The 286,003-nt window shown below is 45.2% G+C and overlaps 6 protein-coding genes across 12 annotated transcripts; 2 read left to right on the top strand and 4 right to left on the bottom strand.

The window, feature by feature from the left end:
• Nucleotides 1-5,949: 5,949 nt before the first annotated feature.
• Nucleotides 5,950-50,685, bottom strand: COL20A1 (collagen type XX alpha 1 chain). Its single transcript, XM_068416280.1, has 39 exons — nucleotides 50,613-50,685; nucleotides 47,981-48,091; nucleotides 46,110-46,253; nucleotides 45,709-45,867; nucleotides 44,549-44,749; nucleotides 43,141-43,296; nucleotides 42,299-42,418; nucleotides 41,958-42,122; nucleotides 40,431-40,595; nucleotides 39,468-39,640; nucleotides 38,674-38,803; nucleotides 38,010-38,155; nucleotides 36,841-36,964; nucleotides 36,227-36,366; nucleotides 35,887-36,016; nucleotides 35,270-35,412; nucleotides 34,003-34,135; nucleotides 29,507-29,649; nucleotides 28,734-28,863; nucleotides 28,378-28,434; nucleotides 25,574-25,618; nucleotides 23,709-23,847; nucleotides 21,846-21,988; nucleotides 21,348-21,457; nucleotides 20,415-20,573; nucleotides 18,356-18,433; nucleotides 17,634-17,720; nucleotides 15,409-15,462; nucleotides 14,338-14,433; nucleotides 13,787-13,840; nucleotides 13,389-13,442; nucleotides 13,002-13,055; nucleotides 11,801-11,872; nucleotides 11,085-11,120; nucleotides 9,695-9,761; nucleotides 8,930-9,118; nucleotides 7,576-7,653; nucleotides 6,729-6,884; nucleotides 5,950-6,224 (listed from the first exon to the last, which is right to left on the bottom strand). Exons 1-39 carry the CDS (start codon nucleotides 50,683-50,685, stop codon nucleotides 6,211-6,213), a joined length of 4,428 nt encoding a protein of 1,475 aa, XP_068272381.1. The 3' UTR covers nucleotides 5,950-6,210.
• A 6,129-nt stretch (nucleotides 50,686-56,814) lies between these two features.
• Nucleotides 56,815-72,053, bottom strand: LOC137672232 (DEP domain-containing mTOR-interacting protein-like). The gene is made up of 9 exons (XM_068416330.1): nucleotides 71,968-72,053; nucleotides 65,422-65,600; nucleotides 63,144-63,267; nucleotides 61,512-61,690; nucleotides 60,696-60,881; nucleotides 60,194-60,334; nucleotides 59,793-59,863; nucleotides 58,222-58,326; nucleotides 56,815-57,042 (listed from the first exon to the last, which is right to left on the bottom strand). Exons 1-9 carry the CDS (start codon nucleotides 72,051-72,053, stop codon nucleotides 56,917-56,919), a joined length of 1,197 nt encoding a protein of 398 aa, XP_068272431.1. The 3' UTR covers nucleotides 56,815-56,916.
• Nucleotides 72,054-82,306: 10,253 nt separating this feature from the next.
• Nucleotides 82,307-107,241, bottom strand: ARFGAP1 (ADP ribosylation factor GTPase activating protein 1). 4 transcript variants are annotated; one of them, XM_068416347.1, is made up of 14 exons: nucleotides 107,165-107,241; nucleotides 106,809-106,884; nucleotides 103,118-103,181; nucleotides 102,081-102,190; nucleotides 100,431-100,602; nucleotides 99,199-99,299; nucleotides 98,344-98,433; nucleotides 97,561-97,657; nucleotides 94,905-94,961; nucleotides 93,859-93,891; nucleotides 90,562-90,618; nucleotides 88,579-88,638; nucleotides 87,290-87,366; nucleotides 82,307-86,834 (listed from the first exon to the last, which is right to left on the bottom strand). In XM_068416347.1, the coding sequence occupies exons 3-14, from the start codon at nucleotides 103,175-103,177 to the stop codon at nucleotides 86,480-86,482; spliced, it is 1,269 nt and encodes a 422-aa protein (XP_068272448.1). In that variant the 5' UTR covers nucleotides 103,178-103,181; nucleotides 106,809-106,884; nucleotides 107,165-107,241; the 3' UTR covers nucleotides 82,307-86,479. The 4 variants fall into 4 exon arrangements, with proteins under 4 accessions (XP_068272448.1, XP_068272447.1, XP_068272449.1 ...); XM_068416346.1 differs by having other exon boundaries at nucleotides 106,800-106,884; XM_068416348.1 differs by having other exon boundaries at nucleotides 98,344-98,430; nucleotides 106,753-106,884.
• A 10,021-nt stretch (nucleotides 107,242-117,262) lies between these two features.
• On the top strand, nucleotides 117,263-168,087 carry NKAIN4 (sodium/potassium transporting ATPase interacting 4). 3 transcript variants are annotated; one of them, XM_068416196.1, is made up of 8 exons: nucleotides 117,263-117,384; nucleotides 142,842-142,979; nucleotides 143,469-143,549; nucleotides 151,528-151,725; nucleotides 159,417-159,477; nucleotides 162,652-162,736; nucleotides 166,469-166,548; nucleotides 167,022-168,087. In XM_068416196.1, exons 1-8 carry the CDS (start codon nucleotides 117,331-117,333, stop codon nucleotides 167,033-167,035), a joined length of 711 nt encoding a protein of 236 aa, XP_068272297.1. In that variant the 5' UTR covers nucleotides 117,263-117,330; the 3' UTR covers nucleotides 167,036-168,087. The 3 variants fall into 3 exon arrangements, with proteins under 3 accessions (XP_068272297.1, XP_068272298.1, XP_068272299.1); XM_068416197.1 differs by lacking the exon at nucleotides 166,469-166,548; XM_068416198.1 differs by lacking the exon at nucleotides 167,022-168,087 and having other exon boundaries at nucleotides 166,465-166,549.
• A 1,961-nt stretch (nucleotides 168,088-170,048) lies between these two features.
• BIRC7 (baculoviral IAP repeat containing 7) lies at nucleotides 170,049-184,508 on the bottom strand. The gene is made up of 7 exons (XM_068416255.1): nucleotides 184,433-184,508; nucleotides 177,158-177,686; nucleotides 174,999-175,098; nucleotides 173,989-174,070; nucleotides 173,844-173,889; nucleotides 171,649-171,720; nucleotides 170,049-171,152 (listed from the first exon to the last, which is right to left on the bottom strand). Exons 1-7 carry the CDS (start codon nucleotides 184,502-184,504, stop codon nucleotides 170,950-170,952), a joined length of 1,104 nt encoding a protein of 367 aa, XP_068272356.1. The 5' UTR covers nucleotides 184,505-184,508; the 3' UTR covers nucleotides 170,049-170,949.
• Nucleotides 184,509-185,942: 1,434 nt separating this feature from the next.
• Nucleotides 185,943-202,024, top strand: YTHDF1 (YTH N6-methyladenosine RNA binding protein F1). Of its 2 annotated transcripts, XM_068416171.1 has the most exons (5): nucleotides 185,943-186,315; nucleotides 186,739-186,763; nucleotides 188,291-188,370; nucleotides 192,882-194,402; nucleotides 200,536-202,024. In XM_068416171.1, exons 1-5 carry the CDS (start codon nucleotides 186,289-186,291, stop codon nucleotides 200,560-200,562), a joined length of 1,680 nt encoding a protein of 559 aa, XP_068272272.1. In that variant the 5' UTR covers nucleotides 185,943-186,288; the 3' UTR covers nucleotides 200,563-202,024. The 2 variants fall into 2 exon arrangements, with proteins under 2 accessions (XP_068272272.1, XP_068272271.1); XM_068416170.1 differs by lacking the exon at nucleotides 200,536-202,024 and having other exon boundaries at nucleotides 192,882-196,468.
• The last annotated feature ends 83,979 nt before the right edge of the window (nucleotides 202,025-286,003 follow it).

Raw genomic sequence — 286,003 nt, forward strand, 5'->3', positions numbered from 1 at the left:
GCAGCTGCCTGGAGGCCAGCACAGAGGGTCCCTGGGGTAGGTGACCCCCAGGTGATGTGTGGCACCCCTACGCAGTAGCCTGGCACAGGAGGCTGGCTCATGCCACACAGCAGAGAGCTGCACAGGCTTGTGACAGCAACGCTGGAACCGAACCGATACAGTTTTAAGAGACTTCTTTGAAATACAAGTTACTGCATCCAGTCCGAGCAATACAGGCTAAAAATCAATGCAGTGATCAGCCTGTTTGGCCTCATCTAAGAAGCTGCAACTGACGTCTGTGTTCATAGACTCGGCCAAGTGCTTAAAATGTGTAAGGCTCACAAAAACATAGAGTAGCTGTGGCTTGGGCCAGTTCCACGAAGGGCTCTGCTGGCAGGCGCGGGGAGGGAGGGTGAGGGAGTTGGAGCTGCTGCTGCCTCTTTGTTTGTTTTCAGAATAAAGAGAGACCCAGTCTTTGGAGATGCTAATTTATCCCTTTTCACAGTCAGTGAGTTTGCTTATGGCAATGAAAGGAAAACAAACAGTCAAACATCTTCAAGGTCTAGTGCATAAATGTACCAGCGCAGCTGCATCACAGCAGCCACACGCCACGGAGGGGAACGGGCTATGGTGGGTGCTGCGGACAGGCTGGGCTCACGGAAGGGGTCTGAACCCTCTCCAGCACCTTTTTGCATTTCAAGTGCATGAAGGTGGGATGATTTCTGACCCTGGGAGTTGCTGGCTCAGGGGTATCATTATTGTCAGACTGCAGTCATGCTCATGAGCTCCCACTGCAACCTCCTCCTCCTCCTCCCTCTCCCGAGTCCATGAGCACCAACAGCAACAGAGCAGGTGGGAGGCCTGGCTGTGCATGCACATTTTTAGCAATAAAACCACATACACTTACCAGCTGAGGCTGGAGAGTCAGCGGCAGCTCGAGCCTCTGCTCACGTCTCCCAGTGAACGTGGGCTCAGGCAGCAGCGGAGCGATGGCCAGAGCAGACCAGGGGTGAGGACCACTAAGGTGAGGGTGGGTGTACGGCAAGAGCTGCTGTTGGGCTGCTGCCTAATGGAAGGGAATGATTTGGGGGTAGCAGGGGAATTGATAAAGGTTTAAGAACAGATTTAAGAGCCAAATGTTTAAAGTGGTATGTTGGGAAGTTCAGTAGGGGCAGGCATAGGCTGTACTTCATTCCCAGCAAAGGGCCCATCTCCCATCTTCACCTTTTCTGCAAAAAGTTATTGCCAGTGCACACAGTGTGAACTGCAGCGTCTCGAGGGGAGCGTGGCACTGTGACAGCAATGGAGCAGGACCGCCTGGCAAGGACTGGAAACTGCACTGCAGCCCCATGCAGGAGGAGGAAAGAGCCACACACGTCTGCTCCATTAGCACATCAAAAATATCAGGTGTGATGAGGAGTGCTAAGGATGTGGTTGTGTCCCTGAAGAGTCAGCACCACTGCGGGATCACGGGGTTTGGCAGGACAAGATGAAAAGTGACAGCTGAAACCAGTTACAAAGATGTTGCTGGCATTTGAGCAGCTCGGTTAATGCAGGTCACTCCGTCCTCTGTTTTGCTAACATCAGAACATTTTTCATACAGTGGCAACTCCATTTCTTCTCATGGGGCATTAATAGTTCCCCAGTTTAAAGTTCAAATAAAGTCTTGCCTTCTGCTTCTGATGTGCCTCCTTGTGAAATCTACAGGATGAAAAAAGGAATCGACACCTCCTGCTCTTTCTTAGCCAGGTTATTCCATCTTGGAGGTTGTTGAAGAGGATGCTGTCCCTCCATAGGATTCCATGGTCAGAAACTGGAATAAAACTGGGACATGAACCACACTATAACTGTAGGATAATGAATAATTCTGCTATTCCAAGCCAATGAAACACAAAGAGAGAGTTTTTTAGCATATGAAAGACTCCCGGAAAATATATGCAGCCAGGCTGTTAACATTTGTGATGTTCCCAGCTCAGAACTATTCCCAGGATGTGACTGAACAAGCTGACATCAGAAGAAGAGCGAGGAAGCAAGACTAGAATACAGCAGGAGCTCTAAAACTGCCTTGGAAGAGACCAAGAGCAAAGTAACTGTTTTTTTCAGGATCTGGGAGTGCAAAACTAAGCTCAGAGACCCCAAAGGCAGCACAGAAAGCAGACACAGATGCTGATCTTTTCTGGTTTACTTGTGGAGGAGAGATCATATCCTCACCATAGTGTTTCATGCTTTCCACCAGTACAGCTCCATTAGCCATGAATGGAAGAAGACCAAAGCCATAGAAACCTGGCTGTAACAACCTCAGTTTTTCTGTTTTTTCCTACATTCTGGTTCCCTAATGCTCACTGTCTGGGTCATCTTCCCAGCCATAGGCACGCAGAGGATTTTACCTGAGGATGATCTGTGTAATCCCCAGCTCCCCAGCTGTTTTCAGGACTGTTTTCTAACATATCATCCATTCTCCAGTGAGCTAATCCACATGGCGTGTATCACCTCCCTTTGGGATAAACTTCTCTTCAGACATTTATCAAGAAACGGGACTCGAGGAAATCCACTTACGTAGAGACAGACAGGCAGAAAGATGCACGTGTGAGATGTAAAATTCACATATAGTGCTAAGGAAAATCCCCTATAACAGCCTTACCTGCCTTGACAGCCCCTATGGGCTCTCCCCCACTGCAGAACTTTCATCCCCACCCAGGATGCCTTTTTTGTTTCCAGCCCTTTAAATACGGTCAAGCCAAGCTGCTGAGCCTGGAGAAAGCCTTTTCAGAGCTGCTTGTTAGCAGTGCTGCTCGTTAGTCCTCTGTGCTTATTGTATCTTACCCCTGAAACTGCTTTAATACCTTAAAATGATGCTTGTAGCAAAAAAAAAAAAAATCTGTCTCTGAAAGGTCCTCAGCCTCTGCCAGAATCCAGCTGCATGAGCTGGGTCAAACTCTGCAACAGGGCTGAAAATGCAAATTTATTGCAATTTAAGGACTGGAGGATAGAAGCTTTAAAGAAACTGAAGATATGATGTCACATTACACACTGTGTGGAAAAGAAAGTCTCTATGACACAGCTCACTTAAGGGCAGTAATAATGAGCAAATCAGGACAAAGGATTTTTATAAGGACTGAACAGAAGGGGAGGTAAACAGGCATTGGTCTGCAAAGGTGAAGAAATGGTAGGAACTTGTGGGATTTCACGAGGACATGTTAAATTTATGCACTGATATTAATTCTGGTTTATCCAGAAAACAGGCTTAAATCCAGAAAAACTAATATCCGGATTTTTATTTGTAGCAATTAAAGCTTTGAGAACAAAGCCCTTACTAAGGAAAGATCTGCAAGACCATTTTTTAAACTGCATTGCTGACGAACGACACTGTTCTTAACTACAGTTTGCATTAAAAGTGATAAATGGGGCCAGAAAAGTACAAAGCGTGCTAAAGAACAGCCCAAGAGGGAAAACAACAGGTTGTGCTCAGCGGAGAGCGTGGGATATTAATACTCACAAATTGCTGTGCTGGCTGACAGAAGAGGGAACCGCAATTCGGGCTGGGCAGGGTCTCCCGAGCCTCCTGCACCTCCACCTTTAGGGCTGCTGGGTTTCTCCAACCGCTGAAATCTTTTCTTTTTGCTGGTTAATAACATGCAATGTTCATTGCTGGCTTAGGACACCCTCAGTGCCTAAAATCCCTCGGCAGAACTGCTCCCTGGCTTCAAGGAATTGGGTTGCAAAGCACTTGCACGTATGCTCTGTGATACTGGGTGGACTAAATATCCATGATTTCAAGTAAATAAAACCACTCATGGGACAAAGTTTAGGAACATAAATGGACAAGTTGTTTGTGCAGGTTGTCTGTCTCCTAATCAATAGCCCTTCTGGGACCCAATTTTGTTAAAGTCTGACCCTTTCTGTTGTATCTGAAACAATCAGATAAAAGCAAATGTCACTTGAAATTCTACCAAATAGATTAAATCCCAAGGCAGGCAGGCAGATGGAGTTAGTAACTTTCAAAAGCAGTCGATAAAGAAAAATAAAGGAGCTCTGTGTCAAATCACCTGCAGTTACTAGATTTGAACAGACAGAACAGCAAGTTCAGAACAAAATTTGGCTGCACTAATTTAAATCTGAAAGGAAGCGGAATTACCTGCGCAGTGGAGATGTTCCACACTGGCCTGCTTACCTTCCCCAGTCTGTGAGCGTGTCATGGGAACGATTTTAGGTTCTGCTGTGCACCCCTTTTACCTCCTTGCCTTTCCTGCCCACTGCTTTGCATCTGCCAGCTGCCACTAGTGTTGGGGTTTATATCCAGTGCTAAACGCAGAACCATTCTGGATGCAGCTTAGTGCAGGTGGGGTGGGTTTATTTTCAGAACGCCTTTGTTTTTCAGAGGATAGGGAAAACACAGATCAAAAGCTCTTTGACCTGTATCAACCCAATGGAAACACCTACACCTCCCCAACAGGTTTGCAGGGTGTCTGTCCCAGCGAATGCATCTCTTCCGAACACCGTGTCCCCAAGGTACTGCACACTTCAGCTCCTCTGACCTCCACTTTTTCTTCTGGTTGGAGCTTTGTCTGCAGCAACACTTCATCTAAGCTAGAAAGATTTCTGTTTCATATGTCAAGGCAACTCTGGAAAGCTCTAAAGTGAACAGAAATGTTATTTCTATTGGTGTGGTATTTCTATGCATTTTCCTACATTTTCCAAAGGGAATGTATGTCATACTGAAAACATTAATTCTTGGGAGTTTCTAGAGAATGAACATACATTAAGCCAAGGACTATCTTAAATACTTACAGGATGCAGTAATCATATTTTTATGTGTCTTTTGTTGTAGGACGACTCCCATACAAGTCTGATATGTTCAAATGTTCCATTAGCAAAAAATTTTTAATTCTATTGGATTTTTCCATAATGACAAGAAGAAATAACAATATTTGGATTCTGTGTCTAAGCAACCTCATTACCTTAAGGTAGACCTCTTTCTCTTTGATATTTATGTGACAATCTGATTTCTAAATATGGATGTATTTGCTGTTAAGTTGTCAAAGGTTGGCTATAGTTGTATGAACACCCAGCTACCAGTCTGCATGTAGCTGCAGAAACTCCACATCCAAACTAAGAGCACAGGAATACGCACGATGCTCCATTTTTTGCCTCTTAACATCTTTGAAAAAAAATCTGTGCTGATACTTTTTGCTTCATTCCACTTTTGCAAAAAATGAAATATTTTGTTGCTCCGGGTTTAAATCACAGTTCAGACACAATTGTTTCTGAAGCAGGGGCAGTTGACAAGGAGTGTGACCAAGCACAGCCTTAAGTACCGATTGCAAAGGAGGAGGAACATTTTTATCAGTATCTCTATGGCTTGTTGTGGGTATGTATCAGACTACGGCTCACATAAGGAGAGGGGGTGTGACTTGACAATTACCTCCATGTCATATAGATAAAAGCCAGACTCGGAGCTATTCAATATTCTTCCTGATAAAATGTAAAGTAGCTCCTCAGACTGCAGGAGGCAGAGATGGAAAAGGCCAGTGGTTAATCTCCAGCTCCTCTCGGCACACAGCTCTGCTCTGTCTCATCTAGGGCTTTGCTCGACGGTTACCAAGCCCCAGAGAACAAGGCTAAACGGTGGGGTCTGTCGCATCACGGGAAGGTTATCATGCTGTCTGCGGTGCTTGTGCACATAACATCCCTGCAAGGAAACCATCAGTGTTTTGTCAAAAGCAGAAATAGTCAAAATGGTGCTAAACTTTGTTACCTTGTCAACCAACAGAAAACACGGTTTTGCTCCAGTGGATTTGCATCTTTGGGCGTGAAGTGCTGTTGTTCTCTGTGCTGGGGACTCAGAATAACAAGACAAAAATAAACCACAAGCAGACAAATGGGCAAAAGTTATCTGTTATTTCTGAGTGTTTCAATACATTATTTCTTTCTCTTACAAGTCTGTCAGCCTGCACCTCTGACTGTGTCTTTGCCTTGCTGTGGGACATGCAGTGTGGGTTTGAACATTGCAGTTGTGCAGTGCTGAAAAGCAGATGGATGTCTCATCTGAATGCAGGTTGGTTTGGTGGCTGTAGTGTTTGATTGACTTGTCCGTACAGAAATGATGGGACATTAAAAAAACACAAACACCACATTTGGTGTTCAGGTTGCTGCTTCTCTTGGAGTGCGTGGAGCTCTCACACAGAGGTTTCCAGGGCAAAGCAATGTCTTCAGCTGCCTCCGCACCATCCGTCAGGGGATAAAATCTGTGTGTGGAAAGGAGATGAGGCCACTGAGCAAATGAATAAATCAGTGTCAAGTACTGAGAAGGAATGGTGTAGAATTAATTCTTTTCCCTTGTAAATCTTTTGTTTGGTGCCAGTGATTTTCTTCATTTCCCAGGACTTTGTACAAATTGAGCCTCCATGAAATGTATGTGTAGGAACTGAGATTAGTTCCTCTTTATCCACCATGGAAACATTGTTGGGGACATTAAGAACTGAAGATATCCCCATGATCACTCCACCTGCCTGGCTGCTGCTGCAGTTATGTGTTAGTCTGTGAAGGATGGCTGCGGAGCAGTCAATTGAACTGGCTTTTATCCATTATGAATTGCATGTGAATCATCCTGATTGCTTTGCAAAGGAGGCTCTAGCAGGACTGAGTGCCTGAAGGATGAACAGAGGTCTCTGCCTAGCTTAAGAGAACTAACCAGTGAGACCAGTTGTTCTAAAAATCATAACTTTTGCACTGAGATAGTTAGAACTTACCTCTTCTACCTGCTCCATAACATCCAGAGATATCACAGTCCCCTGGATGTCCAGACTGCCCAGGCTTCCCTCTGACACCAGGAAAGCCTGGAGGACCAGCATTTCCAGGGTAACCTTTCGGACCTGGTTTCCCCAGCACAACTTCTCCTGGTGGGCCTGAAGAAGGGGGAAGCACTGTAAGCTGTAGCACATCTACTTTAGCTGTGTAATACCTCTTCTATATTTTCTCCATCCTATATGGTAGTTAATTTTCTGAGTATTGTTGGAAAACCTCTTCTGAATTCCAATAACTAGGGAGCTTATTCTTGACCTTAAAGGTGCCCATCTTGGCTAAAAATGGAACCTGAGATTCATCCCAGAGTCATTGTTTTTTGTGTCTTTACATCTCAACTATAAAAATTTAAATACAGCAGAATATGTTTGACCACACTCTCTTGGTAGTGCCTGGTTTGTTACGTCGGTGGCAAACAGGGATCAGGATGGAGGAGTACACCAAATCCTAACAGATTACTCAAAACTCCGTGTGTTTCACGAGCTGAATTTTCAGTTTCTATTCCCTGAGCATCTGGTCTTGCATGCAAAAAGGCAGCAAAACTAAAACTCCCTCAATGTGTCTCAGGTCCTTAAAATACAACATTACTGGGGAATGGGTACCAGAGGGAAGAGGCTGCCTGGAGCAATCTCTTATATCTTAGCAGAGAAGAACCATTCAGGATGCTGCTGACAGTGCTGCGCTGGGAAGGTCAGTCTGCCCCACCACAGTGGTCCTAAGGCTGAAGGAGGCTTTGAATCGGGCAGCTGGTGAGCTCTGGATGGCCCTACTACAAAGAGGTTGTATTCACTCTACCTGTTCTGCCTCTGGGTCCTTGGATCCCTTCCTTACTGGCTCCAGGCATCCCTTTTTCTCCTTTGGGCCCCGGGGCACCTAATCACAGATAAGAGATAAGTGTCACTTCACTTCATTTTGCATTTCACCCTGAATTAATGCTCCTGCAGTCTCCCCACCAGGCTCTTAGATGTTGAAGTGAAGGAGAATCACATCCTTTGGCAACACAGAGAAATACCAGTTTCCTTTAATTCCATCTGGGCACCTGCTCTCTTTTCCAGAGTAGCCGGTTGCCCATGACCAACACAGCTTCAACCAGCATTGATTTTCAGCTTGATATGGGTGAAAGTGGAGATTTTTCACAGAGAAATTCATGCACTGGTCTGAGTGTGAGGCCCACTCCCATGCTCTTCACATGCATCATACAAATCACAAAGATGAACCATCTCTTCGACCAGGTGCTGGTAAGTCAGACTTGCTGTTTTCACATGAAATTGCCCTTGAATCCTGTGAAACGGGTGCATTTTGACAAAATACCATTTTTCATATTTTTAAGATGAAAATATTTTGATCAGCTTTTCAGCGAGATCTGTCTTCTCCCATCTCCTTCCAGTTCAACAGACTGGAAACATCTGCAGGTTGTTAATTCCATTTTTTCTTACATGACATTTTGATGAGCTCTGCAGATAGCAGCTAAGACTGAACAGTGCCAGAGCAAGGAGTTAAACAGAAGTTTAGAGGTGTTAAGACACTGCTGAAACCAACATTTTTCATTTTATTTTCACAGACAATTACTTGAGCCACTGACAAAAGCTGTCTGCAAATCCAAGTAAAACGCATTCCCACCATTCATGCATTCATGTGCAATAACTGATGCCACTTTCTGATATTACATTAATCTATTTCTTTAGTCATGTGTGAGGCTTTTGTTGTTGGAGCTACTGCTCCAGAAACCTACTTCCACATTCAATATTATTTCAGTTGTCCCTTCAGTGTTTTCCAAGACTTGTCATTTCTGCCCAGAGGTGATCCATTCCACCACCATGTGTTCATCCAAATGGCTGTTTCTTTTGTCTTTCTGTAAGAAAAGCCTCCTGCCCTCTAAAATCAATCTCTCCATCCTTCAATATCCACAAACTGGCCTTCCACTCAAAGCAGAGCTTGCAAAAAGAGTAGGCTACACCTGTCTGCTCCCTGCTCTTTGAGGTATCTATCTTGGGTTACTCTTCCTAAAAGAGAGAAATCCAAAAGGAAAATAGTAATCAGATGAGATAATATCCAGGGTTCTCTTTACAGTACTACCTGAGGCACTAAAATGTTGAGTTAAAGTATCAAAGATATAGTAACAAATGCTTATGAACACTTCTGTCTATACCTCTTTCTCCAGGATACCCATCTTTGCCCGGCTGTCCAGGGATGCCATTTTCTCCTCTTTCTCCGTTGCTCCCAGGGGGACCTGGAGGACCTGGTGGTCCTGGTTCTCCTGGTTTTAACCTTTCTTCCCAAACAGGAACTGGTTTCCTTGCATGTTCATGAATGAATGAGTCAAATTTCAACACGTGAGCTGAGAAGGCAAGGCAGAAAATTAATGTTTCCTTGGCTGGTAGATTCAGAAGAGAGAAAAAAAATCAGAAGATGTTGTCTAACAAGGTATTTAAAACTACCAGCTAGTGCTAAAAGGCTGCCAGTCCAAACTTAGAAAGCCAGAAGCTGAAGAGGAAGATGGGCAGCTGAGTCATGACTTTGCTGCCTGACCTTGGGCAAACCTCTGCTTCTCTTCACGCATCACAACACAGAAGCTTTGCCAAAAATGCCTTGTCTCAAGAGGAATCAGCACAACTCACCAAGAGAATAATTTATTTCAAATTTGTTTCAAGCTTTTCCATTTGAGAAATAAAGGAGTCTTCACAAAGGATTTTTCAAATAAATATTTCACAGGTCTCTGTGCTAATGCCACCCAATAAAAGCGATGTAGCACTGAGAGCCTGTGATGGGACACTTGCTATGTGTGGTGCTGTGTACGGCAGAGGATGGAGGAGCTCCCTGGGTTGCTACAGCTTCATGCCCTCTCCCCTCTGCTTTTGTTCACCACTGCCGGAGAGGCGTGAGCACACTCGGAAGCTGGGCTGGTTATACTCACTTTGAATCATCCGCTCACAAGCCTGGCTAACGAGCTGGTAAATTGTGGCCAAGGACTGTGGTTCCCCCTAAAGTGAAATATTTTTTATTATTAAAAAGAAAAGGAAGTATTAATATCTTTTAAAAGCATCAATATCATAATGCATGATAGCTTTCTGCTCATTCTTTTTGTCAGCCTAAGTTTCAGAGATATTAATTACTGTGAAGTGCAGCTTTATTTATTTATCTATCACAAAGCTCTGAAGCCATAAAATTGGAATTGGAAAACATCCATAATTTCTGTCCTCCTGCACATCAAAAAGCCCAGACTGAATCCCAGTAACTACTGAAGCTGCCAAAAAAAGGGAGAGTAAATTTCACTCTCAAATTTTATCAGAAAAGATGCTAAGTCTATAAGTCTATGTTTTATGATATGTAAAACATTTAATATAATCAGATATTACAACATCCTATCTTTGTCTAAATCTTTTATGAATATTGATTCTTACCGTTACTGTATTCTGAATAAATCATATCTGAGAGGTTCTTTAGAAAGGTTTAGTAAAGTAGGGAAAAGTGATAAAAATGCAAAAAGCTGCTTAAAAGTAAACACTGACTCTGTGAAAATTCATAACTAACACACTGCATACTTCAAAAAACATTTATAAAATACACGTCTCTGGCTGGATCACTGTGCAGATTACCCAGGCTGAAACAAAAGCTTGGCACAACACCCAAGGGAGGGAAAAAGGAAAGTTCCCCTGCAAAAAAACATGTAGAAAAGGAAAAGATGGTGGGAATGGAAAGAGAATGGTGTTAAAATTTTCAATACTGAAGCATTAACTTGAGCCCAAAGCAGTCCGTCAAATGCAGCTCACTCCTGTCTGAAGCCTAATTCACATTAAGTCAGTCTTGGCAATGAGACTCAGACTGCTAGAAAGACACGGGGTTTCTTTTTAACCAAAAGCCAGGATGAGAAAAACTTCCTCTCACAATAAAATAACCTTCAAAGGTAGCGCAGATCTCCTGACATCAAATGCTCCGTGCTGGGGCAATGCCAGAGGATTATCACAAATGAGCCCCCTCTTACGCAATACATTAAAAAAGAGCAGCTCAGTCAAGCCAAGGGTTTTTGCTTTACTTCTCAGCAAAGAATGGGTTTTCAGCTGGCATTTCTTCTTCATTGCTACAACGGACACTAGGCAGCTCCTGAGTGATGCAGGATTATTTATATCCCACCAGCATAGCCTGTGCAGGTGAATGGAAAGGCAACAAGCTATAGGTACACGAAGTCATCCAGCACTAGGCAGGTTTATATGTGTAAGCGTAGTTTGCGGAGCGTGTCACCACAGCCACTCTTTTGAGTGTAGGATACAGTGACAGCGTTGCTGCCTAGCACCACACAAACTCACTTTCTCTCCTCTTTCTCCTTTTGGACCCGGCAGCCCCTACAAGGAAAGAAAAGAACAAATAAAAGTCTAGGGAAAGGAAGAGCAGAAGAAAAAAAAAAAAATCAATGGGAATGTGGGTTACGTTAGTGGGACACGGAGCACAAAGTTTGTTTCCAACACTCTCGTCGTTTCCTTGACCTCATGACAGTGACTAGAAGAGCTTCGAGCTCATAGGACTATTTTGGTTTCTTTTTTAAGAATAATAAAGCAGCAGCTGGAGCAGTGGCATAAAGCACCAGCAACAGGGATGCAGAAATTCCTCAGATACAATCTTAGAACAGATTTCCCAACACAGCAGGTGGTTTTTAGCGCCTGAGAAGAAGAAATAACTGTGGCATCTAGAGCTGTGGTTGCCCCTACAAGCCCAACGCTGGCTACTCCAGCTCAGGACTGACTCTCCTGCTTTATTGTAGAATCTTACACCAGAAAACTGTTTAGATGTTGGCTTTTGTGTATCTTGTGAATCTACAGAGAGCAAAGGGAGGTGGGATTTGTTAAATGCTTTGTCAACAGTTAAGTAGCCTGGGCTTTGCATATCCAGACATCTCCTTAAGAAGGATGAGTGTAAATTAAAACTATTCTTCAGACTCCGAGGGAGACCTGCTGTGGGAACAGCTTGTTTCCACTCAGTTATTTCATGTCTTGGTCTTCTTTGAGACACAAAAGCAGAAACTTACTGTTGGCCCAACATCACCCGGAGGTCCCTTCTCTCCACTGCTGCCTCGGGAGCCTGTCACTCCTTGGAAACCCTGCAGATATTAATCACAAGACACAAACAAAAGTCCAGTTACTTCCTAACTTTCCTCTTTCTCTGAGGCTGACATCTTCCTACAGCTCCAGGGGCACCAGCAATTTGAGCTTAGAGGACTCTAGCAAGGGCATTGTAGCCTTAAGGTTTATGTCAGTACCTCATCCAGCCATGAGTCCAATGTTAAGAGTGTATCGTGTATGAGTCATGTCCATATAATTTCCTATTACTGTCTCAACTACAGTCAAGCCAGCAAAGCGGAGTTTTGCCAAACTGCAATGTGTTTTTTACCCTACAGGCTTTATATCCTTCATTATATATTCAGATTTAGACATAGCCTAGAGCATAACCCTTTTCTTCAGGCTCCTAATACCATGCTGTTATTTTCTTTTTAAGACCTGTGTTTGCCTCTAATACTTTACAACAGTAATAGCAGCTTAGAGTGGGAAGTGCCTTCTTTGGTCATCATTTCTTTGTGAAGTTTCTGTGCCCTTTGGAGCCATAAAGGGAGGGGGAAAAAAGCCAAAAACAACCAGAAGTTCTTTCTTTTCTAATTCTCCAGCTATTATGTTTAAGCCCAATAGAGATTAGCAGCTCTTCTGATCAGTGAAAATTATCTTCCCAGGATGAGCAAGTCAAAGTTATGAGCTAAATTCAACCTTAGCTCCCAGAAATACCTGACTTCACCATGACTACTGTGGGGTCCAATGCAAAGACAGCAGTGAGCAATCTCCATCTTACACTATTCAGGACTGCCAAATTCCCTCTAATTCAGCAATGAGAATCAGTAACTATCAGGTCCACCAGCCATCATCTAAAACTAAATTTGGTTCAGTTTCCCATGTAAAGTGAAATGCACCTGTTTCACAGAAATTGGAAGGGCAAATAGCAAAACAAGCATCTCCTCTCTGGGTCAAAGCTTCCCCAGAGCTTACAAGAAGCCAAGGTTTTTCTTCTTACACTGACAGTGGCAGGAAAAGTGGACATCTGCACAGTGTGCCAGGTATTCCCCGTAACACCCTGAGAAGGGGTTGTGCCCTGACACCTCTGGGTAACAGCTAGTCAGCAGAAACCACAAGCCCCTGCTGAGCAAGAGACTTCAATATACATCACTCATGGTGAGTACTCACCCTTGGTCCAGGAGGTCCTGGAGGCCCAGCTGTGCCTTCTAGTCCTCTCACCCCCTGCAAAGCCAAATTCAGTCATTTATTAATGAGAGGATTCAAAGAGTAAGGAGTGGGGTGGTTTCTCCACGTGCTGCTTTTAACAGGAGCTTGTTAGGAGTGGGTAAAAAAAGCATCTGCCCAGCAGGCAAGAAGGGTGGCACCTGGTCAAATTTGGCCAAATCTGAGATGAGCCCATTTTTTTTTGTTCCCAATCCCTCTGGCTTTGTGAAAAGACCATTCACTTATGCACTGAGTGCATTAGGAGAGCTGGATGTTTTAGGTCTCTACTGGTAGGCTCACAGCAGAATTTTAGACACCCATGCATGAAAACTCAGAGGTGAGGTATTTTACCTTTGCACCTTGAAGACCATCCCTGCCTGGAGCTCCCTGCACACCAGGAATGCCCTGTAAATCAGAATTGCTGGGTAAAGTTGGCATCTGATTCTCATTGCCCTAATTCATCTTGTAATAGGGGGCATAAGAAAAAGATGGAAGAAACAGAGTTATTCATTAAACAGAGCAATCACTGTTATCCCACCTTTAATTACATTGTATCTAGCTTCCAGATAGGTCTGTCTATCTTGCACCAACTGACTCAGTTTCCCTTGGGAAAGTGATAACACTCCAAAATGAAAGGCAGTTTCCAAGCAGACAACAGTAACAACTCCATGAGTTTTCAATCTTGCTTAGTCGCTGGGAAAAATGGGTAAATCTTTGAGACAATTAGCAGGAATGGTGTCTACCATTACCTGCATGCCAGGGCTTCCAGTGTCTCCTTTTTCTCCTTTAATTCCTGGTGGTCCCTTGGATTAAAACAGAAGCACGTAGTTAGGCACACCACAGCATCCTTTAAGGCAAACAGCACCCTGCTGCTCTGCATCTATGCCCCAGGTTGCTCCTGCTCTCTGCGGTGCCACAGGGCACTTTACAGCATGTGCATGGGGATTCTACCATCCCAGACATGCACGCGACAGCCTCCACCTCCACTCCTCACCAAGCAGTGATGATCATTGCAAAGAAAAATGCCTGAATACTCTGCGGGGCTGTTTTCATTAAAGGCACGTTAGGGAGAGTCTGGACAAAAGCAGCCTTTTGCCAGCATGACTAAGTGCAGGGCCTCATCAGCATGAAAAAACGATCATCATCGTCTCTCTCTCTAGTGCAGCTGTCCAGCTGCTAGTAAGGATGATGTAAATACCTAGATCACATTTGGGGGGCTTTATTGAGACACCCATTTCTGGACATGTTCTAACTACAAAGAGCAAGTGACAAAAAAAAGGCAGTGGAAGAGATCACATACCACGGGACCCTGAACCGTGATTCCCTGGGAACCTGGAGAGCCTTGTTGGCCGCTGGGACCCTCTGGCCCTACTTGTCCAGGTGGGCCTGGTTCACCCTAAAGCCAAAGACGTGAAATGAAACATAAGGAAAGAAAGCAATTAGTGCCTGCTCTCCCCATGGGCTGCACGGCATGACCTGGGTCAGCATGAACCATCTACAGGATTCAAGATGAAGTCGGGACAGTGAGAGGATCTCTAGTAACCTCAGCTGCCTTTGCCTTTTAGGTCCAACGTTTTGGTGCATCTTTCATGGGAGAAGACAGCAAAGCTGCAGATGGTGCTTTGCAAAGCACGATTCACCTTCCCAAGCAGCGGGTCATTCCTGTTATTCAAGGTGGCCAGAGAGCAAAGAGAAATGTTCCTTCAGCCATGGCTGAGATTTGCATCCATTCTCATTCTTTCCCCAAAATCTTTCCCCTGTAACCATGCTGCTTTCCCAGATGTTACCCCAAAGAAGGGGACTAATGAGCTGGTCTGTCTCAGCCCTGTGTTGATCAATGGAGCAATAAACACTGGCATCAGGGCTCGCTCCAGTCCCCAAGATTAGGGGATTCAGACCCAGCAATTCCTCATGCTCATCTCAGGTGCTTCTGAAGGCTTTGTGTGGTTCTTGCTCTGCTTTGCTACTCACACTGCTCTGCCCCAGAGCAGTACCAATCTGTCAGGTTTGGAGGCTTGGCAGCCAGAACAAGCAGAGCACAAAGACTGACCATTTTCCAGTGAGGCTGCTTTCAGAGAACGTTGCTGACCACGTACATTGCATTAACTCAGTGCAATCAGGCTCCTCATCTCAATTTCCAAAACCCAACTGAGCATTTAATTAACAATGAGCGATCCCATCCTCCTCAATGCATCGGCCCTCAAGGCTCTGCTTGGTGCAGTGAGACAGTCCCCAGCCTTAGGAGTCCAGCTCAGCCCAGGAATGAACACATCCAGCTGCACTAACAGAGGAGTCTGCATTCCTCTGTCACGCCTCTGACCACAGCCTGCAGCAAACAAAGCCAGAGGTAGTGCTGAGGATCAGGACTCACCTTGGGTCCTGGCTCCCCCTGCTCCCCTTGAGGTCCTCTCCTCCCAGGGCTGCCCTGCCAGGAGGACACAAAGCTGCTGTTATGAATATCATAATCTTCATTGCAGTGTAACCAGGAGCCTAGGGGACAGAAGTTGCTGTGCACAGGGAAAGAGGTTTCCTGCCCCAGAGAGCTCAGAGCAAATGGAGACAAGAAGAAAATGAATCAAGTCATCCAGCAAAAGTGGAAAAGGGGAGAAGAGAGGAACAGCAGAGCCCCTCCGTGACAGGCAGTGGGTACACTGCACTCACCCCCAGCAGGCAGAGATGAGGTTTCAACCTGTTCAACCTCCTCCCTCCAACTCCCTCAGCAAATCCACGCTGAGACAACGTCACATATGAACATGGGAACATGCTTGAGAAGAAAAAAGTGCTCACATCTACAACTCTTTGAACTATGTTGGTTTTTATAATATCACCCCGAGAGAACAGACACATGCTGAGATCAGGGACAGCAAACAGCTCTGGGGAGACCTGGCTTAGCTCTGCATCTGCATACTGCTGGATGGAGAGAAGCAACCAATCTGCTGGCATGAACCAATGTCGTGTGAACTTTTGACACCATAATCTGGAAGTTTCTATTCTTGGATCTAAAAAAAACACAATGGGTTTGACTTAAGAAGCACAGGCAGGGAGCTTTGGGAAAGGTGCTTTCAGAAGCGCCCAGAAGCTCATTTCAAAAGTCAGCTGGACCTGGTCAAAAACATTCATTAAGGACAGCGATAAATACAAGGTGGGACATAGTCTTGCTAACTGGAGTTTTAAAAATAGCAGCAAGTGCTCTTGTAACTGCAGCAAATTACCGAGGGTTTAGTGGTGTGAGGATAAGGTTATGTGTCAAAACTGTATTTTCTCTAATGCTTAAAAGAGTCCTGCTCTTTAAAGAGTTGTACCGCAGAGATGTTTAAACCACAGGGCAATGCAAGCTGGTAATTATGCACTTAGGATATTGAAGCAAACTGTGATACAGGAGTGTGCTGTGTAATTAAACTTCCGGTGGAATGAGCACGTAATTACTCTGTAAGGAGGCACTGTTCCTTGCAAAGCGTGGAACTGAATTCACAGCTAAACCACAGTAATGTAAGAGGTAATTGAAACCTTTTCACTTGAGAAAGGAGGCCAATGTTTTTTTAATGGTTATTTTCCAGAAGCACCTGGAGTGGTTGAAATAAGGTGCTCTGGACACATTGTCAGGTTTTGGCTGCCTTGTGCAAATAAAATGTTTCTGCCCAAACTTCCAAAAAAGCAAACTTTTTGGATAACTACTTCCTAGTGTCTAACTGGAATATATTCTCCTTCAGTTTAAGCCCATGGTGACTCTTCTGTATCCATAATGGATAGGGCAAAATATTGCATCTGCCCTTTATCCCTGAGCATGTTACATACTTAATGACTGTTATCACTTCCCCCCGCATTTTCTTCAGGGTTTTCTTGCAGGTAACATTCACTGTAAAGAGAGAGCGCTTTGGGGACAGAGAGGATTGCAAAGTCTCCCCTTTCTCTTCACACTGTCCACCCACACATACACTTATATGGCTCCCATTTAACACAGAAAACAGATAGGAAGGTTTTGTGGTGGGTTATTTTTTCATTTACAAAGAGTTTCAGAGCCACCAATCCATGAAATCTCTGCAGGCACTGAGGGTGACCCGTCCTCCTCTCCTAAGAGGATTAACGTGGCACCAGGAACTGCTCAGCCTGTTCCCAGCTGCAGCTGTTGCGTTGCCAACTCACCATCTCCCTATGTCATCAGCATCCGAAATCTGAAGGGCACCTCTCAGCCTTGCCCTGGCATGAGGTGGACATCAAAGCTCCCTGAGATAGGATAAGAGGAAACGGCCTCAAGTTGAACTAGGGGAGGTTTAGATTGGATATTAGGAAAAATTTCTTCATGGAAAGGGTTGTCAAGCACTGGAACAGGCTGCCCAGGGAAGTGGTTGAGTCACCATCCCTGGAGATATTTAAGATATGTAGACATGGCACTTAGGGACATGGTTTAGTGGTGGACTTGGTAGTGTTAGGTCAACGGTTGGACTCAAAGATCTTAATGGTCTTTTCCAACCTAAATGATTCTATGATTGTAAAACCACATGGAGCCCCAGGAGCGTTATCCTCATGCCTGGCGTGCCCAAACAACATGAAGCAACACTAGTGCGTGCAATATACTGAGTGGAAGGGTGAACTTACAGGGGGCCCTGGAGGTCCTGGCAAGCCCGGGCGGCCAGAAGTACAAGAGCAGGCAGGAGCTAAGGTAGGGCAGGTCTCCTCATCCCTCTGAAACGAAAGCAAGCCAAAGTGGCATGAGTAGCTGAGTAGCGAGAGCAGGATGGATAACAGGTAACATTTTCAGTGTTTCAAAATTCAGTCTTTCAGTTGGAGAAAAGCAGAAATTTTCTCTACTCCACTGAGAGATTTTTGTGAGCGATTGAGTGCTTTATTTTTCTGTCAAATAACAAGTTTAGAGAAAAAAATATGAACCAGTCCTGCCTGAAATTTGCATAATACGTAGCAGAAGATAATTTTCTCCTTCCTATGTATTTACATACCCCACAAAGCAACTTTCAGTCTTGAGAAGAAAACTTGAAAGGAAGAGCAGGGGGATGTTGTGACTCAGGGCTGAGGTGGCAGCAAAACCATAGGACTGTCAGGGCTGCTGTCACAGATGAGGTCATGATGGGATGGATATACACTGCACCACAATTTAGAGTTTTCTTTCCTTTTGAAGCAAACAAGGTTTTGTTCACTTCACCAAGAAACACATAGATGTTATTCCCAAGAGAAGAGGGGAAAAAAAAATTGTTTCCCTCTTGAGTCTATCAAAATCATTTGCAGTGTCACTTCAGTAGCATGGACTTTTTCCATCATCCCCAGCTTCATGTCAATTAGCAGGGTGGTCCCTCTTGCCTTACCAGTGCAGGGAGATCACAGCATCTGTCTTCCTCTGCCCCTACGCTGCTGCACACGATCTGCAAAGACTGCAGCTGGAACTGTGGAAAAAAGAGTTTGACAAGAAAGTAGCATCGGCACACATGGTCCCTGACCAAATCTCATGATGTTCAAGTGCTAAACATAACCTTCAGTCATGATTTGACAGGACTCTTCCATGTGGTCCCAACTATAATTGTGCCACAACATGAGAAGTACCCCTGGCCACTGAGTGTTTTACGAGCCCTCAGGTCTCTGTCTTGCTAAGCAAGTCAACAAGCAGCTTCACACCAGTAAAAGCCGAGCCTTCAATTTACTCACAATCCTGCAACAACAGGCAGGTTCTCAAGTAATTGGGGTTCAGTGTCATCAAAATGTGAAAGCAAACTTTGCTTTGCTCACCTTAGGGGCATAGAGGTAAGAGTAAATGTGGCAGCAGCATTTCCCAGGACAGATGTGATCCCCTCCCAAGAAACCCCAACTTGTCTCTCTCACCACATCCCTCACAGCTCCCACATCTTCTCATTCTGATTAACAAAGGATCACACACTGCACAAAGCCAAACCAAAACAACGAGGCAGAGATTTTTTTTTCTTTCCTTGACACCATTTCTCATCATTTTTTTCTTCCACTCCATGCACTTAACAATGAGCAAGCTGTATGGCCCAGGGACTGTGACATGCAGCATACAGATATAGATGAGCCCCATAGATCAAGAGGCGTTTAGAGATATCTTAAATAAGGTTCCACGACAACCAGTAATGAGACACTCTGTCTTCTCAAGGGCAGCAGAGCCATGGAAGATGTGAAGCTTTGCTGGGCTTGAAAGGCGATGGGAGTAGGGACGGCACGGAGCTGCTCATTGCTTAGCTAGATCTGCCTAGCAAAGCTGCTAGCAGGGAGAGTTTGGGAGGGACAAGGAGAGCAGATTCCCACCTCATCAGGCACAGGCTTGTGATCAAATTGCCACAGAATTTATTTAGGAAATAAGTAAATACTGTTTGAATACCACTGTCCCCTGGTTCGTTATACAGCTGACCCCATATCTTACAGGCAATTCCATTGTCTGCTTTTTTTCCTGGCACATCCCAGACCTCCGCTTCTCTCTTTGCAGCTGGGGAGGCATATGGGACAAACTGTTTTTTACGGCACTGCTTTGAGGCAAGGGAAGTTGTAAATCAACTGATGTGCTCTTTTCCCCTGGAATTCTAGATCCAAAAGCAGAGCCAAGGAGTAAAATCTTCACATAAGTTGTGAATTATTTTCTACAGTCCCACTAGCACATTGTGCGTGAGGAACCTGCCCCTTATTCTGCACATATTTGACACTCCTGTTTTGTGGAGTAAGTATGGCAACAGACTGCCAGGTGATGGCATACACGTGTGGTTTTGGCCTTAGAACCGGCCACTGGACTGTCACAGGGCATGTCACCAAGTCCACCCTTTCTCCTGGTAGGGAGCGGGCTCTCTGCAGCGCTGTGCGATGCAGCAAGGACATACCCACAGGCTGGCACTGGGTGTTTGGGTTGTTTTTTTTCAAGTAGCAGCTGACAAAGAGCCTCTATACCTAAGATTACTTTCCTATCATTTGCATGCAGATAGGCAAGCCTGAACGTGTTGGAGTCTGAGGCACATCCAGCCCTGTTGCCTTCAGTCACCGGCATTTCCCGGTATCACTCAGTGGGGGCTGATGTGCACGACCTTCCCTTGCAGAAGCAATTCCCAAACCCTCCTGTCTGCTTCAGCATCTCAGTGCAAGATCTGTGCTTCCCTGGCCCCCAGATGATGCAGCCAGCTGAAGGCACCTCCGGGACACGCTCACGCTGCTGCCTCTGATCACAGCCCTCAAACAGATGTAGGAGGTGAGGGGGAGAAACACCGCACTAGGAAAGCTCATTAAAATCACAGGGATCAGAGGGATCAGGGCACAATCGTGCGTCACAGCAGCGTTTGGAAGTATTCAGAGCGAGAATGATGCGAGATGAGACTCCTCTCCATCTGCCCGCACCCCGCTCTCCAACAGCACGCACCGCGGGGGACTCACCGATGCAGACCCACTCCTGGGTCCTCTGGTCCTCGTCACTTTTCCCAGCATGATGAAGCCAGCAGTGGAGATGCTGCCGACGGTGTTGATAGGTTTCTCTGCTATTTTCTTACAGTCCAGATAGAGTTTGATCTTGAAGTGGCTCACGGCCACGTGCACCTGGGTGGCAGGTGGAAAGAGGCGGGTTGGAGCTCCTCGATGAGATGGGGGAGTCTTAAAAGACAGTAATGCCTTCTGCCCGATTCCCAGACTGCTGCTCTTACTAGTGGTGTGGTTTTAATGACCAAATGGATCAAGGGGGCTCAGGAATAATTTTCAATGCATGCTGTGTCTGCTGTGCAACGCTGCACTTTTCCCTGCTATTCCCCTCAACTCTCCTTGGGAGAAGCCTTTCTGGAGTTGTAGTATTAAATAAATCAGTTTTCAGAACTATCTGAATAATGAAACCACGTACAGATACTGATAGAAAGTGCTCATTGCTCATTTGGGTGGAATACCTTTGCTCTGAGTACGTAGATGGCCAAAAAAACCACCCCTGTTATGAGTGATAAGGTGACTTTCTCACAGGGCTAGATTTATTTTCCTTCCTCCCTTCCTTCCTTCCTTCCTTGAATAAATGATCACCAAAATCCCAAATTTAAAAAAATGTTTGTTTTTTCAATTTTTCCTGATGATTAAGACCTAAAAACCCCTTAAGCTTTGGAGTTTCTGGGGGAAAAGGAAAGAAATCGCTATGTGGAAATTGTATTTTGAACCTTAATTCTTTACAATCATAAACTTCAGCACATCAAGCAGGTTTGCCAGTTCCCTGCCAATCTGGATGCAAAGCATTTGTATAATCACTCCTCACTTGGGACAATACACATTGATGGCATAATACTCTCAGATTGGAGTGAGATTGTGAGCCACATTTCTCCCTCTCTTGATAAGGACCTTATGAAAGCTTCCATAGAATATCTTCTTCACTTCCTGCTGGTCAAAGGAGACTTCCTGTAAATCAGCCTTGTAGTCATGATTGAAATAGGTCAAGGATTTCTTACTGGCTACAGGGAAAATAGGACAAATAAGAGCTTAGAATTAAAAGAGAAATTGGTTTTACCCACATAGTGAACAATAGTAAATAAACAGGCTTAAATATGGTGAAAGATTTCATATGTTATAATGAAAACTTCTAAAGAGTGGAAAAGAAAAAGAATACGTAAAAATAAAGAATATGTTGCAAGTATACAAATGAAAATATGTCTTTTAATCACACTAGGAAGCATTTAAAATGCAAGGTTGGCAGCAACAACAAAGCTTCCCAAAAACTGCTGCTGTATAACAAGAACATTAATTCATTAAAACTTCCCAAGTGAATACCAACATGAGTTCTGCTGCTCACACAAATGCACGCAAATACCTGAATTTAATGTATTCAACGAGAAACCTTACGGTCAAGGTTAACACCAAGAAGGGGCTGGAAGTCCTCGTCTGTTATTTGCCACACAGCGAAGGGCTCCTTGGGGGTCTCGGGCAGGAGGCGCAGGAGGATGCTGATGGTGTGCTCGGGTGGGATTGCGAAGAGGTGGACATCGCTGGAACGAGACAAGCCAAGCGTCAGCGGCTTCAAGCAGCGAGAGCCAGCAGGCAACATCCCACAGACAGGGCTTGTCCATCGTGTTTCTTGGGCAGGGTGGGCTGGAAAAGCTTCACCCAGGGGACCTGGACACGATACGCCAGGAGAGAGCCTGGCCCCTGTTTTGTGCACCCCTCTCAGGCTGTTGAAGCACGTGCTGAGCGATGAGCCCCTGAGGGACATTCCCTCATGCCGCTGGGGAGACGCAGGGGAGCAGTCGGTGTCAGTCCATCACTGCCAGGGTTGCCTTGGGGAATGCCAGGACACGAGTGCAGACTTAATGCTTTTCAAAACAGAGCCCAACCAGCAGCAGCTTACAAAACATCCCTGCCAGGCTCCAAAACATCCCCCAAGTCTCCTCTTCAAGAAGGAGGGGTTGTTGTCATGTATCATGGGGTAAATCTTTAAGCTTTGGCAGAAATCAGCATAAGTGCCCTTCAGGGAGAAGCACAGAGCCCACAGAAATGCCCCTCCAGGTCCCCACATCCCAGCTGCAAAATCTGGGCTCAGAGCTGGAACATGTGACCACGCAGCGATGCCCGTCATCAGCTGCTGGCACGACCCAGCTCCCGCTGCCAAAACCATCAGAGCACGCTGGGCAGGAGCAGCAGTGAGACAGTACCAGGCACTGAGGAAGGTCAAATTGGTTATGCCTGAAACACATCTGTAATCTGAAACAGGACACGTTTGCATGGGCACATGCACAACCATTCAAGCATCTTTTCAGGACCGATTCATAAGTAATGTCAGGTTCTTATTTCTCTGTTTCTGAAGGAGCAACGTCCTTGAAAGGGCTCTGTACCAGCTGAACTAAAGGATTTGCCCATAACTTTCTGAGTATTTAAACCAAAGAGTTCTCTGAATCTCCCCCAGTCTGTTTACTCTAAGAAGCTTTGCTTCTCTAACTAAGATTAAACTGAGCCAGTGGCTCAATAATTAGGCTTTCAACAAAGTAGCACTGAATGTCAGGAGTCAGATAACTCCTATTTATAGTCGTAAAAAGTGAGTGAGGTCATGGGAGCTGCCTGGCCCACTTGGGACCCTGCAGAGAAGCCTCATATGCAACTAAAAAGGGTCAAGTCACTAACCAGAGTCACTGGTTATTCCCTCTCATCAATAAGGACCACGCTGCAGAGAGCAGCTATGAGACAAATATTTTCTAAAGCAAAGATCTGTCTCCAAAGCTGGGAGAAGGGATTGAATATGAAAATGTGACCTCAAACTGCCATCACTGAAGCATACGTGGTTGTGGACAGAATGCCTAAAGAATTGTGCAGTGTCCATACGTGACGTGATCCTTGTGTCCATCACAGCAACTAACACTGCTGGAAAAAGTGACTTTGTAACAAGGAAAAAACTCACCGTGAAAATGTTTGACTGCACAAAAACTATAATGTATATTCTTATTGTGTCCCCTTAACTTCTGCATGACATATTCCATACTCATCTTGAAGAAAGTCAGAGATTAATTTCTTAATATATTAAGGAAAAATACCCCAGCATTCTTTTAATTCTACCTATGGTTTGATTTAGCTCATCTTTTTCATTTAATTTTGAAGTTGCCAGTGGGGCTGCATCATTCATCCACAAATCCATGATCTTCCCTTGCTGTGAGCATAGCTAATGTGTGTGCATGAGACCAACGATGAGGATGACACCAGTCACGGCTCCGCTCCCACCTGGTCCTCTGGGTGAGCTGAGTGTCTCTGAACAGGGTGAAGGTGCGGGAACCGCTGAACACGTATGGCTCCATAGCTACGCCTTTAATCGAGGCGTATTCCTTCTCTACTAAGCCAAAAGCTTCCATCATATCAAATCCTGGAACAGACAAAGAAAACCAGAAAAATAAGTGGTTAGAAAAGAGCACAAGAGAAGTGTGATTGCAGAGCAGGTAGGATTAGCCTCTAGCTAGCAACAGAGAAAACGCCATAGCAACACGGACATCAGCAAGGAACTCACTAGGAACCTCGAGTGTGCTCCACAAGTGGCAGCCAAGGAAAAGAGTTTGTGACTACCCTCTGCAGACATGTGCTGTAATCTCCTCTTGGAGAAGAGCAGACTAAAGATGGAGACTTTTTGCAAGTGTGTTTTCAAATCTCCAGAATGAAAAACAAATGAGAAAGAAGTTACTCCAGCAATTTCTCCTTTTCAACTAGATGCAAAAATATTATCTTCAAAAGACATGGAATCAGCCCAGTAATTGCTAGCAGGGAGAGAATTATTTCTGCTCTGAAATGCCTTCTATGTAAGAGTCAGAAAAATTAGGAAAGAACTTTAAAATATGAGCATTTCCATTTCTCTCTGTTTTCATGAGACACCCAGGGGTGACCTGCCTCATGTGGTCTATAGAGATTCTCCCCTGACATCGCCTCCCTGGCTTGTGCAGCTTCATCTCACTCTCCAGCTCATCATTAAAGCTCTGAGTCGTTTCCTCATTTCAGTTTTCTGCTCAGTAAGACAAGATCTTGCAACTGGGGTTCTTTTTTTAGTTTATCTGAGTTTGCAGCAGGCTGGGATGAAGGAGATAGCTCATTCTTTAGCAAATGGAAAGGCTACAACTTCATCACAACGTGCTCCTTTCAGTCTGGGTTCCCTCACCCCTTCACCATTTACAATGTTCTGCAGTTTCTTGGCTTGAGTTGTTATTTCGCCTGGGGGTTGGTCCAGGGTGCTTTATTTTTTTCGTTTTCCCCCTATCAGGGAGTTTGCCAAAGGAAATGACCTACTTGAGAGCCATTTACATCTGAGATGGATCTTCTGGCACTGGAACGTCCTTAAAACACGCAGGAAATATATTGCAGTGTAAAGACTGAAAATAAAGCCTGAGCCACAATTATAAACACGTTGTAATATGCTCATATGATTATCATATCATGAATCTGCCGTGTAATGGTTTCAGCGAGCTGCTGAGGAAACGGGCTCCTCCTGCCACCTTTGCCAAGGTGAGGCCAACATTTGTTGTGGTTTTATGATTTATCACAAAGCTCTCTGGGAAGGAGGTGATACCACTTTACAGGCAGGACTGATTGCTTTCTCAGTAGCGAATACACACAGCAGCCCCAACAGCATGAAGAGGGGTTATGGCATAGACAGGAGAAATGGGAACTTGCTACCTAGCAAAGTCTGTACAGCTCGACTGCAGAGGGTTCATCCCTGCCTCCTCTAGAGGATGCAAAGGGGATCTTCGTGACAGACTGAGAGCTTTTCTTAAGGAGTCTCGATGAGTTAGGAGTTGAAATCCTCTTGAATTTCAGCAGCCGTTTGAAGCCTTAAGGCCAGTGAAAATCCCCAGCATTAAGCACTAACAGCTGAGAGCACAAGCTGGTGGCACAGCAGGGACATACCAATTCAGTTAGCACAGAATATTCTTCTACCTGATAAAGGATATTTTCCTATTTCGGTTCTCAGACTTCTCCCCTTTCCCTCAGGACAAGGAAACCATTTCCCCTGTGCTTCAGCTCTTGCATAGTTCTCAAAAGCCAAGACCAAGTACTGTTTTCACACTCATAGCCCTGCACCACTGGGGCTTGATGTGCTACTGTACCTCGAACAGAGCCAGAGCCTTCAGTAGAGCTGATGGTGGGGCAGGCTGTGAGAAAAAAAATAAAAGGGAAAAACTATTAGGGAAAAAAAGACAATAGGGGATTATGGAAGCAAAATGAACACAATTCCTCAGTGGAAAAACACAGCAAAACTTAGCGTATTCTGCAGCTTAATTCAGAGCCTGCCCTTTAATCTTGTTTTTATATATATATGTATATATGCAGAGAGAGAGAATTTATGTTTATTCAAACATAAAGCTTGTTCCTTGACTTGCTCATCATAAAAATAAAAATACTGTCTTTCATCATCAAACATCTTCCTGATTGCTTTCTTTTGACTAGCTCACCTGGCACCTTACAATATGAAATACAAGGGAGCATCATGTTCTGCAAGCTTCTCTTTAAAAAGACATCAAAACACTATTTTTTTTTAAACAGTGCTTTTACTGCAACATGCACCTTAATGATAGATATCTGCAGTTCCAAATTTTGTACCTGAAACTTGAAATACGCACAGCAAAAATATATATCTCAACTTGACATTTTGGCTTTTGAACTCTTTAGGGAAACACAAAGATTTGTGACAAAGTTTTGCAGTTTGACTTTCAGAAATTCCCTTGATGAATCCTCTAATATGCCACAGGACAGAAAGCAAAACCAGAGGAGAAAAGGCTGGAACACAAGGCACCATGGTTATGAGCACTCTCCATTTAAAAGGCTCAGGTAACGGGGTGTTTTAGAAAACAGTGCACGAATGCTACTTTCAATTATCTGCTGCCATGTAAATCCCAGGCTGCGGATGCCAGATGGAGCTGGGACAAAGGGAATGCTTGACGCAAAATGAGAAATGTCCCTGAAAATCAAGGACACTTGACAAGATGGGCTATTTCATAAATGGTTTTCTAGGTCATCAGTATAATAGAATGTAGCAGATCATTACACTGAGGCGTCGCTACAGCCTTGCTATTGCTATTCTTGCATCAATGCCATTTCATACCTCATCAGAAAAGCAGGGCTTCCAATTGTCCATACCTAACATCTGTAAAATGTGTAAAAAAATTTAAAGGGGGTGACTTATCCTGCCCAAGGCACCCAAGATTCCTAAGTCTATAGGAATTTCAATGCCATTCTTCATGATCAAGACATACATGAAAGAAAGGGCACGCAAACCTATGACCTTGATGGCCATAGAACTGCTGAAGCCAGGAGGTAAAACACAAAGGCTTACAAGTTGCCATGAGCTCTGTTATCCAACCTAATGCTTAGTTTTACACATACATACTATAATTCCTGTAGAATTGGGTATAAAACTGATGAAGGGATCTATGGAAATCAGTTAAGAAATCAGTTACTGAAACTTGAGCCTCAGAACCATCTCTCTGAGCCTGACCAGCCCCTGGTTGTGGAGCAACGTCCTGCATCCTGGATGACCTGACTTACGTCTACAAGCTGTACACTGCTCTTTCCCTTCCCCTTCCAGTAACCAAACAGCTTTCCAAATGCGAAGCATTGCTCAGAATTGAAGCATGATGAAGCAAAAAAAAAGAAATCCCTCCGAAGTCACATAAACAGGCTGTAAACTTGCCCATTTACCAGGTATCTGACTTTCCTGCTTGGCGGTCAGGGAGCTCTTTCCGACCCTTGCCCAGACCCCAGGGTCCCTCTTGCTGACACCCCTGGCAATCCTCCCCTCCTGCCCAGGCTGAAGGCACTTGCATTGCTCACAGCTCTTTGATCTGGCAATGTTCAGCTTAGACAAAGCACATCAGAGTCAGGGTAAGGATCCCTGACGCTGACAGTATGCGCTTCTGCTTTGAAGATTTTTCCTAGACTTTCCAGCCTAGGATTCCTGCCGTCTTGTTGTTCTCTTTGTTCTTTGTTTTTCTCCCCCAAGTCCCAGTCAAATGCAGCTACTCACTGTACAATAAACATTCACTCTGCAACACGTCAGACCATTCTCTCAGTAATTTGGCTACATATCAATAGTTGAGTCTTTTACTGCATATCCAACCATTTTCCCAACATTATTACATATCATCTCTGCTTCTTAAAAAGTTACTTTATAAAACATACAGAATTTAATATTCCTCCCATTGTCTTTTCAGCTGTCGTAGCCAAACAGCTATATCGAATTCCTCAGGGTGACTCATCAACCTTACAGGACAATTGTTTTCTGCTTGAAAGTTCACAGGATTTTTCCACTGTGGTCTGGATACCTGTAGATTTCCTCAATGAGCCACTTGAAAACTTAGTCTGATATGTTATCTGTTGGATACAAACTAAAATCTTCTCATCTAATCTGCTTTATTCTTCCTTTGTGGCTTCCCTCAATATATTTTAAAACTGAATTTTTGTTTAGAATCATTTCAAATAGACAGGAAAAGGCATTACTGCCTCAATATCTGTATTCTAATATTTGCTTCTTAACAACTTTTTATAACGCCATTAGCTCAACATTTCTTGCTAATCCATTTCATAGTTTGCTTTATATCAGCTATGAGAACATACGCTATTAAATTTAATAAGGGACTTTACAGGGAACTTTAATTTAAAAACATGTAATCATTCCCTTCGCTCCATTTTGGTCAAGTTGTGCAGAAATCCTCTAAAAATACTATCGGTCTCTTTACTAAGCGAGTCTGATTTTAAGAAGTTATGTGGTTTCTGGCTGTCCTTGGACAATCCCCAGAGGCACCTCCAGAAATGATGTACCCACTCCTGCCTGCTCTGCAGAGCCCACGCTGTGCAATTTGTTACTGAAAAAAAAAAACCAAAACAAAGCAAGACTTTATAGGAGGTGGTTTACCCTCTGTTTTAGATGGAACGAATCCTCGTATTGAAGGGAATTTAGACAACACAGGAGCTGAAAGAGAAAGCAATGCATGCATGAGCTCTGTTATTCAGGATGGTGATGCCTGGCTCAAGACCCGGATGGTCACCAGCCCTTTCCAGTCATCCTGGAATTGCCAATAATGCACAGGAGTGCAGAAACTGGGGCAGGATTTTCCCTTTTCAAGGCTAGTAGTCTACCCTCCTGAGCAAAACCCTGGCCTTGGCCACAGCCCAGTGCAAGCGAGGACATTGCTGCCCCAATAGAGATTGCCTCAAGACTGGTAGATGGGAGGTTATGAAGGACATGCACATTCTGACTGATACACTTACCTGTCCGTCCCGTTGTGGACGTGATCTCACTCTCTCCCGTGTAGTGGATGGCAGAAACAATTACCTTGTAGGCTCGATCAGGCAGCAGCGGCTGCAGGGTCACGCTGCTGCTTTTGCCAGAAGCCATGATCTACAGTGGGGTGGACAAAGAGCCCAGCATTTGGGTAGGCTTCCCATTATAACTTTTACTCACACCCAAGTTACGTAGAGGGGTTCTAGTGGCGAGCCCTGGGACAGTGGGGCTCAGGGCAGCATCCCTGCTTAGGTCAGGCAACTAGAGCAAGCCGAGGAAGCCTGGCTATGCCATTGGACTAGTTGTGTCTGGGGGAAGAGCATTTCCTTGTGTAAAGACCTCAATATTCCCCATGCAAATGCAGCAGAAGTGCCTTATAACATGGTAAACAGTCTGGGTTTGAGTAGAAAGTCTGGGTTTTAAAAGGTTAATGTTTAACCTCCCTAAGTCAGAGGGGCAGTAGGTTTATCCTCTACCCCTCTGCCTCTGAGAATTCCTCATCCCAGTTCAGGGAGGGGAGAAAGCTGTGTTATTAGCAGCTTTGATGGACACAAATGTCTTAATCACAAAGAAGCCTGGACATCATCTTCACAAAGCAACATCCAGCAAGTCACGGGAAGAGATTTGTTTTTGTAGTCCTGCAAACCAGCCATCCTTATGGCAAACCCCACTGGAGTGAGCAGAGTTCCCCTGGGCACGAAATTGTCCCCACGTCCCTCTGGTCCAGTGCCTGTCACCTACAAAGGAGCTGGAGACTCACTGTTTGCTGAGCACCGGCATCAGAAACAGGGCTGTAGGTGATTTTGTAGTGCTGTATGCGGCCGTCGGGAGGGGTCCAGTGGACCTGGAGGCTGGTGGGCGTCTCAGAGTCAATGAAGAGGTTGGTGGGTGGGCTCCTGGAATCTGTGACAGGGATTAGAAGTGAACAGCATAAAAGGCAGGTGGCAATGTCTACAAACAGGGCCAGCAGCACTTGCTTCCAAGCCTGTTTCTGAATGCTTCAGTGCTCTGCTCTGCTGTTAACCAACGCTCAGAGAAGAAGCAGTCACCTTGGGGACCAGGCAAGAGAGAAAACAGATCCTGGAGGGATGAGGATTGCCTAAGTACAACACAGTACAACTCAAGCCCTCAACAATTCAAATCCTAGGACCTGGAAAAAAAATCTTGGAAGGAGGGAAGAATCCTGAAAGCACAAGGAAAAGAGATCCTTTGTGTACATCATGGACAAACACCGAAGGATACCCTTCATAAAGACCCAAACTGCAACTGAATTTCATCAAAGATCTGGAGACACACTGGACAAACATCTTGATTGCTGGTTAAACCTGGATCACACTTCAAAGTTAATCCATCATAATTTTTCCAGCTTTTCTTTCTGTTTTAAAATTATTCTAAAAAACCCCAGAGCAGCCCAGCACACAACGGTTTTGTCTGGCTCTTCTCACACCAACACCCACAGCCTCTAGGAGGGGGTCACGTGTAGTGCCTGAGCTGCTCTCCCTTTTCTGGCCCTGCACTGCGATGTATGGATGCACCCCAAATAGGTGATGGGCTGAGCCATGGTCAGCCAGGAAAGGGTTTGCCAGAGACCAAAGCTGAGCAATTTTTAATTATGTAAATGCATTTCTTTCCCTGGGGTCCTGCTGTGTAGCATACTGGACCTGGTGACAGAGGCTGTTCTGCTGGAGTGATTTCTCTGAGCAGGGGCTGAGTTAATAAGGCAAAGGCAGAGTGGGATAAATTTACCCACTGTTCAAACAAGGGGCTCGAGAGTGTGGGGTCACCTACTCCTGGAGCTTGTTTCCAAGCAGTGTCTTGCTCTGCATGAATGCATGTGTCTGGCCTTGACCCCATGCTGGTGTGAAGATACAGAAGTCTTGGACGAGAAAAGGAAGCATTTTATTCAGAAGAGACTAAAAATTAGGGGTAAGCCCTCAAGACAGTCAAGGACACACACCCAGGCTATGAGATTTCTATTTTGCAGTTTTACCTGTAAGGCTCTTCTGCCTACCCAGCAAAGTCTAGGGTGACCCTAGAGCACAGGTTGAATGAAGATCATTTGCATCTTCATTGATCCTCCTTCTCTTTTCTGGATAAAACAAGCTTACTTTTACTGAAGCTGACCCAAGTTTGCTGGCAGCTGACTCAGGCTGGAGGCTGTTGCTGTGCATCACCGCAAGGTAAAGCGGGGAAGAAAACAAGTGTGGGAGGTGAAGTCACTTCAACAGCATTATTATTAGTGCTGTGCTGTACGTCTGCATCTTTGCTGACTTCACCGGCTATTTCCTTCAGCTGAGGTAAGTGAGGACTCTAAGTGAACAAAGGGAAAGTTAGGGAAAGACTTCTGAGTTGGGTTTATTCTGGAAAGCCCCCAGGCCCAACAGAATTTGATGGCATGGATCTGACAGCCAGGGGAAAGGTCACCTCCTGAAGGTGCCCAGGAGGAAGGAAGCATCTCTGACACAGAGGACACCATCTGTGCCTTCGATTACCTCTGGAACCACTGCTCCCCACAGCAGGAATCCCAGGCTGCTCGCTCGTGGGTCTAACCAGCATCACAGGCACATTTTTCAAATAAGAGTAAAACCCCGGAGTCTGCTCCATCAAAATATTCATCTGCAATGATTATATAGGTCATGTTTTTTCCCTCGCTGCCATGGGTTGAAGCTTCTTCCCCACCTTTCAATCCCTTCTGTTTGCAATGTATGCTCTGGTAGGAAGAGCTCATTGAAGAGCTGGATAAAGAACTTGAAGACATTTATCAGCACCAGGCTGGAGGTGCTTCTGGCACAGCTTAGCTAGAGGCATGGGGCACAAAGCACTTTGTAATCCACTTCAGTGCAAAGCCAGCCAAGGTGGCTCAGCCCATCTTCGGCAGCAGTTCCCATCCAAACTGCTCTCTCGTTGTTTGCACGGAAGAGGACGAGACACACTCAAGTGCTCTGCCCTGGTGGCAGAAACTTCCAAGAGACACTTTCTGAGCAGATGGGGAGGATGGGGAGGGGTAACATTGCCAAATTTGTGAAGAAGATCTTCCCAAGTCCATATTTACTAATTTTTGTCTCGTCTTGCCTAAGCTGAAGGACTTCTTTCATGGCCCCACCTCTGAGGTTCTTAGTCTGTTGGACCAATGTGCTATGTGGGCTGCCCTACTGCAGCCTGGTCCATTTGTCCCTCTGCCTGGAAAAGCCCATGTTAGCAAACAACTAAGTTTCAGAAGGACGGGGAGAGAAGCTTGTGTTACCAGTACTGAGTTGCGCTTCAGCCACAGCCACTGCCACTGCCCTTAAACTTCAGTGTTTCTTGCAAATTCTACAGAGACATTTTTAACAGAAACTCCATGACTAGACCTATTCCTATATAAGGGGATGCTGTCAAGAGAGGAAAAGAGAAAAGCGATGTTGAAAGTAAGAGTGGTTTCTAAACCTCCTCTAACATGTACTTTTGTTTTTGTTCAGCACAGCCTGACCACTGCTATTCATCAGGTTGCAACACAAAGTCTGCCACCCTGAGGAGATCTAAGTAGTTTTCATTGTGTTTCAGCCCCCAGAATTTCATTTTATGATGAAAATTAGGGTGGAGAGGGCTCATAAAAATCAAACCAATGGTTTTGGGTTCCAGATAACATGCTCTAGCTGAATGAGTTACCATTCACCAGCTCTGACATGTAGACTGATGCCGTTGGACATCCTAACCCCTTGCAACTGCAAGATGGAAGCTTTTGCTTGAAACAGTAAAGGTTTGAAGTATAACCATATCCCAGAACTTCCTGGAGTCCTGCCTAATGCCACATCTTCCCATACATCTATCGCACAAGCCTTATTCAGTTTGCTGGCATACACAAGTATCCTCTGAACTGCCCAAGGTCAGCACTGCCTCCTGGAAATCATCATCCATCCTTTCTCCTGTGCCACTTCTCCCTTGTGGACACTTCTTACTTTAAACATTGAAAAGAAAGAACCACCAGCAAAGGCATTGATTGCACATGCGAATATTGGCCCTGGAAAGTGTGTGGCACTGTCCTCACTGCTCACGCAAACTGGCCAGCAGCACCCAGGCACTGAGACTCTGGTTTGGCTGCCCAGCTGCACACATGATTTCTCTGAGTGCTTTGCTTTCTTCATGCAGCAAGACAAAGTCTGACATCCCTGAGGCATCCTTGCTCCTGAACAAGGACAGCAGCTGACAAGCAGAAGTCAAATTGCCTTCCATGTCTCACGGAGGTGCCAACGCCAGCAGGGACTGACTTGCTCAAATATGCCTGGAAGAGCACCGTCACATGCCATTTGCAGTGGGCTGAGGGAGCTCCTGTGCCACTTTGTAATTCATGACTTAAAACATAGCCATTCATTTTCCGAGGCCTCTAAACAGCTCTAATTGTCCCTTTATCATGATATACCTGTCGGACACTTTCTTTTTTTTTTTTTTTTTGTCAGTATGCAGCTCCTAGGTACTTGCTTGAGGTAGCTTTCTATAAATGAATGTTATTATTATTCATTATTAATAAAACCTGAGCTTCTTAGTCCAAGATTGCCATTTAATCTGAGCTTCACCAGCTCAACACCAGCCTAAATGAGTCTATTCTGCGAAGGAGATTGAGAGCTGAGAGATGGAGGAAGAGCGGATTACTACGGTTGAATGAATTGTATTCCATTCACTGCCAACAAAGCCATTATACAGGCAATATTAATTAAGAGGACCTCTGGGAGTGCCACTTTTTAACCTCATATCCTGCCTCTGCAAAGCGAGATTCAGATAATGCTTCCAGCAGAGCCTGCCTGCAGGATTCTCTCTCATTTTCCTAAGTGCCCTCAGATGAAGCACAGCTCAGCAATGACGTAGCTGAAGAAATCCTCACCCTCCCTAACACAATATTTTACTAACAGGAAACATCCATTAGGCAGCACAGTGTCACATTCAGCTGAACACCTACAGAAAGCCAATTCATTTGCATCAATACACTCTACAGAAGCGAGGGGAAAAGCAATGTATTCTACATGAAACACATTGCAAGGGTGTCAGATGCCTATAAGATGCACCAGCCTGCTTGTGTTTGCCCAGCCTGTTTGTCCCAGGACAAATTCAGAAGACTTTAAGATGAAGGCTAAACATCTCTAGCCACTTTCAGACATCCAGGTTTGGATTTTCAGAGCTGGAGATGACCAGACCTGAGCTGCCAGTCTGTGATGGGTTCTGAGGCATCCCATGCCCTGTTCATTATCTCTAGGCTGTGGATACCGAGCACTGCTCACTTACTGGTCCTGTGCTGAACAGAAACCGTGTCACTTCGAGCACCATCTTTGTAATAGGCCCAGATGGATATTTTATAGTCAGTGTTCTTCTGCAAGCCTGGCAGGACAGCAGTTGCCACATTTCCAGCGATGGAGAGCTGCAGCAGGGGAAGAAATGAGTCAGTTGAGTTCCCAGGCATCCCCAAGCTACTTCATGCCATCCAAGTGTCTGTCTCACAGATTGCCCGTAGGCACAAATGAGTTAGCACTGGGCTTTGGGGACAAAGTCTACCATTGTGGGTTGTGCACATCTAAGCAAAGGCAAAATTCCAGCCCCCATTAATGCAGAGTAGATGCCAGTGTACTGCTGCCCAGTTATATTTAGCAGCTACTTCAGTATCACAATGCAGAGCTCTGAAACAAGGCAGTCAACCTACCCCGAACATGAAATCCCTTTGCTCAGTTTCCAGCTTTTAGATGTTTTGGGGACAGAAGCCCCAGTACACCCCTATTCCAGCCCAAATGTGAAGCGTTGTATGAGAGACTTGTGTGTTTAACCCACTTCAACTGCTGTTTGCACTCATGCTGAAAACAGGGGCTTGAAATGGAAGAGGTGACCAGGTCCATCCCTGCCCCTCCTGCCCCAGCTCTGCCTCTGGTCATTCTCCTCCATGTGCTCCTCAGTTGGACCTCACCCTTCTTGAAGAGCAGTATCCCAAAAAGTAGTCGGTGTTTACTACCACTGAGGAAAGCAAAAGCTGCTTCACCTGTCTTAGAGGCGATACCTCCAGCTATAAATATTTAAGTATTATCTTTGCCTTTTCGACAACAACTTGACATTGTGGGCTGGTGATTCTCTGCAACCCCAGATCTTTTTCTACTGAATTGCTTCTTAGCTATGTGTTCTACATCCTGTATACCTGTAGTTAATTATTCCTGCCTAAGCTTAATACTTTCTGCTTGTCCCTATTGAATTTCATCCTTGAGATTTTCCAGAATGCTTCTGCAATCTTCCCAGAGCCTATAGGACTCTGGCTCTGACCCTGCCATCCCGCTGTCCCTCCCTCTTCCAGCCCTCAAGGTGACAGCTCCATTGAACAGAGCCAGTCCCAGGACAGACCCTGTCTTATTCCACAGGCTCCTTCGGCTGGGTGCTGAACTGTTTAATGTCTTGAGTGCATTAACCTGCATAGTCTCGCACCTCCCTATGCCACTCTTGCAGGTTGAGTTCAGAGCCATCAAGCAGGCACAAAGCCAACCCAGCCTCCCCAGAGCTGTGCACGGGTCTGTACCTCCTGAGGCTTCTCTCCACTGACTGTGCTCCATTTGATCTGATAGACAACCACGTCGGAGGCAGCGACAGCTTCCCACTGCAGTCGGAGGCTGTTCTCGGAGAGCTCGGTAACCTTCAGCGCACGCGGCAGGGGCACCTTTACTGAGGGATGCAGAAGGAAAACCAGCTGAAGTGCAGGCACTGACAGCGCCTTGACAGAGCCAAGGTGGGGAGCAGATGGTCAGGGAGCAAAACATCAACCAGGCAGATGTCTGAGACCAGCCTGTCTTTCACTTCAGACCCATATGACAACAGCCATCAGGACAGAAAGGGGTAAATTATTTTTAAAGCCCTAATTAAGGAGCATTATCTCATTTGTGGAGAAAACACGTACCACAGTGATATTATAAAGGGGAGAAGGCTAGGAGGGCTCTCAAGGACACAGAGGTTAGTGACACATCATGCTTTTTCTTCATTTGCCTCCTTTCTTCATTCCTTCCACCTCATTTTAAACATAACACAGTTGGACGTATTCACACAGAAAAGAACAAGTCATCTGGGTTTTGTGCAAGGGCATTGGCCATAAGTTGCTGGGACCTGTTACTGGGGCCAAAAGCATTTCCATTCCCTACTTACAGGTGGTAACGTTGCCAGTAATTGGAAAGGAGTCCCCTTCATCATACATAGATCGGACACTGATGAAGTATTGGGTGAGGGAGGACAAAGGTCTCAGGACAGTGGATGTTACAGTGCCAGGAACCTCTACCTGCAGTGGAGGAGTGGTATGAGTATTAGGAGAGGAGCATGGGGACACCACAGAGGGGTCAGCACGTGTGTGGCAACTGCATCCGAGGTGCCCATTTCAGAGTTAAAACACTGCCAGCAGATAAGCCCTGAACCATGCAGCTGAAGGAGAACAGGGCAGTATCTGACCTCCCAAGTTTCTTTTCCTTCCACCAGCCCTTTGAGGACTCACCTCCCCAGCGTTGCTCTCTCTGCTAGAAACATAGGTGACGCGGTGAGCTTTCACGGCTGGAGACGCAGCCTCCCAGCTGACTCGAACGGACGCGTGGCTGAGCTCGGAGAAGCTCAGGTATCTGGGAGGACTCAAGGCCACTGCAACAACAGTTAGTGATGGCACTCCGAGGTTTCACAGGCTGCACAATGGCAATGCCACCGGTTGCCTCCTGCTGCTCTTAGATAACCCCACCCTTAACTAAGAGACTCATTCACAATGAAGGAAAATATTCCCTTTATGTCACTACCACACACGTGTCTGGGATGTCATGAGAGGCTACCTGGGCTTTAGGTGAAGAAACAGCCAAATAATTTCCTTTTTCTCCCCAAACAACAGGGACCTCAGGGAGCAGTTTTTTCAGGAGTTCTCTTACCAAGGGACAAAATCGCTCCTTTTCCACAGCTCACCCTGTAATTAGAGATCCCCTCAGGGACCGTTATTTGCTTACGATCAAGCAGGGAGGAGGCAGTGTGTTTACAAGCCACACGCACAATATGGGAAGCACCTCATTTAACACATCTCACCTGCCTTAAGTGTTTAATAACAACTCAGTAAGCAGCAGCAGCACTTACGGGTGGTTTCCTGGATGCTGGCTGGATCACTCGCATCTTCCCCATACATCGCATACACCGCGACGGAGTACTCCGTGCTGGGTGACAGCCCATCCAACAGGACCTCAGGCTGGGCCACCTTCACCTGTCAACAGAGACATGTTTTGGGGTACCTTCAGTTCTGGGGTACCCACCAATGCCCTCAACAGAGTAAGACCTTACAGAGACACAGTCCAAGGTCCCTTTGGTTACATTAAGGGGATTTCTCCACTTTGGCCCCAGCTCTCCTCCAGCCTCCTCGCTGCAGAAATGCATCCTGGAGACTTGTAGGAGTCTGCACGCAACGGAGCACAGTTTTATAAAAGGCTGGGAACATTTTAATGCTGGTTTTGCAGACATCCCATAGCTTTAGAGCGTTGCGCTCTTACAGCACATAGGTCAGGTAACTGCAGAAATGTTCTAATATGCTAAAATACAATTTTAAATGTTGGTCTCTCTTCAAACGTTCTGAGTCTTAAAAAAACACTACTATGCACTGAAAGCAGAGTATAAGCATTAATTGCTCTGTTTTGAAAACCATCTTTCAATTGCTCCTATTGCTGTGCATTCAGGGGGGGAATCTGAGTTGAAGAGGCAAGACATGTTCCCCTCAATCTTTTTCTTTTTTTTTTAATTCATATCCTCAGCCTACGGGTACTCCAAACAACTCATCAAAATGCACACACGGTGAAGGGATCTTAGAAAGATTTTAAGGATTTGCCATTCATCAAGCATTGTTTTATTCTTACGCAGTGTTGTAGGTCTGTTTTTAGAGATCAGTGAAAACTACCCTAAACAAATTTTCAGTTAACATTTTAAGATAAACAAAGCAAAGACATTTATGTACAGCCTCAAGCATACAGCAGTTACACTTGGGGCTGCAGAGATGTGAGTTCAGTGCCTGGGTTTCCAGGGCCCCATGAGGCAGTCAGTTCTCTCTCTATGCCTTAATTTCCCACATGAAACCCTCACAGTTATAAATCATTTTGAGATACACCATAAAAAAGAATCTCCCATGAAAGATGTTGCTGGCAAAACCGCTGACACTTTTTTTTTCTTTTTAAACTCATGATACCAATTCACTAAGGTTGGAGCTGGAACTAAACTCAGCCCAGACAGAGAAGAAACGATCTTATTCTCATGAACTCTACCTCCGTTGTATAGTCCTCTGCTCCATCGGGGGCTGCAGAGCAGAGCACCAGGTACTGCGTGGCTCCCTGGGCTGCCTTCCAGCTCAGCCTGATACTGTTGTGGCTCAGCTCAGAGACGCGCAGGGAGCGAGGGGCAGACAAAGGCACTGAAGGGAAAGACAAGGCAGAAAGATATCTTCAGTGTATGAGCTCGAACCCCAGAGGAGACCTGGCTTTGCAACAGCTGCTGGAAGCTGGCGGACACCTACTCCACATCTAACACAGTGGAGCTGCCACTTTACAGAGAAGAGATTTAATTCATTTGGACCCCAGGGATAAAAAAGTGGCAAGGGGTTGCAAGGTATTTGTAGCATGGTGTGTTACTGTCGTGTCAGGGGGAGCTCAACACAGTGGTCTCCTTTGCAGAATGACGTAGGTGGAAATGGACCCTTGGAGGTCTCTGGTACAGCCTGCTGCTCAAAGCAGGGCCAAATTACAGCAGGTTGCTCAGGGTCTTGCCTGGTCAAGTTCTGAACATCTCCATAGATGGAAATAGGTGTAGACAGACTGAACTTGAGGAAGTGGGAAAAATACAACGCCAGGCTCCAGTCTGAGATAGTCACAAAGAGCTTTGTTCACCTATCATAACCGTGCACCAGCATAATTCTCTCTACTCACGACCTACATGTGGAGGTGACGCCTCTCAGCCCATCCCCAACACCAGTGTCGTAAATAGGAAACACCGACACCAGATACTCCGTGTGTGAGGTCAAATTGGAAAGGCGCAGAGAGGTGACTGCTCCATCTAAGACCACCTGAAAACACAAAGGAGGGCTGTCAAGATGGGTAGGTGCTGGCTGCTCTTTAGCAAAGGAATGGCTGAAGTGGCCTTCCCTAGCAAGCATGGCTTCTTTGTGGCAGATCTGTGACCAGAAACATGAAGTCCAGTTGCCCTCTGAATTTTGTGCCAGCTAGCATCTCCCCAAAGTAGAGAGGTAAGGGGCAAAAAGCATCCCCGTCCTCTAAGGCTGGGATCTGTGCAAACACCAAACACAAGGCTCCAATTGTGCTCTCACTGAAGTCAATGGAAATCCATCGACAATTTGGATTTGCTTTTCTAAGTCATATGCATCCCAGGTGAGCATCCTTGGACAGCTCTGTGCACCTGTGTGTCCTCTTTGAGTCAAAACAGATGCTTTAGGGAGGGGATAACACTGCGTAAGAGAAAAATCAGTGTTGGTGTGGCTTGCGGTATTTCTAGTAAGATGATATTTACCTGATGTCCTCTTCTATCCTGTCATCCCGTCAGCTGACCACATTTACTCTCAGTGTGCATTTAATTTCATCCCTGGCTTTGGCTGATGTCCCACAAGAACTGCACCCCTACCATCATCTCTTTGTCTGCTCAAGTGTACTTAAATTCCCAGCCACTATCTGGAAGATACTGCAGTTTCAGATGTCCAGAGAAAGGTCTCTCACCTCTTTGGGGTTACCACCCTTAGATGGATAATACACAATCCGATATTTCTTTGGTGGTCTCAGAGGAGGACTCCAAGTCAAGTGCATGCTCTTAGAGGTTACAGCTGATATTTTAAGGTCAGTTGGGCTCAGCTGGGGACCCGTGTTCACAGGGATATCTTTCACAGTGCTGCCTAGGAATTAAAATCACAGTTACTCTCTTATATTCAGACTTCTCATGCCAAATGTACTTTCTAGCTCATAAATATAAGTGGCATTTTTCAAATCAAGTTACAGTCTCCTTCCCTACAGAAACTGTTCCAAGCTGCTCTGAAATAAATATTTAAAAGCTGGGCATACAGGGAACGTAAATACTCCATAAAGAACAGGCTGTGTATTTTGCTGGGTGCTGGGAATATTTATTCAACACAAGTCTGAATTTTTGGCTGTAACCAAAAGGTGACCCAGCTTTCCTCAGTCATGAAAATTTGCCAAACTGAACAAGCAGAAGTTACTTTGGTTTCTTTTTTGAGCAGCCTATTTTTCTTTAGCCTAATCTGCACCTCTGAAAAACATCTAATTATATCAAACAAGTACAAATTAATAAGGATGAATCAATTTATTTATACGAATTTCCAGAGCACTACAATAAAAGTATGTTTGAAAGTTAGACTTTTGCAGTCTCCTTAGACCAATCTTAGAGCAGAGAGAGATGGAAATATGTACACGGTATTTCTCCTGAGGATCTAAGCTAATGTCTGGAGTGGTTCTTCACTCTCTTGTTCATCACACAAGCTGCTCTCCAGCAAAGGAAAGAAACAGGCTGTTTAGTTTTAACTTGAAAATGCCTTGGAGAGACATAATTTAAAGTAAAGCATGAGGGGAAAAAAAAAAGGTGTTTAGATGTTTTATCATCTCCTCTTCCTACCTCCACTTTTCCTCCATACGTTCTCTCTAGCCCTCACTGAGGAGGTTTCACTTCACCTGCATTTTCCTTGTTGCTCTTCTCTTTGATCCTGGTGCACAGGACCTGGGTGAGCGTGCCAACCAGAGAGCTCAGCAGTGGGAAATCCAGCACATTGTACACCGTGAGCTCCAGCGGCTCCGAGGCCACCTGCTTCAGCTCTGCCTCGTCCGCATTCTTCACGCCTGCAACCAGAGCAGAGACAGTCCAGTGAATCCTTCTTCTGTTTTCCTGCCTCCTCATCACTTGCAGGCTTTGCTACCAGGAAGGCAGATATTTTTCACCCTAAGAAGCAGTTTGCATAAATGGGGGAAGGAGTGAATGAATAAACAACAATTTTATGTTCATGAGGTTCCAGCACTCCCCACAGAGAGTCTGTTTTGCATCAGAACATCACATTGCATTTCAAAAGAGTCAGGGATGAGCAAAAAGCAGACCACTTATTTAGCAGAACTTTACCAACACAGAGCATCCTCCATCCCCATCCTGCTCCCCATCCTCATTAACTGTCTGCAGACCAAGCTCCACAGCATACAACTTATTTTGCTTCCCAGTGCTAGGCTCAAGGTTGCCCTAACATTCCCCAAGCAGTACCATTGCCAGACAGGGATCCTGCCTGGATGTAGGAAATGGAGAGGTCTCCTATCCTCCTGGTAGTGGAGACCATTACTGTAACAGCCTTGCTAGCCTCCTTCCCCCTTGCTCTTGCAGTGAGAACCAAGGCACTATTGAGATTTATACTTAGATCCTGATGTCTAAGGACCAAACAACATGAACTTCCTCTAACCAGAGAGGAAAGACAAAGACCCCAGCTAGGAACAGATCTCCAAGTGATTTCAGGTACACAGTCTGTTGTGCTGCACCACACACAGCTGAGGCTCAGCACCTCCGCTCGATCCTTGAAAAGAATCACGGTGCCAGCCACTTAGTTACATAACCCTGTGCAATAAACCCTTGCTTTTGTGTTCCCAACTTAAATTAGCACATAAAATTTTGGAGATTGCAATTTTAGGAGAGTTTTCTGTGTAACTTTATTGCTCATGTATTAGCCTCTAGCAGACTCATGCAGTCATCAAGGACAGAGCTGCTCAAGGCCGTTTTGTGTCTCATTATTGCTGCCAGATAGTGAAGAGCAGATAATGTTATTATTCAGAGAAATGGAAAGTTGTGAGAGGCAGTAATTATAAAGGAGGTCTCCTCCCCTCCCCAATACAATGTTCTCTTGCCTAATTCCACAGCTGAGAATATTGTTCTGATGGCACAGGTCTCTGAGGCTCACAAAGGTCTTTAGATGGGAGGTGTGAAATCTCTCCTGTGAATGAATGTTTTTTTTTAAACAAACAAAATACCCTTTGAAGGCATGTGCCTGTGCTGAATAAATGAGTTAATTTTCATCTTAGACACAATGTAATGAGGTCTTACCCACTACCTTAGTTTTACTGCCTCAGGATACTTCTGTCAAATTTGAGGGACCATAACCTTCAATTTGAAGAAGATCAAAAGTAGGTTGACATTGTCCTACAGCTTATTGATCATTGTGATCTTACCAATGGCAAATATCTCTATGCCCAGGTTTTTCAAGGTCTGAGCAGCCAGGTTGGCATCATCCTGGGATTTTCCATCAGTCAGGAGTATTACCAGCTTCTCAGCCTCCAGCCGGGCACCAGCGTCTGGTTTCAGATTCTGCTCCAGGACGTGGGCCAGTGCCAGACCTGGGGAGGAGCAGAGACGGATGGTGTGCTACAGCCTCGCAGGCAACCCCCCTGCCTTTGCTCTTTTCTCTGCCCCCAGTGATCTTGTTCCCCATTGAGGATGTCACCCCATGGGAACATCTCCCCCCACTGCAGCAGTACAGATCATTTAGCAGAGACCTGAGAGCTGGAGTTACCTGTAAAGGTGTTGCCGCCCTTGTACCGCAAATTCCTCACGGCCTCCAGCACCTGGTCCTTGGTAGAGTAAGCGCCCAGATCCCACTCTGTGCGGGGATCGCTGCTGTACTGGGACAGCCCTGGGGAAGGGAAGAGCTATCGGCATCATGCAAGCCAAGGTAAGCTGCAAGAGGAGATCTGTTTTGAGGAGGCAGCATCAGGCTTGCCATGGGAGGACCACACAAAATAATGAATGGCACTAGGGGTGAGCAGATTTGGTTTCTAGCTCCACTTCTCTGCGTGGTCCTTGTCATGCAGGCAGCAAGGTGATGCCTCAGACCCCACTGGGTACAGTGGTGCTTACCCCTGTGGTGACGATCTGAAGCATTTGGTAAGGTCTCAATGCTAATAGGGGTCAAACTAGTCGGCTGCAAGGGGTGGGAAGGTTTTACACCGTCCTATTTCACATACAGCCTGGCCAGCGTCAGCATCACTCAGAACGGGAAGCAGCACCGTTCCCAGCTGAACTCAAAGCAGCTCCAGTGCGGCATTGTCACTGCACCTGTCTGTGCAGTGCTGTGGGGGCTGAGCACCTCGGCAGAGACAGGCAGCAAATCCCACAAGTGTCTCAGCATCAGCGCCCGACCTGGTGCTGCCCAGAAGACACGGCTTCTGTTGGCTGTGCAGCTCGTGCTTACAGCCACTAGAGGCCAGAGCTTGCTACCAGGTGGGAAAAGCTGTGAGCAGCGAGCAGGACCCAACACTAAAGGAGTAAAAGCTCCTCAGAGTAGCACATAACCACAGGAACAGAGACCAAGACCCCTTCGAACACAGACTTCTCAAAGTCAAGAAAGTGTCCTACCTACTCTTATCTTGTCTTGGGCAATGCTGAAGGGGGAAATCAAATTGCTCAGAAACTCCTTAATAAGCTTGAAATTGCTGCGTCCGATGCTCCAGGATCCATCCACAAGCAGGATGATATCAGTCGGTGAGGATGTGTCACACTGAAAGTGGGAACCTGAGGGGGCATAAGGTTTGATATTGAGAGAAGCGATTGTAAAGGAGCAAAAACTGCTTCAGTTTTAAGATAAAATGCAAATCTGCAGTGTAAGGCCTTGTCTGGATGGTGGATTGGACCATCTGCCAGCCTGACGCATCCCAGCATCTTGGGAAAACCACGTGGCTAAGGGTAACCCATCTTCAGTACCAAGAAAGTGAGTGGTGCCTAGCTGTGTTTCTGCAAAGAATGGGTTAAAGCTGTCAGGAAGTGTGTGTCTAACCCAAGCACTGCTCTGTGCAAGCTGTCAGCTCCGTTAAGTCTCAACCCCAGCCCAGTGCTTCCCTTTTATCTAGCCTAAGTCTCCAAGAATTGCAGGTGATTGCTTAATTCCATTCCATCACAAGATCCCCTGTGGGCTATAATTATTTCGTGGCTTTATATTAAATCCAATCTCTCCGTAAAAACCTGCTGGCATCACAGATCCTCAAGCCCTGCCTTTCTCCCCACCCCAGGCCTGCAACTTGACAGAGGATAAGATAGAGAGTGTTGCTGATCAAATGCTCTTCCCCAAATATTTTTCAGATGGGGTATTTTCCATCATTGGTGGAGGGAAATAGATGATCCCACCAAAATTCAGCGGGCTGCAAAGAAGTTACTCTCCCATCTCTTTTCACATGGATTTGTACCGGTCTCAAGGGACCAAATGAGGATGCTCTGGCCAATCCCATTCCCACCACTTCAACAGTGCTGTGAGCCACCTGCCCTGCCATAGTCTCAACTGATGAATCTGAAGGATCATCATGGATCAGTTACTTGTGAAACATGAAGAACAAGTCTAGGAGGTTGAGCAGGCTGGGTAACGAATATCACTGATGCGCTCCTCCCCTTCTGAAGATTTGGAAAGGTCCATGGCTGGGGAGGGGGGCTGTTCAAGAATACAAACTCTTACATGGATCTATCAGAGGCAGCGTGAGGTAGCAACATGAAGAGAGAGAACAGTGGCAAATCAATAAATTAAACCATCTGGAAGGAATTTTTGGCTTAGCTACAGTTTGCCTTAAAAATCTGTGATGTTCTGCAGAACTCCAAACTTCTCCAGTGGTCCCTGACAGTACCCCAAAGCATGACCTAGCATCTGAAAGCACCATCAGCAGCACTTATATTCTTGAAAATCTTAGTGACAGATAGTGGGATGGAAGGCTTGTATTCAACAAGTTTTAGGGAACACAGTGGAGAAGAAGGAGCAGGACATGTTCGAAACCCCTCTCACCTCGCCTCAATGAGTCCTTGGTGGGTTTTTCTTTTCCTAGAGACTCCCGCTGCGAGCTTGCAGGAGTGCGCTGGGATGATTTTGTGGTTGTTGGTGTTGCTTCTGTCACGCTGGCCTCCACACTGGGCTGGTTTCTTGTGGTGTCTCCTGAGCCCTTCTGCTGAGTCCCCTTCTGCCTTTTCTTTTCAGCTCTGTCCTTTGCTGTGCTCCAAAGAGAAAAATCCCATTGTCCCCAGCTGTGTTATCCCCATGCAACCTGTGCACTCGTCGGCTGATTTCAGCCACATTTCACAGAGGTGTAGGGGGCTCAGAGAGGATAAAAGTCCTACAGGCTTTAAGCAAACAGATAGATAGATAAAGGAGATGACCTTCACTCATGCCTTTCTGAGAGAAGGTCTGCACGTGGGCTTATGAGTTAATCATGTCAATAATGGATCACATCAAAAGTTTGTCCTTCCCATTATCTTTGACAATGGAAAACAATGAATGTTTATAAAATAGAAACCAAGGAAAACATACCATGGCACCTGACACCTGATACTCACCAGAACTCAGCAATCTGTGACTCGGAATCATCCTGAGCTAGTACAGGTCTTTTTGTATAATGGCCCTGATGGAGCTTTCTTCCATCAACACATATAATTGCTTTTTTGAACTTGTGCCAACCTTGTTGTCAGGCACATGAGAATCTATGCAGTTATATACAGTCCTCAGTCATAGGGGAGGGCTCACACCTTCTTGCAGACCATCTGCAGCCAGCCTTGGGACATCAGTCATCATTAGCCCCAGTGCCTAGGGAGCAGCTTGCTCTCATAGGATCTGCTCCCAGTTGAAGGATTTGACTGTATCTGCTGAATTTGAATACCTGTCAGCTCCAGGAATGCATGGACCTGCTTTTCCAGGACGGACAGTTCAGCTGGCATGACAGGCAATATTTTTAGGTTGCTTACTGTGTTTTTGTAGTTAAGAGATGCACGCAAGAGATGAGACTGGGCTAGCATGTGTCACTGAATGAATGTCCTTGGTGAAGTAGGGGTTGCAGGGGGAGGGTGGGAGTGGTTTCAGGGACAGCTGTGCTTAGTGCTCTAACCATGGTAGCATGGCAGAGACCATGGCTCAAAATCAATCCAACATGATGCCAGGACGGTCAGTGCACCCACCTGGCTGCATCAAGACAGTGTTCAGGGGTGGTGGGGTGGCCTCTGCCACCTCACTGTGCTCAGCTGTTAAGCTCCCTGAAGAAGTGAGATTCTTTCCTGATACAGCTCCCGAGTTTCTTCTGTTATTTCTAGTCTGGGATGCATTTTTGAGCTCCTCTACTGTAAGAAGACCAGAAACAGGAAAAGAGAGTCAATCTAGATGGGTCTGTGAGTCACCGTCCATCCCTCATCCCCTGGGTTCAACATCCCCCCCCTTTCTAACCTTCCAACCTAAATAGTAACAGGCTCTGTGATTGCCACGTACTCTACAGGGCATATGCCAGAGGATGAGCTCTGAGGAGCCACATCTCCAAGAACCTCAGCAGCTCTCTGAATGGTAAAATGTAGCACTCTCTACTTACTCACAAATTTCCTCTTGGCAAACAGGGCTTCCTGGGAGCCGTTCAGCACGTAGACCTGCAGCGTGTATTCCTTGGTAGGGCTCAGCCCCCCCACTGTGGCTTTGGGAGTCTTGGTTTTCAGCATGACTTCTTGCTCCGAGTCCCCTGAGGTGGGATGAAGCCACAGTTCAGAGACTGTTAGAGCTTAAATTTAAGCTGACAGTAACAAAAGCACAGCTGAAATGCAGAGAATGTCTGCCTAGGGACCTCAGTCAACTATTTCTTTTTTTTAATTTTGTGGATCTCTGATTTTTACTCTTTTTCCCAATCCAGAGTTGAGAACGTTTGGGTTTGTTTTCTTTTTAAATCCCCAATATGTGCCCAAAATGGAAAACCAGTTCCCATCCAGCATTAGAGCAACACTCACCAACTTCTCAAGGAGTTGCTGAGTGAAAAGATGGTCTTCAGAGGGTAAAGACTGGGCAATTACTAGTAAATACTGCTTATGAAAACATCCAACCAATTGATGTGCTTGAGGTCATACGTGACAAAGTGAGGAAGTGGCTTGGTGTTTTTGGAGGTTGTCACTGGCACTTGGGACTCCTCTTACATATCCCAGCCCCTCTCGCTGTGCTGTCTCTGCAAGCCCCACCTCTCTCCAAGGGCAGCTGCTCTCTGCTGAGAGACAGCTCGTTTCTGGGGCCAGCACTGCCTCCAGACCCCTCCAGCCATGCTCCAAGGTTTTGGGACCTGTCTGGAGTCTGTGATGCCTCGACCAGCCAGGAACTGGGGCATTTCTGTGCTGGCGCAGCATTGAGCAGATGGAGCAAGGCAGCTCTGTAAAGCAGCAGCCAATGCTGCTACACAAAACAACGGGAGAGAGGCAAACTAGCTCCCTAAAATCCTCTGATTAAGAAAGGTCTACAAGCTTTAAATTATGGAGATGGATGCATTTCTGACCCTGCCACCCCTGTGCTCATACCTAGGGCTGAAGACGGAGCTCTCCCCAGCCTACGCAGAGGGAAAGCCTCAGGCATGTGCTGGGAGCTCAACGGGGATTCCCTGCATTCTCAGGATGCTCATCGCTCTCAGATCTGAGGCCCGAGGAGGAGCAGGGCAGGGAAGGAATGAGAAACCTCCTGCTCCAGCTTGGGAAACAGGTGGAGGCTGATCTAAAAGCGGATGGATGATCACAAGAGCTCTGCCCGCATGCACTCCTGCCTGGCAGCTCCCCTGGAGAGCAGCAGCGACTGAAAATCAAATGCCAGCCAAGACTAAGGTTGCCTCCAACCATTGCTCCTCGCCAAGGGACGTTGTGCCCTTCCAACACCATCAGGTTCAGTGTCCGAAGTCAGGCAGAGCTGGAGCTCAGCCAGAGCAGGGACCCATGGGGCTCAGCTCCACACACACTAGGGTCAAGGACTTCCCATCCCATGTGCTTGCAGGTGAGGGGAGAGCTGGGAGCTCCCACAGAAGAACCAGACAATGAACCTTTCCTCATCTTTTTTTCTCACACAGTTCCAAAGAGCAACACTTTCTGGCTAAGGCTTTCTCCTAGGATGAAGAGGGATTCATTTCATCTCCCTCTTGTGAACGAGGGATAGAGGGACTGTGCCTGCACTGACGCGGCACTACGGACTGCTCTCATGGTAGCCAGAAAGGCTTCTTATCCATAACGCGTGTACAGCCCAGTGGAAAATTTTGATCTAGGTAATCAATGCATGAAACCAGAACAACCGGAGGATAATTCCCTCTACCTTATCTCTATCACCTTAAGGTCTAAATAATGCTCTCACTGAAGTCCTGTTGTCCACCAGCCAAAAGATGGAGCTCGGTCCCTCACTCATGCACAAACCTCTGCTGGGTCTGATGTCCAACGCGTTAGCACATACCTGCCATGGGCTTTACCCGAACTTTGTAGCCATTGATGCTCCCTTCAGTCTCTTTCCATTTCATTTGCAGCCTGTCTTCTGAAAGGACGGTGAGTTTCAGCCGGCCCGACCCTGGGGAGGAGGAGACATGTCTGTGCTGTTACAGATGCAATTCCTCCCTCTGCACATGCACACACTAAACCCCACATACGCCATCTCCTCTGTGGACACGGGAACAGTTGCAGTGCAGAGGAAACCTTCACCATCCCATGCAAGTCCTCAGCACCCCCTGATGCTGCACAGCAACTCCTACAGTCCCCCTGCACCGCACCTCTGCCAGGAGACCTACCATGAGGCACTGCAAATCCATAGCCTCCACCCTCTGCCAAGAGGAGTTTCTCAGGTGCTCGAATGAGACCTCAATACGTGTTGCTGCAAACAGGGAAAACAGCCTGCCATAGAAGTGAGGGCTTTCTCTGCACCCCTCACATCTTGGAGGACGCTCCCAGGAGCTTTCATGAAGGACGTTTTGTTTCAGCAAACGTGTTAGTGCAAACATCTGAACTGGGAGGGCAGGAAATAGCTAAAAGGGCTCAGTGAGGCTCTTCAATAGGCTCAGGCTGCTGAGAAATACAGAAATTCCCCAGATGATGGATCCCATACTTCTGCAGAAAGACCATTTCAGAGGCAGTTCCAAGGACCAGCTGAGTTTAGAAAGAAGGAAAAAAAAAAAAAAAAAAAAGAAGGGAAAAAAAGAAAGAAAACCTGATAAAGTGTAAATAACAGTTGCTGGCAGGATCATAACTCATGGGCACCAGCTTGTGTCAGTTTGCTGCAGGGACCAGCAAACTAACTGACAAATCCTGAGGAAAAAAATAATATCAGACAAGGAGGTAAAAAGAAGAAAGAGCACATTCCCCTATCATCTCCAGAATTCACAGATATCTTTTAAACCCCAGCTAGATGTCTGAACTCATGTGTCACCCTTTGAATCAACGATTCCTTGCTAAAACATAGATGTACCGTCGTACAAATGTCGCCACATGGAACTTTTTCACTTGACTGGATACAGGATGGCAACTCAGCAGATTTGTCTCCCCTCCTTCCTGACACACCACCTACAGCTCTCTTTCCAGCCGGCTGCCCTAATTTGCAATGAGAGAGCGTGTCCTTTGCCTGCACAATATAAGCATCTGCACTCAAGTGCCCACCCTCGTTTGCAGTTGTTACCAATCTCTTTCCCTTTGCCATTACTCATGAAGAAAGCCAAGTGTGACCTGGAATGTCCTGCTCAGTGCTGGCAAACTGCGTGTGTTGGACTCCTCAAGTCCCTAATCTGTATTGTATGACGTCCAGACATCTCCTGGCATCTTTGCCATGAAGTCACGGCCCAGGAAAGCAGTGAGAGCTGGCAGTGAGGACTTGCTTGTCTCAGCCCAACATCTGTGCCTTAACCTTTCCATGCAGAGACTTCCTGCAGGCTGCCCAACAAGCAGATAACTATTTTGGGGAAACAAAGCTCAGATTCACATCTCACCCCAGGCAAATCTGAAGGGGAAGAAAGAAAACATGGGGAAGAAGGGTGAGGGGCAAAATCAAATCCCAGAATCATGCCTAAGAGAAATGGTAAAAGATCATGGAACAATGAGGGGAATTCATAGTTAGATTAAACATGGAGCTGTCTTCTTTTGGCCAAGTGTGGTCCAGCTCCTCGGCCATCACTCTAGGAGCCTAGAAGCTAAAAAGGCAAGAATGTCCCCAGACAGAGCAGAAAGGACAGCACCCTCTAAAGCACCATTATGTGCTGGATGCAAATGAACCCCAGTGCCATGAAAGCTCCACTGTTTCCCTGCCCTGTGTTGGATCCGCACTCTTTGATGCTGCAACCTTGCTCTCTGGCTGATAGGGAGTTAAACCCAGACTTAACTGCAGAGGCTGGTCTGGAAGATACGCAGTATGGAGACATGGCTGTCCAAACTCTGAAATGCCATTGCCTCTCTAGAAACCTTTGTGCTGACCACTTCCACAAAAGGTTATATAAATACAACATAAAGGCGGATCTTCAACATCAGAAAGGATACGGTGAGGTGTTAAAGGTATTTTCTGATCACTTATGGTACTACAGGAGCACTACGTGTTATCAGAGGGATGCATCTCATGTGCTTTCTTATCCAGATGTTGCACCACATCACCATACACGTCCAAAGCAATAGCTTCAGAGTGCAGGACAGATGCAGTGACTCACAGAAGCAACACCACTTTTTCTCCTATTTCTCAGGCTCCATTTGCAGATCACATAAGCACCCTTCATTGCTTATACAGGCTGAAATGCATCCCTAGTGCAAGGGAGTGGCATGCTGAACTGCTGCCAGCGATGAGGACAGGCTTTGCAGGGTGGGGAGGGATCAGGATACTCTCCCCAAATGAGCCCCTTGATCTCCCATTGCTTTTCGTGTGTGGGACTGGGCTGTTTGGAGCTCCATCAACAGACACCAGAGCACAGCATCCCCCCTTAAATCCTGCCTGTGATTGGGAATGTCCCTCACATGTGGTGCCACTGCAAACAGGAAGGGCTCAGGCAAGGGGTGGTCTAACCCAGGTGACATCCAGACCATAGGGAATTGTCCCGAGCAAGGGCAGGTGGGCTCCTTACCTTGGCCCACTCGTCCCCAGACATGGCTCGCCACAGGCAGGCAGGCAAAAAAGAAACAAGTGTGAATCAGCATGGTGACCAGGACCTACGAGAAGGCAAACATCAGGAAGGAGAATTAAAAGTTACATTTCACCATGACAATACTCAGGTTTTTGGTAGTCCTCAGTTAAGGGACCACAAGCTGAGATCTACAGCTCTATGCATCACTGACAGCACTGATCGGGTGGATGGAGAAGCACATATGAATTTTCCTGCAATTCCTATATATTATTTTATATTCTTGGTCTTTTCAATACAGCTGTTCAATGCCTTGGACCAGTTACTAAACTGTGTTTATAAACCTGATGGGGAGTAGACTTTGACCTAATCCTTCTCTCAGCCTGCTTGGTCCTGGAGATGGGCACTGCCCTCTTGGTAGGACGATCTCAACAGCGGTACAATATGTGCTGGGTTCTGCTCTGATCATGGAAATAAGCAACACTGGACAGACATAGATTCCAGAACAACTTCGGGTTTAAATCATAGAGAAGTAATTAATTCCAATTATCATGACCACAATCTGTATAGGTACACAAACACACATGTCCCTACGACGCACACACTGATCATAAGAGGAAAAGCCTTTAGAGGAGCACTCTTTGGCAGACAAGCTCCTCACACCACAGATTTAATGACCCTGCAGTCGCTGTGATAAAGCAATTCTGCAGCAGGAGGGATACCACAGACCTCGCTGAGTTTATCTGCCAACAGTTTAGAAACAAGGGGTTTATTTCTTATTTTGCAGTGGAGCTCCCGAGAAGTTACATTCAGGACTTGTTGGGACAGTCTTGTTTTAACTTGTTCACCTGAACAAGGCTGCAAACATGCAGTTACAGACTTAACCATGGCAGAGGATCAGTTTGACTTAGAAGTAACCTCTACAGCATTGACAGAGCCAGCTGACCAAGGTCAGCCAGCCTCCAGCCCACGGACCTCGAGCACCTTGCGTTATCTTTGCTGGCCTGGAATTCAGTTTTATTCAGTTTGGGTCAGAAATGTTAGATCAGCATAAAACCACCATGACGGAAAGAGTGCCTCCCCCTTGTCTCAGCCTCAATATACCAGGTCTAAAACATAAGCTGTTGGCCTTTTGCAACGCATCATCGGCATCTGTCATTCTTGTGCTACACATTTCAGCCTTATCGCTTTTGGCAGAACCAGACCATACACAAGTCTCCTCCGCTGCCGTCTGCAGTGACATTTCACTTCTGTTCGTTTTGATGGACAGGTATTTAGAGGCTCCTGGCAAATGCCTGTTTCCCTTCAAATACGTCAGCTTTTTAGCGATTTCAGGGAAAAATAAATAAGCACGTGAGTGACCTAGCCCTGATCTCCTGGGGTTTAAATCCATTCTAAATTGTTGTAAGAATGAATGGAAAAATCTGCAAGTTGTAACAGGGAGATGTTAACCACCCTACTCAGTCTGTGAGGTTGGTTTTTTTTGATTGAAGATCAGGTTATACGGAACAACTGCAGTGTAACTGAAGCCCTGAGCCATGGGAAACACTTGGGTTTGTTTTTTTTTTTTTCCCAGCTAATAAAATGAAGTCATTGCTTATAAAAAACAGCAAACATTTTACAGGTGGGTTTCAGGAACCTGACTGTCACCTCAAGAAAAGCAAAGCCTGCTCTGGCTGCAGAGGTACAAGCGCCAAACACCAGCAAGCAGCCTGCATTTTGGAAAAGTTCCCTGAATCACAAGTACATTTGTGCCATTTTTGCAATGCCACCAAACTGCTCTTGATTTCCTTGCAACTTCCCTGTGGCTCTGCTGGCAAACGGGATGCCAAACTCTGGCAAAAGCACTGGATTGTGTATGATCTTTTCATATCATACATCCCATATGTTCAATGAGATCAATATTAACGCAGGTTGGATCCAGTAAGTCCCCAGGGTGTGGATCTTTACTGTGACAAAAGCAAGGAGCAGGGACTTCATCACTTCTTCCTAGCTGAGGCAAACTTACTGCTATTTTCCCTCTTCTCCAAGTTTCATTTTCCTCCCTCTAAAGCAGGAATAACAAATGCACCTGTTTGAAACGGCCGGAGGAGCTGCCTCGTCGCCACCCTGCAGAGCTCCCTCTCCGCAGGTTGCCTGCTGCACCCCAAGACCTCACTGGGTCTCCGTGGTCCCTTCCCACCCATTTCTGCCCTCGCTGGTGCCACCACCCAGCAAGGCTGAGCTGCGGACCCTGGGACGGAGGGGATCACAGTGACATTAGGCTGCTGGCGGGCAGGCAGCCTCCGGCATGACGATGCCTCTGTCCCTTTACTCGCCCAGAGAAGGAATTTGGAGACAGCAACACATGGAGCATGTGGCATTTCCAGGGCCTGGAAAAGGGGTGTGAGGGGACACAGCACTGCACGCTTGCCCCAGCTGTGTGCTCAGACTTGGAGGTTAAGGTGGTCAGAAATCCCCTTATTTGTACAGGACATTTTAAAAGTAGTCGCTTTAATTAAAGAAAAAAAAATTCCTGTGCTAAAAATCCCTGCCACATGTTTAAATCAGCACAACTAGAAGTGGGGATTTGGTACAGTGTGAATTATTTCCAGCCTCCACAGCCACAGTTTGGGGACATTTCCTCATCCCAGGGGGTATCACCGCCTCTGCACAGAAGTGCTGGCAGAAGCAGTGTCACCTCATGGCCCGCTCACTGCCGGGGACAGCCCTGCAGAAGAGACCAGCGACCTGCCCGAGGCAGCCAGCTGCAGGGGGTAAATCTGTCCCACACTCCCCGAGAGCTTTGCTGGTTAAAGGTCCTAAAACAGACTAAAAAAAAAATCACATTCATCAAAGTCTTTCTGTTCTCTCCTGGAAATATCCTGTATTTCAGTTCCACTATTGAACAAAAAGTCTCGATTATCCCAGCACCAGCCTCAAAAAAGTGAGGCATGAGTTTCACTTCTAAGCTGAGCCTTTGCAGCTCCCCACAGCTCAGGCAAGTTTAGTAACATCAGCTTGATGCAGACCCACATCTCCAGGTGGGAAAAACCCACCCAGACAACTGCTATCGCTAGCAAACCCTTCCAAGTACTGCCCTCACTGGCAGCAATTTCCCGCAGGTTTTATACTATTAACCACAAAATAGAAGGAAAAAACTCAAATAAAGTGCATTTCTCACAGCCATCACTCCAAAAGAATTGCTAAAGCAGTCCTGGCAATATTTAGACCTGACCTGCTGTGAATGTGAGTCTTGAAGCTACTTCACCACAAGAGGAGGAGACCGGTCACCCCTGTGCAGCACCGGCAGCGCTGCTCCAGATCCAAGTGTCCCTGAGAGCAAAGCCCTGCAGAAGTTCCCTGCTCTGTCAGTACCCACGCATACCCCAAAACAACACAGCCCCTCCTCGCCGTCCCTGCGAACCGAGCCCCAAAGGGGAACGAGCCACAGACCTCCATGGAGCGACGCGGCTTTCCCTGGAGTCAGCCGGGACGTGCGACGAATCCAGCTACATTCTTAGATGGTGGGAGAAGCAGCCCCGGCGCCTCGTCTGCTCCTCGGCGTGGTTAGAGATTTCAATCCCCAGACGTCAGGAGGGAGAAGGAAGGGGAGGGAGAGGGACAGCGATTCCCCCCCCTCCCTCTCACCATGCAGCTTGGCCCCTCCGTGCAGCTAGATAAAGCGTGCACGAAAAGCAAGAGCCTGCTTCTAGGAAAAACAGTGAACAGCTTTTAGTGGTTTTTTTGCTAACTAAATGCTAAATATGTGCCTAGGAAGCTGCACGGTGATTTCCTAGAGCGCAGCAACAAGTCGTGGCTCCCGCCCACTGTCAGGCTCCCAGGGATGAAGTCAGTCCAGCCCCATTCACATCCCATTAAATATATTTGAGAGCCCAGAATTTGCACCGGAGGCAAATTGCATTGCGTTTGTTTAAGGAAATTGAGCACATCTGTAAGTTTAGTAGGGCCAGAGACTGAATCATGAACTGGAGCTCAACGGTGCTGCAGCCTTCCCAGCTGTGGGATACAGCCCTGACATCCCCCGGCATGTGGTCCCCAGCCCCGGGAGCGCCTGGGAGAGCCGCCCAGCTCCACGCCAAAACTTTTTCAGAAAGATTTTGTCCTCGTTGCCAGGAACAGAACGACTGCCAGTGGCATTTCTCATTACAAATGGAGGCCAGGTTTTCAGCTGCATCTCTGGGTGCTGTCAGCATCAGTCTCCCATCGCAACTGAGCGAGCTGCGGGTGACTCGCAGTTCCTCTTCTGTAGGAACTCAGGCACCTTCGAAAGTGTCAACTCAGAAAAAAAAAATCATCATTTTAAAATATTTGTGCACACTAAAGAAACCTTTGGTAGTTTGTTGCCACTTTGCTTTATAATCTAGTAAGTATTTAAAAGCATCATAATATACAAGCCAAAGGATAACACCAAAAGAAATCAGTTAAATCTTGTTAAGACAAAACATGGAGCATTTGGTAGCTTGTGGAGAGAGAGTTGTCATTGCCCTACATGTAAATGCCACAAGTTACCTCTCCTGTAATTCCTACTGGATTTTAGCAGTTGCTCAGATTTGCTACAGTTTACCTTAAAACTAGTAGGAGGTGAGAAAGGAAAGAGCACAGATCTCCTGCACTCCACTTTCAGGGAATTCAGATCCAGAGCTAAAATTTTTCCTCTGTTTACATCAGAAAAATCTGAAGCTGCTTCCAGTGCTTACGTTCAGGTTGTTGCTTTCTGGTCTCCCTTTCCCAAGGTGCCCACAAAATTCTGTATTCTCCTCGCTTTGACTTTAGTTCAAGCCCAACACTCTGGATTAAAACTTGGGGCCACCAGAGATGCCCAAGCTCTCCCTGAACAGCAGCACAAACCAGAATTTAAAAAAGCAAAGAGGCAGATGGATGCTGCTTTGCATGTGCAGTGAATGGCCAGAAATAACAACTGTGAGTGTATTGACAAATGGCTTAAAAGATTGTCTGGTTTCACTTAGGGGCTGGAAAGACCCCAGTGGATTATCAGTGCAAACATCTTGCTTGGACCACGTTCCAGGAACGCTGCGCTCTGAACAGTCCTATTAGCTCTGCACCAGCGCCGGGGGAACACAGATCCCTTTATACCAAGGGAAAAAAAGGCAGCCAGCAGTAATGCAATACCTAATGTATAGCTGACACCAGATTTTCCAAGAAAGTCAGCTCCCACTTTAACACAAATCAAAATGACTATTTTTTTGGGTTGAGTTCTTTTTATAAGACTTGGTTGGTGGCCAAAAAGGCTGCACTGCGGGACCTGCCCTAAGCAGGAGTGCTGGGACTCATCCTGCTGTATGCACAGCTTTGCAGGCTGATCACAAGCAGGATGCTCTGTGAACTGGAAAGCAAGAAACCTCCCCAGTTTCTTGTCATTACCTGTTATTCGATATTTAGTTCATTTTCAGGGTAGTCTGTACGTGAATATTCCGCATTGCCTGCAAATGCACTCATCCTGGGAGCAGCAGGGCTCAGGGGCCCAGGTTTTGGCGGTTTCACTCATTTCTGTTCCCTCCCAGAGCTGAACTCAGACTACGGCACTTCCCTTACAGCAGACACTGTTTAGGGTCTCTCCTTTTCCCACTGCCTCCCATCACTGGGTTGGCAGCAGCCTGTGTTGTTTGGGACCTCTGCCTGGCTCCACACCGAGGTGAAGATGGTTAACGAATTTTTAAGCATTATTAGGGGGTGGGGGCACAAAAAGCACAATCATGGATGTCTCACTTTCAAGCAACTCAACTGGGAAGAGCAACCAGTCCTGGCTGTGGGCATGGCTAAGCCAAGAGAGTAGCAGGAGCCTCAGACTTTCTTTACAAGGAAGCGTATATCACTGTATTAATTTCCTTATTTTCTTGACAGAGTCGATGGCACGGCTCATCGGGCCATCTGGAGAGCACATTGTGTTCTCGGTAGACTGCACAGACAACTCAAGGCAGCTCAGACACACTCACTTGCTTGGTATCAAACTTCTTGCTGCTTACCAGCCTCTACCACTTGCCTTGCAGCTTGGCTGGGTGAGTGGCTTGTTCCAAGGCGTGGTTTCAGGATGTGCTGAACTCTCCCATTGGCATTAAAAAGGAGCTGCCAGAGCTTAGACCCTCTCAAGATCAGGTAGAGCCAAATATTTCAACACCATCAAAATCTGAGACTTGTCCATTACAATGTATTTATTTGAAAATATATTAAAATGCCTGGCTAACATTTCAGAGTGCAAGGTCAAGCTTGGTCCCTCCCCACAGTCCATCCTTGCTTAGTGGAGTGTCCTGCCTTTCCCAGCAGCGGTGGGATGAGGCTCCTTTGCTCATTCAATGGCTTCCATGACTTCCATCACGAGAGTTCGTGGCCCTGTCATGATGAGGCTGCTGATGGTCTGATAGTCCAGGTGCAAAACGTACATACCATTCACTGAGAAAACAAACTGGCACACCTGCAAGGAGAGGAAGGGCGGGTTACCTTCAGCCGATGTCTTCAGGGCAACTTCTGCCCATGACTGACTAAAGCCAGAGGCTGCAGTGCAAATAACTTCCTACAAAATCCTGCAAACTCTGAAGCGTTACCACTCCATAATCTCCACTAATAGTCATTGTGCTATGATCACTATATCATCAAAAAGGGACCAAAGGGATTTAGACTGTGAGCTAACATAGAAAAAAAAAAAAAAGACTCATTTATGCGCAGTGGTTCATTTCACAGATGGAAATGAGGCACAATATTAACATCTAGCAATTTGGTGGCAAATGAGATTAGGTAAGGAGAAATTAACTGGGCTCTTGAACAAATGAAACAAATTCATCCATCCCCTTCCAATCCTGCCTGAAGCAAACAAGGAGTCACACTCTGCCTCTGAAGACTCCCGTTATTTCAAATATCCACGTGACTTCAGACTTACATCAGCTTGTAGAAATTACTCCCTTGCTGCTGGGAAGGGAACTGTGAAACTCAACATTTCTTTCATTCAAGCCTAAAACTCTACACACAAAGCCCATACAGGCCTGGGTCTAAAAATGAGTTTCAAGATCTCAGTTCATTTCACCTGAGCTGGAAATGCTGGAAGTTACTTGATGAATCAAATCAAGGCATCAGTCTAAGGTTATTAAGCTTTCACATACATGGAAAATAGTTCCACACAGAACTACGTTGTTAATAGCAGGGAAACACAACACGTGTTACAACTCAGGAACTGCAAGAGCGGGTGATTCAGGATGAAGCTCTGCTCCTTCCCTGCTTCACTGGAGTTATGTACAGTTACTGGAGCTGAACTGGGAATTCTCTGCTTGCTTTTCAGCAGCTCAAACAGTTTTGACAGCTCCAAAGCCTACCACAGAGACACCTTAGTTTTGACAGTTGATTTTCCAGTGTTAGCTGCCTGCAGCCCCTCTGCTGCCCTGGCAAAGGGCAAATCCGCCGCCGTGGGCACAGTGCACTTTGCCTGCGGAGAGCATCCTTCCCTCCGCCCCTCCAGCACTGCCAGAGCTCCATGGGCCAACTCAATCGGACTGATCTCCACTGCAGGAGATGGGATTATCACAGAGGAAGTGCTCACCCTGAAAAGCTCAAACAGGACATACGCCCTGCCTCCTGTTAGATCACCACGAGTAAGGAATACCTTCATCCCTGCAGCAGCAGCAGGTCCTCCTGGGTCCACTGCCTGGATGTGGCAAGGTCTTCCTCCTCGGACCACAAACCCCCAGCCCACCGCATCCCCCACAATCTACAATCAGAACAAAAGGGTTTTAAAACAAAGGAATGGGCTGGATAGAGGAGATGCAACTGTTCCTAGTGAGATGGAGAGCTCTGCTCATGATCCTAATCTGTCATGGGTGGGAGAGAAAGAGCTGTGCACCAAGTGAGACGCAGAACCAGAGATGAATTGCTCTCTGCAAAGCTGCTTTGTGATTAATATTCCCTGCCAGCAAGTGCAGGAGAGTCAAGCACAGGCAGCATGAAGTTGAAGTGCAAGGCATGCACCAAGAGCGTGTTGGGAACGTTTCCAGAGCACGCACACGGTGCCTTTCCTTGGCACAGGAGAGCATTGCCAGGGTGGAAGTAGCCACTCTCTTAACTTTTCCCACTGATCTCAGTCTGTCAGAGCAGTTTGCAGTAACACTGTGGCCATCTGACGCGACTAAAAGAGAAAAGGAATTCCCAAAGGACTTTGCACATTACCCATATAAATAAATAACAGCAACTGCACAGCTAAGCAGGAGGAAATGAGCCATGAAAGGCCCGGGCTGGCAGAGTTGAAGGGCAGGGCAAGAGCATCCAGGAAGAGAATGAACAGCACATCTCATACACGCCACGCTAAGCACCAGCTTTATTTTTCTTGTTCCTTCCCACTAATTTCTACAGCACAGTTAACCTGGGAACCTGATCCACAGCTCTTCTGTAACCCCACTCGTGTCAAACCAGTACGGCAAGACAGAATCTCACGTTTCCTAAACTGGTCACTGTGAGATTCCCCCTTTCAAAGGCGGGCAGGAAAGGCCTGAGAAGTTTTACACAAAACTAAACAAACACAATAGGATCCTCAGGGCAGGAACTGTCTTGCAACGTTCACACCCAGGACCCACCAGCCCTGCCTTGACCGGTCCTACAGCTTTAGAAATACCTAGAAAAGCAAAAGCCCAGAACTCAGGTTGTCTGTGGCATCCTGGAGATTTTGCAGTGTGGTTATTTTGTCCATGAAAAAAGCCCAGCACAAGAAAGGGAAGGGCAGCCCTCAGATGCTCCCTGTTCAGTGCTGCTCCACCAGATCTTAATGGATCATATCAACGTATCTGATCCGCAGCAGGAACCTGAGAGGTGCATAAAGCTGTGCACAAAGCTCTGTGACACAGAGGATGAGCGTCGAAGTTTCAGCTGTCACAAGACTTACCGATTCTACAGTTTGCATAGAACTGGATAAAACATAAATGGGAGTCCTGTCCAGGAAACATCCTCTTTCCCGATCTACCCCTTTGATATACATTAAACTCAAGCAGAGGCTGTGCACATTTTCACCCACAAGAATATCTGAAGACATCACTGACGCTCACCAAGAAAGAGAGCCATGATGATGTGACATGCAATCAAAGTTCCAACACGGAGAGGTCAGAGCAGCAGCCAGAAAGCTATCAAAGAGCAGTCAGAGCACTCAGCACTGTTGGATTAGCAATACCATTCGCTATGGTCACTTACAGTTAAGGTTTTCTTGATGTAGGGGGCCCCAGGGGACAGGAGCTCTTCATTGGTGACGGGTCTCTTCAACACTAGAGAAGAAGGTGACAGATCCTATCAGAATCAAGGGTTTCATACAGTAAAGTGCATAACAAGGCAACCTGAGGATTACCATGGGCTGGAGAACAGATGTTAGAGCCAGTCACAGCTACTGCACACAGAAATCTCTGCATTCATCTCAGTGTTTTTCAAAAACACTTGCACAACTTTTCAAATCAAGACAAGGAGGTGAGGCTGACCCTCTCCTCTTGCAAGTCACCAAGCTGACAGTGGATGGGTTTGGACCTGAGGCTTGAGCTAGCCCGTGCCCTGAAGGACTAGATGTATCCTGTGCAATGCCAGGGCGATGCAGAAGCCCAGACCTGATTTGGGGTTGCACTCAGCCACGGGAGGGAATACCAACGTAGGAGTAGTGCTGAAGTAGGGGTTGGAGTTTCCAGCGAGGGAAGTGATGCTGCTCCTTCGAACTGCTGAGACAATTTTGATCTCCTTGTTGGTCTGGACTGGAAGAAGCAGAAATAACTATTACCCAAGCAAGGAACAGACTAGTTTAAAATAACAAACTTTCCCCACCAGCCTGATACACATGCACTGAAGATAGCATTTGAGCTTCAAAAGAATAAAACTAGCTTCAAAGAAAGATCAAGAGCTGAGTTGATGGCAAATTGAGTTATTTTCCTGGGGTGGGGAGCTGGGATAGAGACTGCCCCTGCGTCACCCCACAAACCAGTGGGATGGGTGGTCTCTTCATGGGATGCCTGGAGGAACACCCTGCACTTTGCTGAAGCAACAGCCTCAGCTCTGGGGTACTCTGGTAATGTAATCCTTGCTTTCGCACCCCTCCACAAACACATCTACAGTTACCAGAGAGAAAGCTGGTGTTGCCTGGGTCTGGGTTGAGCTTGCGAAGACAGAAGGGGCTGTCCGGGCTCTCGGAGAGGGTGCGAGAGGAGTTCTCATTGAGTAACTCTGTGAGACGACGCCTCCGTCGAAAGTTGATCCAGAATTGGTAGAGGTTGTCACTGTCAAAGAAGTGATGCCTGTTGGAGACTAGGAGAGAACAGGGGGGGAGGGAGAGGCTGAGGGGGGTGTGAAAAATATATAGCAAATATATTGAGGGACCCAAATGAATTGTTTTTAATGCCTCTGTGTCCTATTGCAGTTTTTCTGACTGTTTCAGAACGCTGCCTGCAGGGAAAGAGGAACAGCAGGGCCACCTCCCCAAGAGATGTCATCTCCCAGAGGTGCACCACCGAGTCATAGCCCTCTGTCACCTGCCCCTGTCCCAAGACACTCAGAGGACTCCCTACCTTCTGAATTGAAAGTTTAATTCCTGCAGATGGTTATGATCTCCAGCCAAGTGGAGCTGAACATCACATCCTCACAACCTAGCCCTCCAAACCCAGGGGTAGATCCCAGTCCTGCGGATGGAAGCTTTGAAGAACTGAAGAGCAATAGCTCAGATTTCAGCTCAAAGCCTTTGTGGGTGGTGGAAGATTACTCCGGTTTCAAAGGTCACCGGTTCCAAACATAGAACTAAAAGGCCCCATTGCCATCTCCAAGTGGGCACTTGACCAGCACTTGTTGAGTGACATGAATGGGGATTTGTTCTTAGCACAGCCTTGACAGCTACTCTCATCTCTTGCTTTCCATCCCGGCTCCAGCCGCCGCCTTGCTCACCGTGCTGAATGATCCCATGCTCCAGCAGCGCCCGGCCCAGCTCCACCGCTTCCTTTCGGTTCTCCGCTTCTCCCTCCTGAACGAGCCAGTCAATCATCTCGCAGCCCAGGAAAGTCCTCTGGTACTTCACCGAGTTCTCCTCTCTCACCTTCAGAATTGACCCTTCCACGCTCACCAGCCTGGCACAGAGGTGGGACAAGGCTCCCGTGACGCTGTACAGCCTTGCTGTCCCAAGCAGGAGCTGCAGCCAGCCGAAGCAAGGGCAAGAGAAGTGGGCAAAGCGTTACAGCCAAAGGATTGCTGCCTGGGAGCAGTGGGCAGGGAGGGAGAAACGCAGAGCTGCAGTCAGGCACCTTTGTAAATCTTCATCACAGTGGAGGAAGCAGCTTCATCAGCTGCGACCTCAGCTAAACACCGCAGGGAAAAGCCAAGCAAGCAACCAAACGCACGCAACAAACGGCAGATAGTCCAAATCGATGGAGAAGATGCGTTTCAGTAAAGACATATTCAGTTTGCAGCGTAGGTGAGAGCTAAATCCAGTGTCTCCACGAGAGGGTGCAGCAGCCTCGGCTGTGAGATGCGCTGGATGCTCTGCCCGGTCCCACGGCCACCACCGCGAGCAAAAGCGGAGTACAAGGGATGCATGTCTGCCCATCTGGTTGAAGGACCTCTCCCTCAGTGGCAGTTCGAGTCTGATTGCCAGGGTTTGAGGATGGAGAAGATGAGAAGAGGCTGTTAAAGGAAACGGGTCCAGAGGGTGGTCTGTGGTTGAACCCAGCTTAACAAAAGGACTCGTGAGATGTCTGGGATGATGGCTTGGGTTTAGAACTAGAAACCATCAACACAGAAAACCTAAACCCTTGGAGGTAGAAGTTTTCTTTACTATCTGAGAATTAGTTTTTCTACTACAAGTTTTGCAAGTAGGCTAAGGGAGGTGCAGGGATCCAGGCCCATGAGAGCCCTGAAGATCCTATACCCTGCTGATTTCAGTGGGACGTTAAGTCCTAATAGTGCTGGTGGAAGCAGCTCACTGGCGGAGGGCTGGGAACAGCCACCGGACATGGCCATCCTGGGAACACTCAAACTGCAGACTGGACCCTTGTGCTTCCCTGTACCAGATCCCAGAACCTGCACTTGGGTTGGAGCCCTTGAAAGCATCCCTGAATTCAGAGTACAGCTCCTGTCCCAGCCCCAGAGAGGCCAGTTGTCCTGCGGCTGTGACAGGGCTCAGGAAACAGCATTTCACATAATCACAGAATCACAGAATCAATCAGGTTGGAAGGGACCTCTGGGATCATCGAGTCCAACCATTGCCCTGACACCACCATGGCAACTAGACCAGGGCACTAAGTGCCATGTCCAGTCTTTTCTTAAACCCCTCCAGAGATGGTGACTCCACCACCTCCCTGGGCAGCCCCTTCCAATGGCTAATGACCCTTGCTGAGAAGAAAAACAAAAGAAGAAGATTTCCCAACGCTACAGCATAGGGCATGGAGAAGGAAGAGAAGCGCCAGCTGTAGCTGTAGAGCTACATGCTCTACAGAGCTGTAGAGCAGCAGCAAGTGCAGCCAGCAGACCACACCCCCACCGCCCCTTGCAGAGAGTTGTTTTGCAGGGGAAGGACTCACATACTTCTCATAAAGGCTCTGCCCTCTCATGAACACCTTCACGTCCTTAGTGAGAGGGAAGGTCCCGTCATCCTTGCGGAAGCGGTACAGCAGCTTGGCATCCTTGTAGTCCGGGTGCTCGTCGCAGACTGGAAGGAGTTCAGAGCAGGGATGTCAGTGCCGCGGGCGGCTGCCAGCCCGTAAGGGACAGACAGAGCTGCACACACTCAGCAGGGTGTTATCACCGGGTCAACAGCTATGGGGGCTGCGTGAAATGTCCTTCTCAACGCCCCTCACACCAGGGAGCAACCAGCATCCGAGCCTTCAGTCCCCGGATTAGGTGCTCACGGATGCCTGCAGCCCGTGCTGGTGGGAGAGGTGAGTCCACTGAGCAGACCTTGGGAAAGCTTTGAGTTTGAGTCTGCATTTTGATCCAGACATTAAAATGTTCATTAGAACAAAGTGGGATATTTTTTTTTAATTTAAATGTTGGTTTAAACTGGTTTAATTTAAATTTATGTTTAAACTAAAAGAAAACAAACAGAATTGTCTTAATCAGCTTTTTTTAGAGAGCTACTGCCACATGTAAGCAGACTTTGAGGAGAGGAGGAAAACCCCAACACTGCATCCAAAACCCCATTAAATCACCTGTCAAAAAGACCTATAATCTAAAACATATAATGACATCAAGTTTTCCACATCCTTTTGTGCCAACTCTGCCCTATTCATTCACATGGCAAACTGACCTCAAGAGAGGTTTTTTTCAAAGCTAGGTGCATACATCTGGAATAATCTAATGGATATGAAAAGCCTGAGCTTCATATTTACCTTGGGAATGAGCACACAGTCTGTAAATGCACAGTTGTTAAGTGCATGCAACATTTAGCAGGTAAATATTTGGGATACAGCTTTGAGATAAACTTGCCTGCAACAGATTCCTAGACTACAACTCAAAAAAAATCCCCCAAAATCACAGTCCAGCTCTCAAATCAGTCAGCTTGCCATTCTTCAGGTCCACCCATCTGAAGCAAGAAGGGGAAACTTCAGAGATAAAAAAAAAGAGTAAGAATATGCCCAGAAAACAAAGAAGATTAGCCAAAGGGGGGAAAATTCACAAGATACTTCTTGTGAAAATTTTAACACTCGTTCATTCTTCCAAGCAGACTGGCAAACCTTCATTCCCCTTTTGCTGAGGAGCAAAATGCTAAAAGCTGTCAGATTATCTCGAGTTCATCGCTCCTCCTGAGCGGTTCTCTTGGTGCAAAGTCAGGACGCTGAAGCCCAGGACTCACCAACCAAGCAGGCAGGTTGAGAAGGTGGTTGTTAAGAGGCAAAATTTCACCCTTTACAACTCCAAGGAGCAACGATTCAGATGTCATTGCAATGGGGAACTGAACATAAAACCTTACAGGACTGCGCCCATAGAAAACCAAAGCATTTTTTGCTATTTGAAGACCAATTTCAATGTGTTTCCAGCACATAATAGAATAATAACTCAAACCACATCAGACCATTAAGAGGCAGCACAGACAATGATCTTCATGAAATAATTATCATCTTCTGGATCCCAACAGAGAAGAGGGTAAACAGTTTAGACAGCCAATTGCAAAGCACTTAGCACAGTGCTGCGGTTAACAGGCAGCCCCATTTCCATAGGACTAACAAAAATTAATGGTCATAAGGGAAATTGGAAAGTCAACTTCTGTGTCCTGCCAGGAATTATCACAGAAGCGGGAGGGACGCATCCACGATAAGCAATCAAAACAGCACTGGTACCCAGTGCTGCACAGGTTTAATTAACTAATGGATTTATTTGAAACTGTTGGCTGGAGAGATGGAAAAATAATCAGGTTTAAGTGTTAATGGTTAACTGAGAACTCACTGCTTCAGCTTTATGCTTTTGTGATAAAGCACAGCAGCAGTTTACGTTTATTCAAGGCAGCTTAATGTAAAGGACATTAACCCCAGCAAGTAGCAGATGGCAACAGAGAGCGTTTGCATTGCAGTGGTCACAGGCAGCTATTTCAGATGCTGTTTTACCCATGCACAGCCCAAGTCCCTTTTCTGTGGGGCAGGGAACTGGCACATCCCCCAAAGCAATGCAGCTTCACACAGATCCAACCCCACACAGCCTCATGCCTGCCCATCATCTCCCAGCTTCTCCAGGAGCCCTCACCCATAGGAGGGTTGTGAACCAGGACCTGACCATGCTTCCATATCCTGGGCTGATGGTCACACGTGGTGACTGGATACACAGCCACCTCCCCAGAGAGACCTGGCAGGCAGCGGAGAAACCCACACACCATGATGGATGATGTAATGGTCCATCAGCTTCTGCATGAGGCGGATGCCCGTCTCTCGGTCCGGTGCTTCTTTGTGGTCAATCAGCCAGTCTGTGAGCTCCTTCGCCACGAAGCAGTTTGGGTACGTTCGGAGGTGGTAACGTCTGTCCTTAACGAGCTTCCCATCGTGGAGGCGAAGCCTAGAGAGAAAGGCAGCCATTGAGCACAGCTGGTGTTACAGGGGAATTTGGGTCTCATAGCCCAGCATCTGCCCAACCTGGAGAAACCACTGATGATTGGGGACTTCTGGCAAGCACCCAGTGACTTATAAATTCAACCAATCCTCTTGGCTTTGCAAGGCTGCGGCAGTCAATCCTAAGGAGCCTCCCTTCATCATCCCCTTTCTCCTCCTGTCACTACGCAGGTTACACAATTGCCTGCACCAGACTTAGTCTGAACCATACCATGTTTTTTCATTCTAAGCAAGCCTCTCAAAAATACACAGCAGCTAACTGGAGCTTGTGAAGAAGGTCCAAAACACAGGAAAAAAAATAACAGTGCATATAATTGTCATCTTGGCACAATTCTGTGTCTAGTTCTCCTTCCCCAGAACCATGAAAGCAGGAAGGTAGCTGCCCCCAGGACAAAGTCTTAGTCACAGCTCAGGGTGGGAGCAGCAATGGCAGCACCCGTTTCTTCTGCATGTAACTAAGAGGTGAGTGCCAGCTGGATGCCATGCACTGCCCACTAATCCATGTACCCACTACCCCACTGCAAGGGTGGAAAACAGTCTTGACATTTTCTGGTTCAGACTGGGATAGACCGAGACAGAGTTTACCAGAACAACAACCGTCCTATCCTGGAAACCCTGATGTTATGGCTAGTCTGTGACTTTGATGGAAAGATATATATGAGTGAAGGTTACTCAGGTGAGTAGGGCTTTGAGTTTTAAAAGGACCTTAACAACCGAGCAAGCCACAAGGCACAGACATCTTACATGTTCAAGCCAAAGCCAACCCAGCTTGGCAGGAGATCTGTCCAGGAGACAAACTCTTGCCCTGTAGTCATGACTGTTCCCAAAATACTAACCCTGGAAAATGCCCAGTGCATGCAGCAGACTCAGAGGGGAGATGTTTAATTAATATCTCCTCTCTAACTCCAGGATGTTCCTGGTTTCAAATTATTCAATTCACAGTTTTGCCCCAGGCCAGTATATTCTACAAAGGCATTAATCACTGCAGCCTTTCTTTATTTAATGCCTGACGTTCTTTTGCTCTTTTTGAAGAAGTTATGTGTACACCACATCATGTTGGACAACATTTTCAGGCACCATACGAGAAGTTTTAAATATCCTAAAAAACTATTAGATACTCATGGATTATCCTATATTGTAGGATTTACAAATATGAGGGTGTCAAAGGTCTTAAGATAAAAACTGTTGTTGAATTAAGATTTAGTAAGTGATTGATGGAAATAATGCTCAGGCTAACATGAGTCAAAATAACTCTATATATTTTCAGACCTCCAGGTAACTAAAAAACTAAACCAAAGATTCATGCAGAACCAGCTCCTGGTCTTGCCTTTGACTGACCTCCCTCAAATACTGAAGTCTATGTTCAGTGTTTTACTCTCTCTACCTGAAAGATTCATTCCCACAAGTGACCAGCAGTCATTCCTCATATGGATTTTACCTGAACAGAACAGTCCACCCTACAACAGACAGTTGCCTGCTATTTTTAGAGTTTTGGGCTTTTTCCTTTATTTCACAGTCTGCTCTAAACGCAATCAGACCCAGGCAGCAGCAACTGCAAAGAGAAAGGCTCCCTGCCCCGACATCCTCCGCCATGGGAGAAGACAAGCAGTCATTTTTTATACGCTTTCTTTCCTTAGTAATCAGCAAACGGGATGCCACTTTAGAGGCATGTTTGGTAGAGATAAGAGATGTTTAACCAAGAGTACCCTATTGCTATCAAGAGTCCGCAGGAGTCTATAAAGCCTATATATAAATATACACACACATACATACACTCACACACACGTATCTTTACCCACAATAACACCATATTATGATTATGATAGACCATAATCACACAAGGCCTGAATAGAAACTGGTGGGGAGAATATTGTTACCCCCTAGGTCTTTTTTTTATCACGTTTCAGAATACTGCAGAAAATACACAGATCTTGTGGGGTGGAAAAAAGAAAAGAAAAAAGATTTTCAGCAAACAATACTACTAAAACCTAGGATTTAAAAAAAAATAAAAATACACTTATGCTGAAACTATTCTAATGGGAACAATTGCTAGAATAAGAATTAAGTGGTATTTAAGTGCCATTAGAGCAGCAGCATCTTGGACCTTTTTTTTTTAAGCTTGTGACAAGTTTGCCCTTTTGCCCGCAGACTCACAGCAGCAGCTGATGCACAGCTTGAGTGTCCTTGTGGTCTTTTCACTTTCCCCTTGTTTACTGTTTCCCATCAACTACGAGGACACAAGTTCTGTCCTTCAGACACAGAAGGACGTAACACCAACTGCATCTTCTAACAGCTCAGCTGGGAGCCTCTATAAACCAGTCCCTGTGTGATGTTGCCAAAACAAAGCCAGTGAAACTATGAGTGGTTTATAATTGTGCTTCCAGATAAAAAAAATTTTTAGGAAGGATGTGTAATGCAATATTGTGAGTTTTCTAGATGCCAAAAGCTACACCATGTACATATTACTTTTGAAAAAGGAAGAAAAAAAAAAGCAAGCAGAATAATGCAAGGGTAAAGTGCTTGCTGGAACATGAGAATCGACTCTTATGAAACACTCCTCGCCTGGCAGTCGGTGTGCTGCTTCCACATGCATTTGCTGTGGGTAGGCTGCGTTGGGTAACCAAATTGTTTCTTTGTCAAGGTCACTACAAAAACATCATTATTCATCCTGTGTAACCTTGTCGAAATGCAGATCTGCAGCAGTGTAAATAGAATAGGAAAAAACACAAAACAAAACACAAACCTCTAGGGAATCAAGAATTTAAGTCACTTTAGCTGTTACGAACTGACTTCCCTGCTCCTCTGGTGGGCCAGCGCTTTCCCAGCGGCAATACGTAGGAGAGGTTCAGGTTAGACATTGGGAAGCATTTCTTCTCAGCAAGGGTCATTAGCCATTGGAAGGGGCTGCCCAGGGAGGTGGTGGAGTCACCATCTCTGGAGGGGTTTAAGAAAAGACTGGACATGGCACTTAGTGCCCTGGTCTAGTTGCCATGGTGGTGTCAGGGCAATGGTTGGACTCGATGATCCCAGAGATCTCTGCCAACCTGATTGATTCTGTGAATATGGGTGTCCTCTGCTGGAGAGCAACCCAAGGAGCTCCGCTCTGAATTACTTCTGTGTGTTCACATTTCACGCGATTTCAGAACCGAGAGTCTAAATCAGGGGCTCCCGCTGAAGCAAAGGACTTTCTTGTATTGGAAAAGCTGCTGCTTTTACTGTGTCGTAGCTGCACAGCCAGAGCAACCCCTAAAGCGATAGCTGTTCTGCACCAAGAACTCACACATGCCTGCGTCTCCCTGGGGTGCTCTCCATCACCTCCTACCCATGTACACAGATGTTGAGCATCTCAAATGCCAAGGTGGAGCTTTCAAGGATATTAACTCCAGTTCCCATTCCCACAGCAGTGAAGTACAAGTGAATGGCCCTGGAGAGATACGTCATCCAAATGATCTTTTCTGTTCCTATCTTTACAGAAAAAAAAATTAAAAAGCCAACAACAAAACAAACAAACAAAAAAAAAAACACCAAAAAAAACCCACCACGCAACCAACCAAAAAACTAAGAGCTCAGTAAAAGGCAGCAACAGCCTTAACAGCATATCTGCAAAATAGCTGCTGGAGAGGCACATTCAGGCAAAACAACCACTGCGAATGGGCTCAGCAAAACCCAGTTTGCTGCAATCCCAGTCTGCAAAAGCACCAGTACATTCTGGGGGAGAGGGGAGAGCTTTGCACACCTACAGCAGCCCGAAGTGGTACAGAGATGTTTTATTTCCCTGCTTGTATTTAAATGTATGTATAGAAAAATGGGACTTAGATCTCAAAAAGAAATCCTGGCAAGCACAAGCCGACTTCCCAGTCCTCACTTTCACCAGTGCTGAAAAATTAATAATGGGCTTTTTAAGGTCATTCTGGTCATGTAGTCTCCTCTTCTGAATAACACTTACATGGTGCCCACCACGTCGAGCAGTGTCCCATGATTCCTCCAGGAAGACATCCCCACCTCAAGAGATCCAAGTTCAACAGAGAACCACCAAACCTCCTGTGGACCCAAGATTTTTGGCCAGGAATACAAGTTTTGGCATGTTCAGCTACACACCTTTAAGTGAGCCCGATTTCCAGAGCATCCAAGTATGAGCACTTGATTTAACAGTGTCTCAACTTGAGTATCCAAATAAAACACTCAGCACCTTTGATCATTTTGGACAGTGGCTGAAATCACAATTTTGTTCTTTATAGGAGAAAACCTTGTTTCTCCTCTCACTTTTTCTGCCCAAGACATAAATTTACCAAGTACGTTTTACATTTAAGAGCGATTAATGCAGCTTAACTGAGTTATTAGGGAACGGCTGGCTCACCTGACCGTGAGGAATACCCAGAAGAGAGTGCACAAGGACTTGTCTATACTTGAGAAATTCAGATTAGAGCAGGGTGTGGATTCAAATCGCAGCAGCTCTTCCAGGATATCTCTGTGCAGATAAGCCATTTGTTGCAATTAGAAATGACTAATTGGGCCTCTCTGACAGAATGCCACCCAGGAACACACAACATCCAGTAAACACTAGTGTGCTTTTTATGCAAGTTTATGTGTCTGAAACAGAGACTGACAGCAGGAGATGTGAGGAAGGAGTCTGAGATAGCAGCCGTGTCAAGCCCAAGACTAAGATATCAGTGGAAATTATCTTTATTTTTTTTGATGGAGAGAGACTCAAGACCCAAAACTCCTCTTCCATGGCCTAGAAAGCAGCATCCCTGCTGTGAAGCGAAGGGGCCCTGGCGGACAGACGGCCCGAAGCACAGTGGTCGGGCTCCCTCGGTTCCGTTAGCATCTGTTTTGGTCCCGGCCGTCCCCACGAAGCATTCCCTCACCCCTCGCTTGTGCAGCTATTTCTGGCTGGGAAACACATCCTGACACTGAACAGACTCATCCCTCCGGCCAAACCAAACTCAGAGGGATTTGCAAACTTTCTGGGAAGCCAAAGAACTGTAAAGATGGAGCAAAGGTTTGTTTGGTTAAATATGACAGCAAGGAGGCAGGGCAGGAAGCGGGGAACAGGGAAAAACAAATGTTTGAGGTTTGATGTAGATACAACAGCGTTATTCGCTGACTGAGGCTTACAGAGCCAGGGCACGCCAGGAGGCTCCTTTACATGCTGCTTTACTCCTTACCTGGGAGAGAGCAGGGGAGGACAACGCAGACATTTAGTCCTGCCCCATCTGCTGTTGCCCGAGGCATCATCCAGCCTCTCTGCCTCAGTTTCCCCACTGCTACCTATCTGACACGCAGTCCTTGGGAGGACTGACGTCACTAACTCCTTACCCACCAGGCTGTCAGATCTCCCAAGCACAAGAGACACTCGAGCACTCGCCGTGCCCTGCTCTGCATCACTCCATTCTCCTTTCAGCCAGACGAGGAGATAATAAAGCTAAGGGTAACACGACTCACTGAGAATGGACAACAGAGCGACACAGAGCTCATTTTAGGAATCTGATGCTAGCAAACTTGAGCTGTGGGCTCTACATTATTCAATGATATATTTCCTTTTTTCCACCCACATATCAAAACAAAACAGAAAGGGTCCAGATACAAACAAGTAAACTCTGCTAAAGAGCTAGAAAAGCCTACAGCCGCATGCTGAGATGAAAGGAGGGGTGGGTGCTGACCCCAGATACACAAGAACACGTTTTCTCAGCCACACAAGTTTTCTTGCATAGGAGAAAACTATTCTATGCATATTTCTGTCTTCATAAGAAAAAAAAAAAAAACACCCCAGAAGTTGCTCAAGCACTGGGACTACAAACCAGTTGAAGTTCCCAAAAGTGACTTTCAAAAGAGGGAAGATCCTACACGCTGCTGTGAAAAACAATTCGGGTGCGTGGCACCCATGGGACAACCTCCCAAATCACCCCCCAAAGTCCGAACGCTGCCCCCAGCCAGCCATGGACCAGGGACCTTGGGGAGGCTGCTCAGCGTCACCACGGCAGGCTCTGGGTTTAGGGAGGATACAAAGGGATTAAAAAAAAACCTGTTGCCATCTAAACCCACCTGCCAGTCCCCTGGCACCTGGAGGTGGAGGGCAGGAGATGCCCAGGGAGGAGCAGCAGGACAAGGTAATACAGGAAAGGACCTGGTTCACCACTGGTTTGGTGGGTGCAGGAAGGGTCAGCAGATACTGGGGAGGGGGAGACACAAGCACCTGGGGGGAAAAGCATTTGCTCAAGGATAAAGCTTTGAGCCTCCTGCTAACGGGTACAGCACAGAGCCCCCGGACACAGCCCTGCCCCAACCTGGAGAAGGGCCCCAGCACCTCGTACCTCAGTTGCTCTCCAGCAATCATCACCTCAGCCCTGTAGTGCTGCTCCATGGCTTTCTTCTTGAGGCTGGTGCTCAGGATCTCCATGCCGGGCGCAGCGGCCCCGCACACCCCATGGGGGGAGAAGATGCTCGCCCCAGCGCTGTCCCTGCCCGGCTGGCGAGGTGCAGGTGGGCAGCCTGGAGGTGCTGGCTCCAGCTCCCCGCCTCTCCTTCCCTCTCCGTAGGCTCCGGAGGAGGAGCCTGGTGCAATGTGATCCTGGCTTTGCTGCTGGCTCACCCGCTCAGCCCCAGCCAGGCTCCAGCTGGGAGCCGGGGAGGTGGCAGCTCCGCTTCCCAGGAGCTGGGGACAGTGTCCTCTCTGCTCGCTGTGTGTAGGTGACTCCAGCAGGCTCCAGGCACGCACAGGCTGGAGGATGAGTGGTTTGATTAGCAATAAGGTGGACAAAGCACCTCCTTCCTTATGCCGTAACTTCCCTATGAAGGGTTCAAGATGTGCCATTCCCCAGTGCACAGCCTCAGGGTGGGTGGCTTGTCCCCAGCCTCTCCCCTAAGGGCTTTCTGCCTCTGCCCAGAGCGGGTTGAGCCAACACTTGCTAAAAAGTGGGCTCAGAGCAGCTTGAGCCCTTCCTCATTGCAGCAGCCATCACAGAGGGTGGATGGGGAAGCACGGGCTGTAATTAGCAAGAGCTGGCACTGATGAGTCTGGGACTGCGCTGGTGCAGAGCTGTTCGCCTCTATGGTGCTACTGGCTACAGCCTTTAAAATCACCTCCAGACACTGATACCTGCCGCAGCTACTACCAGTCATTTCCATTATTTGAGCTAGTTTCTGCAGGCCAGAGCTGACCTGAGAGTGTTCAGCAAAGAAATAGGCAGAGGAACTGGGATGCGGAGGTGGTTAATTACATCCATCATTACCATCGGATACACGTGCAATTATATTTCCATTAGTTAAAGTAGGAGTGAAAAATACTGTCTGGCACAGAGGAACAAACCTCAGAAACAAAGGAGGGGGGAAACCTACCAAAAGAGAATGTGGAGAAGATGGGGGTGAGGGAAGGGAAGGAAATTGTATCAGCTAAGGAGATCCTGCTTCAATCTGAAGCCTAATAAAGCAGCAGTAAGCTCAATGCTGTCTTTGACTAGATCATCTTTAGCAGCAATTCATCAGCCAGCAGCTAGTTAGCCAATAACCCCATCAGACCCTTCCAGGCTGACATTCCCCCTGCGCCACAATATCGCTAAATCAAACAAGCTCAGGTCAGCATTTCAAGCAGTGTAGGATGCAGCGGCCAGGCCCAAGGTCCAAAATCAAAGGCAGACCTGTGTGCCTCCTGCCCCGGAGCAGCAGCGGGCTGGCACGTGGGACCACGCAGCCTTGGCTCTCCCGAACGAGCTCAGTGTCCTAAAACACCCCTCGCTGCCTGTGGTGTTGGGACGGCAGGCGAACAGGGGAGGACCAGCTTTTACAGACCGTCTGCCATCCTGGCTAAGCTGGCCCTGGGCTGTCTGTGCCTCAGCGGCTTCCTTACCTTCTGTGACCTCTCTCCCAAAAGCAAATCATTGAAACACTTTTGTCACCAAGTCCTAAGAAGTGAGATTTTAGATGGTGATAGCTGGACTCCTTGATTCCTAAGAGGTGGATGCTGGAACATTTCAGAAGGGAAAACAGATGTCTTAGAAGCTCTTCAGAGTCCAAGCTGGGGTGCAGAGCCCAGCAACACCCAGCTGGCGATACAGTCACTGACAAATACTGCTAAGTACTGCCAAGTCAGGAGGAGGTTTTCATACCATCCCTCGAGAGACCCAGCTCTTGTGTCTGCTGTTCTGTAGGCACCAAGGCACATCTCTACAAGGGCTAAGTACATGCCACACAGCTCCATCCTCAGGGTGCAGTTTGCAGAATCCTTTTGCTGAAGCTGCAGGTGCTGTTGATCTCCCGTCTGGCAGCCACTTTCTCCCTGCTTGGATGGCCGTGAACTTGGTTGGCTTCATCTGACAACCTCTAGGCTTTCTGCCCCATAAAGGAGCCCTACATCAGGCTTTCACCAATTTGCACAGGTTGCTCCACCATGTCTTTATCCTTTCTGTTGATCAGGAGGCAAGTGCATCCCCACAGAGGGTACCATTGTCCACCTGGATAGAACAGGCACCTGACACCACGAGAGACATCAGTACCCCTGTGCAAGTGTTCAGGGAGTGCATTGCCCATCTCCATATAGCCAAGTACAAAGCACAGTCTGAGCAGAGGGAGATAAGGTGGGAGATGTTTCTGCACAGGCAGAGGTGGGGCCCAAGCAAGAAGGAAGAAGCGACACAGGATAAAGGCACCCCTGGAGCTGGAGACACGCTGGTCTTCCTCTGGCCAGCATCACCACCGGCTCTCTGCTGATGGAGGTGTAGCTCGGGGGGCTGAACAAATCTCAGTCTCATGCTCCCATCCAAGTCAAACAGCTGCTGCAGCCCAGCTGTGTGGAGAGCAGCAGCAATGAACTGCACCAACAAGGCTCCTTCTATTCAGGCTCTCCAGGAGCACACTCTCTCCTGTGTCCCGCTGATCACGCCATGCCGTAAATGCAGGGAAACAGGCTCCCCTTGTGCGCACGGGCAGGCTCAGCTAAAGCAGAGGGATGTAAGGTTACTGCCACCTCATTACCAGCATGAACGGGCTGGGAGGATTCGCCTGCTGCTCTGGCCGGTCCCAGGACCGTGTCCTCTCACTGCAGCGGTGCACAAGAGACCAGGGGTTCCCTCTGCTTTCTTTCTGAGTCTAGTACTCTTCAACTAGGGAGAAACTGCTGCTGTTTTATTCATTGGATATTAAACCTATTCCTAACAAACAAAAAAAAGAATGAGAGAGACTATTTCAAGTGAAGCTCCAACCCTGAGAGTGAATATTTTGCTTTTATAGGAACAGGGCAAAGGATTTAAGCTCTTGTCAGCTTCTTTCATGAGAAACACAGGAGGAAAAAAGCTTATTGCTTCCATATACAGCCTTGTAAAATGTACCCTTTAAATTAGACATTATGTTTCTACTTAAGCCACAAAAACAAGGAAAAGAATCTTCTAAAAATACATTATCTCCCCTTCTCAAGCCCTGAGAGTACTCAGTCAAGAGAGCAGAGGGAGGGCACGGCAGCCAGAGATACCCAGGTCTGCTGGGGATGGTGGAGCCGCACTCAGGAAGCTGCCTGCGGGGATGACAGGAGATAGATGGACTAAAACTTCTCATGAGAGAACAGAGGACTGCTGTAAAATTACTACTGTTATAGAGAAGGTGGCTATGTAGTTGTTCTCCCAACAGGGACCAGGACCAAACTCATTAAATAAGTCAGCAGGCTTGAGACAAACTATAGGATTTTTTCCCCTTCAGCAGCATAAAATGAAATTGTGCAATTTATCACCAGTGGATATTAAGCCTCAAAATCTAAATGGATTAAAAAAAGGGATTAGATAAATTAATGCGGGGCAGGTCTTGGTATTGAACATGGTGATCCAGATGCTTACTCCTGTCTTCATTGCTGGAAGATGCAAGAATGTGTTAGGGGAGAGGTTACTCACCATTTCTTGTCCTCTTTCCCTGGTATCTGCTACTGGTCCACACCAGAGCAAGGATCCAGACCTGGAGGAACTTTTGCTCTCCATCGGCACAGCGGTATGAATGTCACAGCCTTGGCATTTAGGGGGAAGAGCACCTCAGCAATCCAGGAGAAAAGGGATGTCAAACCAAAGCCAGGCGTGCCCCACGCTCACCACACCGAGCTCTTCTTTGACCTCAGGAGTGTCCTTCACAGGTTTGACACCTTTCCCCTACAGCATTTCATGTCACTGAAGGGAACACACACCGAGCAAGCTGCTGTTAACTCCATCCAGGAGTTAACATGACAGCATTTCAGGGCTGGGAAAAACAATCCCTAGATATGTCTCCCCCACTCCCCCTACATGCAGGGATTAATTAGATTTAATTAGTTATCAGCTAGATCTACAGATGAAAGGTGCTATTCATAGTGTGGCATTGGAGTCCAAGGCTACAACAAACACACACACAGCACTGAAGGGTCACTTCGTCTAGGTCTCCTCTCCAGAGGAACTGTAACATCTGAATTTTTCTGTTTCAATAGATTAGTGAGTAGTTTGACTCTAAGTGTTTAGAAAAGATAGAGGCACCTCTGGGTACAGCCAGGTATCTTGGTTTTCAGCTCCCAACATTGTTAAATATAAAGTAGAAGTTTTAGCACCCGCTATTTTTTTATTTTATTTTATTTTTTCCCAAGCAGGGCTGAGGAAAAGACAGAAGGGAATTAGATGAGTTTATTTTTAAATTATAAATGCACAAGTTGTCAAAAGATAAAAAACTCTTTGTAAACCATTCCTTTTCTGCAGCAGTAAGCCAGAAGCGAGCACAGAGGACACCAGGAGCTGTCACAGTCCTCCTTGCCAACGACTGCAACGCCTGCCTCAGCCCTTTGCCTAAATTTTGTCCTCCCCACGGCAGCCCAGGCTCTGCATTTCAAGGAGGCACGCAGAGAGCTGCAGAAGTCCCCTGTGCAGGGCAGGAGAGCCTGGCAGCACACTGAGATTCAGATTTTTTCCTGCTCTCAGCAGGCGCATACGATGCCAGCACTCTGCAGCTGGCAATCAGCCATCACTTCTTGCTGCACACACCGACTTTGAGTCGGCTTAGGGAGTTCACAGCCAACATCAACACAATAAAATCCCTGATTTTGCAGGGCCAGAGTTTCCTCTGAGCAAGACAGACCGCCCCACGCCAGCTGACAGCGAGCTGTTCTTGCCAGAGACCGTTTTCCCCGGGGACAATTCCTTGTCCCCAGCAAGGTGTGTTCACCTGGGCTGGAGCCCGGCCAGCTGGGCTGGGCAGCAGAGAGCACAGCATTGTTTGGGAGCCAGGCTCGCCCTGCTGCCTTCAGAAAAGAAGTTTATATTTGGCTGCAAAGCTCACAATCCACCCCTGGGGCTATTTGCAGCTTAACTCGTTGATGTCGGTGCCACAACAAATTCTGGAGGCCACCTCACAGCCAACACCTCAATAGAAAACCAGTTAAAATAGCAGGTCAGGAATACTGGGGGCATCTCGCATGATGATCTCTCTGGTTGCTCTGCTCCAGGGAAATATGTAGCACCACAGAGACCCCTTCATTTCTGTGTTGGAAGCTGACAATGAGAGTGGACAGCAGAGTCCTTAGAGCCCGAGAAGTTTGGGAAGATTTATTACCTTCTACCGGCAGAAAATGAGCACATTATTCAGCAATTTCTCATTAGTTATAAATCTAAGCTGGAGCTCTCATGTCATTCAGTGACCTTCATTTTGTTCCAGAAAATAAATTTGGATGTTAGAGCAATATATATTGCTTCTTTCCACAGGAAAAAAAGGACTGCTAACCCCGAGCAATCAAATGTATATCAAAATAATCTGGCTGGCTTCAAAATAGCAAATATGGGGATCTCTGTTTCCCTTAAAATTTTAAATAATTACAGCTCAGTCATGGTTCTCCAAAACTACAGAGAATAGAACTTTAGCTTGCAACAAACAAACAAAAAACCCAAAACCCTGAAAAATTAAATTCTCCCACAACTGCACTGCTTCAGGACCTGTAGCTTTAATGAAAACATCACCAAATATTTACCTTCATAATGAAGTAATAAAAGTTTTCATTGGAAAGAAAACCAAAGAACAACAACAAAAAAACCCCACTTATGCAACATGACATGGAACCTGCAGCACCTTCACTTCCCCATTCCTCAACAGCTATTAGAAGAAACATGAAAAACTCTCCGTAGTCCTTAACTTTCAGCCTCCCGTAGCAGCGCTCGGGTGTGAGGGTCTGAAGCAGGCCAGATGAGTTTAATTCCCTGCGTTCACCCCTAAGGGTGAGGCTCTTCAACGTGTTTTTTAAGATCAAAGCCAGGAGTTGCAGACCACTCTGATGGGGACATGTGGACTGGGGTCTGTCACCTGCATCTCTGCTGCCAAAGCCAGGAGTTGCAGACCACTCTGATGGGGACATGGGGACTGGGGTCTGTCACCTGCATCTCTGCTGCTCCAGCTCCACAGCAGCCTCCCAGGGAGGAGCAGAGGGCAGAGCTGCACTCCCAGCTCTTCAGTGTGCTCTGGAAGCCCTAACCTGGGTCAGGGCCAGCTCAGATGCTGCACAGTACATGTGGTGGCCAATCCTGGACCCATGTTTCTCCCAGAGAAGAAACCCTCAACCTTCAGAGGTGGCAAAGTCTCCAGTCTCATGCTGTAATGGGAATGTGCTAATTATGTTACAATTAGCCTGCACTGAACACAGCCAAAGGAACGGCTCTGGCAGGGTGGGTGTAATCCTATCATGATCCATTAAAGAGGATCATGTTGGTTATTGCTGTGCCACACCTGTGGCAGGAGTGATGGAGAGGACAGCCCTGTCCCAGCTCTGTACCATGAGGCTGCTGCTTCCTCGTCGTAAAGAAAGTGCCATTACACTGGTTACACTGGTTTAACAGTGCCATTACACTGGTTTAACAGCAAAGGGCCGGGATAACAGGGGTTAACGAAACAGCCTAGAACTCAGTATTAGTTACAGCCTGAGCTTTAAACTGCCTCCATCCAGCCTGGTGCACTCAGAGCTAAAATCCTTAGGTAGTGAGTAAAATCAGGAGAATGTGTGTGTGGTTGGGGGAGAGGAATTCGCATCGTGGAGGCTTAACGCAGCATGAAAGCCAAAGGCAGAGGACAGGATGGGGCTGTGGACAAGCAGATGCATGAGCAGGAACACATTTCCAGCCCTGTAGCCAGTATTCAAACCTCCTTCAACAGCCGTGCACAGTAACACAATCCCCTCTAGAGGAAGGAAGGAGAAGTGAGGCTCCTCACCAGCACCAGCTCCAAAAGGAGCATCTTCCGTGTGAGCTGGTACATCACCCCAGTCCTTCACCCCAACCAGCACAAGAGAGGGCCTGCACTGGGACTGATCCGGAGGAGTTTCAGCCCAAGGAACGCACCCTGCAGAGCCTACCTCGTGTTAAGGCTACACGAGCAAATGGACAACAGCCCAAGGAAGATTTCCTGGTCCTGAGCTGGTGCCGTGCAGCAGCTACTCACAGCACAGCACTGCTGGCACCAATATTCAGACATCATTCATCTGAACCCGACAGCTTCAGTTTTCTTGTCACAACTCCTGTTCTCCTGGCAGCAGTGACCAAGCACGGCTGAGCTGCTTCACCTCCGACACCCTGTGGGTTCTGGAAGGAGATGGGTCATGAAGGGAGGAAGGCAGGTGAGCCTCCAGACTCCACCACTGGCAGAGCCCAGGGTGTGCATGGCCTTCTACAGATGAAGAAAAGCCCTTCATCATCACCATCACACAGGACAGGCATTTAACAGACATGGAGACAGGTAAGTCTGTTCTGCAGAGGTTTAATTTAACTAGCAGCCTAGGCTACACAAGGAGTATTTGTTGCACTTCTCTGATACACTTTGTGCTCCATACCAAGTTCTATGACCAGCTTAGAGACACACCTTGGTGTTGGCAAGAAGTTTGAGAGACTCACGAGTGGTTTTAGATTCAGACACACTCTATTCTTGCCTGTACTGCAGTAACACCAGGGAGCCTAAGCTGGATGGTTAAGCCCCACCTAGGCAGACTAAATTTGCAATTGAAGTCCAGTGTATTGCTCCGAGGCACACCCCAAAAGCGAGAGCTGATGGCTGGAGTCGGTAGGAAATTGTGAACACGGAGTTAAAACAGCAATTCACTCTTGAACTGTAACAAGTTTCTATGCAATAACAACACAGAAAAGTTTCTGTAAAGAAGAAAATTCCTGGTTTGACCTTGATCACAACAGCCTTTATATAGTCTGGCACACCAATTTACTTATATTAACCATGCATGTCAGCAGAGTAGGAAAAAAAAATATATATATACAAGGGGGTTTTGCCCTAGGTAGTCAAACTGTTGTATTTGAGGCAACTTCAGCAATCCAGTGAAGATCTGCTGATACTAAGCAGCAGCACTTCAACCAGAAGTGGTGACATTTTTTCATAAAGACCCACTCTAGCCTTTCTGTTTCCTGGCAGAAGACGATTTATCTATTGTAAAAATTCAACAGCCTCAGCAAAGCTGAAGAGCCCCTCAGAGGGAGCACGCTTTGGCAGAGCTCAAAGGGAAAGACAAAAACCGGTTTACAAACTATGAAGAGCTGATAGCACTGGATTTTCCTGCTTGAGCAGCGCTCATGATCCTGGTGAGGTACAACCCGACTGTGTTCTTGGCAGTCCTTGTAACCAGCCCCGCCAGAGAGACTCTGTCTCTCCCACTTGTTCTCAGCGATTGCAAGCACAAGTAGGCTTCTCCTAAGAGGTCTTTTCAGTATTTATTTCATCTCTTTCATTTTTAGCCAGTTTAAACTATGCCATTGTGGCAGCGTTGGTGAAATTCAGAACTTGGCAGAGCATCGTTTGAGGATAGAACAACATTAAGTTTCATCTCGCCTAAAACGAACATCAACGACTTGCTCAGGAGGTGGCTAACCTTCCTTTTCCTACTGATGAGATGCAGGTTCTTGCTGACAGAGCACAAGCAGCTGGAGCCAAGACAGCCAGCCAACGTGTCTTGGCCTCCTTGCAAGTTAGTGACTTAACCGATGATGAATGATCGAGCTGCACGTGTGTCAGCTTCGGGTTTTACGGCTTCCCAACAGCACAACCCAGCTCCACTTCGCTTTCCTTACAGGACTTCCAGTTTTCACCCAATGGCCACATCCTGCAAACCTTTGTCAAAGCAGTGGGGAGCTGAACAGCCTGCACCCTGCCCGGACGCCTGGTTTGTACTGGGGTACCTGTGTACTGGTCTAAGCCTGTGGAGTTCGGGGAAGGTACTGGTGGTCAGCCAGCTCCCGAGGGAGCCAAAAGCGGGTTGCAAAGGGCAGAGCGCCTGTTGATGAACCTACTGGAAAAGGTAGAGTGCACGAGAAGGGAAAGCAGGACACAGCCCCCTGCCTGCTCTCAGACAACTCAGAGGGCACAAATGTCTGGTTCCTTAAAATCAGTGAGCTGTGAACCCCAGGAAACCCAGGAAGTCATCTTCTGAGCCTGCATCTGCTGTGAGGGCATACATAGAGCTATATAATGGTAAAACAGCTTAAACTGAAGTTGCTCATGTTACCGGGATCAGCACACAAAGACAACAGCTGTGAAGGGACAAAGAAACATTCACCCAACAGAAGTGAGCAGGGCAACGTGACTGTAGCAGTGATCTGTTCTCCCTCAAGTCAACAACTGTGACATTTTCTGGTCCACTTTTTCTATCAGCTTTTGCTGATTGTGCTCAGCTTAAAATTCAGAATACACAGGACTGCTTTCCACGGTATTTTGTACATCTCTGGGTCACTGGCCTCCATATGCTGTCAGAACAGAGGGCCAAAAACCTCCCTCCAGAACCAGCATATCCTGTTTACTTGAAGTAATCCCAGCTGAAAACTTTGCATACAATAGACAGAGCAGCCCTTAATGCAGGATGTTATGGCAAGAATGGACACAGAATATCAGTGGAATAACACTAGTGCCGTTACCCAACTCAAACGTCCACCTTTTTTTGTGTAAAAATCAATACATTTACTTCTACGAGGCAAGTAGGATTTGGTCCTGCTGATCAGAACATAATAAAAGATATTTTAAATTTACATAAAGCTCAGTGCAGTCATGAATCAACTGGAATACTCACGTGGCTGTTTGGCTAATGAGGGAAACTGGACTCTGAATGTGAAGCATCACCATCAGCTGAAGGATTCATCAAAGGAATCTCACTTCTCGGAAAGAACAGCTGCTTTAAAAGTTACCTTTTCTCCTCTGGTAAGTGCCTTTGTAGACAAGCTAATAAAAAGCTCTGAGTACCTAAATCTATTTGCAACCACTTTAATTTCTATTTTATAGTTCTCTAAATAAAGGAGGGAATCAATGTTGTCGTAAAACTGTTTCTAATTCAAATAGATCTTAAATTAGCATTTAAAGTTAAATTAAATTAAAGACTACGAAACTCCAATGAAACACAGAGATGAAACACCTGGTTTTGGCTCTGTTGTCATTGGTAGCTTCCTTTCTCCCTCATTACTGGCAGTGAAGAATACGCACGACACCAGCACATCAGGACATACATTCGTGCTATTAATGGCAGTTAACTCTCCTCCAACAAGACAATTTTATACTCCTATTTCAACAGTACCTTCCTACTTTCTTAATTATGAAGCATTTTGAGCCTACCCTGTGAGAAGAACTAACTTCCTTCATCCAAAAGGCCACACAAGCTGTACTAATGCACGTGGGTTTAAAATCAGCTGAAGTCTCCTGAAAAAGGGCTGAACACCATTCTGCTCCATATCTCTTTGCTTTATTATAATGCTCTTTAAAAGATGACACTGCAGTCCAAGTCCGGTACCACTCTACAGAACAATGAATAGTGTTCACTGAAATTGCCATTCCCGTGAACTTCACAAAAAACACATCAGGAAAATTAAAGATACAGTACTCCATCCTGACCAACTTTCTGCTGGCATGAAAATGAAAGAGGGCTCTACAATTAGAGGTCACTAAGCCATTACAACCAAACTCTAATAATGGACACGGAAATGTTTCTTGATTTCTGTTTAAATCACTGATTGCTCAAGCCTTTCTTAATAGGGTTACTGAAATTTAATATTGCCAAAATAAGGTGAACACTGAAATACCTTGGTAGACTGCCGTTCTCCAAGAGGACCACTGTATCTTTAAATATATCCTGGATTAAACAACAAAGGTTTTACCTACACTTGTTAAATTATTGCACAGATCATTACACTGATAAATACACTATGAACCCATGGAATGTTACACAGTCCGGCCTGGAAAATAAAAGCAGCAGCATTATCCTTGAGGTCTCAACTACGAGGGAGAGCTGGCCAAGCACTACTTGAAATGTTATAATTATTAACAGGTTTCAAGACACAAATGAAAGGTTTTTAAATAATCCCTAACTCCTAGGATTAGGTTCCTGGTTCGGGAACGTTCTCTAGGACTTTCGCTCTTTTACAAGTGGCACTTAGTTTGAATATCTTGAAGTTTTTCTTACTTCAGACTACCTGTAGGAATCCAGCTGCTCTGTATTTTCCAAAGTTGAAGCCATACAAAGGAATAAACCAGTTTGAAACACCAGGAAACCAAACGTTACAATGTCCAGTTGTTGCAGTAGTCATTTCACCTTCTGCGCTCTCCCGGCAATTGGCTTGTACGACTTAAAATTGTTAATACACGGTGTGGGATGGAAAGGCAAGTGGAGCCCTCTCCACCCACCAAACAGGTGAGGCACACAGTGACACGAAAGCCTTGCCATCCACGTGCTCACTCAGATTCACGGCAATACCTTCCCTCAAGTATCTGGCCTCAGCTCCAGCAGGCTGCACTCAATGCATGTTTACAGTGCTCACCATAGGGCCAAAAAAAAAAAAAAGAGGAATTGGGGAGAGCAGGTGGGATAAAAAAAAAAAGTCTAATTCAGAAACACTCGCTCCACGCATGCAACTAGATTGCATGCGTTCCACCAAACTGCAGAAACTTCCCAGCCATCTACTCCAAAAAAAGTCCAATAAACCAGAGGCTTTGCAAAGAAAATGCCCTCATTTCCTCCTCTCCTCCGTAAGACACGGTAAAACGTTCATATTCAGACAAGTCATAAAAAAACCCCAATTTTTGTCAAACTGAGACCAGCTGGTATACCAGTTTTGTGGCTGCAGTTACATTTTCTGCCATTATATTGGTTTTCAGTATCTTCCAGTAACACCTTTCTGGGAGTTGTAGCATTTTGTTGCCTCTCTGCAGCACTGCAAAAAGAGAGAGGGCAACTGTTCTGTCACTGTCTCCTCAACCAGAAGAAAAATCATTACCCAAAGCTTCTGCCCGAGTAGGGCTCTGGCTGCTTAGTTTAATTTAGAACATATAAGTGTCAAGAGATACAAAAATAAACCCAGAAGAACAAGCAAATGGCTCATGGCAATTGTAGCTGCAAGTGATCTATAAATCAACCAGTTTTCTCCTAGGCAAACCACACAGCTGAGAACATACACATACGCACCACAATACTGTTGGTTGAATGGACTGAAATAAAGCTTATCCTGCTAGGAGCTATTTCAGGAGGTTTATGAAAGAGAAACTGTAATAAATTTGTACACGGGAAGCTGGATCAGCTTCACATCACTGCAGACAGACACCAGCAGTCAGACAGTGCGACCCATCGGATGCGTTTTTACCGCTACTGCAACACTTCACAAGGACTAACCGTTAGTGGAGGGCTGGGCAGTGCCACTCCACAGAATCACACAGCACCGCCTCCAGGGTACATGCACCACAGCTTCGCACTGGGCAGCGGACAAATGACAAGTAGGCAACAGAGGTGTATGCATAAAAATACAAAGTTAGGTTTGACATGCAATTAAGCTATGACAAAGGGATGTTTGGAACTGGAGAAAAAGCAGAACAAAATCCTTGTTGTACAGTCACGCTGTAAACGTCTGCCAATGGTACCACGAGCAGCATTGTAAACAGAGATCTCTCGTGTCTTCAGCGCTTCCAGAGGGTCAGCGTGTCAGCAAGAACACCTTGGGTGCCTCGCATGGCTCAGCCTGGAGTAGTGCTTGGGTTGTGAGAAGCACTGGGTCCTGCTGCAGCAGCTTCAGAGACCACGCTGTCAGGAGAAGCAGGGGGAAAAAAGAAATGCCGAGTCTTGCAGGACAGGGCTAGAGAAGACTAGAAAAATATTTTGTTCACCTTCTGAAAGATCCTACTAATAGAAATACAGAATCAGGCTATAAATAGAGCTACTTCTACTTAGACTCAAGCCTTTAAAATCTGCTACTTTTGAGTTGATTCATGATTTTCCTTCCTTTTTAACCGCTTGATATTACTACAAGCTCAAAAACCTCTGCGAAGAGAAAAGGAAATGAAGCATTATTTAAGGTAACTTTGACAACTTGGGTTGGTTGTTCGCTTGAACTAATTAGCTAATTTTAAAAAGAAAAGGCTTTTTAGGTACGTATTAACATTTATGGGGTTCACCATAAGGAACGCCATGCTGGTAGTAGAGCAGACTACATAAGACATCATGATTTGAAGTTTTCAAGTGAGCTGATTGTTTTCGGGCTGAGTGTACATTTACAACCCACTCCCAAAAATAAAATGGGATACATGGGACACCTTTGTCATTAATGTCACAGTTCTTCTATAGAAGTTATGGTTTGTGTCACGTAAAGCAATTTGCTGGGTCAAAACTGAGACATAACTGAATCTTCTATTCCGTTCCTTAATGCTGACAAGGAATTTCTAAAGTTTCTGAAATAGTGTTTCTTTGACAAGATCCAGGGAGAAAGTGTGGAGAAATACATGATAGAAACAGAGATACAGTCTGACATACTGAAGATTAATTTGGAAAACATCTGCTTAATTTGAATTTTACTATTAAATCCAGACATCTACTCATCTAGAAAGGGGCTTGTTGCCAGCCTCTCTCCTCAATGTTCTCATATTTTCCACCCATTTTTTCTTACTGGAATCTCTTTTAGAAATTTGTTTCACTGCCAAGTTGCCAAACAGATGTCCAAAAGGCCGTAAGAAGCAAAAAGATTTCATTTTTTATCAGAACAGATAAAATAGATGGGTAGATGGAAGAAAGAGAAAAACCAGACGATATAAAATATTCAAACTGGGGGAAGGGCAGAGGTAAGGAAGGAGAACGCCACAGCTTTGCATTTCGACTGTGTAGGAGAGCTGCACTGTGAAAACTCTTAACCCATTGAGCAAGAAGGGCAAGTAGAGCCACTCTAGGTATCCCTTCATAGGTCAGGTTAAAACTATGAGTTTACACAAATAATTATCTAGCTTTAGATTCCTTATTAATTCTAAGGGGAGAAAATAAGTTTTAAAGGACTAAAATAAAGTTTAAAAACAAAGTTCCAATAAAAAGTATCTTAAAGACCATCTTGAATTGCCAGACTTAACATGGTCAGAGCAATCCATAAGGCATTTGAACTAGATCTATTCGGTGGCAGTTTGCTTATTTAATGGCTATCTTTCCAAGACACACCCTGTCCTTTGTTTGCATTAAACACCTCAGGTCCTCTCAAATTAAACAAGGACTGGATGAATACCTATTAACCTCCACATGCAAGGTTGTGCCATGAAAGTGTGCTTGCACTGATTTTTTTCCTTTGAACATTCGTGTTAAGAAAGCATCCAGCTTCAATAATGCAAGGAGAACATAGTTATCACTATCCTTAAAAAAGGGAGAGCCACCTTTATGTAATAAAAGATTCAGATGCTACTTTTTTTTTTCCTAATCCAGGAGAGAAGAAAGGAGAATGAATGGGAAGCACAGAAGTAACAGATCATTAAGGTCAGCCAAGATACTCCAGTTGCGTGTAAAACTTTCTCCCCTCAATCAGCCAGCGTAGCCTCCCTTTCCTAGCTGTGCAGAACGGGGTTAACAGAGTTCTACCAGTTCTGGTTATCCCACCCATCATCAGCTGAAGGCGGCTTTTTTGTTGCCTTAGGAGGTTTTTTGGTCTTGCTCTCCCCTCCTGTGTTTTCCCAGTTGGTCTCCCAATTTTCCCAGCTGTCGCTGTTACTGTTCTTGTTGTTGGAGACTGTTCCTGAGCCCCACACGTCCCAGCTATCAGAGCTCTTCTTCTCTGTGGAATTGTCCACATAGGTCCAGCTCTCACTGCTTGGAGATTTATGAGCTTTTGGTGGATCCGAGTTGCCAAAGGTCTCCCAGAAGCTTTGATCTACAGCATTGTTCTGGTAGCCATGCCCTCCACTGTTCTGGTAGCTGTCTCCCTCAGCTGGTCTTTTACACAGGGAAAAAAAAATAAAGGAAAGTAGAAATAAATTAGTTATGACAAATATAATAAAAATAAATGACCACAAACAAGCAAAACTATAATTCTACTGCCCTTTGCTTAAACAAAAACTGAGGATGAAGGCAGAACAACTAAATATGTTGCTCCGAATGGCATAAGCTTATATTCCAATTCACAGATTTTTGTTAACTGCCTAAAGTACTAATAGGCCTGCATTTGGAAAACATTTAAAACCAAGGTGCCAGGCAGTATTTCGTTCTGTTTAACAACTGTCATAAACAGACTGAATTCCTCCCATATTACACACAGGAAGACTATTAGCAAAGACAGAATAATTTCTTTGTGTTTAAAAATTAATTGCTACTACTACACTGCAGAGGACATAGAAGAGATAAAATTATGTGTTTAGAGAGACACAGAAAATAATAACAAAAAAAAATACCTTTCAGAATTATCATCTGGTTTGCCAGAAAAAAAAGTGGTGACGTCTCGCCATCCCTTACTTCCAGCTCCCTGAACCTAGAGGAAAAGAAAGACGCTTCATTCATCTGGACTGAACGAACACCTCTTCCAAGTCCAACAGCAAAAGCCATGACACGTTCCTCTGCGTGTTCAGATAAAGAGAACACATTTCATCAGAAAACTTCACTCGCAACTTATTAGTATTTTTGATGGGCAGTTACATGGTTGTTGTAAAGAACGCACATTTGATAGCATCGTGCTGCTGGAAGCTGTGAAAAGTAGGTTGAGTTCAGCTTTTTTACCCATCACTGTCAACAACAGCTTTTGAATTTTCTCCTGGAATTCCTTGACAAAGATGATGGGATTACTCCTTACATAAAATTAAACTTAATGATAGCACTGATGTTTTGATGCTACGATTCATGTAACTAGTACTTATATTTCTGCTGTTCTACAAAACTACTTTCACCCTGTTTCAGCAGTATAATTTCACTGCCCATGTAAAACAGGCCAAAAGTTGAGTTCTAGAATAAACACGACTGCTAGGAGAATCCTTTGGGTTATTATAATGGACTGGCACTGGATAAGAAACACAAATTTTGAAGTGACACCCACGGAAGTCACTATTCTAAGTCACAGATACAGAGGATGAATCCCAGAATTCAGACTTAAAGTTGCCAGGCTCTAAACACAACAGGTAACATCACTTATTTTATTCAAATACTCCCAACATCTAAGGCACCAAGCTGGTACATGACAGAGCTCCCGCTGCTGACTTTCACAGTGCTAGAAAGACAGATCCTCTTAGGTAACACCATACAAGTTATCAAAATAGGTATTTGATTGTGCAAGACTTCTGTACTTAGCAGTTGTAGAGAGCACTTACCACATTAGCAAGCAATGACAGCAAAAGAAGAGAAAGAAAAAATGTACAGAATATTAGTAAGTTTAACCGTACAAACATAATGCAAGCTGTCTCCATATTCTCTAGCAGACATTTGTTTTTTGCATTTGGGACACTGGCTGTCTTATAAGTCCTCATCATGCCCTTGGTGAAACTATTACGAGGAGTACATCGTACCTATATATGTTTTTAACACCCCAACACAAGTACTGCTTACTGAAAAATCACACTTTCAAAATTTCTGTACTCAACACAAGCAGAGGCTAAAGCTGCACTCAGGTTTTGTTTCACTGCAAACTTGCCATAAGAATATGGAGACTGGCTTGCTGTTCGGCCTCCTCAAAGGCAGGCAGGCCACTTCATACCTTGCTGGCCAGCTGTGATACCCCCACGGTGACCTCCTCAAATATTTTCCCCTCTTTCACCTACGTGAATCAAAGTATTGGTAATTAGTCATAACACAAAGTATTACTGAAACCTTAAGACAAACTTACTTGTGCTTAACAGCTACAAACAAAACGTGTAAAAAAAAAACCCAAACTGAATCAAAATATACTTAAGTAAAAGCTAACAAAGTTAAGAAAATGACATATAAAGTCCATTGATCTCTTAACTTCAGTCCTTTGAAGTTTGTGGGAATTTTCTACTGATACACACACAGTTTGGGGAAGGTATCATTACACTAATGCTGAGCATAAAAACACTGATACAACAAAATCAGCAAACATGACACTTTATAAATACATTTTACTATATAAAAAGATTTTGTTTGAGAGATTAAAAACCTATCAGATCCATTTTATTATCTATCTTTTATACATGCTTATTTAAATATTAAAAGGGCTTTGAACTTTGGTCAACCAGAATACAATTGGTCTTTCACCAGTTAATAAACGGCAGCTGCTCCAAAGCAAGTGACTTTATTCAGTGCTCACTGCCTGGCACATATATTTCCTTCAGAAAGTAACACTTATTTAGAACTAACAGCACAACATCCTAAGGGAAATGGGTCTTTTTTTTTTCTAATATAGAATGTAATATTCCTCATTAAATTGTCCTACAAAGTAAAAATCAGCTCAAGGCAATGCACCCTAAAAATAGCCCTAAAAATATGCATCTAAGCACTCTGAAGTTGTGGATAATTCTAGGGAATAGGAAACCGATTAGAGTCTTCTCCTGTGGTTTGAACTGCTATGTAAAGAGTGTTGAATTAATAAAGGTAATGCAAGAAAATTATTTTGTAATGTGATTAAACCCTTCTTTTCAAATCGAAAATTAATCTATATCCCAAAGTGGTGGCACTGCTTCTCTTACAAGAGCAAAATTAGTCTGCTTTATCAAAACCAATATATTTTGGGAAAAGGTACGTAGGTAAGTAGAGCACCACATTCTCAGAAAAGACTTCATCAAAATTTTGGAGCTGATCCAAAATTCCAGAAGCACAGAACAAACGCATGCCAAATGGGGAAGATGTCAAAGTACACTGTTTTTAAACATATGAAACAGGAAGGCAACATTTGACACTAGGGAGAATCTAAAATTTGTAGTTTCAGTGATCACTAGTCACTTATGAGGACTGCCTTGCCCTTTTTACATGCCCACTAGTGACTATTCACTCAGGTCAGCCCATGTGCTATCTCCCAACTGCTGTTGGAAGTGCCATTAGCCACATACTTTTGGTCACTAACAATTGTAAAGGGAAGATGAAAATCTGCTTCAAACTAGTTTTCTAGAAACAATACAGCAACTAGAACAACTAATCACAATGTAACTTTACACCACACTGTGTATGAAGTTGGTTTTAACTGACTACCAGAATATTCTGAACGAATACCAAATAAAGGCTGCAAGAACACATTACTTCTGTTGATAACCTGTCCCCATTCACCTTAACCATATACTTTGTCCCAAATTCTACTGCCCCCAATGAGGCAGATGAACTACAGATGCTTAGCTGAATTAAAACAACGCTGGCACTCAAAGGTACTACTAATAGTTGGGGTTTTTTTTTTTCAAAAACTGATTTTTATACCCATTTATGGTCCATTTTCATCTTGTCCCACCTTCCATTGTCGAAAGCATGAAATCTATAAATTGGTATCTAACAGGGAAGAATGTAACAGACTCTTGTGGACATGGGAGAGATTGGTGGAGGGAAATTGCCCTCATTAACCTTTCCTTAGTAACATACTAGCTTTGAGTTATTTGATTTTTTCCCTTTACTGTTGTGCTAGTATATGAAAAAAAAGGATGTACTGACAAACTAGGCATTTGTGGCAGGAGGAAACAATCACTCCCTAAATCAGCATAACCATATTCTGCAAGTAATGTACTAGTTCCAAAGTTACCTTTTCCTGGGCAGGTTTGAGAACATTTTCATTTAATGTCTGACCTAACTCTGACGCCTATTTAAAAGCAAAACAAAAACAAAGTCAGTTATATAAAACTAAAAAAACACAGCCAAAATTTTCTGCAGGCTAATTTCTCAGCAGTATCTCCAAAAACACGTGAAGCCTTAAGCTTTGATTCATACAAGCAGAAAGAGCTGAAAAGCACACACAGCACAGTGCTGCAGAAAACATTAAAAGAAAATAAATTAAGAATGGATCCACACGGCAATAGGTTGTTGGAGATGCCCAGAGCCCAAGCAAAGTCCAGCCTTGCACTGGAAGCAGAAGCAATGGTTCAACCAGCAGTAGCCTAGAAGATGGGCCCCCTGCTAATGCCTTCAGCTGAATATTTGGAAGAACTGACCTCATCCACCCTTATTTTTCCTTACTAATGGCATTACCTGTAGAATTAGATCTTTTTGGCCAATTTTGCACCAATTCTTCTATCTTGCAGTGCTGCAACTGTCATCTATTAATAACAGCCCCATTATTTCTAAGCAATACACAAGAGGCAAAGCTGTGACAGAAGATTTTTGTAATCTTTTTTACAGCTCCAGGTTTGCAGGGAGAGAAAACAATGAACTTCAGAAATCTACTGCAATCGAGAACAAGTACAAGGATATTATACTTCAGAGACATCTTAGAGAAATGTAAGCCCACGGTATAAGTCACAAAATTACTTTCATAAGTCAATATTGACAGGGACAGCAGGGTTTGCAAATGTTTCATTTGAAATCATTCCTTTCCCTACTATCGTAGTAAGACTTTGATCGATTTAAACTCTCCTTCAGAATCTGCATTATACTGATTACTTTCTGAATTAGCCCAATTAATCCAAAAGGGCCAATTTGCTTGCAAGACAAACGTTATTCCGAAACACTAGCAGAGTCTAATGAAGTTTCATTTCCTAAGAGTTTATATCTTATCACTAACATTGGTTAGGGTGGGAGCCTTCATTCATATTCTTCCGGAGGATGGAGCACCTTGAGCATCTTTCCTCCACAGACTCCCAGGTGTCTCAAAAGCTTTTCCCTTAGCCACAGCACTACTAGGATCTCCCCTCTACCCAACCACCAGTATCTCCAATACTTCTACTCCCTACTAGTTCAGAAGTTAGAGAAGATAAAGGCAAAAGGTAACCCCATTTCCACCTACTAAGAAACATCAATGCAAATCACATAAGGCTTGTTTCCATTGGAAGGGAGGCTAGAAAGTGTTTTTCTTAAACAAGAAAGGGGATTTTTTCATCTTTGAAAAATCCTTCAGAGTCTATTAAACCTGGTAAACCGTTTATGTTATATAATAAAGAGTGCAATACACTAACAGTTCAGGTATGCTAAGTGAAGTCATTGCTAGAATCAGGAAGAATTCTTATATTATCCCATTTACTCAACCACATAATTTTGTAAATAAAGATTTGGGTACAACTGTGTTTCCAACTGAATTGCTTCTTCACCTTTACTATTGCTGAATTTAGGATAGCATCCTAACCACCCCTGCACACACTACATAATGGGGCATTTATTAAAGCGTCTGCCTTCAAACAACCCCCCAGGGCAGTTCTTGCTATAGTGCATTCCTGGATCAGACATGCAAACGGAAATCCTGAAGTCATCTGTGTTTATGAAGAGCATGGACAAAAGCACAGCACATTTTCTGAGTGTGCAGAGCTTGGATATCTCTATCCAATTTAACCTATTTTAAATAGGTTTGAGGAAACATTACTGTATGAAACACACAACATTATTCTACACAGATTTGACTTAAGGCAAAAAAAGAAAAGACAGCTCAAGAGCAAATGCACATATTCAGCACGAACAGCAACAAGGAGTCCATGCACAAGAATATATGTGAGGGCGTTACCGGCTCTGGCTGCTGCTTGTAGCCCCAAAACTTTACCCAGACAGCAGAAGAGAAAGAGCAAGGAAGGTAGAAGCAGCTTTTAGCAAAAAATTGGCAGCATTTTTTCAGGCAAGTTAAGTAGCATGAACCTTTTCCAACTTTAACATCTACTGACAAGACAAACAGTGAATATGTTTGGTCACTGGACACCAAATATACTTTTAAACTACGTATTACATCAAAAAGATGCTAAATCTGTTCTACAGAGAACAAGATCAGATGTTTCAGGAACAAAATTTAAGCTTCAGTAACACAGCTTAGACTCTAGAGCACCAGGTTGCTGTGGTCCTTGTCAGTAGATGTGAGGAGCTTTTACACTTAGTATTATATTTACATTTGCTGATAATATTAAAGAAGAACAGTTTTCTAAAAAGGAAACTGCCAGAAGGAGTGAAAGAGGAAGACTTGTAAAACACTTAGTTTTTCTTACATAAGCTAAGCAGCAAATACTTTAAAGCTTCTAAGTATCAAGTTTGGGTGCTTTAACAAGACATTTTTGTTGCAAAATATTCACAAGTTTGGTTTGCTGTTTGGAGCATTAATATCCTACTGCACACATCTGTCTGGACACCAACACCTGCAGTTTCACATTTGTTTTGAGCAACAGCATCCTATGAGTACCAGAAAGCCCACCAGGCTAATGCTATACATACAAAAAGAGTTATAGTTCAGAGTAAAACTCCCTATATCATACATTAATATAGGTAAGCCTTCTCTCACTCAGAACTTTGGCACACTAAGAATCCTATTCTTTTACACATTTTTACATTTGAATTTAAAACTTTTGCTTGCAAACAGATCTTGCTTATGGCAGAGCTCTGTGCAATTTGTGTCTGACTTGTCTCTGTTTTAACCCTAGTTTGAAAGGGGAAATGCTTTTGTAATTGCCGCTTTTTAAAACACACACAAGCAAGTTAATTTAATAACAATATTAAGCAGCTCACATTTGTAATATCTTATTGGGCTTTAGCAATGGAAAGATGGCTTGCATTATATCACCAAGAAAACAACCTCATGACAGACCACCTTTAAGGTTCATAAAAATAAAATAAAGGTATTTTAAGTCCGCAAGCATGAATAAAGCATTTCATCCTACTGCCTCTGCAATACAGCCCACAGTTATACACAGCAGAGTATCACTGTTTATTTCTTGCTTAATTTGATCATTGCAGTTGATTGCAATTCCCACAGAAATAAAAGCTAGAACCTAAAAATTACTACGCACTTTATTTTTATTATGAAGGATAAACACACTGGTCTGTTGATGATCAAGTCTAAATCAATTGGTGCAGGCAAATACATAACATTTAAAGCCAATTATAGTCAATAAGACAGAATTAAATCTATAATCACCTTTTGACTTGCTTGAGTTCCAAATCTGGTAGCCTGTGAAAAGCAAATATATTCAAGTTTAAAAATCAAAGGCTTTATTCCTAGTAAACACACACATTTAGAAGCATTGCATGATCCTCTCCAAGATGAATGGACCTTGACCAGAATTTCACAGTGAACAGAGAATATCCATATCACCACCTCTGGTATCCCACATTGCTCTGCGAAAGCATTGGTCTTTCTCAGCTTACAACAGGGGGAAGAGTGAGTCTTCAACATAGACTAGACCTTGGTGGGCCACTGCAGATGAGTACCAATATTTTTGACTCTTAGAATGTCACCCAAAGTATTTTTCTTGAGACATAATTGTTATGCTCATAAAAGTTTGGAAGAACGCTAAGCAAAATTGAAAAAAGTTATAATGCATTATTTTCACAAAAAAACCCACATTTAACCTCTTTCCACCATCATCTACTTAAAATGTAATAAATTTTGAATTCCTCTGGTTTCAGTCTACAGTTAGCCGAACGACTGTCACCTAAGCATGCACATTTGCAGAACGTGCAGAGTGTGAAGACCATGCCTCAGTTTTTCCCCAAATGTCCCTCTGGGCACAACCTCTGCCCAACAAGCTTTCTATTTAAACTGACAAAAATGCTGTAGTTAGAAAGCTGGCAAAAGAAGGAAAAAAAATATAAAACCATCAGCAATTTGTGAACTGGTATTAAATTCCTGCTGAAGAATGCAATTTGGCCTTACTTGGCATAGACTGAAATTTCTGCTTTATAAAAAAAAAAGTTTGTTTCTCAAGGGAGCATAAAAATGGCAATTGAGTTCTTTCTTGATGCTTACATCCAGTGGCCAAATTTAGAAGAATGTCCATCTAGAAACATGAGACCTAGGGATCTGTATTCAATATTCATCTATTTTATATGCCATAGGCAAAGATACACAAAGAGGAAATGCAGTTTGTCTTGGTAATACTTTTAAAGATATGTCACTACTAGAACACTAACAGAATCTCAGAGTTAACAAGAATTACAGTGAAATACATTTTGTTTACTTACACCCTCTTTAGCAGCTGAGGCAATTTTACTTGCTCCAGTGGTAAAACTGCTCCATCCCTTTAAAGAAAGTGAGAATGTCATAAGTTATGTGTGAATAATAGTGAATAACCAAGTATTCACTATTACATGTTAAATTAAGTAAAAATGTTCTCTGATAGCTTGTCCTGTAGTAATAAGATTTACTCACTAGTAACTGCAAAAATTATAGTTTCTCACTTAACAGTAATATAGCAATGAACTTCCATTATCTGTGTCAAAACAGCTGCAATTTGAACAAACCTGAGCACTTCAGCTGTTATTCTACTAAAAATGGCTCCATGAAAAAAAATTCCTCCCCCAAAGAAAAGCAAGAGAACAAAAAAAGACAATAAACTTCAGTGACTAGAGATTGGCTTTTCAACAAGTAAGCACTGGATGGTAAAAAAAAAAAAAAATAATCAAGGAGCAGCTAAAATGTATGCCTGGATAAATCTGAAGAGAAAACAAGATTTGGTGCTCAAAAACATGAGGCAGCAATTCATAAAATGCCCATTCAGCAATTTTCCATTTCATAATAGAGCTTCAACTGCTTATTTCCTGCAAATTTTACCTTTAAAAACAAAAGAAACAAAACTTTATTTTGCCCTATTGGTTCTTGGAAGATCTGAAAACCATTGGCTATTTATTAAAAGACTTCTCTGTAATGAACAGGCAAAGATTTCTTCTAACTACTGATTTGTCAGGTACTGATAAGAAATCAGCTGAAAGAAAGCAGAGCAGGAGTGGTTCTACTGATTTATTTTTTAACAAAATCATTAAAAACCACTTCAACTGCTTAGATTTCAGTTAGTAATGCATTCATCCAGAATCTGTCCAGTAAAACAAGTGGAAAAAAAATCCCACTATACTTTAATGGATAAAACCCAGAAATAAACTTTAACATATCTGTGGTTCTCCTTGTATATAATAATGAACGAAGAAAACAGAAGTTTTTTTTCTTTGCAGATCATTGCCACCTGATTTTAAACTGTGCTGCAGAATCTTTTAAACTACAAATGCAAAGTTAATATCCATGTCTACCACACTGCCTTTTATCAATTCGATTTCACCAAAGTGTGGATGTTTTGGTAACATATTAGCTTTTGGGTAGAATTCCATACGAAGGCTGCAAATAGAATCTTTTTCTCATTACCCCTTCTATTTAATTTGACTACACCACATATTTATGCTGAGGGAATGCCTTTTAAAAAAAGCAATAAATCTTTTTGGCCTAGCCTTTTGAAGCCTCTTCATTAATTGTCTTTCTTGTCCTACGCTGACACACTAAAAGATAATTATGTCACTATGTGCACAAAAGGCAAAGTGATGTGTCTCATAGTTTGTGTGTTAAGCAGAGTCTCAAGGGACTCAAGACAAACCTAAACTGAAATTACACCTGTTTTTACAGAACTCAAGAGAGCGTAGTTGGTGTGAATTCTACAGAAAATTCTCCTTCTGATATCTAACAGCAGAAAATAATGTATATACATAAATGTAGCATGTGTGGGGAAAGACAATCATATGCAGTGGAAGGAAAATTGGTTTCCTCACCAGGATGAATATGCATGCAAATATTCAGTCTCACTATAATAGACTACTTAAAATTGCAGTGTAGTGTGTATCTGTGGTCACAAGAGGGCATTTTAATTGTAAGTTTCAGTGAGATCACTATTCAAATACAGGGTAACAGTAACTTGGATGACACAGTGTCATCCCTCCTTTGCTGTCTTAGCACATCAGCAATACAGATGTGGTTTCTAATCTGAACTCTCTGCCCTACAATCTGTGACATACCTAGAAAATATTCAGCAGACCTATACTAAGCACCCTGTGGGATCACCTGGATACTGTTCAAAGGCTCAGGCATTACCTTTTTCTATTATATTCTAGTGAAATTATTGTATTTTTTTAAAAAAAAAAAAAACAAACAATGGAACCTGGTATGGATACTTAGACCAATGAGGCTCTACAGAAGGCTGCTGGCCACTAATTCTGGTAGAAAACCCTACTATATTTCAGATTCCAAATCCCAAATATTGTTCAGCACTGTTACTCTGCAGCCTATCAAAGCACCAATATGTCCCTGACTGCCTCTGACTTTATTCCCATTTTCCTTCAACAAAGTATCTTTCACTATCTCTACTTTAATCACGACAACTGTTCAACCATATGCTGTTATCTCTTCACATCCCATCACAAGTATTTCAAATGTTTTCATCACTGCTCAGGGCTTCTGGCATCCCCATACACGCACATATCAGTTGTTTTCCACTGAACATACCTAATATGGTTAATCTATTTAGAGCATTACCAGCCTAACTGCTATTCCCAACAGGTAATTACTTTTTTTTTTCCTCCAGGCCCTGTTGAGTATTAGTTCTTAATCCATTGCTATGCCCTCATTTCCTTATTTCTATGAGCTGATACCTAAATTTTGCCCAAGTTTCTCCCTTCGTTTTGCCTTTTAAAGTCCATCAGTATCTTCTTCATTCTTTGAGAATACAGCCAATACTCTACTTCTCTCTGTATCTACCTGCAGTCTTTAGTTTCTCTTCTCCGTTTATATTCTCCCATAACGGGGGTTAAAATAGAAGAAAATAGTAATTCACGTCACAGAAAGCTTCAAGCAATTCCTTACTGAGTACAATGAAGACATAGCATTATTCAGGAAGTCATCCTCTTTTTTCGGAGGGTTTACTGTGTTTCCAAACCCCACGTAGCGATTCTCTTGGCCACTACCATAAGAAAATGAATAAATAGTATCTGCATTAGCAGGCATTCATTAAAACCATTAAACAAACACTGAAGAGCATGAAAGAACGACAATTGTTTAACAGACTTTAAAATACACCTGGAAAAAAAAAAGTCCTGAAGCACCTAGCACCCAAAATACAAAACCACTCACTTCACAAAGACATAACACCAACAAGGATCCACTGGGGAATCCTAGGAAAGTAATGTGTCCCCTATGCAAGCTAATGTGGTCTTAATGATTCTCCAGGTTTAACAGATCACTGATAGCAGAAGCCTGAGTAAATCCTAATAAAGTGACACAGGAAAACAGGAAGGGAAAGAAAGAAGAAAACAGTGTTAGCTTTATAAACACCCCTGTTTAACTCAAATCACTACAAGATACTACATAGACTAAAAATTCCCTAGTTTGGAGCCCACCACAGTAACATTTTGATTTACAAGCTCTTTCTTCAATGCTATTCAAACATTTTTGTTATACAAATGCATTAAGAGGCACTTTCCTTCATCTTATCCTTTATCATATATCATCATAATATTTTTAATAGTAAACAAGATGTAACTGTTAACTACTGAATCCAGATCACGGTTGTGTAGCTGTAGTATAACATTAGAGTCTTTGTTATGCTAGAGGGCCAGTCACTCAAAAAGTTAATAAATATTGCATTACCCTTGGTAGGAGTCGACATCATCATTTAACCAGTCTTCAAAAGCCTTGTCAGACGAGGCAGTTGAAGTCTGAGATTGTCCAGCAGAACTACTGAAATGAAAGATTTAAGACTCAAACCGTGTAAAGCAAAAACCACTAGCTCAGCAGTGCAGCTTGACATATATCTTCATAATACAGGTGCAAAATCGATTATTTCTTTCGTCTATCAAGTAGGGAACTCTAATGCAACCACTAAAAGCCACTGGAGGATTGAATGAATAAAGCAACAGCAGACCCAGACACAGACAATGCTACTCAGACTACAGCTTGCCCCTGAACTTGCTGGATGGCGGCCAGGCATGAAGCACTCCTTCACTTGATTTATAATCACTTTTTCAGTTAACCAGATTCCTTAGTGCAAAGAATAACAAACACCACATGCAAAAGCAGACAAACAAAACTGCTGCGGTCCAGCTTTGATGCTCCCTTTAGTAATCAGCACCATAAGGAAAAAGTCTGTTTCTTCTTCCCCAGCATTCAATCATGAACTGGAACAGCATTGAAGTTAAGGCAAGGCTGTGACACACTACACATAACTGACACAATGACTAGTCTCAGGTGCATTACAAGTCAAGATAAAAACACATGGCTCATCCTCTGCTCTTGCTTACTTGTCTCTGCCATGGTTTAAGGTTCAGGTGGCAGAGGTGGGAATTATTACAGAAATTAAAGCCCTGCTACCTCATATTCCTTAACTTCAGCAAAAGAAATGCTTGTTCAGACAACACCATCAACAGAGTAAAACCAGCAGACACGCAAACACCAGGTTTTGATCCTGCTGTAGCTATATCAACATTACATAACAAGAATACATACCGATGACTGGAAGAGAGAGACATTTTAGGCTGAGGTGGGGTCCAGTTCCTGGCAGGAGAAGTTTCAATGGACCACTCCTTGCCTTCAGCTACTGTAGCTACCTAGAAGAGGTAGGAAAATAATCAGAATGCTAGGTCTAAGTTTTCAAACAAGTTACACACTGCTCCTGTAAAGTGAGGATAAGACATTTTTCCAATTTGCTGCCAGCTGCATAGATCAATTAATTTGTGTTTTCACAAGGAATTGCTTTTTTTCTGAGTATCAGTCTAGTAATGTGGAATTGAACACAGGTTTTATTTCAAGCAAAGAGGAAAGACTAGGTTAATAAAGAGATGTAAGCACTAATTACAGAATAATGGAGGAACAGAAAGAGGTGGATTTATACTCTAGCATAGGGCGGCTAAAACATACACAGAATTTAAATGTTCTCTCTACCTCCTTCAAACAAAGGACCTGGACTTCATCTCTTCACCCCACACCGCTCCTCCAAGCCAAGTCATAACTTCAGCAAGTTAATATAAAATTTTCAAAGGCCTTGCCACAGAAGCTCTATAGTTCCCCATTTCACATACTAAAAGGCCTACAGCACAGAACTTATAAATTCTTTCATCAAGATACTCCACTTCAGCCAATCGTCTCCTACTCCTAGCAACTTCTAAAGATGCAAAGAGACAACACACACAACAAACTTCAAAGCTGCATGGATATCCCAGTGAGCACAGAAGGTACCTTCTTACTTACCACTTCTTTGGCAGGGTCAGCATAAAAATACAGTATTCATGTAAATCTCTAAGCTCACGAGTTCAAGTTGTTTGTAGTTTCATTTCTGGAAATTCCAACTACTAATGTATTTGTTTATAGGCAAATTACTTTACCATTTTGTTACTACATACACAAAAGACTTACCAACAATCACTTCAGATAAAACTGTACTGCTGAAGTAGTAAACTATCTACTGTGGACTGGGACAGCTCCAGTGACTAACTAGTTGCAACAAATTGCAGCAGTGAAAGTCTGAGCCACCTCAGCTAAATGCAGAAAAGAAAGTTTCTAAAGAAAATTCTCACAAAACTTGGGAAGAAGCACTCTAAGACTTATCCCTTTCAAGAACCATTGCAGAGGTTCAAAAGGCTGATACTTTCCCTTCCCTCCCCTTCAGAAACAAGTTCTTCCAAAGTACTTTGATGTTTTCAGAGAGCAGGGGATGAGGACACGCACACAAGTGAACTTACCTGATCTCTAAAAAGAGCTGCAGCTTTGCTGTTGTACTTCTCTTGCATTGACCAGCAGGGATCATAGTCGTCTTGAGACTCCAAGAACTCTCGAAATTTTCTATTACCTCCAGCTTTCATTTTCTCCAGCTCAATATCCTTCCATTTGTCCATGGTTACAGAACGTACAAAACTGAAAAGCAGTTTAAAAAAAAAAAGTATCACAGCTTGTTGTAATTTCCTGCTACATCAGCAGGGACAAAAAGCTTATTGCAGCCTATCTCAAAAGCTGGGAGCATAAACATGTTAGAGAACACCCTCCAAGCATAGAAAGGTAGGTCATCATAAGAAAGTGTTCAAATCCTCACTGAAATAAGCTAAAGTCAAGCCAGGTATTGGCACTTAAAGGAGACAGTTAACAGAAGGCAAGTGACAGAAAAAGCAGCTTTCTTCAAGTCCAGAAATTAACCTAACCCACTACACAAAATAAATTTTTCCCATACTTTTTTACTCTTTTCCTCTTGTTTTCACCGTTACACATAAGTGACCTGCAAGGACACCTCCTGTCCACGCTATGCTTCTGCTCATAATGACCACAGGCACTGACAGCTCAACTGTTTAAAATAGCCTACCCTATAACCTGACCTCATCCCAGGGCATTTATGACTGCAGTTAGTATCTCAGCTCTGCTTTGAGCCATAAATTCTTGCCACCGCTCATTAAACTATATTTAAAAAAAAAAAAAAAAACAAACTAAACAGTGCCCTATTGTTAAATACAAGGTCACAGGGAGGAAAAAAGTGAGCCATCATCTTCAAGAAGGCTCTTTAAAACTTGTATCTTCATGGATTTCTTCCTTTTTGTCCCTAAAGAAATACCCTTCATCATATCTTCATCTCAGTAATTTTGCTTTTTCTTTCATGTAACATATGGAATAGTTCCAAACTCTCATTTCCTATGCAATTTCTACTCACTAATGAGCTTCAAATCAGCCCTTGAAAAGCAAAGCACGTAATTCTGAATGGCCTCCTTGCTTTGGTGATTTCCCTCCTGGACTTTCTCTCCCTTTCTCATTTGAGTAACTACCCATGCTCTGCCCCTATTATACATACACACACTGTGAGTCTCCAGAACACATAACAGTTCTTATTCCATAGACTCCCATCTCAGTTGAGCACATTTCTTGGAAAAAAAACAAAAACTATCATTTATATTACCAAAAAAAAAATCTAAACACAATAAAACTGTTCTATACACTTGTGTACACTACAGAAACACTCTGTAAGCATACTGTGATTTTTTTGCTTAACTCTCAAGCTGCTCTAGCACTACTTCAGTTTTAATTGATAAAGATGACACAAGATTAAAAGAATAAAGTAGAATGTCTAGTGCAGCATTACCAAACACCACCGCACAACCTCAAGATGTAGCTAGAGACATTGCTTTCTAGAACTGGGCATAACATAGCTGCACTGCTGCAGCACATGCCCCAACTAGTTACAGACAAGGCACAGAGTAAAGCTCACTTTGGAGAGGAGCACGAAGCAAAGCTGCCAGTGAAATACTGGAATTGAGGCATTCTACACCCTTCCGAAACAATACATTCTGTTCACAGCCATAAGGCACCCTGAGGTAACCCAACTCAGTCCGTTATCTGCTTGAAAGGCTGACCTGAGGTGAACTCCCAAGCCTCGGTGTTTTCCTGAGCATTCAAGACAGATCCAGATTCCATAGGTGACACTCACCCACTGGGGGTTAAATGCACCACATTCAAAACAGACCTGCAAGAGAAAAACAGTTACCTCTAACCCTCAGTCATCACTTGTCCATGTGAAGTTTTCACAGTGCAGTTCAAAAAGTCAAATCATGAAAACATTACACGCAGAAAATAATTTCAGAAGGGAGAGTACCTGGCGTTTGGAAACACCTTCCCTGACAGCATAAGCTTCCTTCAGATATTTATTTATGCCGCATGGAAGGAAACACTCATAAATTTGCCTGACTTGGATTATAAAAATTACTGAACCGACTACCAAAACCAGTGAGGTAACACAGATGAGAGAGTTAAAATGAACAGGCAAAGAATTCAACTTGATTTCATTTCCAGGAGGAAATTTTGAAGAAGGAGACAGTAACCAAACTGAATTCTTGAAGTTTCCTTGGCAAAATAAAGATGCAACATTTAAAGTCTGGAACATTTATTCAGTCATACTACAGTTTGGCAGTAAATGATAGCAGATCTAAACGGAGGTTTTTCTTAAAAATAGCTTTATTGCTCATACAGTGCAACAACTTAACTTCTTGTGATTGGAATCACCATTCAAGGTTTAATGCATTGATATAAATAAAACTGAATCTGCCCATGGGCTATCACATTTAAGGTAACGTATAATCAAGCTACTTGAAATAGACCATTTTAATTAAGCTGTGCCCAAGATATCACTTGCTCAACTCCAGGGTTTACAGCATTACTAGAACTTCTCAAAGACTTGTGCCAAATATGCAGCAATGTATTATAATACATCTATGAATAAAAGTTACTGGAACTAACACAAATATGAGATATCCAAATTTATATGTTATCATTAGTCAGCCATACTAGTGCCATAAAGCCGATAGCTGTAGTAGACCGCAACACACATCTGGAGTACAGAAAAAGAGAATTCAATTCTACAAAACTAATCTAAAGAAGGTTGTAATTTTCTCACATTGTTCTCATCTTGTGCTCTGACTTCCTTGAGAACTTTCCTTGTTCTTGGACTTGCCATGATTCTACAAAGGGAGAAAAAGAAAAACAAAAAACCAAGTCATATTCAAGGATTTTATATTGGTAAGATGTTCAGTACCTGACAAGCACATCTCTATGAAAAAGAGCCTCAAATCTAAACCACTGACTCACCAATTGCAGGGGGGGGTGGGAAAAACACAAACAAAACACCAAAAAACCCACAACCTTACTTTTCCATTTACTTTGTACATTTTGGGGGATTTAGTCATCTTAACTCATTCATTGGAAAAGTATAATTCAGCCATAGCTGAGGAGGGAGCAGGGTGTGATAAACACGGAAACCCTTCTGTGGCATATGTTGTACCAGAACTGACTCTTTCTTGATGCTGCTCCCAGACCCATTCTCTACCCTTTCTGAAAGCACTTTACAATCATGATTACACGGGATCACATGCATAAAACTAAACAGACCTAAGCAAAAAAAAAAGGCAGAAACTCTTACACTTAAGAGCGCTGAACACATTGCTAAGAGCGCTTTACTGGAATATTTTCCAGAAGCATTGAGTTTGCTTATCATTTAATTCTAAGAAAATAAGGCACTTATTGGGACCTTTTACACAAAATAGAATTCTAATTCCAACAGTCCTGTCTTGCTGGTGGACCACATCATCTTACTCTAATTTTTGAAACACAGCAGCAGAGAGCAGTATCAAGCTACAGATAAAATTCAGATTAAGTAAAAAACGTGACTCACACACAGTACATAGCCTGGAAAAACAAACTACACAAAACACTCAGGATTAAAAGAAAAACAGTGTAGAGTGCAGTATTAGACTGCAATTTAGATTAAAAAAAGGAACCCACATTTCCAACTAATTTGGTAGTACGATATTTAAATTAACTTTAAATAAATAACATCTCTTCCTCCTTTTTACTTCCAGTCCATCCTTTCATTTCTACTCCAGAAAATTAACTTCTAAGATGTAATAGAAGACAGAGAAGTCACCAAGCTGGCTAGAAACAGCACCAGCTACTTAATGTCAAGCTCATTGGGCAGTTGAGATACGAAGCAAAAAATAGCAGCTCGATGTTTTCATCAAACACTGCTCTGAGAGGCAGAAACACCTTTATGCAAGTCTTTGACACTTGCTCACTGTGCTATTTGACTAAACAGTTGTAAATCCTTAAATTATTGATAGGATTAACAATCTTGCAATAATTCTAGAAGGTAAATAATTAAGCGTTATATACAATTGCAGCAACCCAGTAGGGGATGGATGGAGAATATATCTTTAACTAGAAAAGAAAGGCTATTTAAAAAAAAATGCTACAGGTAAGAAAACATTAAATTTGTATGAATGTGACAATGTCAATTTCTTAGACATCTCTAAAGCAGAAGAGCCCTCCTGCAAACTGCAACTGCAGTGGTACAATAAACACAATTATGCGAACCACCAGCTAAGACAACATGATTCAGAAAGAAACAAGCTCAACATTGTACCTATGTATCATCCTTGTTTAAAGCAGCAGTTATTTGTGGCAGAAGTCAGTGCCTTTTATCTAAAGCACTTATTCCTTCGTAAACATCTTGTTGATGAATGCTTAATTCCGTTAATTTAAGGGACAGTGTTTTCACTGATGCTTAGAATATGCTACCTTTCAATCTTAATTAATCTGTACTAGATAAAAACAGATAAGTTGTGAAAAAACAGTGTTTTAGACTGAAAAGGTTACTGTAATTAATGGTGAGTAAAATCTTCTAGTCATCCTGCATCAAATTAAAACTAAACGGAATTATTTTTATCAATAAGCAAATGGAAATTGTGTAACTGTCAGAAAAGGGAAACAAAAGCGTGGCAAGCAACCCCTTGTATAATGAAACACACTTTCTCCAACAGCATTTCAATAACAACATTTAGTTTTACATAACTCATGTGCATGTAAGGAGGGAGGTAGCACTACACATAAAACATGTTTGCTCACATCCCGAACAGAGACCGTAAACACATTTACATGAATCAAAGTCCACGTCTTCAATTCCACTACTTGTCCCTGGCAATATAAGGGAAAATTCTCCCTCTGCAGTACTGAAATTAAGTAAATAACTTAGCAGTAGTAGCCATACAGACAATTGTGCATACTTTGGGCCCTCCTCTTTGCTGGTTTTGTTATATTCTCTTTGCATGCCAACTCCCCTTCCTCAGGGCTGTATTTCCCCAGTGTCTTCTTGTACATTACCAACAAGTTACAAGGTCCCTCTCTTTGGCTGCCTGCTCATTCCCCTTACCACTATCCTTCCTTTAACGTTTTTTCCTCCTTTTTCCCAGGTTTTCATTCAGGGTAACAAACAGAGGCAGACTACATGCAAAGGCCTTCCAGACTCAACTGCAAACGGTCGTTGCTGGAGCTGAATAGGAAAGCCTCTTCCCACTCCAATTCTGCAGGAGCCAGGAATCTTCTACAGAGCAGGAGGAGATATTCATCCCCCAGCAGCCAATATCCACACCATTTCAGTGCTTACAAACAGTTCAAGTTTCTGATCTCCGACTCCAAGCTGACAAAGGAAGCAATTGCCTTTGGGCCTGCCATAACTGCTTTTTTTGATAAAAACTTTTTAATCGGAAGACCTTCAGCTAACTGCAATCTGAACACGTACCCATTCCAGAAGCAACAACTTCCCTGACCAAGCCACCACGTCTGCCTCTTGGGAAGGCAGAGCTTCATCCACACCACGTCATCCAAGAAAGGAGGTGGTAACTAAGGCCACCAGCTTCTCCCCTTTCTCTCCTCCATCAAATCATTTCAAAATGAAGGAAAGGGAAACAAGGAAAAAGTCACGCTCTAAGCTTTCTAACAGGTAATGTCTTTAGACATGACTAGTCTATTTATAACCATATTTGGCCACAAAATCCTACATTATCACATTATCACTGTTTACCACCCAAAAGCTGAGCCCTAGTATGTATCCGCTATGCTGCTTAAGTTTCAGGCAGTAAATACTGAAGTAACAACTCTGCAGACACCTTAAATAAATATGTATTATTTTGATCTGTAAACAGACAGGAGCAGTAAAAAAAAAAAGTTTAGCTCAGGAATAAGTTTTCATTGAAGAATATAAATATTTTGGACTAAAGAGTTCCAAGGTGGAAATAGACAGCTTCAGACAGACCAATCTCACACTCTTATTTCCCAAACAATGTTTCCAGAGCAAGAACTAGACATGCACCGTCTAAGTTTCCATGTTAGGAATCTTTAGCTTGCTAAAAGGCAGAAGTGGCATTAGACACTTCAGTGGAAATGAGCCATAGGAGGACTTTGCTCCTCTGATGCAGCAGCAAATTCACACAGCCAGCCTGTAAACAGCTTTCCAATTCAGAATATGAAAATCAGGCAGGTGACGTGGCCTGCATGATATCATGGTCTGAAGGATCCCTACGGGTCTCACCAGGGCAAAAAGGCCACAGAAGCCTTGTCAGCCAAAGAAACACTTTGAACCAAATGCCAGCACTCATCTCCATGGAGCAGCCAAGGTTCACTTTCAAATATATATTAGACACTGTTGCATGATTTTAAAAGTCATGTGGTTTTGCGTACTGAGAAGCGCAGCCACCTTACCAAGAGCTTCACAGGGGATGCGAGGAGGGCAATTTCTTCACACACACCTGCGATACCTGGATCCAAGCTGAGTCCTGGCGGCCTCCCTCAGAACATGGCCCGAGTCCCGGCGAGCACACCGGCCTCTCCTTTCTAGGAGAAAAAAAAAAATAAAGAGATAGATAAAGTGGCAGGGGGTGGAAAGGCCGTCGTGAGGAGAAGTTCAGGCCTCCCCGCCACGCCAGCAGAGCACCGGCCTCCCTCAGGGACGCTCCTGGGCGAGAGGCCGGGCCCAAGGCGGGCCGGCACTGAGGCGCCGCCAGCTCAGCCTAACCCTCCCCGCCGAGCAGGGGCTGACAGAGGGGAACGAACCGCCCCGAGAGAGCGGCCCGCAGCCCGGGGAGGGGGTACATGAAGGGGCCGGGTAACGCACCGGGGGTCTTGACGCGGCACCGCCGGCCCCGGTCCCGCCCGGCGCCTCACGGCGCAGCCGCTGCCCCGCCCCGCCGCGGCTGGCGACGTTGCAGGGCCGCAAGGCATTGTGGGTACGCGCCTTAACCCGCTGAGGCCCGGCCCGGTGCACAGCGGGGGGGCGTCGGGGCTTCGACCGGGGCCGCGGGGCTGGGGTCCTGACCGAAACCCCGGCCCCCATGAGACAGGCTTGAAAGTATTTAAGGAAGAAACAACACAGAAACAAACCCGCAATAAAGCTTTGCAGTGAACTTCTGCTTGCGCGCTCCACTCACTTCAGCTCCCGCCTGGGAAAAAATAAAAAAACCAAACCCCACAACACTTCATGGTTTAGTTCTGAGGGGAGGCTGTCCGTAAAGTTGAATTATATCAAATTATGAGGTGTTTTTCAGTCAGTTGTTTCCGAGGGGGGGTTTGCAGCTGAGGTTGCACGTTACTCTTAGGCCAGGGGAGCAGAGTGAGGGGATGGTCTGACACCACAGACCTCCCTCCGCACAGTGTCTGAGGGGAACTTCCATCCATCGCTCTCCAGAGACGCTCCCAAAGCTGAGGTGTACGGGATGTGCCAGGAGAGCGCGTTTATGCTATCGCTAATTTCGTTTTAATCATCAACTGTAGGCACAGAGCAATGCTTTAGCATTTACATACGAATCCCACAGAGACAATATCCTGCTCGTTTGCAGTGCAAGGCCTAGCCTGGCCTTCGTAGTTAATAAGGAGGCTATTATCTTACTATCAGTGCAGAGAGATTAACAGGAGCCATTTTCATTACCATTAATGGCAGCTACATACATAACCCTCTTGCATCAATGAGAGGATAATGGGCCCTTAAATGTGCGTGCGTACGAAGGACAGAGCGTACGAAAATATAAAGCAAACTCAGCTTAAATAATTTGCGCTTCCAGTTAAGGAGAAAGTGGTCTCTTCTGATAAGCACCATTATTTTCTGGTAAACATGCACTAATGGGCAATGAGGTTGCCATTATACAGACGCTGTATTGTAGGATCTAATGAGAATATTAATCTTATTTTTTCCATATAATTGGTAGATAGCCCAGTGATTGGTGTCGGTGGTGGAAGGGCACGCATTGGCCATTCCCTACTTGTGCTCGCAGCCTCAGGGGAGCAGTGTTGGGCAACATTTTTCACCTGTTGTAGTGCAGGGCTGGGAGAGTGATGCCTCCCATGGTCTTAATTTACCAAACATGCATGTTTGCACTCTGGGCAGCAAACTCTGGCCGTGGCAGCTTTGTCTTTCTGGGATCAGAATCGCTATCACCAAAGCAGCACAAAATAGTGCTTCTGTTGTCACTATAGGACTAATATCACCATATGCCCTGAACCAGGAGTCATCTTCAACCCGTGATGTACAGTGAGCAGCAAAGACTTACCTACATGAGTGAAGGCTGCAGGATGGGACTGTCTGGTTTGCAGCAGGAATGAAGGGAAGCCACAAACATTTGCCTTTCTTAGCAAGCAAATAAGTGCATGCCATTCCCTGGCAAGTCCAGTTTGCTCCGCTCCCGGAATTTGGGATGGGTACATAGCTCTCTTCCCATCTCTGCAATGTGTGACAAATATCTATTCGAAGATAATAGATAATGCCAACAAGAAATATTTACAAAGGCATCCTGCATTGTATTCCCTACTTCTTCCCTTTCTCTAGTTATGAATTGATTCTAGCTGGAAACTAAATTACAAATGTTTTCAGCACAATTGCCATGATTGTAATTCTTATGCCCGCTGTCAAGCACATATGAAATGTGGCGATAAGGAACAAGTTACAGGATAAAATAATAAAATATAAGGCAGGCAAAGTCTCTTTGAGCTGTTTTCCATGTTGAAATTTTTCAGATAGAAATAATTTTACTTGGCTACAAAAGGATAATACTCAAACATGTAAAGGGTAGTCCGATTTGTGAGCACAGAAAACAACTAGAGCCCAATTCCACCAAGATTTCATAAATATGTGCGCATAATTGCAGTGGGGAAGACTAATAGCAAGTGAAAGCTTATTAAGATAAACTACCTAGTATGCAATTTTGCTTGTAAGTTAATGATTTTGAATGATAGCTTTGAAACTTCTTAGGTAAAAAAAAAAAGTATTTGAAACAGGATTTAGACCAAAGAACATTCATTTTCACTTTTTCTTCTTTCACAGATTTCCTGAGCCCTTTCTAATCTATTAATAAGACTTGATTTCGGCTATTAAATATTGCAGTTCCTGACATAAATGAAGTAGCATTACCACTCAGTTTAAATTCCACAAAAATACCTGAAAAATTCTCTTCTAGAATAGCTGACAGCATGAGCATGGGGTTGGGAGGGATTCCTCGTAACTTTTCAAATATTAAAGGAAAAAGAGAAACGACAAACCCCTATTTTGACTTGTTTATTAACACCTATGTGGGCCGAATACAATACTTGGTACTAGCAGCACTTGTCGTGGACTGAGAAGCTGTGGATTTTTATTGCCTTTTTTCTCTCCCAACACACCTGAGATTAGCCACTATATCAGAGTAATGTGCAGGATGTCACAGCGCTTAAATTGAGGGGGAACAAAAAGAAACGTAGATACCCTTGTTAGATAAATCTATTTAATAAATCTGAAGAGTGAGGAGCAAGGAATAGACCTGTTTGCATGATAAATGTCACCATTCAAGTTCTGCGGTGTCATTACTTATGACTTACGTTATAACTGTGTGAATAATAAAAAAACCCTGAACTCGTCCCTTTTAGCTCCATGAGTAGTCTCGTTAACTGATGGGAATGTGATAACACCCTTTTCTTGGACTTTTTTTTGGTACTTCTGTATGTTGCATGCTCTGACAGCACCCTGTGAACGGTAAGCGGGTTGTCACCTGAGCCACCGAAGACTCGATCTCATTTCTGACTTTTTTGGCTTGAGAACTGGTTTTTGAACGGGCTCGGCTCACCCCGCATGAAGAGCAGGACGGGCAACGCTTGATTTCAGGCAGCGGCATAAATCAGCCCGTGGCTGGTCTCGGCCTCTGCCCTGGGGAAGCGGAGGCAGCTGCAGGGGATGTTTCTTCAAGCCCGAGTTTGCAACTCAGGGCCTGAGTACAAATCCACGGCCACGTTCAGGTTCCAAAAAAAGAGACTGGGGACACACGAGGGACACGCAGGGCCCTCCGGCATCGGAGGAGAGGAGCCAGCTGGACGCTGTGATGTGTCAGCTCAGCGCTGCCAGCTTTGCTGGAGCTGGTTTGCCAAAGCAGGGGGCATAAAGCGGCTCGGGGACACTCGGGAGGATGCGCAGCTCCCTCTGAGGAGGGACCCGAGCGAGATGGGGTGTGCACGGAGGGTCGGGAGGTGGTGGGGCTCGAGGGAAGGAGACACGCGAGACAAAAAGCACTCGGAAAAGTCCTCAGCAGCCAAAGTCCCCAGCCCAGCCATGCTGCAAAGCACCTCCCTGGGTGCCACGGCTGGAAGAGCCTGTGAGGAAAAGCCGGGGACATGTTGGTGTCGGGGCAATGGTTGGACTCGGTGATCCCAGAGGTCTCTTCCAACCTGATTGATTCTGTGATTTCCAAGGCAATTAATTCTTTCTAAAGTAAGTGTGTGTAAAAAATGCTCCTTCAGCCTGGTGGCACCTGACACAGCTTGCTTCTTAATACATATTAGCTCTCACTGGCTGGGACTGGAAAGAATATCACTGAAAACATGGCAGAAAGGTAGCTCTGTTTTGTGTATGCATGAGTTTGAATAGCTTCTGACTGCATGTTTCATGCCTTCCTCGGGGCAGTAATCATATACGCCGGCTCCTGACACCGTACACTCAGGCACACGCTGCTGCAGATATCCTTCAAAAGACACTCTAAAAGAAACTTGTTATTGATTTCTTCTCCATCATATCACATGAGACTTGTTAAATTGGTGTGGGCAAGTTCGTAATCATTTGAGGGGGAAAAATGGTTCCTAAACAAATGGGGAGGCAGCTTGTCTAAATGAGAGCTCCCTAAGCTGCTGCCCAAAATTGGAGACTGCTCTCACCCTTTAGGCTCTTTTTTTTGTCATATCATTTGAGAAATGCAACTGTTCCATGGAAACCTTGGATAATCACTTGGTATCAATACCCAGGGACCTTGGCAGCTGCATTGAATTACTTCTTGGTCACAGTGCCTAGTGAAATTGCAGCTGGAAATGTGGCTGCAATCGTGCCAGCTACTCAGATTGCATGGGCTGAGATGCTGGGATGGCAGCTGTGGCAGCGTGCTTTTCCTGCACGAATTAACCCTTCGGGCACTCCCTCTTCTCCACCCAGGGCTGTGCCTGTGAACCCACCTGGACCGTTTACCCAGGAAAGCTGACAGCAATCCCCAGAGCTGCTACGACCCTAATTTGAGCAGCTCTTCCCAAAGTAATTTAGTAGTTGTTTCATGTTCTTGGCCTCCGGGTTGTAAATAAAAGAGACTGGGAATTGCAGTGAACATGGGAGGCTCTTCAGTGCTGCTGCTCAGGTGAGGTGATGGTCTGTGGCACAAGGCACCCACCTCAGAAATGCTGGCAGGTTCCAGGGTGTTTCTGTCTCTATGATTTTCCTTTATAGTCATGGAGAAGTAAAAAAAGACTTATTTGAAAGGCTGCTTGTGGGATGTTACGGCAGCATTGTCAAGGCATCTTATTAAAGCTGTAGAAGTGTGAATTTGAACTTTTACTCCACTGTAGTGACAAATGGGTGCCTGTGAGTTTGATCCAGGGGAGGAACGATACCAGTCATGTTTCCTTCGTACGAGCCCTTGATCATACAAATGAGGTAGCTGTATCAGCTAGATGTGGACAAATTGTTCACCTTGCTATTATTCTGACATACTGGAGAGCTTAGTGAATCTGCCTTCCACCTCTGCCGTCCTCCAGCTGCTCATCAAAGAGTGACAAGAATTTGTTGTGTGGCTCAGCAAGTTAATATTAGGGAATTACAAATGTGGAATGTAGATGATAGTGGTGTAGAAATGCCGAAAAGCCTGATTAGGAGCTGCCTCCCCCCAACATCCAAGACTTCACAGGGATCAGAGAGAAAACGACAGATTTCACATACCAGTTCTGATAAATTTTACAGATTGCCCTGGGCTGCCGGGGAACCATTTCAAAGCATAAAAGTCTTTGAGATTGTTTTCTTTCTTGTATAGCGATGAGCACAATTTTTAAAACATTGTGCTTTGCTCTCACAGGGCTGTTTTCCTCTGCGATATATTTGAAGGGAAAGAGTGTGGTTCCTTTGGACATCGGCTGCTGAGGGTGTGCCACTACGGTGCTGCTCAGTTTGTGCTTCTGTGCCTCTCTGGTCCCTCTGGAGAGAAGGACACGTCTGTCCTATTGCCTCCTCTCTTAGGTCTTCTACTTTGATAGTCTTGGCTTCAGCTGGCTTCGGTCCCAGAGCAGCTGAGCTCTGTAACATCTCTCTAGTTATTACCCCAGGGTAATGGGAGGTTTAAAAAATTACAAGTTTAAAATTAGAAGGTCAAAACTCCTTGCCCTTTTTTCATGATCTCCCTTTCTTTCTAGCTGGTTCAGTAATTCTTTTCTATGTAAAAAGTCTTCAGTAAGACACATGGGAATATCACAAAGTCCAGTTCTTGTAGCCAGCCCTGGCTGCCCAAGGTGAGCGGTGGCAACCTCTGGTCACCTGCAGTTAGGTCCTGTCACTGCATTACTGAATTACTCCTTTGAGGAGACAGGGCAGAGTCTAGTGCCCTTTCCTCGTCCCACCCAGGAAGATGATTTATCCTAATCCATTTGTATCCATATACGTTTTGAGCATCCACAGTGTCCTGCAGCAGGAAGCTTCACAGCTCACCCAGCTCTTAGGTAAAGACTTTCCAATTGATCATTTTGAATGTGTCCCCTGCGAAATATTGCTGTGCACAGTGGAAAACTACCATCAGTCAGACGACTGGCAGCAGGTTTTACTTCTAATTTGTGATAGAGAAATATGATGTGACATGCCACCTTGGGAAGGCTGCTGTCTGCCCTGAAGGAGGGCAGCGGGCTGGCTGATTAGCTCGTGAGGCCATAAAGCACTGGGACAAGCACGTTTTGTCTCTTGGATGTGGCACTGATAGGGTTGGAGTGCTCTGACACCGCTGCATTTGATCAGACGTCTGTAAAGGCACTGTGACCCAGATGAGGTTATTAAAATGGAGAGGAGGTGAATGTAAATGAACTGAGCGGAATAATGCACCCCACGTGTATCGTGGGATGTAAGACCAGCTACAGCTTTCAGCAGCTGTGACAATAACAGGGTTTGGGCTGTGAAGAGACACGTCCCCAGATAATACTTTCAGCCGCTATTGCTCATCTTGATCTGTCAGAGCAAGGAGGCTGTGGGTATGAGATATAACAAGCTGTGGTAAGATACTGCTGCTTTGTTTCAAGCTTGCTAACTTTGCTTCTTGAGTTCTTCTGAAGCAAACCTGTGACTTCTTGAAGTAATTTGGATGTAATCAGCCAGGAACAAGTGATAACAGGTCCCATTGTCTCAGGTTAATCTCCCCTAGAGCAGTGCAGCTAGATCCATGCCACCCCCTCAGCACAACAAAATTGGATGGGAAGAGGTTCCTGATTCAAGCACTGGCTGAGAAGAGGGACATATGGTCTCTGGAGCATCATTTGAACCTGAGGATGATTCCCACCTGGATTTCATGCCCTCCATGAAGTCAGGATGTGACCAGCATGTGCATCAGGATCTTAAAGTGAAGGGGCATCCTCAGGAATTACAGGAGGAAAAAAGAAACAACTAGGGTCTCTTAAACATACCTATGGCACAGCATTTGGAGAGGACTGCAGTAATGACTGCTTGACCAATTCCCTTGTCTTGGTCTTCTCCTGATGGCTGTCTGATGGAGAGGGATGGAGCTGCCTACGATTGCCTTGCTCTGTGTACACACTTCAGGGAGCAATATTGCTGCTGAGAACCCCTCTGACCCCATCCAAACCCCTTAAACAGGAGAAATCTTTCTTGACCCCCAGACTGGACTCTCGAAGCAACATTTTGACCATCAACAGCTGAGGATGAGGTTATACTCCAGGAAGTATAAAAATCAGGATACTGAGCAATTTTGTTTTTCTTTCTTATTTGCTAATTTAAACTTGCAGTTGGTTTTATGAGTTAAACCCTCAGGGTCGATGTGTGGCCCTGCAGCACTCGTGGGAATTCAGATGAGTCAGGACTTTGCACAGTTTTTAGGAGATGCCGGCGGCTGCTGTGGCCATGCCAAGCCAAGTGCCACTGTGTAGTGGCACATGGGGGTCACTGGTGGTACACTGCACATCAGGGATGGCACGGTGTTTTGGCAGCCTCTGGGCTGCCTCATCCAATGGTGCCTTGTTAATCCACCTGCTAATTAAATAAAGCTAATTAGGATCTAAGTTCTATGTGTTTCATTGCCTTAGGTCCAAATTCAGCTAAGTTAATATGTCATCTCATGGAAATAAAGGAGTTTCTGGAGATCTGTAGGAGACTTTTTAATTGGCCTGCCAAGAGTAACCAAAAAACCAAACCTGTTGTCAGGAGAATCAAACTCAATGCCCCTCCACTGGTGTCCACAATCAGAAGAAGCTGAAGACTACAGTACTGAAGCAAGTGTGCAACTTCCAACATGAGAGTAGCCCCACTAAAACCAGTGAGGCTACTTGGATGCTCAAAGGCAGATCCCCTCCATGTCCAGGCCTCCTGCTAAACCAACACAGATAAGAAACCGTACAAACAAAGGTTACAGGATCAGGCTCTGGGAGTTTTAAGTCTGTCTCTTTGAAATCCAGGTTACATTATCCCTGTGGTTTCACCCTTCTTAACAGGCTCAGGAGAGTCGGTGTGTTTTCTTTTAGATGCATGTGGAGTCCTGGCCAACACATGGTTGCCTTTCACTTAGCTTATCGAGATAAAAGTGCCGGTGGAAAAAAATCCTGTTTATGTCAAACTTATTATTTCAGCAGCAATACATTTTTCTGTTTCACGTGATGTCTCCTTTGTAGTACAAATGAGTTGGAAAATAGCTGTGCTTACGGGAGGTTTTTAGAAGCAGGAAGCAGTACAAGAGATGCAGGAGACCTTAAGAAATGGCACAAAGGCCAGGTACTAACCTGCACGGCCGCAACCCAGCCTTCCCCATGCTGTTCCCAGCAGTTTCCAGAGCACGTAACACACACCAGCCTAACCCCAGCCTGCTCTCGGCAGGCTTGAGCTCCTGTTTTAGTTCTGATGTCAGGTTGCCTGACCCTACAGTGCAGAGTGGGACCTCCCTATGCAGTTTGTGAAGAATGTTTCATCTACATTCATTAAAAAATAAACTGGTCTTTGTTCCTATTGCCTCCACCATCCAAAAACCATCTTCCTGGGAATACAAATACTGCCAAAGCTTCTTCAGTCCACAGCTTTCTGGGTGAAATAAATTGGTTTCTTCTCTGGGTGTATTCCTTTCACCTATAATAAAATGTGTTTTATTGTATCTGACTGCATTAATTGATGCCCTGGTTATGTGCAGTGCACAGGTCAGATAATCAATATACTTTACTATTTAAAACCAGTAGGATTTGTTATCAATTCAGAGTCTGTCTCCTAATTTTAGGTATTCGGAGTTTACATGTTTGTTTGTTTGTTCTGTTTCTCCCTGTGGGTGATTTGAATAACAATGATGTTATTAATACAATGGTTTTAACATTCATAGCACTTTAGGACTAATCCTGCTTCCGTGGGGTATAGTCAGGCAATGTTTTCCTCGAGTAAAATGATAGAGCCTCTCTCATTTCAGCTGCCGTCTCCTTCTCACCCTGCTGTAATAAGCAGTGTGGCATGCTTATTTAAAAGGAAAGCAGATCTGGTCACTCACGATATGAATTTGCACCCTGCTTTGGAGGCAGAAGCAAAACCCTGACTTGCTTCAGAGGAGGAAGGAACAGCCTGAGAGTAACAGAGCAAACTGTCGTGCAGCCCTGAGAGTCGCTGGAGATTGCAAAGAAACAATACCCTCATTAGATGAGTCTCTCCCAAAGCTTCTTATCCCGCTGTGTTGAGCTTAGCAACAAGTCTGTCCCAACCACAGTGCGTGGTGTGTGACCTGCTCGTCGGCCCGACAGCGACGTGTCCAGCAGGAGGGCTGGCATGATCCCACGTCTTCTGGACCCTGCTCCTCCTTCCGAGAGGAGGTGATGTGAGGGACTTGGCGTGTAAAGGAGGTGGTTGTGTGCTCCTGGATTTGCTCTGCTATTCACAAATGAAGTAGACTGACTTGCTTTTCTACAGATGCAGGGTATACGAGTGTTTCATAGATGGTGCTCAGGTAGAAGCTCTTCTTGTAAGAGAGATGCTCCCCTGCATCCCTCGGCTCCTAGTCAGCTGTGATTCATACACGAGCCTGGGCATATGCTTTAACATACAAATGTGCATTTTAAACAACTCCTTGTCTTTTCCCCCTTTCTGAGTTTGCCTTCCACGTGCGCTTTCTCTGACACATGTTATGGAAGAACCATTGTATTTGAAGTTAATTGTAGGCTTCATGATTTTTAGGGTGAGCGTGCCAGCACTTGAGAGAGGTGATGGACACATGTGGAAAGGGGAGAGGAGCTCCTGATTCCCATCGCCTAGGATGCCCTATAGGCTCTGTGTCCTGTATACACAGCTTGACTGTCCAGTGCACCCCTGTGCTCCGGCCCATACCGGGCACCCCCGGCCAGCGGCAGAGCCGGCACCGCCGGGGGAAAAGCGTCCCGTCAAGGGAAAAAATCAGGGGCTGCCCCACCGGCCCTCGCGAGGGGAAAGGGAGCTGGGGGAAAGGGAGCTGGGGCTGCGCTGCCTGGCTCGGCCTCCCGGGGGAGGGCTGGGGCCGGGGGCCGGGAGCTCCCCCCGCTCCTGCGGGGGCTCGGGGGGCGCGTCCCGGCGGCAGCCCCCGCCCCGCCAGCCCCGCCGGCATCCGGGACGGCAGCCGCCGCCGGGGCATTGCCCTTTTAAGCCGTGGCCCCACTCTCCTCCTCCCCGGTTCCCGGAGGGGCTTCACCAGCCGCCGCGACCGACCGAGCTCCCTTCGCGCTGCCGGCGGCAGCTGCGGGCCGGGGCCGGGGCGCGGCGGGGCCGCAGGAGCCGGGCTGCCCCCGCGCCCGCTGCTCGGGACCATGGGATGCTGCACCGGGCGCTGCACCCTGATTTTCCTCTGCACTTTGCAGCTGGTAAGTGGAAGCGCTCCGGGGTGAGATGGGGACGGCGGAGAACGGCGCGTTCGGCTCCCCGGGACGGGATCAAAAGCCCCCCCAGCGCCTCGGTGCCCCCGCCGGTAAAGGCTCTGGTCCCTCCTCAACTTCGTCTCGGCGGGGAAGGGGGAGGGATGTCAGGCTGCGCTCTGCAGCGCGGGGGAATTTACTGATGCCTAAAACTCGGAGAAACGTGGGTTTTTAAAAAAAAAAAAACCCAAAGTTCTCAATTCATAAGTTTGTACTTACAAAATACAACTTAAAAAACAAAAATCAGTCCGTGACAGGAGTGCCGGCGGGCTCGGTGGCGATGTTGCGAACCAAACCGAACCAAACCAAACCAAACCAAACTTCATCCGTGCCGAAACCCACCGGTACCTTCAGCCTCTTGTGTGTCCAGCTGCAGGAGGGGGCTCGGCTCTATCCCACCCTGCCCGGGAGGGGTTTGTGCCGCCTTGGAAGGAATTGTTGCCAACCTCCTCGGGATGAAGTGCTTAGACACAATGTGCTTGGAAACGTACATGTATTTATTGAGGAATCAACTCCCCGGGGCGCGGAAGGTGGGATCCAGGGGGGGGTTCCTCGGCCTCATGACATCGGTGGGTGTCGGTGCGGGCAGTGACAGACAAAGGTCTGGTTGTTCCCCGAGTGTCGGTGCACCCAGCCGGGATCCGGAGGGTCCCCTCCTTGTCAATAGCTAATGGGCTCCAGGGCTCCTCGAGCCTTAAAAAGGAAACGACAGCGGCGAGGTATTTAATTTAATTTACTTCTTCCAAATCCGCTTTATTCGGGAGCGTTCGCAGCGCGCAGGAACTCGCAGGCTTCCTGCTCAGTGCTGTCGGGGTGAGTGGAGTTAAAACTCTTTGGTTTGGAGTTGCTGACTGTGACAGAAGAGTATTTTCTGCCAAAGGGACGGTGAGCGGGCACTTTGCTGAAGGTGGGAGCGAAAAACTGGGAACCTGCTAGTGTTTAAACATAAACCATCAGCCTAAAATTGAAGGGGAAGAGGGTGGGAACGCAACCCTGTTAGCTCTGGCTGCCACAGTGGGAAGATGCGGATGGAAGATCTGACTCGTAGTTAAACAAAATACAGAACAGAAGTGGGGGGGTTTTCTTGCACTAAGTGTGCATAAATGTGCTGGGCATATTTATGAGTGAGTTGAATGGCTGGGGAGTGTATTTAGTCTCCTGGTTTATTTATTTTGATTTTTCACCCGTGATCACAGAAGAAAGAAGCTGTACCCTGTGTGATGTTAGAAATTGGCACCTCAACACTCGCTGTCTCTTAAACCCATCACGATGTCATCCTGCTTTAAAGCACACACTCACACACACTGGGGGAAAAAAAAAAAGAATAAGAAAGAGAGAAAGCCATGAGCTGCTGGTGCTGTTCTGCTTTCTGACAAGCGTGGGAGTTTTCTCGTATCCAAGATACAGGGACAAAGAACCCCCAGCATTTTATTTTCCTTAAGACCCTCCTCCTTGAAGAAAAGAATCAGTTTGGCTCATTCTTAAGCGAGTTTGGATGCCTCGGCTGTAGTGATTTCCCATGGCACTTGCTGGGTGAATTGGTAGAGCTGGAAAAATGTGAACTATGGTGAGGGAATTCCTGGAGCCGCGCTCCGATGGGGGTGAGGTCAGGAGATCCTGGCCGGTTCCCAGCGAGGGCTTGGGTGAGGGTGAGATCCAGCCTGGTGCTTTTTTTTTTATTTTTTTTTTTTTATATTTTTAGCAAACTTTCTCTGTAAATCGTCAAATCACTTCCACACCAGTATGGCCAAGTGACCTGCAGGACTCGCTGCTGCTCAGGGTGGGTTCTGTTAAGACAAAACACTGAAGTGATCAGGCCAAGATCATCAATAAATTATAATGATGTGAACTTCCTTTGTTCCTCTCATGTCTCTGCTCTGCTTCATCTGATACTTTGAACCCTTCACAGCCTCCCCTGTGTGTTGCCAAGCTCTGTGTCTCCCACTGCTGAAGTCCCAGCTTCTCTCTGGTCTGTGGAGGTTTTGCCTCTGACTTAAATGGGGAGAGGATTTCAGTGCTGGGGTTTCCCACGTCAGTTTTGCAGCACACCCCTGTGTTACTTTACATGTTCTCATGTCTGTTCCTCAAGGTTTCACTAGGGCTTTTTATAAATGAAGAATGAAAACACGAAACAACCCCCTCCAAAAAAAATCAAATTAGGAATTTGCGTTGCAATGCTTCGTAGAGATCATTTTACGATTAGGTGCAAGTAGTTGAGTGTGTGAGGAAGTGTTTGCATGCTGCAGCCTAAATGTGGCCCTGGAAAAAAAAGGCAGAAAACAAACATATTTGTCACTGCAGTGTATGCTCCCAAAGAAAAAGTTTGTGATCCAGTCGGAGAACAGAACAACGTGTGAATTCAAGGAGCTGCTACACAATGCGAATACCAACTAGATCTTCAGCCCCCCACAGGCTGAGCACTCAGAGAGGAGGAGAGCTGTGTGCGTCTGTCTGAAGGAAATCAGGGCTGAGTCCCCAGCGGTTTGCTAATCAAGGGGGGAGGGAAGGCTGTAGTTTGAATAAATAATTTGCCATGTTCCAATTTTAGGTTATTGTTTTCTTGAAACGCCCAGGTTAGGCTCTTGCTTTGCCAATCAGTGCTGCAGGGAGGCTGCGAGAAGGTTCTGGCTCTCCTTCCCCCTGATCCCGGTGTGTGTCGCTGCCCCAAATCCTTCCCTTCTTCCTGATCCACCTCTGTCTTCAGCAGAAGCTTGGATGAATGTTGGCCCAGGTCAGGGCCACGCTGCAGATGAGTTTATCCTCAGCCACGGCATAGGGAAGCACCAACAGCAAGGTGATGGGGTGCTCGTAGCCCAGAGTTTGTGCATCCCAAGGGTGTTGTCACCTCCCAGTCCTCGCTCTGCCCAAACACCACTGCCATTCAGGTGCTGAGTTACCTACAGCCCTTGCTCATCCCTCCCAGCCTTTGGGCAGTTGCATATTAAAAAACAGGAGGAAAACTTAAATGAGCCATAGGTCTCCCCAGGAAAAAATCAGGACTCTGTAAGAGAACCTCTGCAGAGGCTTCAGAAATGCCCCTTATGTTAATTAGAGTTGAAAAAGGCTCGTCGAGGGCAGGATTTCCAAACCCGAGGGGTATGACACAGTCTGTTGCACCCAGCAGGACCATGGCCTGGGTGGGTCATGGTGAGAAACCACAAGCGAGGGCTGGGTCTCAGGCAGGGAAATACTAAAAAGTCGTTGATTTGCTTGTTTCCTCTCTGCCAGCGTGAGGTTGCACCCAAACAGTGTATTTTCTGGAGCAGTAAGTGATTGTGCACTGAAGGCACTGAATTTATTTCCACCAAGCATGGAAAAATTCCCTCCCTCCCCGTGCCCTGTCCCAATAAATCAAACAACTGTAGTTTCTTTACATTCTGTCCATGGATTGAGAGCTCAGATGCCAAGCAAAGCCTGGAGACAATTTTACAGATACATTATAAATCCCCCTAGAATAAGAGCTTCTAATGGAAAAAGTGACTAATACCTCAAATGAGCACAGAACAAGGCACCCTGGGACGGGGCTGCATATGGAGACTAACCCCAAGTAACTATATACCTTTATTTATTTATTTTCTCATGCTCTCTTTCTCCTTCGCTCCCTTCTCAGCGATGCCTTTTTAATCTCTTACAGAAGAGGGTGACTAGTTCTGGAAACTATTTGAAACCAGCACAGATCCTTCTCTAACTGCTCTCTAGTAACTAAAGGGGTCGTGTCAGTGTGATCGAGGTACGGAGCGATGAAGAGTACGCAGGGGTGAGGGCAGAGGGGAGCGTGGCAGAGGGGCAGGTGGGATTGCACGGCAAGGCAGGAAAAAAAAAAGCCTGAGTTAAAATAGGTGGACTCGATCAGATCGGCACACGCGGGCTGTGAGAGGGAGGGTGGTAGAGCATCTTCCTACTCAAGGTAAGGAGCAAGCAGGATTGCAGCATCTGCGCTGTGGGGGTTGGGGAGGTGCCTCTCGGCTTTCTCCTCTCCATCCCCGGGACATTTTGAACTGGAGGCAGGGTCGGGAGTGCAGGACTCATCTCTCCCCTCCTCTGCCGCTGCCTGCGGCGCTGGGGCAGTTTGGTGCATCTCCTGAGGCAGGTCTGAGCTCCCACAGCTGTGGTCCGGCTGAGCACAAAGCGTTGGAGGCAAGAGCAGGTGCAGGGGGGAGCGCGGTGTCCCTTCGCTCATCACGCTGCTCGAGACCCCTCCGAAATTACCTCGTGCTCTCCCCAGCTGTTTATCGTCTCCTCCGTGGTTTGTGCTTCATTTATAATCCCTCTAGGGAAGGGGCTATCGTGTGTACGCACAGCACCTAGCACCGTGATGGCCTGAACCTTTCCTGAAGTCCTTGAACAATACTCCAGGCTAAATAATAACGTAAGTCTAAAGACTACGTTTGACAGATGCTGTCTTCTCCGTGTCTGTTCCAGACAAAGGAAAATTAAAGCTGAGCCAATAATAGAGCTCGTCAGCATTTTCCACCGAAGCTGACTTTCAGTAGAAACCTGGGGATTTGACTAAATGAATATTTTCATGAGAAGTATCTGCTTTCCATAGACAATTCTGAGTTCTTCTCCCAAGTTTTGGCTGGAATATTTTGGCGAAAAATCAAAAATGTGCTGGCAAATGTTTGCTGTGCTGGCAAACATTTTTAATTTTGGAGTTGCGGAGCTTTTCTTACAAAAAGTTGATTTTTGCATGGGGAGATTTTTTTTTTTGGTATGTTTTTTTTCCCCCTTTTCTCCTGAGCAGCTGCAGTCAGTACTGCTGTGGCACAGTGGTCTAAGCCCAAGAGGAGCCTGGGGTACGTGTTTCAGACGTGCCCCGTTGCAGCTCACGCCTTGCCCGGCTGCCCGCATCCGCGTTTCCCATCGCGGTGGTGGAGATTGCAAATGACTCACAGGAACCACGTTTCTTTGTGTCCTCTAACCAACCCCATTCAGACTAGGAATGAAATCTGGCAAAAGCCAAGCCAAAAAGCAGCTGAGGGCAGGGTGGTATTGAAGTCAACCCTTCTTGGAGAACCGGGGCTTTATTTCAGCCGATGCAGCATGTTTGCCTGACCACTCTCTGATTTCTCCCACCACTCTCTGCTCCTTTGCCTTCCCCTTTTTCCTCCCTCCGAGCACCAGGACCATACAAGAAGAGAAGGAGATGGTTTTCCCCCAATGGGGAACCTCTCCCCTGGCCGGTGTGGGGTTAAGGGAGCTGACGTTGCTCCATTGTGTGCTAATAATATACGGAAACTCGGATCATTTTGGCTGGGGTGCAAAATGGAGCTCTGCCAAGAATCTGCTCCGGGGGCCCTCAAGTAGGAACTCTTGGAGAACAAACTGGGTAACAAAGGCCAGATTGTGATCGCTTTTCCTCCAGGAAAACCTTGAATAGCCCATCGCTTTTCGAGCACTTAAGAAAATGCATATGATCTAGCGAGCAGTAAGTGCCCCAGCTGTAGCGTTCCCTTTTCCCATTAACAAAACATGGGGTTTGAGGTCAGTAGAACTGAACCTTTTCTTTCTTATTTAAAAAAAGAGTTCATTTGTGATTTAATGTCCTTATGCTTGTGGGGTTCCCTTTGTCCCCACACCTCCTGGGCTGCCGTAGGTGTGATGAGCCCACCTAACTGCATAGGTTGTGTCTCTGTGTTTCAATTTGGTACAAAGAGAGTTTTCAACAAAGTGGAAACTTTTGACTCAAAGGTAGTGCGTTCTTCTCCGATTCCCCATCTCCAGAACACAAGGAGGGGGAAAAAAGGACATTTCTGGACAAAAAAAAAAGGAGGAAAATACTCTGGCATTTAGCAATGAAAATGATGGGGGGGTTTATTGTGCCAAACCCCAAATATTTTGAAGTTGTCAGAAGTGTTTTCAAGCTTCTGTAAAAAAAGTTGAAAACTTTCACTGAAAAGAAGTTGGTTTGGTGTTGGTTTTCTTTTTTCTTTGGAGTTGTGCACCCTGGAAGTTCTCATCTTCCAAATATCTCTGAGGTCATCGTGTCTCCCCCAACCTCAGCTTGTGCTGGGGCTTAAGGGGAGAAGTTCCTCCAAGAGAAAGCACAGGCTTGGGTGTTGCTGCAGGGGAGTGCCTTGCTGAGTTGACTCATCTGCTCGTGGTCAGTGCAGATGAGGCCAGTGGTTTTTGGTATTTTTGTTGTAGAAGGAAACTCAATGAATAAACGCCCAGCAGAATTGCTAATCTGAGATATTTCATAATCATTCCAGAGTCATAATATTACCTTAAAGTTCATGAGATTTCAGAATAAGAATAAATGACTTCTGCTTCGCTTGTTTACTGAGCTTTGATAAGGGTCAGCATCTTATTTCATCTTCTTGCCAGGGATAATAGTAGGGATTACAAAAGTGAGGATTAATAGTAGTAAAAAGTAGGGAATTGGTAGTAGTAAAGTAATAATAGGAAAGTAGGTAGTAATAGTAGGGATGAGAAAAACTGAAATGATTGAAATATCTGGCAGAAATCTCTGAGATGGGGTTTCAGCAGAGCTTCTGCTTCTCACCAGCATGTCGGATTTGTGTTTCACATTGAACACAGAAAAGTCAATGGTGATGCTGCTCTGGCTTCTCCCTGGGTTAGCTGAGCCCCGCGCCCACATCTGAAAGTCCTTGTGAAGTAAAGGAGTTTTATTTTGCTGGATGTTCTGAGGTTTCACAGACTAGAGAGGAGCGAGCAGCAGTTCTCTGCTGGGGCAGGATCAATAGCTCCTCCCTTGACTTTGCTTTAGCTTATTCACATCAACCATCTTTTCAAAGTGATGCTTTTTGGTCTCATTTCCACAAGGTCTTAATGGCCATTTTCCTGGTGTCTGTGGCTTGTTCTCAGCACAGCTGCTTCTGTGTCAGGATGTTAGACACAAATATGTTGTTTATCAGGGAAGCGCATGTCCCAGATTTTCTCTCAAAGGTGAGGATTCATGGAAATGAGGAGAGCAGCTTTTCTGGACCCCTTCCCCCTTCGTCCTGGATGTCGCTTGGGTGAATCTAGGTTTAGTAATTGAGATGTCAGATTCCTGACACCTTTCAGCGGAAAGGATGATGGTGTGGAAGCGATGACCTCTGCTGCCATCTGCCACTGCTTAATGAAAATATACTGTGGGAATCAAGGCAACAGCTTGTCTTGTCACCTGCTTGGAGAAGGCAGACGTCAGGAGTTGCTGTGCCAGCTTCCTTTGCCACCTTTCAGCGACTGGCCAGCCCTGCAGGCAGCTTCCTGCCTGCTCTCCAGGCTCTCTCAGGCCAGCAAAATATCTGCTTTTTCCCTCTTTAATTTTTTTCCACCATTTTTTTTTTCATCCAATGCTCAAAACTCTAGAAAACCATGACCATCATCATATTTTTTCGGCACCAATGGAGCAAGCACACAGATGTCCACCCAGGCCCTGGTTTTCAGAGGTGAAGGAGCACAAGTCGCCACCCCGTTACGGCAGCAGGCAGTCTCGCTGCACGGCGATGGGGCGGGAGGGCTGGGTGCATGTGTGGGCTCCAGCCTTTGTGCCCCTCCTGCACTTTGGGGCAGCCTCTCACCACGCAGGCTTGCTCCCCATGGCACTGCCCTCGGAGGAGACAAGAACACAGCTGAGGATGCCCCTGATGAGATCGCTGGAGATGGGATGCCTGGAGCAGGGTGAGCCAGGGCTCCTCATCCCAGCTCGCTCCATCCCACACCCCGCAGAGCTGCCCAAGAGCTCGGTCTCTTAAGTCTAGGAGGGCATTGCTCTGCAACAGGATCTCTTAGTGCAGTTCTCCAAGTCTCTTTCACAGAATCACAGAATTAATCAGGTTGGAAGAGACCTCTGGGATCATCGAGTCCAACCATATGCCCATTTCCCTGTCATTGTGTCATCCCTGAGTGACCTGGGACATCACTGACCGAAGGTCAGAATGATATAGGACAGACCTCTCCTTCGTTACTGAGCACTTGGGCAACGAGTCACCTGGTCAAAGATATGAAAGAACAAGAATTGAGTATTACTGAGGATAGTTGGGTTATACTTCTCCGCAAGAGCTAAGTACACTTAATAAAAAATGAATCCTGGTGCTCAGATGAATACACAGTTACAGCAAATATACAAAGCCTGGGAAGACGTGACCCTTCTCTGGGGAACAGGGACCTCTCCTGTGTCTGTGGTGACTCTGACAACAGCCTTGGACCCATTAAAGTGTCTGGTGCTGAATTATATTTCCAAAGTGCTGTTCTCTGAAGATAGTTCATCTGTAAGCACCGTTTCATCTGAACAGCGAAGGTGAGATAGAGGACACTAAAGAAGGGGATGGAACATTTTATTAACCACAGAGAACTTATAAAATATTGAGTGTAACCTTGCATGGAGTGCTCTGTGTGGTGTGTTCATCCATCACAGATAAACAGCCTCACCACAATTAACAGTTTGTCACTGTCTATATCTTCAGCTCCACCTGAAAATTACCTCTGTAGTAACCAGAGCGCAATCTCAGTACCGGGATGGTTAACCTACCTGGAGATGAGGAGGAATCTAAATCCTGGCCTTACTTGGATTTGTTCATCTTTAGGCGGTTTGAACATTATTCTGCAGCACTACAATAAGAGCATTGCCCTGTGCATTAGAAATGGCTTCTTTGTGTTGGGAGTATATTGGGTTGTACTCTAAGGTCTACAAGCAAACTTTTCCCTTGCATGAAGCTCAGCTGATAGATGGTCTTTTTGTGGAGGGTCTGTGGCAGGGTCTTTACTTAATATCACTGCTATGGTCCAGATGCTCAGGAGTGCCTAACTCCATGCTGGGGGGCTTGGGAGCATCCTTTCCTCCTTTCAGAGATGCTGGGTCCTTGATACTCCATTGAGAGGGAAATAGTCCCACTTTGGCGGAAGAACCACATCCAAACGCTCCAAGGACCACGTTGTAGTCATGGGCACTTAAAATAACTTTTCTGCTTCCCTGAGAAGGAATTATTGAGTGAAGCTGATTGGAAGAAAAACACCTCCTGAATCAAAGACCCTCCCTCAGCAGGACAAGACAGAGCTGGCCTGGCCTGACTGGCTTTGACCTTCATTTAGAGGCCTTGAAAGCAGTAGAGACCACAAATATGTGTTTACCAGCTAACAGGTTTGCAGAGATAAGGTCTAGGTCCATAGGCTGATTAGCTTTGTGGAGGATGACCAAGACCTCAGTCCTCAGACCTGGGTGGACTATTGCACCTCCCCAGAACCCAAAACACCTTTGAGGTTCTGGGCCAAACACCTCCTGTTCAACTGCAGCCAGATCTCTGGCCAGATTTGAAGACTCTGGGCATTTAGATAGCTTGCATAAATATCTGAACCACTGGCTACTTAGCCAAATCAAACCCAGTTCCCAATTTCCCATGGCTACTGGTAATCCGTTAGCAGCAGATCTCCACGTGTGAGATGCGGATGGGCTCTGACAGGCGGCTGGCATCCCTGCTCCGGCAGACACCGCACTTTGTGTGATATCATTGTGGGAAAGGCAACACACCTGCTTGTATTGTCTATGTACAGAATTAGGGGAGAAATCTGATTATCCTAATTACTCAGAAATGCTAAATATGTGCGGAATAGAGTTTGGCTAATTAGCCGGGGAGATTGCTGGCTGTTCGGCAGGGAGGAGAGCGGGTGTTGGGAGAAGCGTAGCGGGAGCTCACAGTCTGTTCTGTGCCCTTTGCTTTCCGAGCATGTGGAGAAAAGCGAGCACAGGGGTTTGGAGATGTGATTGCCAGCCTTAAAACAAATTACAAAGCTGGGAAAGGGCAATTCGTTTTCAAATGTCTGCCACTTTTTAGGATTCTCCGTCTTCAAGTTTCCCATCTCATTATTCTGAGAGGAGACATTCAAGGGGAGGATGGGTCTGCCTCGCTGCGCAGACAGCTGGTGAGAGCCCCGCTCGGCACCTTCTCAGAGGTATCTGTTCCTCTTGCCCTAATCCTGCCTTTGTGCTGACACAGGCAGATTCTCACATGCTCTCAGAAGCCTGAGGAGACCGTGATGATGGTAGTTGGTTCTGTGAATGGTGCTGCTTTGTTTGCATTTAATGGCCTCATTTGCAACATAGACGTTATGGATGTTAGAAGAGGTCTTCTGGCCCCAAATCTCACCTGCTTTTCCCAGAGATGCAGAGCAAGCCAGGCAGCTGCTCAGCAGGGTGGAGGGTGGTTCATGCTGAGTACATCTCAAGGTACTAATCCCCAGGTGTCTAGATCCAGAGAGGCAGGCTGGTTCCTCCAGCTCCATGCTGGATATACACCCACCAAGAGAACCATGACACTGTCCGGGAGGGCTGCAGGACCCACAGCAGTGTGAGGTTGGGACATCTGGCATGCACACCTCAGTGTGTTCTTGGGTCCTGTGGTCTACACAAAGCTCTGCCATCAGCCCAGAGCCCAAACCCAGACCTTCTGGATATAACCAGTGCCCGCAGTGCGTGCTCATCCATTGCTCCTTGCAGCCATGCTTTCTCAAGTCTTCAAATAACCCTGCATGGCTTTTATTCCTGACCTCGCCAGGGACTAATGTCTACCTCAAGCTTCTCCAGAAAGGTTAACTTTCCTGCTCTTAAGTCACTGGCCATGCTCAGTGTGCACAGGATCAGTCCTGCTGTCAGTTTAAAACAGCATTAGCTGGGAAGTTGGCCATGAGAAGCTACAGAAGTGTTCAGGCTTCCAGGGCTGCCACTGAAACAGCTTAAAACTGAGTTGTGTGACAGCCTGAAAGAATAGATAGGGTGATATAAAAACTCTGCCATGGCTTCAGACAATAAAGACTGTGTCTCCCTTCTGATGAATAATGGCTCTTTGTTTTATTCCTTAGATGACAGGGCTGTTACAACTGCTGAGAACTATTCCAGTGCTAAATATATGGCTGTGTAATAAAGGCTCTGCAATCCATGAACTGGAACTGAATGGATACTTGAGTGAATCATTTAAAGTACGATGAATTTCTGAAGCAGCTCATAGTGACAGGAGGTGGAGGGGCAGTAAACGCCTTTGCAGGTTGCTAAGCCAAAGGATGCTTTCCTTGCGTGAGACGTAACCCAGGTTTCGCGGCTGCCAAGTTTTTCCCTCGTGGTGACTCCCATGGCCATGTAAAGTTCCTCACTCCCAGTTTTGGACACTAACCTGCAAACAAAGGGTGTTTCAGATGGAGCTCCAGTGTTTGGTGGTGAGACATTGTACAGATTTTCTAGCAGAAATCCTGGAAGCCCCGTCCTGGCAGACTAACTGGGAATGCAGCAGTAAGCCCCTTGCTCAGCTGTAACCCAGGGCTGAGCGCTCAAGGGGATTTTGCTGGACCCCATCAGAAATAGTGATAGTCTGGAGCCTGCTATGATAAGGGGGAAAATGCTGCTGCTTACTGCTGCAGTGGTGTCACGCTAGCGGGAGAGGCGATGCACAGATTGTTATCGCTGTTCTGGAGTTCACCTCAGAGTCTTGCCAGCTTAAACTTCCTTGAAATTACTTAATGTGGCGGCAAGGATTTGAATTTCCATCATGTGGATTAGCACTTTTCTATTTTAGCTAATCCTTGCAGACAGACCTGCAAGCACGAAGATCAAAAGACTTGAAACAACTGGTTGGGAAGTTTGGAGTGGGGACAAGCCAAAGATGCCATCGTTCCAGGGATGAGGGATGGTCTCACACCTCCAAGGGGAGCGATAGCAGCAGGGAGGCAGGGCCGTGTGGGGATGAAGCTTTGGTGACACAAGCTAATAGAGGGCAAGGCTTTGTCCCCTTTCGTGGCTGGAGGAGATACAAGAGTTCATGAGTGCCCCACGGTTCGGGGTTCAGTCCCTGCAAGACCTCCAAACTCTTGCACTGTGGAGACATGACCGCTAAAGATTTGCTGCAAGTGAACTTTGTTCCCCAGAGCTGCCAAAGTAGCCTCTATTGAGCAGCCTGTTTTCAAAGAGGGGGAAGGGGAAAAAGAGAAGGAAAAGAGAAATTCAGCTTTGCTGTTGAATAAACCATGAGCCATTGAGGAGCTGCAAGTCAGCAGGGGAGGGGCGGGGGCAGCGCAGAAATGAAGGGGACACAAACGTCACGCGAAAAATGAAGCTCAGGAGGAGCCTGGCCATTGTGCGACACTCTTGGAAACTTAATTGGAGAGTGGGTTGGTGGGAGGCCAGAAGATGTACACAATGAAACAGAGACACTCGACTGGACTGAAAATGCAAACAAATTGGGTAGCACAACAGAGGAGATAAATTATGCTCATAAAATAAACAATGGCTGAGTGACACTGGGTAAACAGTTACATATAATAACGCCACTGTTTGTCTCAGCCATCCTAATTGGGAGGCTGGGCAGCATCCGAGGAAAACTCTGCGTTGCACATTTTCCCTTTATAATGAGGAAGACCTTCCCTCCCCCCCGAAAGCCTCCCCCCAGTCCCATTTAGCAGCAAACTCAAAGGCCTGGTTTCATTCCACTTTCCCACAGCAAACTCATCCTGGCAGGAACTGCATTAAGGAGGACAAGTAGAAAATGATAATAAATTGAGGACTTGCTCTTATTTCACCTTGTGACAAATCTATCCAGGGGGTGACTCAGAGAGGGCGATAAGAGCAGGGACTGGGCTGCCACTTCCCTTTTGACGCTTGGTCATGTGGAAAATAACCCCATTCTAGCCCTCACTCAAAAGGGCTTTCCTTTAAAAATAGTGCTCTTTAAAAGGCACTGAATCCTTATTTACACTGCTGGAAAGCCAGCAGCTCGCCTCCGTCAAAGTGAACGTCACGGGTCTCATTTCATCATCTACTTGGACTGCAGAGCAAAACCAAAGGGGATGCCGCACAAAAAGTGATACGGTCAATGCCATTAATAAAAGTGGGAGAACTTGTTAAACCTTCGCTTTTATTTTTTTTTAAGCGTGATACTCTACTGCTAATAAATCCCTGATGAGAATCTCTTGGTTCATTGAACTCCTCTCAAGTAGACCAGGAAAACACAGCAGTGCAGGGGATGGTGAGCATGAGAACGGGCGTAGTGACGTCCACCACGGCTCACTCTCACGCTTTGAACCCAAGACTCTCTGCCCTGAAGCACTTATTTCCAGCACTCCAATCTAGTTCGTAGCAGAGATGTGCTCGTACCCTTTTATGACCACCCAGAGCAGATTGCACTTCCCAAGCTGCTTCATCAACCCGTGACAGAGAGAGGCTGAGCTTCAGCCTCAAATGTGTGTCTAAACTTTTTGCCATCTCCATCCTTAGGTATTTCCTTGTTTAATCTGTTTGAGCTATTCACGTCTCCCATTTTCTTGTTTTTATTGACCTAAGAAAAAGAGAGCTGGATCTCTGCTTCCCAGTCTGTAGCACCCACGGGGAGGTTACAGCCGAGGAGGGAACCCAAGAGGTGGTCACCCTTCCTCGCCTCCGAGAGCGGTGGGGACCGCGCTGCTGGGGCCGTGCCGAGGGTACCGGTGACTCCGGAGATGTGGGTGGCAGCTCAGAAGTCATCTTGGGTCGCACAAAATTGGCTTTGCCTCCTAAAGTGGCTGGAAAGTGGAAATATCCCTAGTTTACGTGTCTTGAGGGAGGCAAGGGAAGCTAGATTTGTTACCTGCAATTACTCAGGTAATTAATCAATTACTTAAGTATGACTGATTTTCTTCCAGTGAAGCAATCAGAAGATGAAAGTCAATAGGGTTTGATTCATTTTCTAGACACTTTGTAGAAGGGAAGTTTTTTGTTGGGATTGTGGTTATTGGAAAATTCCTGCAATACCCCGAAAGCCTCTGACAGTCCCTATTTGTAACAAAATAGTCGTTTTCCTGTTTGTTCCAATTTAAAACCCTTCCTGTCAAAAGCATTTTACTGGAACCAGAAGCTGGACCGCTAAAATGTTTTTCATGTCCGAAATACTCTTTTCTCCCCAGTTCTTTTTCCTTTCATGCTTTGATGACAGGCCTGGAGGTTTGCTGGTACATTCATTAGGGGAGAGTTGGTCAGTATTTCTTCACAGATATTTATTTTTCAGCTGAAAAAATGGCTACATGTTTTTTCAACCGTAGTTTTTCGAGGGAAATTTTTCTTTTGTCCTTTTTTTTTTAACTGAAATAAGCACATTCTTATGTTAGGTTGTGTTTTTTGGCAAAGCATAAAAACCAGTGTTACTAGTGATGATGAATACTCAGCTGTCGCAGTGTGGGTCATTTCATACTGACGATCGCGTGCGTGAAATGCAAGCAAATCACTTGGCCCATTTGCAGCCAAACTCCTAAAATACCTCCAGCTTCTAATTTGCCTGAAAACCTTCTGCATATTGCCATGAAGTGCGGAGGGGAAAGTCTCCTGGGTCGGTTTTGATGTATAAACCCAATCACTTCTGTAGTATTAGCTCATCTGCTCCGTCCTGACTTCCCAGCTGTTTATTAGACTAAAGTTACGTCCTCTGGCCACGGCGGGCGAGGTAAGATTAATAGCTGAGCTGAGCTGAGCTGAGCAGCAGTGGGGGTCTGGCTGGGCATCCTTTGCTGGGCATTGCTGGGATTTAGTCAGAGCACCGACAGGGCTGAATGTGGGGGGATGCAGGCACGGGAGCGGGGTGAGTTTACCTCTCTGTTTGGAGAATGTGACAGTGATGGGAAAGGTGAGGGGACTGGGCTGGTGCTGCAATCATCATGGGGAAGTTCCCAACCTAATATGCCACCTCTTTTTACCACGACGGGCAGGTGGGCATCCCATAAAAACACTATTGCAATGATGATGTGGTTTCTGCCAATGCAGGGTGATGAAATATTAAAGAAGCTTTTTACAAATACAACCCAAGTCTCCAGCTACTCTCTGTGTAGCATGAGGGTGTTAGTTCTAATTCTGCTATACAGACGGGAAGAGGGACAGTTAACAACTGCACTGGAGGGCTTTGGTGGAAGCAGCAGGAGCAGAATCAAACTGTATTTGGGGTAACACGGGTTTGTGCTGCCCTGTGCAGGGGCCGGGCTGGGTGTCGGTGCGTCGCTGCCCAGATGCCTCCATGTTGTTCCCATGGGATCTCCTCTCCTGCTCCGTCAGGCCCCGGTTTTACAGAGCCCTTAAGCACATGAGCGCAGCTGGATGTGCGCGGTGCCTCAAGTGAGCAGATGCTCCAGCGTGGGACTGAATGGGGGCTTCTCTCTGCCTCAAGGACCTGCTGCTCGTGGCATTACAGTGGGGCAAGGAGCATCGTATGTAGCTGCTGGCAGGTGGGAAGGGAAAGCTGTAAAATCATGGGAAATGCATCCCTTCGGCTTCACACGTCGTCTCTCCCTGAACCCCCTCAACTTCACAGCTCGGTATTAGGAAGCAGAAGTGCTAAGAGCACTTCCCTGTGTCCTGGTGGGGGAGATAAAGTCTTCACTGCCACTCTGCTTTCCAGGAGAAACAGCTGCTTTATGAAAAAGGGTCCGTTTGTGCAGTAATTACCAGTGGAACTTTCTGGGTGGCTGTGCTCCCTCCCCTCCTGCCACAGGGGGATTACAAACGGGCTTTCCTTCTAGGAGCAAAGTTGCAGCAAGACCATGGCAGATCCCAATTTCCTAGATTATTAATAATAACCATATCATCTTCTTTCTCCCCTATTTCTCACCCACCCTGCGCTTCCCTTTTAATGAATTCTCTTCCCTTGCTGTAGACTCCGCGGTGCCACCAGCCTGATTTGTAATGTAAATAGGCAGCCCAGTGTAAAGGCGACCTGCAAGAGCACCGCAGGGCTCTAATTATAATTTTCATTAAACTCCTTCTGTTTATGAATATCCAAGCAATCTGGCATTGCAGCAGGAGCAAGAGGAAATTAAAGCAACACTACCACTTAGCTACAGTGTCAGGGAGCGGGGACCCAGCTGTTGGGCTGCAACTGAAACAGGGTTCCTACGGACGAAGTTTTGAAGTTAGTTCAGCTTTGGCATCCCTCCTCTTGCCAGCTTCTACCCCCTTTGCATGTTTTTCCTTCAGAGGATCTGGTTGATGCAAGTGTTTCACGCGTGATCGATTCGTGACCTAATTAAAGGGATCAGCTGAGCTCCCAGTACAGCAAGGAGCTGGGGAGAGCGGCCACTGAGCCGGCCAGAGCGGGATGGGGAGGGTGGAAGGTGCAGAGCAGAGGGAGAGGGATCGTCCAGCAAAGGGGAGAGAGGGGAGCTTTATCTTGCAAAGCCCTGGGGGGTTTTCCACAAAAGATCAGTGACGCAGAGAGCATTTGTCCACACATGCTGAGGAGCAACCTGCTGAGTGCAGGCGTGCTCTGACACACAGACCTTTGCAGAAGGTGGGGCTGCGCTGGCCACGCTACGTGGACACCAAGAAACTCTCATCCCTGTCTTCCCCTGGATGAGAAAAACACCTTGAGGTGGCTTTCTGCAAGTGTTTGGCCTTCAGAGGGGCATTTCTGTAACTCAGGCTACAGCTGGCCCTGGGTGAGGAGAAAGTGCTGCACGTCCCAGCCATGAATTACACTTGCAGGAGACACCAAATGTGAGCACTTTTGTTCATAAAGCTAAAGGCGGGGGATGTTCTCGGTGTCAGTTGGACATAGCGAGTCTTTCTGGGCTGTGTGTGGACAGGACAGAGGAAAAACTGAGCTTGGCTTTTCAAGCCTGAAGCAAGAGTTCCTTCCTCCTTTGGGAAACTGCTAGTAGTATATTTAAGGTCATAATTCAACTTTGGGGTAACCAGAGGCAAAATAAAATTGCAGTTTGCAGTAGGTGCCTATAAAATAGCAAAGATATAGCCATAACTTTGTCTAAACTGGGTGAGTCCAGCTGGTATCTCATGGGCTTTATACACCCTGTGAGTCTTGCTCCAACCCCTGAATGATTTTTAGGTCCTTCTAGTGCACTTGAGAGCTCCCGGGATCTCTGAGCTGTTCCCAAACTGCTGCTCCCACATCTGGGAGACTCCAGAGAGCTGCATCATTAGAAGACAGGCTGGGCAGTCCTGGCCCCAACAGTGCGTCAGTTCAGCCTTGGACCTTCTGTGCGAGTCCTGTCGATGTGTTTGCTCTCCCCCTCCAGCAGCAGTGCTGGCTCTTTTAGCTACGCAGACAACGCTTAGGATAGCAGGTCCAGAGGGTATCATCAGGTATATTCCCTACACCAAACAACCCCTTGGCTAATTTTTAAGCATTTTAACTTTTTCTCTGCATCCCTGTCATGTGAACAAGCCCAAGCTTGGGATAGCCTTCCTGGCTGAGCAGAGGCAGGGATCACAGAATATGATGCCCTGTTGGTAGGAAATAAATCTCTCTATTAGAAAATTAAATTCCTGCTGATCTCCAGCACTGTTCTGCCTCGCAGCATTTACAGTGTTCAGATGGCTTCATAAATGGTAGCAGATCTCCCGAGGGAAATGGCTGGTGAGTTAATGGCACGTCTTTAATATACTTCACTCACAGGGAAAGTTGTGCTACTGGTGGGAGAAGCCCCCTCCCGGACAGTGCTAAAGCTGTCTGCCACGCCAGGATGCTGTTTGGGGGGAGCAGCGAGGATGTTTGCCCACGATCATCAGTACGAGGTGGGCTAAGACAGACCACAAGTCCTCCAACAGGTGAGGGAAAGCCAGAGCTGCCGCAAGTGTGGAGCCTGAGCCTGGGATAAGGCTGTGCCTTACGGAGCATCTGGCTGACAAAAACGTCAGGCACTTGTTGAAGAAACTCATTATTTTTGATGTCCGTTGCAAATACAGTCACGTCCCCTTCGTTCCAGTGCCCCCTCCCTCTGCTGCAAAGCCGGAGAGCCAAAGCTGAGCTATGAAACTGAGGGAGGATAAAAAAGCTGGGGCAGGGGAAGCATTGTGGGCACAACAGATTAATTTAATGATGTTTGGGAAACTTAGGTTTGAGTGTTGATGTAGGTTACAAATAAAACAAGTTTGTCATTCGTGTCAGAGCGCTTTTTTGCCTGGATCACAAAGGCACCTGCTTATTAATTTAGCCTGATTGCTAATCTCGGCAATCAGCAATCACAGCAGCGTGCAGTACTTCGATGCTATCAGGAGGCTCGAGCAGGAGCCGGGGGAGCAGAGCAGCGCGGGTCCGTGACGCTGCTGCACGGACACCTGCCTGCAGCCCCGAGGGCTGAGCGAGCCCCGAGGCGAGACGTGCCCCAGGAAACCCAAACTGGGGTGGGGTGTGAGAGCACAAACCTCCCTGGGCATGTACCTGACCCCGATTTGGGAGAAGTTTATGCAATACAGGGCAATAATTTTACTGCAGCATCCCTCCTGGGAAGCAGTCTTTTTCCTGGGAGCTGTATGCTGAGCACCATTCAGAAAGTCAGTGCTGGGCAACCTCTTCTCTCCTCTGCAGCATCATGTGCAGGAGCCAGCTAATTAACTGTACCTCTTGTCATGCCGTTTAGAGGGTTGTGGAGCAGGGGAGGGGCTGCCCCTGGGGATGTGCCATTTGGTGGGGACCACGGACTAGAGTCTTGCTAGAAGAAGTACTGCCAGCTCCTGCCTTATGCCCCAGAGCCTTCTCTCTCCCTTCACATGTCCTTGCTGTTTCGCCCACTTCATGGCCCAACCCAACACCTGGAGAAAAAAGGTTTAAGAGGTTTGTGTGCATGAATGGTTGTGCATAGCCTGTGTCTCCAGCCAAGCAAGGCTGGTGGCCGTACGTGATGCACTAGGAAACCTCAGCCCTTCTGAAGCCTCAACTCCAGACACAACCAGGCTTCTGCACCGCTTCAGTGCCAGTCTCATCCCTTATGTTTAGCAAAGATTGTGCCTTTCCTGGAATGCTAAACAGCATTCGGGCATGTGGGACTGAATAATGACTTATCTTTGCAGCTAGGATATTTCTGAAAGGCATCGGCAGCAGAAAGCATAGGGATCAAGGTCAAAGCAGCAGCACTCCTGAGAGCATCGTTGCCAACACACAAAATGACGCCGGGAGGGGAGAATCCAGAGCACAAAGGTGCCAGGCCAGGGGGAAGGAGGAGGTGAGGACTCAACGCCAGGCTGTTTAACAGCAGGATGCTCCAGGCATCAGCAGGGCAGTTGTGCTGCACCACACCAAGGGGTTAATTCTGTCCAGGCTCTGTGCAGGATGGTACGGGGCTGGGAGAAGTCCTGACCCTCAGCTGTGGCATGGTGCAGTCTGAAAGCTGTGTTTGCTGGAGTGTAACACCCCAGGAGCAGCCATCTGCAAGGCATGACCTGGTGTGGGGCTCACGCCAGCGCTGGGGACTTCTCCAGCTGCCTTGTGGGGGGCCCGTGGCTGGCGTTGGTCTTCCACGCCATCGCAGTGACCAGAGTTTGCTCCTGAAACATAAATGATTTAAAGATAGAAGGTCTGCTGCTGGAGGCCTCTATAATGTCTGTGTGAATAGAAGGGGTTTAAGCAGCTCCTGGGGAGGAAAGGGACCAAACCGAGCAGAGAATGGGGCTTATTGTATCCCTCGGCCAGAGTGACCAAAGATGTCTGGGAGACGGTGACAAACAGAGACCTCCTGGGCAATTAGTCTCTTGACCTCTGTGGTTCAGCGAGGGATGCTGGCAAAGGAGCTGTGGATCACAAGGCCCCGAGGAAGGTTTCCTTGACAACCCTTACTGAAGAAAAATGAGATTTCATGAATGCGGCGGGTATGAGCACGTGAGATGCTGACTGTAGAAGAGACAAGGACGCGGCACTGAGCAGAACGAGCCCCTTGGTTAGGGGATGTGAAGTAGTGGCTCACTGAACTGCTTTTTCAGATAAACCTAATTAAACAGCTATTACGACCATTAATATTTATTTAGAAATGCTGCCGCTGTGCTAAAAGCAGACTTACTGTTTAATAATTTCTCTACCCACAAAATCTTCTCCACCTTGAATAAGCACTGGCACAAGAAAGGAGTTTTCTGCTCACTGCTCATCACACTGCAGCTTGGGCTTAGGATTCCTTAGATCTAGCATTGTTTCACCATTTACAAAGGCAAAGCAATTTTATAGAAAGACTATGTATAATAATATAATATATCGTAATAATACCAGTAATAGCAATACAATAATAATAGTAACAATAATAAACAGACCAGACAGGTGTTTAGTATTGCCAAACTTAAACTGTATGAAAGAACCAAACATAAAGATATTTGTGTTCAACCCCTAAAGAGATATATTTTTTAAATGATACATTTGAGACTTTTTAATTTCTTCCTGCTGTTTCAGCTAGCTGGAAGCTTAAATTTTCATCCTTCTGTGATATCTCATAGGGATGGCAGTACTGTGACTTTGTCCTGAACTCAAACCATCAACCACTGCATGGCCAAAATACCTCGGGAAATCAATGCAAGTTTTTCCTCAAGAAAAGACACGTGACCTTTTCCAGTGAAAGTCTTGGCCGCTCCGATGGTGTTTGCACAGTAGACAAACAAAGAGCATCGTCTTAAAAAGCAGAGCCAGCTGGCAGGAAATCAAACGCTGAATCAACGCGTCGGGAATGAGCCCTGAACATCAGAGGAGCGCGGTGGCGACCGAGGGCTGCAGCTGAGGCTCTTTCTCTGTTCAGGCTAGAGAGAAAGTAAATATAGGGGTTTAAGTTGCAAGTTTTGTCTGTGTTGAAGCTGTAGATAGGCACACGGGGGTCCAAGGCGTCTGCGTCCACCGCTGAACAAGGGCAGTGCAGGAGCTGGAGCAGTCTGTGAGGCTATGTGTTTTTATAGCCGTGAAAGACAAGGAGTAGTAAAAGAGTTTTCAAGTTGCTTTTTTGTGGGCCAAGTGGAAAATTGTCTAGGTTTCTGGGTAAAACCTTTTTTTTCTTCTTTTTTTTGCAGGAGTATCTCCCTTAAGTCCTGGCTGACCCATAGCAGTAGGATCAGCCTTTCCCATTTGCTCCATTTATTGTAATTTTATTTCTAACATTTAATTTTAAAACAAAATCTCATATTAAAGCTGAACTTGGAAAGTGTAAAAGCAGGTTTGCTTGCAGGAGCAGATACATATGGACACGTGTGTGTAGGCAGGATGTGCTCTTTGCATATCTGTACCCGTCATTGGGCTTTCTGAGCATCTTTCCTGCATCTGTATGAGTCATGTCAACATCTGGAAAGTGATATTTGTTATTTTGTGTCCCAATTGATTTCAGAAATGCAGTGAAAGACACAGATCCAAACCAAAGAAGATTAAAGGCTTTAAAAGCTTAATAAACTAAGAGGAGCAAATCTAGCTGATAACATGGCCTTGATAGTAGCCTATAAAGGACAGGGAGTTAAAGAATTAAAGGTAACTGACTTGTTCATCAGCATCCCTTCTTCCTTAGCAGGATGGAGGCACAAGGGGAGCAGGTTGAACTGTCAGCTTATCAGTGTGACAGGAGTGACAGAAGACAGATGAGGGGATAGGAAAGATTTGAGGGACCAGAATGTAAACAAGCACCTCCCAGCCCACGTTGAATCAGCTCGGAGGGTCCTGCTGGCATCGGCATCTGCCAGTGACACTGTCCTGCCAGAGCCATTGGAAACGCAACTGGAATGGTTTGAAATTCCCCCCAACAAGAAACTGTTCCACATTTTGAGATGTTTTCTAAGACCATTTTCCTATTCTGCAATGGGCTCCATCAGGCAACGCTCCCCTCCAGCTCCAGTACAGCTTCCCTCTCTGGGGAAGTTTTAATGGTGTAAAGACCTTGAGCGTGTCCCATCGTGCCGGCTCACAAAGCCTTTCTTTGCTTACTGTGTGTGAGCTATGTGATAGGACTCTGTAAACTGCAACATCTCCTCTGCTTTTCTTATCTTTCCCGGCCGTATACATGAATGATGGCCCAACAGAGAGCTTTGGCTTGTTTTGTTTGCCTGGCTCACAATTGCTTCACATGGTTATTATTTGCTATTCCAGTTTCACTCAGATCAGCAGAAATGTAGTTTACTTCAGGAGAGAAAAGTCTGTCACAACTATTCCCATTTTAGTACCTCAACAAATCATTTAATATGAAGAATGAAAGGTAAAAATGTTCTATGGGCTAGAGAAGCAAAAGGAGCAGAAGGAGTCCTGTTTTTAATAAGAATAGTCATAAAGAAGACAAATTTGTCCTCCCTGATGGAAAGGTCCTGTCAGCTTTGAATGGGTTGAAACCTGTGCCACAATCTGTGAAATTTCTCTTTACAACCAATCTCTCCAGAATATAATAGGCTTTCTCAGTAGAGTAGTGTGAATCATCGTAAAGCACGTTACAGCGAGGATATTACTCTGCAGAAACTTGGCAGCAGCAGAAAAAGATGGCATTTCCCCTGCTCAACAAGAGGGATCCGAGAGAGGTTCAGTACAGGGGTGCGTACACAGATATATCGGTACCTGTAGGCGTGGGCAAACCCTGACCCTGCCATTTCTGAGCCAGACGGAAGGGACCAGGACTGATGGGTACCACGACATTCTTCACTTCCCAGCCCCAAATCAAGGCCAGCTTAGCACAAACATCAGCTGCACATCTCAGCAGCAGTTAAGGGGTAAGCTTTGCACACAGACCTGCAGTGTAAGGACTGAAATGGTTGTTTATCTATGTTTTTAGCAAATATTTCCCTAATTGTGCTAGGTTCCTGGGGGAACAGGGACGAGCCCAGGGTAACTTCAGGCTGCATTTCTGACGGCTGGATTGCAGCACAGACTCACTACCCGCCTGTCAGTAATACAGTGTTAGAGGTTCATCGGTAGCATTTGCGCTTGTCCTCGACGTACGTCTTACAGAACATTGTTTTTATTTTTATAAATGGGGAAACAGCTTTGCCTGAGCTCGCCCATCACACACAGGCGCACCGACCCAGCTCCCGCTCCCCTGAGCTGAGCCAGCAGACAGGCACGGCCGATCTCTGCATCAGCCGAGTCACACCTGCAGCTCCCAGGGACACAGAACCGTAAAAAAATGCAGAGAAAGTGGCAAAGGAACATAAATCAGGACAGAAACAACCCAGAGACAAGGGCAATCGCAGTAAGGAAGAGGGAGGTATGACATGAAGCTGACTTCTGGGATCATGGGGAAAAATCCAGTGTGGCCAGGGACCGGAGATCTCTAGGAGCTGTGCCCCAGGCTGAAGTCAGTGTAGACTGGCAGGTCTGTCTCGAGGATGGTTGGGTACCTCTCACTTCACAGACCAACATCTTCCCTGGTCCAAACAAGCCAGGAAACATCACAAAGCTATGGAAGGACAAGCTGTCCCCTTTTTATCCAGCCCTAATGGCAAATATTTGTGAGAAGAAAACACTTTTCCAGACATGGATGCCTGAGTGGAAAACTCATGGCAGAAGGCAGGGGTGGGAAGGATCTGTCTCTATCCCCCTTCTCAGGGCCTGAAGGCAAGAGGAGAAGCTGCGCAGGGCGTTCTCTGTGGAACCCACCCCCATTGTGTCCCCTCGGCTAATCGACGCCCCGCACCGCTGGCTCTCCTGGCACGTACTCCCACGTTAATGTAACGCACAAAGCCAATTAACTGCCTGATTGGATGAAGTGGTCACAGTCAAGTGACCCATTGCCAGCTAGTCAGGATTCAACATTTCCAAATATTGTTTATGTGTGTGCGTTAATCCCCTCCTGAAGGATTAAGTGTTTGACCTATTACTGCTGTTTCTGATGAGATAAGGAAAATCTGCCGTGCTCGAGGGGAGAGGAGGCTGAACAGGGACATGAGCAGCGTTTGCCCTGTTCCAGCCCCGGAGCCTGGCGCGTGGCTGTGCAGCACATCTCACAGCACCTTCCTAGGCGGTTCACATCGATCGGAACGGGGCAGTGTGCGTTGCTTCAAAGGGAAGACTAGTTATTTTGCAAAGAGACAGTTTTGTAGACTGCCTCCATTCCCTCCCCGCTCTCTCTGCGCCCCTTTGCCAGTGAAGAGAGATGTCAGAGAGGGAAACCTGTTTATCACCATGCTGATTGATCTCCCTTAGCCAGGGCTGCTGTAGATTTCTTTGAAATACAGATTTTTGTTGAACTTCCAAGGTAGTGTTGAGAATTGCAATACCTTCCTAGCCCAAGAGAGGTGTGAAAGTGATTTCCTCACTGATGCAGGAAGAAGGAGAAAAACTGGTCATTTGAGAGATGTGGCTTCCCTCATCATGCAGCTTGATGGGGATCTGCAACCACTCCCATCCTTAAAGGCTTTAAGCCATTACAGATGCTCCAGTGCTTGGTCTCCAGCTGCCATTTGAAAGCCAAGCCAGGAAAAGATGTCACATAGCTGATTACACAGGACTAGGATCATCCATGGTTAATGTCTAATTAGTAGTTCACAGAATCACAGAATCAATCAGGCTGGAAGAGACCTCTGGGATCATCGAGTCCAACCATTGCCCTGACACCACCATGGCAACTAGACCAGGGCACTAAGTGCCATGGCCAGTCTTTTCTTAAACCCCTCCAGAGATGGTGACTCCACCACCTCCCTGGGCAGCCCCTTCCAATGGCTAATGACCCTTGCTGAGAAGAAATGCTTCCTAATGTCCAACCTGAACCTCCCCTGGCGAAGCCTGAGGCTGTGTCCTCTTGTCCTGTCGCTGGTTGCCTGGGAGAAGAGGCCGACTCCCACTGCGCTACAACCTCCCTTCAGGTAGTTGTAGACTGCAACAAGGTCACCAGTTAAATTAATATTAACTATCAATGGTAAATTGTAATTGTTTAAGTGCAAATAAATATGAAATGCAATAATGCAATCCCAGCATACTACTATGATAATTAAACAGACTTTGAAATCTTACCCTGACAGGGAAATCTCCTGCTGTGCCTTAGCACTAGCAAAGTCACTGGTCAGCGGGGGGAGGTTGGTTGGACTGCGTTAGTGGAGACAAGCAAAGAGAAGCTCTCTCTGCATAACGCAGGAAAAACCTGCAGGAACCATTTTGCCCCCTCCACTCGCTGTTTCACCTATAGACGTAATATTTAAAGGCTGGGGGGGTGTACAGGCTAGCATGCGATGGCATGTTTATCGCGCTCTTTCAGCTGCATGCGAAACACAGCAGTGTTTGCAGAATTTTTTTGCTGGATGGCAGCATTTTCTGTGGGGCGAAGGTGGAGGAGAGGGTTTCCTCCTGTCTCACTTTGATGGATGTGTGCTGGAGAGCAGAAACATGAGAGCTGTCAGGAATGATGGAGTGGTGCTGAAGGCTCTGACAAATGAGCTCTTGAAAGTCCTGCTGCAGCCGTTTAAGATGTCACCGTCCTGCTGCTCACCTCTGCCTTCTGCCAGGGCCACCTCCTGCTGCAGAGTGCACAGAGCAGAGGACGTGCCCCCACAGGAGCTCACTGGTCTGCGTTAGCTCAGCCATCGGAGGAGATGGGATGAGTACAAAGTGGAAGAGGGGGCGTGTAGACACACGTTCTGTCCTACTGACCTGGTTCATAGGCAGTAAATTGCTTTGGGAATGGAGTAACATCTGCAGCAGCTGCAGTGGTTTGCTCAGGGAGCGTGTTAAAACCTTGAGAATAAACATCATGAGCCCAGAAGCTGTAACTCTCCTTTTCCTTCTGCCTTCCAGCTTGCTGCATTAGAGAGGCAAGTGTTCGATTTCCTGGGGTACCAGTGGGCCCCTATCCTGGCCAACTTCCTCCACATCATCATCGTTATCCTTGGCCTCTTTGGCACTATTCAATACAGACCTCGCTACATAGTGGTGGTAAGTAACGTCCGTGTTGTTCAGAGCCATTCAAGCCTTGTGCAGCCTTTGCTCTGGTGGGATGTGGCAAGTGATGAGGAACTGAGTAAAGCCCTTGGGAAATGAGGCCTGAGAGTTGTAAACAATTGTAGCAGGAGGTGCTGTGCTCAGGAACACATTGTTCAGTGTGCTGCACTTTGACTGTGCTTACTCCAAACCTGGAAGATACCAGATAATTATTACTGGTACCAAAGTAACACCGAGATAGTGCACAACAGACAGGGAGAACTAGGTGCTGGACAAAGGCATGGCAGAAGCTCTTCCTCCAAACTTCTGCCCCTGGGTCTCTAATCACGCAAGGGACCATCTGCATGTGGGAAACAGAGGAAAACCACTGCAGTGCTGACTCAGGGCGTTTAACTGCCCCCAGCTGCATCACAGATCTATAAACTAGTTCCAGTGACTTCCTACTGTTTATTGCTTCTTTCTCTCCCCCCCATTCCCTTCTAGTATGCCATCTGGACTGCAATTTGGGTCACCTGGAACATCTTCATCATCTGCTTTTACTTAGAAGTGGGAGGCCTCTCAAAGGTGAGTAGGAGCTTTATGGGTGAGTGCCCAGGCTTTGCATCAAAGGGGATGGAGCTGGGCTGTGAGATCAGGGAGGTGCTGGTTCAGGTGGGTGGGAGGGGGCTGCCTGGAAGCTGGTCCTGCCTTCTTGCCTATGGAGAGGGCTGCCTTACTAGCGGGTGGAGGAGAACTGCTTGTTGTATGGTAAAAATGGGGAGCTGATACCGATTTCTGGAGCCCTTTGCTGGCCAGTGCAGCAATGAATTACCAAGTGTTGCTGTAGCTTAGCAGACTGAGAGCGATTATAGGATACAGGTTCATTTCAGAGCACTCTACATCTGGCCTAAATTCCCACGTCATACATCTCAGTTGCAGTCATAATTGGAACTGCACTAAGTTTTTTTTATCAGGCCTACAGTGAGTCATGAATGACAGCATAAATCCTTTGCAGATAAGAAAATGTGCCTTCCCAATTCCTCAATTAATCTCCATTTCCCCTCTCAATTATCCACAGAAACTTTGAGAGAGTTCTTGCCCAAAACAGTGATTACTCAAGGTCTGAAAGCTCAGCCTGAGATGATCTCTGTGTTGGCTGTGACCAACTAAAAAAGAATTTTATGTAACTACTTAAATGCTCCCTTCTGTGGAGGAAATATTGGCTTGATTAACTGCTCTGGGAGCTTCTCTGACAGCCAGTGTTTGCTTCCAGCCAGCTGATTACTTGTGTTTACTAATCCCAACTTGCCCTGCAACACGTCAGGTTGCTGTTCTGCAAGTCAAACAGCACAGCCAACTCCACTTTCTCCACTACAGAGGAGCTTCATCTCGTAACCTTGCTCTGTGCTGTGGCTCATTTTAGCAAAGCCAGCACACAGAGAACCTTTATTTAGCCTAGAGGATGACACTTGTGATTGGGGACTTTTTTAATAGAATTGAGCTGCAGTTTAATTTGATATCGACTCGGTGGACTTCCCTCTAGAGCTGCAATGAGAAATTCATGCTATTAGTTTGGTGGCAACTGGCAAAAACAACAGAGTATTTGTGCTCATTTGGCAGTAAAATACAGCCTTGCCTCTGTTCTTAATGAGTTACTTTCATTTAAAAAGGCTATCTTACATGAAAAACTCACGATGCTGCTTTCTTTCCTCCTTCTCCCCTTTAACTAAAGTTGTTTGGGTCTTTGTAATGGCAAAACAGAACCTCACTTCCACATGAGAACAAAAGAGACACTTGAAACAGGAATGAAGGCTTCTGTAGGACAGTGTGGTGCTTTGCAGGCTGGACTCAAGAGTAGTATTGCTGTCCTGCTGCATCTCTAGAAACCTGATCCAAAGCCAGCTGACATCTGCAGAGTCTTATTGATCTCTGTAGTCTTGGGATCTGATCCCTGAAGGACACCTGGGCTTGGCTGAACATGTGTTGAACAGGCTTTTGGAGGGGGCAAGGGCAGGGCAGTATCAGCTGGGGGTTTATGGCAGCGGTGCTGCAGAAGAGCAGGTACCTCTGTGTGCTCTCAGGGGCCTTGGGAGGAAACTGTCCTTTAGTTCCTAATAAGAAGTCAAAGCTGTAATTAGCCTGGCAGTAAGCAGGTAGATATTAGAAGAAGAGCTTTGGTGGAGTGAGGCTGATGGAGCTGGTCAGGTAAACGCTAACTCATTAGCTACTAGACTAAGCATGAAGATCCTGGGGAGTGTTTTAGACAGGGCTGTTGTGGTGCGAGTCCCTGAAGGGGCTGATAGCTCTGAGGAAGGTCTTCAGGTGCAGTTTCCTCCATGATTCCTGGTGAGCCTGTGGGAGAGTGGCCAGCGCTGTGCTCGCCCCTCTGTATTGCTGACAAGGGCAGCCTGCCAGGGAGGTCTCTGTAGCTAATTTATAATGACAACATGCACAAAGGGCAGCGAGCTAGAAAGAATGGAGTTTGTTAACGCGGCGGCTGGTAATGACAGCCCAGTGCAACTGAGACAGGTGATGGGGGGTGTGAGAAAGCGCAGAAAGGATTCAGGAGTTTCTGCTGTAGCAAGTTTAGGAAAAGCCTGGAGAATTGAAAAAATGAGGAAATGGTTACATGCACTTACTGCAAATAATTCTTTGTGCTCTGGTGCCTAGATCTGATTTCACAGTGGTACATGATGTGAGCAGGGCAGTACAGGGCTGAGGTGAGCACGGACACTTCTTCTCGTGCCCCCTTTGCTTTGGGTGCCCGGCTGATCTAAAGAACAGAAACCAGGGGCACCACAGCTGTGGGGTCTGTGGGGTAAGGTCCCACGTCAGCTCATAAGTATGTGGCAAAGGGGTTAAGAGACTATCTCTTAGTTATAAACTCTGTGTCAGTAGAATATGGGCTGGTAGGTGCATGGTTGTTGAACCACAGTTTGGGGGCTGGCTCTTTGCTTTCCTTTAACAAGCAATTGCTTTTCCACTGACTCTTTCCTCCATTGCATTGTCTGCCCAGCACTTCTCACCCTCCCTTTCCTCCTGTTTTTCATCATTTCCTAAAGTGTTCTCCCTCCAGCAGTGCTTGCTCTCTCCTGGCCATGGAAACCCTGAGAATGGCTGTTCTGGCCAGCCCTGCTCAGGGTAGTTATAACTACTTACTAACCATCTACCTCCTAACCACTAGTTATAACTACTCACTAACCATCTACCTCCTAACCACTAGTTATAACTACTCACTAACCATCTGCCTCCTAACCACTAGTTATAACTACCCTGAATTATTTTTTTCCAAAAGGAAAATGTTCTTTCCTGCTCTGTGAATCTATTCGCTACTTCTTGGAAGAGCTAAACTGGCCTGATTTCTATGTTTCTATCCTGTCATTTTTTTTAATCTTGCAATCTTTTCTTAGTAGGAATAAGAGTGTGAAATATGGCACAACAGAACTTCATTAGGTGGCCAGACACAAACGGATCAGCATAAGTGTCTAAGAAAGCACTTGTTGCCACGAGGGCCTCCCTAAGCGTGTAGCCTGTGCCAGCTTTCCTGGAAGTGCTTTGCCAATGAGCAGGCAAGAGATACAGCAATCTGGATTTGAAGGGTTGCTTCTCAGCACTGGCAGCGAGATGGTGATGTGCCTCTGAGCAGCTTTTGGCAGCGTTGCCTTGCTGACTTGCTCTGCTCGCAGCTCTGAGCACACTTGCAGCATCTGGGGGAAACGCAGCCTGTCTGAAAGTGCTGTACCACTGCTCTGTGGTGGGGCTCACCGCCCAATTCCCAGATTGCTGTTCCTCCTCCTCTGGTCTGTTCCTGTTCCATCTCCTTCTTTTCTCTTTGTCCATGTGGCCATTTGGTTAGGTGAATTGTTGGGAGCTCTCTCTGAAGTTTCTAGGCTGTGCTTGAAATAACATGTTAAGCTTCTCCCTGTCTACTAGAGTGTGAAACACAGTCCCTCCTGCAACCCCTCAGTCTGAGTTAATTATTAAAATCCTGCTGGTAAGATATACGAGCATCTGTCTGTCCAGCTGCCATGCTGATTGACTCTTCATCATGTACTTGAGAAATGTTCAGAGAGGTTTGAGGAATTGGTGTTGTGTGTTTCAATGTATTCCTTTGTCTTCTTCCCTCTGGAATTATTCATCTTGGAATGGTGGTTTGTTTTTTTTTTTACCCTTCCTTTATATTCTCTCTTGTCTACCCAGTGCTTTGATCTGAATCCAGAGCCATGGTGGTGGTCTAAATCTCCTCTCGAAATGGAAGCAGCCCTTATTAGTCAGATGGGGGGTTATTTGTATTCCAGAGAATCTGGATGGCATCTTGGGATGACTTTGTACCTGGAAAAAATACTGTGAGGAGGATAGATAAACGCAGGCGTAATTACAACTGTCCCTCCACTCCATCTAAATTTAGAAACTGGAAGCCTGGGATTTGGCCTTTGAATGCTGTGGCACTGTCAACAAGCCTGCTGAGAGACAAGGAAAGTGTTTCTCTGTTGTCCCAGGGTGATGCAGCTATTCAGCACACATGACTAAAAGATAAACATTCTAGTTCCTATTTTGATAAGAAATATTTCCAACTGAAAAGATTTAAAATTATTTTTCTGTCAAGTTCTGGGGGCTCCCATACAGGGTTCAATTTGTTTCCAGAGCCATTATAGTGCTGGCTTGCCTGATAATTAAGGAAATTTGGGGGGAGGCGGTTCAGAAGGCTGTTAACAACAAGAAATAAACCCATCTCTGATAGCGTCCCTTAGAAAATCATTTCAGAACAGCTTTCAGAAAACTATTTTAGCAAAGGAACACGGCTGGCTCTGTGGGTGTCAGAGGTAGGTGTGAGTTTCCCTGTGGGACACAGTGGGGTGAGGCTGGGAGCGGAAAATAGACTCTGTAAAATGTGGGTACCACAGTTTTAGTGCTGCTGTCTTCCTTCTCACACTGATGGCAAACGGATGGCAACCAGGTGCTACAGCAGTTCAGAGGGATATGTGATTTTTTGGCTGGCCTTCAACGTGCTCCTGCGAAGGAGCTCCTATCACTCTTTGCTCATGTTTCTCTTCAGGCTGAAGGTTAAAGAGGAAGCGATAGCCCTTCAAATAGCAGCCTGGCAAGAACAAGGGGGAGTGCAGCTACACACAGATCGCTCGCTCTCCCTACAGCAGGGCTTGCTCGCTTCTGGGACTCATTAACATCTTCCAACCTGCATACCACTTTTGGGAGTATTTCAGCGTGTTTAGACTTCAAATGCATTGCAGAAAGGTTTTGGGACACAGATGTTTCCTAAACTTTCTTGCAACTGGTTCTTTTCTCCTGATTTTAGTGTGCTGTTCCTACTTCATAGCTTCACTTCTCTTCAACCCTGTCCTACCAAACGAAGCTGGCAAACCACAGGAGACATCCTGGGAATTTTTTTCCCAGTCTCTCAGCAAGCACTGAGCAACTGGAGGTCAATTAAGAGATTTTTCTTGAATGCTTTTTTATTGTGGCCCATCAGTGCAGGTATCCTCCGAGGACATCCAGCCAGGGACACGAGCAAAGGACACTGAAACCCTTTCATTCATGCTGTCCTCGTGCCCTGCAGTGCTCCAGACAGATGTCTGTTCAGAAAGGTGTCTCTGAATGCGAGGGCACCCACAATCCCAGTGTGCAATCAGGATTCATTTTACAGCTGTGAGATGGATGGCTCATGTGTGCGAGTCGTCGTGGCCCTTTTAGAATCCAAATGTGCTCAGTTTTTCCAATCTGTTCTTAACTGAAGTGTGTATATATATATATTTTTTTTTTTTTTTTTTTTCTCACAGAGCTGGAGCATGATTGTAGGCAAAAAGCAGCGAGTGCTGTTTAGGACCTACTGTTCCTCCACCTGCCTACCTCCAGCCCAGCACCTGTTCTGCTTTTTCAGGCTTAATTCACAAGCAAGTTCAGCTTCTGCAGAAAAGTTAAACCAGAGCCAATTCTATAAGGACTGACAAAAAGGAGATTCAAGGAGGAAAGCAGCCTGTTCCTCACTTTGCCAGTACACATAGATGCCTCTGTAAGGAGCAGAGAAGGCGCTGAAGGGGCTCTTTGCATCAGTGAGGCAGAAGGTTTGGGAAGGCACCATCTGTGAGCTGGGAGAGGGAAGCCCTGGGGACTGAGGTTAAGGGTAGGTCCTGTGGTGCCCTGTGGAACAGCTTTGTTTCTGTGCTAATTGGGGGAAGCCCCAGGCAAAGAAATGGGAATTGTGTCCTTTTTTTTTGAGAAAGATGATTCTTTCCTTGCCTAAGCAAAATGGCCAGTGGCTTGTGAGAGGGAGAAGAGCACAGCAGCTTGGAGGGCTGGCTCTCTCCAGGAAGAAAAGCTTTTGCTGGGGAAGATCCATGTGTCTCAGAACATGCAAACTTGGGAGAGAACGAACCAGCTTTGCAGTTTAGTGGATCTGTGAGATATCTGTGGGCCACTGAAGAGCAATGCCTGGCAGAGGGAGCAAGCCGAAGACTCTTCTGCCAAAACTGTGAGAAGCTGGAAAAGAAACTGTCTCTAGAAATGTAGATAGCACAGCACCTTGCAGTGTGTGCATCATCCTGTAGCTGCTAATCTAATAATTATTCCCCACGGCCAATAAAATGCAGACAGCTTCCTTTAAATTCCCACCTGTTAGTAGTTTTCCTTTTTTCCCTATTGTCTTTGCTATGCAGGCTGCTTTCGCACTGGTGCCATACTTCATCTCTGTGCCCTCCTCCATCTCCTGTAAAACACATCCCATCTGTTGTGGTGATTATGTCAGGAGTTTGGCAGCTGTCTGCTCACTTAATTGTCCACATTTCTTAACATGTGCTTCCTGCAGCATATTTTAGTAACAGCTCTGCAAACCATTTTTGAGTATCTGTGGTGGAGTGGAGGGTATCTATACGATGTGTATAGTGGGGCACTTAGTTTCTATTCACAGGTTTTTCTGGCTGGCATTCAAATTTTCTGCTCTTGTAACCCAAGTTTGTCCCTGGATACAAACACGGACACAGAAAAGTGTATCATCTGCAGGACTACCTGGCTAGGCTCCCTGCATTGGCAGTGGAGACAAGTCCTCTCTCCAGAGGGTAATTCAGAGCAGGAGCCTGGATTAGCTGCTCCGAATCTGGTTTTCCTTCTTGACTCCACAGGGAGCTGAGGCAAAGGAGCTGCCACGTGAGGTTTCCCATGTTAGGAAGTGTGAATGCCCCAAGCTCTGACTGCTGCTGTTCTGGGAGCCACTTCTTTCCTACAGGGACCGTGTAGGACCCTGGCATGAGCAGTGTGAAGTAGTATACAGATAGGTGCTAAAACTTTTAGTAATGGTTAGGTGGGGTGTGTATATCCAGTACCTATTTCTACTCTGTAGAGACACGTAGATTCTCTGCCTGAGAATTTTATAATCTATCCTTCAGCATAAAACTTGCAACCCCTCACCTTGTTCTGTGGTCAAAAGGGGTTGTTGATTCCGCATCAAAGTGACCCGAGAGGGCTGCTGGGGCACCCAGCACTTAGCACTCGTCCCCGAAGTGATGTAGCTGATCTGTTCGGTCAGTTCTGAGTTTGTCTTTTACTGTCTGCAGGGAGGGCTTTGCCATGTCCTGCAAGCTCAAAATCCCAAAGCTCTCCCAGGTACTCCAGTGAGTACTGCTCTTTTCTCAAGTGTGAGGGAAGTGTTGTCATTTTTAAATGAGCACCTGGTTGCACACCAAACTCCTGCACTACTTGTGTGGCATTTCACTATGTAAACCCCCCCCCAATGGCATGGTTTAAATTATTGAACTAGCAAAGATGAGAAGAGCAAAAGAAAAAAAGCCTCTCTTGGGGTAGAGATGATATGGGATTGCTGGGGAAGTGTTTGCAAGAAGCTGCGACCATCGCTGTGAGATCAGCTCAGCTGGGTGATCTGACTTGAGGCTGACAGTGTGTAAGGTCAACAGAAGATGCAGAAGCACCATATGTGAAGAGTGTTTGGAGGAAATCAGACAGGAACGGTACAGGAACTTAGATGTGTTAAAAGCTAGGAACAGAGGAAGATCTGTTGGGTTTTGAAACCCACTTTGGGGTTATGAAGTTCATATTTTTCAGTTCTCTGTGTAGATTCCTGTGCTGGGAAGAGCATACCCATAGCACATGAGTCTGTGACAGGATGCTTAGTGCTGCCTTGTTTACCTTTTTCTTCTAGATTTGCAAGGTTAATCTCCCAAACCCAAAACTTGAGGGTTCTTTTCTGGGTGCAAGAAGCACTAGCAAAGTGTTCTTGGGTCTGCAGCCTAGAAACTGTCTTTCTGATGTAGAAGCTGCTCAGATCTGCTTCCAAAATATGCTACATGATGGTGAAATAGGTTTGTTGGCGTGCTGCAGGACTGCCTCAGAAATGGTTCCCACCACAGGAGTCTGCCTGTGAAACACTTTTTAATAAGGAATATAAAGCCAATGTATTTTGATCTGTGCTAGCATTTCTTGAGGGTGGGGATCTCAGAAACTTTAGGTGTTCCATTGATTTAATATGTCCTCCATCTGACAGCATGTCCGACACTCTTATAGTAAATGGAGATCTCTTTGCAACTTTTCTCTTTAGGACAGTGAACTCTTGACATTCAACATCTCCCGGCACCAGTCGTGGTGGAGTGAAAATGGTCCTGGCTGCGTAAGGAAGGAGGCTTCAATGTCTGGCATCAAAGGGCTGGACAGCCATTCCTACGTCTCTGTGATAGGCTGTGCCCTGGAGTATCGGTACATCGAGGTCATGCACAGCTCCTTCCAGATCCTGATCGCGGTGAGTACATCCCTGAGAACGCAGTGATAGCAAAAGCCTCTGTAAATGTTTGTTGTTTGTTTGTTCTCTTGTTCTCTCTTGCAAACAATATTGCTTGAAAGAATTGGAAATGGATACCAGCAACCTAACACCTGAAGTAATGCATCACATGCAACCATACAATAACAAATCATTCTGTGTCCCTGCTGGGGTGTGGAAATTCATGTTTTGACAAGGACAGAGACCCTTCTGAAGAAGGGTTTCTCTTATTCCACGTGACATAGTGATGCGTGGTGGAGCACATATGTGCACATTTGTTGTGAAGAAATAAAAGGGAGATCTTTATCTCCAGAAAATGAAAGAAACTTTAAGGAAGCAGAAAGCAGCATATTTTCTTTCTGCTGACACCTAAGATATATGCACTAAATGTTTTCGTCAACTCTTTTCTCATCAGTCTTCCACAGGCTTTTCAAAGTACTTTGCAGTAATTCAATGTCCTTAATGTTCACTGTTAATTAATTGTTTCTCAGTTGTCTGTGAAATTAACTGAAACAAAATGTCCATTGTCCCCCTTACTTCGCCAGTACTCTTGGATTTTGTAGCTGCATTAGAGTTAGCAGCCCGTGTCTGTCTAATCTGCTTTGGTTTGCTACTTTGTGGTTAATGGCTTTAAGTACAAAGGGACGTGGGCTGGAGAAACGTTCACATTTCAGCTTTCAGTTTTGGCTTAAAAAGGAAGGGTAACTTGCCCTGATTAAATGTGAAAGGATAACAGAGAAATTCCAAGCTTCTGGAGTGCCAAGTACTTCTCTGCACATTTTTGGTACAACTTTCCACTGTCTTGATCCTGCATTTCCTATTAGCTGGGATGATCCGTGTGACCCAGTGAACTGCAGGGAGGGGAGAAGACTCAGACTCCTTTCTTGCCATGTCACAAAAAAAAAAAGAGGCAGACAGAGAAGCTCCTGTTTCCTGAGCTGGATGGACTCCCTGGCCTGTGTGCTGGCTGTTAATATTTGGTCAGTTCTCTTTCAGGGAAAATGATCTGCATTAAACTGAGAGTTGCTTCGATGCACGTGTATGAGAAAGGCAAACCTATGTATCCAGAAGAATAGAGCCTGTTGTCTTTTATAAAGGGCCGTTAGCTGGAAGGGGATTGATGCTGCTGAGCTGGTTCTGTTCCTGAGTTTGATGAAACAATTGCCAGGCTTTGAATTCAGAACATCCGAGACTTTCAGAGTGCAGAAGTATGTCACTGTTAACATCCTCCCGAAACGCCTGAGCTGGCACGAGCCCCTGTGCCCCAGGCAAGAGGTTCAGCCAACAAATGGTCCCAAGTTTGTCTGGAATAGACTTTTGTTTTATGGCAGCTTGCTAACTTAGGCACGTGGCCCTGAGCTAAGGGATCACACCAATATATAGGAGTCTGTGTCTCCGGGAGAGTTTTCTGCTTTGCTTCTTCCCAAAGGCACATGACAATATTCCCTGTGCATCTACAAAACACCACAAAGGGCCAGATGGGGAGACAGAGGAAGGAACTATAAGATAAAACAGGATTTAGGTAAATATTTTCTTTCTCTTTCTTTCTGAGATTTAAGTTGCAGTGGATATTTGAATCCTAAACCCTGGAAATGAGGCTAAAATACTTGTATTCAAGAAAGCCATACGGGCTGAGCTATGCAGAGTGAACTAAATTTCTACTTGTCCTGTAATAAAGGCAGAGTATTGAAAAGCCAGGCCTGTAACTCCTGCCGGCTCTGAAATGCTCACATAATTTTGTCATGTAGTGGGAGACGTTCAACTTTTCCTCCCTGCTTTGCTGAGGCAAGGCAGAAAGCAAGCCTGCTCACTTTCTCACCCAGACCTTGCCTGAAAACAGTCAGCCTGTTCTCTCCCTTTTTAGTCTCTGAGGGTCAAACTCTTTGATCCCTGCCAGTATCTTTTTCTGTTCTCTTTATCTCATTTTAAGGCAGATTTTATTACAGGCTGCTGTCCTTCCCAGAGTGCCTGGCAGGTACTGCACTGCAGACAGGCAGGGGGACCAGATCAATAGTACAAAAAACATGTCTGGGAACTGGAAGGCTCGGGGGATGCAGCAAGGGACATGACCTAGTTCCCTCCTTGCTGCCATACATTTGAGACCGGAATAGTCAGTCCCTGTTAAGAAGGGCAAGGGACAGGCAAAACTCCGCTTTCTGGGGTTTTTTGCTTTGCCTAATGGCTTTTAGAAGTTGTCGGGTGGGGTGTTGTAGGTTGTTTTGCTTTTGTTTTTGGTTTTGTTTTTTTTTTTTATTCCAGATATAGTAGTGTGAAATCCACGTTCTTTAACTATGCAGTTCTCAGCTATGGACATTTTGGTTGTTATCTGGAAATACCAATTTCTTGAGACTATTGAGGAACTGTAGTGCACCAGATTGTGTACTTGGGGTAAGGCTGACTGAATTTAATCTTGCATGCCAAAGGAGAGGGAAAGCAAACCTGAACCCATATGGTGAGCAGAGTGTTGGCTGTCATCTTGACTCCTGCTGACTATATCCTGCTCCTGGGCATACATTTGAAGATACATAAGGTCTCAGTCTGTTTTTGCTCAGAGCTTGTCTGTACTCCTTGAAGGCAAACTCCTTTAATCTGGAATGCAATCAAACTTGGGCATGTCAGTCACCATGCAGGATACAAGTAGCTGTAGAGCCCAGTATGAAAATCTTTCTCAATGCTTTAGCACAGAACACACTGGAGGAAAAAACTTATTGTAACAACATCTTAAAGTCTGTACTGTTACAGAAATGTCACTGTAAAACTAATCCTACGAACCCAATTAGGAAATGCAACAGCAACTAGTTTTCAAGAAAAGAAATCTGCTTTGTTTTTATCTGAGCAAGGACTCATCTTGCATCTCCCCAGCAGGGAGAGGAGTGATTTGTAGTTTTGAAATACCTGGCATAGCTCTGGGCTGTCCATATGGTAGTTCTGGGAGTGGGGAGGGTTAGGCTTTTCCTGAGGCTCCATTGAATGGGATGGAAATTGGAAATGTCTTCCCAACCGAGAGAACTCATTGCCTGCCTGTCTGCTGTTTTCACTCAGACTGACAGGTTGGAAGGTTCCCAGGAAGGCAGCAATGCAAGCCTTGACAGCAGATGTGAGAAGCAACGCGCAAGAGATGCTTTGCTATTGGCAGAAGCTAGATTTTCAGTGGTTGTAATTGTATACAAAGAGTAAAGAAGGTCAAGGAATCAAAGGATTTTGATTGCCTCTTTTTGGCTATCTGGTCACAATAGCTCTTTCGCAAGCTCGCTTTTTGCTTTCCTGTAGCAGAGATCTCTTCATTTTCCCCCTCTCTTATGGATGAGAGCATGCACACTTCATTAGCTCTGATTAGAAGTGAAGCCTGGAATACATCTGCCCTGAAGGAGGGGACTCTGCACATATTCTCTGTGGTGGAAAAACCAATGGCAAGTTTTTCTACTGAGAGAAGAGTCGAAGAGCCCAGAATCTTCACTAGGACAGATGTAGACTAAAGCTAAGATTTTACACAAGCAACAGTAACACCTCCTAAAATTTGCCTTCCCATCCTTCCCATATTTTGCACACTCGCAGCCAGCTGGTCCCTTTCTGTAGATCTTGCTGTAATTTAGTCTTTCTGGCTCCAGCACTTAGTTCAATGCTGCTGTTTTATGAACACTTTTCAACTTGCTATTAAAACGTTCACTTCAGATGACTGAGGGGCAGAGGGAAGTACAGACTTATGTTTTCCTCATTCCCTTTGGGCACACTTGGCTCTTCCTGTCATTCCTGCTCCGTTCATTTGCCTGCAGAATGCTTGGGACATCCCAGCTCCATCCTCTTTTGTTCGGCAGCATGTGCGTTCCCAGGCTGTCTGACAGGCTGACTGAACACACCTGCCTACAACATGTGTTCCTAATAAAAAGCTTAATTGGATACGTGTGCAGCCTAGAGGAAGCTGGTACTGAACATGGAGAACAAGTGGTAAAAACAGCAGCAGAGGCTAAAGCCCAAGAAAATTCTTTGGGGAATTAGAGCAATAGCTTAGTGTCATTTTACATCACTGATGTTTTCCCTCCTCTTCCACCTCCCCTACATAAATTGCAAAGATCTAAGAATTATTGCTATTTCCTGGGACAGTAGAGCTTAAAACCTTCTTTTGTATTGAAATCAGTAACCAAGATGGCACTTTGAGCAAGAGGGAAATTACTTCCAAATGCTTGACCTCTGTGAAGCTTTCTGTTCTATGCTAATTACTGCTAAACTTCGTGATGTTTGGGGACTTGATACATCTTCATCAAGGATGCAGACAACTGTTGGTGTCTCTTGGAGTCTGCTCATCCTACATTCTAGCAGACTCTTCCAGTGAAAAGAACTGGACAACAAGAGCAGCATTTCTTCTCTGTAGCTGTATTTCATTTATAATTCACGCAGAAGGTGAGACATGGGGAGTCCCAGGAGTTAATTTCATTGCTGAGGTGATTTAATTATAGTTTAGGTCAGCCGAGACAAAAATGAATTCATGTTTATGTTGTATGTCTCTTCCTTCCTTGCCACTGAAACTCTTCTGTCCAGGTCATGGGACTAGCAAAACTTCTTTGAATGTGTCATTAAATAAACATTTTTTTATTGATGAAACTCATGTCAAGAAGGAATGGATTATAAAGTCAATAAAAAGTAAATTTTAAACACTATCCAGGTAATTTTGAAACAAAGCCAGGAGAAAGAAGAAATAAAAAAGAAAACCCTCCACTCCAATGGAGCTGGAATTAGAGATTTAGGGAAGCTCACTTAATTCCCTAGCTTTTGGTTGGTTGGTTTTCTTTTCTGAATGCAAAAGGTCACCTTAGTCATAAAAGGAAAAACATACAGGGTGAGAGGAGTGATGGTTCAGGGTTATGAGGCATTAATTTCTGTGCAAAACAAACTTCCCAAGTCCATCTTACTGCTTGCTTGGTGCTTATGAACCATGAACAATTTTCAGAGGTTTAACAGGTTCCCTGTGACAGTATAGCTGGTAATCTTTCATGCACTCTGCCCATAAACTGGGAAGATAAGTCACTTTCATTGTTATTACTATCAGGAGTTCCCTGACACAGGTATCACATAAGGTTTGTGTGTACACGTTATGGAGTGTAATAATAGCGAATGGATTCAGGGCTGCCACTTTGCATGGCTGTTAACCCAGAGTTCCTGCTCTGAGGCATGATGGAAAATCTGCAGAAAGATAAAACCTTCCTTGAGTTCCCTTGGAATCAGGGCACACATTCAAGATGCATCTTTCCTGCTTAGATATTTGTGTGTGTGTAAATTGCACGATTTGATCTTATATCCTGTAAAATGTAAAAGGTTGGAACTTCAAACTATAAAAATGCTAGAGCAAGTACAAAGAACGTGTGTAGCCACACTCCTAATTTAATCCTGTGGCGAGAGCAAGCGCCCTAATGTCGGAGACTGGGTGGTTAGACATCTCATTGGGTGCTGGGACGGCTTTAAGCTGAAGCACTCTGTTTTTCCAAGAGCATCTCTAAGTGTTCATGTCGTTAGCTACCACAGCCCAGCTGATGAGCGCTAATTGCTGCTGTCGCAGCCAAGTCCGGTCATGACGCAAGGCAAAGGGGGAGCCACCCCGGGGGCTGCGTCAGCACCACGGCCAGTGCCCACGGCCGCAGCCCTCGCGCCCGGCCACCGAACCGCCCCAATGGCCACCGAACCGCCCTGGCTGCCACAAACTGCAGACAGAGAAAACAATTCCCCTGGTTTTGTTAGCACAGTGCAAGCAATGGAAGAGAAGAAAAATCTCTGTTTTGTTGTGGTTTTTTTTTTATCTGCCTTTAAAAAGCAATGGTTCTACTCAGAGTCAATTCCAAAAGTTATCAGGTACAATTAGATTGGCCATTGCATGTGGCTTTGTGGTTACCATCATGCCCAGAAGGATATTTATTTTTTTTTTCTGCATGAAATCCCCTGTAGCTCCTAGTAACTTAGTATGAAGCAGCCCTGGTTTCAAAAATGCACAGCAGGGCAATGAGTGAGTCCACAGAGCTACCTCTCCTCCACTGAGATACTGGGACAGGCTTCCACGAGGCTCACCCAAGAGGAAAAGAGAGAGCTGGCTTGTCTTTCAGATGATTATAGAAAATTGTAAAGGAAATCCAAGGTTTAGTGATGCTACAAAAACATTCTATTTCCTTCCAACAAGGTGAGTTTTGTCACAGAGAGCTGGAGAAATCACAAATGCCTTATAACTCCCCAATAGAAATCTCATTATCTTGCCTTTTGTTTTCTGGTGTGATGTATTTTTCTGTCATATTAAAAATGAATGGACTTTACTTTTCAAGCCCTACCATGCATCATTCTGTCTTCCCTTAGAGTGAGTCACTGTATGTTACATTCTAACCCTTGTTCAAAAGAATTGAGTTCACAGTGGAAAACAATTATGTTTCACAATAACTTTACTAATACAGTTACTGTCAAACAAGATCTTGCTAAGTGGGGTGTTATGTAAAGATGTAAAATGAAGGACGGAGAGGATATTTGATTAACAGGGAGAAGGCAAAGCAAAACAAAACCCTGCTGAATCTAGAATGCTTAACTCACGTAGTACCAGAAGTTTGTTTCTCTATTCAGGCTGAGTAACAACTTGCTACTGAAACGGAATGAGGCAGTTCTGATGCTTTAGAGCTTCTACACACTACCAACTAAGGACAGACTCATCAAGCTACTTTAAATTGCTTTTTTAATGTTCACTCTAGTTTTCTGCTCTAAAGACTGCTCTGAGCAATGGGTTGACATGAGGGCTACACCATGCCGGGATGGCTGTTACTTGAGAGGCACCCCATTGTTTTACTGTTCCTTCCCTGCCCCTGTCTGGTTCGCAGGAGGTGGCAATTTACTGCTGACCTATGCAACTTGTGAATTAAGACCGTTGCTATCATCTTGTGTGTTTCTCACTGTGCTCTGGCCCATTGACTTTGGAGGCCCAATGCTTGATTAGTCCATGCAGAAGTGTTTATTCTCCAAACATAGAAAGAACCTTAGAAACTGTAGAGCTAGAGTAAGACTGGGATTTCTTTCCCATTAATTTTTGTTCTCCAAGCCTAAATTACTAAAGATTTCAGTGTCCCTGAACATTGCTGCCAGTACATCACCATTTTTATAGTTAAGTTTCTATCTCATTTGCATAAAAACTACTCACGTCTTGTTCGTAGCTCCTGCACCAAAGTAATTTCTCTTCCTTTGCATACCCCTTATGACAGGAATACAGAGCTGACGAGTTCTTGCCCTGGACCTCTGTTAATAAAACCTAGCCCTGTATGGCTGTCCTGTATGTAGTTGTCTGTCTAAAATATTACATAAGGCACTCTCCTGCATCCTCATCCCTTCTTACAGAGAGTAAACTTAGCACGGTAGTGTCAATGTGAACAAAACATGCCCATGTTCTTGCTGATCATTCCAGCAACTGCAGGCCGCTACTCTGAAGGTGAGGATGGGTCTTGCAAATTTTTAGTTTGGACCTTTGAGTATGCTCCCAGCAGTGTCTTCCCTTAAGCCTACACCTGCACCCCCTACCTTACAATATGACTTGGTTCCACCGTTACAGTAATGCTGCCACGTTGACAGTAAATGTTGGCTGTTGAAGTTGTGCCAAGGGGGTTTTGAGCAGTCTCACAAGATTGATGCCAAAATGATTTATTCTCTCTATTTTCCAGCTGGTGGGCTTTGTCTACGCCTGTTATGTTGTTAGTGTTTTTACAGAAGAAGAAGACAGCTGTAAGTATTTATCAACAGATCCTTTGGCAAAGGTTTTATTAAATTTTATTTCTCTCTCAGATATTTGTCTATCAGGACTGAGTTACCATCAGGCTTCTTTCCATCTCTCCATCTATGTGATAATGGCACTATCTGCCTTTCAAGGATCAGCTATTTTTTACTGTGAAGTTTTTTTCCCCATGTCACCATGTGTTAGATGCTGTAATTCTGCTACTCTTTCAGCCCGAAAAAGCTTGGTGTTGGCTACTCACTCAGGCTAGGCTTTAGAGAAACTGGGCAGCTTCTTCTGTTCTCAAGCTTATATAGCTTAATGCCACTGAGATGTTACCATTGTAATTAGGAGTACCTACAACAAAGACTGCAGCCAGGTACTCAAGCAGGCCACCTGCTGAGTATCATATGCCACAAGCTGAGGGTGAAGCAGAGCATGAGATTTCTTGCCAAGAACCAACCTGACCACTTAATTTAAAAGCAGAGGAAGTACTGTATCTGAATTACAAGGAGGAGGAGGAAGGAGCTGACTCCCTCATATTTGTTATACAAATATCTTAAGTGTCATGACGTGTCAGAGAAGAGCAAAGACTCGGAGGAATCACATGGGTGGCTGGGTCTGGGGGATCTATCCAGATATCTGTAACCTGGTCCTGGATTACTTTGCCCTTCTAAAACTCCCGTTGAGAGCACTACTTTTGCAAACAAAAGAACGGACACATAGGGTTCAAATAAATGTGAAGTCCGATTTCTTTGGCAATGTGTTGCCTTTCTGTGTCTGAATTCTTAGCATGTTTGAATCAGTAAAGTCTTACTGAAATCAATGGGTCCAGGGCAGTTTACTCCAGGTAAGGATCTGATCCAAAGGCTTTACATCCAAGTAGCACTTCTTTAATACATTAATTAGATTTATGCAAGTAGCTTTGTTGTTTTAAAGAGCAGCTGGCATGGCTTTTAGCTGAGAAACGGCAGCTTTGAACTGAACATTTGAAAGTATGTGAAGAATGTTGATTTCATAGGAGTGAGATGAGATGCATTGCTTATCTGACTTGGCCTCATGTTTTTCTGTTGCTTCCTGTGGCTGAACTCATTCTACTGACTTCACTGACCATTTGTTTGGAGCTTGGCAGTGCACTTAGCGGAAGTGCTACGTTATAAGTAATATTTTTAAAATTACCCTATAGCTCTTCTATTAGCTAAATAGCTTGAGTTCTGAGCCTCTTTTGAATTTTGTAAAGTAATCACTTGACAGAGATCATTTTTGTAGTAGGGATCTGTTAGGAGAGACAACCACAGGGAAGGAAGCATTATCTAGAAACGCAGAGCTGTTAATTTCAGGATATGTATTTTTTTTTTTCCACTAACAAATTCCTTTTCCCTCCCAGTTTCCCAGCTTGGAGTTAAAATGTCAGCTTGAATAATTAACAATGACAAACCATCAATATTTCACACTCACAGTGGTAGATCTTTCCAGTGACCCGAACAAATTTGAGCTGCGTTTTAATTTTCTCTTCCATTTGTGGTTTCCTTTAAATGTTGCTTTGATATGCAGCATGAAGTAATTGTAAGTGCTGAGGCACATTAATCAGGAAGCTCATGCTAACGTGATTTTCATGAGAAAACACAGCAGTAGGGATCCACTAATGCTGAATTGTGGGCAAGAATATTTTAGATGTGCTAATGCCCTGTAATATATTGCAACAATGAACCACAGCTAAGATTTTTTTTTTTTAAGTGACCTGGATTTTGAGTGCTTCCATGGTTGGGTGCTCAGATGATAGGACTTTTGATTGTTCAAGGTACTAGATAGTTACTGAAAATTGCAATTCTTTAAGGTTTCCTAATTTAGACATTGCACAACTGAGATAATATAGTTAGTATCTGTTTTTTAAAACTGCAGACTGTCTTGATTTTAAAATACTCAACCATTTTTAAAAGTAGCTGAGAAAAGGTCAAGTCTCTCTGCAACTACTGGGAATTATCCCCCAATTAACTTAGAACCTCTACAGATTTCACTCACTGACAGTTGTTCCAAAATCACTGTATTAGCATGAAGCTATCCACTAAGATGGAATTTGTGAGAATACGTTGTCCTTGGCTGCCTAAATATATTTTAAGAGGGTTTTTTTTACCTCCAATATATTCACTAAATATTTTTCCTATTGTTTGCTCACTAAAAAAATACCAAAAATCTTTAGCTAACATTTAAAATAACAGTGCCACCTTCAGGAAAGAAAAATAAACAGGCATTTATATAGTCAGTAAGACTCTCCAGTTATTTTTAAATGGCATTTGGACTGGATAGCTTTCACACTTCAAAACAAAATGCACTAACTTGGCACCAAAAAGTGGTCTAAGCTGGACCTATTTTAAAGGTTTTTGCAAGGCCTACTAGGTCAGTCACAAATCACACCACATCATACCCCTACTGTCCCAGCTATGCTGGCCAGCTCAGTAACATAGACTTGGCCTAATTTCAGGGGAACTAAGAGAGACTTGGAAAATTCTTCTATGGTTACTAAGGGAATTGTCACTTAAAAACATTCCTTGTTCAGTTACATTGCCCTTATGTGAACACTGGAGAAGGGAAGCATTGTTCCTATTTGTATACAATTAGAAGAAATTGAGTTGGCAGAGGGGATGTGAAAAATATCAGAGCTGAAGATAATGAGGTAGTTGCAGTTTTCCAAAGCTGCTGTTGTCTGTCTTGCAGGAAAGACAAGTGGCACAAGAAAACTCCCACTTCACTATACAGCCTTCACGGGGGTTGCTGTGCTGCCAACTCCTCTGCTGGCATTCACTGATGAGCTGTTCCCCAGCACCCTTCTTTCAGCACGTCGCTGAATGGCTGAGGCTTTGTCAGCTCAGTTCTCATGTGAAGTCACAGCATGGTGGCAATATCTGAGGAGGCTGAGGGACACTCTCTTGTTTTTCCTGGAGTCTTTTGTTAGCTCTTTGCTCCAAGTCTTGTGCTAGCTGAATCTCCTCCTTGGCACACTTGCCCATCCCACAAGGTCTGTACAGGGAAAGATTTCCACCAGGCAATCCATACCTGAAAAGTCATTTTTCTGTTCTCTCACTAACTTTTGTGTTATGCCATGACATGCACCAACTTTCTTTTTCATTTCCTTTCAACTTTCTGGCCATGTTTGTTTATTTATTTGAGTTTTGATTTTTTTTCAGTTGATTTCATTGGTGGATTTGATCCATTTCCTCTCTACCATGTCAATGAAAAACCCACCAACCTTTTGTTCAAGCAGACATACCTGTAAGTATCATGTCCTGTGCGAAGAGGCTATGCAAGCCTCTTAGTTTGATGGCTCAAGGGTGGCACAGGTTTGGGGTTTTTCCTCCTTGCAGGTTGATTTCTACAGCAGGCTTTTCAGGCATGGAAGGAATGAACAAGTGGACACCAGAAGGGGTGAAACTGCCTCTGCTTAGCCCCAGGTTGCCAGGGTGAAGCTGGTGTTGCTGTACTTGGCTTATGGCAGTGCTGTTTGATAGGAAGCAGTGGGGTCAGCTGTAGAGTGTTACTGTAAGCAAACCACTGGATGCCTTATATCTGTGGGGCATCCCAAGAGTTAAGCTGAGAGCAGGGAGCAGAAAGGGGAGTTGTCCTAATAGAGACCCATTGTTGAACTCCAGCTTCTACCCACTGCTGAAGGCACAAGATCACATTTTCACACAGTCCACTTAAAAGCTGATTCTTAATGAGATTCTCAAACATAAAGGCCAGTATTACCTGTTTAAAGCAGCAATAAGATCTGAATTTTTGATACTCTCTAAATCAAGTTACAAGAAGGCAGTTCAACATGCAGAAATTTTTTAAAGCAGCTGCTAAGAGAGGTTGTTATTTAGGAATAATGTTACCAGAGAGTCCTGACAAAAAGAAGGATGTGAGGCTGGGGGAGAAAAGTGGGGCTGAGGGAAGAAAAACTGCTCCCAAATAGATTTGTAGATGTGCCCCTCTAATGTAGTACGGACTTACTAACCACTTTGTCACTGCAGCACAACACCAGGAGAACAAGTAATTTTTGCAAAGCAGTTAAATTCCCTGTAACTTTGGGGGTTCTACAGCATCATTAGAAGGGATGCTACAGGAGATTAAATATTGATTTCCCTCTCATTTTGTGGCAGTGGGATGGAATTTTCCATAGTCTGCAGAAGCTATGGGGCTTTAAGCAGCTCCCTGATTTACTAGCTTGATGCATCAGTGTGCTGAAGAAACACCACACTTTTACAATATGGGGTTTGGGCTGCATTTTACTTAAAATGACAAATTCTGTTTGTGAAAGAAGCTAGTACTTATAAATGAAGTTTTCTATGTGGGGAGATTGTAATATGAACAGAAGCTGGCGACGTAAAACTTCCTTACAAGGGTCTCAGTAAGACGGCAAGGTACTAATGAAGTACACAGGTAATTCTATTGTTCTTTAGTCCCGTTCTTCAGACCATCACTTATCTATTGATAACTTCTGCCAGCACAATATAATATTTCTTTCTGGCTAACAGGAGGTGAAAACAACTGCTGAGCAGTAGATAAGGTGACCCTCTAAATCTCACAGCAGCCACCAAATAGCAATTTTTGTTTATTTATTTCAGCCTAGCTCTTGCCTTCCTTCCACATGTAAGAATGGGAAGGAGAGGAGGAACAGACACTTGATTCTCGGCTAGTGATGCCATGGAGCTTTGCAGTCTGGGGCACTAAGTGCCAGATGCCCTTGTCCTGCTGTGAAAATAATTTCATGATGACTGAAGGCATTTTCTTGTTTATATCCCATTTAAGAAGATGCAAAACAACAAATACATCCAGCTTCTTTCATGTTGAAATTTATAGAACAGCTAGGAGTCAGGAACATGGACTTTCTGTTTTTAACTCCTTTTTGTTGAAGGGAACGCTGAATGAAACTAAATCTATTCTATAGCTACTGACTTGGAGCTAACTGCAACCATGAACTTTAATCTTAGGATGGCATCACCCCGTTGTCAGTAGTCAACTGCTCTCCTGATAATGCACTTGCCCTGTTGCCACAACTCTCTAACAGGATCACTGTCCTTCATTCCCTAATGGAATTATCCTATTCACTCCAGTTTTATCTAGCTTTTTCTGATGAGATCACACCCTTTCCTTTCCTCCCAATGTGCCCTTTCCCTTGTTGTGGCTTGCATTTTTCCCTAGTCTCTCTTCTTCACCTCTCCAAATTTATGAATTTTCATAGATCTGAAGGCCCCACAGAACAATGACATTGACCTAGACCGATGAGCATGGCTTAAGTCCAAGACCAATCACCATAACCTCTGTAGCAAGCACGCAGGCTATGAGTTAGATAACTTAAATATGCTGTCACAGTTCAAAGATATTAAAGGGAGACTGCTGTGTCCTTGGCAGCCTACTTCAGTGGCTATCAGCTGCTGAATTCAGTATTCAAAATGTACATCCCATTTCTGGCCTTCAGCTTCCATCCATTACACTGAAGAGTTCTTAAATACCTTTGCATCCTACTAGGAGGTGAAAACATCTCCCCAAACTATTACTGATAATAGGTACTTCCAGACCACAATCCAGTTATCTCCCAGCTTTATCATGGTAATCTACTGACCTCCTTGACATCACTTGCAAGTCTCCAGTTAGTGGAAAACCTCACAAATTATCCATAACACCATTAGCCAGGTGTCATTTTTCTTTTTTAAAAAAGACACCACCACCAAAAAAAACCCAACCAACAGTTTTGTACTGTTGCTTACAAAGGCATGATTTAAGTGTGCTTCTTCTTAATTAGCACCTCCAACACTCACACAGCAATGAAATTATATAAATACAGTTATTTCTATTTCAGGTTCCACAACTGCTTCTGTTCTACATTTCAGTGACTCCATGGGGATTTGGTTGTGATAGTTCCTATTTCAAGTCACAAGCTTAAGTAAGAGAGACTCAAATTATCCCGAAAAAGTTGTTCTGGAAGTTTTACTGTGTAATGGAATTACCCTTAGTCTCATGGCTGCTTACCAATCAAGGCACTGCACTAATTATTTAATAATAATATATTAGGAATCTTGATAGAAGATATGTTAAAGTCTTCAGTGCATGAGTTTCTGGGTCAAAGTACTTAGCTAAAGGATAATAAATCATGTCTTGAAAACCAAAGTTATTCTCCTGAGGCCAACAGGGAACATTTCCAATGAGTTTGCAGGAAGGAAAGGCTGAGCTCTTACCCCTCCTTAGCTAAAGCTCAAATTCAGGCCGTGCCTGCTTGCACCACTGTCTCCTCTTCGGCTGGACAGGACATCAGCTCTGGGTTGCTTTTCTTATTGTTCACTTGTAGTAACAGAATTCTCATCATTTGAGGCAAGGAAGCGTTCTTGCCCTGATAACTGTGGAAGGGTTAACCAAGACAGCTTTGAAGTTTCTGACTAAAGCCATTATCTCCAAGTACCCTGCAATACCTGCCAAGGCAGGAGGAGGCCCAGATCACCACCATCATTTGTCAGCGCTTCCTGCCTACTGCATCCATTCAGTCTTTTGACATCATTCTCTGAATTTGTTTCAGAAAGCACTGTGCAATCTCAATTATAAAGCAAAATAGTCTCAAAGCGTCATTCTGTACGTGATTTAGCGCTAAATCAAGAACCTGCCGGATGACAGGAGGTAACCTCTATTTATTTAAAAGGCAGAGAGATGAGCAATAGATCTCCCTGCCTTTTAAGACTGTATTTATAAGGCCAAGCAGTGAATTGCACAGTTGTGAGGCTCCTGTCCGTAACACTCACTGTGATCTACAATCAAAATCAAGACTGAAACACTGGCAGAGAGGGAGGAGAGGAAGGAACTAAACTCCTTTAGGATTGTTTCCCCCCCCACACACACCCCCTCCAAACTTTGTTTGATGACCAGAATACTTTACAAAGGAAAGTTTCACTTAAACAGGAAAAAAAATCCCACTTTGTTTTGAGGAGAAAAAAAAACACAATACAAAATGCTTCTACTTTTCCTTCTAGGTAGACTTTTTCCCCAAAAAATTGCTGAATATCAACATGAATTTGCAAACTGTTTTGATCAACCTGAAGCTGCATGTTTAAGAGGTGATGTTTCAGCTGAAAACATTCACTCATCTTTACTGCTGGCTACAAAAGTAGATCTGCTTATCCTGCTACAAAAAGCACATCACTGCAATTTCAAGAAGCTACTTTTTTTTCTAGAGATGATCCCTAGCTTTTTAAATTCCTAACCAAGTTTTTATGCAGCTCCAAATGCTGAGGATACATATATCTAACACTTTGGCTCATATCTATTCCTTAGTCTAACTGCAGTATATTCAGGTCTGGTACATGCATAACATTCTTTCCAGACTTGAAGACTACTTAACCACATTACCTCTGAGCTCTCAATCCTATTCCTCATCTATAGTCAATCATATTTTAAAACCCAGAACAGGCAAAAACCACGAAACAATTTTGTTCTCATTATTTCCACATCATTTCTGTTATCTTAAGTAAGCAAATTAGTACTTGCTCCACACTGATGACCTGCCTTCACTTTTTTCCCCCCCCCACAGGCCTGCGTAAATAAAGAGGAGCCAGAGGCTGGATAAACCTCACACTCCACCATCAAAGGTGCTGCAGGAAACAATCCCCTGTGGCCTGGATCTTTGGCAGAGGAAATGCAGGGTGGTGAACTCCATTCCATTTTTTGTTCCTTGTCTTCTTTTCAAATGCAATGAATGTACATTGAAGAGTGGCCATGCGGTTGGTTTTTAATTTTCCAAGTGCCCTGATGAACCATTCCTACCACAGTCTGGTGGTACTAGCCGATAAATAGCCCAGGCCTGAAGACCTCAGGCAGAACAAGTTCACCGAGAGCCTCTCTCAAGAGATACAGTTGAAGTCGGAGCTGCTTCCTTGTGCCATGGATCCATAAAGAAGGAAGCACTGCAAAACACCCTGGGACATTTCATACGTTTTGTAGTTAGTTTATTCCCCTTCTCCTTTCCCTTGTTCTGAAAAGAGCCTAAATCCCTTAACACAACTTCATCTCCTCCCTGCCTGTATAGAACTAGGGGGGGGCTATTTACATTTGAGTTATTTAGGCTTTTTTTTTTTTTTTTTAAGTTATAGATGAGAGCTCTTATCTTCTTCCCCGCCCCCCATCCAAGACTCCCTTCCTCATACTGTGCTCTTTAGCCATGGTCAGCACCTTAGCAGTAGGCATTTGTCCTGGATTTCAGTGTTCTGTGACCTAACTCCTATAATACTGAACAGCTGAAAACATAGTACAAGCACCACATCTTTACTTAGCATGGAGCTTAGCCCCATTTCAACATGCCAAGCCATTCTCAGAGCAGCTGTAGCTTACTCTGGGTTTGCTCATCTACATTAAAGTAACACTGGTATAGCCATCTACACAGCTGAAACCTGCTGCAGGACACTGGAAAATGCCTCGTTCTTCATGGATCACAGATGTTTTTGTACCTGCCTTCTTCACCAAGCAGCCACGCTTAGTCCAGGCACAAGCCTGGCAACATCCTGATGGAAGGGGTTTTTATTGTGGCAGGATAATTCTGAGGGGAGGGAATGGACTGAAGGAAAGGGGGGAGATAAGTGTAATTAAGTTGCATTAATGAGCTGCAGCAATTAATTAAAAAAAAAAAAAAACAACCAAAAAACAATGTCAGTTTTGTTAGCTACATCTCCCAGCAAGTTAAGTGTCAAGCAGAGAAAGAGCACTTGTCAGCCATCTGTGGCGTTCCTTGGCTGGTACGTTCCAAGAGCTGTTGTAATTCTTTATTGTCTTGCCTAATCTGTTTGAGATTACTTGGCATTTTTGAGTAATGCTAGTAGTTTCAGGAAGGAATTCTTCTAGATGGTAGTATGAAGTCAGAAGAACTCTCTGAATTATTTTGATCTCAAACTGACCAAGCCTTGATGCCACATTTACTAAGAAAACTGATCAAACCACTTGCAAGTGCTCTAAAGAGACTAAGCATCAAACTACGCACTGAATGGCAGACCTCTTGACTGTAATACACACTGGTAAAGATCAATTAAATACAAGTGTGATGACTGAGTAGCTCCATAACTACCACCCTATGTTATGATGAACACAGGTAATTAAGTATCTTTTAGTAGAAGTAAAATAAAGGTTCAGGTAAGCCTACAAAATAAAGGTTCAGGTAAGCCTACAAAATTTAGTATCAATGACTGACATAAATCATAAGAAAAAAAAATCAGTCTATGAAAATAAGACAAGCTACCAATGATCATATGCCACACTTAATTACCTCCTCTTGTTTTCATTAGCAGAGCCATTCATCCTTCATACACTGACAACCCTTCCTCCTGGTCTGCTTGTACTAGACCTACTCTAAGTACCACAAGGTCATGCAATGACCCTGTTCTGGTAGGGTAGGGACTCCCACTCGTTTGTGTCTCCAACGTGCTGTAAGGGTAAGGAGCAGCTGAAGGTTTTGCTGCGTGGGTCCCCCATGGCCAGGTCCGGAGTGCCCTCTATTGGGGACAGGCATCGCTTGAGATACTGCTAGTCAAAAAACATCTACCTGTTTCTGAACAAACATCTTCCTGTAGAAAAAATGCCTCCACCCTTCCAGATGTGGAAAAGCCACAGTTTACAAAGTGTTAAATGAAAGAAGCCCCAGAAATAGCTGGTCTATTTACAGCCTTATAGTCCTGTTGATGCTCAGGCAAGGTTCTAGCCACACAGAGATAAAAGTTTAGGAGGAAATAACACTATTCCAACACAGAGCTGGTTTTGTTTTCCCTTCTCAGATTAGCACATCTACTTAAACTCTAAGCTTTTGCTGTTATTTACAGAGGCAATATAAAGCCCGTGGTAGCTTGTACCCAGACACAACACCTAATGTGGCATGGTGGCACAATTCTGTTCCCTGTGAAAGCTGCTGTCTGGCAAAGAGCCACCAATTCCTCCAAGAGTTGGAGAGTCTAAACTGCTCAACTGGTAATTTCTCTCATCTTTACCAAGAGCTGCATTACATTACCTTCTTCTGAAGGTAAGGATGAAGAGATCTGCCCTCCCATGTGGCCCAGGGATAACTGACACCTTAAAGTTACTCAGAGACAAGTCTATAACCCTGTTCAGTATCCAGAGCTGGAACCAAACAGAAACAACTCCAGAGCCTGTGCTCCAGTCTCTGCATGTCTTTAAGAGCCATGTACCAAACTGTGCATGAAGTTCAGATGCAGAATTATTCCCCACTTATACAGCTTCATGTATCAGGTCCTTATCCTCCTGCATCCTTACACCTTCTTTTGCAGTTAAGAGTCTGGAGGACCCACATGCTGTCTTGTGAATCCCAAAAGGAAGCTAATGGATAGTAAGAAGAGTTGCTTCTCTCACTCATGCCCATGTAGTACTGAAGGACAGAAGTTCAAGTGATCTACAAACTGATGCTGCTCTAACATCTTAGGACACCACCACACCCCCTCCCCCGGTAGGGCATTACACTAGAATCAGATACTCAGACCTCTGTAAGATAAACGAATGAAAAACTTTTTATTCAGTGAAAAAGAACTGTTAGTTTTAAAAAACATATTTCCTTTCCCCTGCAGTTAACAAGCTGTAGTATTTACAAATCTTTCTCTTTTTGACTACACGATAGAATGTTCCATTTAAAATAAGAATCAGGTTAACCAGCAAACAGAAGTCCTAAAAGGGTAATTTTTCCATAGTTATCTTCTAGTAGGATAGTACCAAACAGCCAGGGAAGAGGCTCTTCCATGAGATCATCTAGTGACCCTGACCATCAAAGAGCCTTTCACCTTCTGTCTAGGGAGGTCAGCTGAGAGTAAAGAGGTTGGAGAGTCTACAGCAGGTCAGGCTTTTCACTTCATTATGTGGATTTGAGTATACTGAAACATTGCATCAATTGCTGAAAATTCAACAAGTGGGGGCAAAAAAGACAGCAAAGAGCTCAGAAGAAAGTGCTAGATTCTCCCTCCCCCACAATACATTGCTCCTGAGTATTCTAGTCTCAACAGAATGCATTTTGTGTAGAAATACTTCCATTTTGACTCAGACTTACTGAAGGAAGCCATCAATCCTAGCAGAATAATCTCTAAACGACTGCTAGATGAGAGAAAAAGAACCAGAGACAGTCTACTGAAAACAGCCCTTGATTTTAACATAGAGCAGGGATTCATTTGAGAATGCAAGACTTTGGAGGAGAATCTCTGTCAACAAAAGTCTTTTTTTGAAGTACAAAAGAAACTAGCAGAGTTTTTCTGGAGCAGTCCTACAGCAAGACCAGTCAGAGTACAGCAAACCAGCAACTCTTACGAGAAACACTAAGTGTGCATAGAAGGCACACTTAGTAAGTTTTTACACTTATGCCAAGCTACCCTGCAAATAAGATTGCTCCAGAATCAATTGCACTATTTACTTGTTTTCTTCCTCTGCCGTGTTATGAATGAGTTGTATAGACTTCTCTTTCCCCTTAGGTACATCATGGTTCAGGACATGAAAGTCCTCACACTTCCCCGGATGACCGTTCTGCAAATAGGGCACAGTCGCAAATTGAGGGCACATTCTCCACAAGCTACCAGGTGGCCACAAGGAACAAACACAACAGACACATCTTTGTCCATGCACACTTTGCACATCCTTTCCTCTTGCAGGCGTCGGAGCTGTTCTTCTGTGCTCATCTGAGGCTCATCTTTACCAAAAAAGAAAAAAAACACCCAAACTTAGTATTGTAACAGCTCCAGAGTGCCAGTCCTGTCATCTTAGGAAGTCACACTGCAACTTGCTCATCATTTTTGTTCAGAGACTGACTGTGAAGATGGCAAATGTACCTCTCAGGCAAATTTAATTTAAGCTGAAAAACTACAACTATTACAGACTCTGGCTTATCTACATTAGATTCAGCATATCTACACATGCTGGACTGAGCAGGGACAGGAGATCAACATCTTTTTACTGTAATGTGTAAGTTATCCCATAAACCAATTTTTTTTGTATAACAGTCTGCTTCACAGTGGAACTCTTAATTCCTGAAAAGGGTCTCTGTGTTCAGTTACCATTCAAGCTAGCACACATTCCTCTTCAGGGTTAAATAATGAATGAATACAATGACCACTGATACCATTACTATAAAAGACATCCCAGTTATGCCTAGGCTCAATTTCACCACCACTGTCAGCCCAGTGCACCTGATTCCTTTTGTGGCAAAGATTGCACTTCTTCTCTTGAACTTGATGTTTCAGTTGCTCTCTGAACAGCATCTGCATAACCAGAAAAGAAGATGGCATTAAATGCTACCCCTTGCCTCCCTCTTCAGACAGTGCTGCTTAAAAAGATGAAATATCTTGGATTTCAGTAGCTTTAGGTCAAACACCTCTTTACTCCACTGTTCACACACTTAGCCTGGTGAAGCTGATGTTCTTTGTGGTGCCTTAGTCACCATGTCTGTTAACCTCCCTACCAAGACATGTCCACATCACATTGTCTCCTCAGCAAAGTTGGTTTATTTATCAGACATCAGGAGCCATCAGCTGCTCATTCCTGCTTCTGTGCTACTATTTAATCACACTTTCATTTGTTGCGGTTTCTTTTGCCTTAGCTAAGGAGATGGCAGATGGTGATATGGAGAGAGGAGCTTTGGAAAGCAGGCTTGCTACCAGAGAAAGCCTGTGTGGAACTACATCTTCAAATAAACTTCACTTGGCAAACAGACTCCATAAAACAGACAACACAAGACAGACAGATAAGTAGAAACAAGGAGTATGGCTATTTCTGACCAAGTCATTGATTCAATTTTAAATAGGCTTGGAGTGTTCATCCATCCTAGAAGCCTGGCTTCAGACAACTGCCTCTGTCTGTCTGCATCAGACATGAATTTGTGCACAAGCCTCCACATCGTGCAGCTGTCTGCTACTGCAGGTCTAAGGGCAGCAGAAAATATCAAAGACATCTACACTGTAGCCTATTGGAGGCAGATATAGTTACTGATACCCCAGTAATCACAGCTCCTTCATGTTTCTCTAAAGCAGAATCTCATTCTTCAGCCTCTCAAAGAAAGGCAGGCTTGGGTACATTACTACTCTTAATTCCAGCCTAGGAAGAGAGAAGACACAGCAGTGCTCAAGATAAAAGTGAGTAAGAGGTTAAACCACCACCAAGATTGTGGGTGTGCAAGTCAGGCATACCTCCGCTTTCCTCTGCACTGCTGCTCTCTTCCCAGTCTGGCTGAAGCAGATCAGAAATCAGTTCAGACTCGGAAAGGTAGAAACTCCCATTCAGCATGTATTTATTCTCTACCAGGTTAACCACCCAGGTGGGGTCAAAGCCCATCTGCATGACATTCTGCACTACGGTAAGCTGATCCTGAGAAGGAAGAGCTTGCAATTCCCAATTCCTCAGAGGATCTGTAAAGCAGTGAGCAGATACTTTACCAAAAAAGCAGAACTTTTGGCAAAAATTATGCCACTCCTTGAAGCTGTTCTATATAAAATGGCATCAATATATTCTAGAACATTCCTCAAGCCATCTACATAGCTAGATCAACATCCAGATTTACAGTTTTTACTTCCAGCCATAATTCACAAGAAAGTCATCAAAAGCAATTTCATAAAAGCCAACAGACTAATTCTGGATGATTTATTCTACTGTATCAGTGGACCAGGTCTCCCATGTTTAGCCCCAGTCCAGAATCCTTATATTTGTTTTCACATGCCAGAACAGAAGTCTTGAAACTCCTTTCACAAAGATCAAGTGGAACATCCCAGTTGAAGTCTCTCCTACCCCATAATCTAGCTCAACCATTCATCAGTAAAGACAGAAGTGGGAAATTCAGCTGGCAGCCCATTCAAAGGCTTAAGTGTTTAAGCTCATCCTATCAGATAGGCTCTTCAAGAGAATAAGGAAAAAAATCAGCTTTCCACAGTCATGGGAGCCAAACTTCACCTACTTAAATTTCCAGGAGCAACTGATGAATGGGAATAGATCCCCAGGATCAACACTTTCATGAACAACCAGACCGTCTAGCAGTTCTCTGGTCTCCTATCAAGTATGTTTAAAATGCTGTAGTCCGAAAGACTCTACAGACAGACGAGGACATCAAGAGCATGGACAAGTCAAAGGAAAGTTAGGCAAGCACCCAAAAGTCACATGATTATCCAGACTAGCTCAATGTCTCTGGTCTTAGACTAAGAGGTCTCACAAGAGCAAGCAATTTTGCTTCTTGTACTAGGGACCATTTGCTAAAAATAAAGTGAAATAGCTTCTAGAATATCAAAACGTCTCTCAAACACCATGTCTACAGAGTGCACACTAGCTGGGGTGGAGTAGAAGTCAGACTACACCACTTTCAACAGAAGACAAAACACCATGTAATTATAGCACTGACCTTGGGAAGCAGATAAATCTTGTTCAGTCTGATCCCAGGAATCTCTCTGAAAATGTCATAAGACAGTCACAAAAGAGAAGCATGTGTTCAAAACCCCCTATCTACCAAACTCCCATCCACTATACACAAAATATTCATGACTCACTGGAGATAGCAGGGTGCTAGAAACGGAGTCCTGAACACTGCTAATAAATTCTCTCCCCCTTGACTGCAATAAAAATTCACACCTATAAGCAGAAAGATTTAAAAACATTAGTATAGGATCTCTCAAGGGAAAGCAGCAGTAGTAGTTTGAATTTTAGAAGCAAAGGGCGCTATTGGATTGTGAGCAAACTGCTATATTCATTAAAGAGGAGGTATCATGGTCTTCATGACCCCCCCCACACACACCCCTCCTTGCATGAAGGGCAACAATAAGAAGCTCATGATCCCCCTGCTTAATTCAGTCCTCATGTTTGGCCCAAGATGAGCTCAGTTGCAACATCCTTTGGAACAGATCACAGAAAATGTGATGATGACCAGTTCACAGAAAAACAAAGTTAACAATATTTTTCTTTTTGTACCTCAGAGTAGTTGACATCAGAGAACAGCTTTGGTTTCTAAGTTACTTTAATTGAACTTCTAGATGGTGAACTCTAAGTCAAACTAGAAAAATCTCAGGTCTGAACTGTGCCATGATTAAGTTTCCAGGCCAATCTTTGGTTCTTCCACATGTGAGGGGACAGTTGGAGGAAGGCACTTTTGGAAGCCAGTACAGACTAAGTGGCAGATTTAGAAACAAGTTCTCTATCTTGACTCACACTACTAGGATCTGAAGATGGTCCCTTACTGTGCAACTTCGACCTTGAAGATTCAGAACCTTTCTCTTGAGATTTCAGGGATTTCCAGAAGGTTACAGACTATTGCAACAGTTTATGCAGTTAAACATGATTGAGCATACCTGAGTATGCTTTTCACCTGCTCTAGCTAGGTAGAAAAATCAAGACCTAAGCTAATAACAGAGCCTGGAAACAGCACTTATTACCAGTACACCTGTGACTCATTTGTCTCTCAACTAGCGGTACTTCTATCTTATGAAAGGAAAAAAAAAACCACACAGTGTTGAATGCACAGCATATCTTTTGGTCTTTCTACGAGACACCAAGACTGACTTACCCCGGATACCATTTGGCATGTTCCCTCCAGGGATCATCTCCAAATGACCAGTTCCTCACACCTCCATCACAGTAAAAACACCTCACTACATCACTTTCTCCTGAAAGACATCAAAAGATTATTTGACATCTGAGACACTGTATGCTCTCCTAGCCCCAGATGAGAACCTGGGAAGAGATTCAGCACAAAACACAGGCTACCAGACAGAACAGATGAGCACATGACAATTTACCAACATTGTGCAAGTTGTATAGGGGCAGCAAACCCAATGAAAGCTTGAACTCCCAGAGCTGTGGCTGGTTGAGATGATTCCAGAACTGGGTCACAAGCTAACAGGCAGCATGTGAGCACCATAGCTCCCATGTGTGCACATACCTATCCAATCCCCTCTTGCCTGCATTTAGAGTAAACCTATCATTAATTACACCAACACAGTCCCAGGGTAGGCTATCCTACTGTGCTTCTCTTCACAGAAATCACAGGGGGAAAAAAATTAAAGCCAAACACAGTTAAGAACTGCCTATAAATGCCCTGCCCTAAGGGCAATGAAACAATGTCAGTAAAGGCTGCCAGTGAGTTTGGGTCACAGACACAATCTTCCAAACACTCTTTTGTTGGAGTACTGTTTGGCTTAACTCGAGTGTTCGGTTCCAGAGTTCTCCTGCTCAAGTGATCACAGGGGAGCACCATGTCTGACTGCTGCTGCCTAATGAGTCCCCAAAGTAAGTCTCTGTGCTGGGCTCTCAAACAGGTGCTCTGCAAGTGATAACTCCAGTCCAACACAACACACAGTTTTAGCTGCAGACACTGCTTTACAGTTTATTTTATGTTCCTGGCCACGCTGGTCTTTTGTGTGCCTTAAAAATTAACAAAAAGACAAAAGCAGCAGATTAGCTAATATGTCTATAACACTCTTCCATCGAGGCATGCATGCTGTTTAGCCCCTGCTACTGTGCTCCAAGCAGACAGGTACAGATTCTTAGTATTAACTGGATTTATAGCAAGATCCAAGTTACACAGTTTGAACAAAAATCTTGTTGAAGCAGAGACACATACTAGTAAACTAACCAGTCACTTCCTCCAACACAAGCTAAAAGAAGGACAGTTATTTAGGCAGACTTTCCTATGGGCATGTCATTCACCATGTTGCATCTCAGATTTTTCCAGCTATCACTAACATTTAAAGCTGTTTTCCCATTCCTATCTTTACCAACAAATAGTACTTAAATAAGTGGAGATAGGGGCAATTCAATTTTACTTCAACAATGAGTGTGTGAGGCATTCAGGCTGCACAGGTTTGTTTCTGCTAAGGGAGCTTTAGTTTACGGACCCTGCCTGTCACTTCCTTCTATATCTCTGATGTGCAAATACAAAAATTAATAGATTCCTTCAGATGGAAGAAGTGACACTTGTAACACACAGAAATATCACTACATTATTAGCTTTCAAAAAACAGAAGGATACCCCCAATATTTAATTACAGTCAAACATTAACATACTGTAAATATTTCCTCTGACTGGTCCTCCCAGGGAGGAATACTTACTCAAACCTATTGTCTAACCACCAAAGCCTTCTCAAGGGGAAACAATGATGCTACGTTGATACTCACATGCATATGATAACAACAAATATTGCCTATTTTCCTCAAAACAAAAACTATCTTTTTATTTCTGCCATAAGGACCCTGGACTTGCAATACAACAAGCCACAGTGACAGCCAAAGGGGCTGCCTACCTACAGGTGTCACTCAGATATTTATTTTTTTTTTTTTGAAAAGAGAAGGCTTCAGTGCCAAACAGCTTATAGAAAACATGACATGCCAAATAAGTGCCTCAAGTCTTTTTAGGAGTGCAAGTAATAGGCTCAATGGATCTCAAAGTACACAATTTTCTGCCAGTAAAACATCTGTTTAAAACATGTCACTTTTTCCACTCCTGCTGGTAAGGGAATTGACTTACTAGTGGACCCCTCAACACCCAAACAGGAGTTCACATAGAAGTGAATTCTGCACAAGCAGCAAGTGAAACAGCACAGGCTGAAGGAAGGATGTGGTTGCTAACTACACATACTTGAAAAGTATTTGTGCAAGCAATAAAACATAGTGACACCTTCAAAAGTTAACTTGAATAAGAGTTAAACATTTCCCTGGAGTACTGACCTGTGTAAAAGAATCCTGCTCTAGCCAGTTGCTCAGGATGCATGTCAGTATATTGTGGCCAGTTCTGAAATGTAGATAGTCTCATCTCTTCCGTTACCATGTCTGGGTTTTCTGGTTCGTCAGGCAGGGCTCTTTCCTCACCACCTAACCCCTGCAAAAGGCTGAGCAACTGCCCATCCATAATGTCAAACCTTTCCTCAAGAGGAAGCATCTCTTGGTTCCCAACATCCTCACCACAAATGAATTTACAGGAAGGGAAGAACTTCAGGTGCTCTGCCATTGGGTTATCACCGAGACTCCAGTCTTTCAGCAGACCACCACAGCAGAAACACTGTACTTCATCTCTTGGACCCACAAAGAAAAAGCCAGCCTTGGCCAACTCTCCAGCAAGCACAGCTGCGTTGTCTGGCCATTCCCAAAAAGTCCTCCGTCTTCTCGCTTCGTTCCTCATGCTGGATTCAAACAACTGGCAGCGAGCAGCCCCGAGCTCCATCTCCTCTGCTGGTGTCATGTCCCCCATGTTGCTGTTCTGAAAGAGAGGATGAGATAGCCCAGGGCAGTCAGCTGGATTCCGGGTGTCAGGCAGCACTCACCCTGCATTATTCATTCCTCATCCCCATGCATATTCCAGAAGGCTCCTGGTCTTCACAAAGCTGACCTTGTTTCAGAATTGCAGCCCAATCAGAGATCTGGTGCTTCTGTACTTTGCTGTTGAACTTTTGCCCAGTCCTCACTAGTGTCTGAAGGGAAGAGACTAGCACTTTCTGAGCCCCTCTGCCAATTTACAGGAGAGATGCTTGTGGGAACAGACAGTGGAGGGGGAGGCCAAAACCTGGGCTGCCTCCCTTGCTGAACCAATCCAGCTTTCAGCATCTGATCTATGTGATAAATCCCCAGTCATTTTGCTCAGCTTTTAAAGTAACATTAAAAAGACACCGCTTTATTTTTTTTCCCCTAAAAACAGATCTGAGAGGGCATGCCATAACAAAGCAGAGAACAACCACACCCGAACAGTGTCTCATAACATTCATTTTACAGCCAAACACTACACAGAATATCAGTAGATTTTTCATAACCTTATCATAAACAGTGACTATGTAGAAATATCTCTATGAAAGAGAACTTCTCCAGGACACCGTCTAAAGTAATTAGGTCCGGTTTCTATAGGGAGGTGTCCTTAAATCAAAGGTAAGACCTTTTCTGCCTGTGGTAATTCTGTGCAAGAAGAAGACTAAAATTAAAAAAGTTATGAGTGCCCAATTATCCAAGCCCTCATCCCACTTAAGGTAATAGCCTTTCCCCATGCAAGTAAGCTAAATTGCAACTCAGCTACTGCTTCTAATACTTTCTATACGGCTGGCAAATACACTTTCAAAAGGTCATACAATTACACAACCTAGAATCAGGATCAATTTAACTAATTCCTTTGGAGTGAAGTCACTGCACGTGTGACTAAGTGGCAGGTGCAATCAAATCAATTTTTTTAAGTAAGTGCCCTGAAACACTCATCACCACCTAACTCAGTAGGTCAATTCATCCCAAGGAAGTGCTGACTATCTACTGGTTATCAGAGCTAAGCATTATAAGCACACAGACCCAAGACACCACAGAGGCAACTAATAAATTAGAAAAAAAATATACATTCCTCCCCCTCCCCCAAAAATACGGTGTTTTTTTTGGTACACCACATTAAGATAACTATTGCAGTGCACTCTCTTGAGTGGGCACACGGTAAAAAACAACCAAGTGGAGACCACCTGTATAGCAGCTACTCTACAGTAAACAGTCACGAAGACCTTTAAGAGGCACTCAGGCCTGTAACATCTCTGAAGTACTACTCCTCTTAGTTCAAGTGCTGCAGCACACTTAGGGGAAAAAACTCACAGGGCATTTTAGTTGCAAGACCTGTAGCCAGAGTTAACAAATCCATCCTTTATCAGTATTATATGTTCAGTGAGATTTTAAAAGCAAAAGCAAGCTCACTCAACCACATGCCTCTCACAGTAAAAGATAGCAAGGAAGAGAAAGTTCATTAGCAACTAGAATTTTCTTCTAGAATCATAATCACAGAAACCAGAGCGGTAGGAAGAGGCAGCTCTAAAAGTTTGTTTTAGAAATTATACTTTATTTAATACAATAAAGTAGTTACTCAAGAACTATATCGCTGGTATAAAGAAAATCCATATAGAAATAAAAAAAAAACATTAGTCCCTAATACACAGCAGAATTTGCAAGCTAAGCAAACTTAAGAGCATGCAATTTTTTAGTCTGCACAGCAGATTTTGCTCTCAGAACATAGAGAAGCAACAGATTTGTTCATCAGGCACAGCTCCACAGCATCAGTGTTGCTCTCATCTTGGGCCCTAACAAAACAAAAGCTATTATTCTTTAACTATGCCAAACACTGTTTTCCACATAGAAGGTGACCAAGTTATCTCAGCCTTCTTCCACTGAGGAAGCACACATCAGAGCAAGCTTCACAGCAAAACACAAAGAATGAAAATGAGTTTTTCCACCCAAAAGCTTAACAGCTGAATCAAGCTTCTTTTCAATAGGAGATGCAACATAGGAGAACAAATACATTTATCTTTTGTTTATGAAGAAACCCATTATGGTTTACCTGCATGAAAGACATTTATATGCTCTGCAGAAGATCCATTAACTTAGCTAACAAGGCTCTCCAAACCACATTAATATTTTTAATAGTTACACCACCACTAGAAGCCAATATTCTCCCACAATCCACTACTTATACCTACAGGATAATACACTTCCAAAGCAACATTGCAGCTAATATCAACAATTCCTTACGATTAGCACAATAAAAACTAAAAAAAAAAAAAAAAATTACCTACAATATGCTAAAAAAAACAAACCTAAAACACTTCCAAGAACTAGGACTCTCCCAACACCACAGGCTACCCTCTTCTCTTCTAGGCAATGCAGAGAACTTTCTCAAAGAAAGGTGTAAGTGATCCCACCTGCCACAGAGGCCATTTCTAATGCCCCATTTTCCCTGATTGGTTGGTTTTGTGATGAAATTCTCTATTGGCTAAACAGTCAAGGTACAATTACTTAAAAATGTGTTCTCCTCTACCACTTTTTCTGCCTTAGAAGATGCATTCAGCTTATTCTAAACTATATGCTTGACAAAACGTGAGTTCTTCATATTAACATAAGAACACAGGTGTTTTATGTTTGTAAAAAATGATAAATTAGGATTTTTCTTTTCAGAAAAACGATCCAGAGCCCTTTTTTTTTTTTACAGGCAAGCCTACACAAACATTATATTTAAAAATAACAGTGTTGAAACACTATTTTTTAATTAAATATGTGTTAAGGAAAATCCCTGAGCAGCAGAGGGCAGTGCTTATATGCAAAATTTACAGAGTCTTGTAACAAGCCCGCACAACTCCACTTATTCTAGGGGAGCTAGGTGACTGTTAAAGGGAAAAGCTGTATAAACTTTTATATAAGAGGACCTGAAAGGCAGCTTCTAAGTTAATTTACAAAATTTGACTGATTCTGGCAGTGATTATTAGGGGTTTTTTTTGTCTACATAACATTCTTTCATTGTGTAAGCTTCGAGATAGGTTTAAGGTTGGTTTTCTGTGGGGATACACTCGTGTTTTTGGGGGGGAACATTTCACCAACAAAGGAAAGCTCGGAAGGACTAGTGAGATGACTGTAGCAGAAGAAGATGAAGTGACACCAAGTCTGGTGCTGAGAGCAATTAAAAATAAGTCACCATGGACAAATAATAGGGTTTTATTTTAGCTCAGCAAAACCTCGAGGTTCTACACAGCTGTAAGGGGATGAAGCTGTTCTTTGTGCTTTAGCTCAAGGAAGACTACTGTGCTTTCATCAATAAATTAAGAGTTAATAAAAAATTCCTGAGGAAAGAGGCTTTTATAACAGGGGGGAAAAAGGTATCAGTTGGTATTACTGAAGAAGCAAAGAGGCTGGGAACACGAATAGAGATGCCATAGCTTGCCACTGCAACTGATGTGTAATGGGGCTAGATATCAAGGAAATTTATGGCATAATTCCTGTTCCCACTGGCTCAGAACCACTGTTAACCATTCTGTGAAGACAAGGATCCATTTTTCAGAATAAAATGTTCAGACCTTGCCATGTAACTGCTTTCCAGACTGAAGCAGAGTAGACAAAATGATTAAATGTGTAGCCATAGAAGTAGGTGACTGCTTCTGTTTCTCCATTTAGGGCCTTGCTTTTCCTCTTCTGGCTGCCTCTTCCTTGCCTGTTGTCCTTCATCTTCCTTCACACTGAATGGCCAGCTGGTCTCTGCCTGCAGCAAAACACCTGCACTCTTCTGCTCTCCTAAGAGTCGCTGGCACTATGTTTCCTGCAACAGTAAAATCTCCAAGGCATCCATAAAACCAACCCACTGTGGACAGGCAGCATGATCCAACCCAGTGAATAACGACAAGACACACTGAAAAGTGACTGGTCACACCAGAGACAAACGCAAAGTCATTCCCTTAGGGCAAAGCTCAGAAGCCTCACTTTGCTTTTTCATCTAGCTCAAGGTTCTTTTACAAGGAGTACTGCTATGCATCTAAAAAGGTCTTCTCTGCCTCTCAACGCTTCTGTCTTAAATGATTCATTCCTCCAAACATTAACAATCATTAATTCAAGCCTGAAAAATGTTGCTATAAACTAAATACACATACTATAAGTATACACTGACAGAACTAATGCACAGGTGAGTAACAGATACATGTTTTGTGAAGTGATTCCTAAGGATTCAAACCTTTCAATCTCCTCCCCTAATTTTTTCTTCTGGCCTCCACTACCATAGCATCTGATTGCCTCAAAACTTCATGGATTGTAACACTCAGGAATAGCTAAATGTAGCTTGCAACATGATTCATGAAAGTGCTTAGAATCAAATACTATTAATATACCAGCCCACAGGAACAGAACACAGTACATATCAAAAGAAAAATCTGCAAAGCACAGCAGATACTCCAGAAATCAATAGAGGAACTGACCTTAAAATCCTACTGTGATTTGAAATAAAAGCAAACTAACATGCTAGTTCCTTGGAAGGAGGAAAATTAAAGTGTTTCTGCCACAAGCCATTACTATGTTTTATATTGTTTCATAACTTCATGATTTCAGTGACCAGCCTATTATAAAATATATTTCTGCTATAGAAGATAGAGTGGGTTGAAAGCTGTTCAATGCTTTTTCAAAAGGTAACTGTTTGTAGAAAACAGTTCCTTTTTTATTTTTCAAAATGGCTTTTGGCTGAAAAAATTGAGAGGTTTTTTTTTTCAAGGGTCTTTTTTTATCTTTATTTGGTTTTCTACTCCTTTCTTGCCTTTGCCAGTGAACACAAACATCATGGGGAAAAAAAAGAACAAAACCAAAACCCACCCATTATTTGTTTTTTTTGTTTCCCACAACATTCTGAATACTTAAAAACATCTGTAAAAATGCAATGCTGCCCCAAACTGAACGGACTGTTTTCAGTTTTCAGCAGATCAATGTGGTACCCAAAGAGCAAGCAGAGTGCTCAGGGGGCTGAGCAGCAGCACAGGGATTAGGAATACAAATTAGTTTGAAGAGAGAACTGGATGGCTAAGTACAATTCCCACAGTGAGAACAGAAAATGTGAATTATATTCCCTTTCTATCTCCCTTTCTGAGTAGGATCTGGCTGATTTCCTCAAAGATCAGTTGTGCTTCTCCTTCCTCTCTGTTCCTGCCTCTCCCTCTCACTGACTCCGATCGTTTTCTGATTCCTTCTGGTTCTGACCTGGAGGAGCCTCACACTTGTGCTCTATTCCCTCTACCTACTTGAAGCCTACAGGAGTTACAGGAACAGAAGACATGTAGCCTCACGTAAACTGCGTGGCATTGCTACTCCAAATGGTTCACAAATAAAACTAATAACTCTTCAGAAGAGATTGCTAGCAGCTTGTGACTAATGTTCGTTCCTCCATTCAGCCATTAATTACCTTTAAAGAAGGATTTGTTAGGCATTGTTATTACTCTAATGGAGCTCATCCTACTTTTTAATTGGTGGAAAATCAGCCATCGAGGACCACGGAACATCTGATTTTCCAATTAAATTCCACTACAGTTTGGAACGTGTTTTTATTGTAGAGAGATATGCCTAGCTGCATGAATATTGCTTGGACGACAGGCAGAAAGATCTGTTCTTGAGCTATTGACACTAGCAATCATCTGTTTTTCTCCATGCAAATTGACTCGGAATAGGTTTATTTTGTCCTTGTATCAATAAAAAAATCCTCTGTAATTTACATATGAACTCTTTTGAGATTGCAGAGAGTGTTAATAAAGGAAGAAAAAGATATCCTTAACTTTTTCTTGTACTAGAAGAACATACCACCATGTTTCTCTCAACAAAGCCCAAACCAAACCAAACCCTAGGTTACCCTCTACGTTTCAGTGTTACACTATAAGAGCATCCTGAGTTCATATAATTCTGAGTATTGCCTCTTAACTATCTGTTTCAACTGAGGCTTCTCTTCTTCCTGGTTTTATTTCTAAAAGATTGTGTACTTCTCAATGGACAGGCAAGATCATTCTTAAAGTTACCAGGAAAAAGCAGTAACTCACATTTTCCTAATGCAAAAGAAAAAAAACTATTGCCACAAACATGGACTTAGGCACATACAGATACAGATATAGATATAGATCTATATGCCGGACATGCTCTGTCTTTAAATCTAAAATAACAGGTATAGCCTAATAGCTGCAGTCCCTTGTACCTGAGGATGCTGAAGCAGATACAGTTCTAACATTCTGCCTACATACACTCATGGCTAGGATGATTCATAGTCACGTAGTTTCTATATCAAGACTAGTGAACATACACAATCACATGGACTTCAGAGCCGTGCCCAACACCCAAGTATCCAGGCCAAGCCTTTCCCTTTTCCTTCCAGACATTCCACTCTCCAGCCATGCTGTTCACTTTTTTCTCACATTTGTTTTTGAAGTGCTGCTCTTTAGATAGCCTTTGCAGCTCACTGGTCAGAGCTCCAGCTGCTTGTGAACGCAGCAATGAAGCTGGATAGAAGCACCACACAAGTTGGTCCAGGCCTCAAGTTATTACCTCAGGCAGTAACACAATATATTATACACATGTTGAAGGCCTGATTTTGATTAGTCTTTCTCTCAAATATGTTCTTATATTGCTCATACCTAGAAACTGCAAATGGTGCATGTTTGTGTCAAGAAACCTACACAAGAGACATGTTCAAAGCCAAAAGAGACTTACCAAACTAAATCTCCGCAGGTATTTTGATACCTTCAAGAAAAAAATCAGGTTTCTGGCCAATTTAAGGACCATTATTTCCATTCTCCAAACAGATGTCAGACACCTATGTAACATCTTAAAAGATAATCTCAGTGACATATTGTTAATCAAGGAAAATTCTTTGTTACAAATCCTTTTATTGCGCGAGTTTTTGAAGAAGTTAAATTATATTCTACCAATCTCATTACCACTATAATGCAGTACTAGTGTTGTTTAGAAGCACTGCAATGATATTTTCTTTTGTTGTGGCGTAAGAGGCTCCTGGTCCACCATACTCTAATCGGGCACTGAGTGAACTATCATTTACTATGCTTCTAAGTCAGCAGGACAGTAAGGCCTCTGGGTGTTACCACAACACAAGCAGTAAGAAAGAAACCAATGTTGATTTCTGTTTCATCACAAAACATTTATGATTTGGTCAGAAGTCAAATAGATTTGAGGCAGATTGTCATACAAGTTTCTGTATTAGAATCAGTCTATATAATACACTATAAACTGCAGGACCTTGGGGAGGGCAGGAACTGCTATTTTGTTCTGGGCAGCACCTACAAACTGTATCTTGACCAAATGATCCTAAGCAGGACCTAAAAACTATTAAGAAGTAGCTACAGGTCTGGTGATTAGATATTCCATATTAGATATTAGATATTCTGGTGATTAGATATTTAGGAAAACAAAACAAACCCAACCTATTATGTACAAGAAGCAGAAATATAATCTTTAATGAGGTAGACCTCAAATACTAGAAATAAAAGGACATGGCTTTGATTTAATCTGGTTTCTCCTTAAGCCAGCCCTCCCTAAAAATTACAGATTCAACTTTAGCATAAAGCAGCACTGAACAACTACAACTCAGGCAGTTTATTCAATACTGCTTCATTTCCTCACCTTCCCTGGGAAGGATGTATAGATAAACGACAAGTCTCCCTGAAATCCACTAGTTTACTTCTGGGTCCTGCTGAAATTAACATGAGCTACGCTAAGGGGGCCAAGATTTCATGCAGGTTCTGCAGAACAGCTGCTAGACAGAAAATAAAATCAATTAACCTGATAAAAAACCCACGGTGTGGGCAGCTGCAGCCAGCCGTCAGGCTGGTCGCGACCCTCTGCCGGAGGATCCCAGCCGCAGGCCCCAGGGCCGGATCTGCATCGCCCGCGGGCTGGTGTGAGGGGAAACCGGCCTCGCCCAGCGCCTGGGGCCGCGACTGAGCCTGCACGGCCGAGCCTACGGGCCAGGAGGCTCGTCCGTGGCCGCGCAGGGCCCGAGCGAGGCACGGAGCGGGGCTCGGGGAGACGGACGGCGCCTCCCGCCGCCCCGCGCGCTGCGCCCCGGCCCGCCGCCCGCCCGCGCATGCGCAGCAGCTGCCGCCGCGCTCCGCGCGCCTTCCTCCCCCTCCCCGCCCGCGCCCGGCCGGGCTTTTCCCGGCGTGCCGCGCGCGCGCTCGGCGCTGACGTCACCGCAGCCCGGCGCCCGCCGCCATTGGAGTTGGAGGCTCCGGTTCCGTCCCTCGCTGCGGCCCGACGGCGGCGGGCAGGCCCGGGCGGCGCGGCCCGGGGGCATGTGAAGAGACGGGGCCGGCAGGGTGAGGCGAGGCGCGGGACCGGTGCCGGCCTACCGTCCCCTGGGCCCCCTGAGGAGACGCAGAGCGGCGGCGCGCGCGCCAGCGGCCCCTTTCCCTCCCCCTCGGCCCCGGCCCCTTCCCCTCCCCGGCCGCCGCCGCCCCTCCGCCAGGCCCCGGAGCTCCGCGCCGCGCCGAGCGGCCCTGCCTTCTCTCCCGGCCCGCTCTGCTGAACCACGGCGGCCCTGTACATGAATTATGTCTGCCACAAGCGTTGACCCTCAGGTAAGTGGCGAAGCGAAGCGCGGGGCCTGCGTCCTCCCCAGCCGGGGGCGGGGGGTTTCCCTTGCAAGGCCTGCGTCTGGCCGGGGAGAGACTTTTCCTCTCCCTCCCGGCTTCTTTGAAGCTTAATCTTTCTCCTTAACTTCCCCCGTGGGCACAACACGTTCCCACTGCCTTTCGAGAGCCGTGGCCATTTCTAAGGAAGGCCAATGCTGAATGATACCTGAAACACCCTCTTCAACCCCAGTTTCAACAAGCCTTGATACGTTGGTAGACATTTTTATCAGGCTGTTATCCCTCCTCGAAAGCTGTGTGTTTTGCAGTGACAATATAAGCGTTTTTCTAAAATTAACTTTTATATTTCTCCTCTTTTTTTTTTTTTTCCCCTGCTTTTCCTTTACCCCATCATGTGCCATGGCTTTCCAGAGACCGAAAGGACAGGATAGTAAAGGTGAGGATCATGCTGAGATCTGGTTGTTTAAATTGTTACTGTAACAGGTGAATTATGCAGGTACCTGTAGGTGATCAGAAAGGTATGGCTCTTAGTCCATATGGGTAACATCTGGAACAAAGGAAGTTGTGCTTTGTTTCAGAAATAACATAAATGTTATTCATACAAGCTTGCTTGTATCCCACTTAATGCTGCTGAGTTTACAGTGGGAAGGAGTATCTGTTACTAGTAAACATAATAATGCTCTTCATTTCCTTAAAATAAAGCAGAATTGTACATAAAAGTCACAAGGATGTGCCTATTCAATATATATTTTTACATTTTTACATACTTTTGCATAATCTCTTCCTGCTATATGAATACAATTGTGTTACTGGTCTGCTGTTGACTTATATGTTCTAGCTGTCATATATAAGCCTACAAACTTGATTATTTAAAGAACTGTAAATAAAAATTGTTAATTTCTGATGACATAATAAGCTTTTTATGATAATTCCCGTGCTTAATTTGAAATTAAGTTTAATAACAAGTCATCTAAGAAAACAGCTTGATTATTACTGTGATTGCTGATAAGTGTGTAACTGTTTAGGATTAGGAACTAACACTATTCAAATCATAAATGCTTTTTAATATAACTTAACCTGCCTTAGAAATCCAACTACTTCTAGTTACAGAAAATTTGACACCGTTTCCTATGTTTGTAAACATTCTTTTGCCTCTACTCTCCCTGACAAACTTTGCAGAAATATTCTGGTAAATTTCCAAACTTGTTTGCTAAACATCGTATTTTAGTGTTTAGCTGTTCTATGAAATAGAAAAAGGAAATAAGTAAATAAAGCAACTATCACAGAATGTGTTTGACCCTGTTTTCTTAACTTTAAAGCAAACAAATGAAATTATTTGACCTAGTAACAGTTTTGGTTTTGTGTATCTTTCAGTAATGGGTTTTGAATGCTTTTCACATGTTAATTTATGCTTAAGTAGGCCTTTGATTATGTCGGATATCTCTCTTTTACACATGAGAAAGTTGAGACTTAAATTTTCCTGAAAATGTCAGGATATCAAGGCACATCAGTCATTATTTCATAACTAAATGTAACTTCACCTCATCTTATTTTAGCCGAATTAACTTCAGCAAGCAGTGAATAACACATGCTGGGAGAACTGTGAATTAGTTTCTGAGAGTTCTAATTATGGACCAGAACAATAGATGTTGTTTCCTGATATTTTTCACAAAATTCTTGTCAATAATTATTTTTTTGTTCAGAGGTAATTCACATGAGTTGTGTATTCACTCTCAACTGTAGAATTATTTTTTTTTTTATTTTTAAATTTACTCAAATTTAGTTTTATAAGCAATAATATAAAGAGAAACCATTTGGGGGAAAACTATTATCCCGTGGTCTTTTTATGAGTCTTCATGATGTGAGGAAGAAATATGGCTTTTCATGAAGCAGCATAGGGTGGAACTCTTTCCTGAAATGCTACTAAGTGGTATTATAATGTGCTGTAACCTTTTTCTTCTAGTACAAAATGGTTCGTTACATCAGAAGGATACAGTTCATGACAACGATTTTGAACCTTACCTTTCTGGGCAGTCAAATCAGGTTAGTGTATTTTTAACTTAGTTTTTTTTTCTTAGGCATGCTGTTGGCACTCAATTCATAGGGTTGTGTGGAGGGAGCAAATTCCTTAAATAGAAATGGAAAAAGAAATGACTGGCATATTGTGTTACTTGGTAATACAACTAGCATTTGTGCTCGCAAAGCTAATATTACTCTGCATATCCAGATGGCCACAAGTGAAAATGAAGTTAATGCTCCAACTTGTGTCTGCTGATTGCTCCTCAAATTGCCGGTGGTTGATACGGTTGGACTGCGACAGACTATTTGATCTTACAGTTCTGTGATAGATGAGTTGCATGTGGGAGTCTGAAGGTTCTGCTTTTGGGCTCTCCTAATTTGTATAACCCTAGAAATTAGTGTAGTTGAAATTTGGTTTTGATGCTTTCTAGCTAGCTTGTAGAGCTGTCCCAGTTGCTTTTTTTATACCTCAGCAAATATTGTTGTTCTTTCATCTCCTCTGAAATATCTTAAGAATTAAAAATGTGTTATTTTAAGAGTAAGGCACTGTAATGTAAAATCTCAGTATAATCTAGTTCATTATAATGTATGTTGAATCAACAGCCGTTACTTAAATATCATTATAATTTAAAATATCTTCTAATTGAAGTAATTTTTGACTTAACATTCAAATCTTTAAAGTGAACAAAATATATAGAAACTGGAGATGCAAAAAGTTTTCTTTCACAAATAAAATACCATTTCAGAGAGAGTCCTACCAGAGCTACGTTGTTATTTCTTGGCAGAAAGGCTGTGATGTTTTAAAAGGGAAATTTTTAATTCAGCCTGAAGCTGATAGATGCCAATGTTAATATTGGTGACATCACTGAACTTGCTTGCAAAATGTACGTGTGCTGTGTATTGGTTATCTTCAAGGTGTATTGAACATTTTTGTTGGGGCAGTAAGATAGAGGGAACTGTGTTATGAGCTTGTTTGGGATCGATGCAGCTTTTGGGAAGGGTGCAAACTTTAGCACAATATAGATATACTTGAGCTCGTTTCCATCCTGGAAGCAATCTAGACACTACTGTGGAAGTCGGGACAAGTGTATATATGACAACATGACTTATCTTCTGAGCTCTGCGCTGTGTGGGTTCCAGCTCCCGAGCTAAGCTTCGTCGTGCTCTGCAGCATAGACGTGTTCTCCAGACTTACACAAAGTTAAAATGATTTAATGGGAAGCGTTCCCTCTTTTCTGGAATTAATGTACTGTAGCGGGTATAAAAGCAGGAAATTAATGGGGAAAAAAAGGAAGTAAAGTTTTCATTTTTAATGCACAATTAGTTCTGAAAGAAATTGAGGTTTTCACCTTTCTCTAATTTTTTGAAATTCCACTTCATCACATTTGTATGTAATTTTTAATTACTTAAAACCAAGATATGTTTTTCTAGTGTGAAATATAGTGAACAGGAAATTTCATACTGAAAAAATGTAGAACCATCTCTTGTAGTTTAATCCTAGGAAATTTGTCTTAGCTGTCAAGAAGCCCAATTATTAGGTTTAAATGGAAAAATTGCTATGATTGTTAGAATTTTGATAATTCTAATAAAGTTTTCTTACACGAAAGTGTAGCTCCATTGACAGATTTATTTATGCTGCAGTAAGAAGTTGACATGCCACAAGAAACAATTGTGTAGGTTGTCTTACAATTTTAAGTGGAAAGTGACAGTAGCATTAATTAGGACTGATATTTTGTACTGAAGACAACCATGTTTCTGAACAAAGCCTTATTATGTAGTTATTAGGTCAGATTTATTCAACCCTTTAAAATTATTGTAAAATATAAGTGACTTACAGAAAAAGATTTGAAACTGACTGGATATTTTAGACAAATACTTAAGAAGTTTAAAAAATACTTAAGAAATTAGAATGCCAGCTGACACAGTGATATATTTGACATGAAAGGTCAAAGTAGATTGGTAATATTATGTTAATTTCATCTTTTAAAAATACAAATTAGTCTTTAAAATGAGTATTGAGCATGTTATATAATCAAATAAAATATAATTGTCTTCCATCTTTCTGTTGAAAACAGCACCTAAGTAGTGGTGCCTTCTTTTCTTTCCATTAAGATTCTGGTTTCCAAGTAGCAGTAGTTAATACAGATCAAATTTGAGGTGTGATAGCTTTTTGTTATAAAGTACACTAGAAGTACTTTTAAGTGCAAAGGGAACTAAATAGAGTGTTCATATACAAAGTTATACTCAAAGCAAGAAAGACATCCCCCATGTAATGTCATCCAGAACCAAAAGATTATTCATGAGTAACAGGAGTTACTAGCAAGCAGTGTACCTTGGGAGAAAGGAGGATTCCCTTCCTAATTAACAGAATGGCTGGGGTTTGGTGTTTTGTTTTTTTTATTTAAAAAAAAATAAAATATGGAAGGGTGCAGAAAGGTCAAGGCTAAGTTTGCTGAAATAAATGTTCTGCTGTTGCAGTGAAGGACTTCTGTCAGGGTTTCTTTTACACACCCTGGCATAAAGCCAATCAAAATAGATTGAATGTTTTGTAAGGATGTCTGCTGAAACTTCCCTTTAATCTTGTTAGAATCCTTGTGGAGACTTTACAGGCTGTGTGACAGGAGGTGACAGTCTCAGGAACTGTCTAGAATCCTTTAGCAGAAGTATTTTAGGACGAAACACCTGCTTTCTCTAGGTTTATTCTTTTTGGTCTTAATAAATCCTAAATCTGTAGAATATATGAACAGAAGTATCTCTGAAGAACTATGTTTCCTCCCTTTCATCGGCACTTCTTTTTACATTTTTCTTTATATTAGCACTTTAATATATAACACGTAGCAACCTCAAAGTAAAGTCTTTCAGAAAAATGATGTTTTCATATGCTAAATATTGATTATTTTAGCTTGGGAGTCTCAGAAAATTTAATGTATTTTGGAGGATCTTCTCATAGGGGAAGGTGGGTTGTGTACCTGTTGTTAATGATAGAATTTGCATGTAAATAAAGGCAGCATGAACAGTGGCAGAGATTATTTCTTTTGAATCAAAACCATTGGATTTAGGTTGTTTAAATCTCAGAAGTGTTTGCAGTGCTGTATGTAAGTGTGGAGGCATTTTATGGTATTCTGCTGTCATAGGAGGGAGTAATTGAAAAATGAGTAGTAGAAATGACTGTGTATCAGTTGGGTTTAATGCTTTTTTTCAGCAAGGAGTTTTTTTACTTCATTTTTTGAATGAGCTGAGAAATAATCTGATTTTTGGAAAAATGACTGAAGTTCCAGTGCAGTTTTACTGATTTTGCAGATATATTTTTTTCAAGTTTAAAATCTTGCCGTTTAAAATCATAGTTCCTCTTCTTAAAATAGTCTTTCTCCATGAGTAAGGAGAGGCTAGCTACTGTTCGACTCATTAACAGGAGATGTTGACCTTCCCTCCCCCTCACTGGTAATTACAGTTAGAGTATCAGTTTGGAAGGTCTCCAATATGTATGCTTCAAGTTTATTTAAAGAGGAATAAAACCTATTTTCGAATATTCTGTATTTGTTCCTTTGCATTGTTGAATATGAGAAACATAAAGAATGCTTCAGAATTAGGTGTCAGCAGAAGATTTACAGTGGACGGAAAGCTTCTCTGCTTGGTCTAAAAAGCAGTTGAAAGGCAGGAAAAGCTAGAATTTCAGAGGGGAATCTGCTGGTTTATAACTGGTCAGTCTCTTATTTTATAGAGTGAAAAAGATGGCCTGTTTGGAAGGACAGTCAGAAACAGTTTTGCACATTTGTAACTTCACTACTGAGGGAGGAAGAGACTCTTGTAAAAGCCTGAAGAGTGTTTTTCTCAAGACAGTTTACATGGGTTATATCACACGCTGTAATAGCATATCTTTGTCTCTAGTATACCAGTCACCTTGATTTCAGTTTCTAGTCGTAAGGTCTACTTAGAGCAAACTTGGCATGCTGCTTAGCATGGGATCTCACTGTGGTTCTGTCTGTGTCAGTAGTAGCCTTTCCATGTTTTACCACCTCAGGTATGTTTTGCTTGTCGGGGACTGTTGGCCCCTCAAAACAATTCCATAATAAGGACTGTAATCATATTTTCTGTTATGTGTTGTCATATTAAACTGATTTCATCTAAAACTTCTCCCATGTAGTGATCCGGAAATAGTAAATATCCTTTGTGCTGTGGGACACAGAATGTATTATATAAGTTCCTTGAAATATTTTGCTATATTGGTAGATTAAGTAATTCTAGAAGAAGCCACTAAATACCCTTAGTAATGTAACTAAGCTTACATGGCCTCAAAATCTCGAGTACTAACCTCATTGCGAGCCACTGGTCCTGGGGCGTAGCATAAATGCCCACATACTGCGTTTTAGCCCTGAATCAATCTTGGAGTGTGAACTAAGATCTGTAATTCGAATTTCAATTACCTTGTCTCTATTGTTCTTTTCTGTTTGGTGATGGACAGTGTTGTGGCTATTTATAAATGAAGAGGGTTTTTACATCTGAAGTTACCTTCTTTTTTTTTTTTTCTTTAACAGAACAGTAGCTATCCATCAATGACTGATCCTTATCTGTCCAGTTATTATCCACCATCTATTGGGTTCCCTTATTCTCTCAGTGAAGCACCATGGTCTACAGGAGGAGATCCTCCTATCCCGTATCTCACCACCTATGGACAGCTCAGTAATGGAGATCATCATTTTATGCACGATGCTGTTTTTGGACAGCCTGGGGGTCTGGGAAATAATATCTATCAACACCGGTTTAACTTTTTCCCTGAAAATCCTGCCTTCTCAGCTTGGGGAACAAGCGGATCCCAGGGACAGCAGACTCAAAGTTCAGCGTATGGGAGCAGTTACAGCTACCCTCCGAGTTCACTGGGCGGTACCATTGTGGATGGACAAACAGGATTTCATAATGATACATTAAATAAAGCTCCTGGAATGAACAGTATTGAACAGGGAATGGTTGGACTTAAGATTGGTGGAGATGTTACAACTTCTGCAGTGAAAACAGTAGGTTCTGTTGTCAACAGTGCCGGGATGACAGGTGCCCTCTCTGGTAATGGTGGATCTAATGTAAACTTGCCAGTATCTAAACCAACCTCTTGGGCTGCTATAGCTAGCAAGCCCGCGAAACCACAGCCTAAAATGAAAACAAAAACTGGACCTGTAATCGGAGGAGCATTGCCTCCTCCCCCTATAAAGCATAATATGGACATAGGTACTTGGGACAACAAAGGTCCTGTGGCAAAAGTTCCTGCCCCCCAACAGATACCTTCTCCTCAATCTGTTCCACAGCAACAAATTGTTCAGCCTGTTCCAACTCAGCCTCCTCCATTGACTCAGCCACAGTATCAGACCCCTCAGCAGCCGCCCCAAAATCGCTGGGTAGCACCTCGCAACAGAAATGCAGCTTTTGGCCAAAGTGGAGGAACTGGTAATGACAGCAGCTCAGCTGGCAGTACCCAGCCTAACCCTGTTCCAAGTGGCGAGTCCCATCCTGTTCTTGAAAAACTGAAAGCTGCTCACAGCTATAACCCTAAAGATTTTGAATGGAACCTTAAAAATGGACGTGTGTTCATAATAAAGAGCTATTCTGAGGATGATATTCATCGTTCCATTAAGTATTCTATTTGGTGTAGTACGGAACATGGCAACAAACGCCTGGACAGTGCTTTTCGGTCCATGAATAGCAAGGGTCCAGTCTACTTGCTGTTCAGTGTCAATGGCAGTGGACACTTCTGTGGAGTAGCAGAGATGAAATCACCTGTGGACTATGGCACCAGTGCAGGTGTCTGGTCTCAGGACAAGTGGAAGGGGAAATTTGATGTGAAGTGGATCTTTGTGAAGGATGTGCCCAACAACCAGCTCCGACACATCAGGCTGGAGAACAATGACAACAAACCCGTTACAAACTCCCGTGATACACAGGAGGTGCCCTTAGAAAAAGCAAAACAAGTGCTTAAAATTATTGCTACTTACAAGCACACGACCTCCATCTTTGATGACTTTTCTCATTATGAAAAGCGCCAAGAAGAGGAGGAGGTGGTGCGGAAGGTAAACTTATTAAAACATTTATTTTATACACAGATATGGGGAAAATGAAATGTGGAGGCTGCTATGGTGGAAAAAATGTAAGTAGGAATTCGAAATGTTTCTAATATGTCTCAACTTGATGGTTTTATGTGTGTTTAGCGACACAAAAACCAAACTGATTCTTACTTGTTTGTGACAATTTCATAGCTGATGAGTTTCAAATCAGAAAGCAGAGCAGTAATGCAGGTAAAGGACAGTATGTCCAGGTTTTTTGGAGTTTGATTTATTTTTTTTATCTTAAAATGGTTAATAAACTAGAAAATAGTTTCTGTTTCAGAATTGGATTCTGCCAATGATTGCCACGTAAGTTTTTGCCTTGTGAATATGAGGTGTTTTAACACTGACCAGAACTGGGCTATCAAAATTGATAACCTGTATTGGCATTTGAAAATTTGTACATCACCTTTAAGAGCAAGAAGCCTGATCTTGTTTGATCTCTTGGGAAAACAAAAAGTTATGTAAAATTGCTGGAATAGTGATAGAAAGATTGCATTTCTGCTGCTGAAGTCACACGTATTATTATTTGGGGAAATGAAGGTTTTCAGTTCCCAGGTCTAATCCGTCTACTAATTCTTGAAAAGAAGTTTTGAGTGAAGACGTAGTAAGAGAAATTTGAGCAGTAACTGGGAAAGTGGAGTAAAAACTTATATATGCTTTCATGGCTGCAGCTCTGCCGCAAGAGACTTCTGTCCCTATCCATCCCATGACCTCAGTTTCAAGAATGCCTTTCTCTAGGTAGGCAGCCTAGAGGTAATGGACTGACAAAATAATCAGTGTTGGGATGTCTGCTTACTAGCTAAGTAACACTTAAAGTTGCTTGATGTTGATAGTATTTCATAGGCTTTTTCTGTATAGCATTTTAAGTAAAGCATTTATTTGGCAGGCTAGTTTAGTGCAGCTCACACTTGCTTCAAAACATTTTTGAAGCAAAGATTTAATGCGTGTTCCTGGAGCTTAAATTGAAGTTGCCATTTTAAAAGTTTTATTACCATTTAAAAGCACGGATAAAATTGCTTTAAACTGTCTTCATAGAATGCACCCTTAAATTATGAGAGAAAAGAAGATCGGTGTCTTACTACTTTTAGCTCATCTATTCCTAGCCATAAGATACGATGTGCACAGCAGGGAAGGAGAGCTTAAGATTTGAAGTTTTTCTTGTGTAGTCCCTGTGGGGTTCCATAATCTAAACCCTAAGAGCCTTTACTTCAACGCTTTCTTCCTTCAGTAAACAATTAGCAATTCAATATTTAATGCAACCTGTGTCTTGGAGAGGTGTTCCCTTCTGTAGGAGAGAATCTTGTGTAAGTCAGAAGGCGTGGGCTCCTTTGTCCAGTGTTTACAGTGTCTGGGGGGCGACTGTTTGTTTTTTTTAATGCTGAGTCTCCCTGTGATTTGCTGCCAAGCCTGGAGGGGAGAATAATGTGCATGTTTAAGGAGTGAGAGTACTGGGAAAGTGACAGAAGATCTACTCTTGAACAGTTAACTCACTGGCCTGAGGAAGATCCAGATGGCTGCGTACCAAACACCGCATTTCTTTTGCTTTGCAGTAGCTCAGGGAGCTGGTGTTCAACTATTGGGCTGATCCTGCTTTGGGTTGGTTTAATACACACAACTGTGTTCCACTTTCTGTTCAGGTGCTGATATAATATTCTTACCCAGGTCACTGCTTTATAACTGGATCAGTTTTTCAAAATAATCCATTTTTTCTGCCTCATTTAAAACTGAGGCTCTAGCTTGTATGACACGTTCAGAAAATGAACTATGAAGTCTAATTTAACATTTCTTAGATTCCTCCAAATAGCTTAGAAAATAGGACAATATACAGACAATCGAAATACACTGAGGAAGGTAATAGTGCTAGAGAGGTAAAGCAAATCAACAGTGAGAGGATGAAAAATACTATACAGCTTGTCAGGTTGCATTCCATAAAACTATTGTCTGGAAAGTTAATATTTTTCCCCTGCGTTGACTAAATTAATTTTAAAGTCCAGCTATTACTAGAAGAGTTTTTTGCAGGTTATGCACACGTGTGAACTTCTTATTGTTGAGAAGTTTGTGCTATTGAAGCTAAAGCCTTCCTATAAAGCAAAGTTAACCTTCCTGTGACAATTTTTGAAGAATCTTATTGCCAGTTAAGGTACCTTATGACCTAATTGACATTTTCAGATGGTTGTTTGTGTATGTGCCATCTTAATTGGTTTTCAAGTTGTTATGTTTTTTATTTACTATACTCTGGTTAGCTGTAAAATCACTTGTTGAAATTTTGTGCTTCCATTTCACCACTGTTGTGATTACAAAGGGACAGAATTCTTAAAAAAACCTCCACATGGAGGGCTTGAATGCTTTAATTTCATTTATACACGAATATTTAGTAGGGAATAACAACTTCATGTAACCTGTACAATGCAAGCCACTAGCATTTCAGTTCGTTTCTTTAGATGGTTACAGTTTGTTGCTAGCCAGTGAACTAACGTGTGCAGAGGAAGCTCCAGCATGTGCTGTCTGGGTTTAACTGATCTAGGAACCCCTGTGTCAACTCTAAATCATCAAATGTGCGTTAGGCAGGTGTAATGCTGGAAGAAATTCACTGAGGTGCCAAAGATTCATCAGTGTTCCAGCGTTGCTTAAGGACCGTATCATCATCTAGAATTGAGGAAAGATTTGTTCGTGCCGGGTTGTAAGTCCAGCTTTTGATTTGTGTTAGTAATAAACTATTTAAGCCCAGTCTGGTGACCCAGAAACTGGGAAAGGAGTAATAGAAGGATATTGGTGTCTGGAATGAAATAGCAAGAAAGTGAGTGGCATGCAATCTCTCCTGACCCTCCTAGCGTTTCTCAGTCAGTTTCCAGGGCCACTACAGTGTCCACAGAGAGCAACTTCTGTGATCAACGCTCATGCTCTTAAAACATAAAAAGTTGCAACATGTGTGAGAGAGCTTCTTTAAAAAGAAAATACAGTATAATGTGGCATTAATTATTAATATTCCCTAGAAACATAGGGATAGTCTTAACAAAATTGTCTTCCGAAGTTAAAAAGCTTGTAAGGAAAATAAACTCATTGCAGATTTTGATATTTTTATTTGCATCGCAGGGTGGTAGGACAGATGGGTTGGTCTGCTGTCAGCAGCTTGTCTTCATAGATCTGTGTTTAACTACATGGTCATAGTTACTGGACTGGACTGCTGTGCTGTCACCTCTGATCTGAGCCAAGGCACTCAGCAGTTCCAAGGTCTACACCTTGGTGTTGTGTTGGAAGAGCTGCATGGTCTTATCTCAGCAAGCTCTTGAATCACCAAGTTTACCATTTGTCCTTTTGGGTGATTAAATATTGTAAAGTGTTAGCTAGTGCATGCTGGCACTTAGAAATACTCATTTTCCTCTATGCTTTCAGTATGCTTTCTGTGAACACGTTCATTGACGCAGAACTCTTAAGGATGGAATATTGTCCTTCCTCCAAAACTGTGATTAAAAAACATTTCTAATTTAAGATTATATCAGGAAACACAGTTAGTATTAATGTTTATATTTTTGTGTCAGAAGATGAATGCTTTCATCCCACTGGCCTTAACAAATAAAATTTAGTAGGAAGGTTGACAGCTACTTCAGACTGAGGTGAAGGGAACAGAAGTTTGACAGGGATGAGTGTCTCTAAAACGGAAGCTTCTGCAGGTTTTGTGAAAAACAGTTTTTCCTGTGTCTGAAGACTAGACATATTAATGTCACGAAGGAGAAGTATGCAACAGGAGCACCCCTGTGAGATTTCAGAGAATTCCTCTGGAGAAGAGAAACTATGAAGGCTCCGGGTGGATCTTCAGAACTGAAATGAAGAAAGCTTTGTTAGTTGCTTACAAAACTGCTTGTTCTTGCTTGCAGTAGTGCTAAGTAGCAGTAAGGAAGACAATTTGAGAGGTAGAGCTTCTAAAAAGCAGCCATACTCAAGAGCAAGAAGAATTGTTGCATCAGTTTCCTCCCCGTCAGTTTATGGTTTCAGGCACTTTTTAAAAGGAAGACTCAGATTAGCCCCCAAGAGAGAAAGGAAGCAACAAGGTAGGAGGAACTGCTTAATAACTTGCTCAATAAATAGCACTTTTTACTGAATTATAAAGCCTGAGCTGAGTCTCTGAATGCCATGAGCATACTTTCTAGGTACCAGGTACAAGTCTCAGGGGCTAGCCTGTCTTGTTTCTGTGGGACTGTTGTCTGTGAGAACGGACGACCATGACTTCTAAAGAAGGTGGGATTATGAGGGTCAGTGGATGATTACATAGAAAACTAAAAATAAGTTACGTAAGCTGGCAATGGGAAAGGATGGGCTGATGAGTGTGGTAGGTGAAGCAGAGTAAAGGGGATTTGCCAACTTAGAAATGGAAGTAAGATGAAACAGTTACTTTTTGGAAGCCTGAAATGGGGTTGATATGATCAGTTTTAGATTCTTTCTAACCACTTTTTCTTTGAAATGTCAGGCAGCTGTGAGTTCTTTTCATAAAGAACTTACAGCACCTGATATGTTCTGATACTCTGCCACAAAGAAATTACTTTCATTGACAGTTCGTAAGTCAGCAGTTAAGATAGGGGGAATATGGATTTTTTTTAAAAAATTATACCACTTTTACAGTCTGTTTTGTTGATTTGGTAAAACAATTTTGCTGTCTTCTGTCTTAAATCACAGATTAAGAATTTATACTAGACTTTGTTGACTTAATTTTATTACGAAAATGGAAATACTAATAATATTCTGCCTGGAGACAGAAATCAATATATTCCATTTTAAAAAAACCTCTTCTGGTTTTATGCTGTGACCAGCTGAAGTAGCAACTACCGTCTGTTACATTTACAGTGTTTGGTATATTTGCAAATAAGCTTTACATAACAACAGAAGCAATTCCAAGATGAATTTTATACAGAAAGATTCTACAAAGCAAGTGAAATCTGAAGGCGTTAGTTTAAGAGTTGACTGTTGTTTATGTTTAGGCTATTTTACAGTTTTCGTGCTTGATAGGATTTGGTGCCATATTGATGCATTCAAGTACAATACACAAAGCAGGGTCTTTACATGCCTGTTCTGCAGTATATAGTCTGCGTTAAACACCAGTAGGATGAAATGGAAACCAGTAAGGCTGAACCCTTTCTGTTCAGTCTGCGTTGTGTCTTAGCTGGAAAAATGCACTGGCCTGAAGATACAGCAGCATATTTTATTCAGCTTGCCTTGCTGTATGGGGCATCTGAAATAATTATTGAAGAAGTCCCCCCTTTTTTGTTACTGCGTTGCTCAACTTGGCTGCATAAGCTCTGTGCAGAGCCTCTGCTCTAACTCGGAGCGGAGGCACGACTGCTGCTGGGACAGCACAGGTTAGTTGGATGAAGACTTAGAGCAGTTGAGGGATGCCTGCAGGTATCCCTTAGATGACCTTCATCTGTTTTCAGTATTTGTGGTTAGCAGAAACTTTTGAGAGAGGCTTCAGAGCAGCCTCCTGGCTTCTGTACTAGAAGGCTTTTTGAAATTCTTGGGTTGTTCAGTCTGGCCGTGCTGTTTTTTACCAGACCATGCAAAAGTATTTTTTTTTTTCTCCTGACTTGTCCTGTATTTCACAGTGCCTCCCAGAATAGTTGAACATACAGGAAGAATTAGGAAGAGAGTTTCTGGAGAGCTCAAGTCCTACTTTTATTAAACGTGACTAAACTCCAAAGTCATTTGGGTGCTTCAGAATTATACTGGTTGTGTGGAGTTCACCAATCTGCCATCTCCTTACTGCTCTCATATTGGTTGTGCCACTACCGCAGTAACTAAAATAATCCAGAAAGTAGAATATTGCAGGTCCTGTTTCTGCTTAGGAATGTTGATATTTCATACCTTTCTTACTGCTGTCAGTTTGAAGTGACTGTACAAGTATTCATTGCCATTGAAGCTGTACTTGGTATTATCAAGTCCTTGGGCTCATCAGGTATATACAATATATTTATAAAATGTAGCAGCAGTGTTTTAACAAGGTGCATAATTGTCTGGGATCACTTTAGTGCTGTTATACCGCTAAAAACTTTTTGCTTGTTCATTTGGCTAAAACCTTTCTTAACTCTTAACTTTTTTCTCTTTGCAGGAACGTCAGAATCGCAACAAACAATAAGAGTAAACATATACAGTTTGATATATATATATACTAGAACTGATACTAAATTCGACTATGTGAAACAAAATTTAAGTATACTGGTGCTGTATCCTGGCATCAGGACAAACTAAAGCTTTCAGCTCCAATATATCTTCTCGTGCAGGGGAAATTAAGTTGTCGCATCTTTAAATACTTTGTAGTTTATTTTTGCCCAAGTGGATCTGCATTAATTTGTATCTTTTTTTCTATGTAAAATTCTGTAGAAATCATTAATAAAGGTGTGTCTGGTTTTATTTTTTTAAGTTGGTAAACAGTTATATTAACCTAATGTGGACCTATACATGAGCATACTAAAGTGTCAGTGCTTCCCAAAGACTTTATTTTGGCACAAATTATGTTCCTAGCCAGATATAGAGATCATGGAGAATACATGACAAATCTTCCTTTATCCTCCTCCCAAACCCTTTTTCTTCATGGCGGAAGTAAGAAACCATGCATTGATTTTTTTGTAATTTAAAAAACTTTTGAGACACTGCACTTCAGAATTTTGAAATGAAAAACTAAATTCCTGATCACTTTGTGCAGCTGCTACGCCTCTTGATTTATCTGTACAATTACTCTTCTAAAATTGCTAATGCGCCATGTTGGTTTTTTGTCTAGTAGAAAATCAAATTGTCAGTGAAATTGTTTCTCTGGAAAATATTTCCCTTCCACATTCTGTTAGCCAGTGCTTCAGTGTGCATTTGTTATACCATATCCTGCCGAGGGTGAGCGAGATGCTTTCTCTCAGCCATAATTCTGCTTTACGGTTTTTGTAGCTTAATTAAATAATAATGTGATGCTATCAACATTGCAGGGGTTTTGGACAATGTGTTTAAACCTGTTTCAGCTTTCAGGTGTTATTAGTTAATTGCAGATCATTTTTAATCCTTCCCTTCATTACTCCCTCCCACTCCCCAAATCCTAATGCCATTTAAAGTTTTTATACCAATAATGCTGAGCTTTAACGTAGGAACTAATAGTACGGATAATATGATGGATTATGCCTCAGATGTTTAAAATTGACAGTGTGTATGTCTAATTTTTTTCTGTTGGATGAGTAAAAAAACCTGTTTTAAGAAACTGAATTTGCTGTCATGTTTTTGTGGAGTGAGGGGACCGTCGGAGAACCTGTCACCAACTGGAGTTCCAATTAAGCATGGAAATGGTGCTCATGTCCGCTGCTCTAGCACACTGAATCTGCACGTGTTTATTGTAGAGGATCTTTTACTATATTAGAAAGCAAGTATCTTCTGAATACTATTTACTCCAAAAGGACCTCCAATTTAAATAAAGTTTAATCTGTATCATTTAGACTTGTATTTAGAACGTATAACTCTGTCTCTGGACTGTTACTGCCTGTAAGGGGTAATGGACAGCATCAGATTAACTTTTTCCTCTAGGAGAATACAAGCCTTAATAAACAATACATATTTAGCAAGCTTGATGTCATTTTCATTTTTTCCCTACTTTTGGTTGTCTTACAATGTTATAATCACCCTTTATGCCGACTCATCAATTAAGTCTAATTTGAGAAGTGGTTTGGTTGAATAAGTGAGATGCTTGCTGTCAGCACACTTGGTGATTGCAGAAGGGTTTTGCAGGACTCTGCAGCTGACATTTAAGCTGCTTTGAATGTTGCCATTCCTCAAAGGAAATATGTGTGTGTAGAGTGGCTGTCACTTGTACTTTCCTGTCTCCTTGGGTGGTAGAGAAGCTGAAGAAAGAATTGGAAGTTGTCCTGTAGGCTTCAGGAGGCAGTGTCACAGGTGTGGGTCACCAGGGTGAGAAAAGAACTTTCCAAATAGAACTGAAGCTCTGGACAGTTTCTTTTACAGCAGTTGGCCATATTTCCCAACTCTAACTTCAGTAATTTGACTTGATACCTTTTTTTTAACTGACTTTTTGAAGCAATACTGCATTTCATAAACATGTTGCCATCTAATGAAAGCACCTGCTATTAGTTTCAGTTGTTAAGGCAGGACACTTGCAATGGTGATTCTAGAGCCAGAATGAATTCAGCTCCATCTGCACCCTGAAGGGAAAAGTTAGTTACACAACTTCTATTTCTTTCTTTAGATCTGGGATAAAAAGAAAAAAGTATCTTTGCTGTGATATGCCTATAGACTTCAGGTAAATAGTTTCTTAAAAAAAAAGAAACCCAACAAACTGAGAGCTTTTAGCTGGAACAGGTTTGGCTGTATTGTTAAGAAAAGTTATGATGTGTCTCAACCTGCTGTCTGGCTTTGTGAGTAGCAGAAACTATTCATAACTTCAGCATGCAGAGATTTCTTACTGATATTGCAGCACTGTGGCTGGGTTGTACAGCAATATCTGAGTTAAAGTGGGGAGAAAATTTAACAGTGGGTAAAATAACCGCTTTCATTATGACCACGTTAAGCGTTAAGATAACTGAAATGCTGATTGCTTGTCGTAATTTTCAATGAACTGTCATTTCAATTTAAAGAGATGCCTCAAATTTTTGTTTCGTAGTGTTCAAATTACACTGTGAGGGGAGAACAGCGTTCTTCCAGTGTCTGTTGTAGAATAACTTTATGTCATAGGTCTTACTCTTTGTTTAATCCAGGTAGTGGTTCTAAAAGAACCCATGTGGTTTTGGAATTTGGGCATAAATTCACTCTTTAAATGAATTGCTGCTGTTCGATGTTTTTAGAGTTTGTGCGTGTTTGACAGAATCCCTGCTGCCTTCCACTTCTAATCCAAATGTAGCTGGTAGTACCACATAGTGATCGCAGAGTTGAGGGAAATTATTTCTCTGGTTCAATTACTGGTCAGTGATGGCAGCAGGTTGCACTGCTCGGAGCTGTGAACATCACATCATTAGGGGAAAAAAATGTATTCATTTGCAGGTAGTCACACCAAAAGTAATAGTACTGAATGCTTATTCTTTATGGAGATGGTATTTGCTGTGAAGGGTGGTTTTAAGTGACTTGAGTTTGTAGAGGAAATTATCAAGTTAAATGTACGCTGAGATGTAAGGACAGAAACAGGCAAACAAAAATAAACAAATTCATGTTCAAGATTAGTGCTCTGCTGTAACACAACATGCTCATAAATTAAGGTCAGACTTTGGTTTTTACCTTACTTATTCTTCGGAGATGGAAATAGGGGATGTAAAATTTAAAAACCTAATTATTTTTCTTTCCTTTCACTCTTTAAAGGACTGTTGATATTAAAAGATGTGTTTCTTCACAAAATACTTACTCAAAGACACTAATGGATTAACTCAAAGATATTAGATCTCAGTGGAAAAAAAGAGTAGTGTTTATTTCTTAGCATTAGATTGACTGCAGTGCACTAGAGAGCATGGACAAGTTGTGACAGAATGTGTCTTTGCTTTTCCTCTTTAATAATGATTGATTGTATTTGGCCAGGGAAGATGGACATTCCAGTAAATGTGGGCATTAAAAAACTTGAGGCAAAGATATTACAAAACAATCCAAAGCAAAATAACTGTTGTAACGTTACTGCCCTTTTCTTGTACACCTGTTGAGAAAAGTCGTTGAGGGGAGCGAGGGAAGCTTAGTTAAAGTAGCAAATAACTGCAAAAATGAAGCACAAATAATATCTAATGAGGGAAAAGCATGTTTTGATCTAATGCTCCTTTTCCTGGTCTCTTGGTTACTTTGAATTCTTTATGTTGAACAATCTGTTTCACTTGGAAAAAGCTTTGGCTTTTTCTGACAACAGTGCTCAGCATCTGCTCATTTTAGGAGAAAGCTGTTCACTATTTTGGGGAAAATGTGGGTTTTTAATTGGAATTTGTGATGCTGCCCAAGTGAGCGTAGCTGTGGCTGTTTCTGTGCTAACCACCTCGGCTGCAGCCTGCCTTGTCCACAGTTCCTTTGAGAAAGAACAGCTTTTGTTCAGCCTATTTTTAGAAGTAAGGGAGTTGAGTCAAAATGTTGAAATGACTTAATTGGGGTGTGACTTGGCAGAGGAAGAGTTTGGATTTCACGAGTAATGTGGTTCAGTCCGATGGGCTGTTTCGTGGCTGACATCGTTCTCACGGTAACTACCTCCAGTTCACGTGTGTTGGCACGTTGATCTAATGTTAGGGTGAAGGGGATTGTCTGGTGTGTGAATGTTACTGATTTCACAGCTTTCCAGTCTTTAGAAAACTTCTGTTGAAAAAAATCCTTCTGAATTGGCTTGCATATTGCATATGCAGTGATGCATTGCGTATGTGGTGTGATGAGAGTCTGTGCTATTTTTCATTTCCTAGCAAGAGTATAAGCAGGGCAGGGCTTTAGGAATTACAAGAACAGCTTTTGTTCCCTGCTATGGTACTGGATTGATTTCCTTATTTTATGTAGGATCATGATTTCATGGCACCTTTGTAATGCCTTGGGAAATCCTACATAAAAAGAGTGCTGACTTGACTTCTGTATCCTCTTCTTGCTCTCTGTAATGTCCCTGATCTCGCTTTTGTTCATGTTCCCAAGGTGTGTTACTGAGAACACAAGGAAGACCTTGGAGACGTGCTTTCTTCAACATGCAGAACTTCATAGAACTGGCATCTACGCTGTCTTTTACTGAATCTCCTTTAATTTGGAGAGCGTAGGAGGTTTTATGCCTTCTGTCTGTTTATAAGTTATTCAATAAATTATTTTTACCTGGGATGTTACCATGACAACAGACAGTTGGTAAAGTCTTCACCGAATGCGTTTCTAATGTTGTCCAACTGCTGCTAAATCAGTAGGATCTGGTGTTTAGCTGTGGTTTCAATAACGAAGACAGCGTGAACGAGCTGTAAATACTTGTTTTGCCAAATCTGCGATCTCCAGGTATTTTTAAATTATTTATGTAATGCATTGGGCAGTAGTACACATCGCAGGCAACCTCCTTGATTTCCCCCCCACACCATTCTGTGGGCTGAGAATAGGAAGAAAGTAAATTTTGTCAGTAAATGATATATCAATATATACGTATATTAGGGAGCTTTTTTCATCATTTGTATCTTCTGTGTAGTCCCTCCATTAAGGTGTTGCTACGCTGCTATGTTCCCATTTACAGCATTGTTGTAAACTGCAGCACAGTTTTGATTTCTGTGCTCTCTCTTGCTGAAGTTACAATTTGCAGACCCACAAGTCGATTATTGATAGCATCTAACTCTCTTAGAGAGCTCTGCATCTCCCTGAGAGCTAGTGGTCTGCAAATCCTCTTAAGAAGTTAAAACCCCTGATGTAGGAAGTGTTCTTGCTGCTGTTGGCTCTTCTGCAGCAATACATCAGCACATTCAGGAGTGAATTTTGGAAGGTCTGGGGATTTACGGGGGCTGTTTGGCTTTCTTACCCTGTTGGTGTGTATGGAAATCCTTTTCTAATATAAATCTGTTTCATATAAATTTGAAAAATATTGACAGAATACAATTATGTGAGTGCAGATAGTCTATTTTTAGGGGGAAGAACTCTTCAGAGGTCTGTAACAAACCAGGGCTTTTGTAACCTCAAAAACTGTCAGCAGAGGCTTTTGGCCACTTTTAAATAAGCCGATTATCAGGAGCCCTTGGAAGCACTTCTGTGAAAGGGCAGGGTATTTTGATGTTTTGGCCTGTAATAACCTTCTTTCATAACTACATCAGTGGCATTTATCACTATCTGGCCTGAAAAATCAGAAATGTGTTAAGTGCAACTATCTGGCAAACTTTCTACACCTCTATTCTGATGTTTTACTCGTGCAAAGCCTTTCTGGTGCCCTGGAATACGTGAACGCTGTGATCCTTCCCATTTCTGCTGCTCAGGTTTGAGATAGCGCAGAGCCTGGAAGGCAGGGACGGGGTAGGACAGATAACAAACCCTGCCATTGCATAGGTCTTTTGAACTGTTCTGCTTAAAGATTGCATGGTTTAGTCCTTAAAGGAGATATTTTGTACTTTCCCGTAGGTGCTCCGTGGTAGAGCAGTGACTAGGGGTAACAGCTGAAAGAGGCGGTCGGCGGTGGCTGAGGATGGAGGCAGCTCGCTGGCGGGGAGCTGTTGCGAAGGAAGCAGTTACCAGTAAGAACTCCCTTTCTGGGCCAGTATTAGATTCTGAGGTACCAAAGCAGGTTTTCTGGCTGAAGCCACTGGCAAGTTGTGGAGATTTTTTCCGTATTTTACCCTTTTCAGTGCCCATGCAAGGGGCTGCGTAACTTTGTTGAGATCTCCCTTTAAATCAAAATACTAAATCGTAGTCTACTGAAACTGAACTGTGTTGGACGGTCATACACTTAATCACACCAAATTCAGTGATTTTTCGTTACACCTTGTTTTATATGTAGTACCTGCTTCACTAAGCTAGCTTATTTCCCAATATTCACATTGTGAAATAAGCTAGCTTAGTGAAGCAGGTACTTTGGAGCCAGGGTGCTGTAGTGATTTATGCTTTTTTCATTAATGCTACATCAGCCAACAGAAATCTGGAACAAAAGAAACAATTAAGGAGGTGTATCAGCGTGTTGCATCACTCCAGCAGGTGTGCATCATTTTAAAAGCAAAGGGGAGGGAGACTGCTTTGTGTCCTCTAGTTTTATATATTTGACCTCTGTAAAACAGAAATTACAACTAAAACATTAGGACTGTAATAATTCCCTGTTTGCTCTGACAAGGAACAGGAGTTCCTAGTTTTAACCTGTTGGTCTGGTGAGGGTGTCTTTCATTGTTCCTTGGCTATACATTTGGTTCACGTAACTTGCCAGTTCATTCGTATCAAGGTTAGAAGCACGGTGGGTTTTTTGGTCCCAAAGCTCTGTCTTTCTAAAAATGCCACTTCAGAACTGGGGGGCAGTGGGCAGTAAGTCACGAGAAGAAACAAAAAAAGCAATTTTTGTCAGCTGGGAGTAGAGACAACTCCAAAAGATTTCCTGATGCTGAGCAAAGAGCAGCACTAATGAGCTCCTGTGGGAAATGTAATCTGCCCATAGTGAGCAAAATACTAAATGGGGAAGAAGAGTGATTTTATGAGCGAGGTGTCATTTCAGATTTTTCCTTAACTTCACGAGCTTGCTGAGGATGGGAAAATGCTGCATGTTGTTAATTCAGTTATTTCAAAGCATGTGATAGTGGAAGATAAATCATAGAAGGAGAGTGTTCATAAAAGACTGACAGGGTGATCTTTATACAGGTTTTTTTAATTATTATTATTAATCTGTTAGGGTTTATTTTAAATAATAAATACAATCAAGGATGTGAACCTTGCACAGGATGTGAACAAATTGCACAGAGGTTCCTCCTGTTAAATTTCAAAAGCCTCCTGGTGAAATGAGAGTGGGTTGCAAGGCACAACCATGCTCAGAACCCTGTACACAACCATCCTCTGCTCTGGTATGACCTGTGTTAGGACTTGAGAGAGCACGCGGCCCGTTCCCTTCTCAGCACCTGACGGACTGATGCTCTAGAAAGTAAGTGGCCCATAGAGGTAATGAAGAGGATAAGTAAAAAGATACAAGGCGTTTATGAAGCAGTGCTTTTGTGCTTTAGTCATTGAACATATGCAGTTTTTAATTTATAAATACTCTGGGCATCGAGGTCATTAGCAGTCAAAAGCCTGGAGAGAAGCTTGATCTGCAAGTGGAGTGTACGAGCCCTTCCCCATCAGTTCCGCAGTGTGAGCAGAAAGGCACACGGGGCCAGGGAAGCTAAACCTGAGCAAAGTGGGGAGAAAGGTGGCAAATGTGAAAGTAATGCTGTGATTTTTTTTTGTTGTTGTTCTTACTTGTTGTTTGAAGTGTGAGGGTGTTGGAGATAAATGGAAAGACAGGAGGAGGGGAGGTAAAATAGGTGATGCACAATATGTATGGTCATGGGCTTCACCACACACCTGCAGTGAGAAGCCCACGTGCGCTTTCCTGAGAGGCTTGTGGCTATTAAAGAGTGGCTCCGTTGTTGCACTCATGTAACAGCAAAGAAGCCGTTTGAATTATTCCCAGGAACCCAGCTGTGCCCTTAGTCAGTCTGGTAAGGTTTGTCCAGAGGCAGAAAGCCTCTCTAGCATGGTGACTGCAGCAAATGTTCAGTCCATTTGAAAGATCAGTTACAAGAGGTGTCACATCGCAGAGAGAGGGGGATTTACAGGCAGTACCTCTCTGCTGCCTCTGCCCACTGGAAATAAGTGTTGTACAAACAGGAGCCCCGAAGTCCTGGACAGTGAAAATGGATTTTCTTGGTGATCTAATGTCATCATTTCCAATGCAGTTAGTTTTGCAGCTTTCCCAGACTTAATTCTATGAGGCACTTTTCATCCTCAGTAGAATGAGAATGTTCTGCGCATAATAAGCCATTAGTTTTTCAAAGAAATCACACTCTGGAATAAACCCTGGGATTTCTCCACTAGATGGTAGCTTTTATATATGGGTGTGTATATTACGTATAGATACATGAACACATAGGTATTTGTATGCTTCAAAGAGAGGTACAGTAAGAAATAGTGCTGGCTTTTTCTTCATACAGCTGAAAAGGTGAGAACTGTTGCTGTGTGTCTGAGCTGGAGTGAACTGGCACAGCCCCAGACACTGCTGATTTCCACTAGCTGGCAATCTCACCCTGTGTCTTGTGAGAAATGCATTAAAAGTATTAATGATGATAACAAAGAGAAATGTTGAATGATTAAAAGGAAACAAAATAGCAGATGAGGGAGGAGGTCTGGAAGGCACAGTGTACCTCAGAGACTGTTTTCAGAGATACAGAGCAGAGAAGCCAACCCCTTTTCACATTTTTAGAAAACCTTCATCAGCGAAGTGATCTGGTGTGATGCCCTGTTGCCCATGCTGTAAGAGCACATCCCACGGTGGGTGATTGCAGCCCACCCGTGAGAAGGGGGTTCTGCAAGGATGGGTTTTCCTTCCTGCAAGAACTTGCAGATAAATGAAAAAGCAATCAGTTTGCAAAGCTCTGTAGTTCTTTTACAATGTAAAAGCACTGATAAGAAGGATTTTATTCAGTATTATCTTTTCTGTAGTAGTAAAGCTGGCTTAAGACACTCCAACTATCTGTCACCAAGGGCTGCTCCCCTTCCCATTACAGTCCTGCCCATACTTTTTTTTTAATAGAACCCTAACTGTAAAAACCCAAATACCTTATTTCAGTGATTGACTTTACACCCTAGGCTGCACAGTTAGCACAGCTGGTGCAGGGGAAAGGATCAGAATTAGCGAAGCTGGAGAAAATGTAATCGCAAACTGCGTGCCAAGAATCCTACTGCAGAGATCCTGATTGTCTCAGTGGTGCTGGTTTGGCCGTTGCTGATAGTTAGCAGCGTTGCCATTTCAGTGGCAATCAGCAGAGCTCAGATAAGCCAAAGGGAGCTAGGCTGTGCTTTGACTCCTTCCATAGGTCCAACTGCATGTTTAGGATGCCTTTGGAGAGTTAAGGCAAGGCCTTTGCATTAATTTAAACTTATATGTGGATCACTCTGAGGCGATGTGGTGTGACTGGTGAATTGTTCTGAGAGTTCTTAACACCTGTTGAATTCAGAAGTAAATTCATGTGAAAATAAGCTGGTTTGTAGTAAATCATGTGAGTGCATCACAGAGTCTTTGGGTGATCTCCCACGGTGCCTTGCATCGTTCTCTGGCAAATAGATTTGTTAACTTGCGTGGCCTCTGCTGCTCTAGGGTCAGGACGGGTTTCTTTTTCCCTTGTGCTGAATGCTCCAGGAGCCAAGCATAGTTTAATTTTTTTTTTCTGTTGACCCTGTACCATGCTTGGTAATAGTAGCTCACAGATTTACGAACTTGAACCTTGGCTGCCACAGTCAGATGACTTCAGAAGGCAGGGAGCCCCTCTGACGGGGGTCTTGGGATTGATGTGCCTAGAGCTGAGAAGAGGTCTGTCTCGTCAGTGTAACAACCAAGCAGTGAATTCAAGGACTACCGCTAAAAAACTATTTCTTTACCCCAACATGCCTAACACTGGAGTTTTCTCTTATGTCCCTGCTCTCAGGTTACAAAGCCCTGTGAAGTTAGATGGCTTTTAGGTGCCATTCACCTGGAATTTGTTCCCATGTGCATCAGTTGCAAAACTCTTACAACAGGTACGAAATGAGGTCTCTCTTATCCCTCCCCTACTGTTGCCATTTGTCTGGAGATCTGCAGAATGCATGGAGGGAAGGACATGGGGAGCGTAACCGTCTGGCATAGCTCATGCTGGGGCTTCCCGTGATGTGATCACACCCATGTCACTGTTCCATCCCCACGTAGATGGGGCCTGCGTGTGCTGCTGGCACCGTTTGTTCTGAAAGGAGTTTCTGGTTTTGTTAAAAAAAACCCCACAAAAACACCACCATTAGAGCAGAAAAATGAGGGAGAGAATACAAAAAACAGAATTCCAGCAGGTGTGTTGGAAAAAAGGAGAGAACCGTTTGGGGCCTGAGGGGTTGTAGAACATGATGCTCGGCACTGAAATACAGCTCCCTGCCCTGGGGAGCTCTGTCCTACCTTACTGCCTTTTGTTCTGCTCCAGCCAAGCTGGCTGTATTGCTCCATCCCAGGAATCATTTCCTTCGGACATAGAAGGGTTTCGTTAATACCTTCCTGGTTGCATCTTTGTTTCTGGGCCATTTCCAGAGCATTAAGCCACAGCACATCCACTTATTCTGGGACTCCCCATCTCAGTCATTAGCTTCTTTTGCAAAGCCTCGTCCACTGCATGCTGCAAACCTAATTGTGCTCTGCCTGTTTCCTCCCCTTTGACTGCTGCAGCAGTTAGAGCCTCAAAGAGCTCCATCAGATTAACCACAACTGTTCCTAGCTGAAACCACCTTGGTCCCTATTACTCAAGCTGTGCTTTTGCATTTGATCTTTTAAATGCTTTGTAATGCTTACCCCGCCGCTGACGTGAAGCTAATTAGAATGTAACTTCCTACAGCACTTCTAGATCTTTTCCTGTAATGATGCCAAAAGCTTTCCTGTCTCGGGGGCCTGCCCCTGAGTTTAGCTGCGAAATGATGAGTTTTCAGGAGGTAAAGTTTTGCGTCAGGATTTTGGTAGTGTGAATTTCTGACTTTGTCTAGCTGTTACTCGCTAGCTGCCCTGGGAAAGGGGGGAGCCTTTGGTGTGAAGGGTTCGTGCTGCCAGCAAACGGATTCTAGAATAAAAGTCTGCCAGGCAGCACAGTAAAACAGGCCCCCCTGTCCTTCTGCTTCCACTAGCCAGTTTCCAGTGCTTCTTTGCTATGCTCCAGTTCCCCCCTCCCCGTATTTTGTTTCCAGACACTTAGGTGTCATCTTCTCAACTTGGTTGCCCCCATATTTGGCAGCCTTGTGCTTTGGCATCAACACTGCACAACCTCTTTTGCTGCAGGACCCCGTGGGATGACTTTTGTGAGGGTACCAAGCTAAAATAACCCCTCTAAAAGGGATGTTGCCTGTTGCCCGTTTGCAGGCGTGTGACAGAAGACCTCTCTCCTACGAGCTGATGTACAAGCTTTTGACAAATGATCTCATGTGCACATACCCCCTCCTTTCCTCTGCTTCTACTACTTTTTTTTTTCCATCTGAATGCAAGAGACTTGGCACATCACATGAGGTGATTTCTGTAGATCTCATTTAAATTTCACTCATTTAGAGATGCTGTTGGAAAAAAATGAGCTAGGCGCAAGCTTCTTGTGTTGTGCGAGAGCTAAAATCAAGCTCAGCAGTTACAAGCGAGCCTTTGATCACTTCTTTGCACAAAATGAGAACATCTCTCAGTCAGATGGTATTTCCACTTGGGAAGGGATACAGACTGTCCTGGAATGAGGTGGGGAGGGGGCAGGCTGGAGGTTACCACTGTGTGGTGGAGTGTTAAAGAACATCCAGTCTCCCCAGAGGCTGGGTACCACAGTTAACCCAGGAGGGGCAAGGCTGGAGAAGGGGGGGGCTTGGGCTGCCTCTGGGGACAGGGAAGGAGCATGTTCCTGTGGCTCTCAGTTGGGAAGCCTGTGGAAATGAGGGAAAGGAGGAAGAACTAGTTGCACAGCTAAGGGTGAGCTAGGTGAAGGCTGTAACCTTCCACCCACATGGGGAGAAAGGGCTTCCCATGGTCTGCTTTCCTGCAGCACTAATCTGCAGACCAGCAGCAAAGGTGGTGTTCCTTGCACACTTCCAGCCTTGTCATTTTAGACACGAGCTCTTGGCCACCATCCAATGCATCCGTGGAAGTGGTGGCCCTGGCATCCAGCCTTGCTGTCTGCAGGATAAAGGGCCTGTGCGTGAGCAGGTCGGCTGGTGGTTTGAGTATCCCGAGAGGGACCAGAGTATGCAGGGAAGGAACAGGGGCACTTCTGATACAGAGCAGGAATCCAGCGCCTGCTTTGCATCTCGCATCGGCAGCTGCTTTCCCGCAGGTCCCTGCAGCTTCTTGCTAAGGTGGAGAGCGAGTGCCACCTTGTGCCCAGCACCAGCCATCCCTCCCCCGCAGGAGAGCTGCCTGCCTTCTCCCCAGCAGCCTCCTGGCTCTGCGGAGGGGACAGGAGGCACCAGGAGGCAGAAGCGATGGGTGACAGCCTGGCTGCATGGTGCCTGGCCGGTTTGCCTCTGGATGGCCGAGAGGGTTTCAGAGCTGAGTCGGGGTGGTGAAGCCAGTGGGGGACGGGGACGATGGACTAGAAAGCTTATGGTGAAAGAATCTGGTAGAACATCACTTCTGGCTGTTTCTGTACGGGCCAGAGCAGAGGTGGCTCTCGCCGCTGAGAAAGTGGGGCCGACCTGGCGGAAGGAGGCAGAACCGCCTGCCCACTGCAGGGTGAAATTCAATTCAAGCCATGGTCTTGAAACCGAATTCGTAGCTCAGCACCTGCATGGATCCAGGATACTGAATCATTCATCGGGTCGGTGACAGAAACACCACCCGGGAGGCCTGTTAGCTGCCTGCAGCAGCCCCGTCCTCTCTGATGGCAGCTCCTGGCGCAGGCCGTGGTGGCCCTCGAGGAGCGGTGGCAGGGGTGCCATCCTGCAGCCATCTGGGCCTTTGCAAGAGGGAGGGTGGCTTTGTCCCGCTATTGTTCTCTCTGCTTCTGCAGGAACTGGTTTTAGCTTGGTTCTCTCTTTGTAATAAGGGTGATAAAAGTTTAAACAGGTATTGCCTGCTCAAGCTGGGCAGCAGCTGATGATGGGGTTACTTAGAGGGTTGTGAGAGCAGCCTGTGAAAGCGATCCCTGTGCTCTAGCAGCCCTATAGCTGCTCTGCAAACGGCGTGGGGGAGCTGCTCTCCAATGCAGGCGAGCTCTGCAGGGCACGTGCGGGGGCCCCTACCTGCTGGTGTCAAAACTATGGCAGCCCAGGCTGGGAAAGCTGTGCTCCAGGTGAGCTGAATTGGCCTGATAGCCTAAAAAAACTCCTCTTCCCTCTCTGGAGAGTAGGGCAGGCAGAGTGTGGGGTCCTCGAGCGAGTGCTTTGAATCCTTCCTTGTCTGGCTCTGCAAGTCCCCTGGGTACATCCTTTTCAGGGGGACAAGCAAGCTGCGGATACAGCTGTATAATATATATATATATAGTCCTATACACATCAGGTTATCGCTGTTTTCCCCTGTTTCTGCAAACATACCCAGGAAGGTGTGCAGTTCATCAACTATTAGAAGGTGAAAGAAAACAGCAGTCCCTCTGGGATGTCACGTGGGGGTACTATACCTTGGTAATGCTATCAGTTGCTTTTGAGCTTGCTTGGGACAAACTGTGTCACGAAGTAATCCCAAATAGGATTATTTCCATAGGATTGATGAAGGTATATCCCATTTCTATCTTTCTGGAACAAAAATGACACCTTGAATTTGATCACTTCTATGGGGATACCTCAACCTTGTTCTTCTATGAGGATGACAAGCCTGGGCTTTTACAGATACTGCACTGTGTCATTGCCACTCGAGCAGTGGTACCTTTTCAGGTCTCTGTGGTGACACAGACGAACCCTTTGGGCTTAGGAAAAGACATGAAGATGGTTGGGGGCTTTTCTGTTCTTCCATGGGAAATAGATGTGTGATGCCACCTTCTCCTTGTGGCACCTTCTGCGTAAGGCTGGAGGGACCAGTGCTGCCTTGGGTGTCCTGCTAGGTGCTTCTCCAGTATCTTCCCTAGGCAGGAATTTCTCCTCCTTCCCAGGTTGTTCCAGTGCTTCTCTATCCTTTCCACCAGAAAGTTCTTTTCCTAATACCTGAATCATTTCTGCTGCAGGTCAGGCCCATTACTACCTACATGGCTATGGAAATCGGGTGGTTCCCTCCCCTTACAGCAGCCCTTTATGCACTTGTCTGTTACCATCTTTCCCCTGACCTCTTTCTTTCTGAGGTTTACCCACCCATATCATCAAACCTTCTCTTGAGATCAGGCCTCTGCCCAGATTTGTTTCTCCTTATCTTATTTGCAAGCAGTCCCTGTATTGCATGACGTAGGTCAAACCCAAGGCCTCCCTGGCACACGGTGGGATGACAGGACAGCTCCATCTGCCATGTGGTGATTTGAGAGCAAAGATATGTAGTTTTTAACCTGGCCTTAATGACTGATGTCAGGACTTTTACAGGATGAGGCAGTCGTACTTAAAGCCATTCCCTGACCAGCTGTCACATAAATAAGGAGTGGAGACTGGTGCTTCGTGTACATCTACAAGGAAAGGGTGCTTAGAGGGTTGAAGGGAAATCTTCCTTCTTACCCCCACCTTGGACTCATCTGTGCTTTTCCCGGGGGGCCGAGGGGGGAACAACTGTGTAGCTCTCCTGAGTGGGGGGGAACTGTACAGGGGAAATAAGATGCTAATTTGTCCTCTGTGATGACTCCATCATGGAAAGGCCTGATACAGATGCACTGTTGCAAAGACCACCTTGTATTCCCCAAAGCTTTTCCACCAGGAAACTGAACTTGACTCCACTAAACCCATGACTGGCACAGGGCTATGTCTGATCTTGGATAAATTCACCTGAATGAAAAGGAGGTGGTGCCTGGGACCGGAGATGACTTAGTGTTGATGCTGTCCTTGCTGTGTGACTGATGGTGTTGCTCTGGGGGCTTTTGTCATTTCACCACCCTGCAGGATGTGTGACCTCCTGGAAGAGGTGGCCCCAGCTGAACCCTGAGCAGGGCAAGGCTTCGAGCCAGCTGGGAGTCACTGTGGCATCACTGGCAACCGAGGCTAAGGACCTGGCTTTGACACCGAAGTGGGACCATATCCCTGAGAACATGGGATCCCACCACTGAGCAGAAAACACGGTGGAGGAGGCAGGGTGGGGGCAGTTTTGTGGATGCACGTAGGCCTCCGTGTGGTGACCCTCCACTGCTGGGCATTTGAGCCTTGACTTACCTGAACAAATAGGGGTCAGTATACGAGCAGCAAACATGCAACGTGAAACTGCGGCGGGCTCCATCACCAGCCTTTCTTGCTTTTCCATCTGCCAGCTGTAGCTGATCTGACTCTTGCTGGCTCATGATTTGAGACTGGCATGAAAGGCTCATCGCCGTGCAGCGGCCCCAGAGCCCAGGGGGCCATGACCGTGCTTGGTGGGGTGTGTGTGAAGCAGCCCCCCTTGGCCATGCTGCAGTTCTCCTGCAGAGCCCTGGCTGCAGCCTGGGGATGGGCACTGCTATTGCCAGGCATGCTGGAGCAATACGCGTGGTGGCATTGGAGAGGGCTTTGAGTGGGGGAAGAGGGTTACTTCTAAGTGATCTAAGCTCCTAAGTCCCCTCTTGGCTAACAGGAAGGGGGCACATTGAAAGTCCAAGGGAGGGGAGAACATTTGAGAATGGAGGCAGTCCTGTTTGCTGAGGAGTCCATGCAACCCCCTCCTCTGCAAACCTGGAGAGGGATCTGGTCCAGGATGAGCATCTGGCTTGCGCCGTCTTGGCATAATTGGTCTTGGTTCTCAATCCCCTTCATGCCCCAGTCTGGGGACCAGGTCCAGTCCGGTCCATCGGGCCCCACACAGCCCCCCAGTTACCTGTGTTCCTTCAGAGCTGTCCTTGGCCTTCTGGTGGTCCCTGGAGGGAGCCAGCAGCTTTCCTGCTGCACTGCAGATTACCTTGGAGTGGCTCGCCGCTGCCTTCCGTCTCTTAATGCCAGCTTTAGGTTTACTGGGGTCTGGCTCCCTGCACTTGACTTCTTATCCCTCACTACCTGCTTTGCAAAGAACCAAGGACTTGTTCAAGAGCAGAACTGCCCCGTGGCTGGAAATCTGCCCCCACAGCGCTGGATGGAAGAGATCAGGGTGGTACGGCTGTCCCTTCCCCAGCAGTGAATGCAGTCACCGCATAGCCCCTGACTCATGGAGCGGGGGCAAACGAGGTCAAAATGTGTCCTGTGACCTCGCAGCACTTGATGGCCATGGGAGCAAGCAGGTCTCCAACGCCTTGGTACTTGTGCTGACCTACTGGGAAAGAGGGAGGGGAAAAATCCAGCTTCGCTTAAAGATCTCTGTGCTTCTAGAGCCCTCTGATGAAGCTGGGCCGTCCTGCACCTCGCAGCCTCTTGCCCTGTGATCTGCCGCAGTTACACGGTACCTGGCCTTGCTGGAGCAACGCTCAGGATCTGGTCCCCAGGAGAGGAGTGGGCTGCTGCACCGCTCGATGTAGCCGTATGGGCATCGTGTGCTTCCTCACTCCTGCCTCTTGCCAGGGTTGGAGGCATGACCCGTTCTCAACTGCTTGGTTGTGCGTCGCCTCTGCTGCAGAACAGCCTGGAGAGCGGGGGGCAGCTACCTTCCTCCACACCACGCTGCCGTCCTCCGAGGCCCGCGTCCTCTGCTTCTTCCCTTGCCTTGTCCCGCTTCCCCCAAGAGCCCTACCTAGCAGTGCCTGCTTTTCACAGGCGAGCATGAAATCGAGCAATCCCACAAAGTACAGTGAGGTTTTTCTTTTCCCCCTCTCCTAAACAAGGAAAGCACTTTGCTACTGACAGCTCCGTTGCAGGCAAGGTCGTGTGTCCCACGTCAAACACTGCAGGGATGGAGGATGGAGATGTCTATGGACTCGGTTCCTTGGACAGACGCAATGCTGCTAAAAGTGGAGCAGAGATGAAGAGGGGAGGGGGTGCAGAGTTGTGTGCATGCGGCTGAATCCAGCTCTATGGCTTTTTGTAGCCAAATGATTCAATCTTCCCTTGCCCAAGCACAGCTCTCAGGAGGCTCAGAACTCACGGCTCGTCATGTCTTTAGGAAGCTGAAAACACGAGTCTTACAACAGATTTATTGAAGTCTAAAGGCTAACCTAGACCTGCGTGGGCTACTGCAGTCTCGCTGGAGACTGCAAAAGGGGACGCGTCCCACCTTGCAGGCTGCGGTGACGGAGCCCGACGGGGCTGGAGGTGGCACTGGGGGTGGCTGCAGTGCTGCAGCCCCTCGCCTGGGCAGACCTTGCGGAAAACAACAAGCTCATAATTCAGTTCTGTGAATAGTTGAGTCGCAAAGGGGCTGTGAGGGCGGTCGGACAAGACAGGACTGTGGACCCGTGTTGTGGCTCTGCAGCGCAGCGGGGGCCGCGTGGCCGAGCCCCCACGCAGGGGAGGAGCAGTGCAGGGCTGCGGGAGCAGGGCTGCAGGGGGCAACGGCAAAAATAAAAACAAAAAAAAAAGCAAGTGAAAAAAAATAAAGCAAAAAAGCATCCCCCTCCCGAAAAACCTCCAAAGCGGTGGGTTTTTTTCAGGGAGCTTCTGAACGACATTGCAGAGGCCAGCGCTCCTTTCACAGCACTGGGAAAGGGGCGGGGGGGTCGTCCCTTTGCATGGGAAGGGGGGTCCTTCTCTCTGCAGCGAGGGGCCGCATGTCACCCCCTCCCCTCGCCCACACCCCGCTCCTTGGAGCTCTCTGTCTCCCCGCGACCCCCCCCCCCCCCCCCTCCCAGCTCTGCCCGCATTGTCCTGCCACTCCTCCTGCCCTTTGTACGCCGGGAGCCCCCGCAAGCTCCAGCGGGGCCGGAGCGGGGCCTCCCTCCCCGCCTGCCCGCGGTCCCCCCCCCGGTGCCCCCGTTAATACGAACAGACAGCTGCCCGGCCAGGCGCTCACGGCATTGTTACTCCTATTTGTCAAAAGGCCGAGGATGCTCCATAGATCGCTCCGTGGCTGTTGTTAAGTGTAATTAGAGGGTTTATGTTCCCCCCCCCCCCCCCCAATTTCCATGAAAATGAAGCTGTGAGGCTCCTCTCTTGGCATTCACCGCGTGCCTTAATTGTATGGACATTAAATCAAGGTCCGCTGTGAACACGCAGAGAGGGACTCGGGCTGTCCCCCCGCTCGGAGCAGGGCAGGAGGCGAGCGGGGCTTGCGGGAGAGAGGAGGAGGAGGAGGAGGAGGAGGGGGGGGAGAGAGAAAGAGAGAGGCTGTCAGTGCAGGGTCCACCCCACCGGGATCTCCATCCTCCCTCCCCACCGCTCGGGGCCCCCCCCCTCCGCCGGGGCGGCCGCCCCGGCGGAGGGGGGGGGCCCCGAGCGGTGTGGGGGTGTGTGTGCCATCCCCCCCCTTCTTGTCCTACTGGGGTCACCATCACCCCCCGGACCGCCCCCCTTCTGCATCGCACCCGACCCGATGCTGAGCGCCGGGTGCGGAACAGTCCCGGGGATAGAGGGATGGACAGACGGACACATCCCGACTTCCAGCCTTACTAGCGATAAAAATGCGATTGGTAATAATAATAATCATTAATAATAATAATAATAAAAGCCGATAGCGCCGAGGACAGCTCGCAATAAACCTCCGGTGCGTCCCGGCACGGAGCCACCCGGACATGCTGGCCAGTCCCCCCCGCCCCATTCCGGTCCCGGGGCTCCGGGAGCGGGTCCCCCCGCCGGGCCGCCACCGTCCGAGCCCCGAGCAGGCGGGGGCAGGGGGGGGGTGGCTATGGGGGACCCTCTCCTCCCCTCCCCAGAGCAAAATGAAAATCCCGCTCGTGTTTCTCTTTGCTCGCAAGGCAAAGGAGCCGATTTCTCTCCTCTCGAAGGGAAAGCGGCGGAGGTTAAACACGCGTTTCCCAGCTCTCTGCTCCGCCGCGGGTCGGCACAATAATCGCTCCACTTTATAAAAAAAAAAAAAATAATAATGCAAAAAAAAAAAATTGAGAGGGATTGAAAAGGGGTAAAGCAATTAAACCGGTTTCGTTGATCGCCGTCGGACTTAGAGGCGCCTTATGAATTTAGGACGATTTCTCTCTCTAGTACCGCGTCTGAAAAATCCTCACCCCTCCCCACCCTCCCCTTCCTTTTTGTCCAAAAAAAAAAGAAAAAGAAAAAAAAAATCACAAGCCCGTTAAGGTCGCTTGCACAAGGGGAGAAAAAAAAAAAATCCTGATGCTCTTCCAAGGCAGCGCTAGAGCCGGGTGGCTCTCCCACCGTTGTCGCCCGCACCCCGCGATGCCAGCCCGGCCAGCCCGGCGGCGAGCAGCTTTACCCGCTCCGGCGGCGGCACCGGCTCCGCGGCCTCGCTCGGCTCCGCTGCGAACGCCCTCCGGTGGCTCGGGACGCTCGGGTTTGTGTAGGCAAGCTGGAGATGAATAAGAAAGGCGCTAGTCTCTCATTATCTTTGCGTTTCAGACTTTTTTTTCCTCTCCTTTTTTTTTTTTTCCTGTCCTTTTCTTTCTCTCTTTTTTTTTTTTTCCTCCTCTCTCTCCTCCTGCCCTGGAACAATGCAGAAGGACCTCATCAGAGCGAAAACCAGGCTCCCGCTAGGCTTTAAAAGCAAGATGAACTTGGTGCACCACCCATCTTTCTCTTCTCTTCTCCAAAGCTCTTTAAAGGGGTTATGAGGCGTCTCTCTCAATTTATCCCTTTTCTCTTGATCTTCCTAGCAGAGGGGTTTGGGGTCTAGTCCTGGCTGTTTCAGCTGATCTCATCCAGTCTAAGGGATTAGAGCTTCTTCTCTGCATCCCGGCTCTCAGCACATCTGCTGATTGGGTTCAGCACAAGAGGATTACATTGGGACCCAATGACGTCACCGCTAGGACATAAGTTCTCCTCCATTAACCAAATCCTCATCAGCAAGATGTCCTTGAAACTGGAGGAGTAACATTCAGGACTCCATCGCCAGCCCGTCCCCACCTTCCTCCCGGGCGGGCTGCTGGGGCTTTCGGAAAAATAGTGTTTAAGCTTTGAGCACTTGCAGCTGCATCAATAATGCACCGCTACGGGCTGGAGGATCGAGGCGTTATAGGAGAGCGCGTACTCTATAAATAGGGTTCTGCACTTAAACTGTTAATCAGAGGAGCTTTATATATTCTGTTACTTTTTCTTTTTTTTTCTTCTTTTTTTTTTTTTTGGTTGGGAAGGGAGGGGGTGGATGGGCAGAGGGGGAGGGGAAGCTGCATCCTACAGTTATATTTCCAAGCTCAAAAAGACATCAGCGATAATTTTCTTTAAAGCTGACATGGATGTAATTTTAAAACGTATTTTCTTTTTTTTTTTTTTTTTTTAAAGAAATGTGTAGGATTTCACCCCCGTTCTCTCCAAGAAGAGACAATGTGGCCTGAGTTATATAAAGTAAGAGGTTCCCTTTAAATATACAATACGAATTTTATATTTTGGGGTTTAATGCTAGATTTTTCTTAATATTACACGAGCACAGACTCACAGGAGCGAGGACCTGAAAGGAAATTTCTTTGACTTCCAAGTGACAAACTGAGAGAGTTTTTTGGGTTTTTTTTTAAGACTCCCACCCTGGAAAACGCCGACAGCCCCTATAGAACTGCTGTCCTCAACCTGCTCTAACCTATGCCGTGGCTTGCAGGCGTCTCTCCCCGCCGCACCGTCCCTCTCAGGCATCCTGCGCTTGCAGTTTAGCTGGTGTCTCACTACGTCCTTCCACCACATCCATTTTGCGAGCTGGAAAGCACTCAGACACGGGCTTGCTGCGGCGCTTGTCGGTTAAACTTACAGACCTCATCACGGGGCGGCTGTTGCAACGGGAATGGGCACCGGGATTTATTTATTTATCTAGAGCAGCCGAATTTCATCTCTGGAGAGAGAAAACGTGTTTCACAACAAGCAGGCTATGTCCAGCTAGGAGAGGTCTTGCTTAGAAGCCTTGCGTGTGTTTAATTTTTCGGTGAGCAAGCTGCTGCTTCAAGGCTAATTATCCATCCCTCCCCCTCTAGACACACCCCCCCCCCCCCCCCAAAAAAAATGTGTATATACACACACAAACAGATTTTTGTGATGGGAGGTGCAGGTCTGTGTCTTCCTATACACCCTTTTTCCCCATCTAGAGTAACTTTTATGGCCAGCAGTGCTGTGCGTATTCGCTAGAATAGCTTTCAGGCGAGGATTTATTTGCCTGTGTGTATTTCCACGCACTGGGGTATTTTCCTTCTTCTTAGCAAGGGGGTGAGGCAGGGGGAGGCAGGATACAGTTGTTATGGTGGAAGGCATCTTGCTCCAGCTCTGGAAGTCTCTCCCTGCCCCAGCAGTGTGAGCATTTCCAGGACAGCTGGGTAACAACCGCTGGAAGAGAGATCTATTCCCTTCCCCACGATATCAAAACAATTGTTTTGAGGACGGCATCTCCCCTTCTGAGAGCTCTGGCTCCGAGGGGGAAACTGCCTCCACACAGCAGCTCGTAAAAAGCTGGTGGGCCGCATTTGGCTACCGACGTACAAACAGAAAAGCTCTGCAGCGAGGGGAAATATCACCTTCCGAGCTCAAGAGCCATATTTAAAAGGCAGCCACAGCACTGTGCGCCTCTGTCCCCATTTCTGTGCATTTTTCTCTTCCTCTTTTGTAACGCTGCAGTTCAGGACACAGGCACCAAACCGGGGAAAATCAGTATTTGACATTACGCAGTGAAGAGAATTTGTCTTCTGAAACTTTAAAAAAAAAAATCTACTTATTTAGAGCCTATTCCATATTGACCTATTTACTCCGACAGACCAAGGCTCTCAATCTTTTATCGATTTAAAAGAAAACAACCGAAACAAATTAACACGGAGCAAACCGCTCCTCTTACCCCGAGGGTTCACCGTTCGCACGGGGCCCACCCCCGGGGGGGACTCGGACCCCGGGGATGCTCCCGACCAGCCCTGCCCTCCGCCGGGGAGATGCTCCGGGGGTGCTCGGGGCGGCCTCCCCCGGCCCCGGCCCCGGCCCCGGCCCCGGCCCCCCCCGGTGCTCCCCGGCCCGGCCCGGCCCCGGTTTCGCTGTCCATGGTGTTGAAGGAGCGGAGCGGGCAGCGGCGGAGCGCGGGGGGGCCCGGCTCAGTCCCGGGGGGGTGATGAGGGGGTGGGTGGGTGTTGTTTCTCCCCATAAAGCAGGAGGTGTTTCCCTTCGTGCCCCCTTCCAGAGAGGTCTTTGCTCCGCTGAAGGGCCCAGCGGGGGGACGTCGGTCTGTCTTGTCTGTCACCCGTGCGGGCAGAGCGTGCTCCTTCGCCTGGCCCTTTCCCCCCAGCTCCGCGAATCCTCCCCGAGAATCCCCGGGTTTTATTTTACTTGCCCCCCCTGCCCCGGAGCGAAGCGGGGATGGGGCATTTTGAGCCCCCCTGGTGCCCCAGCGCTGTCCCACGGCGCGGGGGGAGCGCTCCTGCTCGGCGGGCCGGCCACAGGCTTCTATTTCTCCTTTAAAACAAACCCCACCAACAGTTTGTCCCCTCCGAAGTTCACCACTAAATACCCCCACCAACTCCCTCCCCCCCCACCCCCGCGGCCCTGCAGCCCCTTCCTGAGGGAAGGCTTTAAAAGCAGGCTGGGGTCTGGCTGCTGTTTTATTAACACTTCCAGTGAGACATTTTGTCTTAAGCACGGCCCTTCCTTAATCTCTAATGCAGCATTTCTACATCCCGGAAGAAAATAGTCAGATGATTTGCAAAGGGCCATTTTTTTTCTTTTTCGTTTCTTTCTTCATCTCCCTCTCTTTCGCTCTCTGCCTTTTTAAACCTACCACCTACTGTTCCCCGAACAAAGAAATCCCAGAGACAAGCAACATGCCTCCACTTTCCTTCCATTTCCAAGCCCCGACTCCGCCATGCATAGATGACCACATTAGAAAAATACACCAGACTGAACCCAAAATCAACTGCGGCACAACAAACCGTAGAAAACGTACGCTCAGCCCTGTCCCGGGCAGCGTGGCACACACGTAAACACACACACACACACGCACGCACTGCGGAGCGCTCACGAAACACCCGAAAAAATTCATCCCCCTCCTCATTTCTGCTCAATAAGTCAATAACAAAACAGCCTTTGTCTGTTTGCCACCAGGATGCGGCCCAGGTACCGGAGCGGCGCTCGGCGGCCGGTGCCCCGTCGCCACCCCGAGCATCGCCTCCGAGCCGACCCGCAGCCTGGAGGAGAAAGCAAAATCGCTTTCCAATGAAGCTCAGATCTCTTTCAAATCTCCGAGAAAGGTTTTGCAGATTCTAGGCCTCTGGTTTCTGCCCCAGAAATCTCGCTGATTAAGAAAGAGATCAACAGAGTTTGGTCCCTGCTATAATTTCAGGCATTCTTCTACATTTTTTTCTTTTTCTTAGAAAGCAATTCATTGTCTTAGAAAGTAATTACACTTACAAGAGGTTTGGGAATCAGATTTTTCTATCAAGTCTCCTCTCCCTCTTTTTCTGTCTCTGTCTCTGGTCTTCTTGGCTGCTGCAGAGCTTTTTTTTTTTTTTTTACCCCCAGATCTGTAATAAAAAAAAATAAATAAACCCCCTCCCTCCCCTCTTCCCCTAGAAATATACAATTTGCTGATTTGCAAAGCCTCTTCCTAGGTGGAGGAAAGCTGCCTGCTCTCCCCACGACTCGCTTTCCTGGCCTCCCAGCTCCTTGAGAAAGGAGGAGGGCCTTGTGCATTACAATTCCATTCAATCTCATTCATTCTTGCCTCTTTCTAACGGTCTTTGGACAGCAAATCCACACCAACGGGGGGTCCGAGCCCCCTCCTCAGCCCCCCCCCGGCCTTAAACACACACAATAGCTGTCAGCTAACAGCACAGCAGCAACTTTGAAACATTCAAGCTTCTGAAGTGAAGAATGCCCGCAGCTCCCCAACCCCCACCCCCTCCACTTGTTCCTGGGCTTGACATTTAAAAAACATATAATGATCTTAATTTTAAAAAGGGGGGGAAAAAAAAAAACCACCTCTCACTTGGGCCACACATGGTTTCGCAGGGCAGAATTCTGGTGTCAAGAATTTCCTCTGCAGGAGAGGGTTGCTCCATCACATAGCTAATTACCTGCTTCCCCTCTCAGTGCTCTGCGCTGGAGAAAGGAGCTTTTTTTTTCCTTTCCCCCTTTCCCTAGAGATGTTTATTTGGTTGTATCAATCACCAGGACTGTTTCCAGCCTAATTTTTCCCAGTCACCTCGCGAAGGCACAACGGAGGGCCTGGAGCTGCTGGGGGGGAGGCTCCTGGTTCCTGCGTGCCTGCGGTGCAGCGCGGATGCTGCGCTGGTGTGAGCAGGGCTGGGAGCGGGGACCGACACCCCCCGGTGTGGGAGAGTGGGGGCTGCCCCGGGGGGAGCTCACCTGTGCCTGGGGGTCCCCCCCGCCTTGGTGTAAGGGGGGTACACAGCCCTCCCTGGCCGAGGTGGCACAGCTGGGGTGAGGGGTGCATCCCGGAGGGGATGGGGGACCCTCTCGCTGTCCCTGCACAGGGCAAGGTGTCTCCTACCTCTTGGGTGGGACGTGAGCAACTAGCCACCATCTCCCACCTCGAAACACTGCCCCTTGCCGGGGCTCGCTGCCCTCTCCCTGCCTGCCCAGGCTGGGGGGCTCGGGCCTGACCACCTCTTCCCAGCCTCCGCTGGCTGCTGTGCGGAGCCAGGGCCAGCCTTGGAGAAGCTTGTCACAATTTCCGCACACCCCCACTGCCTTTTGCTTTGAGGCTTATATATTTCCTCCTCTTTCCGTTTTCTAAGTGAAGAAGGTCGCTTTCATTATCTCTAACCCTCTGCTCACCCCCTCCTTCCCCAGAGAGCACCCCTGATCCCAGCAATGCTCCCCCAAGCCCCAGGACATTGTCCTGGAGGGAGTTTTTTCTGGGGATGGGGAGGAGAGGGGGTCTTGCGCTTGAGACCCCACTGCTGTTCTTGCTGAGATCAGAGTGGTTTTAGTTAAGGGCTTGGCTAAGGGCTTCAGGAGTGGTGGTGGAGGGTCCTTGCCCTCAGTGCCCCCAGCTCCCCTGTGTCTCCAGGCACTGCTGACTCTCCTGGCCAAGGCTGGAGCCACTGTCCCCTCGCTGGTGGAGGCAACAGGCCCAGGGATGCTCCTGTCCCTCAGGGGTCAGCCTGGCTCTGCTGGCACCCCCCGGAGATGGAGGTTCCCTGGAGGAATGGGGACCAGGGCAGCGCAGGTACCTCCTGGTTTGGTTTGGCTTCCTGGAAGGGGAAGGGGAAAGGGAAGAGGAAAGGAAAAGGAAAGGGGAAGGGCTGTGCAGTGGGGTCAGGGCTCTGCTGTCCCCGCTCGCTCCCGCACTGGGATTTTGCGGTGGCAGCAAGCGTTAGCGGGAGGGGGAGGCCACGGCTTCGCTGTACGTATTTGAGGGAAAAGTCCAGTCCTAGAGGCAGGCTGTGGCTACTGCAATTCTTTTAATACAATTAAAAATCAATGACACTCTGTGCACGCACACAAATAAACATCACCCCTCTGCATCCCTGCTTCCCTGCCCACCCCCTCTCGAGGCCGGTGAGGAAGGCATCTTCTCCAGAGCCTGTTCATTACTGCTCTACTTAGGTGGGGAATTGCTTAACCGGTGTCTCTCCAGTAAATCATATTAACTCCAAGCACAGCTATTTATAAAATGTTCCACAGCCCAAGAGTACGGCATCCAGATCACTCGAAGAAAATTAGGCGATTAGGCGTGCGTAATCCAAGCCCAGTGCGTCTCCGTACAAAGCCTCGCCAGCCGGCCTGCCTTCAGCTACTCACTGACATTAAAGAAATCACTGGTTTTATTGGAAGCCCAGCCCGGGCCCGAGTCCCAGCCAGGGACAGGGAAATAACCTTTTGCAGGACAGAGCATTCCCAGCTGCCTTCTGATGGCTGGGAAATGAAGCCCAACTTGGGAAAGTCTCCCCTCCCCAGCCCTGCTCCTTCCCTTCCTGCAGAAGGGCCCCTCCAAACACAGCAAATGCAGCACTCCGGGCTGGGTTTCTCCCCCCTCCTCCTTTTGCGACCCATTAAGCGTCTTCTATACATTTCCTCTTCATCTTGTCAAGGCCAGTTGCTCTATGACTGCTGGTTTCCCAGGCAAATCACACCAATTTCTGAGCTGATGTTGAAGGTCCACATTGGCTCAGCGGGGATCCCAGCGAAGCACTCATCCATGGAGCCGGAGGTCAGGCTCTGCCCTGCTTCGCCAGCTGAATTATTATTATTTTTTTTTAAAGCCGTGTTGCTCTTTGAACATTTACAGATCTGTTGGCGATGAGGATAACAACAATAACCAAAGGAAGGGCGTCCTCACTGCAGACGTGCTCTGAGCCTTTCTGATGGTGAGGATGCTGAACGGGATGCAGCTCCTCCACCTTTATTTCAGCCAAAACTCTTAAAGCGAGAGGTTTTTCGAAGGAGACGAATGGGTGCACATGTGCAACCCCCCACACCTACCCCAGGCGAGAGCTTTGCCCTGAGCACCAGGCAGCTGCAGGCGCCCACTGCACGGCCGTGCCCCTCGGGGTCTGTCCACGCACATCCAAGGGTGCATCCACATTTTAAAAACATTATTTGCTTAAGGGTGTCTGGGTGCATCATCCGTGCCTTGGCCCTGCAGGCTGCGGGCGGGCGCACACCGTGCGTGCACGGGCAGGAGCGCGAGCGCGTCCCCGCACACCCCAACCCTGGACCTTCAGGGCGGCGCCTGGGACGTGCTGCTGCGGAGGTTAAAAATAAAATAAACCTGGTTCCTGCTTTTGCACTCTTAACGCTCTTTTTCCCTTTCTCCCTTCCCCTTCGCCAGCTTTAGCATTTTTAATTAAATTACAAGCCTCAATAATGTTTTCCTAACTACAGTTCCCCGCTTCGTTGTGGAGTAGCGCGCGGAAAGGTATAATTTTGCAAACAGTTTCTTTAAGAGCTGGGCCTGAAGTACCATCAGCGATGTGTGTGAATAGAAAAAGAAACACCTCCACAAAAGAAGGGATTGTTAATGGAGGACAATCCGAAGGGGGCCCGCTAAGGCCTGTCCTTCACAATAACGATGGAGGGCGATGATTTGAATGCAGGGGGCCCTACTTTCAAATCGGGACAAAAACAAAATGGTAATAAGGGTTGAATCCCTCACTGGTCAAAGCAGTGGGCAGCAACTGGTCTCTTTAACTCCCCCCACCCCCTCCTTCCCCCAAATCAGACCCCAAACAAGAGGAACTCTCCTCCTCTTTAACTTTATTTCCTTGATTAGCTCTAAAAAAATAATCACCCGCGTGGACTTAGGGGAAGTTTTGTAGGGCTGTTTGCAAGGAGAGGGCTCCTCTTCTGCAGGTGCTGAGGGGACGTGCCTCGCTGCGGGCAGGTAAGCGCCGAGGGGCTTCTCTTTCTTACCACGCTCGGGGGGCTTCCGAGGGCTGCCCGGGATTTCTGAGGCAGGAGCCGGGCTGCGGCTCGGCAGGGCCCTTCCCGTCCGTGCAGGCTGCAGGCAGGGATGCTCCGCAGAGACGCTCTTGCCTCCCTGCCTGCCCTGCCTCCAGATGTTGCATCATTTCGCGGGGTCAGTTCGTTTTACAACACTGCTTGTAGCTTCCTCGTCTTGGAGCCAATTAAACCCTCGCATTCGAGGGGGGTGTGTGGGGGGAATTAATAATTACAGAGCTATGTTTAAATACCGCTCGCCACTTATTTAATGGGATTTCTGCAAAATATTGATAAACGGCTCTGGAAAACCAGGCGCAGGCTCTGCCTGCACCGAGGGCCGTGGGAGGGGGGGTCTGGCTGTGAACGGGCCCTGAATGCCGGGCAGAGGGTGCAAGGGCTGTCCCCTCGCTGGGGACACCTCCGGCTGGTGCTGCCCCCGCAAGAGCCCCCCATTATTCCACACCCCCCCACCCCCATCCCTCCAGCTTTGCTTTCCCCACATCCCCCCCCACTCCGCCCAGCTGGGGATGGCTATCCTGTCTGGGGGGTGCAGGAGGGGGGTGCTCAGACCTTCTCCCCCCAATCTTGGCACAGCCCCTGACCCCCCAGGCCCCACGCCCCTGCCCTGCTCCCCACCGCCTGCTCGGGGCAGCCCCGCAGCTGAGCACGGATCTGCCTCGGGGGGGGTTAAAACGCGAGCAAATGCCCCCATGGCACCGGTGGGCACAGCCACAGCTCATCTCCCACGCGTGCAACACTGCCCACTTGTCAGGGACAGCTTTATAGCTCCGTTTGCGTGGCTACATCGAATGCACCGGGTTGTGTGTGTGTATCTAAGGCACAGATAATTGCAGTGGCACAGATATTTACGTGGCCAGGCTGCATGTGTGTTTACGCACCGTGTGTGCATGTACCGCCCTGCGTGCTCCAAAGCTTTCCAGTTGTGTTTGTACAACTTGCGTGGCTTGTTCAGTGCGTGTAATACATATCTAGTTTATGGAGATATTTCGCAGAATATATCTTTAAATTCCTGTAGCTCCCGTGGGTACCGAGCCCGTACGTCTCCACTGCTGTCTGTCTGTCTGTACGTGTGAGGACCCGTCTTTGCCTCGGCAGCCCCGTCGAAGGCATCCGCGGCCGCGTTTCCCCATTTCACGCGTAATTTTGGTGTTGGACCCCTCGGCTTCCCCCACGCAAGTTGAGCAGCAGCTTTAGCACGGTCATTTCTCCAGTTACCGGCGGTGAATGGGCTGGGGACAGCCAGGGCTGAGCCCGGCTCTGGCTGCTGCAGCGCGGCGGCCCCCGCGCTCCGTGTCCAGGGGCATCCCTGCACCCCCTCCCCTCCAAACCCGCTCCCCTTCCAGGAGGTAACTTCAATACTCAGTTCTGTGTTTGGGAGAGCAGTGTGACATTAGGTAGTGCCACCAGGTAGGCTGTGGGAAGCCCTTTTTCCTAGAAAAAAATGCATAGAATGTCTTAATTTTTTTTGCTTTTAGGGAATATATTTATCCTGAGCCATCCCTAGGAATGTGATCCTGGCCACGGGGGCTTTGGAGAGATTGTTTAAGGAAAGGGGGGGAAAAAAGGTATTGTCGTCGTGGGTTTTCCACCCTCCCTTACAAAATCAGCCCATCTCTCTTAACAAAGGTCCTGGTGAAGGGGAAAGGCACCTTCCTGCTCCTGATGCTCCACTCGCCAAGCAACTGCTGAAGGGACAAACACACGGTTGTGTTTTCCTGGGCATCACTGTTGTCCCCTTTTCCTCTTCCTTTATTTACCAAAAGTGCTTCGAGAAGGCAAAAAGATCTGCCCCCAACTCAAGTTTCACCTCTCCTTAAATATTTGCCCTAAAAATATTAGTCTCTAATGGAGGCAGAAGCCTGTTTGATTACAGAGAGCTTTCCAAACAATTCCAGCAGCGTGTAAACAGCCCGGCAGCATCTGCACAGGCACCTCTGCGAGCCGCTGCGGCAGCCCCCGAGCCGCAGCACCCTGCGCTGTGGCTTTAACAGGGAAAAATCAAGTGTAAATACCTGCAGATCCCACTCTGGCAGACATCTCTGCCTTTGATTCCTCTGTGACAAGCATGACAATCCGCTGCAATGAAGGCACCTCGGAGTTCATGACGAGAGGGGAAAACTACTGGATCTTTGCTGCTGCAGCATCAGATCCGTATTTTCTCCAGCGGAGTTTTAAGGGGGGGGGATCCATACGTTTAGCGTGCACTGAACGGGCGCTTTGATGCTCTCTCAAACCATCAGTCCCGTCTATTTGGGATTCTGGGTAGAGGTTTCAGTCTTGGGGGTTGATTGTGTGAAGTTTGATGCAGCAGTTTCTAGAGGGAAGAGCGTGTTTGTAAACACAACCTCCGCTGCGGAAGGGCTGGTGGGTGTAACGCCGGGTGAGCTGCGGCGATGGGGTTTTGTCAGTCCTGCTCTCCCCGTGAAACGCGCTGATAATGTCGCTTTAACGCCGAGATTTAAGGCGGAGGAATAATGCAAAATAATTCTTTGCGCGGGGAGAATTCGTAGAATGAAAAATGCGAACTCAAATATTCCTCGTTCAGACAAAACATGACCATATTTAACAATGCCTAGTTAAAAATAAAGAGGAAATTTATTAATGTAATAACTAAATTGCTAATATAGGCATCAAAGCACCCTGATGCTTTGAGGTAAGTTTATTTCCATCAGTCTTTTTAAAGAGCACAACATTAAAAAAAAAAAACAAAAATCCCTTTCCATCCCGCCTCACCGAAACCCTGCCATTTTACTCATTAATTTTGTAATTAATCGGTTAAGAAGTTCTGACTTATTGGATTAAAGGGACAGGGAAATGCAATTCCGCCCAGCCGAATTTTAATGCGCGGTTGTGAAATGGCACTTTTGAGCCTCCTGCCTCAGCTCCGTGCCCGGCCGAGGCGAGGGGGGGGGGCGGCCGCAGAGCCCCGGGGCCGGAGGGACCCTCCGGGGGGACCCGTCGGCTGCCGCCCCCCCCCCGCCCCCCCCACCTCGGGGGCCCTCGGGGCGACCGACCGGCCCCGCGGAGCATCCGAGCGGCCGGGCAGGGCAGGCGCTTTCTCGCCCCTTTGCAGCTGGGGGCCAGCAGGACTGGGGGGGGAAACAGGGGGTCTCCCGGCCCCGGGGCTCCCCTCGCCCCCGCCCCGGGGCTGCGGGCATCCCTACCGCCCTCCGCGGCTGCCTCCGGGGAGAGCGGGGATAGCTGCCGGCCTGGGACACCGAAACACAGGGACAGAGACACCCCCCGCCCTGCCCCAGCTCCCGGGAGCCAGCCCTGCCTGTCCCTGCCCCTGTCCTGCCTGCTCTGCCTGTCCCTGTCCCTGCCTGGCCCTGCCCTGCCTGTCCCTGCCTGTCCCTGTCCTGCCTGTCCCTGTTCCTGTCCCTGCCCCTGCCCTGTCCTTGCTGTGCCTGTCCCTGTCCTGCCTGTTTGTGCCTGTCTTTCTCCTGCCTTGCCTGCTCTTGCCCTGTCTGTCCCTGCCCTGCCTGCCCTGCTTGTCCCTGCCTGTCCCTGTCTGTCCCTGTCCTGCCTGTCCTTCCCTGCATCCTTCTGCCCTGCCTGTTCTTGCCCTGCCTGCCCCTGCCCTTCCCTGTCCTGCCTGCCCCTGCCCTGTCCTTGCTGTGCCTGTCCCTGTCCTGCCTGTTTGTGCCTGTCCTTGTCCTGTCTTGCCTGCTCCCATCAGCTCTCAGCCCTGCCCTGCTCCCCGGGCACTGGGGACAGCAGTAGGTGGATTTGGAGGGAGAGCGGGTGCAGTTTGGGACGGATGAACTGCAGAGCCCACCTGGCCGTGGAGCGTTTGGGAGAAGGAGGAGGCTTTCAAGGGGATCCAGCCTCTCCCCATCGCCCATGAAAAGGCACTTGGGCATTTGCGTCCCAGAGGCTTTTTCCTCCGAGCGAGCACCAGCTCGCAGGCAACGAGCTGGCATGTCCCCAGAGTGGCAGCCCTGGGTGTCACAGCCGGTGGCCCGGTGACCTGCTCCGAGCTCTCTCCTCCAAAGCCACTCCACGATTGTCCTCCCTCCGAGCCACGCGTGTTCGCACAGCGGGCAGCATCCGCTGCAGCCGCTGCCGTGCCTGCTTGCCCGGCCCGTGCGGACCGACCGCCCTGCAGAAGGCAGGCAGCGAGGGAAACAACCAGAGGGTTTTTTTTATACGACATACACTTTGCAATTAGACACGTCCAATGGATTATTCCTCTACCTCTGCCTTTGATCTTTTGAAAACCAGACAGCTTTATAAATATCATTCCTCTGTTTTCAGCCATTTTGCATTTCTTGTACAATTAACGTACAGCAGCGATCCGTTTCTTTTCTTCTTCTTTTTCCAGTTCTTTCCAGAACAAACAGGCACTCCTATCCACATCATCTCCTTGTGTCATCACCGACACACTAGAACAAAAAAATATGTATTATGCTGGACAATTTTGATGAAATTACAGATGAGGTGTAAACCCAATGCCCCAAACCCGCTGCACAAGATCTGTTACTGGTATTAATTTGTAAACCCAGCAAAACTTACATATAGAAATGGATGCTTTATGCTAATTATTTAGTAAAGATTTTTTTCAGCAGTGCAGCAAATCTCTGGAGTTTCTGCATTTGTTTCGCACTTAAAAGAACTTGGTGCAAACGTAATCAGCACATTAAAGTGCATATTTCATTAGAGGACAGGGAGCAGGGAGAAGATCTGTCCCACCCGTCTCCATGCCATCTACCAGGTGACCTCGGAGAAGTTTATTCATGTGGAGCTCTGTGTTTGGGTATTATTATTATTATTATTATTATTATCCCCTCTTTTTCCAATCCCATTGCCACAATTCCCAGCCTCTCCCAAGGCACTCAGGAAAAATCCCTGAGGTTAAAGCACTTTCTCTGGCTTTGCTGCTAGATATGTGGCCCGTTGCCTCTGGAGCTGGAGGTGGCAGGGGGTGGTGGGGAGAGGGATGGGGATCCACGCCAGACTCTCCAGCACCAAGGGGACCTCTGCTGCTCATTTTGTGGAGGTGGTAAAAAGCAGCGGCAGGAGAGTTTTTCTAGGAGAGGAGATGGGTTGCAGGGGTGTTAGGAAATCTTGAGTGCTTTCTTTCCAAGCCACTCTTTTGTTACATAAAAATAAACACAGAAAATGTTGTCCCTCCTCTTGCTCTGCACACAGACGTGAGAGGAAGGGGCAGCTGGGGAGGTGGCCGGAGCAGGGAGCCCATGTAGGACCTGCCCGCAGAGGTGTCAGGTCCAGGCTCGGCGCAGTGCTGGCAGGGAAAGATTAGTTGAATGTCACCCTCCGCCACACTGAAACCTTTCTTTATCACTTCCAGCTCTGGCTCTTACCCTTCTCCCACCCTGTCCCCCTGCCCATCTATACCTTACCCATCCCCCTAAAGCATCTCTCCATTCTCCCTCCAAAACAGATGGGCAGAGACCTTGTCCTGCTTCTTTCTCTTCTTGCTCTCTTTCCCTTGTGTTGGTCTCTGCTCCTCCTTTACTTCTCTCTGGCAGTCCTTGCCCTCTCTCACTCTGCAAACCCTTTCTGTGAGCAAGCTGTTCTCGGTGGGCATGGAGGTGAAAATCCAGCTGGAGATGAGAAAAGCCACCGGCTTGGCTGTTTCTGCCCTCAGTGAGACACGAGAGAGAGAGATAGACATCGTAAGGGCATTTTGTCACCCAGCCTAAACCATGAATTTTAAGTCCTCAGGACAGACACCATTTCATATGGCGTGTGTTTGTGTAGATTCAGCACCAGGCAGGGACCATACTGTTATTTTCCCAGTATTTCCACTTCCCTGACTCCTACAGTGCCACTGTTTCATCTTCACTAGAGATACATGTATTTTTACATCCCTCTTTTTCTTCCCGTGCATCCGTCTGACTTGCTCTTTGGGGTTTACAGCTTTAGACATATTGTTTATTATTCATAGTATTAATAACAGGTATCATCTTGCTAGAGCAATTAAATAATTATGGAACTCATTCCAGTTTGGTCAGCCAGAATGCCCCATATGGCAGAAATATACCTTATAATGTGAAGAACTGAACATGTACGTAGCTGGGCACTAAGTGTTAGGTTTAGCTTTCCATAAACTTAAATATGTGCATTTCTTACCCAGTCGGATCCTCCATAGACCCATAAAGCAAGCGATGCAGTGATCTGCTCTTAAGATGCTCTAAGAGCTTGGAGAAATTTGTTGAGAGTGCTACTTCTGTGGACTCTCGTTACCATGAATCACTGATGAGATTCACTGTTTGCCTTTACATCCACTTCTCTGGGCTTTCCCAAGCCCGGGGTAGCCTCTCGTTGGAAACGGGGCACCCATTTGTGATACTGTTTCTTGTGAGGTGCTGCTGAAAAAGGATCATTACCCTTATTCTGTAACAACAGCTGACCCATTGCAAAGTGGTCCTGATGCTCCCCTGATGCACCCCCTCACCTCCCCAGGAGTCACTCTGTCTGGGGCAGATGACGGGACCAACGCACACCCCAGATGGTGCAGCACATGGGTGTTAAACTTGTGAAGTGGTAGAGCTCAGCCTGCCTGAGAAAGCATCTCCCCACTCATCCATCCTTCACTGACTCCCCACTTGGCAACAGATGTGGTTGCTTTATGGCACAAGGAGTTCCCAAGGCTCAGAGAGGCTGGCGGCAGTAGAGGCCCTTCGCTGCATTGAATCACGGCCATTTGCAGATGCCAAGTGGATTTTTCTCCCCCTCAGATAAAGAAGAGAGGCTGAAGATTGTGCGAAGAAAACCAAAGATGTTAAAGGTCTGCAGGGTGTTTCCCGTGCTGGAAGGTCTGTGTTAGGTTCAGCTGGGACGGCCAGAGCTCTGCATCCCTGCATGTCCCCACCACCTGTCTGATGAAGGGATACGAGTTGAATTTTCAGCCTCTTCAGTTTGCTCCTTTCCCATGACATGACAGTTCTAGTCCAGGAGAAAGTTCATTATTTTATGGCCTGATTTCATTCTTGGACCTTTTCTTCCCCTCAGATTTTGTTGTTCTCTGCGTGTTCTCTGGTAATTCAGTTGTGTGTTAGCAGAGCCAAATCCGGAGCGGTGCAGAGTTGACCATGGCCATCGCTGATGAACTCTCAGAATGAGGGGCTCAATGCAGTGGCCACTGAAAACAATATTAATCCCTCCCTTTCACCTTGCTGTCACTTAGCTCAGATCATAGTTACAGCAAACCCGAGGACAAAAAACTCCCATAAGTAAATGTAGATACCCAGTGAAATCTGCAGAGCTCAACCAGCTTCTGCGAGCCGAGGACTGAAGGTGACACATGGACCACACCGATATCTCTGGGGTGTTTGATCCAAATATTGGAAGCTTCTAAACAGGACACAAATGGAAAAGCAGTGGTTATCCGTGCTTTTAATACCTTTTTCTATCTTGATAATATAAACCTCTAAAAGGTTAAGAAATAAGTGATTGGTTGGAGTCAGAGTACATAGTAAAGGAAGAGTTCACTCACAGGAAGGGGAATTATTTTTTTTCCCCTTTGCTCTCCCTCTCCCCTCTGTGTCCGAAAGACAAACTTTGTCCACACACCAAAGTTTAATAAAACTGGACTAAAACCCTATGGAAGTGAACCATGAAATTATAAAAATACTTTTAAAAAATGACTTTTTGCCACCTACTCCTTTGTTTAAAAAAAGAGGAGAGCATTATTTTGTTGTGCATGATGTCAACAAACCTAATTTCTACCCTTCAATATGTAAACTCTGCTTTCAGTGAGGTGTCTGTGCCCAGAAAAGGTCAAGCCTTGAAGATGTTTTAAAATGTCTCTGTATGAATTTGTATGACCTGGTCAAATAGTTTTAAAAGCCAGTGTTAGGAAAATGAAAGCAAACTGTTGATGACCTAGAACATATATATATATATGAAGAATCAGATGATATAGCTACAAGGTCATAAACGCTTGGAATATTAACATAAATAGCAGAGCTCTTGAGTTAATGAAAAGCCGGTTAGGCCAATAAGTATCTAAAAGAACACATAGGAACAAACATCCATCTTTTCAGTTGATTGAATGAGTGCTGTTTATTTTAGGGCCAGTTCCTGTTGGAGTGGGCAGTAAACAAGTGAATCAGATGGTCGTGGTACTGGCTGAATTTCTCAGCCGTGTATAAGAGAGTCCAACACGAGGCAGCTCTGGCTAATTGCTGAGCACCCAGGGAAATGCCGAGCTGCCGGACGCTCGTGGGGATCCGATATGCGCATGGCTGTGTTCACCCCCCTGACACCCTACGCACAGCCTAAGCTAATGGGTTGCATACAAAGGAGATCTGAATAGGTGACAAAAGAGAGTCCAGCACCAAGCCTGAAGGCAGAGCTTGAAATCTCTTCTGCGTCGTTAATATCCAGCACTGGCCTAGGGACTGGAGCCTTTCTGAGCCCTTGTATTCAAATGATACCAGGTCCATCAAGAATATCTCTTGTCCCTTCTTTTATGTTGCCCCAGCCTCCCTCTGCACATGTTTTTAATCCAACAAAGAGCTCGTACCCAGGTTCAGTATTCACCTCTGCGGTGTGATGTCCATCTTGGCCGCTTTGCGCTCAATCTAGGGGTGATCTGTGAGTTACTGAGAGCGCTGAATTTCACCCCGAGTATATGCAGGAAAGGGAGGAAGGCTGCAGTTTGCATTTTAAAACCTGAAAACATATTTTAAGGGCTCTGCTTCTGTCTGTTCTCCAGTTCCTGAGAAAAACTCAGCTAAGGAAGATTTTGGTAGAAACCCAAAACTGACATTCGCCTGCCTTTTCCAGGTAATGCATATGCATGCATGCAAAACTCAGGCATTGGTTGTTTCTGCCTCAGGATTAAAAGCTATGGCATGAACAGAAATAGAAGCCCATCTTTACAAAATTGCTTTTAAAAATTCCATATGCCAGTTGCATACCCTGCAAAGATGTAGAGCTTGGGTAGTGGTAAGGAGATGAGGCTGCCAGCCAGGAACATGAGCAAGAAGCTCAGCTTCCCAGCAGGTCTGTTCTTTGTCTTTGGGTCATTTCTCCTTCCCCAGCCTCTTTTTCCTTCTCGAGAAGGGAGGAGGTTAATGCTAAGTATTTATTTGTGCCTCAGAAAAGACCTTAACAGGAACACTTTGTGACCAGGAGACTGACCCCACATTTGCCCAAATATCCTGATTTACTATGAATGGACCTTTATGTTTGGCATGTACAAGAGATACAGGGGTGGCTCTCAAAACTGCTGCTTAAAACCCAGATGGGTTTTAAAGGGGTAAATGGCCCATCAGAGTACCAGGAGTTATGGCTGAAGAAGATATGTAGGATAGCTTCTTGAAATACAGAAAAAATTGAGATTATTTTGGGAGAGAAGTGTCCTAAACCCCTCTGTGATTTAGCAAAAGAGCAGCCCTGACTTTAGGGGTTGTCAGGAAAAGAGCAAACCAGGTCCTAGTTGTTCTCCGTCCCGCTCTGAATGACTTCTGGGTAGAATAAATCTTTTCTGCTTTTAAAATAAATGAGAGCGCTTCACAATGCCAGGGCCATTTAAATTTACAGTGAACTAACACCAGGAAACGATTCGGGCTCCAATTTGTATTCCCAGCGTTTTCCTCCAGCTGAGGAACACAAAGTTACGCTCTTGCGCGTCTCTTGGTGGTGAGCGTCCAGCCCCGCCGCCCCGCGAAGCTGATTTGAATCTAAAAGCAGGAACCGAAGGAGCCGTCCAGAGCCGAGGACACAACCTTGCTTTCCCGAGAAGCTGCAACCGGAGTGTCCTCACCAAGGTCGCACCCTGCAAGAGCCTTTTCCCTTGCCCTGGGTGGGAGCAGGGCTGGGCGGCTGCTCCCATCTGCCTCCCCTGAGTCTTTGTTTATCACAATGAACCTTCCCGGGCGCGCTGCGAGCAGTGCTACAGCACAGGAGGTTTTCAGCAGTGAAAAGGTTTATGATTTTTGTCAAGTACAATTGAAAAAAAAAAAACAAACCGACAACCCACATGAACTAAACAAGCCGTAGGAACCTTGTAGCTAAAAATACTGAAATCATTTGGGGAGGAGGATAGGTCAGATAGTGGAACGTTTTCTCTTGTCCATCCCTGGCTGGTGTTGCAATATTTTGGAGCATGCATTTGTCCTCTTTCCAGGCGCCTATCACAGAAGGGATTTCTGTGGGCTGTTCTGGGAGCTCTGGGGGTTGCCATTTTCTTTCCCCTCAAAGCTCCTATTGGAAATGTCAGGACTCTTCCTGTTGATTTTTCTGGCCCTTCATTAATCCATTTGATTTAGTTTTGTGAGAAGGAAAAGTGAGGGGTTTCCTGCTTATTTCTAGCAAAATTCTCCAGTCCGGTTCTGTAGCTGCTGCAGCTTTATTTTTGAAAAATCAGCTTTTAATCTGAGAAAACATTTTGAAGTGGCATGATTTTAGCATGGAAATTTGCATTAGCAAATTTCGTGTTTGCATGATTCCTAATAGCAGAAGTTTTATATTTCCCAGCACTTTTGTGATATTTAAAGTCAATCAAAGAAATGGTGTTCGGGAGGGGGAGTTGAAAATATCCTCTGTAGAAACAGTTTGAAATAGGTTTAGTCTTTTTCGAAAGATTTCAGCTTTCTGAGATCTGGGTTGGAGCCTCCTTCTCCTGTGATTAACTGGGGCATCGCTGTTGTCTCGGTGGAAATATGAACTAGTGCCTTTTCGTTAAAGTCTTTTGAAGTCCGTTTGGAGGATGAATGCCCAGACCCACACTTCTAACGTGAAACTGCACAGTCCTGGAAAAAAAATCTAGAATTATATTAGCAGGCAGCTAGGAGAGTGAATACCTGTTCATGGTCCTCTTTGAACAAAGATAGGTGAGCAGCATGAAAATGCGGCTGCACAGAAATTGAGCATGAGGCTGCGATAATATTTTTCTATATTTATGTTTTCCAACTTGGAGCTCAAAAAATGTTGTAAAGTTGTTGTGTCAGTTGTGAGCAGGCTCAGCGAATCCCCAGGGTCCAGCAGGAGATGGTCTTATCCTTTGCACAGGCAAAATGGCAAATAGAAAAGAGTGGCTAAGGAAGTTTTACATCATTAAGGCATTAAGGAAGATGCACATAAAAAAGGTTTTTCACTCTCTCCCCTCTGTCCTTACTTGCATCGGGATGATTTCTATTTTATTTATGGATGTCGAAGAAAATAGCTTCCTTTTTTTCCTCTAACAAAAAAAACTCCACAAAAAAAACCCAGAAATTGGAGCTGATTTGAGCGAAGAAATCAACATTTGAAAACTCAGCTGAACTTGCCCGTTCCCCTTCCTGTCATTATTCTGCATGAGCTGGATCCATTTTTCCCCACAGCAATCAGCTGTGAAGAACTTCCATTGATTTCAATAGGAACAAGCTAGAACATGTTATATTTAAATATTTGAATCCTCCGCTGTGCTACCAAGGCATATCAATCTGTCTTAATACTTTATTTCAGGTTATTATATTAACAGAATTCAATGATATGCTATAACAAAATTGCATTACGTGCTATCTCTGTGTTTTGAGCTATCGTATTCTGTATGCATTGGCATTCCTTCTCTGTGTGTGAGTGATCGTATATTGTTTCTCTAAATCCACTTTGAATACGCTACGTTTTTAATTCTTCAAGAAAAAAATCCTGGAACAACAACCAAACAAGCACAGACATTTCTGAGACTGCGAAACCAGATTCTCTCAGATTTGTATCTCAAATAATGCAGAGAAAGAGCAAATGCTCTGGGGTCGGATGTAGGCTGTCAGACATTACCGCGAGCAGCACCAAGGGATGCTTCAGCCAAAAGAGAACCCAAATTAGTGACCTATATTAGGAATAAACCGGTCATGCACCACAAATGTGATTCTGTAATTAAAACCCTCCCTGGTACAGGCACGCTTGATGCAGAGCGTGTGCGTTGAGGCACACAAAGCAAAACAACTTCGCTGGGAGAGTTAACTTTTCAAATCTAGCTCTGATGCAACGTTGAAAATACAAACTGGGATGTGTAGGGGAGCATCACTTCTGTATAGCATTGGTACCCACGGCTGGGACGCACGCATGGCTGCGGGGAAGGAAAAGCAAGGGAACAAACACAACCCACATCCAAATGTGGAGCTTAATCTCTCTATTATTTAGAGACAGAGAGTCGGTTGCTGCACACCAGCCTCTCCAGTTTCAGATGTGTACCCCGGCTCAGAAACCCTCTTTCTAAACTTGGGCTCGTTCTGCAGAGCGTGTTTTTGCCTTTCTGTGCAGGCTGCCCCGGGCTTTGCTCGGCGCTGCTCGGGGTGAATTCCAGCACTGCTGGGGCTGCTCTGACATCAGGCGCCTTTGCTGAGTCAGGTTCTGCCACACACCCCGACACGCTGCATCTGCTGGGGGGGGGAAAAGTGCATTTTTAACTATTTCATGCGTGGGGTCATACTGCAGCGGGCGGCCACGCTGCACGGGAGCCAGCGTTGCCCACGCCAGGGCTGCTCGCTGGGGACGGTCACTCCAGGGACTGGCTCTGGGGAGTCTTTCTTCTCCAACAGACGATTTAACCCTTTCAGCTTTCTGACAGCTGAATAAATAGGCAAATGAAGCAGGGCTTAATCTAGTGTCCACCCCCTCCAAAGGCCCTGTATTAAAGAACTTAAGGAACTAATTGCTTCTGTAGTGCTATTGCTGCCCTGCGACAGCTGAAAGCCTCCTGGAGGTTTGCCTTCGGTCTGTGCTCTACGTGTCAGCCTTATTTTGTTAGAATTTTCTGTATTTCCATATTAAAACAGCCAGGCCAGGGGAAAAAATGGAAAAAGAAAAGGAAAAGAAAAAAGAGAGACTCATTAAAACTGCATCATGTCACCCGGCTGAACTTCCCATCCCTCCGCTTCCCCCTTCAATCAGCAGCAAGGATAACAATTAGATGTGATGGTTATTCCTAATGGGCAGCAGTTAGTGCTGGCTGCTCCAGCCCTGGCTAAAGCTCGAGAACCCCAGCTCGTCCCCTGCGAGTTTATAACTGATGAGGCTCAGATCGCCAAATAAACCTCTCCCGAGCAGGACAGGAACCCCAGGGCTTCACCCCCTCCATCTTCGTTTCCCGCTCAGCACAGCAGCATCAGCGAGCGGCACAGCCCGTCCCGGGCTGGGGCTGCAGCTTGGAGTCCTGCCCTGGAGCCCAGGGACCCCGGGCCAGGGCGGCAGCACCGCTCAGCTCCGCTCAGCCAGAAAATTTGGTAATAGGAGTGGGAGAAAAGGTCACCTTGGAGGATCAGAGATAGAGTTAAAAGAAAGGGGCTGGGAGTGGGAGAGAGGGAGGAGGCGTGGGGGGAGGTTGAAGAGGGAAGGGGGGAAGGGGACGGAGGATTTCTAAGCAGGCCTGACCCGGGAGGATAAAATATCCTGTTTTCATTGGTTCAAATGAACCATTAGGGAGAGAGTAATTTGTTGACCTTTTTGCTGCCTTATCATGAGATGAGCAGCCTTAACATGGGCTTCACGTTTGCCTTAACCCCACCGTAAATCATAGAAGAATTGATTTTTTCTTTTTTTTTCCCCAAAATATAGAAAGAAATAACAACTACCAGGAAACCAGCTCGTGTTTTGAGATGATTTAGCAAAGCAAGGCCAGGCAGATACGTGCATCAGTTAGACTCTGTGGATGGCATCCGCTGCCTTCCTTATCTCTTTTTGTTCTCTTTTGGCTACGCAAGTGGGAATCAGGGCTGGGCAAAGGCTCTGCTTCCTTCGGGAATTAAAACTGGAGGATGGCGATTTTCCTCTTCTTTCCATCAGCCTGGCTTGGCAGTAGTTCCAGTGAAGTCAGTTTACGCTCTCCTAAAGCCAGTCTCTTTCCCCAGCTCCTGCAGACAGTCTGGCATGATTTTGGCCTAAGAAAGGCAGGACCGACATGAGTGTTTGGTTGAAATGACAGTTTTAGAGTTCGCTGTGGACCTTCCATGCGAGGTTGCCATCTGTGCAAGGAAATGGAGCTCGCGGAGTCTGGAATACGTCAGCTTGCTGGGGCTGTACCCAGGGGCCGCTCACGGCTGAGCCCAAACCACGCTCAGCTCCTGCGGAGGACTGCCGTTTCTTGGTTTTCACCCTAAACCTTGATTTTCAAACTTTGGAAGCTTCACAAAAGTCAGAACACTGACCACCAACACAGATATACCCGATACATTGCAGTAGACCCAAGCATTTTCAAAAAGCGTTGGAAGTTGTCTGCTTTGGTGTAGGAAGAGACCCCCAAAAAGCTTTCCCTACAGGCAGGTGGGTTTGGGATGATCAACCCTGGGGTTTCTTGCATTTGCTGTGAAGTAGCTGTTAGGGATGAGACGGGATCCTGCCAGACAATTCCCTCACTTCGAGGAAATTCAGGCTCAGCTGCAACCCCTGAGCCGCGGCTCCCACCCAGCTGCGCCAGTTCAATGGTTCCAATCTGTCTATAGTGTTTTGTTCAAGTTCACCCGCGATATTTTGTTGTCTCTCTTCTGGCACACCGGGGAACCGCACCACTTTCACACTGAAAAAATTGACCAACTCCAAATAGAAAATTACTTGAAATTGTAGGATAGCCACAATGTTTTACTTTGCGACGCAGGTATGTTTTGTGCTTCCATTGAGTCACTTATTATAGGAAATTTAGATATGGAGCAGAAGCATCTGGCCTTCAAAGAACTCTGAAATTGCCATGGGATGTTATGATAATGCTGCTTTTATGTGACTGATCTTTTCCATTTGTCCTTTGCTCTCTAGGTAACAGCTTGGAAAATGTCACCTTTTTGTAGGTAAAGAGAATGCTGTTCTGTGTAGGGTTTGTGATAGAAACTTTTATTATAATCGTTCTACATGAGATGCAGATCTCTGAGCAGCCAGCAAATTCTTGTCAAATGAACCCAAATCAGGAAGGTCAAATGTTCTCATGGAAAATGCGAGATAAAGATGACTTCTGTGCCTCTTCTTGAATATAGCATCTTCTTTGATTGTTCAGAAAGATATTTAAAATTACTTCTAGCAGCAGGCTGGGTAACAATATACCCATGAGTGCCAGGCTAAAAATAACTGTTGGAACTGTGTTGTACTACGCTGTGAAGTATGTGATCGCTGGGAGAGATTTCAAAACTTACTTTCTTTTTCGCTTTCTGTCTTACATTAATTACTTTTCCTCCATATCTTTAACATATCGGATGTCAGGTTTTGTTCCTCAGTTGCATGTTCACCTTGCTTTTTGGAAGGTGTTGCTAGATTTTTCGTGGTAGTGAAGCTGTTATGAAGGTGGTTTTTATTACATTAGGAGTTTAAAGAAGTTACTGTTAAAATAAATTGTAACCCAAAGAACAAACATAGAAATAGGGTTTTATAAAACCCTATAGCAATGGCATAGATCCTATAGTTTAACTAAAAAACAGTGAAAAATCTATTATAGAACATTATTTTAAAACTGTTCCTATGCAGTGCTTGCAAAGCAAACATTACAACATGCTGTTATAGGAAAGCAAAGAATGTATTAGTTAATCCAGCTTCTAAACCGAAGTGGAAAGTGAACGAAACGTGTGTTTAAAGTGAAGAAAAAGAAAATGCAGAGGAAATTAAGGGGGAAAAAAATCCCTTCTAGCAAGCTTTCTTTTTTAGCTTTCTTTTTTTTTTAAGCTGATAGCAGCCTTCTGTTGAGCTTTGAAGAGAGGGGGGGTGTGTGTGTGTGGTGGGGAAGGAGCATTCCTTGGGGGCTGGAGGGTTCCCTGACACCTCTGACCATGTCTGCGATGATGCATGATCTTCAGCCCCATCCCCATCCAGGTGCAAGCTCAGCTGATGTCTTCACTCTTCGCACCAGTACAGCGCTGCCGGTCAGAGCACTCTCGGGGGTGGAAATCTGGGCTTTTCTGGTACCTTAACGGGGCTTTCATCCTTCTTCTTGCAGTCCTGGTACACCAGGACTCCTGCTGAGGGACAGGGACATCCAGAGCTCAAGATACTGCCGTAGTAAAAGCCACCAACGGTTCCAAGAACATGTAGGTTGTATGATCAGGCTCTGACCAAGTTTCTGCTAGCAGTGCAGATGTAATCAGAGGGACTCTGGAGCTGTGAAAATCTGGGGTAGTATGGGGATGATAATCTGGATCTAAGTCCCAGGGTATTTCGTACCCACAGCATGATCCCGTCCCATCTGGCTGCTCACTGTGAAGCACCGTTACCCCAAGAGAAAGCAGGCTGGAAGATTTTGCAAAGGTGCAACTGAAGCTCAGTGGAAGCTGGGGCAGGCGGCGCCTTTGGAAGATCTCCATCTGACATCCCCCCACCCAGTCACAGAATCACAGAATCACAGAATCAATCAGGTTGGAAGAGCCCTCTGGGCTCATCGAGTCCAACCATTGCCCTGACACCACCATGTCAACTAGACCATGGCACTAAGTGCCATGTCCAGTCTTTTCTTAAACCCCTCCAGAGATGGCGACTCCACCACCTCCCTGGGCAGCCCCTTCCAATGGCTAATGACCCTTGCTGAGAAGAAATGCTTCCTAATGTCCAACCTGAACCTCCCCTGGCGAAGCTTGAGTCCTGTGTGTGTGTGTACGCCTGCTGTCTACGCTTACCTGCTGCGGGTACACAAAGGTGCTTATTGTTGTGGGGACGGTCTTTTGCTTTCATTTCCTCTGTGTTTCTCAGAAAAAAGTCTCAGTAACATCCCCATCTAGAGAGAATCCTCTTTCCAGACAGTTGTGAAATTCACTGTTGAGAATTTTTTATTAAGCACCTTGAAGTTTATGTAGTAAATACAGACTGTTAACAGCAAAAAGACAGCAAGACACATTGCTTGTGTGGCCACCAGAGATCTGGGGTGCCCAACAGAGGAGAGGAGGTGCTGAGGAAACTGAGGTATAAGCTGTGGTGGTGCAGGGCAAAATCCTAAATTAGGTTGAGGGAGGACTGGGACCTCGTGGAGGAGCCTGAGGATGTGTGAGATGCTGTGGGCTCTGCCACAGCCCTCGGCACTGCAGATGATCTGTGCTTGACCGTGGCCAAGGCATCACCCAGCATCCACAGTCCCTCCCTACGGGGCTGCCTGCGTCACGAGTTCGCCTTTGTTTCTGTACCTTCACAAATACCAGCAGCACAGCAGGTGCCTGCTCACACCTTTCCTCCTAAAATGTAGCTAAAAAATGAATTCCAGATCTCATGAAACCCAAAAGGGACAGGAAAGAGGCTGGATCCGTCCGCCCCCTTCCCAGTCCCTGCGTTTATCTTCCTGCAGAAGGTGCTCGGAGGTGCCTGGCAGAAGCTGTATTTCGATAACAAGAATGGAACGAACATGTGTACACAGTTGTTTTCCCTGACTGGGGTCTGCGTAGTTCGTCCGGAAGGTTAATAAATGGTATGCAAATCCTCTTAAATGGCCGTGTTTACACCAGAGCTTAGTGGCTCCAGCCATGTCCTCTACTTTTAACTCCCAAAGTTTTAGTGCAGAAACAATTTGCTTCCCCACGCTCTTCAGAGCCCTCCCAGGTTTTGTTCATGCTTTTGTTCAGCTATCTGTTCTTGGGATCGTAAAGGAAAAAAAAAAGCTCAATTTGGCTTATTGAAAGAAAAAAAAGAAAAAAAAAAAGATGGTTTGCTTAAAGACAGGAGGCTACTGTAGTGTAAAATGAATGATTAATAAGGGTAAGAAAAACCTAGTTCAACAGGGCAAATGCTCAATAACAGCTCGTTTAATCACTGGCAGATTAGCTGCAAATGCAAAGTGTCTGCTGCAGCGCGGTGTTAACTCGTGCTGTAAAGTGTTGGCTATTTCTTTAATGACAGCGTAACCTTTCATTGTGCATTTATTTTAAAATCCGGTCCTTAAACGTTGGAGTGTTTGATTTTTTCTTTTTTTTTTCTTTGGCTCCTTCTGCCCTCAATGAATTTTACGACGGGAATGTGCTGTGGGTCGTGTCACCTTTGCAAATATTGCCGGGCTGGAGTTGTGTCTTTGAGGGAGAATCAGATTTCATAAGGTACCGGCTCAGCTTTGGCCACCCCTGACTTCCCTCTCTTGATTTCATTTTCTGGCAGCATTGATGCTGTCCTTGTGTAATTGTCCTTATGAGAACCAAGTACACCATAACAAGTGCAATTATTTGTTGCCATGAGGAGAGCTGTCTAGCTTTGAGAAAGACATTGATGTAAGACCTTCTCTTGAGCAATATAACCATTGCAAACAGAGGATCTGATTCAGGAAGGTCCTTTTTAAAACTATATTATTTCTCTTGCTAGTAGTCCAAAGGATCATTTGTGCTATACAGATCGTATTTATTATTTGCATTCATGATGGACAGAGGAGTCTCTTACTAATGGGCAGTGGGCACTTTGAGGAAAGGTCTAAGCAGCTTTCCAGGATGGTGATGTGTGTTTGCAGCTTTCCAAACTGAAGGAGACAGTCAACGGCATCACCCGTGGCCTCAGGTTTGCAAGGCCAAGCAAGGCAGGCTCCCCTGCTCTCTGAGAGAGGGGGCTGTCTCCCCACATCATCTAAGTAGCCCTTCTCTACACCTACTTCACCTTCAATTTACGTTGCTTAAGCGTGGACTACCACATCTGGGTTAGTGTGGGACACGAATAAAGGTATTGGCATAAAAAAAGAGAAGGTTTTGGCCAAATAAAGGTGCAGAACTGGTGACTGAGTACTAAAATTGATACAGAGAGTTGGGCTGGGCTGGGCAAGAGTCTATTCCTTATTCACAGTGGCCACCGTGAGCAAACCCTGGTGCTCCGAAACACCGTGGCTGCTGTTTGTCACGTCTTTTGTGGGACTGGCCACTTCAGCCTCAGGGCATCGCTCCCCTCGTGTAGGTAAGTTCTGTGATAACAGGATGAACAAGAGGCAATTTCCCTGATAACACACAAACATTTGGTTTCTGCTCGAATTCAGAGCGTAAAGAAAAACACTGTGTGAAACAGGCTGGGTGAGCAGCAGTGCAAATGTGGTAAGGACTAGTTCTCTGTAATGTTCAGAATTATTCTATTTTGCGTTAATATTTTTGTCCATCATTATCCAGTGTTTTCCAGTAGCAGGGACTGTTTATCAATGGGGGGTACTTCTTACCCACACCCACCGTTCTTTCCCTCCTGGAACGTGTTTGACCAGGTCTCTTGGCAATCGCGCTTTCTGTCGCTCTGTAATTCTGCAGATCTCCTGTCACGTTGCTGAAGAGAGAGGAACAAAGTAGTGTCTACAGGAATTTGATCATTTGAGCTGGTTTTAAGCTCATTTCAATTAACTTGGTAAACTATTGGAGATAAGCTGCCCTTGCCTGGAGTCACCTTCACTGATGGGAATGGATGTGAGATACATGAAGTTCACCATAGATTCAAATTTATCCCCAATAACTCTGCAGCGATGAGAGGCTGATAATGCGCACTCTGTCATTATCTTTAGCACTTTATACATATATTTGGCTTCCATGGCAGAAACGTTCTCATGGCTGTTGTAAGTGAAGCATCACCTGTGTAACAGATTTTCTGACGCTTCTACTTGCTTCTCAAATTCAGAATAAGAGGTGTGAGCACGATGGGCTCCGGAAGGTGGTGGGAAGACTGAAGAAGACACAGGAGAATCGCAGTAGCTATCGGAAGGTCTTAAGCAGACTGGAAGCATTTGCATTCCCCGTTTGCAGGTGGGACTGTATCACAAAATCTGGTTTTTAGGTGCATGCAGCATTATTCCCCAGAAGGACAGGGCTTTCCAAAGCACGTAATGGCCTTAAGAGCCCGAGTGCATGGTCTGTGGCCTCTTGTAGCTGCAGAAACCTTTTCCTGGCAGCCACCTGGATCTGAAGAGACATCAGCATAAGCAGCTCCATAGAAATCAAAACCAATGTGAACTGCCAGAATTTGATTAATAAGCAATTATTTTTTTCTGGCACAAACCTTTTCTTTTTTTTTTAATTTGAATAGGAGCATAAAAATCTAGGTACACACCCTTTGTGCCCCTTGGACTGACGTTTGTTTCTGTGTGAGGTGGCGTAGACATTTGGCTTTTGCTGGCTTTCAGGCGCAGTGATAGCTGGGCTGTTGCGAGCAGGAACCAAGGAGTGTTGCTGGGCACTGGGAAAAGCAGCTTTGCTCTCCCCCCAGCTGGCTTGCTCTCCTTCTACAGCGAACATAGCCCAGCTGTACACAAACTATGAAAAAAAGCCTGTGGATGATGTCCCTGAGTTTTTGATGCACGTTTTCTGATCTCCTCCGCTAGCACTTACACTCTGTCCTCTTTTACGTGTGTGTTTTCGGTGTTTCTCTGACATCAGACCTATGTTATTAACTGTTGGGTTCTCTCTGGTGAGGAACAGGGAGAGTGATCAATAACCAATATGTATTTCATAAACACTTAGCCAAGGTCAGTAAAACAAACACAGGAACAGATACACAGTACCCTCTTGCTAAGTCCATAGGTCTCTAGGGAATATTCATTGCTATTGGGGTGCAGGTGTTATTTCTGCTTCTCTGTTTTAATTCAGTTGGTCCCTGAAGAATCCTTATGGGCTTTGGAGACCTTCTGGCCATACCTTTTATCAGCTAACACTACCCATCTGCGGCACTGTGCTGGCCTTTCCTGTGACCTGTCTTCTGTATGACCTTGAGTTTGCCCCACCGCTAATCTGTAGAGTCAGTTCTGGCCCCTCAAGTATTTAACCCTTCAGTATTGTAGATCTGATTTTTCTTGCACCACAATGGAAGTAGAAAACCAGCTGTACAAGCAGCTCCTGCTGCTACAGAGATGTCCATAACTGGGGGAGGCAGGTGGACACATTTAAGTAACGAGTTTTGCTGGGACATTTGGGCCAATCATTGCAAACACCCACTGGAGGTCACTGGAAACACCTGGGTGTGATGCTGGGTGCCTCACACAGGTGGGACCACTCGAGTTCAGTGGTGCAGCCAAGTTTATAAGGTCACTGAGAGGAGCTGTTACTTCTTTCTGAGCCTTGAACCACCCGGGACTTTGTGCTTATGAAGCCAGAAGGTAATAGCTCTATTTTTAATTCTTTTTATCTTGTACTGTTCTTTAGAAAAGTGGTTTGCTGGACTAGTTCTCCAGGCATTGGAGTAGCCAAAATATGGATTGAATATTTGGATTAGTTTGGTTATTTGAAAAACTGGCATCTTAAATAAGGGAGAGTGTATCTGCGTGTTGGTGATTAGGCCCTGGTACTGCTCTGCTCAGATTAAAAGCCCTGTTTCTCTCCCTGTCAAACACTGTAAGGCAGGAATTTCATCTCTGTAAACCATCCAGTTTAAGTATTTGAACACTAAGTGGAAGTTTCTGGTGATCAAAGTAATTTCCTTGAATAATGTATTCATACATAAACCTGAAAGAAATGTCATAATTGCAATAAGGTGTCTCTGGGGAGTTTGGTTATCATGATATAATCACATCCCTGGAGAGCGAGAGGCATGAGGCATAGCCTTGTGCTTAATAACACCCCAAGGGTGTGATTATCTCATAGCAATCGCACCCTCATTGTGCCATGTGGCCTGAAGAACTGCAACAGGGATGGAAATGCACAAAATTTAAGCAGAGGCAACAAAAACATGGAAACTTTGGGTATTTGGATGCCGATTTCTGCATTTTTTTAGATAAAAATAAAAAAGCTAGGAGCAGCATGATGAACAGCAGAGAGTGAAGCTGTTTTCTTGCAGAGCAAGAAAGAATGGGATGCAGTATCTGTCCTCAGCCATCTGCTATGCCTTGTCCTGCCTTCCCTGTTTTATTTTTTTTTTTTAATCCACCAAGTTGAATTAATGTGGTAGGGCTCGTTGTGACGCGGCACAGATCTGACAGTGCGTTGGCAAAGTGGCACGCTGCCTGCGGTACCTGGGCACGGGAGGCAGATTGCTTCCTTCTATGGAGAAAAGCTCGCAGGGAAGGACGAGAGGTGGAGGATGGGGAGCAGGGCGGCTCTGTGCAAACCACCCGCTCCCCGATCCTCCTCTCTTCTCCCAGGCTCCTTCTGCAGGGCGGTGGGAGAAGGGAGGGGACGAGGCTCGTGCCGGGGTAGGAGAGGCAGGTGGGATGCTGCGTTAGGTGGTGGCCATGTGGCTTGTGTAGGAGGCTCTGAAACCCAGGGACCTCGGTGCAGGGCTGTCACCATGTCTGCAAGTTGGGTACCGAGGAGAGGTTTCCTTGCAACAACCACTATGGCTTAAAGTTGCATTATCTCCTGTGCAGCCTCTCCGCTGGTTTCCGTGGGGGTGTGATGTGAAGGAAGGGTGTTAGCAGGGTATTTGCTCCTTGCCCTCCCTCTCTGCAGATGCAGAGCACGTTACAAGACCTTCAGGTGCTGTTGCCAAGACTGTTCTGAACAGTCTCGGCAATAGGATGTGGATAGGACAATTGGGTGCAATATGAAAAGAAAATCACTGAGGTTTGGTTGTGTTTGACTGTAAGGGCAAGAGGGAAGAGGAATGAATTCCCAGCCCTGTTGCTTTGGAGAGGGAGTCTGCTCATTCTGCTTACAGAGGTGATTTCGGAGCTCCACTCCCACATCTTTTGCTGAAGTGAAGCCCTGAAGGTGTGCTGTGCTTATCAGGAAAAGGGACAGACAGAAATGCAAAAAAAAAATGGTGTTTGTGGTAGATATTTCTCCTAATTCTCAGGCACAGCCCATCTCAAATGTAACCGTATGGGCCTGCTGCTGTAGAATTTGATTGGAGGCATATACTGTTCGTCAGGGAGAGTCAACATCTTGCTTCTCTAAGTCTTTTTTTGTCCCTGTAATTCAAAAGAGCCACAATTTGACTCTTTTTTTTTTTGATAATGTATGAATGAAGTGGTTGCCCAGAAAACAGGGGATTTATAGCTTTTCTCCCTGCCCCAGCTCAACATGCACAACCTTTGTGTGCAGAAAAGAGGCACCTCCTATATTCACAGGATGCAGCAGAAAATATATCATGTTTATAGCTGTTAAAAAAAAAAGCTGTTGTTTAAATCTGTTGTGTGCTCTCTAAGGTTTGCAAAAGCAGAGTTGTTTGGGAGAGAAATAATTTTTTTTTTAACTGAAAGGTGGATGTGGCTTATGTAGGTATAGAGGAAAAAAGATATTTCATTGTGTGCTTTGTGGTTTGCAGTGACTTGCAGATGTGGGTAGGAAGGAAGAGAAGGGCCAAAATTCCAGCAGTGCCACTGTGCAGCATTTCTGGGCCATTTTGAATTGTTGCCATAAAGGTTTTGTAACAAAATCATCGTTGTTTTCTGTAGCACAGTCCCTCCCTGACTTAGCGTGTCCTGTCATTGCTTTACTCTGCTTTTAACAGCTGCAGAAGATGAGGGAGGATTTTTGGTAGCGCCCTGAATCATCTGGGGTGGCAAGCTTGTGTTTTTGAAGCCCCACTGAAAACCGTGCTGGTGTGAGGTGTGCTGGGGATCAGCCAGTGCTTGTTCTGGGCACTCGATTCCACAAGGCGAGGGCTGCCTGTTTGCCCGAGCGGGGTGGACACTTCACCGTCCTGCTCTGTGACTGTGAGCTTGGGGTGTTTATCAGGCGCTTTGCCTTAGTTTGTGAGATTTTCCACATATTTCTCAGGGCTGACAAAAGGTTGGTAACAGCCTCGGTAGGACCCCGCTGCCTCGGCCGGGTGGTAGGTCAGACCTCTCGTGGTGGGCAGAGAAGGTGTTTTCTCTTCTGAATAGCTACTTCTGCATTTTGGTTACTGAGGTGCCTTTTCTAGAGACTCTTTTAATTTGGCTTTAGGAAAAACACTCCATGAACAAATCTAGTGAAAAATCCTGGAGAGACAGAATAAACCAAAACAAATTTGAGAGATTGGGTACTTATTGCCTAGTCAGCTTATTAGATTTCTTCTACAATGTTTTTTTTAAATCTGAAAGCCCCCAAGGTGTAAGTAGCATGCTTTACGTTTTTATAGAGTCTAGGCAATTTCCACAAATTGAAAAATTATTTTAAGCTTTCAGAACATGCCAGGATGATGAAATGAGTAAATTCCATCTATTTTTGATGACATTTTCTCATTCTTGCACATGGTAGACTTATTTTTGTTTACTGTTAGATGATGTCAGTGAGTTCTGAGATGGGTTGTTTGTTGTTAAAATAACAAAATGTATATTTGATCTGAGGGGAAAACGCAGGTGAATGCAGATGTAGCACACAGGAAAGTGGGGCAATGGCTGGTCAGGCTGACCCTCTTGACAGTGCCTCTTTAAGAAAGCTCTGTACTCTCTTGCAATGTTAAAGTTGCTAAGGTAACTGTGCATTTTTTTAGAGCACAGCAAAGTAAATAGGTACATGACCTGTATAAATTCTCGGTGCATAAATTACTGGAGCCCTCAAGCTAGAGTAACTTACACACTTTCTTATTTCCAAATGACTTTTTAACTTCTCTGCATGTCTAATGCATAAGAATTTGATGTGCATAGTTCATGCTGCAAAACATCCATGAGAAAACCTGGGGCACTGCTTTCTCCTGGTTTTGGAGCAGAGAGGAGCCAGTATGGCTTAATGGGTTGTAACGGGCCCTCAAGGAGAGGAAGAGTGGCTGAATGGTCTTCGTTCCTCCAGACTTGCACCCCAGTTGGTCTCACCAATTCATTCCTATGTGGAAGGGTTGGCATGATCCTTGTGTTTGGCAGGCAAAGAAGCCTGGGCTCTTGCTAAAAATCTGTCTTCTACCTGCAGCTTTGCCTGATCATGTACCTGGGTGCAATTCCAGGAGTTGTTTGAAATAGGCTGGTCCTGAAATGCTAAGTCCAAGGTACTTTAGTGAGTCCTACAGCACGTGCATGGGTCTGGTCTTCATCACTCGCAGCAGCGTTGTTTGGTGACAGCTCTGTGTGGTACCTTGTGTCCTCCTTGGGTGGTGAGAGGCCAGACTGTCTTAGAAAAACTGATGTTGAACAGCTTCTGCTTTGATGCCAAATTCTCCAACCCACATCCTTGTCCTTTGTCCTCTTTCGCTATTGTATTTTTGCAGCATCCCTGAATGCAGAGTTGCTGCAGGGGATAACACAGCTCGGTTCATTTTCTGCCTGTGCACACAAATGTATGTGTGGCTTCAGAGCGGTGTTGGATGTTGGGGTCCTGCTGCCTTATGACAAAAGGTGTCATGCTCCTGATTGAGGTTTCTTGTACAGAAATACGTGCGTATGCGCCGTATAACACATGTACAGTGATTTTTCAAGCTGTTAGGCCTGCTGCACATATGCTGCACAAATAGCCTGACCACTTGCAGCAAACCCAAATGTGCTTGAGATGATCTGTGTGTGCACAGGGGCCACTTGTCTGGGGTTTCTGGGTGCCCACGTGGTCAAAATCTTCATACTCCATCCAGACAAAATGTGCTGAAAGAGGACATGGACGGGGGCATCCAGGGGCAAGATAGGCCTAGCTTGGGGGGACGTACTGCTGCTATCAGTTGGGAGGTGATATAATCTTATTTCTGGAAATATCTGCTTGCTAACATCAGACTACCCACATGTGCCTAGCAACATCCAGAACAGAGCTCTGCGGTGAGGTCATGGACCACCGCGGGGAACACAGGACTGGCAGTGCCAGTTCCACGGGCTCCTTGTCAACAATACCATCTGCTGGATGGATCACTGCTTGGAACGGGCTGGGAGGACGTGGCATCTGACCATGACGTGCAAGACTTATTTTCATACTTACCTGTGGATAAGGAAGGGCCCCTGTATAAAGAAATGCTTTGGCAAGGTGGCAGCTTACCCGCCTCCACCGTTAATTTCCATGATGCCAGTTACTGGGGGTCTGGCTGAGACTACTTGGATGTCCAAGGTGGAATCAGCTTGTGCTGAAACAGTCCCAGGGGATGTCAGGTTGGAGAAATAATTTAACATGTTCCTTTTCTTTGGTTCCTGGGTCCTTTCTTCTTTCTGAGCCAGAGAAATGCATCTCTGGAGACTTCTCATGCAGCACAGGAGGATGTGAGCAGCCCCATGCTGACAGACCCAAAGGGTGTCTGAAGGCAGGGGATTTATTTGGAGGCCAGGTTGGAGGGTGGCTCCTCCCCAAGCACCAGGGCTCGATGCATGGGCAGGTTCATTCTTGCTGGTGACACACGAGGTCCCAAATCGTGTCTTTCTTCCTTACGTGTTGTGGTTTTACAATGATAGTGGTCGCTCACCAGAGGCTGGGGGGAAATGACCTGAGAGTACATCCCACCAGAGAAACTGGAAGCTCAGTTTTGGGCATTGAAATAGGCCAGGAGTTTAAGTAGAAACCATTTCAGGAGCAGGAGGTTGAAGGATCTGCTGTGGAGAGAAGTCTGATACCACAACTGGACTGATTTGGTGTTTGCTCACATTGTTGTACATTGTCTTACTTTTAAGACAGAAATAAGTTGATCTGAAAAAGTCCCATCTGCTCTAGCAGGGATGGAGCCGGTAGGTTCTGGTACAATTATACTGAGTCTCAGTGGAAAACATTGGAGAAGTTATGCAGAGATTTTTTTTTTTTTCAAGCAAGCCAACAGGAGGTGGGAACACTCCTTCCCTCAGCTTTCAAGGAGAGTTGCTGTCTTATGACTCCTTACTGCAACGAAAAGTTATTTCCTTTCTTCAGGGCAGGAGCTTTGCAACCAGCTCGCTTGAAATCAAGCAGGAAAATTCAGCAGTCGATGCATTGCTTCCTCCCCAAACCCTGCAGGCTGGTTCCCGGTCCCGTGGCTCAGCCTGGGGGTCTCCCATCCGCGGTGGGTGACCAAGCTGTCCCTGGGTCTGTGCGAGTTGGGGGTGTGTGAGGCTTTTTTTTTTTTTTAAATGGTGCACTATTTTCAGGAGGAGATGGAGTGGGCTGGCGTGGGGCCAGAGGCAGCCCTCTCCGTGCCAGGAAGCCAGATGCATGGTCACATTGCCTGGCTCTCCCTGGCAAGGCTGGGAAAGCTTCAGCAGGTGTGATGGAACAGCATGCGGGAGCCGCAGGTTCAGCACAGGCTGCCTCCGAGGTACCGCGCGCTCCGTCGCCGCGCCGCGAACGGCCCCCGGATGACAAATGTCACCGCGTTAAAACAAAAAGTCCTTGGTGGGTGTCTGTCATCCCTGGTGAGACCAGCGCATCATCCGTTGGGCTCACACACTACGGCTTTAAGGGCTGGCTTTGGAGCGAGGAGCAGCAGCGGGGATGAAAAGGCTCTTCCCCTGCCCTCCTCCCCCCCAAAGCCTTCCACCTCCTCAGCAATGTTGCGGAGAGAGCAGAGACTCACAGTCAGCAGACTGCAGTGACAGATGGCAGGTCATAAGCCCTCTCGCTAATCTAACGCTGCAAAAGAAAATAGGGCTGGGGGTGATTCAGCTGCTAGGCCTCAGAGCGAGGGGCTGACGGGATAGCGTGCTCCTCTGACACGTCCTTGAAGGATGCCGCATCCCAGAGGACCGCGGGAACAAAAGTAAAGTGACGACGAAGCAAAAATCTGTTTGCAGAATAAGGCAAATTTTGCTAAAAATGGATAATGTGCTCAGAGTCATTCTGAATAATTGGATTTCTATTAGCAAGATGCAAATATTACTAATAGAATTCTCTAGCAGGAATAATATGTGCTCTGGATCTGGAGCTACCCGGGCATGGTTGTCTTCCCATCCTTAATTGTCCACTGACCAGAGCTGTCTGCACCCCTCAACGTATTTATCTATCAAGCTGTCTCTTTGTATGTGTGGATCTGAAAGCAAACTGAATCCATTTAATTCAGCACAGCGTTCTGGAAACATTCATGCTGCAAGAGGAATTTCTTGGCATTTATAAGCTGCGACTTGCATTTAAAACTAATACATTTTTTTTATTCAAGGAAGAATACAGGCTGCATCCCGAGCCGCCTGCTCCTGCTGGCAAGCACCCATCTTGCTGAAGTGGCAAAGCTTGTGACACCATATCGGAGGCCAACGTCAGACACTGTTGGTTGCCTCCATCCTACCATGAAATCGGTTTAAGGTTGGGAGATGAGCGTTACTGATTTGTAGGAAAAACCTTGCATGGGGCACAGAGGAGGCTAATGCTGTGGATGCTTCTGGGCTGGATGGCCATGGCGAAACCAGTGAGGCTCTTCACTATGGGAGGCCACTTGTTAAGGAGGGGACAAATCAGACCTTTAAGTGTCTGAGAGTAGGGACTATGGGCCAAGTTTGTAGCCATAAAGCACCGTAGCCTTACTGAAATGGATAGAGCTATGGACATTGTGGTCCTGTCTGCTGGATCTGCAATGGAAGACGTGCCCTGCTTCATGGATAGCTGGTGGCTGTCAGGGCAGGTCCTGCTCAGGCACTGCTGGTGTCACCCTAAAAAAAAAAGGAAAAAAAAAAACCAAACCAATTTGTTTTTAAAGCTGATTCCTGAAGAGAGCATTTTAGGGATTTTAAAAATGAAAATGCCTTTTCTTCAGTGGAAAATAAAAAACTGTTTTAAAAAAGCTTTTGCAAAAAGTGTTATGGGGCTTTTCAAGGGACAAATCAATTATTTTTAACTGAAATGTTTCAGTCGTTGCCCCCAAACACTTTTAAAAAGATTTTCAGTCTTGCAAACATTTTAAATGATAGGAAATAACGAAGTTCTACAAAACCACTTTGCTGGAGGAGAAACACTTGTGGGCTAGTACCAGCCCGGACATCAATTCTGATTTTTAACTTAGTAGCAAGCTTGAACTAGCTGAGTGCAGAGCAATTTCTTCTGGTCATTCCTAGCTCTCTTCTTGGAGGAGGAAGGAAAAAGACTTTAGAGAGAAGACACCTCCTGTTTGCACGCTTGTGTACGCTGGGATTGTTATAACGGGGAAAAAGGGATATAGAGAAGGAAAACATTCTTGTCACGGCGTATAGCTGGAATGTAGCAGAACATAATATTGAAAACCAGAACATAGTATTGAAGTGATATTGGCTCTTCAAACGTTTAGGAATATTGTCAGTGCTGAAGTGGCCCAAGTTCATGCCATTTGGAAGGTCTGTCCTGAAGTTTGTCTTCATGCAGAGTTAAACTGACTTTAGACAAAAGGGATGTTTAAAAAGTACCAGGAAACTGGATGCTTCTGTTTCAGTGATGTTGACACAAATATCAACATTCACATGAAGGTTTGGGATGAAACTCAAGCCACGTGGTGTGCAAAGGCAATCCATGAGGAGAGAAGAGCTGGCTAATTGGTTTGTTTTGTCCTTGCAGTTAAACTATTTGGCAAGTTCATAGAGTGAAAACTGGAGGGGGGAGTTCACGTGCCAAGGGCCAGCTCCTCTGTCATTTGGATGCAAAATGAGTAGTGTGACTGTGCTTATAAATAACTGTGCCTGGGAGTGGAGGGAAAGGTCTGAGAGGACACACTGGCTTCTCCCAGCTCCAGGAAGGCTTGCAAGTTGTGCAACCCTATTTCATGTCCGAGATCAATCCCTTACAATGATACCACACTACATTGCTAATGACCTGCTCATTGATCTGATGGGAAAGGTCCATTTAAAGGTGCAAAACCCCCAACAGATGACTAAATGTAATGATTCTTATGACTGCTTCTTGGAGAAGATTTAGCCTTTCTGAAATCCAATATAGATCAACCTTTGCACCTGAGAGCTATAGAAATACAACTGTTTGCTAAATACTCTGGCCTTTGCATTGTAGTTTGATCCTGGAAGGAGATACCTTAGAAAAGGGTTTCACCACCTTTTTGTCTAGGCTGATGGCAGAAAAGATGGTTGAGATGGGCAAGGAGGGGTTTTTTTTGCTCAGCAAAGACATACTTTGCAAGAAGGTACAATTTTGAGGAATAAATGCCATCAAGTAACATATTTTCTTAAAGTTGGTGACATGGGGCCTTTGGTTCATCTAGCCAGGGGCAAGGTCTTACTGAGAACCTCTTGTGCTGTTTGAGAATTATAGGAGCACAATCTATTTCCATCCGCTCAAAAATCCAGAGGATTGGTTTCAGTTATGGCTCGGCTTGTTCTTGGAAGATCAGGTTCTTCCCACCATTATCACCACTGAAAATCTGACCTGGGGAAATAAGTGCAGACGCAGAAGATAAATCTGTGTCCTTTGGCATGCCCACTCTGCTGTTGGAATACCAAAATAAACAGGATAAATGTATATAGTTTTACTGGAAAATAAAGCAAATATAGAGGGGAGATGAACAAAAAAAGAGTGTTAAAGGCAGGGTCTTGTTTTTAAAGTCCTTCTAGTGTCAGTGTAGCCAAGGCGCTGGAGGTGAAAGATCTGCTAGCTTCAGTTATGTGATGATAATAATAAGTAGTAAAAGTAGTGGCAAAGCTGAAGGAAAGAGCTTGGGTGAGGGAACTCTCGCTGTGTAACTCGGTTTGTGTAATTCCCACAGCTCTCCTTATCTCCCTGTGCCTTTGGTTGGCATATCAGCCAGACAAAGAGCTTAACACAACTTGGCATAGTGACTGGGGAAATTGTTTAAAATTTCCAGCAACTGGAACAATTAAGTAAGCTTTCGAACGAGGGAGAATAGTTGTCCCCTTAGGATTCCTATCACCAAAGGATAACGTTTCCAGGCTTTGTCCAGCAAGAGATGTCACTTCATTTACAGAGATCTTCACAATGTTGAGGTATATTGGATATTGGTTATTATATGTGAAAGGCTATCGGGAATCACTTGGCTGGGCTAATTGTTCCTGGGTTCAGGGCTGATGGAATTTTAATTTTAGTGGTGGTGGTTGCTGGAGAAGTTTCCCAGAATTATAGAAGATGATGAAAAAGCTGTGTTTTTTAGGAGTAATAATGTCTTGGATTCAGGGAATTCATTCAGACTTCAGTCAAATGCATCCCTGAATAAGAGAGCTTCCTGAGCTGGGACTTACTGCTGTCAGCTGCCCTTTTGAGGTGGAGATGGGGTGGGAAACCAGCATCTTCTACAAGAGATGACTGTCGCAAGGGCTTGATTCCCTAACAGTCATGTTGACATCACATTCTTCAATGTTTGTTTTTATAGCTTGCAAAAAAAAAGCGTTGCCCTATTTTGTGTCACTGCTGATCTTCACATCCTTTCTAGGATGCTTCTCTTCCACTTCTTTTCTTTATTGAAACTGTGCTGAGGATGTGTCGTGCCTTCACAACCTGCTCCCTTTGGGTGGGAGGAAAAATGGAAAGAGGTGGGGGGAGAAGCAATGAAATGACTCTGTGGTACTGTATAAATAGTTGCTTTATTATCATAAAAAAAATTGCACTCTAAAGGTTTTTAGGATCAAAACATACCAAAGAAAATGTAAAACAAAATTAAAATGAAGTCAGTATTCACATTGTCAGCAGTTATTTTGTCACTGCAAAGCATCTCCTCAAAGGAATATTGTGCAGCACAGCAGCAGCCGAATGAAGCAAGCAGCTCCGGCGTTTACTTAAAAGGGAAGTGCAGGGACATCTTCAAACCGCAGTAATGGATCCCTGGGGTTTCTCTAAAGTCTGATAGTGGCACTGACATTTCCTGTGAAGTTGGAGGCTGGCAGGTTGTTAAAACTTCCTGGTTTTTAACTGCATCAAGTGCTGCTGTAGTTTGTTGAATGTATAAAATCACTTCTCCACCTCCTCCTTTTTTTAAAAAAAATTCCAGATATCAATAAAGAACTGGAGAGAGGAAAACACTATAATTATAGCCAAAAAGCTGGCACAATGCCTGCTGTATAAACCCGTTATTTTGGTAGCATAGAATTCGGTACTGGAATAATTCTCTGGGTGGAAACTTGGCAAACATGATCTCAGCCTGTGAGCTAATCTTTTCTTTTTTCCTTCTGTAATAACATTTTTTTTCTTCTCTACAGATTTAGCTATTTTAAAATTGTGCATCCTATTACCAAGATTGTGTATGCACAAATGACCTATGTTATGGGTCTCTGGGGTGATGTGAATGTAGACAAGAGATCTGCACGTTAGATTAAAATCCCTTCACTGGAAAATTGGTACCCTGTAGATTCAAATACAATTAGCCTTGATCTGAACTGCTGCCACGATGGGAACTGGCTATCGCTCAGGGTGATAGGGGAGGACTGGGAGACCCTGGGCTGCGTTTGGGGATGAGGCTTTTGGGTTGCTGTGTGATGGGGAACGTTCCTGGTTCGATTCCTCACTGTTTCAGTCGCGATCACCTTGCAGCTATTCGTGTACTGGTCTTGAGAAGTAAATGCCTAAATACTTGGATAGATTTGAGGATCTGGGTCCTTTGTGAAATGCAGATTGTTCTATCTCCGTAGCATTGTAAGAGGCCTCATGAGCCATGCACAAACACCAGGCTTTATTGTTACCCCTGGTTTTTGAGAGAGCTGAAGCACCAGAACACCTCTGTGAAACTGAAGTGCTCCGATAACGCAGGGCTCTAGTAACAATTTTTTTATTTTGACCTACATCTTCAGTTTTTAAAGAACAGTGTGTTTGCCTCCGCTTGCAGGTTCTGGGAGCTGCAGATGCTACGGGAAGAGTGCGAGGCTTGCATTGAAATTCATGTCAGCCTGCCATAAACATCTTTCTAAATGAATATAATAAGATCAAATCTATTACTGCCGTTGTCGCTCCATCCGGAGTGCGTCGCTGCTCTGGTACCAGAGAGACTGTCCCATGTGTTGTGGGAGCCCAGGGGGCAAAACTGGCCCAGTGGTGCTTCAAAACTGGTGTAATTAGTTCCACTTCCCTGCAGCAGAAAGGGGAGACTGCAGCCGCCTTTGAAATCTTACCAGAAAGTGGAATGTGCAGTTTGCTGATGTGCTAATTTTCAGAGAAATCAGTCCCTCGATGAGCGATTTTGTTTGAGGGCTTGGGAAAAAAGTGCTGTTGGAGTTGAAACAGGCTGAGACCAGAGATGCTCTATAGCTGCTTGTGCTTGCTTTGGGTGGCCAGCAAACCTGCCTCTAGCTTTTAACCTTTTCACATGGAGACACAGATGTTTTTTCCTCCAGCCTGTGTGTGGGATTTACTTTGGGGTTTTTTGCCCCTGCTCCCAAGGTGGTGCTGAAGGAGTCGCAGCAGCCTGCATGGCACAGGGTGCCTTGGTGGGTAGGTGTGAGCAGCTCTGGTGCTGGCGATCAACCCCCTGTTTATGACCTTGTTCTGTATTAAAGCTAAGTGTGATTCAGGGTGAGGAACCTACCACTGAAGGCATCTCTCTGCTCACAGGGTGTGTGTAAAAAGGTGATGATTTTTAGCTAGTATTAATTTTGATGGCACTGTAAAGGAGTAAGTGAACCTTTGCCAGAGATTGTCCCTCTGGGATGGTCACTCTTGAATCTCGCTGACTGCTAAAGGCAGCGCTCCATGTGCTTGGGTTTAAGTGGGTGGATAAGCCATGGTAGATTTTGAGGCAGAAACAGCACTTTAAGTGATTTACTTGTTGTTGTTCTGAGCAGTTCTGGCTGACAAGGGAGAAGAGACTTTGCAAATGAAAGGACAATACTAAAGATTGTGGTGACACATCAGTTACAATCTTGAGGACCCAAGGGGAAGGGAACCCAGTGTGCTGCTTTCTTTTGCCTTTTCCAGAGTTTGGTTTTAACCTTCGGAGAATTCCTGTTCACACTGCAAAATGTCTTGGGAACAGAGAAAAGAGCATCTTGGAAACAAAACTAGATTATTAACTTCCCTCTGCAAACCCAAGTCTGTCTTCCAGGAGGGGAAGGTGTTTTGGTAGGGTCTTGGTCCCTGGGAAATGGATTTACATCTTTCATCTCTGCTACCACCATGGAGGAAAAAAAAAAACCAACAGCCCTCAAATATTTTATCTTGTTCTGCAGGACCCTAGCAGATCTCTCCCCAGGGATCATAAATTCTTTCCTGACTGTCACCGCTGCTCCCGAACTCTGATGCGGCGCACTGGGAGAGTGAGCTTTGTTCCTCCACAGCGCAGAGGACATGCCACAAATAATTTAAGGGACCATTTTTCTTTTTATATGACGTTAAATATTCTTTACTTAAAAAAAAAAAAAATCATCCACACCACTTGGCATAAAGCAATATATCCCGGAGAAGGGCAGATGCTGTTTAATAAAAGACACAGCGCTTGCCTCTGCTCTGCGTCTGCCCTCCTGAATCTTCTCCCCAGCGGCGGCAGGGAGCCAGCCTGCTCGCACCTCTACTGCGAGGCGACAAGGCAGGCCAGGAACAGGCTCAGCGCTGGGCCAAAACTCTTTAAGGTCATCGTTTGTACCTGCAATTCAACTGCGGGGAAAAAGGGAATTGTGATTTCATTGAAGCTGGCTGGAATGATGATTTATTTCCCCCCCCTCGCCCCCTATTTGGGCATCTTCCAGTCTTCAGCATAAATCATATATTCAAATCTCAGGCTGAAGTTGGTGCTGCGGGAGGCTGGGCTGCAGCCCTTCCAAGGACGTGTCCTCAGGGCCTTGCTCTGGTTTCTATTCGGAGGGTACAGTTAAGCTTGGAGAGGAGTTTTTAATAGTAGTGGAGAGCTCAAGGCTTGGGGAGAAGTCTTCTCTTGAAGTAAACAGATTTGACCAAGAAAGCAGTCAAAGAGCGAACATGCAGAACTCCTCTGCTGGTGTGTTGTGTTGGGTCTCTTCAATGGAGAAATGTGTAATAAACTGTCTGCAAATAGTGTTTACAGCAGTGAAAAGCAGAAGGTGTAAAGGGAAAAATCTGATTTCTGACTCGCTTCCTCATCTCTAGTTTGGGAGGAACGGTGGGAGTTTGTCCCCCACTCTATTTCTTCCCTTTGCTTTCCTTGCTACAGAAACAAAATTGCAAAAAAACCTACTATATAGGGCAATGGCAACCAGAAAAATGTTATGGGAAGGAAAGGAGTGAGTCAGAAAGGGAGTAACACCAATCCAATTGTTTTTCAAAGACCCTAAAAATTTTGTCATGAGTCAAGCAACTGAAACTTAAGGACACCTTGGACTTGGAGAAAAGCAGGTTATTTTCCAGTCCCTCACGCTGTCACACCCTGAACAAACCCTCTTGAAAACCTATTCCTCTAACCTTCCAGGTTCTTTAGCGGAAAGTTTGCCACCTGCTTATCTCACTCCTTCTTTGAACCTGTGAAAGGCGCCTTCACTTGTTCCTGAAACTTTTCTCCAGTGCTAACGTGTATATATACGTTTTACCATGTGAGTAGAGATTTTTGGAAACAAGACTTGACTGGACAACCTTGTGATTTCAAGGTAAAGTAGGAAATATTTTCGTACAAATTTAACTACTTTTGATGTTTGAGGGTTTTTTCCCCTTTGTAATATATTCTGGTTTCCTTAATCTTTTTTGTTTGTTTTTGCCTAACACCTTATCTATAATTTTCAAGCAATTCAGTGTGGGTATCTGAACTCATGTATTTGTGGTGCAAGACTAGATGAAGATGACTTGCAGATTCCAGGTTTTGTTTGGCAACTTCTTATTCCTTGTGACAATTTCATTTCAAAAGGCCAGGAGCCAGTTTTAGGGCAGCGCAGAAAGAATTTCCTAGGTAGCGTGAACGCAGTCAATGCAAACCCACGTACGACCCTGTAACGCAGACACTGAAGTGTGCCCATAAATTTAACTATGGCCATTCCAAAGAGGTGCTGGTGGTGTTAGCAGGACTAGGGCCTCAAAATGGTCAAATTGCTGCTTTTTTCTCTTTTTTCCCCACTTTCATATGAATTTTCATGAATGACATAGTGTGTGTGTGTGTTTTTATACTTACGTTGTAGTGTGTTTGTTCTGGGTGTATTAGGCATCTGCCTTGCTTAGTTCCCATCTATACCATGTTAATTGTATTGCTCTGGTGACATAATAAACACTGAGCAAGTGGTGAATAGATTATTTACGATGCCACCTGAACTCTAAGTAATTATAGCTGTGTAATTTAGCTTCCCTCTATTTCATTTTATATATAATGCAATATTTCAGAATATTCCCGTGCACATCTATCTTAAGCTCTGTTTGGATGAATAAATTGTGATTCTCTTTCAAAGGTAATATATCAGCAATGCCCTTAAGGGAGGGCGCTGTAGCTGTCAAGAACAATCCATAAACTAATTTGCACATAAACACAGACAATGGATACTTATAACGAACGTACACCTTCATTCACAGAAAATAATACTGTACTTACCTGTCTTGGTGTATTTAAGTCTAATATTCTACTGTCAAAGCACTAAAGGAAGGTATACAATATGTCTCAGCCTAATGGTTTTTAATACAAGACTTTTCCTGTAATTTAAGCTGTTGGGACAAAATTACTATCAGGCAACAAATATCTTGCAGTAAATGGAATGAAAGTATTAATGTTTACAGCTGGAGAAGTAAAATTGCTTCTATCAGAGTGGTGTTTGATGTTGATTGTTGGTACTTGTTTATGGGCTGCAAAGATTCAACTTCAATATCTACTATAGCAGCCTGGTAGTTGGGAAACTAGACCTTTGTGTTATTTAGCAGATATTTGAGGAGGCAGAGTTAGTGCTGCCAGAGCACGAGTGGCCCCAACAAATCCGGTGTGAGGAGGGATGCTCAGCGGCTCTGGGCACATCCCGGGGGGATTAGCAGTGCTCGGGCATTGCCAGCAGTGCTGTGAGGGTGCTGGTCCCTCCTCCACCACTCCTGGCTCTGAGCAGTCAGTACAGGCACGTCCTGGGGGTGTCTCAGCTCCGTTCCTAGCTCTGGCACTCAACAGCCATTGACTTTTGGACAAATGGCCCCAACCTCAGTTTGCCTCAGTTTCCTCAGCTGTAGATCCTGTAAAATACCACTCACTTTAAATGGATGGGGTTACATTATTCAGTATTTGAACTGGGACAAGTTCCCTCTCTAAAAGGTGCTGAACAGGTAGTTACAGACTGAAATGACGCTTTCATGCTCAGTTCGGAGTCAGGAAATCGTCCTTAAATGTTTGCATTTTTATTTTGCAAAGTGCTTTGAGATCCTCATGTCAAAGGCAAGGTAAATGTGGTGTATTATCTCGTTATATCCTTGAAAACCCATCCAGTATGATTTTGCCCTCTTTTTATTTCCTTAGAGCCTCGTGGGCTCATTCTTCTACTTCCTTAACGCAAAGCAATGGCTAATGACAGTGGCCTTGAATGGGTGAGTAACGCCGCTGGCCTCCATTCTGCAAGAGTCATCACACCCAGGGCTCCTGCAGCACCAAAGATGGGCACACATTTATGTCAATTAAAAGGTACTTAAAAGAGTCAGAATCTTTTTTTTTTTTAATTAAAAATGTCAGGATTCAAACTTTACATGGGATTTGTGGTGGCTCCAATTCCCCGTTGGCATGTGTGAGGCGGCACCCAGGGGATTCGAGGTTTCCATGACATCATACGGTAACTGTGAGCCTATCAGTTAATTAAATACTATAACCATGTATTCTAGTTAATTGATGCTTCCTTTACATGGTTTATTGTGCTGCAAACTGGTATTGCTTCTGTCTCACTGAGCAAACACAGAGAGGGAGAGAGAGAAGGAGACGGTGGGATGCTCCAGCTCGCGGCTGGGGGAGAGGGAGCTGTTGGCACGCTGTGCTGTGCCCAGGGGCATCCTCGAGGAGAGCCCAGCGTCACCTCCTTGCCAGGGGTTTGAGGTGTGGTCTGCAGGTCACATGGAGATCTTTCATGAATGAGCTGAGCCGAGCCTTGGGAATGAATCACAGGCACAAGCAAGCTGTGCCTTTTTCCAGGTCCAGCTTTGTCTTGGGCTTCTGTGATCCTGTGTGCACAGACGAGGACGTGCAGAGGAGGGTGCTCCGTTATATTTATGCAACACACAAATGTGACATCACCTCTGTGATAACTGTTCTGCAGGAATGTGACTCTGCCCAGGCCAGGCTCTGGGTTGTAGCTGGACCTCCCGCATACTGGCCTTAAGTGAGGGGAAAAAACCATCATCTTTGTATTTTTAGCAAATAAAAATATTTTAAGTCAGGAGATCCGGCCTGATTGGGAGGTGGTGACATAACGTGATCTGGCAGTGGGATCTGACCACTGACCTCCAGCAGCACACCTCAGCCTCCTGCACCTTTCCTGAAGGGTGTTAAATCCCTCAAGTAAAAGCAAGCCCAGGTTGGCTGCTGTGGTCAGGCCACCTGCAGAAAAGGGCAGGGCACATCACCAAGCTTGCCTAAAGAGATGAGCACGGTGTTGAAAGATGTGCCCAGAGTGAGCGTGACCTTGTCCTCTGACAACACAACAGTGTTAGAGTGGAAAGGCGATAAAAATCTATAGTCACCACAAAAATGCTATCTGATATCTGCCCATTTTCCCTGCCCTGGTCAGCTCCTGGTGGCAAAAGTCCAGGGCTACCTTATCCTGCTTGTGTGCATCGAGGCACACTCACCTGCCTGTTCTCCTCAAGCTTGAGACTCGACTACTGCTGCAAGGAGGAATGAAAATATTTTCATTTAAAGGATTTCAATCCAGAATGTAATTCCAGCAGCATTTTACTAGGAGATCATTTGGCTTGTAGTCTAGGACTGACAGATATTTCTCGTCTCCTGTTCTGACCTTCTGCTGTGCTGGGGTGATTTGTGTGCCTGTGTGTGGGAAGGAAAAGGGGATTTGTTCAATGCTGAAGCAGGACTGAGAGCATTTGATTCACAGAAGATGAAACAAAACCCAATTTTAACTCAGACTCCAGATGTGAAACTCAAAGACACATCTGTGCACTGCCGTGTCCGTGCTGATACTGGAGATCCTAAAACGTGAGACACTGTCAACTTGGCAGCAGGAGCATTTGTTCACTTAAACTCCCAAGGAAAAGCCATTACAGATATTTCAAATGAGAACAATTAAAGAAAAAAGTGTCATACTCTATATGCAAACCAAACACTGGCTACCTTCTCTCTCTCCTTCTTTGTCCTTTTCTATGCTCTGACCTCTTCATTCTTACCAAATGTATAACTTCTCATCTTCTCTAAAAGAAGCTGAGATACTTCAAGTATGATGAGAAACATTTCTAAGGATGACCTTGTAAGGTTTGCATGTTTACTCTCTCTCAGCAACTTCCAGACTGAGTTTTTTTTCAAGCTTATAGTTCTTGTCTGCTTGCAGCTCCATACTTCTGGTGAGGGGAAGAAACACAAGAGCTGCCTTCCCCAAAATGTTTGCTTGTTGGTGCTGGCCTGGCCGCCTTCTAAAGGCAAAGTGGCCCCAAACCTGTGAACAAATACTGCAGATGAAGCCAGGTTCAGATGGAGGCGTGGGGAAATGCAACAGATTTATGTAGTATTTCAGTAATACCCTTCCGAGTTACCACCTCTCTGATCCTACCACCATGCAAAGTGCTGCCGTGGTGGTGCACTTTGGGAAATGGTGCTGTCATCTATTAAAGGCAGGTATTTTTTTCTTTAATTCTCTATAGTGTTGCCTTTAGAGGCCCTTCTGTGTGGCTCCTTTCACTTCTAATTACTGCACTAGGAGATTACAGTGTGGTGCTGGCGACAGAGAGAGGAAGGGGGAGGAATGGGATGGTGGAGAGGGAAAGATTTCTGCGGTAATTTGCATTTAAAGCTGGCACTCAGCATTATATCTCCCTGTTCACCCATTGTCTATAAACATTTTAGCTCTTCCTTCTGCCTCATCAGAATGAATTAAGCATTTTCATTGCACCACCAGCCTAATTAGAGTCATTTACTATGTTGACACAAAGGGTTTTTTTATGAGCATCTCAGCTTTAATACACTACAGCAACATTGGAAACCTCCGATCAAAAGGTAAATGTTTGGGGGTCAGAGATATTTTTCAACATTCTCCCAAGAATACAAACAAGTTCCTGGAGAGGTGATGTGCACGCTCGTGGCTCTGCCAGGGCTGTGGCACGCTTGCACTGGTGCATTCATGTGCTTCTTTTGCCTCACAGTTGCACTTGTTGAAAGGGCTTGGCTCAGTGCAGGGGTGGCTTCATGTTCTGTGAATGCCAAGCAGCACAAAGGGTTTGTTGGGTAAGTGGGTGAAGTCCAAGGGCAGATACTTGGCATGGCTGGAGGGGGTACAGAGGGGCTACTCCGGATCAGAAAAGTCTGTGCAAGTTGAGCACATTTGACTTACGGTGCATCTTGGGGCTTCCTTGGAGCTGGAGTCTCCACATGGGCAACGTATGCACTGAGGCGTGGAGGTTTTAGATGGGTCTTGGTGTCTTGTTGGCTGCAGTATCGAGTGAGGCAATGCATAGCCTCTTGCACCCACCGTCAGGACAAGATAGCAGGATGTGAAACCTGTTTTTTGGTGCCCACATGCACACCAGGAACTAAAAAGAATATTGTGTACTTAAAGCTGGAGGCACTGCTTTTGACTCTCCCTACCCTGATTTTCAAATGTGTGTGTTATTAGCACAGGAAAGTTGTCATTCACAACCAAACCCAACAGAGTGAGAACTGGTTTCAAGTTGATTTTAAAGAGTTCCTCTTTCTGTCCTTTCCCAGTTCACATTTTCCCAGTGTCACTTCTCTCATGCAGGAAATTTTTTTGGTTTTGCCTGCTTTAAGGGATTTGGAAACCCCTACTCGGGATCTCCCGGAGTGGGGATTTTTCAGACAGGTCTGAGGACAGTATTCTTCTCAACACCTCTGGGCAGACTGCTCTTGGTACCTGACCATGTGCATGCAGAAGTTGTACAGATTTGTGAGATAAAACTGACTCAGCTGTACAGTATATCATCATTTTGGAGCGTAGTCATCAATCACAAGAACAAAGATGTGCAAGGGCATGACATACGCAGGACAACCAAGAAAATCCTTCCATACTTGCAATTTTGCTAGCCTCCAACTTGTCAGCGATGTGTTTGATGGCTGTCCAGCAGACCTCTGGAGTCAAAGGTGACCTCAGGTCTACTCTTGTATGAAGTTTCCATTCTCCCTGTATTGGAGAAATACCATCCACCACATTCATAGATGCAGATGACTACAAAATTTATTGCTGAGAATCCTGTAGGGTGCCAATACCAGTAAAATGTTGTGGGACACTGGCTATTTATTTCAGGTTAGAAGTGAAGATCGTGGTTGTTCAGATGTAACATGGACTTTGTGCTCCTGTGGTGTTGCAAAAGGTCTGAAACAACCAAGTGGGGTATGCAAAGAATCAGGATTACCAAAGAGGTATGGTGAGGGCTGGTCTGGTCCAGCACCCTCTGTCCAACAGTGGAGTGGCCTCCTGACAAATACAGCTATTTTTTTTCTGTACCTCTGCTTACTGACATTGTTTCATTATGCTGTCACCAGGTATAGCGAGATCTTTTAGAACTAAGTGGTTTTTTAGAAGGGATGGTTCTCAAATAACTTTTCATCAGCTACAGACTTTGTCATCCTGCTGTTTGTGACCTTTTCCAGGTCATTTGAGCAAGATGAGCCCCAAGATGCTTGGGTCAATCTACTGGCAACTTTACCCACTATGAAAGCTTTTTCTCCCTTTGACTTCCCATGTTGCAACTAATTATGAATCTAGAAGGGGATATTCCTGCTTATATCACGATAGTTCGGTTTCTTTAGGAGCTTTTGGAGAGGGAAGCGGCCAGAAGCTTTTCAGAGATGCAAGTGCTGTGTCACAACAGTGTCACCTTTGTGTTGGGTGAATGAGTCACACCTCACAAATCTACCACAGATCTTGGGAATTTGTGTGTGTATACATAATTGCAAAAATTTTTTTCTAGCTATGCGAGTCATATTTACAAGTCTCTTGTCCTTGGGTTCAGCTTTGGAGCCCTTTTAAAAATTGCTGTGACATTTCACATCTTTATCATTCCTGATTTCTTCTTGGTTTCCTTCTATAAAGATGTACTTGCCCAAGGCAAGGAGGCCATCCTATTGATAAAGAAGCCTGGATGTGCACAGAAGTCTTGGCTGTAGGCTTGATCCTCAAAGTTTTGAACGGGAAATGTCCCCGGGTGATCTGGTTGTTCAGGTTTCTCACAATCAGTGCCACTATTCCGAGGAAATCTGGTAGCCATCTTACCAGAAATCCTACAGACTGAGAAAGCTGTTTGTTACCCTAGTAATAAAGAAATGGTTTATAAAGCCATATTTGAAAAGTGTTCATCAAAATGTTTGTTTGAAATTTCATAATGAAGATTATATTTTTTTTAAAAAGCAATTTTCATAGAATCACAGAATGGCTGAGGTTGGAAGGCACCTCTGGAGGTCACCTGGTCCAACCGCCCTGGTCAAGCAGGGTCACCTAGAACCAGTTATCCAGGACCTGGAGGATGGAGGACTCCACAACCTCCCTGGGCAACCTGTCCCAGTGCTTAGTCACCCTTGCAATAAAAAAACATTTCCTGATGTTCAGACAGACCCTCCTGTGTTTCAGTTTGTGCCTGTTGCTGGGCACCAGTGAAAAGCACCTGGCTCTGTCCTCTCTGCACCCTCCCTTCAGGTATTTATAGACGTTGATAAGATTCCTGTGAGCTTGCTCTTCTTCAGGCTAAACAATCCCAGCTCTCAGCCTTTCCTCATATGTGAGATGTTCCAGTCCCTTCATCATCCTTGTGGTCCTTTGCTGAACTCTCCCCAGTATGTCCATGTCTCTCTTGTACTGGGGAGCCTGATCTGCAGGTGCTGAAGTGATGTTCTAAGCAGGGGAACAGCTTTAATAGCTGAGGTTCCTCCAGTAGCCATCATCACAACTATGGTTCACACCAGGAGATGTCTGGATAACGTCTCTTTTAGAGCAGCTCCTTGTTCTGTGGTGCGCAGGTCTGTCTCTGACTGAAAGCTCAGTCCCACCCTGGCTCTTGCTGTGTAATACAGGCATTGCGCTGCAACAGTCCATGATATCAGCTACCCTGTGTTTTACTCTGTCTAAATATAATGTGTAGCAGATGTGAATTTAGAGTGGGGACAAGGAATTAACTCTTGGCTTTCTGGACTCTTAAGGAGCTTTGGGGTTTTTCTCCTATTTAAAGCTATTCTTAAATGCAGTGTTTGCCTGCTCTGCAGGAATGGCATCAGTTTCTTGCTGGTTTTAATGCTGTCTGTATGTGGCTGTGTTCATTTTCCTGGCTGTAAGTGCTTTTATCTTTTGGGATGAGGAGCAAAACATCATAATCTTCTAGGATCCTCCTGCCACTAGATCCTAGATCAGTCCTTGCTCTGCCTCTCCCCATTCTGTGCAGGGACTCGATGCTGCTGCTATGCCCCCTGCTCCATGGGGTCAGTGCTGTCCTCTTTCCTATGAGCTGTGCAGCATGGCAGGAAGCAAGGGGCACCCACAAGGTAGACCTATAATCAAAAGTGTGTGAATTCATGTATCTCCCCTCTTTGAGAGCTGTTGTTACCTTACACACTGCAGAAAACCCATTTCTTCCCCTTCTCGAGTGCCATGGTGGAGCTTTTGGAGTGTTCCTATGTGTGCACGTATGTGTCCATGTGTAGACACACAGAAGCTGGCCACAAGCTCATTCTCTTCTAGGAAATTAAATACTTATTTCCGTAATCCTGTGAGGTCTAGATAAAGCCTGATGCTTCCCCTGAACTCCTTAAACCAGTTGCTCCACTTAGACGTGGTCGTGTCCTGCGCTTTGCAAGTTAGGGCCAAACTGCAGCCAGAGCGAGTAGTTCCTACAACACGGGAGAGCAGCAGGACAGCCTGGAGGAAAAGCCAGATCTTATAAATATATCCCTGGGATCACCAAAGCCTCGAGCATCTCTAGCTACATCTGCATCTAGTAATTATTGTACAAACTACAAGGAACGGTGAAGTGTTGCTTCAATTTACACATTTTTTGGCCTCTCTGCATTTGTTTCTTAGTCAGAGACTAATGGGTAGAGCACTGGACTGGAACCCAGGAGACCTAATTTATTTCAGGCTGTGCTACCAGCCTGCTGGGGAGCTCTGACCGAGCCTTTTTCCTTCCTCTGCTGTTTCTTCCCCTCCATAAAGCGGAGATAGCAATAGTGAACTTGTTTGTAAAGTTTCTGATAAAATAGCACCAAGTAAGACTGAGTATTAATAATGTAGCCCATCGCTATGAAAAATTGATTTTAGGCACCCAGTTGTTAGAGGAGCTGGTTAGTTGCTGCGTTATTAAAGTGCCAGTAGTAGGGGCAGAAAATTTTCCTATTTTTTTTTTTTAACCAGCCTGCTAACTGCTTTGGATGTCCATGGACCAGAAACTCGGCACTGGGGCTAACGTGGCTGATAACAGAGCCTGGAGGAGGGGGGAAGATGGAGGGAGTAAGGATGGGGGCTGAAGAGGAGGGGAAGGTGTTAGAGGGGGAATATTGGATGGGAAAATAGAGCAGAGTGGGCAGATTGGAGAGCGACAGATTGTGAAAGCAGGGGAGAGAGAGAGGGGAGACGAGATCCTATTAGACATACCATGTGTGTGCATGCATAGAGGGGTACGCAGGGAGGAAGGGACGCGGCGTCTACTGTAATGTTATTCAAGCAATCACGTGTATTGCGTGTTAGATAACTCCTCTGGTTGGTTGGCATTGCGAGGGCTGCAAACGTGTTTTGCTTTAATCCCAGACACATCACGTTTGTAATCTCAAACGCATCAGGCTTTTCCTGGAGGGTTTTGGGGGGTTGTTTTTCAAGAGTAGATAGATGCAAAAGTTCAGGATCTCACGGCTTTGGGGTGCTCCTGCTCTTGGTGATTTGGTGGGTGTTGATTAGCTGTTAGATCGCTAGAACTGAACGAGGAGGAATTTATTCTGCCTGGGAAAATGGCTACTGCCTTGACACGATGTGCACAGGATGACTTGCAGGGGGAGTTTGGGGGGAAATAGCCTCCTGGAAAATATGGCATAAAAGCAGATTAGGAAGCCCCGAGCCCTTCTCCTAAATTGTTAGGAGAAAATCAGACTTAAAGGGTCTGAATTAAACAGGCAAAACATCAGAAATGTCGAAATAGGACTCAAAACTCTGTATTGACACCATCAGCCTTTATTTACCCCAGAGTGCAGGAATAAAAATTCATAGAGGCATGATGAAAGGCTGAGAGTATCAGACAGGAATTGAGAGACTTAACCCTGAATTTACTGCTCCTACAATGGGTTTGCGGTCAGAGTATTTTCCATTGTGCAGATATAGATTCTGGGTTTGTATTTTTGTGATTTTTTTTTTTTCCAAAGTTTATAGAATTTGCCATACCTCTTAGAACCAGAATAGCTGCTGTTTACTGTCGTTTATCTGTGTGTGTGTATGCATGCACACACACGCACATCTTTGAGCATTTTTTATCTCAGTATCATTCACAATATAAGCATAATAATCATGTGGTTCTTACTCTTGTGTAGATTTTGAGCTAAAATGCTTTTCACAGCTCAGGGATGCAAATTTTAGCCAGAATAACATTTAAAAAAAGAAAAAAAATCCTCCTCCAAGTAGAAAAAGAGAATTTGATTCCCATGGAAGTGAGATGATAAAGAAAATTGGCAAATTGTGGGCAGGTGCTGGGCAAGCTTCCTCCATATGAATTTGTTAATGTGTCTTAATCCTGACCTGCAACACCCTGCCTGGCTAATGTGTGGCCTCTCATGACCAGGAATTGCAAACTGCCGAGTTCCATGGCACTGGGGTGGGGTTTTGTCTTTTTTTTTCTTTTTCTTTTTTTTCCCTGTACTGTAGGTTTCTGACTACACTTCATTTGTGACCCAGTTAAAATTTGCATCCAATTCTCTAAATTTTTTGTAAGAATGGAATTATTCTACTTTTCTTTGTGTGTGTACACCTCTGTTTGCATATTGCCCCCTGTGAAGAGATTTCCACTGCACGTAGATAAAATGTATTATTTTCAAAAATAGCCCCCAATATATATTTCTTTCAATTGAATGTGGCAGCTTAACACGTTCCCCTTCTTTTTGTTTTGTTGTTCTTTTAATTTGTAAATAGATAATTATTTGTTGTAGTTTTCTTCAGATTTGGGTAAATGAAATGTGTGATCCCGCGGAGCTCAGCGTTGCTATGCAGATTTCTGATTTTGATGGCAGAAACGGAAAGCCCTGAAAAGAAGGGACCGCGCACACCAAACCGTGCCTGCGATCTCATCCTTCCAGCAGCGTTAGCCCAAGCGACTCGTACTGTCCAAACAGGTGCTAAATGTTTGGTTGCAAATGAAAAGATTAAAAGTTGGGATAATGGCGTTAACAGAGGGATGATGTACACGCGGCGAGTTTGCAGAGGAATCGCTTGTGGTGCTCCCAGAATACAACTTGCGTAGGAAAGTGTTGTAATTCCCTGTGTTCCCCATTTCAGTGGCATGCTGGAAAAGCAACTGTCTGTTTTTATGACTATATAGGTATAAAAACACATAAATATGTGCATTATCCAGCAAAATAATAGAGAAACCTGTATGTACATGGAGTTTATATAACAGAAATTATTTTTTAGTTAAAAAATGATGCAAACTTTCCCCACTCAGTGATGCTCCATCTCGCTTCATTCCTCTCCTACTACTTTTTTCTCCCTTTTTGCTTGCTGAATTGCACGTACAATATTGGAAGTCAGTGTTGTCCCTACCCCGCTGTAGGCTCTGCCTTTTTCTGCGCCTTTTCACTTCAGTTGCTGACAAAGACACGAGCCCAAACGCTGGGTGATTATGTTCAGGTTTTGCAGTCTACCCATCAGATATCTTACAACTATTAATAACTCCCCTCCAGGAGAGTCATAACTATCATGTAAATACATCTTTCTCTGACACGGTTCTGTATACATAATACAAGAACCTGAAAGAGAGTTTTCAAAACAAGCCAAAGAACATGATGAAAATGAATGTATTTTCCCAGGTTAGGTTGTAAGGGCTGAATTCACAAATGTGGATATTTTTTTTTTTTGGCCAACAATTTTTCATTTATTTTTAATTTAATCACATGGTTTAGTTTGCAGGCACATTCTGAAAAATGATCTTTATAAAATATGCAGTCCTCTTCGCAGTCTTATTACATCACTACTGCACTGGGAGAAAGACATCTCTCTAAATTGAAAACCATTTTTAATGAATTGTTGTTTTATTTTAGGATCCCTTTTAGGTTTCCTAGAACATTCGGTCGGAGTCGTCCATCTGAAGGAATCTTGATCTAACAAATCAGAATAAAAAAATATTCCGCAGCCCTTGACCTGGCGTACAGCAGCTCCCTGTGTTATAAAACAAAGGGCTGTGGTGATGGGGGAGAATCCCACTGTGAAGTAGAAGATCAGCATTATTGCTTAGCCATGGATTTGGAATTAAATCGCATGTGAGATTTAAAAATTTGATGGAAATCTGTGACCTTCTGGCTTACCTACAACTGTAGTGGAAGACAGTGACCCCAGAAGAGCGTGATTTACTGGTGAAATAAAGGGAGCTGTAAAATCTGAGTAGGATGGGTTATTGTCAGTAAAATGCATAAAGACAAGACAAAAAAAAAAATCTAAGCCCTAATTGCCAGTGTAAGGAAATACAGAGGAGGAAAGAGGGAGATGAAGGGGAGAACAAGAGCATCCCCAGTGGCAAAATGGTTAAAAGAGACGACTAAAATCCAGCAAAAAATCAAGCAGTCAAGTAGTTAATTGACTTTGCTTTAATCAGCCCAATGAATATTCATTAGTGTGCTGGTCCTAATCATGGGGGCCATGTTGTCCGCATTTAGCAAGCGCACGCTCAGCATCATGCATGCCTCAACAGCTTCCCTTCCTCTCCGCACTGACATTAAATTTAGAGGCTTTGCGCCTTCCCAGCTCGCGGGGAGCGGGGATTGGCCCAGCTGCTCGGCTCCGAGATGCCATAGCAACCCCTGGCTCGTTGCCTTGGCAACATTTTTTTTTTTAATTTTTTTATTTTTTTTTTGTGAGGGCCTGAGCCAGTAATCCATAGGCTTAACGTCGAAAATGTGCCTTTGTGGGGCATGTGTGTATAGATATAGAGATGTAAGGGAGAGATTGAATGGGCGGAAGGCGTGCGTGTCTTCTATTGTGCGGCTTTAACGACAGGAGTGGGTTGTGGGATCTCCTCCTTGGCTCGAGCTGTGTTTTGGGTTATGGGCTTTACATCTTTTTTTAAAAAAAAAAATGCAAAATACACCAGCTCCCTGGCTGTGCAGTTCATCTCCAGACCCATCCAAAGGGAGGAGAAATATTTCTCTTCGCCATAATTCCACCCCCCTCCCCACCCCGGAAAGAAGCAGCGACTGCTTTAAGAGATATAGGACCCTATTATTCACATCGAGTCGAAGTTCCTCCTCCTGAAGGAGGTGGGTCTGGAAACGAGCTGCCCCATAAATCATTGGAGAAGTGCAGGCGTGAAACTGGAGTCACGCAGCGGTGAGTGCGGCTGCCGCTGCTCACGTTCGCCGCTGCTTTTCCCTTCTTGGGAGCGGGGGGAGGCTCCTGCCGGAGATTGGTTCAGCCAACGCAACTCCAGCCTGTTAATATTCCAGATGTTGCTGGGGAAAAGATGATGTCCTGATCCCAGTGTTTTAGGAGTAGCTTGTGTTTCTGCCTTCCTGAAAGCAAAACATGAAAAAGCAGCAAAGTCCCCAGCTGCGTCAGACCCAGCATTCCTGGCTTTAAAAATAGAATTTAAAAGGAAAAAAAAAACTAATATATTCAAAATGCCTGCAAGGAATTTTGGAGCTGGGAAATCCAAATGGTTATGGTTGTCTGGTAAATAAAGCTCATCCCTTAAATAAAAAAAAAAAAAAATAGTCCTGACCCAGTGAGGCATCATCTCCAATGGAATAAAACAGCTGCAGGGGAAAATGCACAAAAACAACCTGTCCTCTTTGGGCTCGGGCTGTGAGTGCACGAGGCGCCTGGTGAAGCACTCGGTGTAAAGATGAAAGCTGCACAGGAATCCAGAAATAGCACTGCAGAAGATTAAGCAATAGGTGCTTTCAAAAAAGCATTAGTAATTTCCTAATATTCCCTTCTGTCGTTGGGGTTTTTTTTTTTTTGTAGGTCTTAAGATAGAGCAGAAGTGGCTACAAGTGAAAAACTAATTCAGAAGCTGTGAGAGGAATCGGGTTTGGTCTCTGTGAGAGTTTTTTTTAATGTTTCTATTATCGTTATCTTAAATTATTCACAAGTGTCATTTTGAGCTCACGGTGCAGGCACATGGTTTAATAAAAGCACATGAAGAAGGATCCTCTTTATTTCAAAAGAGAAAAAGGGGAGCGTTGTCCTCACCCCAGCCGTGTGTAACGGGACAGGTCCTGCTGGCTCAGCATCATGCCCAGGTCGGGGCCATGGCATGGGAGAGGGGGCTGGATTTTTTTGGCCCATCAGGAAAATATTTTGCAATGATGCTAAAAATTTTAGGGATATTCAGGACTGGTTTCCAAAGTAGTTGTAGGGCAGCATAGGAAGGAGTAAACTTTATTTTGTGCGTTGGCTGATGGTCCGAAGACCAGTTCTGGCCAACGTGGGTGGGAAATTGTGTCTCAACATCTGCACATGAGAAGATAAGGTTATTCAGCCTCCAGTTCCCTGTCAAACAGAACTACTGTGGTTTTCAACATTTGTAAGTGTGAAAGGAAGAAATCTGCCACCCACGACCAAATGTCAAAGCTGAAGGCTGGTGGCGTGATCTCCGAGGTCTTCAGCAGCTCCCGTCTGGCTCAGGCAGCCCCGCTGCCATCCTGAGCACGGGCCACTGGGGTCATTTCTGACAGGGAGAAATGGAGACTATGGGGGAGAGGGGTTTAGGATGTGTTTTAGGTTTGGATGTTTGTTTTTTTTTTTAATAAAATGAAATCCATCAGTAATTATAACTGCAAGAGCAGAGAGGAGAGAAAGGAATTGTGAAGTGCATGAATCGAGAAAGGCCGCTTTAAATCAGCTCTATCAGAGTCACTGGTAAAGATCATTTTATCCCACGAAGCATTGAGGCAGAAGGAGTCATAGGATCTGAGAGTGGCAGAGCGCTGATGTGAGACAAAGAGCTCCTGGGGAGGGAGCGAGGAAGGAAAGTAGGTTAAAAAAATATTTACAGTGAATTTCCAGGGGAAATTTTAAATCTTGATAAATCCATCTTTCTAAAAAAAGTTGTTTTGGGAAACCTCTCAAATATATTTAGGAAGTCCAGACCAAAATAATCTAGAGAAAATAATTTATACCTCCCTACTGAGTAGTATTCATTTTAAAAAAAAATCATAATGGGAATAATTTTATTTTTGTGATCCTATTTTGTTGATTCAAATCTCTGAATGGAGTCTCTCTGCTTCCATCTGGTTAAACTTTGAGAGCTGTAGGTGGTCCATTGAAAAGACATGATCAATTAATGTCATATGGGGAATGTACAATCGAATGCTGTGCATTGTGACACTGTCCCTTAGGCTGGTAGTGCCATGGCCTTGGTTCCTCCTGTCGGTGCTTTCCTTCAGTTTGAGCGTGGTTTGTGCTGGTACAAATGCCTGTACGATGTGTGGAGGTGAAGGACAGGACCCTTCAGCTTGGAAATGAGCACGGAGGAGAGATGAGAGTCAATGAGCAGCCACTCACAAGGGAAAGCAGCTCACAGGAGCTCACAGGACCCACCTCTGCTCCTTCGCTCTGCGTTGGGAAATGGTCGAGTAGTTTGCCGTCGTGTTGGTGGAACTGGAGGAGGTTGCCCTGATTTGTATGAGCGATCGTCCTGAAAGTTGTGCTGATGGTACCTGGAAATTAATCTTTTGCTACCCTTGTGTGGTTTTTATTGTCCAGTCGGGGAGCAGAAAGATATGCTGAGTTCGGTGATAAACTACCCAGGTGAATGTGAGATGTCCCAGAGCGGTTCTGGGCCAGGCCTCAGCTTCAAATGTGGCAAATGGTGAGGAAGGAAGGAAGGGGCTGGAAGGAGAGGAGCAACACTTGAAGTGAATAGAGATCAGAGCACTAATATTGTCCAAAAAAAACGAGGACATACCTGTGATGAATATTTTTTGCAAAATTTAATCTGATCAGCTGTAATACTACAGAAAATTAAAATAAACCATAAAACATATGAGGCTTTTTAAAAATGATATAATTTCTTCTTTTGATTTGTTCTTACAATATTTTTCTTTTTTTTCCCTCTAGCTACAAAAAGCCCAGTGAGGCAGTCCCTGTTGGGCAGAAAGAAACCCCCAAGCCCAGCCAGCCAAAACCCAAGGTAAGCATCGATTAATTTTTTTTCCTTCGTTCCTCAGTTGTCGGTAACTCTGCTCTCTTTAAATGAATTCTGACCTCGGAGTGTGACAGTGTTGTATCTGCTGAGCCACAGAGCCAGTGTCTGCACAGGAACATGCTGCTTTTATTAGTGATGCAAAATTTGGGAGATATCCCTCCCCCGGTATGCCCGTTAAAGGTAAGCACACCACGCAGGGAGCAGATCTGATACGACTGCTCTTTCCTCTCAAAGGCTGCTTAGAAAAGCATCATTGCTGGTACCATTTCACGCCCGGTGCCTTCAATAAAGCTGAAGGCAGAGCAGGCAGGGAGCTGGAGGTCAAGGGGGAGGCTCGGCTCGATGCATCACACCGCCTCCCTCCAAATCTTACCTGCCTAACCTGCGATGCTTTTGCAGTGAGGCGACGTGCAAACCAATCCCCCTCTGCGATTAAAGATGGAAAAATCCCTTCTTTTATGCAATTGTGTCTTTTCTCATCTCTATTTTTGTCATTGGCTGACAGGGTGGGAAGAGAGAAGGAAAGGATGGGGAGGGAGGCACTAGGGAGAGGAAAATTACCACCAGATCAGGCAATTGAATTGAGAAGGGAGAGAGAAGGAGAAAACAGATGCTAATTCCTGAAGCTGTCCCCTGCAAACAGAGTTCAGGCTCCATTACAGGTGCTTGAGCTTGGTGAATCTGTGTCAGGATCACAAAGCCCAAACTTGAGTGGGTTTCTCTTCCAAGGAGAGCTCATCCCTTGACTTGATTCAGTAATGTCAGGCAGCATATTTCTGAAAACACAGCACGGCCACGGTGGTTGGTGCAAGACCGCTGCACCCCTGGATGTTTTATCCTAAACTCCCAGGGGCATCAGCCAGATGTTGCTGCTGTGCCTCCCAAGCGATGCTGACAGCAGTTGCAAACAGAGTTCAGACTAGGCTTAAGGAATGGGTTAGTCTGTGCCCAGCTGCCTTCCCTCAGCCCCGGTGTGCTCTGAGCAGGGAGACAAAACCTGTTCTCTTCTGCTTGCAAACCATGGCAGTGCTGCAGAGATCTTGTGTTTGGTGGCTTCCTGCTGAAATTGGAAGGAGGCCCAGTGCTTATCTTAGACTTACTGATTTAGGAAGTTCTCTGGAGGTTGAGATTTCAGAGAAGTTTGGGGTTCGTCTTGGAAGGGTTGGCTTTTTCAATGTGAACCCAGCTACTACACAGCTAGCTGCAAAGTCTTGAATCAGGAAGAATGTTTTGTTAAATCGGCCTGCAGAACAATGATTTTGGGAAACAAAACAGCAACAATGAGAAAGAAAACCCCAACAAACAAAATAATATTTATTTCTGCCGTGGCAGCTCTGTGAACTGAAAATGGGATGTTTTGTTTTGCTGGGCTTTATGCAGAATGTGATTGTATCCTGTTGCAGACAAAAAATATGGCTGGGCCTTGGAAGGGGGAAGAGGAGGGTGAGAAGATCTATGTCTGCAGAATCACTGATGCAGGAAGATCCAAGTGCTGTGTTGTGTCTAGTTGCATCATGTGTGAATCCATCAGCGACTTAAAGAAACAGCAAACTCGGTGCAACCTCTTACTGTGGTTTTTCCATCTGCTCCCTGATCCGCTGGTGATGAATGTTCAGCTTTGCTATCTCCTACCCTCGAGAAGTCCTTTGTGGGAGCTCCGGGTGATTTTTCTTAGCTGAAAAAATACCCAGGAATATCTGCAAACTTTTGTGGAAAAACCATTGTAAGATTATTACAGTGGCACGCTGCACTGTTGTTGTATCAATGAAAAGTAACATTTGTTGATGACTTTCTTAGTAGGGTGTCTTTTAAAATTTTTGTTGTATTCTAACTTTACACACCAGTAAGATAACACTTATGGGTGGAAAAGTAACTGCTTCAGCTTCCAGTTTGGACCTTTGGGTGCAGGTGTGGGACTTGCGTTTGTAATGTGCTGGTGGCGAGGTCAAAGCTACTCTGTGAAACTGCTGGTTGAGGTTAGTCTTAGGAAGAATTGTGCTCCTAAACCCTCATGTGTGGCTTAGTGTTTTACTGTAAACCAAATCCTTCTCTCTTACTTTGCTCCTTGAATCTTAGGAGAGCTGTCTGCCTCCACAAGGAATCTGTCAGCCCGTTACCGACAAGCTCATATCCACGTCTTGACCTGCTCACGGACTGACCGTTTTCATTTTTAGCCTAGTTTTTCTGAGGAAAGCAGTTCTGTACCATCCCAAGCAGTGTGTAGGTGTCTCTGTCTATCAGTTTCCATAATATTTCTCAAGTCTGTCAGCTAATTTCTGCCAGTTTTGACAGAGGTAGAAGTCTCAATGATATTTAATTCCTATAAGTTTTCCAGCATGGGCAGTGGGGGAGAGGGGAGACCCCATCACTGCTCCCCCTGAAGGGAAGGGAACTGTGCATCTCCACCTCTGTCAGATGTCAGAGACCCCACCTGGGTGGCCTACCTTGGCAGTAGGTATTTTGAAAAATCGAGCAGAAACACCACCAGTTCATTTATTTGCTTGCTCACTCATTGAAGGATTTGTTTTTCTAGATGAGCCATGGAGCGATGGCCACCAAGAAGATGTTTCTGGGGAGCTTTGGCTCTGTTGTGTGCTGGGCAGGTCTCAGCACACGGGGATTGGCGAGTGTGTGGTGGGAGCTGGGTCAGAAAGCTGGGTGCTTCTCTTTCTACCTGTCCAAGGACCTCCTTTCCCAGGCAATACATCATCTTCATTTGTAATGATTACAAAAGCCTGTTTTAACTGACACCTGAAATACAGCCTTAATTACTGTGGGTGGTTTCAGTATTAGTCATGTTGGTACCACATTGATTTTGGTCATTGTACAGGAACACCTATGATTTCACTGACCCATCATGAGAGCAAGGATAGTGCTTGACATGGCAGAATCCCCCAAAATGTTTTTCAATGACAGCTGTGCCCGTCCTGCCTACAGAGATCCTGTAGTGGTTCCACATCCACTCCATTGTGCTATCGTTTGTGTGCACAAGTATATTACTACAGAAGGACTGTTGTATTAGCAAAGGCTGTCCTCAGTGGTGGTAGTTTGGTTTTGTCATGGTAATACAATGCCGATACACTGCAGACACAAAAGTGAGTTCTGCATGGCTTGGCAAAGAGATTTTCACGTAGCTGCTGGGTGAGTCCATTGGTTTCTCAATGTTCCTAAACAGGAATGGGTCAATGGTAATTTTTGGGAAGGCAGATGCCCCTTGCTGAGCTCGTTTGACTATGAAGTGCTACACAAGACATACAACGTACATAGCATCCTCAGCCCCTCTGTGTAACTGCAGACTGGTAAAACTGCACAGCAGGAATGAGGACTCTCTTAATCCAGTGAATTTGCTGTTTAGCATGACCTGAATAATCTGATAGGGCTAACGTGATCTTCAGCACTAGCACTCAACTGCCTGTTATCCTCCTTGAAGCTGCAGGATATCAAAAATATCTGACTGGTTTGGACCAAATAAAGTTGCTTGGATAGCGCCTGTGTGTAATTTGTTTTTCAGTGACATTGTTCCAGGCTCTGCTGTTCTCAATGCCAGTAAGTCTCTGTTTCTGTGTGAACTTTTAGATAGGATCTCTCTTGATCATGCTACTTCTGTTGACCACAGCTGCCTGTTTGACATTACTTCCTTTGTTTTCTCTTTGGTGGGAAATGAAAAGCAGAGGAGGGCAGAGCCAGTGTAGGAAAGTTAAAAATGTGTCAGTAACTGCCTAGCAGCAGCCAGACTCTTTCCTCCACATTGGTGGATACATGAAGGTAGAGCCTTGATTGGTGTAAATTGCCATAGATGAGAAACTATTCTTATTCATTCACATTTATAGCAGCTATATGGATGTTTAAATTCTTCCCCCTGTTCAGCAGCACCATGACCAGCAACAGCAGAGAACTGGTGGGATGATGGATATGAAGAATTGGACCAAAATGTCTTCTCCCATGGCTGGTGGTCAGCTTGGTTACATCTTTCCCCACACAGTAACTGGCTGAGCGTGTGTATTCTTCCTCTCCAATCTGTCTTAAAGAAATAATCATGTGGGAAAGGGAGGTATATTTTTGGGAAGGGTCTCGTGTAGCTGCAGAGCTCTATGGCTCTGTGTGACTTGTAATCTACCCAGTCCTTTCTATCACTAATGTTAAGAGCTTCTCTGGGGCTGAGGAAAGGATGTTGATAAGGCGAACTTTCAAACCTAACATCCTTAAGAGGGCATCCAAATGCTGCACTGTACAAAGGAATTGAAATTAGCTCTAAATGCAGTTGGCTTTACCTGCTTTATGGAAAAGAGAAATATATTTTAAAAGGATGTGTTTCATGTGACCATGCTGGGTTTATCGAGTGCAGAAAGATGTCTCCTAACAATACCCAGGAAGATTACAGTTGTCAATCAGAGCAGAGGTCCTGTTCTTGCCTCTTTGCCTCCCTCCCCTGCTGCTCTGCTTTCCCTGGGCGTAGCAGCACTGAACAAGGCAAAGAGTGTAGAGAACTATTTAACCATCAAAAGACAGTGCCAGCCAAGCATGGCACTGAATTTCGGCTCCTAAACATGCCAATAATGAAGTTTTTAAAGGGAGAAACGTGCACAAAAGCAAGAGTGGAAGCCATCCTGTGTGGTCCCATAAATGGTACACGCTTTCCTCCTGGGGCTTCTAAATAGCACGAGGGCTGCTGCGAATTGGGCAAAGCCCTTCTTGGAGCTTGAAGGGCTCCTGGAGCTTTTCAGCTTATTGCAGGATCCTCAGAAACCCTCAGCATCCTCCTCTTCTTGGCACGGCAGGGTCGATAAAATCAGATCAAGGCTTAGCATTTCTAAACAAAAGGGAGTGGTTAAATGGGCTTTTGAACACTGGAACCTGTCCAGCTTGTTGGGAGGCAAGGCCTGGAGAGGCGGGGGTGAGGAGAAAGCGCAAGGTGCCAAACTCGGAGTAGAGTGGCACTTGTGAGCAAAGTTGTTGGAAAGTCATTTTGTTGCTTGTGTTGTGCAGCGTGTGTGTGTGCGGAACAGATTGGCAGATGCCTGTGCCCACGAAGGCGGGCTGGGGGCCGGGGGGAGGCTGCTTTGGAAAGGTGCCAGTTGTTCCATGGGCTTTCTGCCATCAGGATTTTTTTTTTCCTTTCCTTTCCTCCCCATCCCAGCCCCCAAACGCACACGAACAGGCTGGCAGGAAGAGCATGCTGAAAAGGATCTGACAGTTTGAACAACACTCGATGACTTAGTTTGTTTTCCCTGACTTTGCGCCAGCAAGCAGGTCTATGGATGAAAGACTTTATTAGGCTTTTAAAGCCACTGACACAGGTCTTTCTTTGACCTGAGGTACTTGAGAAGAAATGAAAACAACGTGTAACTTTCATGGGGTTGAAAGACTGCCCAAATCGAAGAATGCGGTTTACAAGGGATCCAAAGTATCACAAAACGCTTCCCAGGGTGAAGCGCAGCAGAGCGGAGCGGGGGGAGACCCCGTCCTGGGCAGAGGGAGAAGACGTTCAGTCGCTGCTTGTGATGAGGAGGAAAGCTGATCCGACTAATTAGGATATTACGAGATGATCGCATCCAGCAGAAGGTGCCATAACTACTCATCAGCCTTCTGGGTATCCGATGTAGAGAAATGATGGAAATTAGCACTTGTAACTGGGAGCCTGTGGTCGTGCAGGCAGTCCCAGCGCTGCCCAGGTACTGGCGTGGGGCTGTGTGCTCAGCACTGCAGCTTCTGCTCCACCCGGCTCTGCTTAGACCTGTCTGGGAGCCGTGGAAGAAAAGCCACGCACTATTAGCAATGGTAGCGTCCACCAGGAAAATGTAGGACAGTCGGATCCTCCTCCTCCCGCAGTGACACCAGCGAGTCTTAAAAGGGTCAGAGCTGGTTCCGAATATTACCTAAATTATCCCCTCTTCAGTCCTCAGGAGTAGAGGGAGAATTTCTCATTAACTTTCTGTATGCCTACTTTACTCCTCAAGGAGTTTGGTTGAGGGATTTTAACATGAAAACCAAGAATTAGGCTTTACTTTTTAAAAAAATAAACAAGCCCCTTGGTGAGGAAAGAGAAAGCATCAAAGAAATTGGAGGTGCCAAAGAAGGAATGGTGCGATGGGTGCTAGAAGTAACTGTGTGAAGGAGGCCCCCGCTTGGAAAAGTAATAAAAAAAAGGGTGATGCATCCTTTTTTCTTTCTAAAGCCTCATAGAAGGAAAAAAGATGGCAGGCCAGGTTTGTAGAACTGAAATAGTTTCTCAAAACTGGAGACCAGATGACTGAGAAACGAGTAATACGGATGCTGGCTTATCAGTCTTGGAAAAGAATCATAGAAACTGTGATTTAAGCCTCAGTAGGCTGGGGAAGGAGTTTTCATGGTTGCAAGCCATGACTGAGAAGTTTTTCTGGAGCTTACCACAGGCCTGATCCTTCCTCAGACTGAAAATAAAATGCTGCAGTCAGTGGAGACCATGACTCCAGCAGCTCTGGGACGGGCCAGGGTTGTCACAGGGGGACATCTTCTAGGAAAGCTCCAGGGAACAACCATGGTTTCCTTGCAGGGCTAACTACTTCTGCTCTCTTAAAACCCTTGCTCTATTGGTAGCGCAGAGGGATGAGGACTTTAATGAGGCCCCGTTCCTCTGTCACCCAGGTGGATGTGACAACAACCATCTTTGCACAGAGCCACCACTACCTTCAGTCCCTTTAGCACAGCTTTGCGCTCTCTAGCAGAAGGACTCCGGTTTGTTCATGGGCAGGATTTGCAGCAGGCTGACTGGGAGGTGTTAGGTGATACCCACTGATCAGCAATACCGATCTGCAAAGTGCACCAGGGGACTGGGTTTACACAACACCTCCGTTGCACCCACAAATGGGTCATCTGTGTAGACGTGCCTCGCTGGAGGGTCTGGTGGCTCGTGGGGATCTGTGCCCCGAGTGGAAGCAACGCATGAACCATCTCTCCAAAGGTTTGGTGTTCACAGTGAACTTGTGAACAGGAAGCCTGGAGAAGGCTGACTCGAACACAGAATTTGCTCCCATCCCTTGTGTTCCGGGTCCCAGCGCCGCCTTTGTGTGCGCGCGTGCAGGAGCG

The sequence above is a fragment of the Nyctibius grandis genome, chromosome 19 (genome assembly GCF_013368605.1).
Source record: "Nyctibius grandis isolate bNycGra1 chromosome 19, bNycGra1.pri, whole genome shotgun sequence".
NCBI lineage: Eukaryota > Metazoa > Chordata > Aves > Nyctibiiformes > Nyctibiidae > Nyctibius > Nyctibius grandis.

Excerpts from the sequence above, each read along its gene's own strand:
- COL20A1 (XM_068416280.1), bottom strand. The coding sequence starts at position 50,685 with ATGCTGATTCACACTTGTTTCTTTTTTGCCTGCCTGCCTGTGGCGAGC. Across the intron at positions 36,367-36,840 it reads CAGCATCCAGGAAACCACCC|TGGCCTTGAGTCCTCCCAGA; the intron begins GTAAGTGCTGCT and ends CTGTTGTTGCAG. Across the intron at positions 13,056-13,388 it reads ATGGTCTTCAAGGTGCAAAG|GGGGTGAGAGGACTAGAAGG; the intron begins GTAAAATACCTC and ends TTGGCTTTGCAG.
- YTHDF1 (XM_068416170.1), top strand. The coding sequence starts at position 186,289 with ATGTCTGCCACAAGCGTTGACCCTCAG. Across the intron at positions 186,764-188,290 it reads GAAAGGACAGGATAGTAAAG|TACAAAATGGTTCGTTACAT; the intron begins GTGAGGATCATG and ends TTTTTCTTCTAG. Across the intron at positions 188,371-192,881 it reads TTTCTGGGCAGTCAAATCAG|AACAGTAGCTATCCATCAAT; the intron begins GTTAGTGTATTT and ends TTTCTTTAACAG.
- NKAIN4 (XM_068416196.1), top strand. The coding sequence starts at position 117,331 with ATGGGATGCTGCACCGGGCGCTGCACCCTGATTTTCCTCTGCACTTTG. Across the intron at positions 142,980-143,468 it reads GACCTCGCTACATAGTGGTG|TATGCCATCTGGACTGCAAT; the intron begins GTAAGTAACGTC and ends ATTCCCTTCTAG. Across the intron at positions 143,550-151,527 it reads AAGTGGGAGGCCTCTCAAAG|GACAGTGAACTCTTGACATT; the intron begins GTGAGTAGGAGC and ends TTTTCTCTTTAG.
- LOC137672232 (XM_068416330.1), bottom strand. The coding sequence starts at position 72,053 with ATGGAGATCCTGAGCACCAGCCTCAAGAAGAAAGCCATGGAGCAGCAC. Across the intron at positions 63,268-65,421 it reads CCATTACATCATCCATCATG|TCTGCGACGAGCACCCGGAC; the intron begins GTGTGTGGGTTT and ends AACTCCTTCCAG. Across the intron at positions 61,691-63,143 it reads GGGCAGAGCCTTTATGAGAA|GCTGGTGAGCGTGGAAGGGT; the intron begins GTATGTGAGTCC and ends CCTCTGTGCCAG.
- ARFGAP1 (XM_068416347.1), bottom strand. The coding sequence starts at position 103,177 with ATGGCAAGTCCAAGAACAAGGAAAGTTCTCAAGGAAGTCAGAGCACAA. Across the intron at positions 100,603-102,080 it reads GGCTTGGGAGTTCACCTCAG|TTTTGTACGTTCTGTAACCA; the intron begins GTCAGCCTTTCA and ends ACTGCTTTTCAG. Across the intron at positions 87,367-88,578 it reads TATCACAGCTGGCCAGCAAG|GTTCAGGGAGCTGGAAGTAA; the intron begins GTATGAAGTGGC and ends CTTTTCCTCTAG.
- BIRC7 (XM_068416255.1), bottom strand. The coding sequence starts at position 184,504 with ATGGTCCTTAAATTGGCCAGAAACCTGATTTTTTTCTTGAAGGTATCA. Across the intron at positions 175,099-177,157 it reads AGCAGGATTCTTTTACACAG|GAGAAAGTGATGTAGTGAGG; the intron begins GTCAGTACTCCA and ends GATGTCTTTCAG. Across the intron at positions 171,153-171,648 it reads TTTGCCACAAAAGGAATCAG|ATGAGCCTCAGATGAGCACA; the intron begins GTGCACTGGGCT and ends TTTTTGGTAAAG.